The sequence below is a fragment of the Leucoraja erinacea genome, chromosome 2 (genome assembly GCF_028641065.1).
Source record: "Leucoraja erinacea ecotype New England chromosome 2, Leri_hhj_1, whole genome shotgun sequence".
Taxonomy (NCBI): domain Eukaryota; kingdom Metazoa; phylum Chordata; class Chondrichthyes; order Rajiformes; family Rajidae; genus Leucoraja; species Leucoraja erinaceus.
This window is the reverse complement of record NC_073378.1, coordinates 3,357,960-3,646,317: the sequence shown is the minus strand read 5'-3', so window position 1 is coordinate 3,646,317 and position 288,358 is coordinate 3,357,960. Positions and strand designations below refer to the sequence as shown.

The window sequence follows — 288,358 nt, the reverse complement described above, 5'->3', positions numbered from 1 at the left end:
CTGGAGTCTTGCCTTAAGTAGGTGTGAAGTGGTGAATGGGAACTGCAACATTCTGAACAAACCCATTCATGCTGCTCCTGCTCGCCTGCAACGGATGATGATGCAGCTACAGAGTTTCTATTTTACCTCCCCTCGCCCGTAGGCTAACAAAGTGTTTACAGTACGTTATGCATTGTTGATCCGTGTAAATTTGGATAATGACATGACGTTGCATTTGGCTCCGTCGTCGATCTTTGTGACAATAATGGTATTGTTGACATGAAGTGAGACTTCAGGTTAGACTTGCTTGTTAGTGGAAGTAACCAGGGAGTGTATGTAATGACTGTTATCTTCATGCTCAGGAAGAGTGACTGCAGGAGGTGCTGGTTGCTCTTGGTAACAGAATCTTCATGTTTTAACAGATGTACAGACTTCCTTGGGAGTGAGCGATTCCCACGGGCACGGCACCTTTTGCAATAATGGCATCGTTTTCCAAAGGCAAGGCACAGTTCGCGATGCACGGGGTGGGACCCGCCACAGTTAGAACACTTTTCAATAAATGTTTGAGATTATCGAGATGATGTGTGGGGCTGGGAGCGTTGGTTACGATAGGAGGTGTCGTAGCATCAACACAGTATGAGGAATGCGGTCCGGGCCCCATTGATTTAGTGTGAGAGGTCATGATCTCAGCAATACAACAAGCATGCTCAGCGCGGGCCAGGTTTATTTCAGTAATTCATCATGTACTTTATCACTGAGGATTCCACCCACCAGTCTGTCATAGACTCCCGCTCTCTCAGGTCAGATGATCAGCTGCTCCTGATTGAGCCAAAGACTAAGCGGAAGCTCAGAGGGGACCGTGCCTTTGCTGTGTCGGCTCCGAGATTGTGGAATGAATTGCCTCTGCACGTTAAACAGGCCCCTTCTCTAGCTGTTTTAAGTCACTCCTGAAGACATATCTATTCTCCGTGGCCTTTGTAGAGGTGGTGAATTGTTTATTAACTTTATTTGCTTGGTTTTGCTGTGTTGTTCGTACTCGTGTTTTATGTTTTTTTAATTTATTGTTTGGATTTTCGTATGTAATTAATGCGCCTCGTGTTAGTTGTATGTTCTGTTGTTCTGCCTGTTTTATGATGTCTTGCTTGTTTTCTTTTTTCTGTACAGCACTTTGGTCAGCTTTGGTTGTTTTTAAGGTGCTTAACAAATAAAGTTATTATTATTATTATAGACGAGTTCGTCACACAGATTAGCAAAACGGCAGCGTGCAGCAATATGTTTCAGGTCGCTGATATAATTTTCCACAAGCTCACCTTGTTGTTGGTTTCGAGCAAAAATGTAGTACGTTCCAGTATGGAGTTGGCAGGAAGGTCACATAACTGTCTGAATTTAATGAGCAGAACCTCGGGATCATCAATAGTTTCAGCACGTACCACGATCTGATTGTTGTGATCCAGAACTGCAGAGTTGAAAGGCTCTGCTCATTTGATATCTTCTGGGCCAGCGGCGTTGAGAAGTCTAGAGGCACGGTGTTCTGGTGGAACATTACGATGAGTAGCACGGATGTAATGGTTGAAATCACGCTCGAAAATCCGCCAACGCTCAGCAACGTCTTTCGAAAAAAAGAGGGTCAGGTTTACGGAATGAGCTGGCCATGGCAACACTAGAAGAGGAGAAAACGGATGAAAACAAAACAGTGGAAATAAAATAAAAACCGATATACTTAAACGCGGAGTGGGTCAACCACATCTGACACCATGTTGAATGAATCAAACATACTCACTGATCTGGTACAACAGTATTTATTGAGTAATGCATACAACACACTACAGCATGCTACTTCTATTGTGCAGTAGCACTAACTGGCAGCACATGTCGGGTTGCGATAATATGAATAGTGTGGTAACCAATCCACTGGTGTAGTACCACACCACTAATGTGGTAACTAGTGTGGTAGTAGGCGGTGCTTATAATAATAAAGCATTATATTGGTTAGTAAGTAACCAATCTACACTTTCTTCACTGCCTGCTGTACCTGCATGCTTACTTTCAGCGACTGATGTACAAGGACACCCAGGTCGCGTTGCACTTCCCCTTTTCCTAATCTGACACAATTCAGATAATAATCTGCTTTCTTGTTCTTGCCACCAAAGTTGATAACCTCACATGGACAAAGTCAGCATGGATTTACGAAAGGTAAATCATGTCTGACGAATCTTATAGAATTTTTCGCGGAAGTAACAAGTAGCGTGGATAGGGGAGAACCAGTGGATGTGGTGTATCTGGACTTCCAGAAGGCTTTCGACAAGGTCCCACATAAGAGATTAGTATACAAACTTAAAGCACAAGGCATTGGGGGTTCAGTATTGATGTGGATAGAGAACTGGCTGGCAAACAGGAAGCAAAGAGTAGGAGTAAACGGGTCCTTTTCACAATGGCAGGTAGTGACTAGTGGGGTACCCCAAGGCTCAGTACTGGGACCCCAGCTATTTACAATATATATTAATGATCTGGATGAGGGAATTGAAGGCAATATCTCCAAGTTTGCGGATGACACTAAGCTGGGGGGCAGTGTTAGCTGTGAGGAGGATGCTAGGAGACTGCAGGGTGACTTGGATAGGCTGGGTGAGTGGGCAAATGTTTGGCAGATGCAGTATAATGTGGATAAATGTGAGGTTATCCATTTTGGTGGCAAAAACAGGAAAGCAGACTATTATCTAAATGGTGGCCGATTGGGAAAGGGGGAGATGCAGCGAGACCTGGGTGTCATGGTACACCAGTCATTGAAGGTAGGCATGCAGGTGCAGCAGGCAGTAAAGAAAGCGAATGGTATGTTAGCTTTCATTGCAAAAGGATTTGAGTATAGGAGCAGAGAGGTTCTACTGCAGTTGTACAGGGTCGTGGTGAGACCACACCTGGAGTATTGCGTACAGTTTTGGTCTCCAAATCTGAGGAAGGACATTATTGCCATAGAGGGAGTGCAGAGACGGTTCACCAGACTGATTCCTGGGATGTCAGGACTGTCTTATGAAGAAAGACTGGATAGACTTGGTTTATACTCTCTAGAATTTAGAAGATTGAGAGGGGATCTTATAGAAACTTACAAAATTTCTTACAATACAGGAAGATTGTTCCCGATGTTAGGGAAGTCCAGGACAAGGGGTCACAGCTTAAGGATAAAGGGGAAATCCTTTAAAACCGAGATGAGAAGAACATTTTTCACGCAGAGAGTGGTGAATCTCTGGAACTCTCTGCCACAGAGGGTAGTTGAGGCCAGTTCATTGGCTATATTTAAGAGGGAGTTAGATGTGGCCCTTGTGGCTAAGGGGATCAGGGGGTATGGAGAGAAGGCAGGTACGGGATACTGAGTTGGATGATCAGCCATGATCATATTGAATGGCGGTGCAGGCTCGAAGGGCCGAATGGCCTACTCCTGCACCTAATTTCTATGTTTCTATGTTGCTATGTAACCACATTATACTGCATCTGCCATGCACCGCCCACTGACCCAACCTATCCAAGTCACCCTGCATCCTCATAGCATCCACTTCACAGTTCACACTGCCACCCTGCTTTGTGTCATCTGCAAATTTGCTAATGTTACTTTTAATTCCTTCATCTAAATCATTAATGTATATTGTGAATAGCTGTGGTCCCAGCACCGAACCTTGTGGCACTCCACTAGTCACTAACTGCCATTCTGAAAGGGACCCGTTAATTCCTACTATTTGTTTCCTGTCTGCCAACCAATATCCATTGTCAATACCCTACCCCCAATTGCATGTGTTCTAATTTTGCCCACTAATCACCTGTGTGGGACCTTATCAAAGGCTTTCTGAAAGTCCAGATACACTGGCTATCCCTTATCCATTTTACTTGTTACATCCTCAAAAAATTCCAGAAGATTAGTCAAGCCAGATTTCCCCTTCGTAAATCCATATTGACTTGGACCGATCCTGTCACTGTTATCCAAATGCGCCGCAATTATCTTTAATAATTGACTCCAGCATCTTCCCCACCAGCAATGTCAGGCTAACAGGTCTATAATTCCCTGCTTTCTAGCTCCCTCCTTTCTTAAAAAGTGGGATAACATTTGCCACCCTCCAACCCACAGGAGCTGATCCAGAATCTATAGAACATTGGAAAATAATCACCAATGCGTCCATGATTTCTAGAGCCATCACCTCGAGTACCATCAGGCCCTGGGGATTTACCAGCCTTCAGTCCCCAACACCATTGATATGAAATGATCCTGCATCTTCTGGATTATTCCCAGAAATCCCTGCCATTGCTGTTCCACCATCAACCCTGCTAGGGTCCTTTCCAGTCAACTTCGGCCAGCTCCTCCCTCATGCCTCCACAGTTCCCTTTGTTCAACTGCAATAATAATAATAAAATAATAATAATAATAATAATAATAATATATTTTATTGTCATCGCACATCAGTGCAACGAGATTTAGAATGCAGCTTCCAACCAATGTCAAAAAGATAAAATAAATAAATAAACTGCGACGTGACCATCTGAGGGAGACAGTCCAGGGGGGATGGGGGGCACTCAGCAGGGCCGGTTCAGAGCCGCTGTAGCTCTGGGTATGAAGCCGTTTCTGAGTCTGGAGGTTCGGGCATAGAAGGCCTTGTAACGTCTGCCGGAGGGAAGTAGTTCGAACAGTCTGTTACAAGGTTGTAAGGAGTCTTTATGGATGCTAACGGCCTTCCTGAGGCACCGTGTGTGGTAGGTTCCCTCCAAGGCGGGTAGCTATGTCCCAATATTCCTCTGTGGACGACACGCTGAAGACCTCTCCTCTCCACCTCCGTGCAGTTGAGATACCACACAGAGATGCCATACGTTAATATGCTCTCTGCGGTGCAGCGGTAGAAGGTTGTCAGCAGCTGTTGGGGGCAGACCAGTCTTTTTTAATGTTCTCAGGAAGAACAGTCGTTGCTGTGCCTTCTTGACCAGCGCAGCGATGTTGGTGGACCATGTGAGGTCCTCTGAAATGTGAGTGCCCAGAAACTTAAAGCTGGACACTTTCTCCACACTTTCCCCGTAAATGTAAATTGGGGCGTATTCTCCATTATGGGATCTCCTGAAGTCAATAATCAGCTCCTTGGTCTTGGAAGTGTTTAGTGACAAGTTGGTACGTTCGCGCCAGTCCGCCAGGTTCTGCACCTCCGCTCTGTATTTTGTTTCATCACCGTTGGTGATCAGTCCAATCACTGTTGTGTCGTCTGCAAACTTCACGATCGTGTTGGTGTTGAATGCAGAAACACAGTCGTGAGTGAAGAGGGAGTAGAGCATGGGGCTTAGTACACAGCCCTGTGGTGGCTGACACTTCTGATTTTACCTCCTCCCTCTCAAATTCTGACTAAAACATATTATGGTCACTGCCCCCTAATGGTTCCTTTACCCTGAGTTCCCTTATCAAATTTGGTTCTTTGCACAAAATTAAATCCAAAATTTCCTTCTCCCTGGTAGGCTCCAGTACAAGCTGCTCTAAGAATCCATCTCGAATGCACTCGTCAAACTCTCTTTCTTGGGGTCCAGTACCAACCTGATTTTCCCTGTCTACTTGTATAATGAAATCCCCCATAACAACATTTGGCGGTAATGCCAATTTTAATGCCAATCCTGATGCAACTTGCACCCTATATTATTCTTTGATAATTTAGCTGATATTTCAGTGTTTGACCTAGAAATTGGAGTTCATTCAATTTTTGTACACCAAATAGGATTGTCTGCTCACACACCCACAGATCTCCTGGAACAAAAATCACAAAGTTCAGCTAAAATATAAGAGAAATAATGGTGTATAGCATTTAGCACACCAATTCCTGATGTAAAGCAGAATCTGTGCTATTCCTATCAGGACCCGACCGGTGAGATCGCAGCTGCCCACATTACGTTTACACTGATAGCTGGGAAACATTGTTTCAGAGAACATTCCCCATGGTATTACAATAAAAAGACAGATAAAACTTCCCAGATGTTGAGGCACAATATTGGGGAAATGGCACTCCGCTATTTATTTTGCCACCCACCACATGATGATGCATAAAGAATAACTCGCCATTCTGCAGGAAATCCCTAGCCTACAATTTGCAGCCTGATAAAGAAGTCGGTGATTACAGGTTTTGTGCTATTAGGTGCAATATATTAATGACCCATTCCTGGAAGGATGTGGAGGCTATAGGGATGGTGCAGCAGAGGTTTATCGGAATGGCGCCTGGGGTGGAGGTCTTGGCTTTGACGAAAGATTGGACAAACTTGGGTTGTTTTCTCTAGAGCTTTGGAGGCTGAGGGAATCTGAGAAAAGTTGATATAATTATGAGAGGCACAGATAGGGTCTTATTCCCAAGATAAAAATATCAAATACTATTGTGCATAGCTTTAAGGTGAGAGGAAGTACAGGGTAAGTTTCTTTTTATTGGGTTGAATAAGTTATGCCTTTATTCTCTGGAGCGCAGAAGGTTAAGGGGGGACTTGATAGATGTCTTTAAAATGATGAGAGGGATAGACAGAGTTGATGTGGACAAGCTTTTCCCTTTGAAAATAGGGAAGATTCAAACAAGAGGACATGACTTCAGAATTAAGGGACAGAAGTTTAGGGGTAATATGAGGGGGAACTTCTTTACTCAGAGAGTGGTAGCGGTGTGGAATGAGCTTCCTGTGGAAGTGGAGGAGGTAGGTTCATTCGTATCATTTAAAAATAAATTGGATAGGCATATGGATGAGAAGGGAATGGAGGGTTATGGTATGAATGCAGGCAGGTGGGACTAAGGGAAAAAAAGTTGTTCGGCACGGAATTGTAGGGCCGAGATGGCCTGTTTCCGTGCTGTAATTGTTATATGGTTATATGTTATATGGTTATGCAGAGTGTAAAGTTGCAACACCTATGTGATTGAGGTCTCAGTTTCTCCTCATTGACACCATTCCACTGTATTCTTAGGTGCACTGGAATTCCCAGAGATATATTTAAAAACTCCATATATGAAAGCATAAAATAATACATGCTGAATAAAACAAGGTGCCATAATTTAATTTAACAAAAGCGATATTTGATGCTTAGTTTATTATTACATTTAAAAACCTTGAGATTGCAAAACCACAGTACATCTATTTGCATTTCCTGTGTGATGTTTCATACATTAAAGTGATACTGAAATAAGATTCAAACTGGAACTTTAACTCTTGGCTATTGTGCTATACTTTGCAATCATTCTTACAAACGAGGATGAGTATTTGATATGGTTTTCCAATGTGTAGTTATTTTGTTATTACTAATTCTTTCCCTTGAATTGGTAAAATAACTATCTGTATCCATGGAGAAAGCTATGTTAATCCACATTGTATGTGGTTGAACATTTGGGTATCAAGCCTGACAGAAGTGGTTAGAATTACGGTGCAAGAAGCTGCTTTATTTAACACTTTATGGTATCTGATAAGCTTGTTGTCCAGAACAGTGAATTGACTGAAATTAACAATCCTAATATCTCTGGGATCTCTGGTATCTCTGAGCATTTGAATTTATCTTGTATTACTGCAACAATAGATTCCAAGAAATACATTTTATTTGATGCAAAATTAACCTACTTTTTTTCTTCAAAGAGCCTCACAGGCTGCACTTAGAAGCCCATCTGCCATATTGCATTTAGTCACATCCTATCGGAGATTTCACTTTATTCTATTCATCCTAACTCCACTTCTCTGTGACTGAATAATGTTTTCTTTTGTTTTCCGTTCTGACAAAAGGTCTTGGACAGAAAATGTAACATTGCAGGAATAGGCCTTTTTGCCCATAATGTCTGTGCTGAACATGATGCTAAATTAATCCAATGTGCCTGCATCTGATTCATATCCATTCATTCTCTGCATATCTAAAAATCCCGTTGCCATCTCCAACAGGATTTCAACACTAGTCACATCTTCCCATCTCCACCCCATTCCGCCTTCTGCAGAGACTGTTCCCTCTGCAACTCCCTGGTTAACTCATTCCTTCCCACCCAAACCACCAATCCCCACGTACCTTCCCCTGCAACTGCAAAAGATGCAACACCTGTCGGTATACCTCCTCCCTCGACTGTCCAGTGACCCCGACAGCCCATTCAGGTTAGACAGGTTCACTTGCACCACCTCCAACTTCATTCACGGTATCCATTGTTCAAGATGTGGACTCTTATACATCGGCGAGACCAAACATAGACTGGGTGAGCATTTCGCAGAACAACTTCGCTCAGTCCACCTGAACCTATCTGATCTTGCGGCTGCCAAACATTTTAATTTGCCTTCTCATTCCCACTTGACCTCTCTGAGCCAGGTCTCCTCCGTTGTCACAGTGAGGCTAAACGCAAATTGGAGGAACAGCATCTCATATTTTGCTTGGGCAGTTTACAGCCCAGTCTTGTGAATATTGATTTATCTACAATAAATAACCCCGGCATTCCCTCTCTCTCTATCCCTTCCCTCACCCAAGTCGCACCAGCTTCTTTTTCTCACCCAACAAACAGTTAACAATGGCCTGTTTCCTTTATCATCATTAATTTTTTTAACATGCTGTATCTTCCATTCATTGTTCTTTATCTCTCTTCATCATCGTCTCTATATCTTATTACCCTTTTCCCTAACTAGTCTGAAGAAGGATCTCGACCCGAAACGTCACCCAGAGAAGCTGCCAGTCCCGCTGAGTTACTCTAGCTTTTTGTGTCTATTTTCTGACGTGGGTTTTTTTTTCAGACTGATGAGCGTTCAGGACTGGCATGTTCCATTAAGGAAGAGGGAGAAAGATATCTATGTAGGGAATCCTGGATAACATGAGAGATAGTAAATTTGATTTAAAAAAGACAAAGGAGGGTAATGTAAGGTTTAGATAGATTAAATCACATGGGGCCATTGAGGAATATAAAGCAAACCGCAACATGGTAACAAGGTAGAAGGTCGCACCATCCAAGGATGAAGGAGGGAATTAATGCTTTGAGTCAGAAGATGTAGATTAGGTACTAAACTAGTACTTTACAGCTGTATTCCTGTGATCAATGTGCAAAAGATTAGTATGGAAGGGAAGTTTGTGATCAAGGACTGATGTTGGGTCTTATAAAAACAGAAGGTGGTTTAGTCCAAAGGGCCTGTTGAGATCTGTCCCAGGTTATTGAGAGAGACAAGAGAGGAGATTATAGGGGTCTTAATGAGAATCTTTGTCATCTCTCTGTCCACAGACAAAGTCCTGAAGGATTGGAGAGTACCAACGTTGGGGGGGGGGGGGGGGGTTGGTTGTGGCACTCGGCAGCATGAGAGCCATTTGTGATTATCATCACTGGAAGCTCCTAGAAAAAAAGGCTGTCTGTTTGCTGGGTGGCAGTGTGAACTGTGAGAAGGATGCTATGAGAATGCAGGGTGACTTGGACAGGATGGGGGAGTGGGCAGATGCATGGCAGATGAAGGTTAATGCGGATAAGTGTGAGGTTATCCACTTTGGTAGCAAAAACAGGAAGGCAGATTACTATCTAAATGGCGTCAAGTTGGGAAAAGGGGAACAAATGGCATGTTGGCCTTTATAACAAGAGGAATCGAATATAGGAGCAAAGAGGTTCTTCTGCAGTTGTACAGAGCCATAGTGAGACCACACCTGGAATATTGTGTGCAGTTTTGGTCCCCTAATTTGAGGAAGGACATTCTTGCTATTGAGGGAGTGCAGCGTAGGTTTACATGGATAATTCCCGGGATGGCGGGACCGTCATATGCTGAGAGAATGGAGCAGCTGGGCTTGTACACTCTGGAGTTTAGAAGGATGAGAGGAGATCTCAATGAAACATGTAAGATTGTTAAGGGCTTGGACACGCTAGAGGCAGGAAAGATGTTCCCGATGTTGGGGCAGTCCACAACCAGGGGCCACAGTTTAAGAATAAGGAGTAAGCCATTTAGAACGGAGATGAGGAAACACATTTTCTCACAGAGAGTGATGAGTCTGTGGAATTCTCTGCCTCAGAGGGCAGCGGAGGCAGGTTCTCTGGATGCTTTCAAGAGAGAGCTAGATAGGGCTCTTAAAAATAGCGGAATCAGGGGACATGGGGAGAAGGCAGGAACAGGGTATTGATTGGGAATAATCAGCCATGATCTCATTGTATGCCGGTGCTGGCTCGAAGGGCCAAATGGCCTACTCATGTGCCTGTTGTCTAGATCTAAGCTACATCTATATTACTAAAAGTCTGTTCTTGACCGGTTTTGGCCATCTGTGCTGCGATTTCTGAGAGAACACCGCCACCTACGGCCGTCATTTTTGGCCACCTTGCTCAGAGCCCCCCTCCTCCGTATGTGTGCCGAGAATTTTTCCCGTCGATGAAAAATGACAGAAATATTAATGATTTTACAAAATTCCCCATTCTCTCTGCTGCCCCTGCTGGCGGCAAGGGGGAGGGACTATAAAACCAGGAAGTGGTGTGCCCCAATCAGTCTCTTCAAGATGGAGGAAGGCAGAGGGTCACATTTCTTTGAGCTGTGAATAACACTGAACACATGTCTACTCAAATATAAGTGCCCTTAGTGGTTCTAAAACGCTTGCAGAATGTGTCTATTGGTTCTAAAATGTTTGCAAAAAGTGTCTCTTTTGGTTCTACAATGCTTGCAGAATGTGTCCTTTTTGGTTCTAAAATGTTTTTTTTTAAGTTCCCCCCCCCCCCCCCCCCCCCCTTTCCTCCCCCCCCCCTTTCCTTCCCCCCCCCCCCCCCCCCCCCCTCCCCCCCTTTTCCTCTTCCCCCCCCCTTTCCTCCCCCCCCCCCTCCCCCCCCCTTTCCTCCCCCCCCTTCCCTCCTCCCCCCTCTCCCCCTCCCTCCCCCCCCTCTCCTCCTCCCCCCCCTCTCCTCCTCCCCCCCTCTCCTCTCCCCCCTCCCTCTCCTCCTCCTCCCCCCTCTTTTTCTCCCCCCCCCCTCCCCTCCATCCACCACCATTCCTCCCCAGTCCTCTCCACACACCCCTACCCCCTTCCCTCCACCCTCCCTGCTCCCCACTTCTTCCCCTGACCTCCTCTCAGCACCCCTCTCTCTCCCCCATCACTCTCACGCTCTCTCTCTCTCTCTCCCCCCTCCTCCCCCACCTTTCCCCTCCTCACCCACCCTCCCTCTTCTCCTCCTCTCCCCCCCCCTGTCCCTCTTGCCCCTCTCTCTGTGTCTCTGTCTCTCTCTCTGTCTCTGCCCCTTCTCTCTCTGCCCTCACTCTCTACCCCCGCCCCATCCCCTCTCTCGATGTGACTGCAAGTTGGGGGCTATGCGTCAGTAGATAGGGTGTGTATGGGGTAAAAGGAGCAAATTAATAATATTAATATAATATCAAGGGGGGTAATTAGAGTGAGTGCGGGGGGTTAGTTAGTGTGTGTGACGATGCATGCTGCCTCCCCCCCCCACAACCGCACGTTGGGGGAACAGACCCAACGGGTCTGCACTTGGTCTTATAGTTTTAATATAAAATTGCAGACATGTAAGCCTACAAGTAACAAACAAAATGTGTAGATCACCTCTGAAAAGCACATAGTTACAATACCACTTGTTTTAGTGACTGTGAAATGAAAAAAAGATTAACTAGATCCTGGAAAACCAATAACTATTGGCGAAAAACCAGCCCCGGTATTACATTTTGGGCTTCAGCCCCATCCTACCCTTTGGGCTTCTACCCCAACTAAACTTAGTTGTGTGTGTGTGTGTCTTAGTTGTGTGTATGTTAGTTGTCTGTGCGTGATGTGTGTGTTAGTTGTCTGTGCATTGTGTGCGTGTATGTGTGTGTGTGTGGGAGGGAAGGAGAGTAGGGAGGGAAGGAGAGAAGGGATTGAGGGAAGTAGAGAATGAAGGGAGGGAGGGAAGGGGAGAAAGGGAAGGAAGGAGAGAAGGGAAAAGAGAGAGAGGAAGGAGAGTAAGAAGGGAGGGAAGAAGAGAGAGAGAGGAGGGAGGGAGGGAAGGAGAGAAGGGAGGAAAGAAGGGAATGGAGGGTGGGAAGGGAAAGAGAGAAGGGAGGGAGATGGCCGGCAGTAGGAGCGGATGCCGGGGTCCGGGCGGACGGGTGTGAGCTGAGGCCGAGGTTTGTAATTGTTGCTCCAACCCCGGCCCGGCCATTCCTGTATTGTTCACTGCGTCTCCACGGGGAGAGAGAGAGGTGGAGCCGGGGCTGTGTGCGTGAGGCACGGCAACTGGAGGGGCGGGAGCGCTGCCCCGGGACTGTGAGGGAACGACGCACCTCCCCCTTCTCCATTCCCCCTCACACCCCCTACCCGCCTACCACTTCCTACCTCCTCCTTCCCCCTCCACCCCTCTACTCGCTCTCCACCCCTCTCTCCCCCCTCCACCCGGGGTAGATCTACCCCAGCCGAGAGTACATTACTCCAAAGCAAAGCTGAGAGATTAAAGGATAAACAAAATGCAGCGGGTCGGGCGGCATTTCTGGACAAAAGGAATAGGTGAGTCAGGGGAAAGAGGAACTCAAACCATCCCCCCCTCCGACATGGACACGGAGTGATTGCCGGCGCCCCCTTTCTTTTGGCAACCATCGGGTTTTTTTTCCTTTGGAACAATCCTTCAGGTTTTCAGGAAATCCTTCGGGTTTTTTAAATATCCCCCTTACCATTTCCGTAATTTTTCCATAGCTGCCATGACCGTTCGAATTCATCCTTCGCCCTGCTCCTCAAAGCTGCCTCTGGTCTTGGCCCGCACCGATCTGCCGGACACGCTGTGTGTGTGTGTTTGTTTGGCGGAGACTAAGGGGAGAAGCGCCGGCACCAAGAGCGTGCGGACAGACAGACGAAAGCAACGCTGGTTCAGTTATGCCTCCTGCAGCGTTGCGGGGGGACAGTTGCGGATCTCTAGGATCTTTTGATTACTCTAGGGCTGGGCCCCCTTAGCGCATGGGGCCCAATTGGGAGCAATCGGTCCAGTCGGCTTAACGCCGGCCCTGCACCCCGCTCGAAATATGCCCTTACTTCCTGGTTTGTGACGAACTAGTGCTACAGGATGGAGTCATAGTAAAGAGCAACAAGGCAGTGGTCCCAGCCGCCCTCCGGGACGAATACACAACGACATCCACAGGGACCACCCAGGCGTGGAGGCAACCCTGCACAGGGCACAAAGCATGTTTTACTGGCCCAGTATGACCAAATACATACGCGAAAGAACCGAAAAGTGCGCTGTCTGCAAAAGCCAGACGCCACATCAGCAGAAGCCGCCCCATCTGCCACAACCAGTCCCTCCTCTCCCGTGGTCCTCGCTAGCCACCGACATCTTCGAGTGGCATGGGAAACATTATCTGGTCCTTGTTGACTCTTACTCGGGCTGGTTCGAAATAGACCTACTGCAAACCATTTCGTCGGAGGCAGTCAATCAACCTTTATTGTCATCTTGCAAGCAACAGTTGTACAGTGCAAAATGAAAAGACGTTTCCCAGTGAATAGCGGAGCATCGCACATGAAATTTAAAACATTTCACACATAATAACACTAAAAACAATCCAGTCCCTGATGGAACAGTATAAATAGTTAAAAGCAGGTAAAACACAATGTTAAAATACAATAAACCAATCATAAAAATGTCCGGGGCAGCTGATTTGAGTGGCCAGTGCCAGTGAAAGTGTCCGAGCCAAGCCGCAGAATCAAGTGACTGTGAGTACAGTTTAGCAGCCTCACAGCCTGTGCTAGGAAGCTGTTTAGCAGTCTTGTAGTCCGGGCTTTGATGCTTCGATATCTCTTGCCTGATGGCAGGAGATCCAGGTGTATGTGGAGGGGGTGCAGTTTGTCCTTAGCAATTCTCTGAGCTTTTTTCAGACAGCGGCTCTGGAACAGTTCTTGTACCGAGGGTAGGGAGACGCCAATGATCCTCTCTGCTCCCCTCACTACCATCTGCAGAGTGATTGAGAAGATGCAACGGCACCTCTCCGTGCATGGCTCTCCTGCTCGTATTCAGTCTGACAACGGCAGACAGTTCACCAGCCAAGCCTTCAAAAACTTTGCTAAATGATGGAACTTCCAACACGTTACCAGCAGTCCCAAGTTCCCGCAGTCCAATGGACTCGCTGAACGCACCGTTCGGAATGCAAACCAACTCAAGGAAAAATCATACCTTGCTAAATCCGACGTATACCTGGACTTACTCAATCTACGGAACATTGCACAGGATCCTATACTGGGTTCTCCTGCTCAACGACTGATGTCTCGCCAAACCCATAGTCTCCTGCCTGTCTCCCAGCAGCTGCTGCAGCCACAAGTTCGTTCCCCGCCTGCGGTTCAGAAACAACTGCAAATTAAATGTGACGCGCAGAAGCAGTTCTTCGACAAGTCCAGCAAGCCACTTAAACCTCTTGCGCGTGCTCAAGTGGTTCGCCTGCAAACCACCAAGGGCCATGCACTGCTGGGACACATCCACGGCCCTGCTAAAGAACCATGTTCGTATTTGGTAGAAGTGGACAGTGTCAGGAGAATCAATGCGAGGTGGATAGGGAGATCAGTGCAGGATGAATAGATGGGGGGGGGGGGGGTAGATGAGGAGGGGAGTGTAAAATGACTTGATTCCTACACAGAGTCTTTTACTAATTGTTTATTACAATCACTAACACACACTATGCAATAGCTGTCCGTGGTCATCACTGGAGCTAGAGAGCGGGCTGGAGGTGGGGACCTTACAATTATACGAGAGACAATGGGGAGTGGTTAGTAGTGGTGAGGTCACTATGTTAAAGGAACATGCACTGATCTACATCCCTCCTCTTAGAAACAAAAGCATGGCAATACACAGAGCGACCACGGCTCATACGCTAGGATTACAAACCGCGCCGGGAACAGTTAATGGTGTCATAACACAGCTAAGCGAGCTCCCCGTAACGGACAGGCGGCTTGACCAACCGGCCAGAGCGGGTGCGCAACCCGCATTCCCCCTCAACCGCAGGAGCAGAAGGGACAGAGGTGGGAAAGCCGGGCGGGGAAAGAACAGGAGAGGGAGGAGAACTGCGAGGGGAAACGGGCAAGCTGGCAGGTGAGGCAGGGGAAAGAGGCTTGTGAGCGCGGGGCATAGAGAGCTGGGAGGGCCGTTTCCGCGGCATGCGAGGAGTGACAGGGGCTGGCGGAGCTTCGGGCAGAGTGGAAGGGATAGGTGGCTGGAACGGGTCCGCGGGAGGCGGAGTAGGCTCTTTGACGAGCAGGAGGTGCTGGCGAGACCGACGGTAGATAGCGCCCTCGTAGTCGACGAGGTACGACCGGGAAGAGCCGGCATTACCAACCACTACGGCCAGCCTGTAGTGCCCGGAGGGGGACTGCATCCGAACCACCTGGCCCGGGAACAGTCGTGGAAGCGGCCGGGCCGACTTGTCAAAGGAGCGCTTCTGGATGGCTTTCTTTTCGATGATGCGCTCTGTGACAGTGGCAGGGTTCTGGACCGAGGGTTTGAGGGACTGTTGTGAGACAGGGAGAGGTGGTCTAGTGGTGCGGGACATGAGGCGCTGGGCAGGTGAACCGAGCGCGGGGTCGCGGGAAATGTTGCGGAGGTTTAGCAGGGCAAGGTAGAAGTCGGAATGGGAAAGGCGGCAGTGTTCCAGCAGCTCCTTGGCACTGTGGACGGCCCGTTCCGCAAGGCCGTTGCTCTGCGGATACTCAGGGCTGCTGGTGATGTGGCGAAAGTTCCAACGGGCAGCGAAGGCACGGAACTCGGCGCTGGAGAACTGGCTGCCGTTGTCCGATTGGAGGGTCACCGGGGATCCGAAGGTGGAAAAGTGGCGGCGAAGCTTCCCGATGACGGCGGCAGAGGTGATGGAAGGCAGCTGATCCACCTCAAACCAACTGGAATATGAGTCCACCAGGACCAGGAAATGCTTGCCACGCCATTCGAACAGGTCCGTGGCAACAGACATCCATGGTAGCTCGGGGGCCGGCTGCTGCAGGAGAGGCTGGCGCTGCTGATGAGGCAGGAGACTGTTACAGGCAGCGCAAGCGGAGACCCTGTCACGGATGTCCTGAGCCATACCTGGCCAGAAGAATTGGCTCTGGGCCTGGGACAAAGTGGCCTCCACCCCGGGGTGGCCATTGTGTGCAGACTGAAAATAGTGATCCCGCAGAGCGGCCGGCACCACGACCTTGTGACCCTTCACCACCACGCCGTCGTGCAGCACCAGTTCATCCCGAACCAGGAAGTAGGGCACGGCACCAGCCGGCAGGGCAGAGCGTCGGTCAGGCCAACCACGGCGGATAACGTCCGCAAGTTGTTGCAGGGCAGGATCATCAGCAGTGTGTTTGATCAGGGACTGCATCTGCTGGGAAGGAACAATGTTAACGTTCAGTACCATCAGGTCAGACGATTCGTATGGGTGGTGGGCAACGGAAGGGAGCGGCGCACGGGACAAGGTGTCGGCCACAAACATATCTTTGCCCTTGCGGTACACAATCCGGAACGTGAAACGCTGGAGCTGCAGCATCATCCGCTGCAACCGGGAAGAGGCGACATGGATAGGCTTGTTCAAAATAGTGACAAGCGGCTGCTAATCAGTCTCAATGGTGAAGGTGTTGCCCAGAATGTAGTCCTTGAACTTGGAGCAAGCGAACACCACGGCAAGTAGCTCCTTCTCGATCTGGGCATAACGTTGCTCAGCAGGGGTCATGGGGCGAGAAGCGTAGGAGACAGGTAGCTGCAGGCCGTCATAAAGCTGCAGACAAGCGGCACCGAGACCGAACTTAGAGGCATCACAAGTGAGGACAATGGGTCTGTGCAGATCGAAGAACTTGAGAGTCGGTGTGTGTGCGAGCTTGGACTTCAGAGCCACGAACGCCGACTGGTGATGCGGGAGCCAGACCCATTCAGATCAGATTCAGATTCAATTTTAATTGTCATTGTCAGTGTACAGTACAGAGACAACGAAATGCATTTAGCATCTCCCTTGAAGAGCGACATAGCAACGATTTGAATTTGAATAAAAAAAGTAAATAATAAGTGTCCGGGGGGTGAACTGGCTGGGGGGGGGTGGGGGGGGGGGGGGGGGGGGGGGGGGGGGGGGGGGGGGGGGGGGGGGGGGGGTGATTGGCAGCAGTCACCGAGGTACGTTGTTTAGTAGAGTGACAGCTGCCGGAAAGAAGCTGTTCCTCGACCTGCTGGTTCGGCAACGGAGAGACCTGTAGCGCCTCCCGGATGGTAGGAGGGTAAACAGTCCATGGTTGGGGTGAGAGCAGTCCTTGGCGATGCTGAGCGCCCTCCGCAGACAGCGCTTGCTTTGGACAGACTCAATGGAGGGGAGCGTGGAACCGGTGATGCGTTGGGCAATTTTCACCACCCTCTGCAGTGCCTTCCGGTCGGAGACAGAGCAGGTGCCATACCATACTGTGATGCAGTTGGTAAGGATGCTCTCGATGGTGCAGCGGTAGAAGTTCCCATGTGGAGTCCTTCTCGATCAGCTCCCTCAGGGGAGCACTCAGTTCGCTGAGGTCGGGTATGAACTTTCCCAGGTAATTGACCATGCCCAGGAAGCGCTGCAGGCCAGGAACGTCAGTTGGAGCGGGCATCTCTGTGACTGCTGATGTTTTCTGGGGGTCAGGCTTCAAACCCCACCGCCGTGAAAACGTGGCCAACGTAAGTGACTTCCGGGACTCGGAACCGACACTTCTTCGAGTTGAGCTTGAGATTGATCTCACGAGCCCTGTCCAGGACTTTGCAGAGGTGCAGGTCGTGCTCAGCGACGTCCCTCCCGTACACCAGGATGTCATCCACGATGATGGCGCACGGCAACCCAGCGAACAGCTGTTCCATGGTGCGCTGGAAAACCTCACTAGCCGAGTTGATCCCAAACGGCATGCGGAGGAAACGGAACCTGCCGAAGGGTGTGCTGAAGGTGGTCAGGAATGAGGAACGTTCATCTAGAGGGATCTGCCAAAATGAGCTCTTGGCGTCTAGGACAGAGAAGACAGTGGCAGGACCGACCTGTGCAGCGACGTCCTCCACCGTCCACATGGGGTAGTGCGGGCGCTTGATGGCAAGGTTCACGTCCTTTGGGTTAATGCAGATCCGGATCTCGCTCTTGTCCTTCTTGGCAGCGACGACCATGGTGGAGACCCACCTGGTGGGAGCACTCACCTCCTTGAGGATGCCCATGGTTACCATATCACGCAGAGTAGATTCCACGCGGCCCTTCATTGCAAAGGAGACGCGGTGGGCCGGTCGAATCACCGGGTCGACACTCGGGTCGACAACAATCTTATAGTCACAGGGCAATTTGCCCAAAATGTCATCAAAACGGTCGGGGTATTCGCCCAGGGGATCCATGGGCGCCTGCACCAGGTGAATTCCGCGGTGGAAGGAAACCAAACCAAGGTCCTGGCACGCACGGGCGCCCAACAGGGTGACTTTGTCAGAATCCAGCAGGTGGAAGGTAAGGGGCCGAGAGGTCTCAAGGACTGTGCAGATAAGCGTGGCCTTCCCCACTGGAACCACAACACCTCCCCCATAGGCATGAAGGCGGGTGTCACCGGGAGTAACTCTCTCACTAGATCTTATCCGCTTGAAGAGGCTGACAGACATAACATTGGCGAAGGCACCAGTATCGACCTTGGCTGAAAACGAATGGCCATTCACAGTAACATGCACAGAGGGATCTGTTATCGTAGCAGGTGCACCCAAAAGCGAAAACACCGTTGAATCACCATGGGAGGAGCTCGTATCAGAGTCTGGGAGTTCATCCGACTGGTACTGGGAACCAAGCGCGCTATCAGGGTCTGCAAGGTTGTTTAAATTCCTCCTTGGAGCAGGGACCGGCTTCCCACGGGACCGACAAGCCGCCGAAAAGTGGTTCAGTTTGCCGCAGGAATTACAAGTCTTACCCTGCGCGGGGCAAACGTTGAATTGATGAGAAGAAAAATTACAATTGGGGCAACGGCGTGGTGTGGTTGTGACCTTAGCGGGCAGAGCAGATGGACTCCAATTGGAGGCGTGGGTTTGAATCCCACTTCTGACACCATGTAAAATGACTTGATTCCTACACAGTCTTTTACTAATTGTTTATTACAATCACTAACATACACTATGCAATAGCTGTCATTGGTCATCACTGGAGCTAGAGAGCGGGCTGGAGGTGGGGACCTTACAATTATACGAGAGACAATGGGGAGTGGTTAGTAGTGGTGAGGTCACTATGTTAAAGGAACATGCACTGATCTACAGGGAGCACAGGGGATGTCAGTGACGACTGAATAGAGGCAGAAATGGGGATCAGTGCGGGATGGAGAGGAGGTATCTCAGGATAAGGGGAGTGGAGGGGGGCGTACAAGATAGAGAGAGAGAGAGAGAGAGAGAGAGAGCGGAAGGGGCAGAGGAGGCAGAGGAGGTGGGAAGGAAGGCCAGCTCTCCTTGGACAACACCTGTCAGGCACGGAAATCGCTATCAAAATATAGAGGGGACCAGGCACAGAATATCTTGGCGGCCGCGCACGCATGCGCACACTCACACGCAAGCGCGAGGGTTCAGGATGAGGGGGAGGAGATGAGCTGCGGCCGCTGCTGCTGCACGGGGCCCGTCATTCGCTCCGATCCTCCATCACGCCACACTTCGGTTTACGGTATAAACCAAGTTGCCAAGCCGGGCAAAATGATTCGCCATTTAGGTTGCCCGGCGGCACTTTGAGTGGTCAGTGGCACCCGGGCAACCGTTAATTTTGAGCCCTGATAAATGAGTAACTGCTCAAAGGGAGGCTGTGCTGAGAGGTTCAGTCGGATTAGAAAAGGATGTCAGTTGAGGTTTGCCTGCAGGCAATTAACGGTGGAGTGATTTGAATAAAGCAAAGGTCATCAGCATGAAGTACGTTGGGAACTGAACTAGTGATTCTGATGATGGATGGTGGGTGAGTTAATTCAAGACCCAAGGATAAGCCAGTAAATATAACAACCATATGTCATGTTCGTAGTGGTGCTCGGGGAAGGTCCTTTAAGTCAAACTGAAGTAGGTGTCGTAGGCGTAGTTGAAATTTGTGTCTGCACATAACAGTCCACGCAAATGCAAATCCTAAAAGTGGTGTCATACAACATATCATTGGATAGAACTACATTTATCTATGTCCTTTTTGGAATTACTCGGTGGATGCAAGGTGAAACCATACAGTAAGATACTGAATTTTATTAACTATCACATAAATTGGGTTCTATATGCAGAACATTAAGACAATAGGTGCAGGAGTAGGCCATTCGGCCCTTTGTGCCAGAACCACCATTAAATGTGATCATGGCTGATCATCCCTAATCAGTACCCCGTTCCTACCTTCTCCGCATATCCCCTGACTCAGCTATCTTTAAGAGCCTTATCTTGCTCTCTCTTGAAAGCATCCAGAGAACCAGCCTCCACTGCCCTCTGAGGCAGAGAATTCCACAGACTCACAACTCTGTGTGAAGAAGTGTTTCCTTGTCTCTGTTCTATATGGCTTACCCCTTATTCTTAAACTGTGGCCCCTGGTTCTGGACTCCCCCAACATCGGGAACATGTTTCCTGCCTCTGGCTTGTCCAAACCCTTAATAATCTTATATGTTTATCAGTTTATTTATTCATGTGTGTATTTACATATATAATGGTATGTGGACACACTGATCTGTTTTGTAGTCAATGCCTGCTATGTTCTGTTGTGCTGAAGCAAAGCAGGAATTTCATTGTCCTGTCAGGGACACACGACAATAAACTCTCTTAACTCTTGACTCTTCCTTCTAAACTCCATGTGTACAAGCCCAGCCGCTCGATTCTCTCAGCATATGACAGTCCCGCCATCCCAGGAATTAACCTTGTAAACCTACGCTGCACTCCCTCAATAGCAAGAATGTCCTTCCTCAAATAATGGGACCAAAACTGCACACAATACTCCAGGTGTGGTCTCACTAGGGCCCTATACAAGTGCAGAAGGACCTCTTTGCTCCTATACTCAACTCCTCTTGTTATGAATGCCAGCATGCCATTCGCTTTCTTCACTGCCTGATGTACCTGCATGCTTACTTTCATTGACCGATGAACGGGAAATTGGTGACAATAGTGAGAGTGCATGGTATTGGGGGTAGGGTGTTGACATGGATAGAAAAATGGTTGGCAGACAGGAAGAAAAGAGTAGGAGTGAACGGGTCCTTTTCAGAATGACAGGCAGTGGCGAGTGGAATGCCGCAAGGCTCGGTGTTGGGGCCGCAACTGTTTACCATATATATTAATGATTTGGAAGAGGAAATTAGGAGCAACACTAGCAAGTTTGCAGATGACACAAAGCTGGATGGTAGTGTGAACTGTGAAGAGGATGTTAGGAGTTTGCAGTGTAACCTGGACAGGTTGAGTGAATGGGCAGATGCTTGGCAGATGCAGTATAATATGGATAAATGTGAGGTTAACACTTTGAAGCAAAAACAAGGGGGCAAATTATTATCTCAATGGGGTTAGGTTAGGTAAGGGGGAGGTGCAGCGCGACCTCGGTGTCCTTGTACACCGGTCACTGAAAGTTGGCTTACAGGTACAGCAGGCAGTGAAGAAAGCTAATGGAATGTTGGCCTTCATAACAAGAGGATTTCAGTATAGGAGTAAAGAGGTTCTTCTACAGTTGTATAGGGCTCTGGTGAGACCACATCTGGAGTATTGTGTACCGTTTTGGTCTCCTAATTTGTGGAAGGACATCCTTGTGATTTGAGGCAGTGCAGCGTAGGTTCACGAGATTGATCCCTGAAATGGCGGGACTGTCATGAGGAAAGTTTCAAAAGACTAGGCTGGTATGCACTGGAGTTTAGAAGGATGAGGTTGTTTTATAGAAACATATAAAATGATAAAAGGACGAGACAAGCCAGACGCAGGAAAAATGTTCCCAATGTTGGGCGAGTCCAGAACCAGGGGCCACAGTCTTAGAATAAAGGGGAGGCCATTTCAGACTGAGGTGAGAAAAAACTTTTTCACCCAGAGAGTTGTGAATTTGTGGAATTCCCTGTCACAGAGGGCAGTAGCGGCCAAATCACTGGATGGATTTAAGAGAGAGTTAGATAGGGCTCTAGGGGCTAGTGGAACCAAGGGATATGGGGAGAAGGCAGACGCGGGTTATTGATTGGGGACGATCAGCCATGATTACAATGAATGGCGGTGCTGGCTCGAAGGGCTGAATGGCCTCCTCCTGCACCTATTTTCTATTCTCTTTCCCTTTTCCCAACTTGACACCATTTAGATAATAATCTGCCTTCCTGTTTTTGCTACCAAAGTGGATAACCTCTCATTTATCCACATTAAATTGCATCTGACATGCATCTTTCCACTCACCTAACCTGTCATTCTCATAACATTGTGGTTCTAATTAATCTAATTTCTTGGGAAAGGATAGTGAAAACAGGCATTTTTTCAGATAGATGGATGAATGTATCCATAATGGATTACCAACTTTATAGACAATGGAAAAACAACAATTGTGCTATGTATGAGGTGGTCTATATTTTGCAAGAATGAGAGAGATCAATTTTCTCAAGTGCATTTCGTGAAAGGAGTTTGGAACATGGATATCACAATTACTGAACCTTCAGTACAGTTACAGAATGGAAATATGCACAATTTTAAAACATGCACAAACATATATGTACAATTTACGTATACATAGAAAACAGGTGCCATTTGGCCCTTCGAGCCAGCACCGCCATTCAATGTGATCAAGGCTGATCATACACAATCAGTATCCCGTTCCTGCCTTCTCCCCATATCCCTTGATTCCGTTCGCCCTAGGAGCAATATTTAACTCTCTTTTAAATTCATCCAGTGAATCGGACTCTACCTCTGAGGCAGAGAATTCCACAAATTCACAATTCTCTGGGTGAAAAGGTTTTTCCTAATTTCCATTCTAAATGGCCTACCGCTTATTCCTAAAGTGTGGCCCCTGGTTTTGGACTCCATCAACATCGGGAACTTGTTTCCTGTACCTAGCATGTCCAATCCCTTAATAATTTTATATGTTTCTATAGGAATCCCTCTCATCCTTCTAAATTCCAGTGAATACAAGCCCAGTTGTTCCATTCTTTCATCAAATGACAGTCCCGCCATCTCAGGAATTAACCTCGTGAACCAACGCTGCACTCCCTCAATAGCAAGAATGTCCTTACTCAAATTAGGAGACCAAAACTGCATACAATACTCCAGGCATAGTCTCACCATGGCCCTGTACAACTGCAGAAAAACCTCTTTGTTCCTATACGCAAATCCTCTCGTTATGAAGACCAACATGGTATGGTATGGCAACTGCTCTGTCTCCGACCGGAAGGCATTGCAGAGGGTGGTGAAAATTGCCCAACGCATCACCGGTTCCACGCTCCCCTCTATTGAGTCTGTCCAAAGCAAGCGCTGTCTGCGGAGGGTGCTCAGCATCGCCAAGGACTGCTCTCACCCCAACCATGGACTGTTTTACCCTCCTACCATCCGGGAGGCGCTACAGGTCTCTCCGTTGCCGACCAGCAGGTCGAGGAACAGCTTCTTTTCTGCGGCTGTCACTCTACTCAACAACGTACCTCGGTGACTGCACCAACACTTATTATTATTTTTTTATTCAAATCGTTTGCTATGTCGCTCTTCAAGGGAGTTGCTAAATGCATTTCGTTGTCTCTGTACTGTACACTGACAATGACAATTAAAATTGAATCTGAATCAGAATCTGAACATGCTATTACTTTCTTCACTGCCTGCTGTACCTGCGTGCTTACTTTCAGTGACTGATGTACAAGGACACCCAGGTCTCATTGTACTTCCCCTTTTCCTAATCTGACACCATTCAGATAATAATCTGCCTTCCTGTTCTTACCACCAAAGACGGGCACCTCACATGTATCCACATTATACTGCATCTACCATGCATCTGCCCACTCACCTAACCTATCCAAGTCATCCTGCATCCTCATAGCATCCTCTTCACAGTTCACACTGCCACCCAGCTTTGTATCATTTACAAATTTGCTAATGCTACTTTTTATTCCTTAATCTAAATTGTAAATAGCTGCGGTCACAGCACCAAGCTTTGCAGCACCCCACTAGTCACTACCTGCCATTCTGAAAGGGACCTGTTAATTCCTACTCTTAATTCCCTGTCTATGTTTCGAACTCCAACTCAACTTTGCTCCAACTCCCGAGGAACCCATTCCCCGACGGGTTGGGGACCGTCAGCTGCACCTCTCGCCTTATCCAGTCGGTTAACCCCTCGGTGCCGGTAAAGGTCGAGCACCAGTTTAAATGGGGTACAAGCAAAATGCTGCAGTAACTCAACGGGTCAGGCAACATCTCTGGAGAAGGGTCTCGACACGAAACGTCACCTATTCCTTTTCTCCAAAGATGCTGCCTGTTACTCCAGTGTTACAACGTGTTACTCCAGCACGTTGTCTACCTTCGGTGTAAACCAGCATCCGCAGTTCCTTCCTACATGGTAATTAATAGGGTATTGATTAGCCTATCAAACACATCGAGAGAGAGTCGAGAGAGAGAGAGAGAACAAATGTCCTCCAACGCTGCCGGGAGAGGTTCTGCTTAATTCCAGAGGATGGGTTTGTGAAGTGAGATAGAAATAAGAATGAATGAATGTTCATAAAAGAGCTGCGCCTGTCTTCTGGTAAAGGCGAGGCGGCATGGAGAGAGAGGGGGAGAGGGATGGGGAGAAAGAAGGGGAGAGGGAAGGGGATAGGGAAGGGGATGGAGATGAGGAGAGAGGAGCTCTATCGTGGCTTCACTGCAGGTGCCCCGTCTTTGCAAGAACTCCCCGGCGCTAGGACAATCCCTCTATCCCACTTGCCCCGAACTGGAGGGAGGGACTGGGGGACATTGCCCTCCTCTGCAACCAACGTGCAAAGCCTGGCACTGCCCGCGGAATGTTAAACTAAACACATCTGTGAGCAAAACATAAAGCGCTGGAGGGATTCAGCGGGTCAGGCAGCATCTGTGGAGGTAATGGACGTGGCGTTTTGTGTCGGGGCCCTTCTTCAGACCGAGCAAGATCTAGTCTGTATACGGGCATCGACCCGAACATTATCTGTTCCCTCCAAAGATGCTGCCTGACCCACTGAGTTCCTCCAGCACGTTGTGTTTTGCTCAAGAGTCCACCATCGAGACCTGCAGTCGCTTGTGTCTTCATATCTGCGATGATCTGTATGTCTGTCTAAATGAAACTTCTAGCTTGTCTCTCCATGCACGTCTTTCACACCCCTTCTCTCTCCCCGTCTCTCCGCCAGTCCAGTCTCTCCCTCATTTCCCACTCGCATCTGCCCCCTCTCTCTCGCTGTTACACCCCGCACTCCCCCTTCTTGGTAGCCCCGTTTGCTTTTTTTTCCCGAATGACCTTTGACAAATCCCATGATTCCTTGCGTTTACCAATATACCGAACTGCCTTATTACATCTTTAATAATTGACTCCAGCATCTTCCTCACCACCGATGTCAGGCTAACTGGTCTATAATTCCCTGCTTTCTCGCTCCCTCCTTTCATAAAAAGTGGGATAACATTAGCTACCCTCCAACCCACAGGAACTGATCCAGAATCCATAGAACATTGGAAAATAATTACCAATGCGTCCACAATTTCTAAAGCCACCTCCTAGAGTATCCTGGGATGCAGACCATCAGGCCCTGGGGATTTATCAGCCTACAGTCCCATCAGTTCACCCAACACCAGTTCCTGACCAACGTGAATTTTCTTCAGTTCCTCCGTCACCCTAGATCCTCTGTCCCTAATACATCTGGGAGATTGTTTTGTCTTCCTTAGTGAAGACAGAACCAAAGCACCTGTTCAACTCGTCTGCCGTTTCCTTGTTCCCCATAATAAATTCACCTGTTTCTGTCTTCCTCCTTTATATTCTTTGCTAACTTACCTTTGTACTTCATCTTTTCTCACTGTATTGCCTTTTTAATTACCTTCTGTTGTTTTTTAAAGTTTCCCAACCCTCTGGCTTCCTGCTCATCTTTGCTATGTTATACTTCTCTTTTTTTATTCTGTCCTTGACTTCCCTTGACAGCCACGGTTGCGTCTTACTCCCCTTAAAAGCTTTCCTTCTCTTTGGAATTAAAAAATCCTGCATCTTCTGGATTATTCCCAGAAATTCCTGCCATTGCTGTTCCATCGTCATTCCTTTGCCCTTTCCAGTCAACTTCGGCCGGATCCACCCTCATGCCTCCATAGTTCCCTTTGTTCCACTGTAATACTGACACTTCTGATTTTACCTCCCTCTCAAATTGCAAACTTCTCATATTATGGTCACTAACTCCTAATGGTTCCTTTGCCTTGAGTTCTCTTATCAAACCCGGTCCATTACACAACACTAAATCCAGAATTGCCTTCTCCTTGCTAGGCTCCACAACAAGCTGCTCAAAGAATCCATCTCGGAGGCACTCTGCAAATTCCATTTCTTGGGGTCCAGTACCACTGATTTTCCCAGTCTACCTGCATATTGAAATTTTCCACCATGGAAGAAGCTCCATGCCTGAGTGGTGAGTCTCAACAGAAATTGCTACCACAAATAGTGCCCCTAAATTGTAATGCCGTGGAGCTGACATCAAGGGTCTCCAATGAACATTCCAGCATCCTCGTGATAGTAGAAAAAATAGAAAATGCTGGAAATATTCAGCTGTTCAAATCACATCTGTTGTGAGAAAAGAAACAATGGAGATGCTTTGTTTAAGATTTCCAGCATCTGTACTTTTTTAAATTTCTATCCTGAAATTGGATGAAATTGGACACCTTAGGGTGACATCTGTGAACTTGCAGATCATTTGGCATCCAAGGAAAGAAGACAATCATACTTTGACCATAGAAGCTTTTAGTTAATCTGCAAAGTTATGATAGCTGGCTCCAGTGGTGGGTTCTCCAATGGTGATTTTGGTTAAATGTTCTCTTCAACTTTTCCCCATGTTGCCTCTGCTGCCCTTATGGTGGGCCTAATAATCGTTTGGCTCTGCCATTATTACCCATTTACTAGACGTTCCTCCTCTGGCATCTCTTGAGCTAGATAGATCAAGAAACCTGCATCTCATTCCTAGATTCCAGAAACTGTATAGACTAATGTTAATATTATGAGAGCAGGTTCCTTTGAGAAATGTATTTCATTTTTTAAAGTAGCCCTCCTCAGCCCCAGTATAATCCCTTAGCACTTCATTGAAAGTACAATTAGCAAGTAGACTACCAATTAAATATTAGTGAAGTCCAGCATAAAAAAAATCACTGGATTTCAGAGAATCAAGAACCAGTTCAAATTTCCCCATTGCGTAATTTAGAATGAATACAGAACAAAAGGGTTAAATTACTTTTATAGTTTTGCACTACCCACAATAATTAGACATTCCCATTTTATTATTATTCATTAGTTTTAAATGTTAACTAAGTTTTTCACTTTCTAAAGTTTTACTTAATCCTGCTAACCATTGACTAATAGTAAAATAGGAGGAAAAGAATGAACCTCTGTTGCTATTATTAACTACAAAATAATTATTTTGCGTCAAGAACCAATTGTGTGAGTGCATTATGAGCAGCCAATAAGGCAGAAGAGGACTATTTCCTGTTCTGCAGTAGGTCTTATTTAAAGAAACAAAAAATATTTGGTATAACAATAACAGATAACACTGAATGTACTTTGCTAGAAAAGGAGAAAATATTTTTAATATTAGAATGGTATCCAGTTATACTGCCATGTATCTTCAAATGAAACTGAAGGATCCCAGGAGAGCTGTCCGTCAAACTACAGAAGGTAAAACTACTAATAATTCCCTTATGAATACCGTAATTTGTAAAGTGTTGAAAATTATGATGCCTTTTGTGTTAGAGATATCATTCTTTGTGAAGATCATATTCCTCCAGCTAGGATTCAGATTTGTTCCGTTTACTTTGTAGAAAAAAAACTCGAAGGCAATTTTTGCATAAAATAAAATTAGTTAACAAGACAGATTATCCCAGGCATTTAAAATAAATTATAGATAAATGAAGTGTGATGTTCAGTCCACAAAATAAATAGTCGCATAAGGTACACTTATGATGAATAATGTTGAGCAAGGGTAGGAATTGCTGTTGCAAGACTTCTTTTTAAAGAAAAAATGTGCCTAGCACTGAGTTTCTTAAGCTGAGTTTCTTGTTAATGTTTCTATTATTAGTTTTCATCTAAGGGATACGTCCCATTAATTTCTGCTTTTGTGGTTAAGCTTTACTTTAGCTATCAGGTTTGCACAAGATATCCTTTGCACAGAACTCTTTCCGGCTTGTGGTTAGAGGCAGAGGAAACAGTCAGTGATGAGAATTGAAATAAGGGAGGGTCTACCTAACCGCATAATGCTTTCGGACTTATTTATACATTCAAATGAAAAACTAAGAAAGCATCTCAACTTCTGTATTTAACTTTGAAGATCACCATCATTCAGGAATAAGCAACAATTGGCACTCCATTCACTCCCTCCAACACCAGCACAACATGTCTACAGTGTGTAGCATCTACAAAATGCAGAGCAGTTACCGAGAAGTACAAGGACAGCATATGCATGGGAACACAAATTTCTCTTTGACTACATTTTTTTGTGACATGGAAATATTTTGCTGTTCTCTTACCGTCACTGGATTTTAACCCTGAAATTCTCTGTCCAACAATAATGAGCAAGTATTATCATGGAAAGGCATGCAGTGGCACAAGAAAATAGCTCACAGTCTTCTCACCTGGCTAGTTAAAAACGGACAATAAATTCTTGCCTTACCAACCCCACCCACCACATCCTAGAATAATTAAGACCATTTATTATAAGTAGTTAAAGTTTTCCAAAAACTGTACAATACACTACATTCAGTTATATTTGAAATGAATTTGCCAGCAGCGGTACAATGAAAAAGAACACGCAAAAACACAATAAAAATTTAACACAAACATCCACCACAGCATTCATCACTGTGGTGGAAGGCACAACATTTGGCCAGTCCTCCTCCATTTTCCCCCCGTGGTCGGGACCTCAACTGCCGCTGCGGGCATCCAGATGAGTGAAAGTCAAGGTAAGTCCTGAAACAGTGCCTCCCCCACCGGAGACCGCGGCTTCAAGTTGGTGTAGGCCGCAGGCCGGCGGTCGAAGATTTAAAGTTCCCGCCGCGCCGCAGCCAGAAGTACCACAGGGCCGGCGGTCAAAGCTACCCTCCAGGGGTCCCCGGTGAGGGACCCCCCCTCCTGATGGTTAGTCAGCTCCACGCCCGTGGTAGAAGTTGGCCGCGGGCCGGAGGTGTGAGCCTCATCTTCTCCCGAGTCCCCAATGAGGGATCCCAGGCTGCGGACGCTGCGCCAGCTGGAGCTCTGCAGACCGCGGCCTCAGGCTGCCGTGGGCCAGCGAAACGGAGCGCTCCCCTCCGGCGAGCCCCGGCAAGGGCTCGCCCGCACCACGCCGAGAGTCCGCGCTGCGCCCGCGGCTGAAGCCCCAGGCGCGTCTCGGGAAAGGACACACCGATCCTTGCTGTTAGGCCATGGGGGAGACGACATGGAAAAATTTGCATCTCCGTGGAGGAGGCGACCGAAGCAGTTTCCCCCTTACCCCCCCCCCCCCCACCCCCCCCCCCCCCCCCCCCACAAGACACACAAAGAAACATAAACGTACATTAAAACATATTAAAAAAACAAAAAAAGTAGAAAAAATGGACACGCTGCTGTCAGGGCTACCGGCTTGTAGTGGCCCACCGACCTCTATTTTCTGTAAATAGAAAATATATTTTTCTGATAAAAGAGAAGGAAATACAGGTACTATCTTTAAAACTGGTGAAAATTATTTGTTCCTCTTCCACTATCACTTGAAGCTCACTGAAAATACAATGCACAATTTGAAGATGTAATATATTAATTAATTTGCTCATATGGTTTATTAATTTCACGTTATTCACGGTAAAATGAAGAGTATTATTGATGCCAGGTGCAATAAAAATGTCAAACGTAAAAAATGAGCATACAGTCAGTGCAATTGACTTTTGCATCATGCCAAAGAATAAATAAAAACTATCTTACAAGAACCAAACCAAGTTTTCATGGTTTCATATATGAAATGGCAAAGCAAAATGCTGGCAAAGCTCAGCAAGTCAGGCAGAAGTGAGAAGAAGAGAGTTAAGATATCAGACTATTCTGACCATAGGTTGACCTGGAATATTACATTTATTTTCTCTCATCACAAATGTTACCAAAATAGTAAATGTTGCCAGCTTTTCAGTGCCTACTCAGGTAATATGGTACCCATATTTTTAATAGATAGGAATCAGGTGAAAGCTTACATACAATATGAATAAATCTTAGTCATAGATTCATACAACTTGGAAATTGGCCTTTCGACCCAACTTGCCCACACTGACCAACATGTCCCATCTAATCTAGTCCCACCTACCTGCCCTTGGCCCATATCTTTCTAAACCTATCCTAACCATATACCCGTCTTCCAGGAGTATCTTTCCCATGATAATTTCTGCTGTGATCTACTGAAGGGTCTCTGATCTTCTCCCATCCTTGACCATCAGGCCTTCATACATAAAAGGATAGATCTTTTTTCCGCAATCTCACAGTATGGTAGAAATAACAGAGGAACTAAGTCAGAGAGTGGACTGCTCAAAGAACGGGGTGAAATTTGGTCAATGGCATTGCGGGTCATGCAGATGATCAAGGAAAGTGGGTGTGTTGAGTCAGATGGAAACAGGCAATAATATCATTTAGTGGTGGGTGTTAAGTGAATAAGGTGTGGTTCTGAAGACACCAGTAAGCAGCAAGGTATCTATAGCTCAGGGACACTCAAACTAAAAAATGATGCTAAAGAAGACATCTATTCAAGTGACACCTGGATGTTTCAGATTTTCCAAAAGTGGCCCAGGTGAGGAGAAGTATGCTAATGCAGACTTTAACCCTCCAATTAAGATTTGTTTCAATGTGCTCACTGGTCTAGCAATGTGACAGAATTTGCATTAGCAGCAGTTTATGAAATACTAGCAGCATTATACGTTTTAGTTCAACTTGAAAATGTTCCTGCAAGTTCAAAATGTTATCCCTGCTTCATGAACTTCAAATAGTCTATTACATTTTCTTTATCAACTATGTACAGACATAGAATCAAGCAATACAAAAAGCTCTTTGGTCTACCATGTTTGCAAGAAGCATCGAGCACCCATTTGCACCAATCCTACACTAATCCTATTTTATGCTACCCATGTACCCATCAACTCCTCACACAATCTACCATTCACCTGTACAGCAGACAATTTACAGTGCTAATTAACTTATCAACACAGGTCTTTTAAATGTGAGAGGACACTGGAATACCAGAAATACTGGGAAACCCCCAGGGTCATAAGGATAATGCATCAATTCTGGAGGTCAGGATTGAACCCAGATCTCTGAGCCACTATGGTGCTCTACATATTAAAACACAATTAAGAGTTGAATAAAATAAATACCAAGCAACCATTCATACTATAGAATTATAAAATGACATAGAATGGAAGGAGGCCATTCAGTTATTCAAATTCATGTCACCTTTATGCAAGAGCAATCTAGCTATACCCTCTTCACTGTCGTTTGGTCTCCACTTTTCCTGATTGAATCTGCCTTCATTATCTATCCATGCAGTGCAGTACAGTTCCTAGCCTTAGTGTATAAAGGATGTTCTTCTCATGTCATCTTTTGTCAATAATTTTCATTTTATGCCCCCTATTCTTCACCCAATGGAACAAGGTCTTTCTATCTAATTTGTCATGACGGTTCATAATTTAAATGTAAATTCTATCAGAATTCCACTCAATAATTATGTAAATATGATATTTCAGTTATTTCTTTTTAAATAAAAATTTCTAAACACCTGTTTCTCTTTTTTATTATGGGGTATTGTGTGCAGATTGATGATTAAAAAAAAAAGAATTTAATCCATTTTAGAATAAGGCAGTAGCGTAACAAAATGTGGAAAAAAGTGAAGGGGTCTAAATAGTTTCTGAATGCACTGTGTTCTAAAAGACCTGCATAGATAGAGCTCTAGCGGCTAGCAGAATCAAGGGATATGGGACCCTCTCAAAAGCAGGAGTGATTGATTTCCAAGTTAAAGGTCACTGACTTTTTTACATAAATATATGCACGAGTCTGACCATGTGTGAGAATGAGTACACCTCATAGGCATAAATTATATAGATATCGTCACATCCTTTCCTTTTAGACATTTTGGGGTTACATTTCCAACGATCAAAAACAAAGCAAATCTAAACACTTTTCATAATATTACACCATAGTAATGTGGTTTAACTGAATTTAAAAAACTGTTCTGTCTTATTTCACAATTTCAACCATAGCCACACCAGTGACTTGTTTCAATAACACAAAATAATGTTCACATGCTTTCTTCTCATAAGCATGTAGGTACATCACAACAAAACATCGTACTACTTGACATACCGTATCTTTCCGGCGGTCTGACAACTCTTCCTGCCCTAGTCTTGGTGATGGTGTTTATTTCAGAAGTGTCTTTCTTTTCAGTGTGTACATTCTGTGCATCACTTCTAGTTTCTTCTCTTGTGTCACTTTATTTTTGTTTAGTTTTCTCTGTGTTATGAGTTTCACGAGTTGCATCTTTTCCTGGTGATGCATGTTGTGTTGGTTTTTCCTATGTCAGCTGAAGTTGCAATGGTTTTGCAGTCTTCTCTGCGTCTGGTGGTTTCTCTGGAGTTGTGTGGGGGTAGTTCTCCGGTCTTCTTCAGTCCACTCGATTACGTCGGATTAGAGGTCCAGACTCTGTTGACTTCGTATGATCTCTCATCCAGTCGTTTCTGAACTGTTGCTCTCTGCCATCTGGTATCTCCTAGTTTATAAGGTTTGAGTCTTACGGCATCACCATCTTCCAGAATTGGCAGATCCATGGCATGTCGGTTGTAGATCTTGACTGTTTCCCTTGCAAATCCTTTATCTTTTTCCTCTCTTCTGTGAGTATCTCAGCACCACGTCGTTTGAGGAGGTTGGATGTAGTTGGAAGTGTTGTTCTTGTTCTCCTTCCATGTAGTCTTTGTGCAGAACTCCTGTTCACTACTTCAATTCTAGTATTGCCAAGTAGACATCTGTCTTGGAGTGAGTGATTTTCTTCAGCACTCACTTAGCTGCCTTGAATGCCGATTCCACCTAACCGTTGGCTTGGCTATGTCTTGGAGAAATTGTGTAGTGGTCAAATTCCCATTTCCTGGCAAATTTGGCAAGCTCCTCTGATGAGAACTGTGTCCCGTTGTGCTGGGAATTCCGTATCTTGCAAAGTGGTTCTTGAGTTTCACAATGATTGTGCTGCTGCTCAGGTCATACAGTGTGTCTATTTCCCAGAAATTAGATAGAGAGTCAACTGTAATTAAATAATGCTTTCCCGTAAGTTCCAACAGATCGGTTCCCACTTTCTCCCATGAGCGATCTGGGAGGTCAAGGGGCATCAGAGTTTCAGGCATGTACATCTCTGAAGATCTCTCCTGGTACGAGAACACTGATGCAATTATAAAGAAAGTACATCAGCGCCTCTACTTCCTGAGAAGATTACGGAGAGTCGGTATGTCAAGGAGGACTCTCTCGAACATCTACAGGTGCACAGTAGAGAGCATGCTGACCGGTTGCATCGTGGCTTGGTTCGGCAACTTGAGCGCCCAGGAGCAGAAAAGACTACAAAAAGTAATAAACACTTACCGGTCCATCATCGGCTCTGACCTCCCTACCATTGAGGGGATCTATCGCAGTCGCTGCCTCAAAAAGGCTGGCAGCATCATCAAGGACCCACACCATCCTGACCACACACTCATCTCCCCGCTACCTTCAGGTAGAAGGTACAGGAGTCTGAAGACTGCAACGTCCAGGTTCAGGAATAGCTACTTCCCCACAGCCATCAGGCTATTAAACTCAACTCAAACAAAACACTGAACATTAATAGCCCATTGTCTGTTTATTTGCACTTTATCTGTTTAAATATTCATGTGTGTATATATTTATGTAATGGTATATGGACACACTGATCTGTTCTGTATTCATCCTACTATGTTCTGTTGTGCTGAAGCAAAGCAAGAATTTCATTGTCCTATCTGGGACACATGACAATAAACTCTCTTGAATCTTGAATCTTTCTTTCTGATACTGTTGATCATACGTCATGCAGGCTTCACAGTTTGAAATTAACTTCTTCACATCAGTTCATTCCGGGCCAGAAAATGCATTATCTTGTACGTCTGAGGGTTCCTTCTACTCTTAGGTGAGAGGTGTGGAGTGTCTCCTTCATATCTTTGCATAGATTGATAGGGATTACAACTCTCTCTCCTCTGAATACTAGGCCGTCTTGCACACTCAACTCGTCTCTGACGTTGAAGTACGGTTGTGCTGCTTCTGCTTTGTGATCTGGCCATCCATTTTGGATTATTTTCTTAACTGTTTGTAGTATTTCACCCTCCCTGGTATGGGCTTGGATGCGTTTGACCTTGTCCTCTCCCATGCTCAAGGACTCAACTACGTTGACATCAGTGAATCTGGTCGATCCTGTGGTGTCTGGGAGGTATGCTCGGGAGAGCATATCTGCTAGATGCATGTCTTTTCCCTTTACCCATTGGATCTCGATGTCAGAGTGTAGCATCCTCATCATCCTGCCCTGAGGACCTCTTGGTGTTCTACGCAGAGGCTTTTTGACAATGACGTCCAATGGCTTGTGGTCACTCTCAACGATCACTCTCTGTCCGTAGGTGTACTGATGAAAGCGCTCGAGGGCAAACACTATTGCTAGTGCCTCCTTCTCAATCTGCGCATATCTCTGCTCGGTTGGCATCAATGCTCGACTCACATAGGACAGTGGTTGTCCTTTCTGCATAAGTGTTGCACCTAGACGTGCCTTGCTTGCATCACATTGTATGGTCAGCTGTTCACCTGGTGTGTAGTACGCCCGGATAGGTGCCGTTGTCAACAGCTCCTTGATCTTTGACATTGCTGCATCATGTTCTGATGACCATTCCCACTCTGCATCCTTGTGGGTCAATCTCCTCAAACGCTCAAATGTGTCCGAGAACATTGTCAGGAATCTTGCCAAGTAGTTTACACGGTACCCGGACGTGACGCCGACGGACAAGAAGCCGAAGCAAAGAAGTCGAAGCCAAAGAACCGAATGGAAACAAGGCCGAAAGGGCAAAAAACCAAAAGAGTACGAAGACGAAACACAAACTAACCGAAAGGAAACAAGGCAAACGAAAGGGCCTATAGCAAAAAAAGAAGAGTACGAAGACGAAACACAATCATCCCAACGAGAGGGCCTGTGCATCGGGCCATCCGTAGCGGCGATTATGGAGGGTTCATGGCCCCGGCCACGGGTGAACAGGAGGAGGACTGACTGAACTTTGTGCCTTCAACCACAGTGAAGGGCCTAAATGTTATAGTGTGTTCTTTTTAATTGTATCCTGAAGTCGCGCGTTTTGAGCTATAAGCACAACGCACGACTGCGTCATTTGCACGATATTCTTTAATATCTTCTACTACTATCGAAAATACTTTCAAAACAAAACTCACATTTTTTTTGTTTCCATGTAGTGTGTGCTACCTTTAAGCAGTCTCCCACAGCACAGATTTACACACTGCGTCTTACCTTTGTGTGCTCACTGACCTGCATACCATTCCACTCATGCATGCAGCAAGTCCGGTCGCTGAGCGTTGAAACACTGATTCCTGAAAGCTTTTCAAACCATTTTTGCTAATCATCATAGCATTCATTTGATCCACAAATCTTCACTCACCGCTGCCACCATGTTTTCATATGTGTCTGCTTACGATATAGGTAAAACCAGCACATATTAGACAGAGAAAGATGGCTCCACACCCACTTGTGTTGGGATCAAATGCAGAAATGAGTATTTCCAAGTAAATGGTCTGACTAATTTACATAATTATATACCCGAGTTTGAGCATGTGCGAGAATAAGTACAGCTCATAGGCACAAATTATATGGATATTGTCACATTTAGTAACAAGAGAGTGAAGATGAAAACATACAATCTGATTTTTTAGACCACAAGCTCGAGTTATGATATTTCCTGTATTGTAGAAGGCAGAGTACACACATAAGCTGCATGCGGTAGGTCAGTCAAAGCACAGTCATTCTAGCTGCTTGATCAAATTGTTAGACAGCAGAATACACAAAAAATCAAACAGTTGCACTTTTGCATTTTGCAGGATCTCTCCAGAACTCCATGCAGCTGGTACACTGTGTGATAACATCATGATTAGCTGTATGATATATCAGATGACAACATGGCATAAGTTATCTGCACATTGTGCTTTTATGGATGAGTTACATTCTGGATTTGAGAGTCAACTGGTCTCTTGACTCCAGAACGTGGGGCTCCAAATTAAATCACTGATTAATTTACATAATTATATGCGCGAGTCTGAGCATGTGCGAGAATGGGAAGCAGAGGCGAATGGCATGTTGGCCTTTATAACAGGCAGATTATTATCTAAATGGTGTCAAGTTTGGAAAAGGCAACATACAATGGGATCTGGGTGTCCTTGTTCATCAGTCAATGAAAGTAAGCATGCAGGTACAGCAGGCAGTGAAGAAAGCAAATGGCATATTGCCCTTCATAACAGGAGGAGTTGAGTATAGGAGCAAAGAGGTCCTTCTACAGTTGTATAGGGCCCTAGTGAGACCACATCTGGAGTATTGTGTGCAGTTTTGGTCCCCTAATGTGAGGAAGGACATTCTTGCTATTGAGGGAGGGCAGCATAGGTTGACAAGGTTAATTCCTGGGATGGTGGGACTGTCATATACTGAGAGAATGGAGCGGCTGGGCTTGTATACTCTGGACTATAGAAGGATGAGAGGATTTCTTATTGAAACATATAAAATTATTAAGGGTTAGGCCACTCTAGAGGCAGGAAACATGTTCCCAAAGTTTCTTCACAGAGAGTTGAGAGTGTGAAATTCTCTGCCTCAGAGGGCGCTGGAGGCTGGTTCTCTGGATACTTTCAAGAGAGATCTAGATAGGGCTCTTAAAGATAGCAAAGACAGGGGATGCAGGGAGGAGGCGGGAACGAGGTTCTAATTGGGGATGATTAGCTATGATCACATTGAATGGCGGTGCTGGCCGAATGGCCTACTCCTGCACCTATTGTCTATTGTCTATTCTCTGTGACACCACTTTCAGGGAACTATGTCCATGTACTCTTTGATCCACTGCTCTGCAACACGCACCGGCTCCCTGCCATTTACTGTGAAGGTCCAGCCCTGGTTTGACCTCCCAAAATGCACCACTTCGCACTTATCTGCATTACATTTAGCCATGTCTCAGCCCACTTGCCCAGCAGTGGTGTATGCTGTAATATTTGACAACCATTTTGCTCCACTCCCTTTCCTGCTGGACATGTACAGGAAGAGATGTATCAACAGAGCCATCTCCATCATCAAAGACCCCTACTACCCATCGCATCACATATTCTCCATCCTGCCATCTGGGAAGAGGTACAGGAGCATTAGCTGCAAAACCAGCAGGATGCTCCTCAGCTTCTTCCCGCAGGCTATAAGACTGATAAACGGACTTTGCACCCTGCCAAAGTATCGCGCACCAACCATCAACCTGGACACACTGCAGCAGAGCCACTATCGTGCCGCTGCCGATCGGAACGCCTGTTGATGTCAAGTCAAGTCAAGTCAAGTTTATTTGTCACATACACATATGAGATGTGCAGTGAAATGAAAGTGGCAATGCTCGCGGACTTTTGTGCAAAAAGACAAACAACCTATAAACACAATCATAACACACATATACCTTTACATAATAAATAATGGAAGGGAAAACGTTCAGTAGAGTTAGTCCCTGGTGAGATAGGCATTTACAGTCCGAATGGCCTCTGGGAAAAAACTCCTTCTCAACCTCTCTGTTCTCACCGCATGGCAACGGAGGTTAATGCAGGAAGATTGTTCCCGATGTTAGGGAAGTCCAGGACAAGGGGTCACAGCTTAAGGATAAGGGGGAAATCCTTTAAAACCGAGATGAGAAGAACTTTTTTCACACAGAGAGTGGTGAATCTCTGGAACTCTCTGCCACAGAGGGTAGTTGAGGCCAGTTCATTGGCTATATTTAAGAGGGAGTTAGATGTGGCTCTTGTGGCTAAGGGGATCAGGGGGTATAGAGAGAAGGCAGGTACGGGATACTGAGTTGGATGATCAGCCATGATCATATTGAATGGCGGTGCAGGCTCGAAGGGCCGAATGGCCTACTCCTGCACCTAATTTCTATGTTTCTATGTTTATAATTTGTGGAATGTCTTTGGAAAAATAAATTTAAGGAAATACAAGGAATTTATAAGAAATGAATATAATGCCTTCTGTGATGCAAAGATGGAAGATGGATATGAGTGAAGTATGAATTAAGATTTCCAAGCAGTCAGGAATAGTTATTTATGTGTGTAAATTCTATGCATTTCTCCACCATCTCTGACACCCTAATTCTACAACTATATTACATAGAAACATAGAAATTAGGTGCATGAGTAGGCCATTCGGCCCTTCGAGCCTGCACCGCCATTCAATATGATCATGGCTGATCATCCAACTCAGTATCCCGTACCTGCCTTCTCTCCATACCCTCTGATCCCCTTAGCCACAAGGGCCACATCTAACTCCCTCTTAAATATAGCCAATGAACTGGCCTCGACTACCCTCTGCGGCAGAGAGTTCCAGAGATTCACCACGCTCTGTGTGAAAAAAGTTCTTCTCACATGTCTTGACTCGGACTTACTTACATACAGTTTATGACCCAGCCTTCTACTCATTATCAAATCTCCATTTTTCATTGGGTCTTGGATCTTTATCAATATTAACTAATACATCCCCCAACCAACCACTGGGATTTTCACTTCTCTTCGCTGCCTGTAGACCAAATTATTATTTAGTTTAATATAGTTTGCGACATTATTCCATTGTTTACTTTCATGCATATCAGAAATTAATGAATTACTCTTCCATCCTGTGGGTCCTGTATCATTTCTTTCAAATTGAAGCTAAAACAAGTTTGTAAGCGTAAAGGTTAAGCTACTAACAGCTGTGGCATTCTGCAGATACACCACCAGGAGATGCACCAGTCTGAAAATATCATTTAAGAGTTAAGTGTTTTATTGCCTTATACACATATACACTCACAGACACACACACACAGACACACACACATACACTCACACACATACATACACTCACGCACACACTCACACACACTGACTCGCACACCATATATATGACAGTAAACCACAGACTCACACACATACACACACACACACACACACACACACACACTCACTCACACTCACACACACACACCCACATACACACACACACACACAAGCACACACACACATACACACACACACATACACACACACACACACACACACACACACACATACACATACACACACATACACACACACACACACACACGCATACACTCACACACACACTCACACACATACATACACTCACAAAAACACACACTCTCACACACACCCATACACACACACACATACACTCACACACACACTCACAGGCACACACGCATACACTCACATACGTACACTCACACACACACACACACACACATACACTAACACACACACACACACACACACACACACTCACACATACGCACTCACACACACATGAACATATACACTCACACACACACACACACACTCACACACACTCACACACACATACACTCATGCACACACACACTCACACACACACACAAACGTACACTCACATACACTCACACACACACATACACTCACACACACATACACTCATACACACACACATACACTCACACACACACTCATACGCACACACACATACACTCACCCTCACACACACATACACACCCACACAATCATACACTCTCACACACACATACACTCACACACACACTCACACACACATTCACACACACTCGCACACATACACTCACACACACACATACACTCACACACACATATACACACACACACATATACACTCACAGGCACACACACACAGACACACACACACATACACTCACACACATACATACACTCACACGCACACACTCACACACACACACACTGACTCGCACACCATATATATGACAGTAAACCTTGAATCTACTTACACGGCTGAGCGCAGCCTCTCCACTGTGGGGCTTCCGCAGTCAGCGACACTTCCGCTATCAGCATGACCTCTACACTTACCAGAAATTACACAATCAGCACGACCTCTGCACTCATCAGAAATTGCGCAATCAGCGCGACTTGTGCATGATGCGGACTTTTGGACTAAACATAGCCGGACCTAATAAAGCATTTATTCCTTCCAAACACAGTCGGACTTAATAAAGTATTTATTTCTTCCGAACACAGTCGGACCTAATAAAGCATTTATTGCTTCTAAACACAGTCGGACCTAATAAAGCATTTATTCCTTCCAAACACAGTCGGATCTAATAAAGCATTGCAGTTTCAAGCACAGGCAGGGCAGCAGGCCAAACAACTCATGGCATTGCCATTTCATTTCATTTCATTTCCAATTAATCATTGCACTTTCAAGCACAGGCAGGACAGCAGGCCAAACAACTCATGGCATTGTCATTAAGGGCTAACAAATCATTTATTGCAAGTACATTGCAGACTCACAGTTCAGTTGATTCACAGCTTCGAATGACTCGTGGCCTCTCCCTCACGATCTTGCAGAGTGACTGACTGACGACCAGGCATCCAAGGTTTTATAGCCCTGCCCCCCACCCATCCCCCCGAAAGGGCGGTGATTGACATGTAAGAGGACCAATCAGCTGATCTCAAGGATTTTTAAACACTCATAACTTTTTTATTTTTCATCGATGGTAAAAATCCTCGGGGCTGGCTCAGCGAAGAAGGACTGTGAGTAAGATGACCAAAAATCACGGCGATACAGGGTGGCGTTTTTTCTAAAATCAATATACAGCGCAGACAGGAAGTGGTCAAGATGAGATTTAATTATATAGATAAAGAATGGCAGGTGAAGTGAATACGTTTTTTGCATCAGTCTTACATTGGAAGACACTAGCAAAGTGCAGGAAATTTGTTCGTGTTCCAGAGATAGGTATAGGGCCCCGAAGATGGCGTCTGCTGTTGACTGTTGTGATGCTAAGCAAACCTCAGCTTCGCAAAGGCTGGATATGAGGCTGGAGTTAATATGCACCATTAACAGTCTCTCAAAGCTCTTTGTGATGGTGTATGTCAAAGCCACTGGATGGTAGTCATCAAGGCATGTTACCTTACCCGTCTTTGGCACTAGGAGGATAGTGCTCTTCCTGAAGCAGGTGGGAACCTCAGAACGGAATAGAGGGAGGCTAAAGATGTCTGTGAATTCCTCTGCCAGCTGATTCACACAGGCCCTGAGGACATAGCCAGGGATACATTCATCAGGGAGGGATTTATCATTGCCAGTGATACTGCCTGTCTTTGCTTTGTTGCTCATTATTGCATAAAAGCCTTGCCATGATCTACTGGTATCCTTGTCATTGCCTTGGGACTTCAGCTTGGTCTGGAATTCCCTCTTGACATCCTTATTGGATCTGCGAAGATCGTAGATCCATTGTTTGTACCGTTTAGGAATACTGCAGATTTGGACATGTCTAATATTTCAAGATTGTTGTAGCTGCAGAATCTGTTATAAATGAGATGCAGGACACAGAATACTTTTCTGCTGTGAAGCTATATGTGTTTACTATCATAAGGTCTGTCAAAAATAATGTTTCATTTTTATTATGTACAAAATCTATATGCCACATTAATGATATCAATACTGCGACAAATTGCTGGTATTAAATCAGCATATGTAAAGCCTTGGTATGATTTTACAAATATGGCTTTTATTGTGTGCCCAGCCTAGATAGATAATGTTAGTTGTAATGCCATACATTGGAATGCCATATATTATTCTGCTATTCACTGCTTTAAGTGCGATATCCCATTCAGGCAACAAAGTCTATTTGCTGCAGATAATCTCTATTTGACTTCAGTTTGGTGATGGAACTTTGCAGAGTGATAAATGAAGAAATCAAATTCAAATTATGCTTAAATAATGGTCTCGATTACTTTTTATGTCGACTTGCTTAAATCAAAATGACTGAAAATTAATTCAAATTAATGAGTGTGACAATATAAATGTTTTATGTTAGCTTGATAACCATTGAAATTTGCATGGTAGAATAATGTTGTGACCAAGTATATTACGTGATCATTTTATCAAAGAAGGGTGTAATCAACAATATAACAATAAAACAAGAAATAAATTTAAATGGGAGCATATATTCTGGTTTTACTGCTGCAATAATTTTTTTTAGCTAATGCTGCAGATATCGCTGGAATGATTTTAGAGGTCGTCTTACTTGCACATTTCTTCTTCATATCACCTATGAAGAGTAAGTGAAGTAAAAAAATTGCACAACACTTAATTAATATTGTAGATTTTAAAATAAATATAAACTTAAGAGTTGAACAGGGTAAAATGGGGGATATAATGGCCGAGATGTCCAGAACTGGGGCTAACTGTCTGAAAGTAAAGGGTGGGCTATTGAGGAATGGCCATTGACGTGGGCTGAAATGAGGAACAAATTCTTTACTCAGAGTGGGAAATCTTTGAAACGCTCTTCCCCAACGGTCCATGAAGACTAATCAGTGATTTCATTCCAAATGGAGACTGAAACATTTTTGGAATCCTGTACTGATTTCTCAAATGCTTCCCATCTTCAGGCTTACTACTACTCTTAACCTTTTACAATCCTTTTTTTAAATTTTATAACACACTTAACATTCTTAATTTTTAGTTTAGTTTAGTTTAAAGATTAGTCGTTGATGGATTGCTTTTCATTTGGATTCTTTATTGCCATTTGAAAGTGTATTACTGGAGAATTATGAAATGTTTTTATGGTTATCTCCTGCTTAACTGCCACCATGTCTTTTTTAAAGTAATTTTAAAATTCACTTAAGCAACTCATACCTCCATAATTATGTTTAGACCCCTACTTTCAGCCAAAAGGAAACATATTTCTGCCACGTGGGAATATTACAGTGTATATTAAAGATGTCGATAGCGTCCTACTGGGATGCAATACATAATTGCTTGTACATCATGAAATATATGCACTGTCTATACTATTACTAAGACTCTCATCTTGACCACTTCCGGTCTGCGTGGTATTTAAATTTGTGCAAAAACGATCCTGCATAGCGCTACGATTTTTCGGCACCTTACTCACCATTCTCCTCTGGTGCAAATCGAATAAGTTTTGTTCCGATCGGTGAAATAGTACAAAAGTTATGAAGATTTTAAAATCGTAAAAACCGCCCCTTCCGGAACCCGCTGTCAATAACGCGGCAAGGAGAATAAAAAGCTAAAGGGGCGCAGTGTGTTGAGCAGATGGCAGACAGTCAGCAGTTCGTGGAGAGTGAGCAGCCTGCGGGCTGCATCTGTGGAGACCAGCACGACAAACTGGAAGCTACTGAGTTGAACCGGAAGCCTCTGACTGGAGCCGGAGTGGAACCCGGATCTGCTGCGTAAGGCCAAAAGCTGAAGGTGAGCAGAGTGCGAGCCCCCACTCCCCACACACCCCCCCTTCCCCCACCCCCCTTTCCCCACACACACCCCTTTCCCCACACACCCCATTTCCCCACCCCCTCCTGATTTACACTGATTACTCACTCTAAGCAGCACCATAATTTACATAAAATAGTTGTGTGATTCTTATTAATTTTGTGTCATCCTATCATCAAACTTAAATATTCATTCTGATTTTTCTAAATTATTGTTTTGTTACTTCAATATATTGGGGGTATACTTCTATTAATTATTTTCTAATAGTGTCTAGGCATTACTCCAGCAGGAGACTATAGTTCATACTGCATAGTCATCGAATTGATAATGTGTGGTAAGTCTGACAAAAATCTAACAAGGAATAGAAAAATGTATTCTAAAACATTTTTATATTGAGAAGGGAATGGAGGGCTATGGTATGAGTGCAGGCAAGTGGGACTAAGGGAAGGAAGTTTATCGGCACGGACATGTAGGGCCGAGATGGCCTGTTTCCGTGCTGTAATTGTTATATTTTTTTATTTCAAAATAGACTTTATTCATTGATAAATATATACAATTCCTGAACCATTCAAACAAAACAAAATTCATCCGACATTTTCGGAGACTATACAAGTTTTTTCAGTACAATTTTTTAACATTTTTCAAATTTCACCCAACAGTCTCCCACCCGTGCCACTCTGTGGCCCCTGTCCAAGTAATAAATATATACAGTGTTTACAGTGCGAAAATCCCATTTGACATTTTCACTTCCACAAATAATGTCCCCCACCCGTGCCACTCATGTGGCCCCCTGGCGTGGGATACCTTCCCTTAATTTAATTTGAGGGGCGTCTCCACCATACCGTGCCCCCCATGTCCAGCAGCGGAAGGACCCTAGACTGTGGCCCTCCCCCACCGAGCCTTGGCGTTGGCTGCACCAAGCTTCAGCGAGTCCCTTAGCACGTACTCCTGCAGTCTGCAGTGGGCCAGTCGGCAACATTCCCTGACGGACATCTCGCTCTGCTGGGTGGTGAGCAAAGTTGGTTATATGGTTAAATAGTAAACCGAAACTAGCTGCTAGCAACATGTTTTTACTGTGTAATGATTCTGCTAGGACTCCCTTTAAGTCATTGAGAGCCATAGTGTGTACAGCATTGAAGATAAGATAAGATAAGATAAGATACATTTATTGTCATTTGGACCCCTTGAGGTCCAAACGAAATGCCGTTTCTGCAGCCATACATACAAACACATAGACCCAAGACACAACATAATTTACATAAACATCCATCACATCGCTGTGATGGAAGGCCAAATAAACTTATCTCTCCACTGCACTCCCCCCCCCCCCCCCCGATGTCAGAGTCAAAGTCAAAGCCCCCGGCTGGCGATGGCGATTGCCCCGAGGCCATTAAAGCCACGCCGGGTGATGCAAGGTCGCACACCGGGTTCTTGATGTTGGAGCCCCCGGCGTGCGCTCGCAGAGTCCCGCGGCCATTCCAAGCCGCGCGGGGTGGTGATGTAGGCCCCGCTCCAGGAGCTCTTCGACCCCGCAACTCGGGCGGGAGAAGTTGCCGTTGCGAGAGCCCTGAAAAGCGGTCTCCCTCCAGGGACCCGCGGGCTCCCGGTGCCGCCGTCCACAGACCTGCCGTTGAAGCCTCCGACTCTCCGGTCGGGCCGCAGCAGCAGCAGCAGCAGCGCTCCTCCACCGCTCCACCCGCTCCGGACTCGGCCAGCCCCGCGACGGTGACGGTGAGTCGTCAGCACCAGAGTCCCCGGTCTCTTCCTGTTGGAGGCCGCTCCTCGTTGCGGCCCCAACGACAACGGAACCCCGACCAGAAAAAGTCGGGTCTCCCGTGCAGGGAGAGATTTAAAGTTTCCCCCCCCCCCCCCCCCCCTCCCCCCCCCTCCCACCCCACCCCCACCCCCCCACACACACACACCCCAACAAAAAATAACAAAAACTACATTAAAACACAGACAGAAAAATAATAAAACGCGGACAGACTGCAGAGGCCGCTGCTGGCCAGAGCCGCGCCGCCCACCGGAAACCAACCTTTCATTCAAACTCGTCCATGCCGACTGTATTGCCTATCTATTTTACACCCATTTGCCTGCATTAAGCCAGCATCCTTTAACCTTTCCAATCCAAATACCTCCCTAAATGCTTTTTAAATGCTGTCATTGCATATGTTTATACTACTTCTTCCGGCTGCTTGTTCCATATAACCATCACCCTGTATGAAAAATATGTCCATGAGATCCGTCCCACTCTAATCTTATAAACATCTATAAGATCACCCCTCAGTCCTGTATGTTCTAGTGAGAACATACCCAGCCTATCCAATTGCTCCTTAAAATAAAGCCCTTCATTCCAGGTAACATACTGGTTAATCTCCATTGAGATTCTTTCTAATGCCACCACATCCATTCTGTCATGTGGCAACCATTTTTTGGGGGGCTATGAGCTTTTACCCCCTGCTTCCTCTACATCAACACATCAGTGTTCCCTGGCATGCACTATTTATGTCCTGGTAGTATTTGACATCCCAAAATGCATTAACTCACACTTTTCTGGACTAAATCCAGCAGCCATCTTTCTGGCTAATTTATCAGCAAATCTATGTCCCACTTACCAGTCATACCCCAATATTCTAATCTAAGTTGTTAGTATATATGACAAACAGCAAGTTTCAGCACTGATCCTGTGGTGTACCACTGTTTGCAGACTTTTACTCAGAAAAACACCTCTGCACCTTAAAACTCTTGCCTCTTATCACCAAGACAATTTTTAATTCAGTTTGCCCACACACCTTGGACCCCCATATCTGAATTGTGTGCACCAGCCTAATGTGAGGGACTTTGGTCAATCTCTTTGAACCTCAAATTGTAGGAGGAGGAACCCGAAGGCTGGGGGATGGGAGGAGACAGCAGGGGGACTGAGGAAGGGGAGGAGACAGCAAGGACTAACAAAATTGGGAGAATTCGATGTTCATGCCCCCAGGATCCAGACTCCCCAAATGGAATATGAGGTGCTGTTCCTCCAATTTCCGGTGCTGCTCGCTGTGGCCATGGAGGAAACCCAGGACAGAGAGATCGGGGACGGAGTGGGAGGGGGAGTTGAACTGATTGTGGACTTTGGAAGGGGTAGGATGGGGACCCACAGTCCTGTTTACATGGTGGAAATGGTCAAGAACTTCAAATTCCTGGGCATGTACATTTCCGAAGATCTTTCCTGGCCCCAGCACACTGATGCAATTATAAAGAAAGCACATCAGCGCCTCTACTTCCTGAAAAGACTACGGAGAGTTGGTATGTCAAAGAGGACTTCTACAGGTGCACAGTAGAGAGCATGCTGACAGGTTGCACCATGGCTTGGTTCGGCAACTTGAGCGTCCAGGAGTGGAAAAGAATGCAGAAAGTTGTAACCACTGCCCTGTCCATCATCAGCTCTGGCCTCCCTACCATCGAAGGGGTCTATCGCAGTCGCTGCCTCAAAAAGGCTGCCAGCATCATCAAGGACCCACACCATCCTGGCCATGCATCCACCTCTCTGCTACCATCGGGCAGAAGGTACAGCAGCCTGAAATCTGTTACATCCAGGTTCAGGAACAGCTTCTTCCCCACATAGAGGCAGGAAACATGTTCCCGATGTTGGGGGAGTCCAGTACCAGGGGCCACAGTTTAAGAATAAGGAGCAAGCCATTTAGAACGGAGACGAGGAACTTTTTCTCACAGAGAGTGATGAGTCTGTGGAATTCTCTGCCTCAGAGGGCGGTGGAGGCAGGTTCTCTGGATGCTTTCAAGAGAGAGCTAGATAAGGTTCTAAAAATTAGCGGAGTCAGGGGATATGGGGAGAAGGCAGGAACGGGGTACTGATTGGGGATGATTAGCCATGATCACATTGACTGGTGGTGCTGGCTCGAAGGGCTGAATGGCCTACTCCTGCACCTATTGTCTATTGTCTATCCATCAGGCTATTAAACTCGCCAACGAACAGACTGAACTGTAACAGCCTATTGCACTTTATCTGCTTATTTATGTGTATATTGAACTAAACTGTTCTGTATTTTTGCTTACAATATTCTGTTGCGCTGCAGCAAGCAAGAATTTCATTGTCCTATCTGGGACACATGACAATAAACTCTCTTGACTTGACTTGACTTCACTTGTATCCAATACTCTCAGCTATTTCTTGCTATCATATTCATATTGTTTGGATGCCTGTTTCTGACATACTATTGATCTCAAGAGGAAGGCCTCTCCAGAGTTGAGAATGGGAATGTTCTGGGAACCTTCACCCATTACCTGATTAGTTGTCTATCGTCGTTCTTTTCTAGATATGAGGACTAAAACGCTTTGGTCTGAAGTATTTGTGGTGGGATTGTTTAGCTTGGTCTACTATTTGATGTCTTTTTCTTATTTAGCAACTTCGTTAAGTATGTCAGGTGCTGCTTCCAGCAAGCCTTTGAAGTTGTAGAAACAAAGAACTGCAGGTGCTGGTTTACAAAAAAAGACACAAAGTGCTGGAATAACATAGCAGGTCAGGTAGTATCGCAGGAGAAATGTGTAGGAAGGAACTGCAGATGCTGGTTTACACCGAAGACAGACACAAAATGCTGGAGTAGCTCAGCGGGATAGGCAGCATCTCTGGATAGAAGGAATGGGCGATGTTTCGGCTTGAGACTCTTCTTCAGACCTCAGTCTTTCCGGAGATGCTGCCTGTCCCGCTGAATTACTCCAGCATTTTGTGAGTATCTCTGGAGAACATGGATAGGTGAAGCTGAAGAAGGGTCGTCACCCTTCTTCAGACTTATTGTGGGGTGAGGGGGGAAGAAAGCTGGAAGAGAGAAGGGCCAGGATAAAGCCTGGCAGGTAATAGATTGATACATGTAAAGGGGGGGGGGCAATGGGAGGGGGGGCTGTGGGTGTGGGTTGATGAAAAGACAGTAGTGTGAAACATAAGGATTGAACAGTTGCGAATTATGATGGAAAGAATGTAGGTGGAAGGAGAGGGGGAAAGGAAAACTATGTGTAAGTCCAGGAGGGATATTGGGGAGGAGGGGAGGGGGGACAAAAGAGAAGGGTGGTTTGGTTACATAAAATTGGAGAATTCAATGTTCACCCCATTGGATTGTAAGCTATCCAAGCGGAATATATAGTGCTATTCCTCCGGTTTGCACGTGGCCTCACTCTTGCATTGGAGTAGGCCAAGGATAGAAAGTTCAATATGGGAATGGGAAGAGGAGTTAAAATGGTTAGGAACCGAGAGATCCAATAGGCCTTGGCAGACTGAGCTCAAGTGTTCAGCAAAATGGTCGCCTTGTCTACGTGTGGTCTTGCCGATGTAAAGAAGGCTACATCGGAAACACCAGATGCAGTAGATGAGGTTAGAGAATATGCATGTGGACCTCGATCTCACCTGGAAAGACTGCTTGCTTCCCTGGATGGAGGTGGATGTGGGTCTCCCTCCACTTTGAGTGGAATGGCTCTGAATAAAATCATTACCATGATTAGTAAGCCAAAATTAAAGAATCATAGCTGCGACCCATGCAACAGTTACCTTGGTTCTTGGTTTCTTGGTCCTCCAAAATATTCCAAATGGAATTTAAACTGGATGTGGTGGAGGGAAGACCTGCAACACCTTGGAGAATGTTCATTCAGTATTATATATATTTGCTTTGTTTAAAATTGCCATCCATGTTAAATCTATAGGTTCCTTGAAATACTACCTGTTTATCATTTAGTTAAAAATAAATAAGTGTAGAAATGCTCATGTAAACTTCAGGGAAAGATAACAGAATAATTGAGATCATGACATAAAATAAATCTAAAACAAAGCTTTTAAAAACATTTTTAACTTTCTCAATGCATTATTAATAATACGTGCAAACATGTATCTGGCTGGTTGAAAATAATTGCAATCTAATTATACACTAATGGGACAGAGTCATGGAGTCATATAGTACGGAAACAGGTCCTTTGGCCCAACTCGTCCATACCGATCAAGATCTAACCTAGTCCCATTTGCCCGTGTTTGGCTCATATTTTTCAATACCTTTCCTATCCATGTATGTCCAAATGTCTTTCGAATGCAGTTATAGCATGAGCCTCAACGACCTTCCATTTTCTCACCACACTCTGAGTGAAATATTGCCCCTCAAGTTCATATTAAATCTTGCCCCTCTCAGCTTAAATAGATATCCTCTGGCTTGAATATAGGAACTACTTCTATTTTTAGGTGTGCATGAATCAAAATTGATCATTTCTTTCCTATCTGATTTCATTGACATATCTTAAGAATTGAGATTGTTGTGAAGTACACTTTAGGAAATGGAGTATTATTCAGGAGTACTTTACTAACAGAGTTAATTTTAAGAGTTCATTGTCTTGATTATGAGTGAGAAAAACAATAATGTATCCCTTTTGTTGTACAGTATCATATCATATTCCACTGGGTGGCGCTGTCAGCGATGGCAGCCTTGCCAACAGTCTGTCTGTCTTTTCGTCTTTTTTGTTATTTTTATTGCATTTTAAAAAGAATGACTAATGTTCTCAGGTTTGTTTTATGTGGGGGGTGGGGTGGGGGTGGGGTGGGTGAGGGGTAAACTTTCTTTCAATCTCTCACCTTGTCAGAGATGCAATTGTTTTCCGGATCGTGTCTCCAGTCGCTCTGCGGCCTAACTTCATGGAGCTGGAGGCCTTGCTCGAGACTGACTGTGAGCCCCACCGCGGGGCCGTGGATTTACCATCGGAGCCTGCGATCCCTCGCCTGGGATCGATGCTCCAACCGCGGCCAGCGCATTTCACCATCGTGGAGCTTGCATTCTCAGGTAGAGACTGATGTCGGGAAGCTCCAAAGTCACAGGAGGTTCGACCAGCCCCGACTCAGGGTCTGATCCCCTCGATGCGGAAGCTTGATCGCCCCGACGCGGAGGGCCCGACCACCGGCTGCCGGGGGCCAACATCGCCCTGACAACGGAAGGCTCGAGGCCCCCGACCATGGCAGAACAAAGAAGGGAAGAGATTTAACATTTTTCTCGCCTTCCATCACAGTGAAGAATGTGGAGGAGTCACTGTGGTGGATGTTTATGTTAAAATGTATTTTGTGTGTTTTGTTACTTTTTATTAGTATGACTGTATGATAAATCAAATTCCTCGTATGTTGCAAAACGTACTAGGCTAATAAAGTATGATTATGATTATAGTGATATAGTTTGAAAATAATGATGTTTGCCAAATTAACATTTAATAACAATTGAAAGCTGTCAATTAAAAAGAATGCTGTTGATAAACCAATTAAATGATCAGAAGAACCTGACGATGTCTGTATTCAAAGCAGGCCAAAGGACAAATCATCAACAATTAACTGAACAGGCTAAGATAAATGACTAAAAACCTCTATTAAGCATAGTTGGTCAATAGTTGGTCAATAGACAATAGGTGCAGGAGTAGACCATTCGGCCCTTCGAGCCAGCATTGCCATTCAATGTGATCATGGCTGATCATCCCCAATCAGTACCCCGTTCCTGCCTTCTCCCCATGTCCCATGACTCCACTATTTTTAAGAGCCCTATCTAGCTCTCTCTTGAAAGCATCCAGAGAACCTGCCTCCACCGCCCTCTGAGACAGAGAATTCCACAGACTCACCACTCTCTGTGCAAAAATGTGTTTCCTCATCTCCGTTCTAAATGGCTGACTCCATATACTTAAAGTGTGGTCCCTGGTTCTGGACTCCCCCAACATCGGCAACATGTTTCCTGCCTTTAGCTTGTCCAAGCCCTTAACAATCTTATATGTTTCAGTGAGATCTCCTCTCATCCTTCTAAACTCCAGAGTGTACAAGCTCAGCTGCTCCATTCTCTCAGCATATGACAGTCCCGCCATCCCGGGAATTAACCTTGTAAACCTACGCTGTACTCCCTCAATAGCAAGAATGTCCTTCCTCAAATTAGGGGACTAAAACTGCACACAATACTCGAGGTGTGGTCTCACTAGGGCTCTGTACAACTGCAGAAGGACCTCTTTGCTCCTATATTTCATTCCTTGTGTTATAAAGGCCAACATGCCATTTGCTTTCTTCACTACCTGCTTTACCTGCATGTTTACTTTCATAGACTGATGAACAAGGACCCCCAGATCCCGTTGTACCTCACTTTTTCCAAACTTGACGCCATTTAGATATAATCTGCCTTCCTGTTTTTGATACCAAAGTGGATAACTTCACATTTATCCGCATTAAACTTCATCTGCGATACATCTATCCACTCCCCCAACCTGTCCAAGTCACCCTGTATTCTCATAGCATCCTCCTCACAGTTCACACTGCCACTCAGCTTTGTGTCATCTGCAAATTTGCTAATGTTACTTTGAATCAATTCATCCAAATCATTGATGTATATTGTAAATAGCTGCAGTCCCAGCACCGAGCCTTGCGGTACCCCACTAGTCACTGCCTGCCATTCTGAAAGGGACCCGTTAATCCCTACTCTTTGTTTCCTGTCTGCCAACTACTTCTCTATCCATGTCAGCACTCTACCCCCAATACCATATGCCCTAATTGTGCCCACTAATCTCCTATGTGGGACCTTATCAAATGCCTTATCAAATCAAATCTTATTCAACCAAATGAATGGCTTTGCAAAACTAGATGTCAACTTAACAAGGACTTTATGATATTTCAATTTCAAGCTCCTGTTCTTTCCCAATGGATGTATTGAAAACCCATGCTCCTTTGTGATCAATTGCACAGGGGTATTGTGATGAGGAGTAGTGCACTTGAGGTTATGCTTCTCTGTTTCAAAATATAGGAAATGACCTTCAGTGTTATCCACTTTACTGATTTATTCCCTTGTCGCATTCAGCTCAGAGCAGTGGGAATGAGACAGAACAGATTCTTTTACTGGGTCATGCACAGGCCATGAACTTTAATCTGCAGGTGAACTAACAGATGCCTTTTGTGAAATTATTATTTCAGAGGTGGCTAAAGAGGAGAAGGTTATCGAGTGCTTAATATAAATGTTGACAAAGCCTAGCAGCAGACAGAACTTCAGGTTGAAACTTAGTAAATTTACTAGGATGAAACTTTCATATTAGTGATTAACAAAAAATTATGAAGTAAAAGTAATTAAAAAAAACGGAATTATTGAAATACTACAGCTATTACAAAATCATGGACATAGCTTTACAAATTACATACATCAAAAAAACATTGTGATCACATAACGCCTTAAAACATTAGTCTGTTGATAAAATGTCAATTGGTTGATTATAAATTAAATGACTTGCCATGCATTCCTGTGCTCCCTTTTACATGGAAGAACATAAAGAACCCCAAAGATTTAATACTGGTGTGAGAAAAAGTGTGTACAGATAATAAAGTTGCAGTACAAACAGAAAAACAATAGCCGCAGCACTTCTGGTATTTTAGTGGATTTATGTTTGGGGAATGCAGTTATGCAAGAAGGACATAGAGAGCTTAGTAACAACACGTATCAGGACAACAATTTCACCCTCAATGCCACATAGATGAAGGAGCTGATCATCAACTTCAGGAAGCAGGGTGGAGTACAAGCCCAGCCTGCATCATTGGTGCAGAACTGGAGATGTTCGAGAGCTTCAAAATTCCTAGATGTAAAAATCACCAACAATCTGTCCTCGGCCAAACACATTGGTGCTATGGCCAAGAAAGCCCACTAATGCCTCTACTTCCTCAGAAGACTCAGTACGTTTGGCATGTCTCCAATGAGTCCTAACCATTTTTATAGATGCACCCTAGAAAACATTGCACTGGGATGCATCACAGCTTGGTTTGGCAATTTGGTCTTGCGCGCAAGATCGCAAGAAATAGCGAGTTGTATATGTAGACCAGTCCTTCATGCAAACCAGCCTCCTCCCCACACATTGACTCCATCTACACTTCAAGCTGTCATGGGAAAGCAGCCAAAATACTCACTCACTGAGACCTCATTCTTTCTTTCTTACCACGGCTTGAAAGAACATACCACCAGATTCAAGAACAGCTTATTTCACGCTGTTATCAAACTCTTGAATGGACTCTCACATGCTACGAATGGATTTCTGATCTTCCAATCTATCTTGTTGCAGCCTTTGCATATCTTTTTAATTTGCAATTTCTCTGTAGCCGTAACCCTATATTTTGCACTGTATTCAATTTCCTTTTAGCTACCTGTTGTTCTCTTGTGTGGTATGGTATTGCTGAACAGCACGCAAAACAAAGTTTTTCACTGTATCTCGGTACAATAATAATAAAACACCAATAACCCAAATATCATAGCTTGTTTATGTGAAATGTTTATATATCAGGATCAATGCAAAATAAAACCATGCAGAGTGTAAAAAAGGAACTGAATCCATTCCCATATTCTTTTTGCCCTGTAATTTAGTTTAGAATTATTCCCTATTATACTTTTGCCCTCAGGCGTACTGTCATGCTTTCATTGAGAGCTGACTGCTCTGTGACCACGTTTCCTCTGCTAAACTCATTTACATGCATATTTTCTCTTACTGGCTCTGCAAGGATACCCATTGTAGGTAAATAACAATTGAGAGCAACCTGACTTGCATGGGATACTTTTGCTTCCTTACTTTATTCAAAATGGTGGATTAATTGTTTTTTCTCTTATGAGTGTAGCAGCGTTATTATGAGATGTTCATAACATTCCAACTGATATCAAATGAGTTAGATGAAACATTACCCAGGAATAAGCGAGTTAGGTATTCCGACTGTGCATGCCCAGTTCATTGGTCACGCGCCATAAACTTTCTCAGCAGCTGTGCTGCTGCATGTATACAGACCTGCGTTTCATCCATAGTCAGGATCGAACCCAGGTCTCCGGCGCAGCAAGCGCTGTTGAATTGCTACTGGACCGTCCCCATCCCATCCCGAGAGTCCCATCCCTGTCCAGGGGCGGCCGGAGATGTCCAGGGTGACCCTGGACTGATGGGACACTGGCCCGTTGCAATGGCGGCCCAGGCTTACAGCCAGTGCGGAGAAGAAGCGCTAACTCCAGCTCAACTCTGCCTGTCCTGCTGGATTAACCAACAGCCCTGGACTGATGGGACACCGGCCCGGAGCAGTGGTGGCCCAGACTTACAGCCAGCGCGGAGAAGAAACGCTAATTCCAGCTCAACTCTGCTGTCCCGCTGGGTTAACCAACAGCCCTGGACTGACGGGACACCAGCCGGGAGCAGTGGAGTTAGCGCTTCTTCTCCGCGCTGACCCGTCGGGACAGGGAGGTCAATGTATGGTCAAAGAGATATATATTAAATGGTATATTAAAGGGGAAAAGATAAAAACAGAATGTGCAGCCGAATTTCTGGGCCAGATTTTGAAACTATCAATGTTCACTGCTATTAAATAATTAAGTTGACAGCAACGTAGAGATTTCCGTGCATTGTACTTTACTGGGAAAATGACCAATATAAACTCAAGTTACAGGACAAATGTTTAGGCTTGTTGCAAGGGTAGTTAATCTGCGGAACATTGCTGCAGTTGGCTGCGGAGGTACTCAGTGGATATTTTTAAGGCAGAGATAGACAAATTCTTGATTACAACGGGTGTTTAGGGTTATGGGGAGAAGGCAAGACAATGGGATTAGGAGGCAGAGATCAGCCATGAGTGGAGTGGAATCGGTATGGGTAGAGCTGCGAAACAATAAGGGGCGGAAAACGCTAGTGGGTATTGTGTACAGGCCACCTAACAGTAGTAGTGAAGTTGGGGATGGCATCAAACAGGAAATTAGAAATGCGTGCGACAAAGGTAAAACAGTTATAATGGGTGACTTCAGTCTACATATAGATTGGGTGAATCAAATTGGCAGGGTTGCTGAGGAAGAGGATTTCTTGGAATGTATGCGGGATAGTTTTCTAAACCAACATGTCGAGGAACCAACGAGAGAGCAGGCTATTCCAGACTGGGTATTGAGTAATGAGGAAGGGTTAGTTAGCAGTCTTGTTGTGCGGGCCCCCTTGGGCAAGAGTGACCATAATATGGTTGAGTTCTTCATTAGGATGGGGAGTAACATTGTTAATTCAGAAACAATGGTTCTGAACTTAAAGAAAGGTAACTTTGAGGGTATGAGACGTGAATTGGCCAAGATTGACTGGCAATTAATTCTAAAAGGGTTGACGGTGGATATGCAATGGAAGGCATGTAAAGACTGCATGGATAAAATACAAAAAATTTTCATCCCAGTTTGGCAAAAGAATAAATCAGGGAAGGTAGTGCATCCGTGGATAACAAGGGAAATCAGGGATAGTATCAAAGCAAAAGACGAAGCGTACAAATTAGCCAGAAAAAGCAGCCTACCAGAGGACTGGGAGAAATTCAGAGACCAGCAGAGGAGGACAAAGGGCTTAATTAGGAAAGAGAAAATAGATTATGAAAGAAAACTGGCAGTGAACATAAAAACTGACTGCAAAAGTTTTTGTAGATATGTGAAGAGAAAGAGATTAGTTAAAACAAATGTAGGTCCCTTGCAGTCAGTAACAGGTGAGTTGATCATGGGGAACAAGGGCATGGCAGACCAATTGAATAACTACTTTGGTTCCGTCTTCACTAAGGAACACATAAATAATCTGCCGGAAATAGCAGGGGGCCGCGGGTCAAAGGAGATGGAGGAACTGAGTGAAATCCAGGTTAGTTGGGTAGTGGTGTTGGGTAAATTGAATGGATTAAAGGCCGATAAATCCCCAGGGCCAGATAGGCTGCATCCCAGAGTACTTAAGGAAGTAGCTCCAGAAATAGTGGATGCATTAGTGATAATTTTTCAAAACTCTTTAGATTCTGGAGTAGTTCCTGAGGATTGGAGGGTAGCTAATGTAGCCCCACTTTTTAAAAAAGGGAGGGAGAGAGAAAACGGGGAATTACAGACCAGTTAGTCTAACATCGGTAGTGGGGAAACTGCTAGAATCAGTTATTAAAGATGGGATAGCAGCACATTTGGAAAGTGGTGAAATCATTGGACAAATTCAGCATGGATTTAGTAGAGTGGACAGGGGAGAACCAGTGGATGTGTTGTATCTGGACTTTCAGAAAGCTTTCGACAAGGTCCCACATAAGAGATTAGTATACAAACTTAAAGCACACGGTATTGGGGGTTCAGTATTGATGTGGATAGAGAACTGGCTGGCAAACAGGAAGCAAAGAGTAGGAGTAAACGGGTCCTTTTCACAATGGCAGGCAGTGACTAGTGGGGTACCGCAAAGCTCAGTGCTGGGACCCCAACTATTTACAATATATATTAATGATTTGGACGAGGGAATTGAATGCAACATCTCCAAGTTTGCAGATGACACTAAGCTGGGGGGCAGTGTTAGCTGTGAGGAGGATGCTAGGAAGCTGCAAGGTGACTTGGATAGGCTGGGTGAGTGGGCAAATGCATGGCAGATGCAGTATAATGTGGATAAATGTGAGGTTATCCACTTTGGTGGCAAAAACAGGAAAGTAGACTATTATCTGAATGGTGGCCGATTAGGAAAAGGAGAGATGCAACGGGACCTGGGTGTCATGGTACACCAGTCATTGAAAGTAGGCATGGAGGTGCAGCAGGCAGTGAAGAAAGCAAATGGTATGTTAGCATTCATAGCAAAATGATTTGAGTATAGGAGCAGGGAGGTTCTACTGCAGTTGTACAGGGTCTTGCTGAGACCACACCTGGAGTATTCCTGCACCTATTTTCTATGTATCTATAGGAGGATGCTATGACAATGCAGGTTGACGGACAAGTTGGGTGAGTGGGCAGATGCATGGCAGATGCAGTATAATGTGGATAAATGTGAGGTTATCCACTTTGGTAGAGAGAACAGGAAGGCAGATTATTATCTAAATGGTGTCAAGTTTGGAAAAGGCAACATACCATGGGATCTGGGTGTCCTTGTTCATCAGTCAATGAAAGTAAGCAAGCAGGTACAGCAGGCAGTGAAGAAAGCAAATGGCATATTGCCCTTCATAACAGGAGGAGTTGAGTATAGGAGCAAAGAGGTCCTTCTGCAGTTTTATTGGGCCCTAGTGAGACCACACCCGGAGTATTGTGTGCAGTTTTGATCCCCTAATTTGAGGGAGGGCATTCTTGCTATTGAGGGAGTGCAGCTTAGGTTTACAAGGTTAACTCCCGGGATGGTGGGACTGACATATGCTGAGTGAATGGAGCAGCTGGGTTTGTATATTCTGGAGTTTAGAAGGATGAGACCTTAAATGACATTGACTCTCTTTCTTTCATCCCTGGCGCTGAATGACCTGCATGAGTTGAGTACTTCCTGCATTTTCCACTTTTGTTTGGGCTACACTGCAATGTAAGCCTTCTCTTATGGAATCAAGGGACAGCAGTTCAAATGAGAAATTGAGATGTTTAAGAGGGAACTGCAGATGCTGGAGAATCGAAGGTTACACAGAAAAGCTGGAGAAACTCAGCGGGTGCAGCAGCATCTATGGAGCGAGGGAAATAGGCAACGTTTCGGGCCGAAACCCTTCTTCAGACTGCTTCTTCCGAGAAATTGAGATACTGTTTTTACAAAGCTGTTTTCCTAAAACATATCCTGAAAATGTTAAACTTTGTTGGATTGTCTAAATGAATTTTTAACAGAATACTAAACCACAATTACTACTTACCAAACTCTCTAGTAAGGTGGCACAGTGACGCAGTGGAGCTGCTGCTTCACAGCATCAGTAATCCAGGTTCCATCTTCACCTCGTGTGCTATCTGCATACAATTTGCACTTTCTCCCTGTGACCGTATGGGATTCCTCCTGGTGCTGTGGTTTCCTCCTACATCCAAAACCTCCCTCATCCCTGAGATGGTGTGGGTAGGTTGATTGGCCACTATAGGTTACCCCTGGTGTATATGTGAATGGTAGAATATCTGTGGAATTTAATGGGAACATGGAGAGAATAAAATGGGATTGGTTTAGATGAGTGCTTGATGATCGGCATGCGTTAAAGGGTCTGTTTCCATGACATTATGCCTCAAAACAAACTATATTAATGTGTGCATATTATAATATCTTCTCTTTAAGATTTTAAATATAACGTATATTTAACTTGTATTCCATTCTTTACCTGAAGCAAATATGTACATTTCAGAGTTTAATCCTACTATTTAGTATCAGTGGGCACCACAGTGTTGCAGTGGTAGAGATGTTACCTTACAGCACTAGAGACCTGATTTCGATCTTGACTGCAGGTGCTGTCTGTTCGGAGTTTGTATGTTCTCCCTTTGACCCCCTGGGCTTTCCCGGGTGCTCCAGCTTCCTCCCACATTTCAAAGATGTGCAGGTTTGTAGGTCAAGTGGATTCTGTAACTTGTTCCTAGTGTGTATGTTAGAACTAGTGCACGGGTGATTGTTGGTAGATGTGGACTCTGTGTGCTAAAGGGCCTATTTCCACCCTGTATTGAAACTTACTTAATCGAAAAATATTAAAATGTGAGTGTTTTCCCCTTGTTCAAGTTCAAGTGAGTTTATTGTCATGTGTCCCTGATAGGACAATGAAATTCTTGCTTTGCTTCAACATAGTAGGCATTGACTACAATACAGATCAGTGTGCCCATATACCATTATATAAATATATACACACATGTATAAATAAACTGATAAAGTGCAAATAACAGATAATGGGTTATTAATGTTCAGAGTTTTGTCCGAGCCAGGTTTAATAGCCTGATGGCTGTGGGGAAGTAGCTATTCCTGAACCTGGTCGTTGCAGTTTTCAGGCTTGTGTGCTGTTTGTGAGAATTCTTTCACGTAAATTTTACTAGAATGTTGCCTGGGTTTCAACAACTAAGTTACAGAGATAGGTTGAATAAGTTAGGTCTTTTTCTCTGGAGCGCAGAAGGTTAAGGGGGGACTTGATAGAGGTCTTTAAAATGATGAGAGGGATAGACAGAGTTGATGTGGACAAGCTTTTCCCTTTGAGAATAGGGAAGATTCAAACAAGAGGACATGACTTCAGAATTAAGGGACAGAAGTTTAGGGGTAATATGAGGGGGAACTTCTTTACTCAGAGAGTGGTAGCGGTGTGGAATGAGCTTCCAGTGGAAGTGGTGGAGGCAGGTTCATTGGTATCATTTAAAAATAAATTGGATAGGCATATGGATGAGAAGGGAATGGAGGGTTATGGTATGAGTGCAGGCAGGTGGGACTAAGGGGAAAAAAATTTGTTCGGCACGGACTTGTAGGGCCGAGATGGCCTGTTTCCGTGCTGTAATTGTTATATGGTTATATGGTAAATAACTGTTCTCCAAGATTTTTGACATTTTAATTTGTAAAAAAAGTCAGCTTTCAGAAACACATATTTAGAAAAGGGAAATGCGCACCACAATTATAGCTGGATCTTTCTAGACAGCTTTCTTTGAGTGGAGCAGCAAGGACTGTTACTTCACCACAAACTGCAAAATTCACATGTACATATATACATCATCCTGAATGCTGGGAATCTAAAATCAAAATAGAAAATGTTGGAAGTACTCAGCAGGTCTCGCAGAATCTGGGGGAACAGTATAACATGTTGACTGCTGTAATGAGTCAACTCGAACACACATCAAGATACAATACGTGTTTATTAAATCCACTTACAGCAAGGATCTGCAGACATTACATCTCCGAGCTGCTACTCATACTAACTAGCGTAAGCAAGCTCTTGATAATATGAAGCACATAATAGGCAGAGTCACTACTAACAAACACTATAATTGGCTAGTATGAAATAACCAATCTACAGTTGCTTTCCCGAGGCAGCCTGAAGCGTAGATGGCGTCGATAAGATGTGGTTGGTTTGTTTGATGGACTGGACTACATACACAACTATCTGCAATTTATTGGGTGGAGTTGCCAAACCAAGCTGTGATGCTTCCTAATAAGATGCTTTGTACAGTGTAGCAATAGACACTGGTAAGAGTCGTTAAGAGATATGCGTAAACTTGAACCAAATACCACAGTTAGAGAAAGAGCAGTGGAAGTGGAGGGAAGAACAAAATGAAAACTTTAAAATAGAGCATAGAGGATAAGAACTTAATAGACAATAGCGATAACACTGCAAATCTAAAATAAGTGGTAATGGGGCATGAAAATAAATAAAGTATGAGGTTTGAGCTGCTGCAAATGAAAATGGTAAAATAACTGTAATTGACTGCCTAGAGTGCTGTCTAAATTGTGGACAAATGTTGACATTTTATTTACCTGGAATCAATTAAGGAATTAGTGTGATGAAGGGGCATTAGTTTGATAGCCGTCAGTGTTGGAAAGAGACTTTCCAACCAGAGACTTTCCAACCTGGAGCAAACAGACTTCTTGGTAAGACCTACCAACCATAGGTCTTCAGACCTTGTAAAGATTTGTGCCTACATTTTATTTTGTGGAAGTAGCCTAGTCTATCGCACAGCCCAGATACACCACCATTGCCTCCATCTACACTTCTCAATGCCGCAGAAAAGCAGCCAGCATAATAATAATAATAATGCATCTTATTTGCTGGCGCCTTTCTGGACACCCATGGACACCTTACAGGACATAAAATCACAATACATTTATCAATATTAAAATCAAGTTGATTAAAAACAAAAAACAAAAAATACACAAAACATTTTAAGTCATTAAAATCAGGGTGAACATGGTGGAAGTTATGTCGGGTATGCTAATCTAAACAGGTGTGTTTTGAGTTGTGATTTGAATTGATCGATAGTGTCCAGGTGACGGATGGGAGGTGGGAGAGTGTTCCAGAGACGTGGGGCAGAGCAGCTGAAGGCTCTGGCACCCATGGTGCTGAGTCTAAATGTGGGGACAGTTAAAATTGCAGCTGAGGAGGAACAAAGTGACTGGGAAGGAGTGTATGGTAGCAGCAGGTCAGAGAGGTATTGGGGAGCAAGGTAGTGTAGGGCTTTGAAGGTCAGCAGTAAAATCTTGTAGTTAATCCGGTGGTGCACAGGGAGCCAGTGGAGCTGAGTGAGGATGGGTGTGATGTGGTCCGATGATCTGGTGCGGGTGATGATCCGGGCTGCAGAGTTCTGAATCCATTGGAGGCGCTGAAGAAGTTTATTGGAGGTGCAAGTGAGGAGGGCGTTGCAGTAATTGATGCGGGATGTGACCAGAGCGTGGATGAGGACTTTTGTATTGACTTTGGAGAGGGAGGGCGGAGTCTGGAGATGTTGCGGAGATGAAAGTATGCAGAGCGTGTGATATTGCTGATGTGGGGGCCAAAGGAAAGTGTACTGTCCAGAATGACGCCGAGACTTTTGACGGGAGGAGGTGGGTATGGGTGAGCCATCAACTGAAATGGTGAACGGGTGGGTTTTGGAGAGTGTGGACTTTGAGCCAATTAGCATGATTTCTGTTTTATTTCCATTGAGTTTTAGAAGGTTGAGTGACCAGTTGAAATTCGTGCTTTGCTTCAGCACACAGAACATAGTAGGCATTTACTACAAAACAGATAAGTGTCCATATACCATAATATAAATATATACACACATGAATAAATAAACTGGTAAAGTGTAAATAACAGAAAATGGGTTATTAATAATCAGTTTTGTCCGAGCCAGGTTTAATAGCCTGATGGCTGTGGAGAAGTAGCTATTCCTGAACCTGGTTGTTGCAGTCTTCAGGCTCCTGTACCTTCTACCTGAAGGTAGCAGGGAGATGAGTGTGTGGCCAGGATGGTGTGGGTCTTTGATGATACTGCCAGCCTTTTTGAGGCAGCGACTGCGATAAATCCCCTCGATGGAAGGACGGTCAGAGCCGATGATGGACTGGGCAGTGTTTACTACTTTTTGTAGTCTTTTCCTCTCCAGGGCACTCAAATTGCCGAACCAAGCCACGATGCAAGCGGTCAGCATGCTCTCTACTGTGCACCTGTAGAAGTTAGAGACAGTCTTCCTTGACAAACCGACTCTCCGTAATCTTCTCAGGAAGTAGAGGCGTTGATGAGCTTTCTTGATAATTGCATCAGTGTTCTCGGACCAGGAAAGATCTTCAGAGATGTGTACGCCCAGGAATTTGAAGTTCTTGACCCTTTCAACCATCGACTCGTTGATATAAATGGGGCTGTGGGACCCCATCCACTCCTTCCAAAGTCCACAATCAGTTCCTTGGTTTTGCTGGTGTTGAGGGCCAGGTTATGGTGCTGGCACCATATGGACAGTTGCTCGATCTCTCTTCTATACTCTGACTCATCCCCATCAGTGATACGTCCCACAATAGTGGTGTCGTCAGCGAACTTGATGATGGAGTTCGCACTGTGACTGGCTACGCAGTCATGAGTATAGAGTGAGTACAGCAGGGGGCTGAGCATGCAGCCTTGAGGTGCTCCCGTGCTGATTGTTATCACATTTCCACAAATACGAACAGACTGTGGTCTGGGGATGAGGAAGTCGAGGATCCAGTTGCAGAGGGATGCGCAGAGATCCAGTTCTGCGAGTTTGGTAACCAGCTTGGAGGGGATGATTGTGTTAAATGCCGAGCTGTAGTCGATGAATAACATACTGACATATGAGTTTTTGTTGTCCAAGTGGTCCAGAGCGGAGTGGAGAGCCAGTGAGATCGCATCCACCGTTGATCTGTTGTGGCGGTAAGCGAACTGCAGTGGGTCCAGGTTTTTGTCGAGGTAGGAGTTGATTTGCTCCATGATCAACCTCTCAAAGCACTTCATCACCACCGGCGTTAGTGCCACTGGTTGATAGTCATTGAGGCACGTCACCTTACTCTTCTTGGGCACTGGTATAATTGATGCCCTTTTAAAGCAAGTGGGGACCTCAGACCTCAGAATTGAGAGGTTGAAAATGTCCATAAAAACTCCATCCAGTTGGTCCCCACAGGTTTTTAGAACACGACCGGGTATACCATCAGGTCCAGGTGCTTTTCGGGGGTTCACCCCTTTGAAGGATTTCGTGACGTCGGCCTCTGTGGCTGAGACTGAAATGTCATCACAGCGAATGGGGGCTCGGGAAGGCACATCAGTATTCTCCCTATCAAAGCATGCGTAAAACGCATTGAGCTCGTCAGGGAGTGATGTTTCACCGACATTCGAGCTGCCTCCTGGTTTCGCCTTGTAGGAGGTGATTGCATTCAGGCCCCGCCACAGCTGCCGAACATCTGTATCATCCTCCAGTTTGGAGCAGGTCCCTTTTGGCCTTTTTGATGGCCTTACCAAGGTCATATCTGGTCTTCATGTAGGCCACTGTATCATCGGAAGTGAATGCCCTGTGTCTGGTCTTCAGGAGAGTGCGGATCTCAAAGTTCATCCAAGGTTTCTGATTGGGAAACACTCGGAAGGTTTTTGTAGGGATGTAGTCCTCCACACATTTCTTTACGAAGTCTGTAACGACTGTGGCGTATTCGTTCAAGTACGTTGCCGAGTCCTTGAACATTGCCCAGTCTACAGACTCCAAACAGTCCTGGAGTTGTTCCTATGCCCCCCCCTCCCCCCGACCAGCTCTGTACAGTCCTCAACTCTGGGGGTGCGCTCTTCAATTGCTAATAGGTTTTTGGATATTAGGGGAATCAAGGGCTATGGATTATTGCAGAAGATGACTGAGGTAAATAATCAGCCATGAAAGTACTAAATGCAGAACAGGCACAAATAACGATATATCGTCCTCCTGTATATTTCTTAATTTCTTATATTGATCATGTTGCCCTCTTGTAGATTGTGATCAACGAGGATCAGGAATTTTCTCATTAAACATAGTTGCAATTTTTATAGCCTGTACTGCAATAGCACATGAACAAGCTCCAAATACATGCAGAAACATAAATAAAATATCAATATTGACGTCCTCAGATGCCAATAACCATTAACATTATGTATACATAATAAAGTTATCCAAAAACTGGTTGGCTATGGAATTCAACTGTAGAATACTTATGTTTTGGGTACAAATTTAGCATGCCATGAAAAAATTCAAGTAATGTGCCCTTGTATGGAATACAGATTAGGAAGATTATGATATAAATAAAGATGCCATTTTGAATAACAACAAACACACGATGGATTCAAAAAAGGACAGAGGTTTAAATATTTTGCAGTATTTGGTGGGTCGTGGCATTTGAAGACACATTGATGAAACATGCAAGGTCGTTGAACATCTTGCAGCACTGCAGCAAGCCATCCATGCTTGGCCTTAGGCGTTTCACCTCCTGACCCATACCCTCCTACAGCTTTTGCATAGTCTGTCCTGGGCAGTCCACAATAGAGAAATTGCAACGTTTTTCCCCCCCTCCTCTTCTGTTAAAGCTCTAGTGCAGTATTGGGGTGCCGTTCTCACCCCGTTGTGCCATGCTTATTTGATCAAGACTTATTTGTGCCACACTATTTCCAACAGTTATTAGTGTGCACTCCATCCCCCCACCCTTTAAAAGGTGAGGCTGATTTTAAGTAGTGTAACTACTGGAAACCACTATTTCAAATTCGATTTCCCCAAGATGAGGTGCTGGTTTAATTAACGTGGTTAGTGTTGACTGCATATCGAAGCTGCTTTATGATCAGTAACCATGGAATTTGCACCTTCTCGGCACCAGCTTGAATAGGCCCAGGTAAATCATATATTGTGATCCACTCACCCATTTTCTAACAGTCTCCAATTTTACCAATATGATATTAAGTGTTCCACAATCCTTAACCTTTTACTGAACATTTGATGCCTGCAGAGCACTTGCAAACTCATTCCGCATCTCAATCTTGCTTAGCACTGATTTCAGTATATATTACTGCAGCTTCATCTTTTAAATAAAGCCACCACTGAAAAGTGGAATTTTTATCAAAATAAAAGTGCTAAAATGCCTCCCTTTGGCAGTATTTGTAAAAGTAATAACAAAAAACAATTATTATCTGGCACAGTATCACATTTATGAAAGAGTATTCAAATATTTACACCAAAATACTAATTTTTATATGTTCACAGTCGAGTCCTATTCTTTAGTAAGGAATGTGCTTTCATGTTTGCTCACACAAAAAAAGCAAGAGTTCAGCTTTTTGTTTGACAGTCAGACAGCCGAAAGATAATGATAAGCTGTACCTCATTAATGTTAGTAATAGCCAAAAGGTCCTTGAGGTCATCGAGCACAGAGAAGGGAAAATGCTCAGAAATTTGTGGAAGGAGCTGAACTCCTTGACAACTGGCAGCTGCCTGCCAGGGAATGCCACAGCATGGAAGTGCTGGCTTAGCCTTTACCTTTGACCCAGGTGAAGGATACAAGCTCAAGTCCCTATTTTTCTCAGTAAAAATAAAGAGTTGCTTAATCTTCTAGATAAAAAGAGAGAGGAAGACTGAAAACAAGGAATGGATTATATTATTAAATAACTTTTAAGTATTTCTTCACTGTTCCTAAAATTGGAATCAACTAATGTTTTAGTCAAGTCAAGTCAAGTCAAGTCAAGTTTATTTGTCACATACACATACGAGATATGCAGTGAAATGAAAGTGGCAATGCTCACGGACTTTTGTGCAAAAGACAAACAACCAAACAAATTATAAACACAATCATAACACACATATTCTTTTACATAATAAATAATGGAAGGAAAAACGTTCTGTAGAGTTAGTCCCTGGTGAGATAGGAGTTTACAGTCCGAATGGCCTCTGGGAAGAAACTGCTTCTCAACCTCTCCGTTCTCACCACATGGCAACGGAGGTGTTTGCCTGACCGTAGCAGCTGGAACAGTCCGTTGCAGGGGTGGAAGGGGTCTCCCATGATTTTATTTGCTCTGGAGTTGCACCTCCTGTTGTATAGTTCCTGCAGGGGGGGCGAGTGAAGTTCCCATAGTGCGTTCGGCCGAACGCACTACTCTCTGCAGAGCCTTCTTGTCCTTGGCCGAGCAATTCCCAAACCAGATGGTAATATTTCCGGACAAGATGCTTTCCACCGCCGCTGCGTAGAAGCACTGGAGGATCCTCGGAGACACTCTGAATTTCCTCAATCGCCTGAGGTGGTAAAGGCGCTGCCTTGCCTTACTCACGAGTGCTGATGCGTGTGATGCCCATGTCATATCCTCGGAGATGTGGACTCCCAGATATTTAAAACAGTTCACCCTATCCACAGAATCCCCATTTATCCTCAATGGAGTGTACGTCCTCGGATGATGTGCCCTCCTAAAGTCCATGATCAGCTCCTTCGTTTGCAACAAGCTAACGGTAATTTGAGGAAAATGTAATATTTAGTTATTTTGAATAGTCCTCATTTGTAGTTTACAGCTAAATATTTTCTCATAAACTGTATATTTCAATCAATGCAGTTTTTCTCTTGAAAATTTCTCTATATGAATTGCTGATGTCAAAAATATTATAAAGATAATTTATATTTTTCAATATCTCCATATCTTTTCATTAACTGATTGGGTTTGCACGCAGACTGAACTGATGCCCTATTTTCATACGCGTGACTCGAAGATTTGTTTAGATGAGGTGTTAGCAGCATGGCTCAGGAGGGAGCTTTGAATGGGAGCAAGGTAATTAAGTTTCACGAAAAGCTGTCACAGAAATGTCTGTTATAATTAACACAGCATTTGAGAATAATAAGAACCTGTTTATAGAAAGAAGTGTTAATGCAATATCAACCAGCTCTGCCCCTAAGTGGGATACTTTAGCAGCTGCAGTTGACATATCAAAATACCAGATTAGAAACGCGTTGGGAACAAAGCAGTGTATAACACAAAACGCCCAAGAATTGCCAAAGCCGACTCTATGAAAGATAAATTTGCTTATGGTGAAATAGACTGCAGACTAATTTTCTTAAATAAGCCATTAAAATTTACGATTTAACGGAAAAATAATTTTCAATTTGTACACAATAAGATTAATGGTTTGATGTCAATTCTACACGTCTAATCATGTTTATATGAGGAAATTAGGGTTTATGGAAATTTCAATTCTACAGTGCTCAAGCATAACTGAGATTTTAGCTCAATTAAGAGATGGAAGATAATTGCAGGAGAGGTGGAAGGATACATTTTCTGAAATCAGATGTAGCTGTTATTGTCTGTGTAGCCCTCACAAAGGCATGAAAGAGGAAAGATTTAATAGGAACTTGAGGGATAACTTTTTTGCACAGAGAGTGGTGGGGGTATGTTTCAAGTTGGCGGTAGTTGAGGCAGTACTATTGTAATTTATAAGAAGCATTTAGACACATACATGGATAGGATAAGTTGAAAGTGCTATGGACCAAATGCAGGCAGGTGGGACTAGTGTAGATGGGCATGTTGGTCCACGTAGGCAGGTTGGGCTGAAGGGCCTGTTTCCGCACTCTATGACTTTGACATGAAAGAGCCATTGTTTATGGCAATCTACAGTTAGACAAGCACCCTTTCTTTAAAGTCTTTGAAATTATGATGCAGTGGCAAGAATAGGTAAGATACTGCCCATTTCAGGTAAAATTACAAATTTAACAAAAGGCCCGATTATAGATAGGAAGAGGATAGAAATGTTTTGTCATTTTAATCAAAGTACCATGTGATTCCTAAATGATAAACCAAGTGACCAGTCTGCTGCGCAATCTAGACCTCTTACAATTTGTGTATAAGAATAATAGGTCTATGAGGACACCATCTCCTTTGCACTGCATTCATCTCAGGATTACCCGGACAATAAAATCCAGGGTGCTGTGAAAGGATGCTGTTCAATAGACAATAGACAATAGGTGCAGGAGTAGGCCATTTGGCCCTTCAAGCCAGCACCGCCTTCAAGGTGATCATGACTGATCATCCCCAATCAGTACCCCGTTCCTACCTTCTCCTCATATCCCCTGACTCCACTATTTTTAAGAGCCCTATCTAGCTCTCTTGAAAGTATCCAGAGAACCAGCCTCCACCGCCCTCTGAGGCAGAGAATTCCACACTCTCAACTCTGAGGAATCTGAGGAAGTGACTATTTTGGGAAGGTTGGGTGCATCGGCAGAATTGTATGCTGCACTAGGCTTGAGAAAGCAGAGTAAGGGATTTTGTGTGAAAGTGCACAAAAGGATGTATAAAACCTTGCAGTTACACATGTTGGCACTTTCTCCATTCAGTCCATGAGTGTGTATCCCGCTGTTAAGCTGTTTTGTCATCTTACATAGAAACATAGAAAATAGGTGCAAGAGGAGGCCATTCGGCCCTTCGAGCCAACACCGCCATTCATTGTGATCATGGCTGATCGTCCCCTATCAATAACCCGTGCCTGCCTTCTCCCCATATCCCTTGATTCCACTAGCCTCTAGAGCTCCATCTAACTCTCTCTTAAATCCATCCAGTGATTTGGCCCCCACTGCCCTCTGTGGCAGGGAATTCCACAAATTCACAACTCTCTGGGTGAAAACGTTTTTTCTCACCTCAGTCTTAAATGACCTCCCCTTTATTCTAAGACTGTGGCCCCTGGTTCTGGACTTGCCCAACATTGGGAACATTTTTCCAGCATCTAGCTTGTCCAGTCCTTTTATCATTTTATATGTTTCTATAAGAACCTCCCCCTCATCCTTCTAAACTCCAGTGAATACAAGCCTAGTCATTGCAATCTTTCCTCATATGACAGTCCCGCCATCGCAGGGATCAATCTCGTGAACCTACGCTGTACTGCCTCAGTCACAAGGATGTCCTTCCTCAAATCTTCAACCATGATTTCTCCTGCAGGCTTTTACCTCACGTTACAGCCCACAGGAGCATATCAAATGAAGTGTATGAGAACCCATATACGCCCCTCAAATATTTCACCTCCATTGACATTAGTCTTCATGCCTCTTCAGCAAAGCCACCAACATAGTTAAGGACCAGTCTCACACTGGTCACTCCCTCTTCTCACATCCACATCAGGCAAGAGGTACAGAAATTTGAAAATGCATACATCCAGATTCAGGAATAGTTTCTTCCCAGCTGATATCAGGCAACTAAACTGTCGTCTCACCAACTAGAGAACGGTCCTGGCCTCCCATCTACCCCATTGGCGACCTATGAACTATATTGAATCAGAATTTACTGGACATTATCTTGCACTAAATGTTATACCAGTAATCCTGGATCTGTACACTGTGGACACTTGATTGCAATCCTGTACAGTCCTTTCACTGACAGGATAGCAGGCAACAGAAAAGCTTTTCACTGTACATAGAAATTAGGTGCAGGAGTAGGCCATTCGGCCCTTCGAGCCTGTACCGTAGGCATATGGATGAGAAGGGAATGGAGGGTTATGGTACGAGTGCAGGCAGGTGGGACTAAGGGGAAAAAAATTTGTTCGGCATGGACTTGTAGGGCCGAGATGGCCTGTTTCCGTGCTGTAATTGTTATATGGTTATATGGTTAACCTACCACATGGGAAGAAACTATTCAGTCAAGTGCTGCTGCTGTCACTTTGAAAATGCAATCTTATTTGGTTTGAGAGCCCTCACCATTTTTGCCATTATCCATAAATTCTTCATACACAAATTACCTGCTGAATTTATTTTAAAAATAATGGAATTAATTTCCACCCGTTTTCTGCTGTATCATAGAAATGTAGAAAATATGTGCAGGAGTAGGCCATTCGGCCATTTGAGCCAGTCATTCAATATGATCATGGTTGATCAGTACCAAAATCAGTACCCCGTTCCTGCTTTTTCCCCATATCCCTTACTCTGTTAGCCCTAAGAGCTATATCTAACTCTCTCTTGAATGCATCCAGTGAATTGGCCTCCACTGCGTTCTGTGGCACAGAATTCCACAGATTCACAACTCTCTGGGTAAAAAGGCTTTTCTTCATCTCAGTCCTAAATGGCCTACCCCTTTTTCTTAAACTGTGACCCCTGGTTCTGAAGCAAATAGGGCTGTTGAGCCAAAACCAAAAAGGCCAAAGTCAGGCAAGGCCATTGTAGTGGGAGACTCCATTGTGAGAAGTACGGACAGGGGTTTCTGCAGCAACAGACGGGATTCGAGGATGGTGTGCTGCCTTCCTGGTGCCAGGATCCAGGATGTCACGGACAGATTGCAGAAAATCCTCAAGGGCGAAGGTGAACAGCCAGAAGTGGTAGTGCATGTCGGCACAAACGATGTTGGAAAGAAGGGGATGAATATTCTGCAGCGTGACTTTAGAGAGCTCGGAAAAATGCTGAAAAGCAAGACCTCCAGGGTTGTTATCTCCGGTTTGCTTCCAGTTCCCCGTGCTAGCGAGAGCAGGAACAGGGAGATACGGGACCTGAACGTGTGGCTGAGGAACTGGTGCACGGGGCAGGGATTTAGATTCTTAGATCACTGGGATCTGTTTTGGGGTAAGAGGGAACTGTACAAAAGGGACGGATTGCATCTTAACAGGTGGAGGACCAGCATTCTGGCAGGCAGGTTTGCCACTCCTACACGGGTAGTTTTAAACTGAATAAGGGGGGTGGGGTGTTGAATGGGATAGTGGAGGATGGAGTTAAAGAGAAAGGGTTTCTTAAATGTGTGAGCGGAGAGACAGAGGGGGTTTAAAATGAAGGTAGAAGCAATAGGTAGCAAGGTGAAAAGTAAAAGAGGCAGGCAGAGAAATCCAGGGCAAAAATCAAAAAGGGCCACATTGCAACATAATTGTATAAGGAGTAAGAGTGTTGTAAGTATAAGCCTGAAGACTTTGTGTCTCAATGCAAGGAGCATTCGTAATAAGGTGGATGAGTTGAATGTGCAGATAGCTATTAATGACTTGATATAGTTGGGATCATGGAGACATGGCTCCAGGGTGACCAAGGCTGGAAGCTGAACATCCAGGGATATTCAATATTCAGGAGGGATAGACAGAAAGGAAAAGGAGGTGGGGTAGCGTTGCTGGTTAGAGAGCAGATTAACGCAATAGAAAGGAAGGACATTAGTTTGGAAGTTGTGGAATCAATATGGGTAGAGCTGCAAAACACTAAGGGGCAGAAAACGCTAGTGGGAGTTGTGTACAGGCCACCTAACAGTAATAGTGGAGTTGGGGATGGCATCAAACAGGAAATTAGAAATGCGTGCGACAAAGGTAAAACAGTTATAATGGGTGACTTCAATCTACATATAGATTGGGTGAATCAAATTGGCAGGGGTGCTGAGGAAGAGGATTTCTTGGAATGTATGCGGGATAGTTTTCTAAACCAACATGTAGAGGAACCAACGAGAGAGCAGGCTATTCTAGATTGGGTATTGAGTAATGAGGAAGGGTTAGTTAGCAGTCTTGTTGTGCGTGGCCCCTTGTGCAAGAGTGACCATAATATGGTTGAGTTCTTCATTAGGATGGAGAGTGACATTGTTAATTCAGAAACAATGGTTCTGAACTTAAAGAAAGGTAACTTTGAGGGTATGAGATGTGAATTGGCCAAGATAGACTGGCAATTGATTCTTAAAGGGTTGATGGCGGATATGCAATGGAAGGCATTTAAAGACTGCATGGATGAACTACAAAAATTGTTCATCACAGTTTGGCAAAAGAATAAATCAGGGAAGGTAGTGCATCCATGGATAACAAGGGAAATCAGGGATAATATCAAAACAAAAGATGAAGCATTCAAGTTAGCCAGAAAAAGCAGCCTACCAGAGGACTGGGAGAAATTCAGTCCAGCAGAGGAGGACAAAGGGCTTAATTAGGAAAGGGAAAATAGATTATGAAAGAAAACTGTCAGGGAACATAAAAACTGACTGCAAAGGTTTTTATAGGTATGTGAAGAGAAAGAGATTAGTTTAAACAAATGTAGGTCCCTTGCAGTCAGAAACAGATGAATTGATCATGGGGAACAAGGACATGGCAGACCAATTGAATAACTACTTTGGTTCTGTCTTCACTAAGGAAGACATAAATAATCTGCCGGAAATAGCAGGGGACCACGGGTCAAATGAGATGGAGGAACTGAGTGAAATCCAGGTTAGCCGGGAAGTGGTGTTAGGTAAATTGAATGGATTAAAGGCCGATAAATCCCCAGGGCCAGATAGGCTGCACCCCAGAGTACTTAAGGAAGTATCCGCAGAAATAGTGGATCCATTAGTGATAATTTTTCAAAACTCTTTAGATTCTGGAGTAGTTCCTGAGGATTGGAGGGTAGCTAATGTAACCCCACTTTTTAAAAAGGGAGGGAGAGAGAAAACGGGGAATTACAGACCAGTTAGTCTAACATCGGTAGTGGAGAAATTGCTAGAGTCAGTTATTAAAGATGGGATAGCAGCACATTTGGAAAGTGGTGAAATCATTGGACAAAGTCAGCATGGATTTATGAAAGGTAAATCATGTCTGACAAATCTTATAGATTTTTTCGAGGATGTAACGAGTAGAGTGGATAAGGGAGAACCAGTGGAAGTGTTATATCTGGACTTTCAGAATGCTTTCGACAAGGTCCCACATAAGAGATTAGTATACAAACTTAAAGCACACGGTTTTGGGGGTTCAGTATTGATGTGGATAGAAAACTGGCTGGCAGACAGGAAGCAAAGTGTGGGATTAAACGGGTCCTTTTCAGAATGACAGGCAGTGACTAGTGGGGTACCGCAAGGCTCGGTGCTGGGACCCCAGCTATTTACAATATATATTAATGATTTGGACGAGGGAAATGAATGCAACATTTCCAAGTTTGCGGATGACACGAAGCTGGGGGGCAGTGTTAGATTAGGGGAGATGCAACGAGATCTGGGTGTCATGGTGCACCGGTCATTGAAAGTAGGCATGCAGGTGCAGCAGGCAGTGAAGAAAGCGAATGGTATGTTAGCATTCTTAGCAAAAGGATTTGAGTATAGGAGCAGGGAGGTTCTACTGCAGTTGTACAGGGTCTTGGTGAGACCACACCTGGAGTATTGCGTACAGTTTTGTTCTCCTAATCTGAGAAAAGACATTCTTGCCATAGAGGGAGTACAGAGAAGGCTCACCAGACTGATTCCTGGGATGTCAGGACTTTCATATGAAGAAAGACTGGATAGACTCGGCTTGTACTTGCTAGAATTTACAAGATTGAGGAGGGATCTTATAGAAACTTACAAAATTCTTAAGGGGTTGGACAGGCTAGATGCAGGAAGATTGTTCCCGATGTTGGGGAAGTCCAGAACAGGGGTCACAGTTTAAGGATAAGGAGGAAATCTTTTAGGACCGAGATGAGAAAAACATTTTTCAGACAGAGAGTGGTGAATCTGTGGAATTCTCTGCCACAGAAGGTAGTTGAGGCCAGTTCATTGGCTATATTTAAGAGGGAGTTAGATGTGGTCCTTGTGGCTAAAGGGATCAGGGGGTATGGAGAGAAGTCAGGTACAGGATACTGAGTTGGATGATCAGCCATGATCATATTGAATGGCGGTGCAGGCTCGAAGGGCCAAATGGCCTACTCCTGCCCCTAATTTCTATGTTCATGCATATTTCCACATGGGGTTGCTGGACACCAATCAAAATGAACACACCCCATTTGTGCTTTCCTTGCCTTCATTTTTTTTTAACTTAATACTACCCCAGTTGATTTCATCTAATTGATATCATCTAATAGATTAAAGGATTAAATGGCACCAATCAGTTTGAATGCTCTAGAAGCTTGTGAAATCTCTAAAGTAACTTATTTTTCTGTTCCTTACATGTGCTTTTGGATTTATTCCACTTTAAATTTTAAAACTGCGTGCTTAATGGTGCAAAAGTATTCTGGTCCCTGAATGTTTGTTTCATAAGGCTTCCCAGCTCACTAATAAATACAATTTTTATCTATAACTCGACCAAGTAGGACTCGATGGACCCTGTTCCCCCATGCAAAATTCCACCACTCACCCGTTCCCCCAATGTAATTCTTTCCATCAATGCAATATTCCACCACTAACCCATAGCCCCCAACTGCGTAGATGCGGCTCATTTCCCCTCATACCCCAGCACTCCCTCCCCCTCCCCCTCCTTCTTCTTTCCCCTCTCCTCTCTCTCCTTACAACAATGTAACTGGGAGTGCTGTCATTTGGTAACATTGTAACAGGCAGTGCAAGATTTTAAAGTGAAAAGTTTATTTAAAGTGAAAAGGTACATTTTTAAAGTATAAAATGTGAATAACTTGTAAAATATAACATCAATCTGAATGGAACATTGCGGTGTTTTTTAAAATAAACTGTTTTTTATGTAAATGAGATCCCATTGTGACATTATTGTGGGGTGGGACACTGCTGACAGGCAGTTTATGTAACCGATATCCCATTGTTGACGTCATACCTTGCTAACTGCCAGTGGAGATGGAAGAGATTTTTGTCAAATTGGGGGTTTGTAAAGTTTTAAATGTGAATAACATAAAATATACCATCAATCAGAACAATCTTGATCCACCACACACCAGGACAATGGTGAATATGGTGGGCTAAAAATTGTATACTATCGTGTATAGTTTTGGCTTAGTTCCGGGAGCACAGCTCAGACAGACAAATAGACAGACAGACATAATTACAAACAAGGTGAGAGTTTTAGTAATATACTAGACCAAGTGGGACCCGTTGGGTCCCCGTCACATGGGAGGTCTGGTCCCCCAATGCAACCCGTTCCCCTACGCAATACTCCAGCACTCACCCATAGGCCCCAACTGCGCAAGGACTGCTCATTTCACCTTATTCACCCTCCCTCATTTTTAAACTTTAAAAAAAATTGCAACACACTTGCTAGCTAGCAGAACTCAGTGTACTGTGACTTTAAAAAAAATGCAATTGCACTTGCTTGGGCTAGCAGGACTCAGCTACAATGAATAGCAACAATGTTGCGAGTAGCGCTACGATCCCATTGTGAATTCATAGCTGTAAGCACAGGGAAGAAATTGTTATCAATTTGTGGTTTTGTAAATCTAAAAATGTTAATGAATTTGTAAAATATAACATCAATCTGAAAACAACTTGAAACAAACCACCACAGGACAATTATGAGTAAGGTGTGCAAAAATGTTTGCGCTATCGTATATCGTTTTTGTGTAGTTCCGGGATTGCATACGCGCGCATAGATAGAAACAAACAAGATGAGAGTTTTAGTAATATACAGTCAGATTTCAAGTTTAATTTCAAGTTCACATTTATTGTCACATGCACCAATTGGTACAGTGAAATTTGAGTTACCATACAGCCATATGAATAAAAAGAACACAATACACAATAGAGATATGAAGAGAACTCAAAATAAAAATTATAAAGTGGAAAAATAATGACAGGATATTTTTAAATTTAAGATAACAAAATAAATACTGTGGCAAATAATTTAGGTAAATTCTGGATATGTATGTAAAGTTTATTTTCTTTGCATAGCGTGTTAGCTTATTCCATAACCCATTGTCACTTCTGTTATTAAACCTAAATGCAATGCCCTAAGCGTACAAGTACAAATATAAAGAGCTGTGTGCATCCTGTGCTGGCAGTTCATGGCTAAAAGGTTACTTGATGCACCTGTCCAGCAGCCATACATGAGCACAGAAGGGGTTCCAATGAGACACATTTGCATGTGAAATATATGGCTTTTTATTTGGTCAAAGGAAGTACTGGGGCATGACAAGTTCATATTGTTACATTATGACTTCTATGCTCTGCTTTGTGGTTAATCCTTGTTGAATAGTTATTTATATAGATGCAGTAGGCCTTTCCCCGTACAACCAAGCACATTGAACTGAGACTTTTATAAACAAAAAATCCCCATGGGTTACATAAGATTGCACTGTAATTTATCTTCCAGAGGTTATTATATTTTAAATAATGTTCTGTTTGTATGGAGATCCCGCCACTAAGTGCGGTTATTCTTTCATTGTAGATTGCTTTGACATTTGACCTGGATTTTGAAATAAAAGAAAACTTTATTTATTAGAAAACAGCTGAACGAACACAGGCCTGTCAATGAATGCATACAAAAGATGATACTTATATTGCCAGTCAAGGGTTACATTTGTCATATTGCCGTTCCTTTCCTTTCATGGTGAAGCTCCTACTGTTAATGTCAAATATTAATACTAAACACAAGAAAAAAAACACAAAAAAGAAAAATCCTCATTTTAACTTGCACCGGAAATTTAGTATGGGGCTGGTAGGCAAGAAATATCCGCACATTGACATGCAGATGTGTCAGCTGGACATGTTGACCATGTTCACATCATTGGCACAATTTAGGTAAATTCCCATTCGCATCTTACTCCTCATGCCCCACAAGGAAGCATTAAAAAATATATTTTGCTAACCAATCTGGCCCCAATGAAATTGACACACGCTGTTTCTGATGAGTGCCAAACAAGATAGCATTAAGATACTAAGAGTCTAAAGAAGTGTCCCAACCCAAAACGTCACCCAGCCATGTCTCCAGAGAAGCTGCCTGAGTTACTCCAGCACTTTACGTCTTTTTTTGGTAAACCAGCATTTGCAGTTCCTTGAGTCGAGTGTTAAAATACTGTCAGGTTGCAAATAGCTTGATCAGATTGTGGCATCTAAATCCTCATCATCCTTTGACAATAGCCTCAATGGGCAAAGTTAATGCACCTTTAATAAAGTTCAGGCCTTACAGCATTGGAGAGGATGCAGAAGATATTTACTGAATGCTACCTGGATTAGGAGCCCAGTAGCAACAAGGAGTTGTTCCAGGTGTCCAGGTGTCAACTCTTGTACATCGGCGAGATCAAGTGCAGGCTCAGCGATCTTTTCGCTGAACACTTCCGCTAACTCTGCCAAAATGTACCTGATCTCCCGGTTACTCAGCACTTTAATTCCCCCTTCCATTCCCAATCTGACCTTTCTGTCCTGGGCCTCCTCCATTGTCAGAGTGAGGCTCAGCACAAATTGGAGGAACAGCACCACATATTTTGCTTGGGTAGCTTACACCCCAGCAGTATGAACATTGACTTCTCTAACTTCAAATAGCCCTTGCTTTCCCTCTCTCTCGATCCCCTCCCCCTTCCCAGTTCTCCTACGAGTCTCACTGTCTCTGACTACATTCCATCTCTGTACCCCCAACTCCCCTGACATCAGTCTGAAGAAGGCAGGGCTGCCAACTCTCACGCATTGAGCGTGAGAATCACGCATTTCGCCAAATTCTCACGCTCTTAAGCTGATCACAAATTTCTCACGCTCTGTCGTGAGAAATTCTGTGATCAAAGAAAATTTCAAAACTCATATCAACTGCATGGGCCACGGGTGTTAGAGAGACAAGGCTGAGGGAGGGATGGAAGCAGAAGCAGCAGTGGGGGCAGATGCGCACATGGAGCCAGGGCTGGCTAGTTTATGCTGGGCCGGGCTGGTGAGTCGCTCGCTGCAGCCTCAGTGCAAAAGTCCCGGGCCGTCGGAGGAGTCGGACACGTCGGAAGCGTTGCGCCGCTGCCGTGAGAGTCTTTGTGCCGAATTCTCCCTGGTGACCGGCATGGATCAGGCTGTGGCTCAGTGCATCCTGGAGGACAACCAGTGGCTGCTGGAAGTAAGTACCAAGCACAGGGTAGAAACGGTGGAAGATAGTGGACTTCAAATGGGGGTGGTTGGTGAAAGCATCCTGCTTGCCTGCTAGATTTTCACTTACTGTAACTGCAGGAAAAATGTTCCCGATGTTGGGGGAGTTCAGAACCAGGGGTCACAGTTTAAGAATAAAGGGTAGGCCAGTTAGGACTGAGATGAGGACAAACCTTCTTCACCCAGAGAGTTGTGAATCTGTGGAATTCTCTGCCACAGAATGCAGTGCAGGCTAATTCACTGGATGTTTTCAAGAGAGATTTACATTTAGCTCAGTGATTGCTCAGCCTCCCCACTTTGGTCCCCCTCGGGGATATTGGACCAATATCCTGGCGAGGAGATTTGCAAAGGCTACTGCGGAGACTTTAAACTAGAATGGTTGGGGGGAGGGACTCAACTAGAGAAAGCTAGTAGACAGTGTGTGAGGCAGGAGGCAGAGAAGGGAAACACTCAGACCCAACATGTAGGGGAGAAAGAAGAAAAATATAATAGAGAATAAGTGGTGGGTTTCTTAAATGTGTGAGCAGAGAGACAGACGGGTGTAAAATGAGGGTAGAAGCAATAGGTAGCAAGGTGAAAAGTAAAAGTGGCAGGCAGACAAACCCAGGGCAAAAATCAAAAAAGGCCACTTTTCAACATAATTGTATAAGGGGTAAGAGCGTTGTAAAAACAAGCCTGAAGGCTTTGTGTCTCAATGCAAGGAGCATTCGTAATAAGGTGGATGAGTTGAATGTGCAGATAGTTATTAATGAATATGATATAGTTGCGATCACGGAGACATGGCTCCAGGGTGACCAAGGGTGGGTGCTGAACATCCAGGGATATTCAGGAGGGATAGACGGAAAGGAAAAGGAGGTGGGGTAGCGTTGCTGGTTAGAGAGGAGATTAATGCAATAGAAATGAAGGACATTAGCTTGGAGGATGTGGAATTGATATGGGTAGAATTGATATGGATATATTATCAGTGCCGAGGAGCTAGGAGCAAGGCCAAGTGTGAATCCAGAGTCAAGGTCTGGAATAGTACTAGGTGTGCAGTCAAAGCTGGGATAATGGGAGTGTTCGGCACTGGGAACCTAAGCAGGTAAGCAGCTACGATCAGGGTAGAATAGGGGGCCAGGTGTAAGGCTGGACCCAGGGTCAAGAATGAGAGAAGGTATGCAACTTCAGGGTCAGGGTCAGGAGTAGTACCAGATGTACAGTGAGACCCAGGTTGGTCAACAAGTGTTTGATTACTATCTGATTTCCATACATTAATATACTAAGATCATTCATGTGCTGCACCTGTTGATCAGAGCCTGGCTCTACTGTGGAATGTAATTAGGAATGTAATTTATCCTAACCTTATTCATAGCTAATCCAATTTAAAGCATAAATATTGCATTCAAGTGTAAGTTAAAAGACCCTACAGTATGCACCAGATTGCATAATTTCGAGCTGAAAAATGCAAAAGCTCCACACCAAACTCTCACTCAATGTTGGCAACCCTGAGAAGGGTCTCGATGCAAAACATCACCCATTCCTTCTCTCCAGAGATGCTGCCTGTCCCGCTGAGTTACTCCAACATTTTGTGTCTACCTTCAATTTAAACCAGCATCTGCAGTTCTTTCCTACACAGCTACAAGCAGACACTGGCTAAACCTGGACTGTTTCCTCTAGAACACCAGAGGATGAGAGGAGACCTGATAGAAAATGATGAGAGGCATAGATAGGTAAATAGTCAGAACCTTTATCACAGGGTGGATTCATCAAAGGCAAGTGGGCAGAGCATTAAGGTAAGAAGTGCAAAGTTTACAGGAGATTTCTGGGCAAGCTTTTTATACACAGGATGGTGGGTACACTTGCAAAAAGTGGTGGTGGAGGCAGATGGAGGGGATATGGATCATATGCAGGCATTTGTCCCTTGGCATCATATACGGCACAGATGTGGTGGGCGGAAGGGCCTGTTTCTATGCTGTACTTTTCTGTTCTATGTTTTAAAGCCCCAGTTTTAATCCTCTGCATGAATGCATGCTCAATTCTTGTTGCAGTAATTGAGTGAGTTTGGAGTAATTTAAATTGGCTCTTCGACATAATTATATCTATCGATATATCTAATTTATTGCAGGTGCAGCAGCATCTATGGATCTAATTTATTTAGCTATCACATATTTGTACAAATGGAGCGACTGGGCTTGTATTCACTGGAATTTATAAGAATGAGAGGGGATCGTATAGAAACATATAAAATCATTAAGGGACATGCTAGATGCAGGAAACATGTTCCCGATGTTGGGGGAGTCCAGAACCAGGGTCCATAGTTTAAGAATAAGGGGTAGGGCATTTAGAACTCAGGCGAGGAAAAACTTTTTCACACAGAGAGTTGTGAATTTATGGAATTCTCTGCCTCAGAAGGCAGTGGAGGCCGATTCACTGGATACTTTCAAAAGAGAGTTAGATAGAACTCTTATGGCTAGCAGAATCAAGGAGTATGGGGAGAAGGCAGGAGCGGGGTACTGATTGTGGATGATCTGCTGTGATCACAGTGAATGATGGTGCCAAATGGCCTACTCCGGCACCTATTGTCTATGTATCTATGAATCAATGTATTTGGTTTTCAACATATTTTCTCTTTATATCATGAATATAAACAGAAAAGTTTTCAACAAAGCAAAACCACAAGATACTGATGTTTTATAGCATTGTGCCCTACAATTTTAGGATTTCAGTCCTTAGGAATAAATCTTTATATGAGCCCATCATATTTCAGAGAAGCATTACTACAGATAAGGAATTAGTGGAGTATACATTTTTGTTGTTGCGGAGTGAGTCGATGGCTTTGTTTTATGAACCAGCTAAAGAGCAAGACATTTTAATTATTTTTCCTGAATTAATGTCCTAGCCGTAAAATAAATCATTTAAGCTACCATGCCATGGGTAAAAGCTCTTTCTTAAAAGTTGCATGTCATGAAGCCAGAGTCCCTTGTGTTTTGAAAAAGGTGATATGTTTGTACTCAGACTTTAATTGTGATAAACCAAATGAATACATTTTGGATTCATGTGAAAGGGTTAATATTCAGGTGAGTTGATTGTGCCCTGCGGTTGCTAAATCCTGTGCAGCTTTCGCTGTTTCAAAGCAAATCAATTGCTACATTCAGTCTTTGTTGGCCAATAGAACATCTCAATTCAGCACTGTCAGTTATTTGAATTATTCCCAATGATCAGTGTTACTGTTACTACAGTGTTGGAGTGTATGAAATAGAAGAAAGCCACAAATGTTTGAAATGTTGGGTGGATTAACAAAGAGAGAGAAGGAAATGGCCAGAGTGACCAGTATCCTTGACTTCCAGCCTTACAAACCCAAGTGTGACCAGCAACCCTCACTATCCAGCCTTACAAACTCAACGCACATGAAGATGGACTAGATAGATAGAAGTGATGAGCCTGTGATAGGCTGCGCTCTCTGCAGCTTCAGTCAGTCAAGAGCATAGAGTCACACAGGGTGGAAACAGGCCCTTCAGCCCGACTTGCCCGTGCCGACCAACTTTCCCCATCTACATTAGTCTTACCTGCCTGAGTTTGGCCCATATCCCTCTAAACCTTTCCTATCCACGTACCTGCCCAAATGTTTCTTAAATGCTGCAATAGTACTTGCCTCAAATACCTCCACCAGTGGCCCGTTCCAGAGACCTACCACCCTTTGTGTAAAAATGGTGCCGCTCAGGTTCCTATGAAATCTTTCCCCCCTCACCCTAATCCTATGTCCTCTGGTCCTTGATTCCCCTGCTCTGGGTAAAAGACTGTGCATTTACCCTATCTTTTTCTCTAATGGTCTTATACGTCAAGCAGAGCAGTTGTCATAGCCAGCTGGGATACATTCCACCAGAATACTTTATTTAGCACATCTGTAGAAGTTCTAGAAAGTCACATTTAGTGCGTTCAGTTTTGGTCACCGTGTTATAGAAAATATATTGTCAAGCTGGAAAGTGTGGAGAGAAGATTTACGAGGATTTTGCCACGACACGACGGCCTAAGCTAAAGGGAGAGGATGAGCTGAAAAGGACTTTATTCCTTGAAGCGCGGGAGGAAGAGGGGTAATCTTATAGAGGTGTCAAAGTCATGTGAGTAGTAGATTAGGTAAACGCACAGCATTTTTTGCCCGGAGTTGGGGAATTGAGAATCAGAGGACATAGGTTTAAGTTGAGGGGGAAAAGGTTTAATAGGAAACCGAGGGGTAACTTTACTATGCAAAGGGTGGTGGTTGTAAGGAGGAGGGAGTTGAGGCAGGTACTATTGCAATGTTTAAGAAACATTTAGACGGGAACATGGAAAGGGTAGGTTTGGAGGGATATGGGCCAAACATAGGCAGGTAGGACTAGTGTAGATGGGCCATGGGTTGGCACGGGCAAGTTGGGCCGAAGGGCCTGTTTCCATGCAGTATGACTCTGACTCTAAATAACAGGATAGACAAAGAAGAGCCAGTAGATGTTGTTTACTTGGATTTTCAGAGGGCCTTTGATAAGGCGCCACACATGAAGTTGTGAAACTCTTAGAAGGAAGACAATAACATGGATAGAAGATTGGCTGAATGGGAGAAGGAAAAGAATGGGAATAAAGGGGGTTTCTTCTGGTTGGCTGCTAGCGACTGATATTCCGCAGTGGTCGAAGTTGGGTCTGCTACTTTTCACGTTGTACTTTAATGATTTGGTTGATGGAACTGATGGTTTTATGGGCAGGTTTGCAGGTGATATCATGGCAGGTGGAGAGGAACCAGAGAGTCTGCAGAAGGACTTGGACATGTTGGGACAGTGGACAAAGAAGTGTCAGATGGAATGCAGCGTAACAAAGTGTGCGGTCATGAACTTTTGCAGTAGGAATAAAGGCGGACTTTTGTCGTAGGAATAAAGGCGTAGACTTAGTAAATAGGGGAGAGGATTCAGCCTTGTAAATTATTTCTGCGCTTTTTCCAGCTTTCCATCTTTCCTCTGGCAGGGTGACCCAAAACCAGGGTCAACACTCCAAGTGTCGCCTCACCAACATTTTGTAAAACTGTAACATAACATCCCAACTTCTGTATTCAATTCTATGTCTGACGAAGACCAACATGCAAATTCCCTTGTCAACACACCATCTACCTGTGATGTCACTTTCAGGGGACAATGAACCTATGTGAGTTCCTGACTAATCAAAGTTCACCTTGCTCACTTTAGAAACTTCAACTTGTATTTCCTTGCCTTGTTATTACTCCTCAAGTACAATAAATGCTTTTAATTTTTATTTGTTTTGAGTCTTGCAAAACTTTTGAAACTTTCATTGCATTTTACAAATTCAACAGGAAAGTTGTCAGGGGTTTAACTGGATGTCAAGTATTTTTCAGCTTTTTTATTGGTGGGCATTCCCTGTTCCCATTGCATTATGTTGGTTATTTATTTATTAGTTTTCTAAAATCTGACCAGCACTGGCAAGGCCAGCATCTATTGCCTATTCCTAACTGCCCTTCAGAAGATGGCGGTGAGCCCCTTCCATGAACTGTGACAGTCCCTCGGGTGAAATGACACTGTCTACTAGATCTTGAAAAGGTCTTTGACAAAACCTGTTCACGAAAGGCACCAACAAACAATTAAAATTGTTTTATTTGTAAAAATAGATAAAAGACTGGCTGAAGGACAGAAGGAGGTTTGTGGTATTATAGGCAATGATATCGTTGGGCTTAAACGAAGAGTGGAATTGTAATTCTCCCATTAACTAAGATTCAGAAGCTGAATCACTGGTCCTCAGGCAAAGTGCTGAAATCAGGATGCGGTCATTGAGTCTGAATCAGTATCAGGTACTGATAAAATGAGTTGGCGTACAGAAACGTTTACCAAGAAAAATTGGCTTTCAAAATCGTTCATTGGTGATGCAATAACTAAAAGTAAAACTGAACAAAGTAATGGTGCACTGAATGGAAAGCATTTCTGACTCTTGAACCAATAAACGAGCAAAATGTTGAACAGTAGAGTACTGTACTAGTCAGAGGAGGGCAAGCTTTAACTAGACATTAAATCGTGCTGCATTTTTATTGTCTGTGAGTATATCCTGATTGCTAAGAAATCTCCAAGGTCAAAATATTTTGTTTATTGCTCGTTAATTGTCTGGATTTCTATAATTTAATTGACGTAACAGCATTTATTTCCTTTATATCATATATGAAAAACAAGGTAATCAGATTTTAATGAGGCCTGGGAGTTAAAATTTCCTGGGCTTAATGCCTTGCGGAGCAAGATACATTTTGTGTGTGCCGTGTGCTGCCAGCCTGAAATCTGCTTTGGGTTAAAATTGACATATCTTCTGCTTGAAACAGCTGTGTTACTGATATTACAGGGAAAAAATGGCACAACATCTGTTTTAGGACATGGCTCTTCTCCTATATGCTTGTGTTGATAGATAAGGATGCCAGAGATTTGAGTACCAGCATATCCTAAAAGACAATCTTGCAGTCTTCTGGCCAAATGGATTATGCATATCACTCCGCGCTCCTCAACTCCATCATTCACATATCTACCTCAACTGGGAGAATTGGCATCTGGGTTGCCTTATGGTGTACCATTATGGAGTCAAGTCAGCTTTAAGGTGCCTACTTGGCTCTTGGAATCCATCTCAATATTAACTTGCACTAAACTTACTTGTAAAAAGCATTAAAATCCGCCCCAGAATTCTATTGGGAAGTTGGATAGTAGATTGACACGAAATGCTGGAGTAACTCAGTGGGACAAGGAGCATCTCTGGAGAGAAGGAATGGGTGACGTTTTGGGTTGAGACTCTTCTTCAGACTGCCAGTCTGAAACGTCACGCATTCCTTCTCTCCAGAGATGCTGCCTGTCCCGCTGAGTTACTCCAGCATTTTGTGTCTATCTTCGATCTGCAGCATCTGCAGTTCCTTCCTACATATTTAGATAGTAGATATTTTGGATTACTGAACTATGCAACAATCATACTTGGGGATAAATAAACCAATTAATGTACCTGGTTCAGTATCGCAGGCCTTTTCAGGATCTGCTAACTCATGACACTGTTTCCTAACATGCAAGGCTTAATTATTTGTTCCCTTCCAAGATACTTATTTCTGCTGACATGTTTACACATGAAAAGGTGATATAAACAGTTGTGAAGTTTGATAGAAGCAAAAAGCACACCTGCATCTGCAACTGACCAAAAACTATGGATAGCCAACCTTCCACAAAGTGTGTGATAGAAATGGCTCCAGCTTTTCATATTTTGGCAATTGTGCCTACAGTAAACGTTTAGTTATTGAAGGTGCAATCACGCCCACTTATATTTAGAGGCATAGAGACATACAGCATGGAAACCAGGCCTTTTGGCCCAACCTGCTCAGGCTGACCAAGATGCCCCATCTACGCTGTCCCACCTGCCCACGTTTGGCCCATATCTCTCTAAACCTTTCCTATTCTTGTACGTGTCCAAATGTCTTTTTAATGTTGTTATAGTACCTGGCTGATCAACTTTCTCTGGCAGCTTGTTCTATATGCCCACCACCCTCTGTGTGAATAAGTTGCCTTCAGGTTCATATTAAATCTTTCCCCTCTCATCTTAAACCAATGTCCTCTGGTTCTTGATTCCAATACTCTAGGTAAAAGCTTCTATGCATTCACCTTATCCACCTCCCACCCACCCCTCATGATTTTAGACACCTCTATATGATCATCCCCTCAGCGCCTGCACTCCAGGAATATAAATCCTGGCCTGCCCAACCTCACTCTATAACTCAGGACCTTAAGTCCTAGCAACATCCTCGTAAATCTTCTCTGCACTCTTTCCAGCTTAATGACATCCTTACTATAGTCCTTTTAGGACCGAGATGAGAAAAACATTTTTCACACAGAGAGTGGTGAATCTCTGGAATTCTCTGCCACAGAAGGTAGTTGAGGCCAGTTCATTGGCTATATTTAGGAGGGAGTTAGATTGTGGCCCTTGTGGCTAAAGGGATCAGGGGGTATGGAGAGAAGGCAGGTACAGGATACTGAGTTGGATGATCAGCCATGATCATATTGAATGGCAGTGCAGGCTCGAAGGGCCGAATGGCCTACTCCTGCACCTATTTTCTATGTTTCTATAGTAGGTTGACCAAAACTGAATGCAATACTCCAAAAGGGGCCTCACCAATGTCATGTACAACTGTAACATAACATTGCAACTTCTTTACTCAATACCCTGACTGATGAAGGCAAGTGTCCCGAAAACCTTCTTAACCACCTTATCTACTTATGACGCCACTTTCAGGGAACAATGTTCAACACCACTCCCTAAGGCCCTGCCATTCACTGTGAAGGTCCTGCCCTGGGTTGACTCCCCCAAAATGCAATACCAGCATTTATCTGCATTAAACTCCATTAGCCATTCCTCAGTCTACTTGCCCATCTGATCAAGATCCTACTGTAATTTCTGCTAGCTTTTCCACTGCTAGCTTTTCCACTGAAAAATATTCTGCATTCTGCTACTGGAATTCAGATTGCAACATTGAAACAAGTGAGTCTTTTTCACAGGAACTAATTACTATCTTGAATTATATATAATGTGAAAAGTTCAGGAAAAGGGGAAAACTACATTGAAAAAATCAGTTTGCAGATTTTAAGTATTTATAAGCATCAATCTCTGTCTCCAACTGTATATAATATTCTGTCAAAAAACATGGATTTATTACTTTTGCTGGCCTTAACTTTTATTTAATGAGCGATGGTGGGGTACCATCTTGGGAGAAATCCATTCCATGTTTTCTGTGCTACATGCCTTAGCTCAGCAGTTGTTCACACAGAATGCATAAACTCCCAAGTGCAAGGCTGATAACATGACATCCTGCCCTTGCAAAGTTACTGACTGACACTTGAATAATTAATCAGCTCACCAGGCCATAACAGCCCCTACACCAGTCTATCTGATAAAAACAGGACACAGTTCACTGCTCTATATGCTGCTGGGGTACCCTACTATTTTGATTCACAGTTCAAATGGCGAGTGATGCAGACTAAATGTCTGCCAGGAATAAAATAAGCCCCAATCCATTTACATCCCACTGATCTTTTAGAACACTTTAGATGTACACAAAAATGGGTTAAAACGAGCAATAAAAAGCTGAAGCAAAAGTGAGGATGATGAATTGGCAGTGTGATACCGTCTGGAAGATAAACAAAGAATGGAAGTTATACATATGACAGTGATAATAGTTTGACTTGTCTTGATAATAAACTAGTGTGAAAGATAAGTGTTCCTAATGCAACCAGACAGATTTTACATATTCTGTCCATCCTCACATGTCAGTGGTCGGAAAATTATTGGACATTATGCCAGTGACAGGAAAACTATTGGATATTATGTCAGTGTTAGGAAAATTATTGATGAAAGTCTGAAAGGATAAGATTTGTGAACATTTGGAAAAGCAAGAGCTGATAATCATCATGGCTTTGTCCCAGGGAAAACGTGTCACACTAATTTGACAGTGTTTTTTGAGGAGGTAACTAAGAAGATTGATGCAGGCAGGGCACCTCGATGTTCCCTGCTTTTGGCTACTTTAGTTATGGGGAGAAATTTGGAAGGCTGGATCTCGGAGAAAGACTGAGGAGTGCCCTGATAGAGAGATATATGAAATTCAAAGAGACACAGATGGAATCAATAATCAAAATCTTTTCCCCCATAGCACGGGTATCAAAAACAAAAGGTTTAAGATGAGAGGAAAGAGTTTTATTGGGAATTTGAAGGAGTAGATTTTATATAGAGAATGATTGACAACCTTTTTCCTGGCGTGGACATGTCAAAGACTAGAGCGCATAGCTTCAAGGTGAGAGGAGTAAAATTTTAAAAAGATGTGCGAGGCATGTTTTTTAACACGGAGAGTGTTGGGTGCCTGGAACACGCTGCCAGATGAGGTCATGGAGGTATTTCTACTTATGTCGGCTCCAAATAGATACCTCTATCCTGAGGCTGTGACTCCAGAACTCTGGATTCCCCAGCCATTGAGGACATCCTCTCAGCATCATATCCTTCTGGCTGTTAAAATGTTATAGGTTTCTATGACATCTCCTTTTATGTTTGTAAACTCCAGTGAATGTAGTCGGCCCATTCTACATGTATGGGGGAAAATAGTGAATATAATATTTGACCAGACATTTAACATTGTTGGAAACTCTATGACCGATGTGTTATGATTTTGCTCTATGATAACTTTTGAGTTCATCAACAAGGCTAGGTGACTGGTTTTCATGCAGCAGAGAGATAGACAGAACTCTGTAATACCTTTCAAAGCACATGTAACCGACACCAAGAATTTCATGGGTTCCCTAATCCATCAGAAATATTAAGCTTCATATCAAGCTTTGCCAATGACTTTATACATATTTACAGCACATGCAAATCAATAGTCATACAGCATGGAAACAAACCCTTTGGCCCAACTTGATCATCCCAACCAATGTACCTGATCTACACTGGTCCCACCTGCCTGCATTTGCCCCATATCCTTTCAAAATCTATCCTATCCATGTACATGTCCAAATCTAAAGTAAAATGTTTGAAGATTGTTTATCTAATAATAATAATCTGTTAATGGCTTCAGTGCTTTTAAGAATTATTCCACTTTATATTGAGTTTTAGTGGGGAAGACATAGAAACATAGAAAATAGGTGCAGGAGTAGGCCATTCGGCCCTTCGAGCCTGCACTGCCATTCAATATGATCATGGCTGATCATCCAACTCAGTATCCTGCACCTGCCTTCTCTCCATGCCCCCTGATCCCTTTAGCCACAAGGGCCACAATCTAACTCCCTCCTAAATATAGCCAATGAACTGGCCTCAACTACCTTCTGTGGCAGAGAATTCCAGAGATTCACCACTCTCTGTGTGAAAAATGTTTTTAGTCAGTTTAGACAGTGCATGGACCACATTGGCCAATGGGTTATCCCACATTTAGAAATTACACTAATGAATAGTTTTCAATAATTGGCACAATTTGATGGGTGAGCAATGAAGAGGATCATGGACATAATGTGGGGAGATGGTAGAGTAGCAGAGGACTCTGAGGCAAGGAATCTCCTCAAGGAATACCTACTATGAAGTAGTTCTCCTTTCTCCAGACTGAAGAAGGGCCCTGACCCGAAATGTCACCTATCCATGTTCCAGAGATGTTGCCTGACCTACAGTTAGTCCAGCACTTTTTTTTAAACTCAGCATCTGCAGCTCCTTGCGCCTACATTATATGTTAGTAATTTGCTAAATTACTGGAGAGAAGCACACAATTCGTATTTACTTTAAATAATTAAAAATGAGGTCGTGAATGGTTACGTGTGCAATAATTGAAAAAAAAATAGAAGCCATCTACTGCCGAATCCAGAATGTATAAAACTGAACATTTCGTGTGCAAAACCTAAAAAATGCCCGATTTGATTTTCAAGGACGTTTTTCTATACACTAAATCAAAACAGATTTAGCAGTCGTGAAGATTTAAAGTATCGCTCGGCACATTAAATTAATTAAACGAAGTCTGCAGTAGGAAGCAAACATTCACAGAGACAAAAACTAGCTTGTGGATGAAGTCATACAAATACAATTGAGGGGGGAGGTGGAAGAAACAGATCATGCTGCAGTTGTCAGGGTGTTCCCTTGGTCTTCCCTCACAACAGTATCCGAGGGGAAGAGTGAATCCGAGGGTTATTAAAGGACCTGGACATCTGCCCAGTGCTTTCCTCGCGGTTTCCTAGGAGTCTGCTGACTCCCCTTGTTGTAAATCAAACAGTGCTTTGATTGTATGGGGAGTCCATGGGCCTCCAAGGATCACCTCATTACCTGCTGTCTCCCAAATCTGCATTCATAGGGTCACCAGCTCGGAGCTCCGGCGGGGCTGGTCTTTGAGTGAAGCCCTCAAACTGTGGGGGCGAAAGAAAGGTGGAGAAAGTGTGTGTGTGTTTAGTGAGAGGGAAATGGATGAGTGCGAGGTGATGACATTCCTTACATTCTGAAGCGGTTTTCCACAATTTCTTCTGGGATATTGGAACATAATTAAATCGAGGGACGCGAACGTGGAAATTGACAGGGGGGGGGGGGGGAATCGATAGATGAAGGAGATGTGCTCGGGTAAAAATAGTCGGAAAAGTAAGGACTGCGCTGTCAGTAGTCGCTGCTAACTTTGTGTGTGTGTGTGTGTGTGTGTGTGGAGGCGCGCCTCTCCCACGGTCGCCCAGAGAGAGAGGGAAAGAGCGATCTGTGATTCAAGCTACTTGTCACTCTGCCAGCAAACACACTAGCACAAAGATTGCTTGGGGCCGCCGGTGCCGCGTCATGTGAAACCCGAGCTGGATATTTATAAACTGCCTGAGGCCTTTTTGGAGCCGTAAAGGTGTTGCTGCCTTCACTTTGTCAACCCCCCCCCCCCCCCCGGTCCCTCTTACCGACTGGCGCTGAACAATAAAGAGCGGAGAGTGGCAACATTACCAAGATGTGATTAGTTTTGTTGTAACGCTCCTGTGCTGTTATGAATCTGACCCGCAGCTATAGGCAGAAATCATTATATATTGTTTCCTTTCTGGTTCTTGGCCAGCAGGGGCTTCTTCAGCGGCTTGGTGTCTCCCAGAGTTTGAAAGCGGACACCCCCCCCCCCCCCCCTTCCTCCATATTCCGAGCCGGAGTTTCCAGCCGGTGCCAGCCATTCCTTCCACTCATCCAAACGGCGGCGCAGCAGCCAGCCTGAACCGCGGCTCTTTCATGCTGCCGCTTTGACCTCGCATCATTCCCGTCTCTTCGTGTTTTTGTTTCTTCTCTCTCTTTCTTTCTCTGTGTGTGTGTGTGTGTGTGTGTGTGTGTGTCGCGGACCTCCCGCTGACTCGAGAGGGCAGCACAAGCCTTTCTTTCTCCTCCGCGCTTCGTAACCTTGCGAGGGGATCGCTCTCTGTGCTGGACCTCGGCTGAACGGTGGCGAGGGGACCTCTCTCACTGCTTTGTACCAAGAATTATCAAGTCCCCCCCACCACGACCTCCCCGACACCCGCAGCTGCAATTAAAAGATCTTCCCTCGGGTTATTTTTCTTTCAACCATGTCAAAAATTTGCTGAGACGGAATATGTTCGGATTAAAATCTTCAACCTACTTCTTCACAGGTAAGATCGATTTCAATTCCTTACACTGTACAAACAGTTATGTTGGTATCGCTCTGCTGTGCGGTTCAAATGTAGCCATTGGTGAGAATTGTAACTCTGTGCTCATGGACCTATGTTCCATAGTTCAGACCCGGCATCAATAACGTTGGACCAGTCAATGGCTTGTTTCTTTCTTAAGAGGGGAGAGGCAGATGTATCGACAGGCAATGGACACAATAGGCGCCAACACTTGATCATCTGAGGAGGGGGAGAAGGAAGAAGGGCAAGAGGAAAGAAGCAAATACCAAGCGGATAGAGAAGAGCGATCTCGTATGTTGGGTTACTTTATCTCCCAGGTCATTTTTTTTTGGCAGTTTGGTGCAATTTAAATGTCCCTGTCTACGCTCTGTCAACTAAAACAGCGCAGTATATGACTGTTAGTGGTGCAAGATATATCGTAGTTATTCAGAAGATAGACACAAAAAGCTGGAGTAACTCAGCGGGACAGGCAGCATCTCTGGAGAGAAGGAAAGGGTGACTGTCCAGCTTTTTGTGTCTATCTTCGGTTTAAACCAGCATCTGCAGTTCCTCCCTACATACGTAGAGTTATTCAGCACGGAAATAAGCCCTTCGGCCCAACTCGTCATGCTGGACAATTGTCCCAACTTGTTTACTTCTATTTGCCCGCGGTTCACCCCGACCCCTCTAAACCTTTACTATCCATGTACCTGACCAAATGCTGTTCTTTTACCTGTCTCAACTACTTCCCATGGCAAAAAAAAATGACACGAAGTTCTTCAGAAATGTTGCCTGGCCCGCTGAGTTACTCCAACACTACGTGTTTTGTTTTGTAAACCAACATCCGCATTTCCTTGTATATACTTCCTGCAGCAGCTGGTATCATGTACTCACCGCCTTCTGTGTGTGAAAACCGTCCCCCGAGTCGCTTTGAAGTCTTTCCCCAACTCTGGGAAACATACCATGTACATTCACTCGTGATTTGTACATACTTATAAAACCACAGCTCAGTCTCTTGTGGTCGAAGGAATACCGTTCTAATCTGCCCAATCTCTTCCTGTACATCACGCCCTCCATAAAGTCCCAGCAACATCCTAGTAAATCGTCTTTGCATTTGTTCTGGCTTTTGGCATATTTCTATAGCTGGGTGACCAAAACTGAACACAGGTGCAAGTGTAGTCTCACCAATGCCTTGTGCAACTGTAACGATGTCCCAATTTCTATACAGTGAGCCCTTGTTATCACGGACCTCTTTATAATGAATTTCAGTTTATAGAGGTCAAGTCAGTCAAAGTCAAGTTTATTTGTCAAATACACATACGAGATGTACAGTGAAATGAAAAGTGGCAATGCTCGCGGACCCACCAACCTTCACGACCAGGCTGGGCTGCCGACACCATCCCTGGCCTGCATCCCCTCCCTGGCCACTTCCAGGCCCGACCTACTGCTGCTACTGCCAGCCCACACAACTTCCTCAGCAGTTTCCAGGCCAGACTGCCATTGCCACCCTCTAGCCTGCGTCGCCCCTCCCTGGCTGCGTCCAGGCCAGACCTACTGCCGCCGCCGCCGCCGGCCCGCACAGCTTCCTCGGCCACTTCCAGGCCATGCCTGGTGCTGCCCATGCCATCGCCGACCATTACCTGCACTCCCGTAGCCCGCAGGTTGCAACCAATTATTGCACCGATCCTCGCCTCTCTCCGAGCCGCTGCAAGCCAGGGCCGGCAACTCACTTGGATCCCAGGTCCAGTTCCAGACCGAGTGTCTGAAGAATGCTCTCAACCCACAACGTCACCTATCCACATTCTGCAGAGATGCTGCCTGACCCACTCCTGCACTTTGTGTTCTTTTGTGTACTGACCAGCATCTGCAGTTCTTTCCCCCCCACTACTGATACAATGGTACCCTAGGTAATCCCTTACTTGGTTATGATGAACAATCAGCAATGCCATATATTTCCCCTCATGGTCAGTGACAACGAGGGTTTACTGTACTCAATTTCCTGCTTGATGAAGAGTAGGGTGCTAAAAGCTTTTGTCAGCACCTTATCTACTAGCAATGCCATTTTTAGATTACAGTATACTTTGAAATCCTTGTGCTCTACAACACTCACTAGTTGCCAGTCCTTGTCTATTTGCCCAGCTGTTCAAGCACCTGCTGCGCATCTTGAGAATCATTTTCACGGTCAACGATACCACCTATATTAGTGTCATCTGCAAACCTACTAGTCATGTCTTATGCATTCTCATCCAAATCGTAGATATAGATTGACACAAAATGCTGGAGTAACTCAGCAGGACAGGCAGCATCTCTGGAGAGAAGGAACGGGTGATGTTTCGGTTCGAGACCTTCTCGTTGATATAGATGACAAACAGCAATGGGCTGAACATTAACGTCTGAGACACACCATTAGTCACAGGTCGCTAGCCCAAAACACAACTTCCACCATCACCCTCTGCATCCTACCTTGAAGCCAATTCTATATCCAGTTAGCATTCCACGCAATCTAATCTTCCAGAGCAGCCTACCATGCGGAAGCTTACCTAAGGCCATGCCGATGTTTAGGTTCTTTATATCCACGGGCTTGCCCCCCACCATCCTTCTTGGTAACATTTTTCAAAACGTAATCAAATTTGTGTCTCCCATCCACAAAACCATGCTGACTATCCCTAATTAACCCCGATTTCCAAATTAATTTATATCTTATCCCTTAAAATCTTATCCAATAACTCAGTTCACAGATATTATGTTCACATATCACAGATATTATGTTTACTGGTCACTAGTTCATTATGGCCCTTCTGGAATAAAGGCACAACATTAGCTACCCTCCATGGACATAAAATGCTGGAGTAGCTCAGTGGGACAGGCAGCATCTCTGGAGAGAAGGAATGGGTGATGTTTCGGATCGAGACCCATCTTCAGTCTGAATTCCTTCTCTCCAGAGATGCTGCCTGTCCCACTGAGTTACTCCGGCATTTTGTGTCTATCTTTGATTTAAACCAGCATCTGCAGTTCCTTCCTACACATTAACTACCCTCCGGTCTGCTAACACCCCACCCGTGACTATCTATGATACATATATACCAGCCAGAGCTCCAGCAATTTATTTTCTAGCTTCCCAAAGGGTCAATTCAGTCAGATGAGTTTAGTTTATTGTCACGTGTCGGGAACAGTGAAAAGCCTTTGTTGTGTGTGAACCAGCATGCAATGATTATATGAAATGGATATATCTGATCAGGCATGAGAGATTTATCTACCATCATGTTTTGGGACATCCAGCAATCCTCGACTATAATACAGACTATCCTCAAGACATTGCCATTAACCTTTCCAAGTTCCCTTGTCTTCATGTCTTTCTCTTCGGAAAAAAAACAGAGGAGAAATATTCATGGAGGACTTTACCCATCTTCTGTGGCTCCACATTTAGATGACCACATAGATTTCTGAGGGACCCTATTCTCTTTCTATAATTACCCTTCCTTGATATATTATACAATCAAAACGTCAAAAACGTATAATGTCACGCATATACTGACGTACATAGTCATTTAACCAACACGCCCACCATCAGTGATGCCACCCCGCGATCCTCATATTTACGTGTCTTATTGAGCTCAAGCATTAAACAAACCTTCCCCAGCCAGCCACGAAAGGAATCCCGAAGATTCCTGCCCACCCCAACGGCAGGGCTGGCACACCCGCTGCAGAACCCGGATCCTGCCCGGAAAGGGAAGCCTGGTGAGCCATGGGCATATCCCAACGGCAGAACTGGGACTCGCGCCATGGAACTGGGAACCAACCTGGAAAGGAAAGCCGTGGAGAGGAGGATGGAGGGAGACAGCGGGGGATGCTGGATAAAGAAGAACCGGGGTGTCTTTCCCCCCCACCCCCCCCATCCCCACCTTCCGCTCCAGGAATAAATGCTGAAGGAGGCCACGCAAAGTCAGGGTCAACAGTTCGCTGGTCGACTAGAATGGAGGTGACGGCTATAATGGGCTTTGTGGCCAACTGCAGCTTGGACTGTAAAATGGTGCCAAAATGGCACGTCTTGCATATAGACTTGTGGGCTTTTCTGTAAATTCTTTACTGACTGGGGATTGTGCATATGTATGATAGTCTTGCTGAGCTACATGCAAACAAAGTATTTCACTGTACCTCGGTACACGTTGAACCATTAAAACAGCAGATAGATTGATATCTTGAGAGCAGGTGATACAGGCCAGACTTATGTGAACATTTTGCTTTGTAATCAGAATTCAAGTCCTTTTCTTACTTGTGTAGTCGGCCGGTCAAGGCTTTCAGGACCTGATATGCCTATCAGTTTGAACTGCACCGACCCCTTATATCAAAGACAATGGAACAATTTCCATGTGAATTGTAAACATGTTGCAATCAAAGGAAATCACAGGATACATGTCAATGTATTTCGTTTGGAGCTACAAAATACAAATGAATTTCATGTGGGACACTGGAGTTAATACCATTCTCTGCCTGTAGATCAGTAGGGATCGAATCAGCTTAGCACCTATTCAACTACACCAGTCTGAACATTTTAAACTGCTGCTGCATAGCTGGGGCCCAGGTCCATAATGATTGAATTGCACCAGTGAACTGTCCATTTATTTATCGTTCTGATGGCCTGCAGTGTCAATCTGATCAAGTGTGAGAAGAAAATAAAATATTTACAATCTTATTTTGACACAAATCAAAACTGCATTGGACACAACCTTAACTGTGTGAAATTGCACTTATTTTGTGCAATCTTGTTGATCTAGGTAAACCGTTATTCCTGTTTTCCAAAACTACTGTCTTTAAAGTGCAATTTAAGTTTGCCCAGTATGAAAGGTCAGAATATGAAGCACTTTCCCGTGGTGCCTAATTAAGAGGCAGAAAACCAATTTCTCTCCTTTTTTGCTTTAAAAGCTTTTGAGCAAGTGCATTAGTAATGTGACAAGAGTGGCTGAGCGGAGACTTCAGTTCCATTAGCAGAGGGCCGTAGATTACAAATCTTGTAAATGTGATGTGTAAGGTAAAATCCTAATTGTAAGGCTGTATCTGTTATACCGATTGAAGTAAAACACGAGTCAGGATGACAGGATGGCAGAAGGAATTGTGGAATTACTATTCTCGGGATAGTAACCATGCTGCCTCAGTAATCTACTGAAGGATTAAATGCGCAAAAGGACATTTTGTAATGACCATATTTTTCATCTACTTCATTATATGCTTCTCATATCAGTTAACGTTTGATTGTATAATGTTAAGATATTTTAAATATGGTGCTCGTTATGGTCCGTTGGAGTAATGTGTTTCATTTGGTGGGGGAACAGAGTGATCTCGGACAGGGGCATCAAGCTCGTCTTTCTCAATGGGGCTGCTCAATTGGTTTGACAGCAGGTGTTGTCAAAGTGTACATTATCCGTGTGAGTTCCACCTTGTGGCACCAGTTTTCATCTCATGGTCTGGTAATTCAGGGACAAAGTAACGACTCTCTGTTGCAGGCCATTTGAAATCCACACAGCTCTAGCACTTCAGCCACGCTCATCCGATGGGAAGTAGATGTTTGGCTAATTTGCTCCCTGCCATCCTGCTACACATAGGTTGAATTGTTCCACTTTTATAAAATATTACTGCAACATGGACTACAACATGCCTGTGCCAGTGCTGAACCATATATCAGGTAGACAACACTGCTCTCTCTCCCCATCCCCCCCCCACTCGGAACAAGGGCAGAGTCCCCCTAGTCCTCACCTTCCACCCCACTAGCCATCACATACAACAAATAGTCCTCCGTCAGTTTCGCCACCTCCAACGTGACCCCACCACTCGCCACATCTTCCCATCTCACACCTCTCCCCCGTCTGCTTTCCGCAAAGACCGCTCGCTCCGCAACTCCCTGGTCAATTCTTCCCTCCCCGGCCACTTTCCCTTGCAACCGCAGGAGATGCTACACTTGTCGCTTTACCTCCCCCTCGACTCCATTCAAGGACCCAAGCAGTCGTTCCAGGTGTGACAGAGGCTCATCTGCACCTCCTCCAACCTCATCTATTGCATCCACTGCTCTAGGTGTCAGCTGATCTACATCGGTGAGACCAAGTGTAGGCTTGGCGATCGTTTCGCCCAACACCTCCGCTTGGTCCGTATTAACCCTGATCTCCCGGTGGCTCAGCACATCAACTCCCCCTCTCATTCCAAATCCGACCTTTCTGTCCTGGGCCTCCTCCATGGCCAGAGTGAGCACCACCGGAAACTGGAGGAGCAACACCTCACATTCCGCTTGGGCAGTCTGCATCCCAGTGGCCTGAACATTGACTTCTCCAATTTCCGGTAGCCCTTGCTGTTTCCACCCCTTCTCAGCTCTCCCTCAGCCCTCTGGCTCCTTCTCTTCCTTTCTTCCCCCCCCCCCCCTACCCTGCATCAGTCTGAAGAAGGGTTTCAGCCCGAAACATTGCCCATTTCCTTCGCTCCATAGATGCTGCCGCACCCGCTGAGTTTCTCCAGCACTTTTATCTACCTTCGATTTTCCAGCATCTGCAGTTAATTCTTGAACACTGAACCATATATATATATATATATTTTTAGACTATGGGGATTATTACCCTATCGTTATTACTTGGCATTGAATCCCCTGCTGTCTCAGTTAACACAAAAATCTGCTACAGAAATAGTATTCGTTTTCTGGTTTGAGTTAGGAACATAAAAACAGCAGTAGGAGTAGGTCATTCAAATCTGCTGCACACATTTCAATAAGATCATGGCTGATCCAATCTTGGCCTCAGTATCACTTTCCCGTTCTCCCTATACTGTTGATTCTCCTACGAGTTAAATGTTTGGCAGACTCTGCTTTAAATATGTTCAATGACCCTGCCTCCACAGCCACATGGAGCAGAGAATTCCCAAGATTCAAGGCCTTCTGAATACAAATACCTTCTCATCTCCATCTAATATGAACGATTGCGGTATTCTGAAATTATGTCCCCTCATGTTTAATGCCCCCACTATGGGAAACTTCCTCTGAGAATTCACCCTGTTCATCTCCCTCCAAGCTTTTATGATCAGCTCTTTGTCTTTTAAACTCCAATGACTGTAAACTCAACTCATATACAAAAGTATGAGGGTTTGTTACCTATCCAGTCACATGCAAGGTCCCGGAGGATTGGAGTGTTTAAGAAGGAACTGCAGATGCTGGAAAATCGAAGGTAGACAAAAGTGCTGGAGAAACTCAGCAGGTGCAGCAGCATCTATGGAGCGAAGGAAATAGGCAATGCTTCGGCCCGAAACGTTGCCTATTTCCTTCGCTCCATAGATGCTGCTGTATCCGCTGAGTTTCTCCAGCACTTTTGTCTAACCCCCAAGAGGACTGGAGAGTGGCCAATGTTGTTCTTTTGTTTGAGGAAGGAAGTAGATAGAATCCAGGGAACTATAGGCCGGTGAGCCTCACATCAGCGGTAGGGAATTTATTGGAGAGGATTCTTTTTTTTTTCTTTAAAAAAAAAATTAGAAGTACAATAAATTACAGTAGTACAGGCCACATATATCTTATTACATTTGTTGTACCCCTTCATTTTTTGAGCTTTAGGAATGATAGAAATAAAGGAAGTAAGGAAAGTGAGAAAGAGTCGTGATAGTGGGAGAAAGTGTTGAAAAAAAAGCCCATTAGAGAAAGAGTTAGAGAAGAAAGTTAAGAAATAGACCCTAGAAAAGAGAGAAAGAAAGAGAAACAGTTGCTCTATTATAAAAAAAAACACGCAAAAAGAGATATATCAACCATATTTTTCATCCCCCATTACCAGATCCTGGCACCATTTATTTTTTAAATTACCGCTGCACCTTATAGAAACATAGAAACATAGAAATTAGGTGCAGGAGTAGGCCATTCGGCCCTTCGAGCCTGCACTGCCATTCAATATGATCATGGCTGATCATCCAACTCAGTATCCCGTACCTGCCTTCTCTCCAAACCCCCTGATCCCCTTAGCCACAAGGGCCACATCTAACTCCCTCTTAAATATAGCCAATGAACTGGCCTCAACTACCCTCTGTGGCAGAGAGTTCCAGAGATTCACCACTCTCTGCGTGAAAAAAGTTATTCTCATCTCGGTTTTAAAGGATTTCCCCCTTATCCTTAAGCTGTGACCCCTTGTCCTGGACTTCCCTAACATCGGGAACAATCTTCCTGCATCTAGCCTGTCCAACCCCTTAAGAATTTTGTAAGTTTCTATAAGATCCCCTCTCAATCTCCTAAATTCTAGAGAGTATAAACCAAGTCTATCCAGTCTTTCTTCATAAGACAGTCCTGACATCCCAGGAATATAAGACAGTCCTGACATCCCAGGAATATAAGACAGTCCTGACATCCCAGGATGTACTTATAAAAATGAAACACATTTTTTGCATGCAGATCCACAAGACTATCCTCATCCATAAGTACAATCCCCTGGTCAGTACAGTATGTACAGAATAGCTCACTGAGTCTATATGCAAAAGGCGCCATTATGGTGCCACCTGAACATTTACTCAACAACTCATGTGGATCTGCATGCAAAAAATGTGTTTCATTTTTATAAGTACATCCTGGGATGTCAGGACTGTCTTATATTCCTGGGATGTCAGGACTGTCTTATATTCCTGGGATATATATATTTATACTTATACTTGTAGTAAGTCAATAAATGCAGACCACGTCTTTTGGAAATGGGATTGGAGACAATTCTTTGAGAGGATTTACTCCCATTTGGAGGGATAACCAGCGTGGCTTTGTTTGTGGTAGCTTGTGTCTCACTAACGTTAGTTTAGTTTAGAGATACAGTGCGGAAACAGGCCTTTCGGCCCACTGAGTGATCCCTGCACACTAACACTATCCTACACATTCTAGGGACAATTTACACTTATACCAAGCCAATTAACCTACAAACCTATACGTCTTTGGAGTGAGGTAGGTAACCAAAGATCTCGGAGAAAACCCACGCAGGTCACGGGGAGAAAGTACAAACTCCGTACAGACAGCACCCACAGTCAGGATCAACCCGTGTCTCCGGTGCTGCAAGAGCTGTAAGGCAGCAACTCTTAAGAATTTTGTAAGTTTCTATAAGATCCCCTCTCAATCTTCTAAATTCTAGAGAGTATAAACCAAGTCTACCCAGTCTTTCTTCATAAGACAGTCCTATGACATTATTGCCATAGAGGGAGTGCAAAGACGGTTCACCAGACTGATTCCTGGGATGTCAGGACTGTCTTATGAAGAAAGACTGGATAGACTTGGTTTATACACTCTAGAATTTAGAAGATTGAGAGGGGATCTTATAGAAACTTACAAAATTCTTAAGGGGTTGGACAGGCTAGATGCAGGAAGATTGTTCCCGATGTTGGGGAAGTCCAGGACAAGGGGTCACAGCTTAAGGATAAGGGGGAAATCCTTTAAAACCGAGATGAGAAGAACTTTTTTCACACAGAGAGTGGTGAATCTCTGGAACTCTCTGCCACAGAGGGTAGTTGAGGCCAGTTCATTGGCTATATTTAAGAGGGAGTTAGATGTGGCCCTTGTGGCTAAGGGGATCAGGGGGTATGGAGAGAAGGCAGGTACGGGATACTGAGTTGGATGATCAGCCATGATCATATTGAATGGCGGTGCAGGCTCGAAGGGCCGAATGGCCTACTCCTGCACCTAATTTCTATGTTTCTAACTCTGCCGCCCTAATCTCTTGATTAAGTTTTTTTTGAGGAGGTGACTAAGAAGTTTGATGAAGGTAGGGCAATGGATGTTGTATACATGGATTTTTGTAAGGCTTTTGATATGGTCCCTCGTGGTATGGCTGATCCAGAAGATTACGATGTCTGGGATTCACAAAAACGTTCGCTTTAGAACTAGCTTATTCACGGAAGACTGGAGGTTGTGGTGGAAGGTAGATATTCTGACTGGATGTCTTTGACCCAAGGAGTTCCACAGGGATCTGTGCTGGGACTGTGTATTTGATATACAGTGTATAAATAACCTAGATGTAAATGGAGATTGGTTGTTGAGTAAATGTTCAGGTGGCACCATAATGGCGCCTTTTGCATATAGACTCAGTGAGCTATTCTGTGCATACTGTACTGACCAGGGGATTGTACTTATGGATGAGGATAGTCTTGTGCATCTGCATGCAAAAAATGTGTTTCACTGTACCTGGTACAGATGACAATAAAGAAACCATTGATTCATTGTACCATTGAACAAGTTGCAGACAGTGAGGAAGGCCATCAGATGATACAATGGAATATAGATCAGCTGCAGAAATGGGCATAGATGGCAGATGGAGTTTAACCCAAGCAAGTGTGAGGTGGTGCACTTTAGGAGGTTGAACGTAAATAGCGAGAATACAGTTGAAGAGGGGCATCAGGAAGGCCAAGCACTGCTACAAGCTCAGGATTGAGGAGCACTTCAAGAACAACTCCGACCCCCGACGCATGTGGCAAGGCATACAGGCCATCACGGACTATAGACCCACCAACACCACCCCCACATCCAGCGACGCCTCCTTCCTTGAGGAGCTTAACCACTTCTATGGCGTCTTCGACAGGGACAATCTAGAGACAGCCATCAAGGCTGTGCTACCTGCCGATCACCAACCCCTCACACTCACCCCCTACGACGTATACGTGGCACTGAGTAGGACTAATGCACGTAATGCTGCTGGCCCTGACGGCATCCCCGGGCGCGTGCTCAGGGCCTGTGCTGCGCAGCTGACAGACGTCTGGACTGACATCTTCAACCTGTCACTTGCCCAAGCAGTTGTCCCCACTTGCCTTAAAGCCACCTCCATCGTGCCAGTGCCAAAACACTCCACTGCGGCAAGCCTCAACGACTTCCGCCCAGTTGCACTTACCCCCATCATCACCAAGTGCTTCGAGAAGCTGGTCCTGGCACACCTCAAAAGCTGTCTACCCCCCACATTGGATCCCTATCAGTTTGCCTACCGCAAGAACAGGAGTACGGAGGATGCCATCTCAACGGCACTTCACTCCGCCCTCTCCCACCTCGACAACAGAGACACTTATGTAAGAATGCTGTTCATCGATTACAGCTCAGCATTCAACACCATTATACCCTCTAATCTGATCACCAAACTTGGTGACCTGGGCATCGACCCCTCCCTCTGCAACTGGATACTGGACTTTCTAACCAACAGACCCCAGTCTGTGAGGTTAGACAAGCACACCTCTTCAACCCTCACCCTGAACACCGGCGTTCCTCAGGGCTGTGTGCTGAGCCCCCTCCTCTACTCCCTCTTCACCTATGACTGCACACCTGTACATGGTACTAACACCATCATCAAGTATGCAGATGATACAACGGTGATTGGCCTCATCAGCAACAACGATGAGTCGGCCTACAGGGAGGAGGTCCAGCACTTAGCAGCATGGTGCGCTGACAACAACCTGGCCCTTAACTCCAAGAAGACCAAGGAGCTCATTGTAGACTTCAGGAAGTCCAGAGGCGGCACGCACACCCCCATCCACATCAACGGGACGGAGGTGGAACGTGTTTCTAGCTTCAGGTTCCTGGGAGTCAACATCTCCGATGACCTCTCTTGGACCCACAATACCTCTACTCTGATCAGGAAGGCTCACCAGCGTCTCTTCTTCCTGAGGAGACTGAAGAAGGTCCATCTGTCTCCTCAGATCCTGGTGAACTTCTACCGCTGCACCATCGAGAGCATCCTTACCAACTGTATCACAGTATGGTATGGCAACTGCTCTGTCTCCGACCGGAAGGCCTTGCAGAGGGTGGTGAAAATTGCCCAACGCATCACCGGTTCCTCGCTCCCCTCCATTGAGTCTGTCCAAAGCAAGCGTTATCTGCGGAGGGCGCTCAGCATCGCCAAGGACTGCTCTCACCCCAACCATGGACTGTTTACCCTCCTACCATCCGGGAGGCGCTACAGGTCTCTCCATTGCCGGACCAGCAGGTCCAGGAACAGCTTCTTCCCGGCGGCTGTCACTCTACTCAACAATGTACCTCGGTGACTGCCAATCACCACCCCCCCCCCGGACACTTATTATTATTTATTCAAATCATTTGCTATGTCGCTCTTCCAGGGAGATGCTAAATGCATTTCGTTGTCTCTGTACTGTACACTGACAATGACAATTAAAATTGAATCTGAATCTGAATCTAATGGCAAGACCCTTAACAGCATAAAGGTGGCAACACAAGTAGATAGGATGGTAAAGAAGGCATATTGTATACTTTGCTAGGGGCATTGAAGATTCAGGAAGTCATGATGTAGCTCTATAGGACTTTGGTTAGGCCGCATTTGGAGTATTGTGTTCAGTTCTGGTCGCCCCCTTACAAGAAAGATCTGGAAGCTTTGGAGAGAGAGTTGTACCAGAATGCTGCCTGGATTAGAGGTTTTCAGCTGCAGGATAGACTTGGATTGTTTTCTCTGGAACGTTGGAGGTTGAAGGAAGACTCGATAGAAGTATATAAAATTATGAAAGCCACAGATAGGGTAGACAGTCAGTACCTGTTTCAGGGCTGCCAACTCTCACGCATTGAGCGTGAGACTCACGCATTTGGGCAAATTCTCACGCTCTCATGCTGATCACAAATTCCTCACGCTCTGTCGTGAGAAATTCTGTGATCAACGAAAACGTCAAAACTCATATAAAGTGAATGGGCCGCTGGTGTTTGAGAGCCGGGGCTGAGGGAGGGATGGAAGAAGCAGTGGCGGGGACAGATGTGGACCACGAGCCGGGGCTGGTGAGTGTTTGCTGGGCTGGCGAGTCACTCGCTGCAGCTCCAGCCATGGAGCAGCCTCAGTGCAAGCCTCAGGGCCGTCAGAGGCGTCAATAGACAATAGATGCAGGAGTAGGCCATTTGGCCCTTCGAGCCGGCACCGCCATTCAATGTGATCATGGCTGATCATCCCCAATCAGTACCCTGTTCCTGCCTTCTCCCCATATCCCCTGATTCCGCTATCTTTAAGAACCCTATCAAGCTCTCTCTTGAAAGTATCCAGAGAACCGGCCTCCACCGTCCTCTGAGGCAGAGAATTCCACAGTTTCCTAACTATGAGAAAAAGTGTTTCCTCGTCTTCGTTCTAAATGGCTTACACCTTATTTTTAAACTGTGGCCCCTGGTTCTGGACTCCCCCAACATCTGGAACATGTTTCTTGCTTCTAGCATGTCCAAACCCTTAACAATTTTACATGTTTCAATAAGATCCCCTCTCAACCCACTAAACTCCAGAGTGTACAAGCCCAGCCGCTCCATTCTCTCCGCATATGACAGTCCCGCCATCCCGGGAATGAAGCGTTGCACCGCTGCCGTGAGAGTCTCTGTGCCGAATTCGCACAGGTGACCGGCATGGATCAGGCTGTGGCTTGGTGCATCCTGGAGGACAACCTGTGGCTGCTGGAAGTAGATACCAAGCACTGGGTAGAAACGGTGGAAGATAATGGCTTTCAAATGGGGTGGTTGGTGAAAGCATCCTGCTTGCCTGCTAGATTTTCTCTTACTGTAACTGCAGGGAAAATGTTCCCGATGTTGGGGGCGTTCAGAACCAGGGGTCACAGTTTAAGAATAAAGGGTAGGCCAGTTCGGACTGAGATGAGGACAAACTTTCTTCATGCAGAGAGTTGTGAATCTGTGGAATTCTCTGCTACAGAAGGCAGTGGAGGCTAATTCACTGGATGTTTTCAAGAGAGAGTTACATTTAGCTCTTGGGGCTAGCGAAATCAAGGGATTATGGGGGAAAAACAGGAAAGAGGTACTGATTTCAGATGAACAGCCATGATCATATTGAATGGCAGTGCTGGCTCAAAGCGCCGAATGGCCTATGCCTGCACCTATTTTCTATGTTTCTATGCTTGAGTATATGCAATAAAACTCGACCACTTGATTTTGAAGCATTCACGCATGGTGGATGAATAATGTGGTCATATAGTGACACAGTGAGGAAACAGGCCCTTCGGTGCAACTTGTCCACACCCGCCAACATGTCCCAGCTACACTGCCTGCTTTTGGTCCATATCCCTCCAAACCTGTCCTATCCATGTATCAGTCTAACTGTTTCTTGTTGGGATAGTCCTTGCCTCAACTATCTCCTCTGGCAGCTTGTTCCATACACCCATCACCCTTTGTGTGGAAAAAGTTACCCCTTAAAAAGTTACTTCTTAAAAATACTTCAAACAAAAAACATTGAAATCATACTTCTACGGTGCACTAAAACATGATTTTAATACATCAAATTTCAAAAAGTTCCTCCCTTGGGAGGGGTACACCCCCCACCCACACCCTCCCTCCCTCACTCGGTTGCCCCACTTCCTCGCCGGGTACCCCCAAGGCCAGTGAACAGTGATCGCTCAGCCTCCCATTTACAATAACACTCCGTGCCCTCAGGTTCAGGCAGAGAGCACTGCCAGATGTGAGCGGGGAACTGAGGCCAGTTGTCCGTGATGTCTGGATCCCAATGCTCAGCTCTTACAAAATTTACAAAATTCTTAAGGGGTTGGACAGGCTAGATGCAGGAAGATTGTTCCCGATGTTGGGGAAGTCCAGGACAAGGGGTCACAGCTTAAGGATAAGGGGGAAATCCTTTAAAACCGAGATGAGAAGAACTTTTTTCACACAGAGAGTGGTGAATCTCTGGAACTCTCTGCCACAGAGGGTAGTTGAGGCCAGTTCATTGGCTATATTTAAGAGGGAGTTAGATGTGGCCCTTGTGGCTAAGGGGATCAGGGGGTATGGAGAGAAGGCAGGTACGGGATACTGAGTTGGATGATCAGCCATGATCATATTGAATGGCGGTGCAGGCTCGAAGGGCGAATGGCCTACTCCTGCACCTAATTTCTATGTTTCTTCATGTTTCGGAGTTGGCTAATGTTATTGATTTGTAATTAGCCTGATTTGTAATTAGTTGACAAAAACCTTAATTTATTAATCTGGAATATCCAGGGGATGGATCCAGACATTGATTTTCCTAAATGCATGTTTCATTTACTCTTTCAATGTTTCCATATTTGATGACATCACTGACATGTTTGCTCTATTTACATGTTGAATAAAAGTTGGATTAAAGGGTTGTGACCTGTTGCCCTCGAAATGAAACAAGGAGTGCATCAGGCTAATGGTGATGAATCACTTGTGATTCAAAATGTTTCTACTTCACCCCTACCATCGCATCGATTTGATACTCAAAACATCCTCCCATAACACTGTTCTTAGAAAAGAGTGCAGCAAATGAAAATCATACAAAAAGAGATTAAGCAGACTATATCTCTTTAGAATTTAGAATAATAAGAAGTAGATGTTTGCTCTGGCTAAGGAGTCCTGAACTTGGAATCAAAGTCCCAAAATAATGTGTAGGCCCTTTAGGACTGAAATGCGAACACATTTCTTCACTCAGAAATGGTGAATCATTTAGTTCTCTACCATGGTGGGCAACACAGGATTGATTATTAATTGCTCTTAAAATAGAGATCAACAGGTTTTTAGATATTAAAGAAATCAAGTCCTAAATCCAGAAAATGGTGTTAAGGCGGAAGATCGATCGATCGATGATTATGCTGAATGGTACTGCAGAGACATGGGAAGGAAAGGTTTACTCCTCTCCTGTTCTTATGTTCATGATCTTTCCATCTTCTAATTGTTGGATAATAAGCTAAAGGGGTATATATTTTTTAGGCAGCCACTTATTTCAGTAGTGATAATGTCTAGTGGTTTCAATTTCTGACTACACATACATTTGCTGGACAAGCTGTAGGGAATCAACCAATACATTGGACCAAATCTGTAAACAGTAAATTAAGTTGCAATTGAATAGTGAGTGGTGATAGTTTTGCTCTCATTAAGACATTTTGAGAAATTGTCACCCTTTCCTCCCATGTTAAGTGTCCAATATCTTTTGTTGTCTCTCTTTGAGAGGTAAAGCTTACACTTTACCCCTCTATAACCATCAGCTGCAGTAGATGGAAGGTTTTGACTATGAAGACTGACTCTCTCTCTCTCTCTCTCTCTCTCTCTCTGAGTGCAACCTCACACCTGTCAGAGTTCAATCCCATTTGCCATTCAGTGGTCTACCTTCCCAATTGATCCATCTCCTGTTGTAAACTTAGATATCCTTTCACATTGTCCACTGAACCACCAATCTTTGATTAAAAAGATGTTTTTTTGATATTTTTAAGACATTTTATTTTTTGAGTATGACATTGAAACAGATCCAACTTTGTCATAAAAGTCACCAGAGCAGTATTCAGCCCATCGAGTCTACTCTGTCATTCAATTGTGGCTGGTCTATTTTTCCCTCAACCCCATTCTCCTGCCTTCTTCCTCTAACCTTTGACAGCCTTACTAATCAAGAATCTGTCAATCGTTGCTTTAAAAATACTCAAAGACTTGGCCTCCGCAGCCAACAAAATAAACATTTTGTTTCCCACCTTGATACTTTGGTGATTTTAATGTATTCTTGATAAGACTACGTACAATTGCAACTCTTGCTTATTTGTAAAAGCAAGTCTGGAACTGGGTGGCTCTGCACTTCCTTGAGTTTTTACGCCTACTAACCTCATTAAGAAATACGCTAAATCAGACTTTTGTGACAGTGGTTAATGCATAATAATCATTCCTTCACCAGCTGCTTGGTTTCATATGACTCCCATGCAGAGCATTGAACATTTTTGGCCAATGATGGGAAAATGCTGAATAGTCTTGTAACCTGATTGAAAATTCTCCCCAAAAGTAATTTGTCATTTGCCCGTGAATTGCAGTAATGATGTTGTTCATTCTATCTGGTGCAATTTTTATTCAATTAAAATGAAAACAAAAGCTCGTTTAGATGGGCCATAAATTAACCTGTGGGTTAGACTAATATGTCCCCCTTTGGCAAGGACTACAATTGCTTTGAGTGCCTGTAGAGCAGCTGCTAGTTTGGATTAATGACAATGGGTTAATGACAAAATCACAGCCCTACAGCCACCCACTCTCATGTTGCTAAATATTCGGCACTGGACGGAATTGGTGATATGAAAATTAGAAATTCTTTATTGTGAGATGTAGTTCCCACCGAGGAAGGAGACAACTCTGTTCTTGAAAATGGTGATCATTTCCACTATGATAATTGATCTCAAAAATGGCCTGACCTGTTTCCAAATTAGGTGAGAAGGTGGGGGATTGGAGTGCAGTGGGGGTTGTGAACAAGTGTTGGCTTTATCCCACAGATGAGCACCAGGCCTTAATCTCAAATACCATTACTGATTTCATCACTTTCGTCTGTCTGCCTTCCAAAGCCTCCAACCTTATCAGTTCCCAGCCCTTTTTTACTTCTCCCCCAAATCCACAAACACAACTGCCCTGAAATCCACAAACACAACTGCAGACCCATTGTTCCAGCCTGCTCCTGCCCCACGGCAATGATTTCCACGTACCTTGACTCCATCCTATCCTACCTGGTCCAATCTCTCCCGACCTATGTCCGAGATACCTCACATGCCCTTCGTCTCTTTAATGACTTTCGCTTTCCGAGCCCCCACTCCCTCATCTTCACTATGGACGTTCAGTCACTCTACACCTCCACCCCCCGCCAGGAAGGCCTTAAAGCCCCCCCGTTTCTTCCTCGACCGCAGAACCATCCAAATTCCCTCTACTAACACTCTTCTCCGCCAAGCGGAACTGGTCCTCACCCTCAACAACTACTCCTTTGACCCCTCCCACTTCCTACGTTCAAGGCATAGCTATGGGCACCCGCATGGGCCCCAGCTACGCCTGCCTCTTTATAGGGTACATTGAACAATCCCTGCTCCAGTCCCTATCCCCAAACTCTATCTCCGCTACATTGATGACTGCATCAGTGTTACCTCCTGCACCCATGCAGAACTCATGGACTTCATCAACTTTACCACCAATTTTCAATCTGCACTCAAATTTACTTGGACCATCTGCGACACCTCCCTCCCCTTTCTTGATCTCACAGTCTCCATCACAGGAAATAGACTATTAACTGACGTCTATTACAAACCCACTGACTCCCACAAATACACTTCTTCCCACCCTGCTTCCAGAGAAGACTTTATCCCCTACTCTCAATTCCTCCGTCTACGCCGCATCTGCGCCATGGATGAGGTGATCCATACTAGAACATCCGAGATGCCCTCATTCTTTAGGGAACGGGGGTTCCCCTCCCCCATCAAAGATGAGACCCTCACTCATGTCTCCTCGGTACCCCGCAGCTCCGCCCTTGTTCCCCCTCTCCAAGTCGCGACAGAGACAGAGTCCCCCTAGTCCTTATCTCCCACCCCATCTGCCGTCACATACAACACATCCCTCCACCTCCACCCCTTTCCACCTTCCACAGACACCGTTCCCTCCGCAACTCCCTGGTTAACTTATCTCTTCCCACCCAACCCACCCCATCCCCAGGTACCTTCCCCTGCAACCGCAAAAGATGCAACACCTGTCGCTATACCTCCTCCTTTGACTGTCCAGGGACCCCAACAATCCATTCAGGTTAGGAAGGGGGTTCACTTAGACCTCCTCCAACCTCATCTACTGTGTCCATTGTTCAAGATGTGGTCTCTTATACATCGGCGAGACCAAACGCAGACTGGGCGATCATTTCGCTGAATACCTTCGCTCAGTCCGCCTGAACCTACCTGATCTCCCGGTTGCTGGACACTTTAATTCTCCTTATTATTCCTACACAGACCTTTCTGCCCTAGGTCTCCTCCATTGTCAGAGTGAGGCTAAACGCAAATTGGAGGAACAGCATCTCAGATTTCGCTTGGGCAGCTTACAGCCCAGTGGTATGAATATTGATTTCTCTAACTTCAGGTAGCCCCGGCATTCCCTCTCTCTCTATCCCTCCCCCACCCAATTCACACTAGCTTCTCGTTTTCACCCTACAAACAGTTTACATGATAAAGTAATGATGATAAAGGCCTGTCTCCTTCATCATTGTTATTTTTTTGCATATCTTTCATTCATTGTTTTTTATCTCTCCACATCACCATCTATATCTCTCATTTCCCTTATCCCTAACCAGTCTGAAGAAGGGTCTCGACCCGAAACGTCACCATTCCTCCTTTCCAGAGATGCTGCCTGTCCCGCTGAGTTACTCCAGCTTTTTATATCTATCTTTGGCCTTGCGTTTCTAAAGACAAAGCCAAATATACAACAAATGATGATTTTCATTAACTGAAGACCTCCAGATTATTTATAAAGAAGCTGTAGTAAATGATTATCAAAAGCCTGATAGATGTTTTCACCCTAATAATAGCTATTATTGACGTGAAGTTCTTGAATAGATGAAAGTGCCATATTAGGAATGTTCCTGATAGAGCATTGTTCAGGCAAGATGTCTTAACACCATAAATACAGGCAGGCAGTGAAGAAAGCGAATGGTATGTTAGCATTCATAGCAAAAGGATTTGAGTATAGGAGCAGGGAGGTTCTACTGCAGCTGTACAGGGTCTTGGTGAAACCACACCCGGAGTATTGCGTACAGTTTGATCTCCTAATCTGAGGAAAGACATTCTTGCCATAGAGGGAGTACAGAGAAGGTTCATCAGACTGATTCCTGGGGTGTCAGGACTTTCATATGAAGAAAGACTGGATAGACTCGGTTTGTACTCACTAGAATTTAGAAGATTGAGGGGGGATCTTATAGAAACTTACAAGATTCTTAAGGGGTTGGACAGGCTAGATGCAGGAAGATTGTTCCCGATGTTGGGGAAGTCCAGAACAAGGGGTCACAGTTTAAGGATAAGGGGGAAGTCTTTTAAGACCGAGATGAGGAAAACATTTTTCACACAGAGAGTGTGGAATTCTCTAACACAGTTGAGGCCAGTTCATTGGCTATATTTAAGAGGGAGTTAGATGTGGCCCTTGTGGCTAAAGGGATCAGGGGGTATGGAGAGAAGGCAGGTACGGGATACCGAGTTGGATGATCAGCCATGATCATATTGAATGGCAGTGCACGCTCGAAGGGCCGAATGGCCTACTCCTGCACCTATATTCTATGTTTCTATGTAAATACGTTTTAAATTATGCTGCTTAATGGTGGAAAAATAATATACAGTCAGAAAAGACTGGCTACAAAGGGGGACAGACACAGCATAATATAAATATTGCTCATTCCTTTTGAAACTCGAACAAAATCAAATCACTTTTGATTTTATAAAAACTCAGCAGATTTAGTACAGTAGTAGTTTATGGCTTACTGAACTGATAAGCAATCTATCCACACAACACAAGACCTAAATTCTTCCTTGTACTGTACATCCTTAATTGTGTTTCCGTTATGATTAATAATGATTTGCTTTGCTTTGACTTTTACCTGTACTATATAATAGTAGTATCAAGCTAATTATAATGCACAGTGAACTCACTGACGTCTTTATTTTAATTGTATGAACAATACCTCAAGACACTATCAATAATGCAGAATTACGTTGTGTAGTAATCATAAATTCATCAATCAAAGTCACTAAGTTGGAACTGGCCGTGACCCAGGTCTTACCAGCTAGTCAGTCAAAAACTGTACTGCTCCATTCATTTTGTTGGTTAGGTATTTGGATCATTAATCCAATGTCCAGAACATTTCTGACATGAAGAGAAACAGATGGAATAGATCACCCTGCCTTCTGAAGCTTTGAATGAGAATTAGAACATCTCTGGGGCTACCATGTTATAAGGCTTATGCATGAAATAGTTCAGCTACATTTCCAATTATCTAGAAAGGGTGAAGAGAAGATTTGCCATAACTTGAGGGCCTTGGCTATAGGGAGAGGGTGGACAGATGAGGACTTGATTTCCTGGAGAGAAGGAGGCTGAGGGGTGATCTTATCGTGGTGTATAAAATCTTGATATACAGACAGGGTGAATCTGCATAGGGCAGAGTGAATTGCGAGGTGATTTCATTTGCTGTTCATTTTTAAAACTACTTTTATTCATGAATCATTACTGGCATCATATCACAATAGAGTAACAAAGAACACAAACAGGAAATATGCCTTCATTTTTACACCTGTGCTAACCCTTGGAATTCCTCTCTCATCGCGTCTTTACCAATACCACTCTGGTCTGGTCATGAATTTGAGGAGTAGAGGAAAGCCCATAATTTAAAAAAATTGCAGATTAATCCTATGTAAAGTGGACCCGCCCAGTTGCACTTACCCCCATCATCACCAAGTGCTTCGAGAGGCTGGTCCTGGCACACCTCAAAGGCTGCCTACCCCCCACACTGGATCCCTATCAGTTTGCCTACCACAAGAACATGAGTACGGAGGATGCCATCTCAACGGCACTTCACTCTGCCCTCTCCCACCTCGACAACAGAGACACTTACATAAGAATGCTGTTCATCGATTACAGCTCAGCATTCAACACCATTATACCATCTAAACTGATCACCAAACTCGGTAACCTAGGCATCGACCCCTCCCTCTGCAACTGGATACTGGACTTTCTAACCAACAGACCCCAGTCTGTGAGGTTAGACAAGCACACCTCTTCAACCCTCACCCTGAACACCGGCGTTCCACAGGGCTGTGTGCTGAGCCCCCTCCTCTACTCCCTCTTTCCCATAAACTCCCATAAATGAGCGAAAGAGACTGTAAGTGTTGGAATCTGAAGCCGAATAAAACAGTCTGCTGGAGTAAACTCAACAGGTCTGGCAGCATCGATGGAGGCAGAAGGATAGTCATTGTTCGGAGTTGTGAGTCTTGGCCCAAAACATTGACTGTCACTCCCACAGATGCTGGCTGATCCATTGAGTTCCACCAGCATTTATTTTTAAACTTACTTTGAAGATAGCATTTACTTATAACAATTTCTGAATTACATTCCGTTGATATTTTAATAAAATTTTATAAAATTGCATAATCTGAACTTTCCAGTACAAAATATTCTGTTGAAGGTTAAGAAGTTGCTATAAATTAAACATAACTTAAAAACACAAAGTATAATACATCTTGTCTTATACTGCACCATGGAGGTTTGTTTGGTTGGCAGCTTTTACTGTGAGGATGTCTTCAGTAGAATAGGTACACAAAAAAGCTGGAGAAACTCAGTGGGTGCAGCAGCATCTATGGAGCGAAGGAAATAGGCAACGTTTCGGGCCGAAACCCTTCTTCAGACTGATCGGGGGCGGGGGTGGGCGGGGACAAGAAAGGAAAAAGGAGGAGGAGCCCGAAGGCTGGGGGATGGGAGGAGACAGCAGGGGGACTGAGGAAGGGGAGGAGACAGCAAGGACTAACAAAATTGGGAAAATTCGATGTCCATGCCCCCAGGATGCAGACTCCCCAAACGGAATATGAGGTGCTGTTCCTCCAATTTCCGGTGCTGCTCGCTGTGGCCATGGAGGAGACCCAGGACAGAGAGGTCGGAGACGGAGTGGGAGGGGGAGTTGAAGTGCTGAGCCACCGGGAGGTCAGCTTGGTTATTGCGGACTGAGCGGAGGTGTTCGGCGAAACGATCGCCCAACCTCCGCTTGGTCTCACCGATATAGATCTGCTGACATCTAGAGCAGCGGACGCAATAGATGAGGTTGGAATTGCTGGAGAAACTCAGCGGATGCGGCAGCTTCTATGGAGCAAAGAAAATAGGCAACGTTTCGGGCCGAAACCCTTCTTCAGTCTGAGTATTTTGTGTGGATTTTAGGGAACAGAATGAATGATGGTTGGTCAGGAATTGAAGAAGTTATTTTACAATGAAAATTGGGTAAAAGCTTGAATTAATACAAGTATAGCACGGAAATAGGCCCTTTGGATTACCTTATCCATGCCAAGAGTTAGCATACTGGGCTAGACCACATTACTAACCAGAAACTATTTCATTTCTTTCATAGTTGTCTCACTGGGTCAAATGAATTTGCATTTTGATCCACATATATTAACTGATTTCTGAGATAGACATAGGCTGGGGTCAGAAACAACACAATGATGTCTAACTGTGAACTTGACCTAAACAACTCCGTGTGGACAAGTGATGTAAATAGACAAATCCACGAAAAAGTAACTGCAAGCAATCTCCGACGTAGAATAGTTTTGCTTTGAGGCATTTTAAAAACTATTTTGGAACTGCTGTCTGATTGCATTTGGAACAAAATAAGAAATTTTGAAAGATGATATTTAAAGTGTAATAGAAACTCACTGGATGCTAGATAATTTGAAAGCATGATACAAGAATGTGTCCTGGTGTGAGATAGAAAACTGAAAATGGATGTAGCTGAATACATTTATAAGTTTTCATCATACTTTAGAACTTACTGATTCAGTTACAATTCTGAGCATTTGTTATCAAGGTATAGACTTCAAAACATTCCGTCAGACTAAAGGGAAAAATTAATCTTTAAAGGATAATCAAATTGAGCAATATCCCAAATGGACAAAAATAAAATTGTAAATAGGTTGCTGAGCTGCACACTGGTTTGCTTTTGAAAATTTAAAAAGGTGTAGTGGCCTGGATGAGGTCGGGGAAAGGCCTCAGGTTCAGAAGTTGTGTAAAGAATCATCACATCAACCAGCACTCCCACAAGCAGGACCCGGGAAACCCCGTGGGCAGACAATCCTCCCTGTCCCTCAAGAGCCAAGGGGGATGACCCAAGGGGTGGCCTAACCTCCAGGGACCACCACAGGACCCCCCCACCCACCCCACCAAGAACCAGAGGCACGAAACGGACAGAAGGTGCTCTTTTGACATTAGCATTTTTATAAATACTTTATTCCATTTAACTCTGATGAAATGTAAGAAACAGCAAAAATAAATAATTCATTTTCTGACAAGAGATTTTCAGTTAATATAAATTTACCCACAGCATAATACAACGTTTTGAACACGGCCACATTCTGCTGTAAAAGTACATCCTCTGCTGTAATGCTAAGCTGTTATTGTAAAATGGATGCCACTTTGAGGGAAGGCTATTAATGTTAAGAACATAACACAGATTTATTTTTTATTCATTTGTTTGCTGGGGGTAGATATAGTTGGGTTGTCACCATTTATCAAACATTCCTAATTGTTCCTGAACTCCGAGGGCAATGAAGCATCCATCACTTGTGTATTAACTACATCTAGTGAGGATGGCAGATCTCCCTCTCTGAGGAACATTAATGATTTATCCCTTATCTCCATGGACCATTATTGACATTAGTTTTTCATTCCAGGTTTATTGAGTTAGTTGTGTTTTAAATTGACCTACTCTTCCACCGAGAACAATGACCTAACTCTCTGTATGACCATTTGGTAAACCTAAATATTCTGTTTCCATACCCATTCTTTAGGATATTTTCTTCCCTGACATAAGGAAAAAATCCAAAGAGAATTTTGAAAATTGGGCTAGACTAGACTAAGTGGCACCCGTTGGGTCCCAGCATCACACGGGAGGGCTGGTCCCACAACGCAATATTCCAACTCTCCACCAATTCCAATATTGGTGGCCAGTGGGGGCTTTCTGGAGCTCTAGTATGGGTGTTGTGGGCTGAAGTGATTGGTTTCCAGAGGGTTAGTATGGACATTGTGGGCCGAATGGATTCTTGGGCTGGCGTCTCAGTCACTCAAGCCTGTTGTGCTGGCAGCTTACTCACTCACGGCTGGTGGGCTGGCAGTTGACTCACGGCTATTCCTTGAAATTCCATTTCAAGCAGGGTGCAAGGCCACCAAATTCAAGTGCAGTTTCTTACCATTTCAAGCTGGGTGAAAGGCCACTAAAGACAGCGAGTCGTGACCTCTCCGTCCTCCATCTTGCAGAGACTGAGCCACGCCCACACTTCTGGGTTTTATAGTCCCTCCCCCTCCCACCAGAAGGGGTGTGGCCTTCATGGCGTGATTGACAGGAGAGAGCATCTCAACATTTTTTAAACACTAATAACTCTTATTTTTCATCGATGGGAAAAATCCTCAGCCGGAACGGAGGGGAACTTTCTAAAAATCAATATAAAATCAATATAAAGCGCAAACAGGAAGTGATCAAGATTAGACTTTTAATTATATAGAAGGCAAGGCAACTTTAATTAGGCAAGGCAACTTTAATTAGGCAACACAGCTTTAGCATTTCCAAACCAAAGGCAACACAGCTTTAGCATTTACAAACCAAAGGCAACACAGCTTTAGCAATTCCAAACCAAAGGCAACACAGCTTTAGCATTTCCAATCCAAAGACAACACAGCTTTAGCATTTCCAAACTATATTTTCAAACCACAATAAGGGCACTGACAGGTCAGTAAAACCATTCACAGTTTAGTAGACATGTGTTCAGTGTTATTCACAGCTCGGACTAAGAGACGTGATCCTCTCGCTGCCCCATCTTGCAGAGATTGACTGAGGCACTCAACACTTCCGGGTTTTATTGTCCCTCCGGAAGAGGCGTGGCCTTCAGGAAAGCGAATCTCAACATTTTTTAAACACTAATAACTCTTTTATTTTTCATCGATGGGAAAAATCCTCTTGTCCTGCGCAGCGGAGGGGGACTCTGAGTAAGATGGCTAAAAATCACAGCCGTAAGAGGCAGCGTTTTTTCTACAATCAATATACAGAACACCAGGAAGTGGTCAAGATCAGACTTTTAGTAATATAGATTACAAGATACTGTAATATATGCACAGCGAAGTGATGTGATGTGATGGGGAAAGAGAAATATATAGGATACATGTTCAACTACAGGTCACTTCCGGCAACTGATGGTCTGGCACAACCCCCCCCCCCCCCCCCCCTTTAATATGGCCAAAATTATGAGAGCGCACACTTGAAATCCACCCTTGGATGTCCGCCATGAAAATGTGGCACCAAAACCACGTGAGGCAACTTTATTGGGACTTCCGCGACTGACTGGCAGGTCAAATGTGTTACCTGTGGCCCGGGGTTCTAGAGCTCCGGCCCGGCTGGAGCCGGCAGATCCGTTCCCATGGCCGATTTATGAGGCCAACTATGGGGAGGAGGGGGGGGGGAGATTTCTCAGCCCCGCGAGGCCGTGACCTCTGTTGGCCCAGCAAAACGGATAATGCGGCAAGGCTCTGGAGCAAGGGTGACGGAAAATCAATGGTGGACCTGCACAGCATAGGCAAAAAACTGTAAGTGTTATATCAGCCATCTGGTGAACACCTGGTCTGTTTCTCCTTCCTATTGACTTCATTAGAAAGTGCTCATCCAGTCATCACAAAGCTAGTGCTACCCACTTCTGGGTCAGTGCTTGAACTGAACGACACTTTGCAGCAGCAGCAAAAGTAGCTGGGCAGAAAATCAATAGTCTCATAGAGTTGGAGGTGAAGCTGATTTACTAATTAACCCATTACAATATACTTACTCTGCAACCAGTTTATTTACAGAGTCCCCAGAAACCATAATAAATGGACATCATAACTAAAGTTTACCCATAAAAATAGGATAATGCTTCAGCAAACTGCACCGTGTGAAAGCAGGATTGTTTCTTAATACACTTTATTGTATAAAATCAGTCTCATTTATACAGTGCCCTGCATAATATTTGGAACAAAGACCCATCATTTATTTATTTGCCTCTGTACTCCACAATAAACTCAGGTGTGTTTAATTGCCTGCTTAATACAGGTATAAGAGAACTCTCAGCACCTAGTCTTTCCTCCAGTCAAGAGTGTTTTATTGCCACATGTCCCGGACGGGACAATGAAATTCTTACTTGCTGCAGCATAACAGAATATGTGAAAATGCAAACATTGTACATAACAGGAAAAAAAGTTCAATAAGTAACAAATATAGTGCAAATAACAAATAATAATATAGTCTTTTGCAGTTCAGAGCTCAGAGCTTATTCGATGTTGTGTTTAATAGCCTGATGGCTGTGGGGAAGAGCTGTTCCTGAACCTGGACGATACCGGGTCATTGAAGGGTTCATTGACCTACTCCTGCACCTATCTATGTTGTTACAAGCCAAGTGTACAGAGTGTTTGAAAGTTACAGTTCTAATTAATTTATTTCAATCAAATTTCCAAAGCACCAGTAGCATGTTGGACATTTACTCTTAGAAATTCCGTCACCTCTTCCCCTTAAGACTTTTGTAAGTTTCTATAAGATCCCCTCTCAATCTCCTAAATTCTAGAGAGTATAAACCAAGTCTATCCAGTCTTTCTTCATAAGACAGTCTTGACATCCCAGGAATCAGTCTGGTGAACCTTCTCTGCACTCCCTCTATGGCAATAATGTCCTTCCTCAGATTTGGAGACCAAAACTGTACGCGATACTCCAGGTGTGGTCTCACCAAGACTCTGTACAACTGCAGTAGAACCTCCCTGCTCCTATACTCAAATCCTTTTGCTATGAAAGCCAACATATCATTCGCTTTCTTTACTGCCTGCTGCACCTGCATGCCTACCTTCAATGACTGGTGTACCATGACACCCAGGTCTCGCTGCATCTCCCCCTTTCCCAATCGGCCACCATTTAGATAATAGTCTGCTCTCCCGTTTTTGCCACCAAAATGGATAACCTCACATTTATCCACATTATACTGCATCTGCCAAACATTTGCCCACTCACCCAGCCTATCCAAGTCACCTTGCAGTCTCCTAGCATCCTCCTCACAGCTAACACTGCCCCCCAGCTTAGTGTCATCCGCAAACTTGGAGATATTGCCTTGAATTCCCTCATCCAGATCATTAATATATATTGTAAATAGCTGGGGTCCCAGCACTGAGCCTTGCGGTACCCCACTAGTCACTGCCTGCCATTGTGAAAAGGACCCGTTTACTCCTACTCTTTGCTTCCTGTTTGCCAGCCAGTTCTCTATCCACATCAATACTGAACCCCCAATGCCGTGTGCTTTAAGTTTGTATACTAATCTCTTATGTGGGACCTTGTCGAAAGCCTTCTGGAAGTCCAGATAAACCACATCCACTGGTTCTCCCCTATCCACGCTACTAGTTACATCCTCGAAAAAATCTATAAGATTCGTCAGACATGATTTACCTTTTGTAAATCCATGCTGACTTTGTCCAATGATTTCACCACTTTCCAAATGTGCTGCTATCCCATCTTTAATAACTAGCAGTTTCCCCACTACCGATGTTAGACTAACTGGTTTGTAATTCCCCATTTTCTCTCTCCCTCCCTTCTTAAAAAGTGGGGTTACGTTTGCTACCCGCCAATCCTCTGGAACTACTCCAGAATCTAAAGAGTTTTGAAAGATTATTACTAATGCATCCACTATTTCTGAAGCTACTTCCTTAAGTACTCTGGGATGCAGCCTATCTGGCCCTGGGGATTTATCGGCCTTTAATCCATTCAATTTACCCAACAACACTTCCCGACTAACCTGGATTTCACTCAATTCCTCCAACTCCTTTGACCCGCGGGTCCCTGCTATTTCCGGCAGATTATTTATGTCTTCCTTTGTGAAGACGGAACCAAAGTAGTTATTCAATTGGTCCGCCATATCCTTGTTCCCCATGATCAACTCACCTGTTTCTGACTGCAAGGGACCTATATTTGTTTTAACTAATCTCTTTCTTTTCACATATCTATAAAAACTTTTGCAGTCAGTTTTTATGTTCCCTGCCAGTTTTCTTTCATATTCCATTTTTCCTTTCCTAATTAAGCCCTTCATCCTCCTCTGCTGGTCTCTGAATTTCTCCCAGTCCTCCGGAATGCTGCTTTTTCTGGCTAATTTGTACGCATTATCCTTCGCTTTGATACTATCCCTGATTTCCCTTATTATCCACCTATGGATTCATTGCCGGCTCTGAGAACAATCTCATCAATCCCATTCTCAATTAATTCCCTTGTAACCGATTGTATTAACAACCAAAGATAGACACAAAAAGCTGGAGTAACTCAGCGGGACAGGCAGCATCCCTGGAGAGAAGGAATGAGTGACGTTTTGGGTCGAGACCGGGGGTTATTGACAACCCCCTGACTTTCCTACTGCCCTTAAAGGGAAATATGCACAATGTAAGAACCCACCTGCAATGGGGTAGTCAAAAATGGTCCAGCCCATGTGTCTTCAAGACATGGGATGAAACTGAACATTACTCACTTGGTGGAAAGCTGCTTGATCACAGGAAGAATACACAAACTCCATACAGATTACACGGGAACTGTCGCTGTTTTAGAATTTTGATTCAATTATGAGGTTTTTTTAAAAATGGGGATGTTAGTTGGTTTTCACTGTGTCGTGCTTTATCAGCCTCAGCATAAATCATTGCACGGATCAATTGAAAGGTCTTGCACCTGCCAACACTTAATCCTGCAGCCGTGACCTCAGAAATTATCCCTTAAAGGGACACATGCACAAACTCCTTTCAGCTGTTGGAGAGTGCCGCTGCTTAAAGAATGCATACTCCAATGATGGGATGGGATGGGATGGGAAGGGAAGGGAAGGGAGGGGAGGGGAGGGAAGGGAAGGGAAGGACGGACAGACAAGGAAGGACAGACAATTTCTTGGTAGCCGCACACACACTCGCGAGGCTTCCGCCGTGGGCCCTGTGGACGGTAACATTGGGAGCTGACCTAGTTGGTGACCGACTCCGAACTCCAGCAACAGCAGCTTGGTCCGCCCTGAATCTTGGGGATTTAATCGACCCGTTCGCGGGGCCTTTCATCACCCGGCGCGGCTTAAATTCGGCTGACGGAGGGCTTCAACATCGGGAGCCTCGATCGCCTCGACGCAGCAATTTCATTTTAAGCCGCACCGGGCGATGAAAGGCCCCATGAACGGGGCGAATCAGCCCTTAGAAAGCGTCTGATACCCGCTTGAATCTTTGAAAAGTTACAATGTGATAAATAACACAAACAAATAAAACTGAAGCAAATAAAGGCAAACAGAAGGACCAACCATGGGGGGGGGGGAGGAGAGGGGAGAGAGAGAGAGAGAAGAGGAGAGAGAAAGAGAGAGAGAGAGAGAGGAGGGAGAGAGAGAGAGAGAGAGAGAGAGCAGGGGGGGTCATGTCATGTAAATGAAAGTAGTCATGTTTAGTTTTTGTTGCATATCCTTTGCATGCAATGACTGCTTGAAGTCTGCGATTCATGGACATCACCAGTTGCTGGGTGTCTTCTCTCTGGTGATGCTCTACCAGGCTTGTATTGCAGCCATCTTTAGCTTTTGCTTGTTTTGGAGGCTGGTCCCCTTCAGTTTTCTCTTCAGCATATAAAAGACATGCTCAATTGGGTTCAGATCAGGTTCTTGACGGCCACTTAAGATTTGACAATTTCTTAGCTTTGATAAACTCTTTTGTTGCTTTAAGAGTATGTTTGGGATAATTGTCTTGCTGTAGAATGACCCACCTGCCAATGAGTTTTGAGGCATTTGTTTGAACTTGAGCAGATAGGATGTGTCTATACACTTCAGAATTCATTATGCTACTACCATCAGCAGTTGTATCATCAATGAAGATAAGTGAGCCAGTACCTTCAGCAGCCATATATGCCCAGACCATAACACCCCCACCACCGTGTTTCACAGATGAGGTGGTATGCTTTGGATATTGGGCAGTTCCTTCTCTCCTCCATACTTTGCTCTTGCAGTTAAGTTAATCTTTGTCTCTTTTGTCCACAAGACCTTTTTCCAGAACTGTGGTCGCTCTTTTAATTACTTGACAAACTGTAACCTGGCCATCGTATTTTTGTGGCTACCCATTGGTTTTGCATCTTGCAGTGCAGCCTCTGTCTTTCTGTTCATGAAGTCTTCTGCGGACAGTGGTCATTGACAAATCTACACCTGACTCCTGAAGAGTGTTTCTGATCTGTCGGACACGTGTTTGGGGATTTTTCTTTATTATAGAGAATTCGTTTGTCATCAGCTGTGGAGATCTTCCTTGGCCTGCCAGTCCCTTTGCGATTAGTGAGTTCACCAGTGCTCTCTTTCTTCTTAATGATGTTCCAAACAGTTAATTTTGGTAAGCCTAAAAGCTCTGTCCCACTGTACGAGTTCATTCTCCCGAGTTGACCCTGATTCGAACTCGGAGATTTACGGTAATGGCCGCTCAAGGCTCTCGTGGACATTTTTCAACATGTTGAAAAATCTTCACGAGCTTACCGCGTTTCCCGAGTACCTGACGTTAGCGTTACGAGCTGCTAAGAGATGTCCTCGAGCTCCGACGTACCCGCCACGTACATTCTATTTGCTTCCACGAGTTTCTTTTTTTTTAAACTCGGGAGAGCTCTTGAATGAACTCGTACAGTGGGACAGGGCTTTTAGATTTGGCTGATGTCTCTTAACAGTTTTATTCTTGTTTCTCAGTCTCATAATGGCTTCTTTGACTTTCATTGGAACAACTTTGTTCCTCATGCTGATAAACAGCAATAAAGGTTTCCAAAGGCGATGGAAAGACTGGAAAAAAGAGTAGTAGCTGAGAGCTCTCTTATACCTGCATTAAGGAGGCAATTAAACACACCTGAACAATTACAAACACCTGTGAAGCCATGTGTCCCAAACATTATGGTGCCCTGAAATGGGGGGACTATGTATTAGTGTAATTTCTACATGGTGAAACCAAAATTTAAAAATATCATTTAATAAAATCTGACAATGTGCACTTTAACCACATGTGATTTTTTTTTCTATTACAAATCTCAAATTGTGGAGTACAGAGGCAAATAAATAAATGATGGGTCTTTGTCCCGAACATTATGGAGGGCACTGTATTGTGCTTTTTGTCCGGAAAGATTGTTGTAGAACCGCCCTTAATGTATGAACACGAGGAATGGCTTAAGTTAACCAGTTATTATGTATGATCTGGAAACTCATAGGCATTTCAGGCACAAGTAAACGATGTTACTCTTCCATCCATGCTTTGCATTCTGTGTGCCTGTCACCTGGCACAACGTTAAGTGGATCCTACAAATAAATTCTGACACCCCTGCAAATTGCCACTGGCTGTTAAGTGTTACTTTGCTTGTGTGAATTATTGATGATTTCCTCACTGCTTGGAGATATGAATCCTTCAAATGGTGAAAATGGATGCATTGAATTAAAAGTATGAGCAATGCTTCAAATAAAATGCACTTTACCGTGAAAACCGGTGGCTTACATGTCATTAAGCTCAAAAGGTGAGAGCATAAAAATGCTACATCTGTAGACCAGGCCATCTAAAGCAATACCTTCTAATTACGTAATTGAAATAGAAACAGCATATATGAGAAAAAACTCAGCAGGTCAGGTCATAATTCTAGCATCTGCAGGTTTTAATTTTATTTTCATGTTTGTGATTGGAATGACCAATAGCAACTTTAACAGATCTATCTATGGTCCATGAGTTTGTAATAAATGTTGCCTATAATCCTTCCCAGAACCAGCAAATCTATTGCACTGTTAGCGATGCACAGTTGGCCAGTTGAAAGGAACTTTGTCCCTCTTTCATCTATTTCGCCAATGGATTGGATAGTTTAGTTTCTGTGGATAAACCAACGTTATATCAGACATGTGTAAAACACGAAGTGCAGGAGGAACTTCAGACTGATGGAAAAGGGGGAAGTAAGCTGGAAAAGAGAGGTGGGGGTAGGGCAAAGCTTGGAAAGTGATGAGTGAGTACGTGGGTTGTGGGTGAAGATGGTGACAGAGGTTACAGGTGGAAAAGGGTGTCATAAGGAAAGACGAGGAGGTGTTAAAGCTAAAGCCAGAGGGGGGGATATGGGTGAGAAGGGAAAGAGGGGGATATAAGTGAAATGGGAGACACGGAGATAGGAGGGTTGGGAGATAGGCGTAAGGAGAAGCAGAAATGAACAGGCTCACGGGTGTGGTGGGAGAAATGACAAGTAATGCACCCTTCCCTTCCCCTCCTACCCACCAACCTCACCATAGACATTTCCCCCATCACACTGTTCCATTACCCTGACATTGATGTGTCTAACTCACTTAGGCGATTTTTCAGGGGACTGTCGTTGCCTGAAAAACCGGCAACTGGAACAGCGACTGTCAGAGTGCAACACACACACACACATTGCTTCCTTCACCAGGCGGGGGAGAGGGCAAGCGGGGGGAGCGCTGTCTGTGTGAAATTCACACGGTGCAAAGCCAAGGTGATACAGACACACACCACGATGAACAGGAAGGTTGGCGCTGTAATTAAGACCGCTAAAGCACAGTGTACAGTAAGTCCTTTAAGATATAGATATGCCATTTATTGTCACTATACATGTACAGTGAAACTGAAAGCTGCTCGTACTCAGTGCATACATACAATTTAGCACAAAAAACAAGAAACAGAAAAAAACAAAAAACAGAAGGGAGATGGGGGGGGAATAGGTGCACAAATTCTGCGGCGCTACATACATATATACATATATACAGATGGAAGTCCGTGTTGGGCGGTGTAGTCAGTGCATGTGTGAATTTGAATTTATAGTAGATATAATTCTCGGAAAGCAACTATTCCTGAGTGTTTGTCCTGGATTTGATGCACCTATAGCGCCTTCCAGAGGGCAGCAGGTCGAACAGTCCAAACGCAGGATGGGAGCTGTCTTTGATGATCTTCTTTGCCCTGCTAAGGCAGCGGGAGGTGTAGATGTCCATCAGGGAGGGGAGAGGGCAGCCAATGATCCTCTGCGCTGTCCTGGTTACCCTCTGAAGCCTCTCCCTGTCTGCCATGGTGCAGCTGCCATACCATGCTGTAATGCAGTATGTCAGCAGGCTCTCGATGGACGAGCGGTAGAAGGTTAGAGTCCAGGTTGTGCTTCCTGAGGACCCTCAGGAAGTGCAGCCGCTGCTGAGCCTTCTTGATGACCGCTGTTGTGTTGTCTGTCCAGGAGATATCAGCAGCGATATGGACGCCGAGAAACCGGAAGGTGTTGACCCTCTCCACACACTCGCCATTGATGTGTAGGGGGGCTAAGTCGGTGCTGTGCCTCCTGAAGTCGACAATGAGCTCTTTTGTTTTCCTGGTGTTCAGAGCCAGATTGTTTTCTGAGCACCAGGTTGTCAACTTCAGGACTTCCTCTCTGTAGGCTGCCTCGTCTCCCTTCGAAATAAGTCCGACCACAGTAGTGTCGTCAGCAAATTTGACGATGCGGTTGTTGTTGTGGGCCGGACTACAGTCGTAGGTGTAGAGACAGTATAAGAGGGGGCTTAGCACACAGCCCTGTGGGGAACCGGTACTCAACCTGCGAGTGGAGGAGAGGTGGGGGCCGAGTCTCACAGTCTGGGGCCGGTTGGTGAGGAAATCCTTTATCCAGGCACATGTGACAGTGGGGAGGCCGAGAGTGACCAGTTTACCAATGAGAATGTCCGGAATGATTGTATTAAAGGCTGAACTAAAATCCACAAAGAGCATCCGGACGTAGCTCTGCCCCTGCTCCAGATGGCTCAGCACAGAGTGGAGAGCTACGGTAATGGCGTCTTCTGTGGATCTGTTTTGGCGATAGGCGAATTGGTGGGGGTCGAGGTCTGGTGGTAGATAGTCCTTGATGTGCTGGAGGACCAACCTCTCGAAGCACTTCGTGATTACCGGAGTGAGGGCCACAGAGAGGGGAGGAGAAGGAGTGCAGACAATTTTAGGAAGCCAGAGATACACGGCTGTGAAGTTCGGTGGACATTAACATTACCGGTCGGTTATCCTTGGTTCTGAAAACTACTGCTTGCATTTTTTTTCCCCAATGAGCCAATGAAATTCACCGGTCAGCACCGGCTACAACCTACGAGAACCTTCGACCTCCTGGCGACCCACTAGGACCTCCTGGCGACCCACCTACGGCACGAGAGTTCTCGCTACTCTCCATGGCGGCTTCATTCTGGTCACCGCTAATTTTTCAACATGTTGAAAAATTTGTGGCGACTATAATGAGGCCGCGACTAGTTCCCAGAATGCGGGAACTCCTCATGACCGTGAAAACGACTTCCCGGCAACCACCCGCGATCATGTGGCGACCATGTGGCAACCCGTAGAGTCTCCTGCAGTCGCCTACAAAGTCACCTAAGTGGGACAGGCCCATGACCCTTCCCTTTTCCAAAGATGCTGCCAGACTGCAGCAATTTTTAAGTTTTATTTTTCAAATTTCTGGCATCTGCAGATTTTCTTTGACTTCATAAGCTAGTTATCTGATGCAGGTGTAAACTTACCCTCTGCTGCTTTTGGGAATTTGCCATTCTTTGCAAAATTTACTTTCTATTTTCTTTCAAAAATAACAAACAATGAGAGCGAAACAACTTTTAACCCTGTCGTGTATCCAAAATTGAAAGAACCTGGAGAAAGCTCCTCATTTCCACGAGAAATAAATGTTGGTATCAGGTTCAACAAGTGTCGGAATGCGCTTGGATTATTGCAGCTTCAGCCCTCGTGTAACTGACTGTTGATCGTGTCTGTAAACCTTTAGATGATTAAAGAATTGAGACATGAAAAGCATGTTCTTGGTCTACGAATCAGCTGTTTCAGCTCTGCAAACGCTCGGATGATTTCTTGAATCTGCTTAAATGTGACAAGCATGAAACTGCTATAAAAGAGGGAATAGTTTCATGCCTGCAACCATCAGGCTATTGAACACTAGAAACTCAAACAAAACTCCAAACTATGTGCTGCCTGGGTTGCACCAGGGACTTTGGGCTTTGTTTTGTTTTTGCATTATATTGGGTTTTTTAATCATATTTTGAACTTTTTTTTGTTTGTTTATTATATTATCTATTAATAACTTTACAACCCGCTATACTGCTGCTGGAAATAAGGAGCTTGATAGGCAATAGACAATAGGTACAGGAGTAGGCCATTCGGCCCTTCGAGCCAGCACCGCCATTCAATGTGATCATGGCTGATCATCCCCAATCAGTATCCTGTACCTGCCTTCTCCCCATACCCCTGATCCTTTTATCCACAAGGGCCACATCTAACTCCCTCTTAAATATAGCCAATGAACTGGCCTCAACTACCTTCTGTGGCAGAGAATTCCAGAGATTCACCACTCCCTGTGCTTCCAGAGATTCGCCACTCTCTGTGGAAATATTGAATGGGGAGCTAAGGTCTATAATTCAGGGCAATTTGTATTTGTATACACATAAGTATTTGCTAATTTGCTGTCATGTAACCACATTCCTATTGCAATTGAAACATAGAAACATAGACAATAGGTGCTGGAGTAGGCCATTCGGCCCTTCGAGCCAGCACCGCCATTCAATGTGATCACGGCTAATCATTCCCAATCAGTACCCCGTTCCAGCCTTGTCCCCATATCCCCTGACTCCGCTATTTTTAAGAGCCCTATCCAGCTCTCTTTTGAAAGCATCCAGAGAAGCTGCCTCCACCGCCCTCTGAGGCAGAGAATTCCACAGACTCACAACTCTCTGTGAGATAAAGTGTTTCCTCGTCCCCGTTCTAAATGGCTTACTCCTTATTCTCAAACTGTGGCCCCTGGTTCTATGAGAGAGTTCTGATGAGAGAGCAACTGAAACACTTTCAAAGATATGAATGCTGACAATGAAACACTTTTCATATCCCAGTTGTGAATTTAAGACTCTTAAATTCCGATAGCATAACTGCAAGTTGTAATCCTGGAAGGTTGCGCTATACATTGTAGGATTGTAAACCCCGTGAGCGCTGTAATACATGAGAAAAATAAAAATTAAGTTTTGATCAAGTGTATTGGAGTGGGTTTCAGTGATGAATTTTAGGACCCAAAACAAGAGCGTTATGTTGCGATTATCTTTACTTGCAGGAATGAGCCATGAGCCAAAGTCATCTGCCCTCAGTATGATCTCAGCAACACAGAGGACCACAGCTACTGTCAATCCCTTAATTCCATCCTCACTGAATGGACCAGTTGTAACACATGGGAGTCCAAACACCCGAGGAGGTCATACAGCCGGCTTTGCTGCAGCCCTTCGAAAACTGGCCAAGCAAGCAGAAGAACCAAGAGCTACAGTCAACAGTAAGTAGCCATCTTTCAAACTTTACACATTTTTAAATCCAGAGGTCCTGCAGCTATTAGAAACATAGAAACATAGAAAATAGGTGCAGGAGTAGGCCATTCGGCCCTTCAATACGATCATGGCTGATCATCCAACTCAGTATCCCATCCCTGCCTTCTCTCCATACCCCCTGATCCATTTAGCCACAATGGCCACATCTAACTCCCTCTTAAATATAGCCAATGAACTGGCCTCAACTACCTTCTGTGGCAGAGAATTCCACAGATTCTCCACTCTCTGTGTAAAAAATGATTTTCTCATCTCGGTCCTAAGAGATTTCCCCCTTATCCTTAAACTGTGACCCCTTGTCCTGGACTGGACTTCCCCAACATCGGTAACAAGATCTATAAGATCCCCCCCCTCAATCTTCTAAATTCTATCGAGTACAAGCCGAGTCTATCCAGTCATTCTTCATATGAAAGTCCTGCCATGCCAGGAATCAGTCTGGTAAACCTTCTCTGTACTCCCTCTATGGCAAGAATGTCTTTCCTCAGATTAGGAGACCAAAACTGCACGCAATACTCCAGGTGTGGTCTCACCAAGACCCTGTACAACTGCAGTAGAACCTCCCTGCTCTTATACTCAAATCCTTTTGCTTTCCATTTGCTTTCTTCACTGCCTGCTGCACCTGCATGCCTACTGCATGAAACAAGAATGAAAATCACATTCTGTACGAATTGTAAAGAACTTTGCAACTGCCAAGAAATTGATATAATCTTTGAAAGAACGGTCAGAGAGGTAGAATTGTTAATGGTGCTAAATCAACTTTGCAAGGGCAGCAACCTGGATTTATATAATGCCTTCATAGGAAAATACATAATAAGGTACTCAATGAAGAGGAATGTGGATAAAACTCTGATGGAGACACATTCTGATGGAAGCATGTTGAACAAATGTGTTTTGAGGGACATTTTTGTCTGGTTTTATGTCTGGTTGTGGCGGCTTTGACAGTCCGGAGTCGCCTTCCAGAGGGAAGTGCTTCAAAGAGTTTGTGGCCAGGGTGAGAGGGGTCAAAGATGATGAGCTCCAGGTTGTTGCGATGGCACCAGGGCGCCAGCTGTGTCACTTCCTGTCTGTAGGCAGATTCCTCCCCATCCTGGATCAGTCCAAACAGGGTTGTGTCGTCCGCAAACTTGAGAAGCTTGATAGAGGAGTCTGTGGAGGTGCAGTCGTTGGTGTAGAGAGAGTAAAGGAGAGGGGGAGAGTACGCAGCCTTGCGGTGCTCCTATGCTGAGGGTCAGCGGGTCCGAGATGTGCTTTCCCAGCCTCACATGCTGCTTCCTGTCTGTCAGGAAGTTGGTGATCCACAAACAGAGGGGTTCAGGCACAGTCAACTCAGGAAGCTTGGAGTGTAGCTAAAATCCACAAACAAAATCCTGGCAAAGGTCCCCCGACGGTCTAGGTGCTGGAGGATGAAGTGCAGGCCTAGGTTGACTGCGTCATCCACTGATTTATTGGCCTGGTATGCAAACTGCAGGGGGTTGTCCAGCAGGGGGTTTGTGATATTTCTCAGGTGGGCCAGCACAAGTCTTTCAAGGGTCTTCATGATTACTGAGGTCAGTGCAACAGGCCTGTGGTCAGTTTTGGGTACACGAACAATAGTGGAGACTTTGAAGCAGGCAGGGAGAGTGTAAGTTTGCATGGACTGATTGAAAATGTCTGTGTACAGGGGCGGAAATCCCGGGGGGGGGGAGCAGGTCCCCCCTCTGTTTTGAGAGGTGGGGGACATCCCCCCCAAGTTTTTGTAATCCGGATTTTAAAACCCGGTGAAATCTCCGCTTTCCGCGAGACAGTGGGGGGGTGGGACTGCTGCTCGAGGGCGCCGATTGGATGAGAGTGACGTCGGTCAGCAGGCAATGGAGGCGGGACATGATGATTCAACGAGATCATTGGAGGAGGGAGACGTGCCAAAACACTCACGGACACAGGATAGAGCGCAGTGATCCGAGGAGGGAGACGTGCCCGCCTCTCCGGCACAGATCTGTGCCTCATCCGCAGCCAGGATCGATCTCCCGGCGCTGTCCCGTCCCCACCCCCCCCCCCCCCCCCCCCCACTCCCGGGGGTGGCCAGAGAGGCCGGGAGTCAGACAGGAGCTGTGCCCCCAGGCCCACAGCCAGTGCAGAGAAGCAGCGCTAAACCCAGCTCAACGCTGCCTGTCCCGCCAGGTTAACCTACAGCACTGCCTGGACCTGCGGGAAATATGGCCAGCGCGGAGAAGCGGCGCTGGTGCCCCGTCAGTACAGGCAGGGCTGTAAGTTAACCCGGTGAGACAGGCAGAGTTGAGCTGCATTTAGCGTTTGGATTGAGCCTCCGAAGCCTCGCACGTGTGTGTGTGTGAGTGTGTGCATCCATATTTTGATAGCTATTTCCGTGCCTGTCTGTGTAGACTGGTGCCAGTTGTTCGCCACGGAGCTTGAGGGTAGAGGGGGAAACATTGTCCTGCCCTGGATATTGCAGGCTTTTCTGTCTCCTGAATAGCTTCTGCACCTCCTCAGTTGCTACTGTTAGTGATGGAGAAGTGGCCAGATTGATGCTGGGCAGCAAGGAGGGGGTGGGTAGTGGATGAGGGCCCAGTCTTTGCAGACTGGTGTCAGGCTGTAAGTGGGTATGAAGTGGTGATTGGGGAGGAGGGTGTTATGTTTCTGTCTATTGAACCTGCAGTAGAACTCTTGACTTGCGTCACTAATGTGTGGGATAGAACTAGTGTACGGGTGATCGGTGGGCAGCGTGGTGGGCCGAAGGGCCTGTTTCCACGCTGCATCTTTAAATTAATCTAAAAACACTAAAACCAGAGGGAGTCTAAAGAAGGGTCTCTACCCGAAACGTCACCCAATTTCTTCTATCCAGAGTTGCTGGCTGCTCCATGGAGTTCCCCCACACAATTAAAGCATCGAATAATCTTCACCCTACCATAGTTACCCAACCAGACGCAACTACATTTAAGGTAGCTCTTTTTTCCCCAAGATCCTTTTTTGCTTAAGTCCAAGTGAAGAGTGAAGAGAGTTTCATTGTCATGTGTCCCAGATAGGACAATGAAATTCATGCTTGCTGCAGCACAACAGAACATGTAAACATAATACAGAACAGGAGATAAAGGATCAGTGTGTCTATATATATACACAATAAATAAACTGATAAAATGCAATAGGCTGTTATTGTTCAGCCCTCCACCACCTCCAGTTTAAATTCCATTTAGAATATTTATGGAGGACCAGGAAACCAGAAGCAAGAATTACTCCAGATCCAGGGTCAGGGAGTGATTCTGCGTTGGTTTTCAGCGGTTGTGGCGAGGCAGCGACCGGACAGCAATGGCGGCCAAATCTCCCACAATTCAAAGCGAGGGAGAAAGTGCCCAGCGCCGACCAGTTGCCGTGGTTGTGCGCGTGTGCAGGCCGGCTGCTGATGTTCTGACCGTGGTTGTGAGCATGTGCAAGGTGGCCTGCCGTGCCGGCGGATGAGGAGCGAGTGGAGAGCAGAGACACGGCGACACGGATACGGATGGCGGGCGGAGACGGAGAGTGACTGACAGAGAGAGAGAGATAGAGAGGGGGCACGCCCAGAGTTGAATGATAGGTGTCCTGCCTTGGCCGGAGGCCCCTAGATTTCGAGGCCCTAGGCTTAAGCTTGTCAAGCTTATACGTGAATCCGGCCCTGCATGCACCCGTACTCCTAGATCCCTCTGCTCTACAACACCACCCAGAGGTCTACCGTTTACTGTGCAGGTCCTGCCCTTGTTCAACGTTCCAAATAGCGAATTTGTATTAAATTCCATCAACAATTCTTAAACAATAACACTCCCACATTGGTACTAGCTCGCCGTTGGATTGCAACCTTGTCGTGGTCGGGGAGCTAGTGTGTGTCTCAGTGACCCCAAGAGCTATGCCAGCGGGAGATTCGTCTGCTGTTAGGGTCTCCCATGCTGGACAGGTCAAAGGGTAGAGGCGAGACCAAGAGCGATCCACTGGTCCTCCAGGTTGGGGGTTGAGCACAGGACTAACAACCCTGTCTCGTAAAACAAATATATTATGGGAACAGCAACTGAAGGAATCAACACTACTGAGTTGAGGACCTTTGTTGCTGCTCTACATGCCAGGAGGATAATAGGCAGTAAGTAAGTAAGTATTGGTACTAGACATTTGTCCAAGATGTTGCATGTGTGACGTGTTTAAGGGAGAGGTTGGATAGGCACGCACCTTTTATTTCAGAGTGTATGAGGCTGAGGGGTGACCTTATTGAGGTGTACAAGATCATAATCACACAATCGTGCAACAAAAGCTTTTCAATGTACCTCAGTACATGTGACAAACTTAGCTGAACTAAACTGATAACTGATGAGGAGCATGGATAAATTGAACGCTCAAAGTCTTTCTCGCAGGGTAGAGGATTCTAAAACTAAAGGGCATACCCTTCAGGTGAGAGGAGAGAGATTTAAGAGGGAAATAAGAGGGGCATCTGATTTTTGAATGAGCTTCCAGAGGAAGCTATAGAAGCGATTCCCCCAACATGTTCCCGATGTTGGAGGAGTCCAGAACCAATGGCTACAGTTTATGAATAAGGGATAAGCCATTTGGAACAGAGATGAGGAAATACTTTTTCACACAGAGAGTTGTAAGTCTGTGGAATTCTGTGTCTCAGAGGGCAGTGGAGGCCGGTTTTCTGGATGCTTTCAAGAGAGAGTTAGATAGAGCTCTTAAAGATAGCGGAGTCAGGGGATATGGGGAGAAGGCAGAAATGGGGTACTGATTGGGGTAGATCAGCCGTGATCACATTGAATGGCTTGGTAAATGTAAAAAAAATAAAAATATATAGAAACTTACAAAATTCTTAAGGGGTTGGACAGGCTAGATGCAGAAAGATTATTCCCGATGTTGGGGAAGTCCAGAACAAGGGGTCACAGTTTAAGGATAAGGGGAAAATCTTTTAGGACCGAGATGAGAAAAACATTTTTCATACAGAGAGTGGTGAATCTGTGGAATTCTCTGCCACAGAAGGTAGTTGAGGCCAGTTCATTGGCTATATTTAAGAGGGAGTTAGATGTGGCCCTTGTGGCTAAAGGGATCAGGGGGTATGAAGAGAAGGCAGGTACGGGATACTGAGTTGGATGATCAGCCATGATCATATTGAATGGCGGTGCAGGCTCGAATGGCCGACTCCTGCAGCTATTTTTTATGTTTCTATGCTGGCTCGAGGGACCGAATGGCCTAATCCTGTACCTATTGTCTATTGATTACAATTGCTACTTTTAAAAGACATTTGGATGGATATGTAGATAGAAAGAGTTTAGAGGGATGTGGGCCAAATGCAGATAAAAGGGTTGGCCTCAGTCTGTTGACCTGGTTGGACTGGACAAGGTGGGCTGAAGCGTATGTTGTCATGCTGTATGTCTCTGTAACTATGACACTATGAGAGAGTACTATTTGCTGGGCCATGTTGAAAGAGTAGGCAAATGGGACTGATGGGCTTGTTTTATCAGGGCCCTGCAAACATTCCATGGTTGGTTAGTCTCTTCTGCACCATAACTATTCAATGTTTGTATCAGAACATTGCAGGCAGCAAATCTTCCCTGGTTTTGTGCAAGGTTCTGGTAATACCTCACTTATTTTATGACTGAAGAAACATCGCAGCCAAAACATCGCCTGCTAATTCCCTGCTCAGATGCTGCCTGAGCTGCTGAGTTACTCAGGCACTTTTGTCTTTTGCGTTCCAGCGTTGCAGTTTCTTGTGCCCCTATTAATGTTACCCTGCCGTGCTCGGGTGGCACGGTGGCAGCAGCGGTAGAGTTGCTGAGATCTTCGTGTTTCCTCCCACACTCCAAAGACGTGCAGGTTTGTAGGTTAATTGTCTTTCTATAAAAAATATAAATTGTCCCTAGTGTAGGTATGTTACAAAACCTACCTGAATCGCCATTGGGAATCTGCCCACAGCCATGTGCGCGATTTTGGCGCTGTTTGGAGGGGGCGGGTTTAAAACGCGATTTTTACTAGGCTGTACTAATCGCAGATGTTCAGCCTAGTAAATCATTAACGAAAAATCGCTGCAAGACCCGGTCGCAAAAGGTATTATTAGTTTTATAGGCCTCGATAATATAGTTATAATAGTTTTAAAATTACTGTCTCATTCCGCAACCTCTCGCAGCCCCAGGGTTTTATAAAGCAAACAATTAAAGGTATGTACCTTATTTTTACATTAAATGGGGCATATATATAACCCTGTATATCAAGTTATCTATAGCGAGTAGTTCATTTTGGGCTTTTTATATCCCGCAGTATTTTTCTCGGCATTTGAGGGCACTAATCCAGCGCGATGTCAACGTTCTAAACCAGCGCGTTCCACATGAACCCACTAGAAAGCCGATTTAAATGGGCATTTATTTACAGCAATTGAACACTAAATTCCTTCCATTTGGCCTATAAATTAATGTAAATTAGATATAAAAATCATGTTATATTGTGAATTATTTGTGAATAATCTTTGGACACTTAGGCTATTTAAAAATGTTAATCTTTCCTTAAGAAATGGGCTTTTGATTATCCAAGATCACAGCTTTTTTGTAATGTCCATTGAAAATCAATAGGGAACAAGATGCTAATTTCCGAGTATGAAAATGGCCATAACTTTTTTAATACTTGAGATATGAAAGTGAATTAGGTGTCAAATTAAACTTATTGTTATGCTTTATCTGATGGGATAAATTGCAGACTTCATTTTTAAAATCTCAAAATTTTGTAACATTGCTACCTAGTGTGCGTAGGATAGTGTTAGTGTGCGGGGATTGCTGGTCGGCACGGACTCGGTGGGCCGAAGGGCCTGTTTCCACACTGTATTTCTAAACTAAACTAAACTAAAACTGTGGTTCAAGTCAATACTAAATTATCACCAGGCCAAACTGAATTATAATATTTGAGTGTTGTCACGTAATTTATTTCATCTGCAATCTTTGTTGTTCCAGTCAAAGAGTCAGCACCCCAAGTGTAAGCCTCCGAGCAGTCTAGACTGGTAGCCATATAGCACATCTGTCAATGTATTCCACTAACTGCAGTAAAGCTTTGATGTTTATCCCTGGAGACTGTTGGATGCTGATAGTTTTCACACCATTTCATCAGAACCAAACAAAAATGGTATGATTTTGCTTTCCTGTCCTGACCTAAGCTCAGCACCTGCCCACGGGGATAATCGCAGTGAATATCTGATATTTCACTGAAAATCAGTGTTAAGCCCTCATCAACTTGTCACATCATATGCTGAGGTACAATTTAGCGGTTTAAACTAGTGGTGGTGGGATTCATATCAGTAAAAATCAAAGCCATGCACATTAATGATAAGAACAGATGGGAAGTAGTTAACTGCAGATAATCTGCATACGAAGCAATACTAGGATGCGCTCAGTAAAGATAGAGCTGCCTTTTCTCACATTTGCATCTAATGCTGATGATCTAATCTAGGAGAAATGTACCAGTTTAAAGACTGCTTCCTGACCTTTAGCCATCCCTTAACATCTTGAGATTTTCATTGGCTTTTATCCCTATTCATTATCAAATTATCATTATTTTGGTGAATTGACTGTAAAAAGAGACATCTTAAATGTTAACATATGCGTTACTCCGTGAGAGCGTGTCTGTGCATGTGCATGTGTGTGTGTGTGTGTGTGTAGTGTGTGTGTGTACACATGTGCGCGTGTGCTTGCGTGTGACAGTGAGGGAAAGAGAGAGTGCATTTGTGACTGCACATGAGGAGGATTTCTTCGTTCTAGCTCGTGATTCCCCTGCCCTGGGATAAAGACTCTGAGCACTCACACTATCTGTAGCTCTCATGATTTTATACATTTCTATAAAATTACACTTCAATCTCCTGTGCTCTGAAAAATAAAGTCCAAGGCCTGCCCAACCTCTCCCTGTAGCGTTAACCCTCAAATCCCAGTAATATTCTCATAAATCTTGTCGGTCCTCTTTCCAGTTTAATATATCCTTCCTATAGCAATATCCTCTCCAGTAACTTTCCTACAATAGATGTTGGGCATCCTGGTCTATAGTTTCCTGTTTTTGCTTTGCAGCCTTTCTTAAGGAGAGGCACAACATTAAGCACCCTCCAGTCTTCCAGTATTTCACCCCTACAGGATGATAATTCATGTATCTCAGCCAGGACGTCAGCAATTTCTTCTCGAGCTTCCCACAGTGTCCTTGCATATATCTGATCAGGCCTGGATAATTTATCTACATTCATATGTCTTAGGAACTCTCGCACGCCTTGATGGTAATCTTGCAGACATCTCCATTTACTTTCTCAATTTAATCTACTTTATGTCTTTCTCTGCAGTAAGAAGAGAGGAGAAATAGTCATTAAGGATTACCCAACTTCTACACTTTATTTTCTAAGCTGCCCTATTCTCTATCCAGTTAATTTTGTCCCTTAATAGGATAGAGATTCTGCTGATATATTCGAAGTAAGAGGGTGGCTAGGGAGAGAATAGGTCCCTTTAAAGATCACCTTGGCCACCTCGGTTGGAGCCACAGAAGACGGGCACGATTTCGAGTTAATATTTCTCATCAGCTTTTGCTTTGGAGAAGATTGAGGAAATTAAGGAACTAAGGCTGAGGAGTTGTGATATCTTGGAACATATGCGAATTGTCAAAGAGGAGGTATTTGCAGACTGAAAGCAGATTAAAGAGGATATATCCCCAGAGCCTGGCCAAAGGGCAGCATAGTGGTGTAGTTGGTACAGCCGCTAACTTACAGCGCCAGAGACTGGGTTTGATCCTGACCTTGGGTGTTGTTTGTGTGGAGTTTGCACGTTCTCCTTGTGACCGTGTGATGGTTCTTCCAGGTGCTTTGGTTTCCTCCCGCATCCTAAAGATGTGCAAGAGGAACATCCAGATCCTCAAGGTGGGCTGCGGGAGGCAACTTCGGGGCACAGATGGGCGAGGTGGGCAATAACTGGAGGCCCACAGCAGCCTGGGGCTTGCCTGGTTCAGCACAGCTCATAAAAACTACAGCTCTGAAAATGGCACCAAAACTTGGAGCTTCAGTGTGGACTCAGTGAGCTGAAGGCCCTGTTTCCATGCTGTATCTCTAAACTAAAACTAAAGTCCATCCTTGGACCTTATGGGAAGCCAGAGAATAAATTGTGAAGACCTTTGCAGGGACATTTGCATCATTTGTCTGAGGTTTCGGAAGGCAGGAGGGTGACTAATGTTGCGCATTTATTTTAGAAGGGCTGCAAAGAGAAACCTTGGAACGAAGACCAGTAAGCCCAACATGTGTATTCTTCTGTGTCTAAGAACAGCAAGGACTAGCCAGGGAACCTCAAGCCCAGGATCTCCCAGCATGACTGCAGGCAACAAAATTTCGTTCAGACCGAAAGGTCTGAATGACAATAAAGGAATCTAATCTAATCTAATCTAATCTAATCATTTGGGCAGACAAGGGCTAATTAGGGATGGTACACAAAATTGCTGGAGAAACTCAGCGGGTGCAGCAGCATCTATGGAGCGAAGGAAATAGGCAACGTTTCGGGCCGAAACCCTTCTTCAGACTGATGGGCGGTGGGGGAGGAGAAGGAAGGAAAAGGGGAGGAGGAGGAGCCCGAGGGCGGGGGGATAGGAGGGTGGGAGGAGACAGAGAGAGGAGGTTGTGAAACTCCGGAGAGAGGAGGAGAACTTCTTCAAAGTAGGCATACCTTGAGGAGATATTGCAGTGGAGTAGACAAAGTGTTCAAGAAGGAACTAATTAAGGATAGTCGGCACAGCTTTGTCAAGTCAAATGTGTTTATTTGTTGTATGCACAACATATGAACCAAAACATTTAAATTTTTGCCTCAAGTCATGGGGTCATATGACATGGAAACAGGTCCTTCGGCCCAACTCAGCCAACGAAGATGCCCATGAAAGCCAGTCCCACTTCCCCAAGTTTGCTCCATATCCCTCTGAACCGTTCCTATCCACGTACTTGTCCGGGCGTCCTTTAAATGCTGACATAAAAGACAAAGTGCTGGAGTGACTCAGCGGGTCAAGCAGCATCTCTGGAACATATGGATGGGTGATGTTTCAGGTTAGGACCCTTCAGATGGCTCTTTCCGTCTTTTAAATGCTGTTATTCTATCTCCTTCAACTACCCCCCCCCCAGCAACACGCCACCCTCTGAGTGGAAAACCTGTCCCTTATTAACTGCTGTTATATTCACTGCTTCAACCACCACCCCCGGCTGTCTTTTAAATGCTGACAAAAAAAGACACAAAACACTGGAGTAACTCAGCGGATCAGGCAGCATCTCTAGGGAACATGGATGGGTGACCTTTCAGGTTAGGACCCTTCTTCAGAAAGTTTATTTTCGCTTTTAAATCCTGTTATGCTACCCGCCTCAACTACCTCCCTGGCAACATGCCACCCTCTGAGTAGAAAAACTTGTCCCTCGGGTTCCTATCAAATCTTTCCCCTCTCATCTTAAACATGTCTCCTAATCTTGGTCTCCTAATCTGAGGAAAGACATTCTTGCCATAGTGGGAGTACAGAGAAGGTTCACCAGACTGATTCCTGGGATGGCAGGACTTTCATATGAAGAAAGACTGGATAGACTTGGCTTATACTCGCTAGAATTTAGAAGATTGAGGGAGGATCTTATAGAAACTTACAAAATTCTTAAGGGGTTGGACAGGCTAGATGCAGGAAGATTGTTCCCGATGTTGGGGAAGTCCAGAACAAGGGGTCACAGTTTAAGGATAAGGTCCGAGATGAGAATTTTTTTTTCACAGAGACTGGTGAATCTGCCACAGAAGGTAGTTGAGGCCAGTTCATTGGCCATATTTCAGTGGGAGTTAGATGTGGCCCTTGTGGCTAAATGGATCAGGGGGTATGGAGAGAAGGCAGGTACAGGATACTGAGTTGGATGATCAGCCATGATCATATTGAATGGCGGTGCAGGCTCGAAGGGCCGAATGGCCTACTCTGCACCTATTTTCTATGTTTCTATGTCCTCTGGTTCTTAATTCCTCTACTCTAGTTAAAAATGTCTGTGTACGCACCCTATCTATACCCAGGGCTGCCAACTCTCACGCTTTGAGTGTGACACTCACGCATTTCAGCCAATTCTCACGCCCTCACGCTGAAGACGGAATTCTCACGCTGACAGGCTGTCTTCAGTCCCTGCACAGACAGCAAAGATCCTATAGCGGAGCTGTATAGCGGAGCTGTAGCGGAGCTCTAGGATCTTTGCTGCACAGTTTGTCTCTATGCGGCACACGACAGCGATCTGCATGGATTGGGGAAGCGCGTCGGTCCCGGGCAGCGGGTGTCAGCGCTTTTGTGCGCCGTCTGCGAGCGCTGCGCTTCCGGCTGCCGCGGCAACCATCGCTCCCTCCCTCCCTCCGTCCCTCCCTCCTGCCCAAAGATCTTATAGTTCCGCTATGGGATCTTTGCTCCTGTCCTTCAACTCACACGGCAGCGGCAGCGCCGCCAATCCACGGTACACCGTGTCCGCCACACTCCCCATTGGGCGGCCGGGAAAGGGAGGGAGGAGAGAAAGAAAAAAAGGGAGGGATGGAGGCAAAGAGAGACAGGGGGAGGGAATGTAGAAAGGGATTGAAGGAAGGGAAGGAGAAAGGGGAGAAAGAGGGAGCGTGAGGAAAGAGAGGGAGGGTGAGGAAAGAGGGAGGGATGGGGGAAGGAAAGAGAGGGAGGGGGGGAAGGAAAGGTGTGTGTGTCTGTCTCCCTGTGTGTGTGTGTGTCTCCCTGTGTGTGTGTCTCCCTGTGTGTGTGTGTGTGTGTCTGTCTCCCTGTGTGTGTGTGTGTGTGTGTGTGTGGCTGTCTCCCTATGTGTGTGTGTGTGTCTTCCTTTGTGTGTGTGTCTCCCTGTGCGTCTGTTGTCACATCCTGGCTTTAGACAGGGCTGCCAACTCTCACGCTTTGAGCGTGAGAGTCACACATTTCAGCCAATTCTCACGCTGATGACAGAATTCTCACGCTGTCTTCAGTCCCTGCACAGTTTGTCTTTTTGTGCCATATCACAACGATCTGTGCGGTCTGGGGAAGCGCGTCAGTTGGTGGCTGTGAGTGACGTCGTGTCTCTTCTCTTCTTTCTTGGTTGGATGTGCAGCCGCTGACAACATGAAGCAGCCGGAGATAAAACTAACCAGGTGAATCGGTTGTAAAACATGGGGAGGACCACAATGAGGCCAAATATCTAGGACAGGGTTCGGCAACCTACGGCACACGGGCTGAATCCGGCCCGTAATCCGAAAAACCACGTTCTTTTTCAATTCGTTTTCGCAGGGTCAGGGCAGGCGAGCTGATCTGAGAACTGCAGCCAGTCCCAGGGCACGCAGAATGCCAACTTGTTCATTATGGACAAATTGGGCCAGCCACGTACATGTTGTATAACTCTGACTATGCAGATCTGAATGGGCTTAGAATGGCCATTTAAGCAAAATTGCCCCCACTTTCCCCATTTTGATTCTTGAGATTAATATCCCTTTGCTCTGTTAACAGCGTTAAAGTCCTAATGAGGTCGAGTCAGGAAAGGGAACATGTTATTTCTTTTTAGTTTGCTTTAATTTGGTAGTTGATTGTTTGTTGAGTGCCATCATTTCTGAAATGGTCTTAAAGTAACTTAACTGTTATAACGCAGTAATAAGTGATTTTTGTCCAAACAATTGGAACTTGCATAAAATGTTTGAATTATTAGCGGGGCAGCCAACTCTCACGGATTGAGCGTGAGACTCACGCATTTCACAAAATTCTCACGCTCTCACGCTGATCACAAAATTTCTCACGCTCAAATATCTGCGGGTGCTGAAAGTTCAAAATAAAGCAAAAATTGTTTTAGAGGTGAGTAAAAACCACGAGGGGAATATCAGGTGAATGCAGTCTTTTTCCCAGGATATGTGATTCAAGCACTAGAGGGGATTGGTTTAAAGCAGGGCTGTTAAACTACCGGCCTGTGGGATGATTTTGGGGGGAAAAAAAGTAGGTTAGTCTCTCCCATGCAGATGTTGTGATAGGTGAGACACGGTGGTGGTCCCAGCACCAACCCCCCTCCCCCTTCCCCCCTGAGGCACGGCACACACCTCCCACCCTCACTTCCGGCGGCTCTATGTCCGTCGACCGCTCTGTCCACACCCCATGGAGTTTGAACCCCGACCCGGAGCCAGGAGCGGACCGGGTGAGTGAGTGCCGCCTCAGGAGCCTACTATGGGAGGGGAAACACCTCCCCCCATCAGTCGCTACGCTCCCTCCCAATTTCTCACTCTCAACTCTCACCCAATGTTGGCAGCCCTGTTATACCTCTCATGATTTTATACAGCTACTTTAGATCACCCCTCAGCATCCTATGCTCCAGTATTTCAGAACGGTTTCAACCTTACATTCAAGTTAAAAAACACCAACGATTCAGACAACATTTATATATAACTGGTTTCAATGTGTGTCTTTTGTAGCGCACTCCTTTACTTTAGCCACTTACCACGGACATTTTCTAATTTCTGCTCCGTATCTTTGTGTGATGGGGTATTCGAGGGAAGCATATTTACCAGTAAATTGATATATAATGTTCCAGGATTATTCTCTCAATAGCCATTCACCTTTAACAGTAGGGAGTCTCCTAAATTGCTTTCCCATAACTCTCCTCTTGCATTTCAGCAATTTTCAGTGAATCTTACCAACTGAATCCTTTTCTATTAATGGTGATAATAAATCAGCGCGGAGGCATTTTTCAACTCAGTCCTGTAATTGTAACTGGCACAGATAAGTGCAGTTCCATTGTTGGAAGCATAAAAACACAGGACATTATTTAATTGAAGTGGAGCATACCTCACTGTATGTCTGCTCATATGTGAAAGCATAAATATCAGTGAGATTGCCACATAAATCATATCTGCTACTCTGTTTCAGACATGTGGTAACATCGTAACTAAAGCACTGAGGCAGGACGTGTTTGTAAAGCTTTTATTTTGGGGGTTTTCTCTGCAATTGTAGAGGTTGGATTGCAACTACCTCTAATTTCTGCTTGTATTTGGATATTGGGACAGATATGTGAGGGGCTTCTCGTCATTGTTCCTTCAGCAGTCCCGATTGCATCACCTGGTCAATGCTTGCATTAGACCAGCTGTTGAATCCAATGTAGCAATCCATGGCATCAACCATCACATTTATTTCATTTAGTGTGATTGCCAACCGACATATGCAAAGAATATCTGTGCAGTTTATATCTTCCTACATATAGATACATGATACCAGGATACAACCCAGACAGAAGCAAAAAATAATGGTGTACAAATAACCAATAGCTGGTTGAAGATTAATTACAAGGGATCAATGAGGACAAACAGTGATATGAATCAAAAGTAGGGGCGGCACAGTGGCACAGCGGTAGAGTTGCTGCCTTGCGGGTTTGATCCTGACTACGGGTGCGTGTCTGTACAGAGTTTGTACGTTCTCCCCATGACCTGCGTGGATTTTATTTGAGAACCTTGGTTTCCTCCCACACTCCAAAGACGTACAGGTTTGTTAGTTAATTGGCCTGGTATAAATGTAAATTGTCCCTAGTGCGTAGGATAGCGTTAATGTGCAGGGATAGCTGGTCGGCACGGACTCGGTGGGCCGAAGGGCCTATTTCTGCGCTGTATTTCCAAAACTAAATGACTAAAACTAATCCGGAGGCAGATATAAACTTATTCCATACTTTCTACATTTTGTTTCACTTATTTGACATGACTTCAGAATTAAGGGACAGAAGTTTAGGGGTAACATGAGGGGGAACTTCTTTACTCAGAGAGTGGTAGCGGTGTGGAATGAGCTTCCAGTGGAAGTGGTGGAGGCAGGTTCGTTGGTATAATTTAAAAATAAATTGGTTAGGCATATGGATGAGAAGGGAATGGAGGGTTATGGTATGAGTGCAAGCAGGTGGGACTAAGGGAAAACAAGTTGTGTCGGCACGGACTTGTAGGGCTGAGATGGCCTGTTTCCGTGCTGTAATTGTTATATGGTTATATTTGTTCGCTCCACATCTCTGACTCCAGTTTCTCCTGTTGAGATGAACCAAAAATGAAAAGAAATAGATATGATCAATGTGTTGGTTTCTGAAAGAGATCGCATAGTTAATCATCTAATCAGAAATTGAAATAAGCAAGCACGTTTATAGAATTCTTTCTTTTAATATGTATATTCTTTCTTTTGGAATGTTCCTTTTCTCATGCGGGTTCCTTGTTATCGTGAAGTTTAGATTGTACGGAATTGCAACAAAACAAATAATGTATGATGACCAGATGACAATTATGATTGATTTATCAATCGTAAGCACATTTTTAATGATTCCTAATTCTTACTGTCAGTAAAAACATTCAAGTATTACCAATTACAAGCCCACTTCTATTACGTGAGCTTCCTTTATAAATTACAACTTTATGCACTGTACTTCATTCTATAAATCTAAAAGAGGAAATTCTCGTTGATTGATCGAGAGTCTATTGTCAGTAATAGGAATGCCACTGGTGCAGCACATATACTATTCATTACGAAACATCTGTTATCCCACAGCAATGGCAAACAGGTCAGATTAACAATGGGCTCAGCCCCACAAATACTCTTGTTTCATTCTATCAAATCGGGTATGTTAAAAATGGAGCAAAGGTTGAGAGATCTGTGGAAATAAATAAGGGGAAACTGAACCATTAGAAAATGGAACAAAAATCAAGCCATCCATTTTAGCTCTTATCTTCAGATTTTATTCCCTCACAGCCCCTTGTGTCATTTCCTCCTAATAATCTTTTGCATGCACTTAATCATCAGCATACAATATATGTCAGTGTACTTTACCTACAGGTAAATATTGCAAGTAACAAGGTGGGTGTCTCTAACTGGCATGTTAAGTGAAATGAAGGATCGAGAATATTCAATATGATTCTTTAGTTGACAATGAGCCGGTGAACAGATCTGAAACGTATGCACAGGGGGTGCCATTACCCACTTTTACATCTCTAGGTTTTGCAGCCTATTTAACAATTAAATCGCTGTGCTTGAGACAAGTCTAAACATTTTAGTTTTAAAAAACTGCTCTTATAACTCGGATTACATCTAAACCTGACCCTTTGTGTTTGTCAGATGGTGTTTTTGAGCCAATTAGAACATAAAAACTGGAACAGTGCAGCACGGATCGACAATGTCTGTGCCAACGATGCAAGTCTTATCAGCCTTCACAATCCATCTGCCTCCATTCCATGCATATCCATATGCATATACAAAGGTCTTTTAAATACCACTATTGTATGTGCCTCCACAACCCACCCCCAGCAGTGTGTTCCAGGCACTCGCCACTCATCCTGTAAACCATTTGCAGTGTACATCTCCTTTAAACTTCGTCCCTTTCACCTTAAAACTATGCCCCATAGTATTTGCTAATATTTGTAATTTCTATCATGGGAAAAAGATTCTTATGGGCCTGTCCCACTTAGGCGACTTTTCAGGCGACTGTACGAGACTATGCGGTCGCCACATGGGCACCAAATGTTCGCGGGTGGTTGCCGGGGAGTCGCCTTCATGGTCGTGAGCAGCTCCTGTATTCTGGGAACTAGTCGTGGCCTCATTATGGCCGCCATGGAAAGTAGCGAGAATTCTCGTGCCATAGGTGGGTCGCCAGGAGATCCCAGTGGATACCAGGAGGTTGAAGGTTCTCGTAGGGTCATTGGAAAAAAAATGTTAGCAGTAGTTTTCAGCAAAGATCTTATAGCAGAGTAAGATGGGCTACTCCTGCGAAATACAATGGGCTGACGTGTAGTACGCTACGGAGGGGATCCTGGGCATTTTTCCACGCCCATTTTAGTAACCTGAGCCTACCTGATCCGACCCGACTCGCAGTGTAATCAATGTTGTGGGGCAACAGTTTGTGTGGGTTAGATTCATAAATCTGTCAGTTCATACTTCTTGTCAAGAATAAAATTTGACTCTGGTAATTGTCTTTTTTAATGTTTTTTAAATCATTTCTTTTTAAATGGCTCACAAGCAGTGTTTGAGTTGATTTTGTAGTAACCGGAACCGACCCGACTCGCAGGGTGATTGACATTGCGGGGGAACTTTTTGTGTGTGATATAGGGTTAGATTCATAATTCTGTTAGTTCATAATTCTGTTAATTCTTGTTAAAGAATAAAATGTTTATAAACACACATACATGAAAATTATATATAGGTATATAATCATATAACACACACAATTATATTCTGATCCAATAATGAACTTAATTTCAGACTAGACACGGGACATTAAATAAGAAACATTGTAAACCTCCCCGTAACTTCACACACACTAGGCCTTATCCCCTCTCGCGCTGCCCCGGACCGCGCACTCCCTCTCCCGCTGCTCCGGATCCCACACTCCCTCTCCTGCTGCCCCGGACCCCACACTCCCTCTCCCCGGACCCCACACTCCCTCTCCCGCTGCCCCGGACCCCACACTCCCTCTCCCCGCTGCGGATCCAATCTTTGGCCGGAAGCAAGATGGCGGAGGCAGGTTGCTAAAATGAGTCATAAAATCGCCCATGAATCCGCCCATGAATCCGCCCATGAGCGTACTACACGTTTGCGTGAGAGTAACCCATCTTGCTCTGCTGTAAGATCTTTGGTTTTCAGAACCAAGGATAACCGACCAGTAGTTCAGCACCAGCTACAACCTATCTTACCGGTCGGTTATCCTTGGTTCTGAAAACTACTTCTTACGTTTTTTTCCCAATTGGGTAATGTAAATGTCCGCCGAGCTTAACAGCCATGTATCTCTGGCTTCTTATAAGTTGTCTCCACTCCTTCTCCCCCTTTTCTCCCTCCCCACCCCCACCCCCCCTTCGCCCCCTCTTTTATAGAACTTGCGTGACCCTTCCCGTACACTGCTTTCACCATCTTAATTACAGCTCCAACCTTCCTGTTCATCGCAGTGTGTGTCTGTATTACATTGGCTTTGCACCGTGTGAATTTCACTCAGACAGCTCTCCCCCCGCTTGCCCTGTCCCTCGCCTGCGTAACGGGCTGGTGAACGGACGAATGCAACATCTCCAAGTTTGCGGATGACACAAAGCTGGGGGGCAGTGTTAGCTGTGAAGAGGATGCTAGGAGGCTGCAAGGTGACTTGGATAGGCTGGGTGAGAGGGCAAATGCATGGCAGATGCAGTATTATGTGATAAATGTGAGGTTATCCACTTTGGTGACAAAAACAGGCATGCAGACTATTATCTGAATGGTGGCCGATTAGGAAAAGGGGAGATGCAACGAGACCTGGGTGTCATGGTACACCAGTCATTGAAAATAGGCATGCAGGTGCAGCAGGCAGTGAAGAAAGCAAATGGTATGTTAGCATTCATAGCAAAATGATTTAAGTATAGGAGCAGGGAGGTTCTACTGCAGTTGTACAGGGTCTTGGTGAGACCACACCTGGAGTATTGCATGCAGTTTTGGTCTCCTAATCTCAGGAAAGACATTCTTGCCATAGAGGAAGTACAGAGAAGGTTCACCAGACTGATTCCTGGGATGTCAGGACTTTCATATGAAGAAAGACTGGATAGACTCGGCTTGTACACGCTAGAATTTAGAAGATTGCGGGGGGATCTTATAGAAACTTACAAAATTCTTAAGGGGTTGGACAGGCTAGATGCAGGAAGATTGTTCACGATGTTGGGGAAATCCAGAACAAGGGGTCACAGTTTAAGGATAAGGGGGAAATCTTTTAGGACCGAGATGAGAAAAACATTTTTCACTCAGAGAGTGGTGAATCTCTGGAATTCTCTGCCACAGAAGGTAGTTGAGGCCAGTTCATTGGCTATATTTAAGAGGGAGTTAGATGTGGCCCTTGTGGCTAAAGGGATCAGGGGGTATGGAGAGAAGGCAGGTACAGGATACTGAGTTGGATGATAAGCCATGATCATATTGAATGGCGAATGGTGCTGGCTCAAAGGGCCGAATGGCCTACTCCTGCACCTATTGTCTATGTTTCTATGTTTCTACCCGCTTGCCCTGTCCCCCGTCTGCATAACGACGTATGTGTGTGTTGCACTCCGACAGTCGCTGGCAGATGCCTGAAAAATTGCCTAAGTGGGACAGTCACATAATAGTCTACCCTATCAAAGCCTCTCATAATTTTATATGCTCTTATTAGGTCTCCCTGCAACCCAGAGAAAACAATACTAGTCTGTCCAACCTCTCCCTGTAGTTTTTACCCCTGAATCCAGGCCTAAGAGACATCCACCTTGTCACATGCAACATTTACCTGTAGGTAAAGCACACTGACATATATTGTATGCTGATCATTACATGCATGCAAAAGGTTATTAGGAGGAAATTGTCCCTGGTGTGTGTAGGATAGTGGGAATATGCTGGGATCACTGGTTGGCGCGGAACCGGTCGGCCGAAGGGCCTATTTCCACGCTGTATCTTTAAACTAAACCTTCTTACACAAGGGCCACATCTAACTCCCTCTTAAATATAACCAATGAACTGGAAGGCATTGCAGAGGGTGGTGAAAATTGCCCAACGCATCACCGGTTCCACGCTCCCCTCCATTGAGTCTGTCCAAAGCAAGCGCTGTCTGCGGAGGGCGCTCAGCATCGTCAAGGACTGCTCTCACCCCAACCATGGACTGTTTACCCTCCTACCATCCGGGAGGCGCTACAGGTCTCTCCGTTGCCGAACCAGCAGGTCGAGGAACAGCTTCTTTCCGGCGGCTGTCACTCTACTCAACAACGTACCTCGGTGACTGCCAATCACCACCCCCCCCCCCCGGCCCCTTATACACTTTTTTTTTTTTTTTTTATTCAAATCGTTTGCTATGTCGCTCTTCAAGGGAGATGCTAAATGCATTTCGTTGTCTCTGTACTGTACACTGACAATGACAATTAAAATTGAATCTGAATCTGAATCTTACATGGTTTGACCTTCTTATGACTCCAAATGCGTAGTGCTATGGTTGACTTATGGTTGTCCAGAAAACAGCAGTTAAAGGTAAAGACTAATGCATAAAAGAGGAAGCAAAATTGGGCCCTCATTTTCCCCACAAAGCAAGGTGGCTGTACTGACACTGGAATATGTTTACTCAAGCGACTAATTTATGCTTCAGAACTAGCAACCAAAACATTGGAAAGCACCTCTGACCTCTGGCACTAATCCCAGTCTGGCCTTGATCCAGACAGCAGTCACACACTGCAGTAGACTGGAAAACATTATGATGAACATGCTATTCTAAATGTGGCAGCTCAAGTATGATTTCATTTTTATTCACATTTGCATTGGATGTCTCTGAGTACCGATTGTACAAATGCTTGAAAGTGCATTTAGCACAATTTGGCTGTAACCAGAAACTTTACTTGTTTGCTATGTTCACAAAGCAGGCACAGGGAGACCTTAATTAAATTGATTTAAATTGTTAGCACATTCAATGAATCAAATGAAAGTAGCAACAAATCACTTTTGCTCCTTTTGGGTCAGTCATGGCATGATGCGTTAAGCTGCGACAGGCATTTTTGCAAATCAATATTTTTTTTTAGATATCTTTGCCCATTTTATTGGATCAGATGCACCTGACACCATGCCATGTTTCCAAGAAACTCAAGAAATCCCATGGCATCCCATATCATTGGTTATATCATCAATTGCTCATTTAAACATAGAAACATAGAAAATAGGTGCAGGAGTAGGCCATTCGGCCCTTCGAGCCTGCACCGCCATTTGATATGATCATGGCTGATCATCCAACTCAGTATCCCATCAATGCCTTCTCTCCATACCCCCTGATCCCTTTAGCCACAAGGGCCACATCTAACTCCCTCTTAAATATAACCAATGAACTGGCCTCAACTACCTTCTGTGGCAGAGAATTCCACAGATTCACTACTCTCTGTGTGAAAAATGATTTCCTCATCTCGGTCCTAAAAGTCTTCCCTCTTATCCTTAAACTGTGACCCCTTGTTCTGGACTTCCCCGACATCAGGAATAATCTTCCTGCATCTAGCCTGTCCAACCCCTAAAGAATTTTGTAAGTTTCTATAAGATCCCCCCTCAGTCTTCTGAATTCCAACGTGTACAAGCCGAGTCTATCCAGTCTTTCCTCATATGAAAGTCCTGCCATCCCATCCCTGCCATGCCATTCCCGCTGCTGCAGTCACAGGGCTGACAGTTCTGAGAGTTTTTACAGAGTTGGCCACTTTTTTGACATCAACCAAAGTTGTTTTGATGCACTGAAAAATGTAACATTTTGATAAATTGAACATGCCCCCTCTAAATTTGTAATTAGATCTCATTACACTGAGGCCAGATTTTATGCCAATTAGAATTTGTGCTTGAAGTATTAACGCATCTTGGGGGTGTGTAGTCTGACCATTGATGTCAGAAACAATACCAACAGTGCTCACAGCCAAAAGATGTCTAACAAGATTTACCAAGCTGTGTAGCATGGTTTTAACTGTCCCAATGGACAATCTTTCAGGCTTCAGAAATAAGGGATTACTGGTATTTAGCAAAACTCATGTCGTCAAGTAAGATGATCAGCTCCAATTACATACAAAGGTCGGCTGTGGGAGTTGCCCCCTGGAGAACAAGGGCTGAAGGGGGCCGTGCAAGAAGTGGGACGATGGTTTGTGCAAACCCAGACTGGATGCAACGGCTGCAATGGGCCTTTACGGCCAGCTGCTGGTGCAACTGTAAAGTGGTGCCAAAATGGCACCTCTTGCAAACAGAATCAAGAGGCTGTTCTGTACATTCAGTACAAACCGGGGGATTGTGCTTATGTTTGGTGCTAGTCTTGCTGATCTCGATGCAAAAAAAAGTGTTTCCCTGTATCTTGCTCGATACATGGGATAATAAAAAAGCCATTGTAGAATTGACAAAATGTAATATTTTCAGGGTTTTACAAGAAAAGCTCATAGATATCAAAAGGGTTTAAATGGATATGGACCAAATGCAAGCAAATGGGTCCAGCCAAGTGTTCGAGTTAGCGCAAAGAGCCTGCTTCCATGCTGTTTAGCTCCACGATTCTACATGAAATTAACTTTGGTTATTTTACCGCAGTTTCCACAGAGACACATAACGTAAATCATGTGCAATCATATTAATGAGCAAAAGAAAAACTGCAATTTTATCATTCCGCTCAAAGCAAGGGTCTGATAATACCAAAGTGCTCTGGCAACATTATTGTTTTGCTAACAGGGCGAAAGGTGCTAAACTCTGCAGCTGCAATTATTTAACAAAAAGCAGAGCTGATTTGAGCTACTGGGATGGCTCAGTCATCCATTCTCCAATCTAATATGTTCGAGCGGAATTAAAAAAAAAGCAAAATCAGCTTCCGTAACAGAATCAATAATGCCATGGAAAGGATCAAACAGGGAATAACTTAGCAAATAGTACAGCTGAACTTAATTGCAAACCTGACTCTCCAGACCTCCCAGGGCACTTTACCTTCTATTCATTTCATGGGTAACCAAGCGTTCAGAGATTTTTAAGTATTGTTGTCTCTGCATTTGTTTACCTTGTGAAGCCCTTGCAATCTCAAATAGTCCATGTAAATCTAATGGAAATATTCCAAATGCAAATGTTATTACAGAAGTAATTTATTTGCTAAACCAACAGTGAAAAGCAAAAGTTGCATGCATGCTGAAATTCCTGCATCTTGTTTTGATAAAGAATACTGAAACCTGAGCAGGAATTTGTTGCATTGAATCAAAGAATAAAAAATACCAGATCGCAGTGATCTCTAAATGTAGAATAGAACCAAACAGGCCGAGGGAGATAGAGGGCAATTTTGTAGTTTCATTTATAACAAGTGCAACGGTGTTAGAGCATTAACAATTATTTTAATTCTATTTATCTGATTATTAGCTCAGATAGAATAAACGATAGTCCAGGGAAACCTAAAAGTCTGTGTTCATGAGAATTTATTGTGGACAGTATTCAACAAGTTCAAAAGGAGTATGACGACTGTTTTGACGACATGTATGTGACTGAGGAGCAAGAGGGGGAGGTTGGTGGTGGGAGGAGTGAGGGTGTTTGGGGATTGGTGGTGAATGCAATTCTCTATTTAGTTTCAGGGAATGACACTGGATAGGTGGAAGCAGTTTCCGTGAGTGAATATTTTTGTAGAAATCAATTTACATAGAAACATAGAAAATAGGTGCAGTAGATGGCCATTCGGCCCTTAGAGCCAGCACCGCCATTCAAAATTATCATGGCTGATCATCCAAAATCAGTACCCCGTTCCTGCTTTTCCCCTGTTAGCCCTAAGAGCTATATCTAACTCTCTCTTGAAAACATCCAGTAAGTTGGCCTCCACTGCCTTCAGTGCCAGAGAATTCCACAGATTCACAACTCTGGGTGAAAATGTTTTCCCCCCATCTCAGTCCTAAATGGCCTACCCCTTATTCTTAACATTATCACGCTATCAAAAAGCATGAGGATATAATTGGAAAGACACAACATTCTGGAGTAACTCAAGGGGACAGGTGGGTATGACATGGGCATCACACGCCACAGCACTCGTGAGTAAAGCAAGGCAGCGCCTTTACCACCTCAGGCAATTGAGGAAATTCAGAGTGTCTCCAAGGATCCTCCAGTGCTTCTACTCAGCGGCTGTGGAAAGCATCTTGTCCGGAAATATTACCATCTGGTTTGGGAACTGCTCTGCCCAGGACAAGAAGGCTCTGCAGAGAGTAGTGCGTTCGGCCGAACGTACTATGGAAACTTCACTTGCCCCCCCTGCAGGAACTATACATCAGGAGGTGCAACTCCAGAGCCAATAAGATCATGGGAGACCCCTTCCACCCCTGCAACGGACTGTTCCAGCTGCTACGGTCAGGCAAACGCCTCCGTTGCCATGCTGTGAGAACGGAGAGGTTGAGAAGGAGTTTCTTCCCAGAGACCATAAGGACTGTAAACTCCTATCTCACTGGGGACTAACTTTACTGGACCACTCTACTGCTTATTTTTAAATTGCTGTTTTTTTTCCCTTTTTCCTTCCGCCCACAATATTTAATATGGTTATATTAATATGTGATTCTGTTCCATTCTGTTTGTAGTTTGTTTGGTGGTTTGTTTGTTTGTCTTTTTGCACAAAGTCCGCGAGCATTGCCACTTTCATTTCACTGCACATCTCGTATGTGTATGTGACGAATAAACTTGACTTGACGACTTGACTTGACTTGACTAGAAGGAATTCCTTCTCTCCAGTGATGCTGCCTGTCCCGCTGATGTACTCCAGCATTTTGTGTCTATCTTCGGTTTTGAAACCAGCATCTGCTGTTCCTTCCTTTTCAGGATAGCAGGTGCACAACCTTTTATCCGAAAGCCTTGGGACCAGACACTTTTCGTAATTCAGAATTTGTCGGTCTTCGGAATGGAATTTTTTTAGCGTAGATTTTAATGGCTGGCTCAGTGGTAGAGTGTTCGGCTCATATCCGCAAGGTCGCGAGTTTGCGCCTCGATCCAGGCAGTTCCTCGGTCGCGAGTTTGAGTCTACAATGTCGTTTTTTCATGCAGAATAAATGTTTGTATGAAATGCAGTGTAGGAGAGGTGTACTGACTGTGTGGGCAGAACTTTGGAAGTGATTGCCCACCAGTCTTAAAAAGCCGCTGTGTCTCCCTGTCCCTGGGATAGTAGGGGGCGATCAAACAGCACAATACCCCCCTCCCCCTCCAACTCCAGAGGAATCCGCTCCCCGATGGGCCGCTACGGCGACAAGTGGCAGTTTGCCCACAGCCCGAGCTGCGCCACCCCAAGAAGAAGACGTACCTTGCACACCATCAGCTTCTGCCCCTACGTGTTCCTCTGGAGTTGGAGCGGGGCTGGGCTGGAGTTGCTGCTGGCTGTGGGTCTCTGGGATCTCCGTGCTTTCAGTGGGCCTGGGGGTCGGTGTCCCGTTGGTCCTGACGTCTCCGGCCACCCCCCTGGACTGGAGCTGAGACTGGGAACTGTACCGCCCTTGCCCCCTCCCTCTGCAACTGCAAACAACCCACTCTCCTGCAAGGGCGGTACAGTTCCCGGAGGATAGCAGGTGGGCGGAGACGTCAGGACCAACAGGAACCCGCTCCCCGATGGGCCCCTACGACGCCCCGAGCTGCGCCCCGTCATCCGCAACCCAGGTTCCTCTGTAGTTGGAGCGGGGCTGGGCTGGGCTGCTGCAGGCTGTGGGTCTCTGGGTTCTCCATGCTTGCGGTGGGCCTGGTGGTCGACGTCCAATTGGTCCTGACGTCTCCGGTGACTGCACTGACCTGCTGCCATCGCCGACGTGAAGAAAGTGCAAAGCCCCCGCGCCGGTGCAATGAGCGGGGAGCTGGAGAGGGGAGGGATGGGGTCACACACATGGCCGGGAAGCAGAGGGGTGTAGGTGGGGTGAAACTGAAGGGAGTGACAATCTGCTGCTGCCTACACTGTGTATCGTGAGTCTACCGTGGGAACTTTTTAACTCAGCGGGCAGGTAGCAGCATATTGTCAATTATTAACCCTCCCGCACAATATACCCTCACCTTCTCTTTTATGAATGGGGATTTAGTTCCCCTTTCTTCGAGGACCGACCGGAGGTTCCGCTGTCACCTCTGTGGGCCGCCCTCGGTGAACGTCCTGTCTCCCTGTCCCTGGGATAGTAGGGGGCGATCAAACAGCACAATACCCCCCTCCCCCTCCAACTCCAGAGGAATCCGCTCCCCGATGGGATGCTACAGCGACAAGTGGCAGTTTGCCCACAGCCCGAGCTGTGCCACCCAAGAAGAAGACGTACCTTGCACACCATCAGCTTCTGCCCATACACTGCGTGTTCCTCTGGAGTTGGAACGGGGCTGGGCTGGAGTTGCTGATCTGGGATCTCCGTGCTTGCAGTGGGCCTGGGGGTCGGTGTCCCAATGAGGGGGCGCAGCTCGGGGAGCGGCTTCTGGTGGTCCTGACGTCTCCGGCCAGATTGCAGTTTTCCTCTGGAGTTGGAACGGGGCTGGGCTGCTGCTGGCTGTGGGTCTCTGGGATCTCCGTGCTTGCAGTGGGCCTGGGGGTCGGTGTCCCGTTGGTCCTGACGTCTCCGGTGACTAGGACTGCGCTGCTAGCATCGCCGACGTGAAGACAGTGCAAAGCCCCCGCGCCGGTGCAATGAGCGGGGAGCTGGGGAGGGAAGGGGGTCACACACATGGCCGGGAAGCGGAGGGGTGTAGGTGGGGTGAAACTGAAGGGAGCGACAATCTGCTGCTGCCTGCACGCTGAGTTAAAAAGTTCCCACGCAAGACTCACGATACACTGTGCATCGTGAGTCTATCGTGGGAACTTTTTAACTCAGCGGGCAGGTAGCAGCATATTGTCAATTATTAACCCTCCCGCGCAATATACCCTCACCTTCTCTTTTATGAATGGGGATTTAGTTCCCCTTTCTTTGAGGACCGACCGGAGGTTCCGCTGTCACCTCTGCGGGCCGCCCTCGGTGAACGTTTTCAAGGACCTTTCTTCAAGGACCGAAAAAAATGTCCGTTATTCGGAGGTTTTCGTTATTTGGATCTTCGGATAAAAGGTTGTGCACCTGTATAATAGGAATATTACAAGTCTGAGAAATGATTTTGCAAAACTGGAGTGGAAATAGCTATTTTAAGTAAATTAGTCCCCAAACATTTGAAGATAATCAAGAAAGAGTATTCACTAAGTTCAAAGTAAACACCATGCAAAAGAAAAGGGAGGGAGACTGTAAGATTTCGAGCCCAATAGCTGACAATGTGTAAAGACAGTAAGATGATGCAAAGAAGGAAAGCCTATGTCAGATATCGAGAGCTTAATATACCAACAAGCCTTGCACTTTATTGAAGGAGAAGGTAAATCAAGAAAGCAGAGAGAAGGCATGAAAAGTATTTCCAGATAATAACCATATAACCATATAACAATTACAGCACGGAAACAGGCCATCTCGGCCCTACAAGTCCGTGCCGAACAACTTTTTTTTTTCCCTTAGTCCCACCTGCCTGCACTCATACCATAACCCTCCATTCCCTTCTCATCCATATGCCTATCCAATTTATTTTTAAATGATACAAATGAACCTGCCTCCACCACTTCCACTGGAAGCTCATTCCACACCGCTACCACTCTCTGAGTAAAGAAGTTCCCCCTCATATTACCCCTAAACCTCTGTCCCTTAATTCTGAAGTCATCTCCTCTTGTTTGAATCTTCCCTATTCCCAAAGGGAAAAGCTTGTCCACATCAACTCTGTAATGTCTAATAAAGTCTTAGTGACGGAAATAAAAAGAGCAAGCGGTTAAGGAATGTCAGAATCAGAAAAGAGAATCTCATGAGTAGAAGCAGCGTTTATAATTATACATTATGACTATTTTCACACAATAACAGCTTTGTAGTTAAGAAGTAAGATTGAGAAATATTGGCTGGAGAATTATAACAGAGCTATTAATGGATCAGAATGGATTTGTTAATGGAAGATCTTCTTTGACTAATTTGATTGAAGTTTTTGAGGATTTAACTTGAGGGGAGCATGCTATAAGACTTTCACTAAGGACATTATTGCCGTAGAGGGAGTGCAGAGACGGTTCACCAGACTGATTCCTGGGATGTCAGGACTGTCTTATGAAGAAAGACTGGATAGACTTGGTTTATACTCTCTAGAGTTTAGGAGATTGAGAGGGGATCTTATAGAAACTTACAAAATTCTTAAGGGGTTGGACAGGCTAGATGCAGGAAGATTGTTCCCGATGTTGGGGAAGTCCAGGACAAGGGGTCACAGCTTAAGGATAAGGGGGAAATCCTTTAAAACCGAGATGAGAAGAACTTTTTTCACACAGAGAGTGGTGAATCTCTGGAACTCTCTGCACAGAGGGTAGTTGAGGCCAGTTCATTGGCTATATTTAAGAGGGAGTTAGATGTGGCCCTTCTGGCTAAGGGGATCAGGGGGTACGGAGAAAAGGCAGGTACGGGATACTGAGTTGGATGATCAGCCATGATCATATTGAATGGCGGTGCAGGCTCGAAGGGCCGAATGGCCTACTCCTGCACTTAATTTCTATGTTTCTATGTATACTAAAGCAACATGCACTGTTAACGCAAGCATACTGTTAGAAAGAAGGTAGACAAAAATGCTGGAGAAACTCAGCGCGTCCAGCAGCATCTATGGAGCGAAGGAAATAGGCAACGTTTCGGGACGAAACGTTGCCTATTTCCTTCGCTCCATAGATGCTGCTGCACCCGCTGAGTTTCTCCAGCATTTTTGTGTACCTTCGATTTTCCAGCATTTGCAGTTCCTTCTTAAATACTGTTAGAAAGAGTCTGCTATCACCTGTAAAAAGTGGATGTTTCAGTTGGTCATGTCACTGCTTTTATTGGACTCCCTCCCTCAGAGGGCGGCACAGTGGCAGAGAGATAGAGCTACTGCCTTACAGCACCAGCCACACACCTGGGTTTGATTCTGACTACGGGTGCTGTCTGTACAAGAGTTTTTAAATTCTCCCCGTGACCTGCGCGGGTTTTCTCCGAGATCTTTGATTTCCTCCCACCCTCCAAAGACGTACAGGTTTGGAGGTTAATTATCAGTACTCCACACCCAGGCAGTTAAAAGGAAAGCCAATCTCATTACACAGGATCCCACCCACCCCCTGCACAAGTCTTTCCAACTTCTGCCATCAGGCCGCCGATATAAAGTCCCCCTATCCAAGAAAAACATCCACAAAAACTCATTCATACCCATTGCCATAAACAGCTTCAATAAAAAATGAACAATGGACAAATTAACCCTGACACATTGTCACTTGACACGTATCCACAACTTTTATCTTGTCTATTTTTACAGTTTTTAATCTTTATATTTGCTTTTAAGATCGATACACACTGTGTGTGCTCACAGAAATCTGTGTTGCATGACTGCTTATCAGTACATTGTCCTGTCTGTATGTTGAGCCACGTCAAAGAAGATTTTCTGTTACGACAGACAATAACGTTTTCTGAATCTGAATCTGAATCTGGCTTGCTTATAAATGTAAAATTGTCCCTAGCGTGTGTAGGGCAGTGTTAATGTGCGGGGATCGCTGTTCGGTGTGGATCCGGTGGGACGAAGGACCTGGTTCCGCGCTGTATCACTACACTAAACAGAGGGTCATCTTAAGTATCTGAAGAGCAGTCCAAGCAGGAGAAAAGAAACAACAAACTAATCAACTTTACATCAGAGGTCATACTCATTCATTGCCTGAATTATCTGACAGGTATGGCATCGGTCATGCTAATTTGACAGTCCTGTGCTTCATTGCCATGAGGCAATCGTTTTTATTTACATTGCCTCCCTCCACAGCTGGCAACAATCATGTATGACCTCAGCCCTCTGAGGCAATGCTTGGCCTTGGCATCCTTAGGCATCATCAGTTATGTAGTAGTGCCAGCAGACCATTGCAGCTTCTCTCCACTTGCTGAAAGGTGTTTCATAGGGAGCACATGGAGATATGTACAGTCCAATTTCTAGACACATTTATTATACAATAAAAGGCTGGAGTTTGATTTTGTAAATTGCAAGGAGACTTCTAAGCATTATTTTTTAGGAGTGAGTTAGTATTGTGTCCGTTCTTTCTTGCTAGGAGAGGACTGCTAATCTGCCTAGTTTGCTTATGAGTGAGACTGCATCATGACGAATGGCAAACACAGCTGGCACCACTCAACCCCGGGTTGGAGTGAAATAGATGGATAGAGGGATAGATGGATAGATGGATAGATAGATGGATAGATAGATAGACAGACAGACAGACAGACAGACAGACAGACAGACAGACAGACAGACAGACAGACAGACAGACAGACAGACGGAAAGCATAAAACTGGCATTGAATGAATGTTGAATAACCAACTAAATGCAGTTTTTCAACAGTGCATTGTCCATTTCGCTATTAGCAAGTTACAGAGAGTGAATATTCTAATCTCATCTTCAAATTGAGCACAATTGATCAGATGAGTGAAGGTGTATTTTTTTTTAAATCTACATCGACATCAGCCACTTTTGAGAATGGAGAGGTCAATAGGTAGGCGGTAGGCGGCGCGGCTCTGGCCAGCAGCGGCCTCTGCAGTCTGTCCGCGTTTTTATTATTTTCTGTCTGTGTTTTAATGTATTTTTTGTTATTTTTTGTTGGGGTGTGTGTGTGGGGGGGGTGGGGGGTGGGGTGGGAGGGGGGGGGGAACTTTTTAAATCTCTCCCTGCACTGGAGACCCGACCTTTTTCTCGTCGGGTTTCCGTTGTCGTTGGGGCCGCAACGAGGAGCGGCCTCCAACAGGAAGAAGCCGGGGACTCTGGTGCTACTCACCGTCGCCGTCGCGGGGCTGGCCGAGTCCGGAGCGGTTGGAGCGGTGGAGGAGCGCTGCTGCTGCTGCTGCCGCTGCTGATGCTGCTGCTGCTGCTGCCGATGCCGCTGCTGAGTCGGAGGCTGCTGCTGCGGGTCTGCGGACAGCGGCGCCGGGAGCCCGCGGATCCCTGGAGAGAGACCGCTTTTCGGGGCTCCTGCAACGGCGAATTCTCCCGCCCGTGTTGCGGGGTTGAAGAGCTCCTGGAGCGGGGCCTCACTACACCGCCCCGCGCGGCTGGAATGGCCGCGGGACTTTGCGAGCGCACACCGGGGGCTCCAACACCAAGACCCGGTGTGCGACCTCGCACCACCCGGCGTGGCTTCAATGGCCGCGGGACAATCGCCATCGCCAGCTGGGGGCTTTGACTTTGACTCTCTGACATCGGGGGGGGAGAGTGCAGTGGAGAGATAAGTTTTTTTTTGGCCTTCCATCACAGCTATGTGATGGATGTTTATGTAAAATGTAATTATGTTGTGTCTGGGTCTATTTGTGTGTAATGTATGGCTGCAGAAACGGCATTTCGTTTGGACCTCTAGGGGTCCAAATGACAATTAAATTGACTCTTGACTCTTGACTTGACTCTTGAATAGGTATCATTCTGCTGAACCTAACTAGCATTTTATGACAAATACACACTTACTTGTTCTTAATCAAATATTTGGATATTTGCTCATGGTGAGTCATGTATGAATTTGGCTATTTATATGTTGCATGGAAGGAGAGGAGTGGAGCGAGTTCCCCCCCAGCTTCGGGAAATGCCACTGATGACATGTCCTAAAAGATTCAGTGCAGTTTCTATTGTGAGATTATTAAGTGCTGGACCACATGTGATAATGGGGACCTTTTTCAAGCAAATGGCCCAAAAGTAACACCTTGTTTAAAAAATAATTGTAATTAGTACCAAATGTTTTTGATTGAATTGTTGAGAAGAAATTATATATTACTTTTGAAATTGTATAAATTGTCTCATGTTCATGTGATAGGAGTAGAATTAGGCCATTCGGCCCATCGTCTATTCCGCCATTCAATCATGGCTGATCTATCTCTCCCTCCTAACTCCATTCTCCTGCCTCCTCCCCATAACCCCTGACACCCATCTTAATCAAGAATCAATCTATGCTTTAAAAATATCAATTGAATTGGCCTCCACAGTCTTCTGTGGCAATTAATTCCACAGATTCATCATCCTTTGTCATAGGGTCTCTTTGTTATATTAATTGATTTGGGCCAAATTAAGTACAGTTTGATGGAAAACTGAACCCACTTTTTTATAATGTGTTTGTAGTTCTTTTTCTTCTAGTTTGCTGATTGTAATGAATTGATCTTGGCAGTGCATGCACCTGCATTTCCCTTGCAGCTACGAAACTGCTGCCAATGCCCGGACTCTGCTGCTGAACTTATCCATTTAGATGTCACCCTTACTTACATTTTTGCGCCCTGCCGTATTTTTTGCTCTCCCACTGAACATGTTGCTGCCACTGAAACAATCCAATCTGATTATCAATGGTAAAATGTTCACTACCCTCCTCAAAATTATTACATTTAGGACATTTATTGACGGAAGTCCCATGTCAGATTCATTCCAAACTAACAAGAGGACTGAAGAATTTTTAGTCCTTCTAAACTTTTAATTTGTTTCAAGTCCATGAAATTCTCTTTCTCTTTTTGGAAGGAGGCCACTTTTTTATAGAGTGAGTTGCTATGATCAGCACTGCATTGCCTGAAAGGGCATTTGAAGCAGATTCATTAGTAACTTTCAAAAGGCGGTTGGATACATACTTGAAAAGAAAAAAAATGCAAAGCTATAGGGAATGGGTCTGAGAGTGGGACTAATTAGACAGCACTTTCAAAGGCAGGAGGGGCCAATTGGCATCCTTTTATGCTCTTAAGATTTTACCATTCATTCAGGACCAGCTGCCGAATTGAAGAAGTGAGTGTTTTACCATAGACTATAAGAAACCTGTAGTTTCTTTGTGTTACTGCAAGCACAAATGATTAGACAGAAGTAGACCTATAATAAGACCATCCTTTATTAAAAACAGTAACCAAGAGACATCCCGGTGCAACAATATATCAAGGTTAGGAAACATGGTACACTCAGTTCTTAAAGTTATTTTTGCATAGATAGATTTACTTACATAGTTTACACTGCTTTCCCCTTTGATAAGGAAAGAAACTCAACCAAACCTTCAACTATTAACACATGTAAAGGTACAGAGTATGCTAATATTTACAATACACAGACATATACAGAGGTATACATTCAAACAATTAGAAAGTTATACTGTAGGTCTAATTGGTTTACTGAAACTTTATTGTCCTATCCATGTACCTGTCTAACTGTGTCTTAACTGAAAAAAGGTCTGAAGAAGGGTTTCAGCCCGAAACGTTGCCTATTTCCTTTGCTCCATAGATGCTGCTGCAGCCGCTGAGTTTCTCCAGCACTTTTGTCTACCTAACTGTTTCTTAAACGATGGGATAGTCCCTGCCTCAACTACCTCCTCTGGCATCTTGTTCCATACACCCACCACCCTTTGTGTGAAAAAGTGACCCCTCAGATACCTACTAAATCTTGTCCCCTTCACCTTGAATCTATGCCCTCTGGTATTCAATTCCCCAACTCTGGGCAAGAGATTCCGTGCATCGAACCGATTTATTCATCTCATGATTTTATACACCTCTATAAGATCATCCCTCATCCTCCTGAAATCCAAGGAATAAAGACCCAGCCTACTCTCCCTATAGCTCAGAACCTCTAGTCCTGGCAACACCTTCGTAAAACGTCTCTGAACCCTTTCAAGCTTGACAATATCTCTCCAATATATTCCATCTTCACTGTGTTATGCCCGGCCCAGTATTTCACCATTTATACACTGTGCCTTCTTGGCAATCCCCCTGTTACTCAGGAAGAACATGAACTGCAAAGCCTGGACAACACAACAGCTTAAAACCATTACAAAAAGGATTAAAAATCCCAGGACGAATCAATGTGTGCATCCTCTGGAACGGATGTCCTTGCTGTCTATATACAGGTGCACAACCTTTTATCCGGAGTTCCAGAAACCGAAAAGCTCCGAAAACCGGCCATTTTTTCCAGATGTCGTCTGCGCACCAAAGCTCGCGTTTGGCGCCAAACTTGACCCAAAACGACCCACGGTCAACCCAGGTCTGTACTACTGTAGCGGCTGCCTCCTCCCTGGAGACCGGGAGACGCTTAAACATCTGTAAATCATTGCTTAAATGTTAGTCAGTTAGTTTGGAGGGCTTTTATGTGAAGGGGGGTGAAGGGGTAAACTTTAATTCTTTGTCCCCTACCTGGTCGGAGAGGCGGGGAGCGGTCAATGCCTTACCGGGTCGCCGTGCAGTAAGCTCCGCAGCGCTGTGGCCGGTGGGGCAGCGGGCGGCGCCGGTTGTAGCTCCGACCCCGGCAACTCTACCCCTGGCTGCGAGGCGCTCCAAATCCAGCGCGGCCCGCGGCCGGACGCCCCAGCTCCGCGAATGTCGGGAGTCAGCGGCGTCGCAGCGCTGGGATGCCTTACCGGGTCGCCGTGCGGCAAGCTCCGGAGCGCTGTGGCCGCCGACACACAACATCGCGGAGCGTCGTTGGATTTGGAGCCGCGCAGCCAGGGGTAGAGTTGCCGGGGTCGGAGCTCCAACCGGCGCCGCCCGCGGCCGGACGGAGCCCCCAGCTCCGCGGCTCCAAATCCAGCGACGCTCCGCGAATGTTGGAAGAAGGCGGCCACAGCGCTCCGGAGCTTGCCGCACGGCGACCCGGTAAGGCATTGCTCGCTCCCCGCTGGTATCCCAGCGCTGCGATGCCGCCGACTCCCGACATTCCCGGAGCTGGGACGTCCGGCCGCAGGCCGCGCTGGATTTGGAGCGCCTCGCAGCCAGGGGTAGAGTTGCCGGGGTCGGAGCTACAACCGGCGCCGCCCGCGGCCGGACGGAGCCCCCAGCTCCGCGAGGTTGGGAGTCGCCGACCAGGTAGGTAGGGGACTAAGAATTAAAGTTTCCCCCTTCACCCCTACACCACCACCACCACATAAAATCCCTCCAAACTAACTGACTAACATTTATGCAATGATTCTCCCGGTCTCCGGGGAGGAGGGAGGAGGCAGCCGCTCCAGACTTTTCAAGCCGCCCGCGCTACCTACCTAATCTACGCTAAAAATCTTCCATTCTGAAATCCGAAAATGTCCGAAATCCGACAAGTGTCTGGTCCCAAGGCTTTCGGATAAAAGGTTGTGCACCTGTATTTGAACAAAATCTTCAACAATCCGACTAATCCTAAATCAGTACACATGGCCACTAATGTCTTTGTAGAAAATGTATCTGACTACTTGCAAGAAACAATCAGCTCCTTGGTCTTACCCTGTGAGCAAGTTTGTTGTTCTGGCACCATTCAATCAGCCAATTGCTCATTCTCCTAGACTCTGACATCGTTACGAGGATGTTGCCAGGACTAGAGGGTCTGAGCTACAGGGAGAGCAGGCTGGGACTCTTTTCCTATAAAATTACGAGAGGAATAGATTGGGTAGATGCAGAGTCTCTTGCCCAGAGTAAGTGAATTGAGGACCAATTCACTCACAAAGGTTTAAGGTGAAGGGGAAAAGATTGAATAGGAATCTGAGGGGTAACTTTTTCACACAAAGGGTAGTGGGTGTATAGAACGAGGTGCCAGAGGAGGTAGTTGAGGCAGGGACTATCTTAGCATTTAAGAAACAGTAAGACAGGTACATGGATATGATCATAAGGTCATAGGATCATAAGTGATAGAAGCAGAATTAGGCAATTTGGCCCATCAAGTCTACTCCGCCATTCAATCATGGCTGATCTATCTCTCCCTCCTAATCCCATTCTCCTGCTTTCTTCCCATAACCTCTGACACCCAGACTAATCAAGAATCCATCTATCTCTGCCTTAATAGGAGAGGCTTGGAGGGAAATGGGCCAAACATGGGCAGATGGGACTTGTGTAGCTGGGACATTTTAGCCGTTGTATCACTCTATGTCAATGACCGTATTACCAGTGTTGTTGTCGGCAAATTTAAAGATGGAGTGGAACTGTACTTGGCCTCACAGTCATGGGTATAGAGCAGGGGTGGGGAACCTTTTCATGTTGGAATGCCGCATTAAGTTAGCTGTAATCTAATAAGGCCGCATCCAAGCAACTTAAATTAGATATACAGGTGCACAACCTTTTATCCAAAAGCCTTGGGACCAGACACCTTTCGTAATTCAGAATTTGTCGGTCTTCGGAATGGAAATTTTTTTGCGTAGATTTTAATGGCTGGCTCAGTGGTAGAGTGCTCGGCTCATATCCGCAAGTTCGCGAGTTTGCGCCTTGATCCCGGCAGAAGAAGTTGGAGCGGGGCTGGGCTGGGCTGGGCTGCTGCTGGCTGTGGGTCTCTCGGTTCTCCGTGCTTGCGGTGGGCCTGGTGGTCGACGTCCAATTGGTCCTGACGTCTCCGCTGACTGCACAGACCTGCAGCCATCGCCGTCGTGAAGACAGTACAAAGCCCCCACGCCGGTGCAATGAGCGGGGTGCTGGAGAGGGGAGGGAAGGGGTCACACACATGGCCGGGAAGCAGAGGGGTGTAGGTGGGATGAAATTCAAGGGAGCGACAATCTGCTGCTGCCTGCACGCTGAGTTTAAAAGTTCCCACGCAAGACTCACGATACACTGTGTATCGTGTCTACCGTGGGACCTTTTTAACTCAGCGGGCAGATAGCAGCAGATTGTCAATTATTAACCCTCCCGCGCAATATACTCTCACCTTCTCTTTTATGAATGGGGATTTAGTTCCCCTTTCTTCGAGGACCGACCGGAGGTTCCGCTGTCACCTCTGCGGGCCGCCCTCGGTGAATGTCCTGTCTCCCTGTCCCTGGGATAGTAGGGGGCGATCAAACAGCACAATATCCCACTCCCCCTCCAACGCGACCCCAAGAACAAGAAGTACCTTCCACACTATCAGCTTCTGCCCATACACTGCGTGTTCCTCTGAAGTTGGAACGGGGCTGGGCTGGAGTTGCTGATCTGGGATCTCCGTGCTTGCAGTGGGCCTGGAGGTCGGTGTCCCGATGAGAGGGCGCAGCTCGGGCTGCGGGCGAACTGCCACTTGTCGCCGTAGCGGCCCATCAGGGAGCGGCTTCTGGTGGTCCTGACGTCTCCGGCCAGTTTGCAGTTTTCCTCTGGAGTTGGAACGGGGCTGGGCTGCTGCTGGCTGTGGGTCTCTGGGTTCTCCGTGCTTGCGGTGGGCCTGGGGGTCGGTGTCCCGTTGGTCCTGACGTCTCCGGTGACTGCACTGCGCTGCTAGAATCGCCGACGTGAAGACAGTGCAAAGCCCCTGCGCCGGTGCAATGAGCGGGGAGCTGGAGAGGGGAGGGAAGGGGTCACACACATGGCCGGGAAGCAGAGGGGTGTAGGTGGGGTGAAACTGAAGGGAGCGACAATTTGCTGCTGCCTGCACGCTAAGTTTAAAAGTTCCCACGCAAGACTCACGATACACTGTGTATCGTGTCTACCGTGGGAACTTTTTAACCCAGCGGGCAGGCAGCAGCATATTGTCAATTTTACTTCGGAGTCACGTGAGTGACTACGTCAAGAACCCACCCAGCGCGCAGGCGCGGCATTACGTCAGCAGTGCAACAGCGGCAGCAGCTGGAGCCAGGCTCTCCAGCTGCAGCATAAAGACGAGACCTCAGGTAAGTGCCTTTTTTGTTACAGAGTCGCTCCAGAGAGAATCATGGCCTCTCGCAAGCGACCAGCCAGGAGGACTGCCTGCCCAACTCCACCCGAGGACGGGTCCATAGCGGGACGGCAGCCTCTCGCAGCGGAGGAGCTTTTTCAACGCTCCCGCTCACCCGACACCGAGCCGCCCCCAGTGCTGCAGATTTCAACGCCCCGCACAGGGAGGAAGGCGACTCATAAGACCGACCGGCCGGTGTCCTCCGATGAATCGGAGGAACGGGAACACTCTCCCCCACCGAAAAGGGGAGACGCTCGGATCAGCTGCATGAGGCAGCTCCTAGAGCGAATGATAAACGAGGAGATGCGGCATCTCCCAGGAGGACGGGCTTTGGCCTCATCCTCTCCACACCCTTCTGTACCCTCTATGTTCGAGGGCAGTAAGGGAGGCCAGGACTGGGCTGGCCTATCCCAAGGGCAGGCGGAGGATACCGTCAGCTTGCCGGGCGTGCCGGAAGAAGAGCTACTGGGTGTAGTGGGCCGATATGCGGCGCCCCCAACAACTGGGATGGTGTTGCCACCCAGAATGGCGGCCACTATAAACAGGCTGTCCAACAACCCGCTGCAGGACAAGGCTGTCCAGCAGGCCCTTGACAATTACATCGCGCCAGAAAATTGCGAGGCGCTGAGGGTCAAGACGGTCAATGGGCAGATCTGGAACCAGCTGGGGCAGCAAATCAGGGCTCAGGAAGTCAAGATGCAGCGAGTCCTGAAGCTCCACTCAGCAGCCGTCACCGCCTTTGCTCGGTCCGTTGGGGATGAAGACCTGACCATACCCCAGCAGGATGCCCTCGCACTGATGTGCAGCACCACCTATGAGCTAAATAACCTACGGCGGAACAACATCAGGCCTGCCCTCAACCCAACATATGCCGGCCTCTGTAAAGCTCCAGCGCCCGAACGACAGGCGCTGCTATTTGGTGCGGATCTGGCCAAAAGGCTGAAGGAGTTGGAAGAGGCGGCAAAACCAGTAGGCCTCATGAGGGCAGGGCCAGGACTGAGCAGGGTGAAGACACCCAGTTGGCCGCACGCCTCGGCAGCCACCAGCAGATACCGAGCTGGTGAAAGCCTGGTGACCGCCTCCCACTACCCCCAGAGCTCTTTTTTAGAGCGGGGCCCAGGGCGGAGCCGTGGGAAGATGTGCCGCCCCACCGCAGCACCAACACGGACAACCTTGGGCCAGACCCACCGAAAACGACCCCACAAGTGAACATGGAGGTAGGTGGGTCTGGTTCCTGTCAACATACACAGACAAAGGGTGTAGTATTAACAGGGGGACGTTTGAGGTTCTTCAAGCATGTTTGGTGCTCCCTTACTAACAATAAGTTTATACTCAACAGTATTAGTGGATACAAAATTGAGTTCAAACCAGGCGTAGAACCGCCAGTTCAGCACATGCCCCAAAGGGTGTTCCTTCCCTCGGCAGTTGAGAAGGTAGAAGGACAAGCTGAACTTGATCGGCTCGTGGCTAAAGGCATCATAGAAATGACCACACACGAGCCGCAAGAATTTGTATCAAATATTTTTCTCAAAACCAAAAAAGATGGTGGACGTCGCATTATTATTGATCTGACGTCACTTAATCAGTCTGTTGAGTATCAACATTTCAAAATGGAGACATTTGTCACTGCCAGACAACTGATCTCCAAAGGATACTACATGGCAAGCATAGATATCAAAGATGCTTACTATTTGGTACCCATTCATAAAGATTACTTTAAATATCTGAAATTTATCTGGAGGGGCCAGCTATGGCAGTACCGAGCTTTGCCCAATGGTTTAACGACAGCTCCCAGACTATTTACGAAAATTCTTAAAGTGGCCATGAAGAAATTGAGAGAACTAAAACATTTAGTTGTGGCCTATCTGGACGATGTTCTCATATTAGGAAGAACACGGGAACAAGCTGTCGCAGGAGTGTTAGCCACTAAACAACTCCTTGAAACTTTGGGTTTTATCCTTCACGCAGATAAATCAATATTGGAGCCTACTACTAACATGGATTACCTAGGCTTCACTATTGACACGATTCACATGACTGTCACTCTGCCCAGAGACAAAACAGTTTCACTCATTGAAGCTTGTAGCCATTTAATTGCTACACCGCAACCTAAAATACGGCATGTAGCCAGAGTTATTGGCTCTATAGTAGCAGCATTTCCGGCTGCCCAACATGGGCCCTTGCATTATCAAAATCTACAAAGAGCAAGGACTCATGCATTACGCCTTCATAGGGGGCATTATGATCGCAAAATGGATCTACCCGCTGAAGCCAAATCAGAACTTCAATGGTGGGTTGACAATATTTGGCACAGTCACAGTCCTATCGCCGTAACCAATCCTAACATAACCATTGCAACGGATGCCAGTGCTTTAGGCTGGGGAGCTACTAACTCCATAGACAGCACAGGTGGCAGATGGACTAACTCAGAGGCATCGCTACTACAATCACTGGGCATTAACTTTTTGGAAATGCTCGCCGCCTTTTATGGGCTAAAAGCATATGCATCTGATATGCGGCACGTGCATGTTAGAATCATGATCGACAACACTACGGCAGTATCTTATATCCAGCACATGGGTGGCATTAAATCAGTATCATGCGACAAATTAACTGCTATAATCTGGCAATGGTGTGTCGAGAGACATATTTGGCTATCAGCTGCCTATTTACCAGGCAAGCTAAATTTAGTGGCGGACACCAGGTCACGAAAATTCAACGACAACATCGAATGGATGTTGGACCCAAAATTATTTGCTAAAATTGTCAAGCAATATGGTACGCCAGATATAGATTTGTTTGCGTCTAGGTTAAATCACCCAACTACCCATGTATGTGGCTTGGGAACCAGACCCAGAGGCAGCAGCGGTAGATGCCTTCACGCTGGATTGGGGAAATTTCTTTTTCTATGCTTTCCCTCCCTTCTGCCTCATCAGTCGGGTACTCCAGAAAATTCAGGCAGACTCAGCCTCTGGCATTCTGGTCGTGCCCGACTGGCCTACCCAACCATGGTTCCCAATGTTCCACGATATGGTGGTAGAGACACCAATGGTCCTTCAACACCACCCCCAATTATTGACTCACCCGGTAACTGGCATTAGCCATCCATGCCACCAAAAATTGAAACTCCTGGTTTCCAGATTTTGAACAGGCCTTACCGGGGATTGGGGTTATCAGACAGAACAATCACCACCATGTCGGCATCCCTGCGAGTTTCCACCAAGAAACAGTACCTGACCTTCATCAGGAAATGGGAACAGTACTGTCTGGACGCAGGGACATCCTACAAGACGGCTTCGATCTCGGATGTGCTGGAGTTCCTGGCCCACCTGCACCATGATCTCAAGATGAGCTACAGTGCCATCAATACGGCTCGGAGCGCACTGTCCGCATACCTCATGCCGATAGAACAGCATAGTGTGGGATCCCACCCTCTGGTCATCAGACTTCTTAAGGGGATCTTTAATACCAAACCCCCTACACCTAGATACACCCACATGTGGGATGTGAGTGTAGTTCTGACACACCTTCGAGGTTGGCCTCCGGTGGGATCCCTGAGCCTGGAACAGTCCACTTATAAGACCCTCATGCTCATGGCGCTTGTCTCAGCTCAAAGGGTTCAGTCGCTCCATCAGCTAAATCTGAACTACATGGTGACCACCCCAGATACCATTACTTTCACCATGCCGGGGTTGGTAAAACAAAGTAGACCAGGTACATCAAACTCCCCGTTGATCTTCCGGGCTTACCCTCCAGAACCTAGGCTGTGTGTGGTGACCCACCTTCATCATTATCTAGACACAACCCAAACGCTTAGAGGGAGAGAGAAAGCCTTATGGGTTAGCCACAGAAAGCCTTTTGGACGGGTTACCAGCCAGACATTATCCAGATGGTTGAAACAGGTCCTCAGCATGGCAGGGATTAACACAAATGTTTTTAAATCCCATTCAACCAGGGCAGCGTCCACCTCAGCGGCGGATAGGATGCAGGTTCCCCTAGACCACATCCTCAGAGCAGCGGGATGGTCAAGGGAATCGACATTCCAACGATTTTACAGAAAAACCGCTGATGGAACAGGACGTCTTTGCGGATACCATTTTAGAAACCGCAAAGTTATGATTTAAAGCCCATGGGAGCTACTTTTTGTTATAGTTAATAAACATTTCTTTTATAACTAAACAAACTTGTTGGTCTTTAGCTACCACTTCCTCCCTCGATGGTCTTTCGGCAGTGAGTGATATAACTGTTACACGGTTTGAAATCACAGACCTTTGAAGTCTTCACGTAGTCACTCACGTGACTCCGAAGTAAAATAGTAAGATTAAACGAGTACTTACCAGTACGAAGTTTGATCTGTATTTTATGAGGAGTTACGATGAGGGATTACGTGCCCTCCGCTCCCACCCTCATTATATAGATCAAATTCGGACTAATGTCTCGTTGGTCTTTACTATCTTTACTTCAACTAGTGTCTATCTGTGATTCCACACCGCTGCTTGGAAGTATGCCGCGCCTGCGCGCTGGGTGGGTTCTTCACGTAATCCCTCATCGTAACTCCTCATAAAATACAGACCAAACTTCGTACTGGTAAGTACTCGTTTAATCTTACTATTATTAACCCTCCCGCGCAATATACCCTCACCTCTTTTATGAATGGGGATTTAGTTCCCATTTCTTCGAGGACCGACCGGAGGTTCTGCTGTCACCTCTGTGGGCCGCCCTCGGTGAACGTTTTCAAGGACCTTTCTTCAAGGACCGAAAAAATGTCCGTTATTCGGAGGTTTTCGTTATTTAGATCGTCGGATAAAAGGTTGTGCACCTGTACTTCAAAATGTACATTATTTTGTAAAAATCGAACAACTATGTACTAACTTCAAGAAAATTAAAAAAATTGTTAATTCTAAAGTTAACTAACCTTTTAATGACTGTTGTGACTGCTTTTTGTGGGAAGTTAACATTCTAGTCCCATTAGAACTAAATCATGAGCATAACAGGTGTTAAAATAGTCCTCATGACTTACTAATGTTTTAATTGTGGCAGTCAGTCGGGGAGGATTATTTCGTTGAATCTTTTACTCTTTGGTATTTTAAATACGTTCTTTTTAAGAATAAAATTAAAATAATAAAAGACGAACAAAAACATATGAATAAAATAAAAATAAAAGGATTTGTTATACAAAATTTGGATTCATTCGAAAAGCCGCACTTAATGGCCTAGAAGGCCGCAGGTTCCCCATCCCTGGTCTAGAGTGAGCAGAGTTTGAGCTCTGTCTTGCTTTTGGCCCAGTCTTCATTTGGTTTTAGAAAGTTTAGTATAATATATGTATAATTTATGTATAATTAGTTTTTGTGTGTATGTCTGAGTTTATGTGCCTATCCGGCAGCTGCAGCAAAGGTTTTTCATTGACACTGCACCTTATCGCACATGTGCATTTGACAATAAACTTGGCCTGACTTAACTTGAATCACCAGTGAGTGATATATTACACTGGCACCAGAGAATGTTGCAAAGGCTTTTCTCACAGTATTAGTATCTATCAACTCTATACTGCTGGGTGTGTAGGAAGGAACTGCAGATGCTGGTTTAAACTAAACATAGACACAAAATGCTGGAGTAACTCAGCGGAACAGGCAGCATCTCTGGAGAGCAGGAATATTGATGGGTACTTGGCTCACATTTACATTTGCCTTGGGTCACAATTCGAGCCCAGTGATCTATGTGCTTAACTTGTACATTGAAGAGAAGCTGTAACATTAAAACAGAATCCATAGGTGAATGAAGAACATCACCTATTCCCTTTCTCCAGAGATGCTGTCTGATCTGCTGAGTTATAGTCAAAGAGGGTCATAGAGTGATACACTGTGGAAACAGGCCCTTCGGCCCAACTTGCCCACACAGGCCAACATGTCCCAGCTACACTAGTCTCACCCGCCTGCATTTGGTCCACATCCCACCAAACTTGTCCTATCCATGTACCTGTCCAACTGTTTCTTAAACGTTGGAATAGTCCGAGCCTCAACTACCTCCTCTGGCAGCTTGTACCATGCACCCACCACCATTTGTGTGAAAAAAGGTACACCTCAGATTCCTATTAAATCTTTTCCCTTCACCTTGAACCTGTGTCCTCTGGTCCTCAATTTCCCTACTCTGAGCAAGAGATTCTGTGCATATACCCAATTTATTCCTCTCATGATTATATACACCTCTATAAGATCACCCCTCATCCTGCATTCCAAGGAATAGAGACCCAGCCTACTCAACTTCTCCCTAGAGCTCCGACCTTCTAGTCCTGGCAACATCCTCGTAAATCTTCTCTGAACCCTTTCAAGCTTGACAATATCTTTCCTATAACATGGTGAACAGAACTGAACACAATATTCTAGATGCGGTCTCACCAACATATTATACAACTGCAACATGACATCCCAACTTCTGTACTCAATACTCCAATGAGGGCCAATGTGCCAAAAAGCCTTTTTCACATCTTATCTACCTGCGACTCGACCTCCAAGGAACCATGCACCTGTACTCCTAGATCCCTCTGCTCTACAACACTCCCCGGAGGCCCACAATTCACTGTCCTTGCCCCTGATAGACGTCCCAAAATGCAATCCCACACCTCACATTTCTCTGTATTTAATTCCATCAACCATTCCTCTGCCCACCTGGCCAACCTATCAGGATCCTGCTGCAATCTTTCACAACCAACTTCGCCATCTGCAAAACCGCCCACTTTTGTATCATCAGCAAACTTGCTAATCTTGCCCTGTCTGTTCTCATCCTGATCATTGATGTAGATGACAAACGGTAATGTCCCAGCACCGAACCCTGAGGCACACCGCTAGTCACAGGCCTCCAGTTCGAGAAGCAACCTTCCACCATCACCCTCTGCTTCCTTCCATGAAGCCAATTTACTATCCATTCAGCTATCTCTCCTTGGATGCGATCTAACCTTCCAGAGCAGCATTCCAATGCGGAATCTTGTTGAATGCCTTACTGAAATTCATGTATACAACATCTACAGCTCTGCCCTCAGATTTCTGAGACACGACCTCCCATGTACAAAAGCATGCTGATTATCCTTCAGTTACTCCAGCTTTTTGTGTCTATCGTCAGTTTATACCAGCATATGCAGTTCTTTCCTACACACTGGGTGGAAAACACTGCCGGTTACCAAACATCAGAAACAGAAGCAAGAGTAAATCCATCACATCTTTCCCACCATTCAATAGAGCACCATCCTATAGAGCTATCTTTTTTATACCCTTTTATCTGTATATATTTATTTGTCTATGTACTAGATCAATATATCAACATTGTACATATTGTTTTAACCAGTATTTTATTACTTTGTAGCAATGTTACAAAATTTTGAGATATAAAAAATCAAGTCTGTAATTTATCCCATCAGATAAAGCATAAAAAGAAGTTTAATTTGACACCTAATTCACTTTCATATCTTCAGTATTAAAAATGTTATGGCAATTTTCATACTGGGATATTAGCATCTTGTTCCCTATTGCTTTTCCATTGACTGAACACAAAAGCTGTGATCGAGGACAGTCAAATGGCCATAACTTTATTAAAAATTAAGAGAACTGAAAGACATTTTCAGTTAATATAGATTGAAGCATTCTGAAACAAATATGAAACAATCGTACTTAGATGACTTGAAATTAAAGCATAAAATTTGTTAGTTACCTAATTGTAGCTAATTACAAAGTTCAATTACTAGATCTAAACATCTATCAATTTCTTAAGAATAGATTAACATTTTGAAATAGCCTAAGTGTCCAAATAACATTCACTCAAGAATTCACAATATAACATAATCTTTAAATCTCATTGTCATGGATTTATAGGCCAAATGGAAGGAATTTAATGTTTAATACCCCTGTAAATTAATGGCCATTTAAATCATCTTGTGAGTGGGTTTTTCTGGAACGCGGTCATTTGGAACGTTGCGGTTTGCAGTGATTTAGTCCCCATATCAGCATGAAAAATACTGCCGGTTCGTATGGGGACTAAATCACCGTTTCACAACTTAAAATGTGAATTAAAGGTATCTTAAGAAACACTTTTATACATAAATATAAACGGCTTTCTTTTACCTGTCACCTACGTGAAATTGTCCCTGTTGTCAGCGTTGACGGCTTTAGAAGCTGATTTTAAAATCACTCCAGCGCTGAAATTGTCGGGCGATTTAAAAAAAAAAAGACACAGAACGGCTTGCACTCCAACCAAATATAATCCAGGACAAGGTAGGAGGAGAAAACCGCGTTTTAACCCCCCACCCCCCCCCCCCCCCCCCCCCCCCCCCCCCCCCCCCCTCAAATTCGCCAAAATTGCGCACACAGCCAGTGGCAGAACTGTAGCGCTGCTGAAGGTAAGTATTGTAACATACCTATACTTTGCACTCTGATTAGATACTAAACTGCATTTCGTTGTACCTGTACTCGTATTTGTGCAATGACAATAAAGTTGAATCTAATCTAATCTAATCTAATCTTCTGCACCATTTTTCTTCTTTTTTCCATATCCTTTAATTCCCTAGAATCAAAAAATAAATGGATCTCTGTCAGAAAAAAGACCAAGAGGCTGCAGCCCTTTCTGATGAAGAATGTCAAGGTTTCACTAATCACAATCCAGAATGGCTGACCCCTTAGTCTGAGACTGTGACCCCCAGATTTCCACTCTTCTGCCCGATTGCCCAATTCACAATTAATATCAGTATATTATACTCGATTCCATGTATTGTTACCTTCCTAATCAGCCAATGTTTTTGGGACTAAACTTTCTTCACCCATACCCTATAATCTCCACAATTATCTAACTTGTCGACTGTCTGCCATTTCACTGCTGTACGAGGAGAATATTATTCTCTATTTCCTTCATGCAACAGCTTCCGTAGCTCAATGCCAATGTGGTTACCATGCATTCCTGTAAGCATAAGCAATTAGACAGAGGTAGAACTGTAAACAGGGCATCCTCTATTGAGGTCAGTAAAGGGCCTGTCCCGCTTAGGCGACTCTTTAGGCGAGTGCAGGAGACTCTGCCCTCGCCTCATGATCGCCACATGGTCGCCACGTGTTCGCTGGTGGTCTCTGGTGAGTCTCCTTCATGGTCACGAGGAGTTCCCGCATTCTGGGAACTAGTCATGGCTGCAGTATGGTCGCCGCAGATTTTTCAACAATTTGGTCGCCATGGAGAAAATGAATAATCGTGTAGTCGTAGGTACAGTTGTAGTGGGGTCACCATGTAGTATTGGGTAGTCGAGGTAGTCGTACATAGTTTTAATTAATCGCCTTTGCTGACCGGGCATTTTCATTGGCTCGTTGGAAGAAAAAAACGTAAGCAATGAGTTTCTCGAACCAAGGAAAACCGACCGGAAATGCTAAATGTCCGCTAAACGTCACAGCTGTGTATCTCTGGCTTATTAAAAGTTGTCTGGCTTCTTTAAAGTGTCTCCACTCCTTCTCCCCCCTCCCCCCTTTTTAAAGGACTTACTGTACACTGTGCTAGCCGTCTTAACCTTCCTGTTCATCGCGGTGTGTGTCTGTATCACCTTGGCTTTGCACTGTGTGAAGTTCAGACAGCGCTCCCACGCTTTCCCTGGCCCCCACCTTTGCGATGTATTTGTGTGTGTGTGTGTGTGTGTGTGCGTGTCGGACAGTCGCCGTTCCAGTTCCCTGTTTTTCAGGCGAATGCCGCGAATTTGACAGTTGCCTGCAGTCTGCTGAAAAATCGCCTAAGTGGGACAGGCCCCATTTACCATCAACTAGATAACAGTATTTGGTAAAAGTACAAATCACGATCATACTCAGTGGTACATTTGGTTCTTAAAATGACTTATCAGTCTTACTAATCAGTCTTACTGGAAAGATCTTTAAACTACAAATATTTAAATATACAAACTATTTTTATCTTCAGTTCTGAACCTGGAAAAGGCTACAGGAGAATTCAACTGCATGAATTGTTGCTGAATGATTCAATCTTTGGATGTGCAATTAACTTTGACGTAATCCAACAGTGCAGTTAGTCTTATGCATCATCCATATTTTCTTCTTTTTCTGCATTTTTCACACCTGCCTTTCCATTCTGTCACTGGCATGTCTGGGTAATGTGGTGGGACAACAGATTGGACATCTTTCCTCCACTCCAGTTACTCTAAACCTTCTGATAGTACCTGCATGTTACTGAAATATACATTAAATATCATTATCAATTGATACCTGCTTTTAGGGTTTACCCAAAGCGGTTTGACTGTACCTACAGTTAGATTTATAGTTAGCTGGTTATTATTATTTGATTTTTGTTGAACAATTTGACTTAAATGCGTCATCTGAAATGAAGTTTGGGAACCACTAATCAAATGAAGGGTCAGGATTTAATTCCATAATCCAGATTACTGATATCAAACAGCACCAGATATTTTTGAAGTATTTTCATGAGTCTAAGGGTAAGTTACTGACCATGAGGGAAGAAAGGTGAAATACAGATTGAGTACTTCCTGCTGTTATTGTAGCAAAACAAAGACTACTGGAGGATGACACAAAGTGCTGGGGTAACTCAGCGGGTCAAGCATCATCTCTGGAGAACACTTGAGTGCTGTATTCTCTAATTTTAAGTAACTTCTCTAACACTTCCCTGCCCCCCTTCCTCCACCCTAATCATTTAACCAGTTTGCCACATTGGATCCCTCTTGAGATCCCATCTTCCCTAGCCAACAATTGGCAAGCAGGACACCACCCTGCGTGAGGTTATTTGTTGCTGGCTCTGACTTGTCCTGGTCTTTTCTCGTCTCCAGCTCCACCCCTTCTCCCACCCCCAACTTTCAGTCTGAAGAAGGGTCCCCGGCATGAAACGCCACCTTTCCTTTTTCTCCAGAAATGCTGACCGACCCGTTGAGTTAATCCAGCACTTTGTGTCTACACTTCAAACCTAATTTGCATGTCAGAGCTCTCTTCAGTGTCCACAAGGGAGTGCAGGATCAGTCAATTTGTCCAATACCGTACAGCATTTTTGTCAGACTGTGCCCACAGTCTGACAAAAATACCGAGTCTCATGAATAACATAAGAGTCCTTGCCAGAAATATTTAAGAATTTATGATGAAGGGGCAAGGCAGAGAGTGGTGAGTCTCTGGAATTCTCTGCCACAGAAGGTAGTTGAGGCCAGTTCATTGGCTATATTTAAGAGGGAGTTAGATGTGGTCCTTGTGGCTAAAGGGATCAGGGGGTATGGAGAGAAGGCAGGTACAGGATACTGAGTTGGGTGATCAGCCATGATCATACTGAATGGCGGTGCTGGCTCGAAGGGCCGAATGGCCTACTCCTGCACCTATTTTCTATGTTTCTATGTAAGGCATGAGATTATAATATTATCATACATGAGCGCTTAAAGCAGTAAACATGGGATAAATTAATCAGTGCAATGCTGATGACCAGAAAAATATAATACTAAGATTTTGTTTTTCCCTTTATAATTCCAGGTTCTTCACATTGTAGTGAGCATTCTCCCACGTCGTCACCAGTTGCCAAGCACGGTTCTCCTGCTAACACACCCAAAAGGGCTGCAGGAACAATAATAGTTCCACCCGGAACCCACAGAGTGGCAAATACCCCGCCCGTGGTGACTATTGCTCCCACGCAATCCATCAATGGGCTTTGGAGAGGTGATGGTAGACAGGTAAGACAAGGAAGCCTGATACAATGATTGCAACTATTGCTTCAGAGATTTAACTTGTTTTTGTTTAATAATACAATGTTCAGCAATTTATCTTAATGTTGTGATGAAAAAGTTTGAGTCAAGAAATAACAGTTACCTATACATGAAGTAAGTGAAGAGTGAGTGTTGTATTCTCTCTATACTGTAGATTAGGCATGGACCAATTTAAAACAACTTGCTTGTTCAATTTGATGTTCAAGCATGAGGTGCATGATACCATTTTTGATTATGTGCCGAATGTGCCTATGTGCCGATTACTAACATTTTTTTGACTGAAATAACATCTATATTTGGACAGTACTTGGAGATGATTCTTTTGTTTTAGTTTTAATGCCGGATAAAATCATAGGCTCAGAAATGATTGGTGAGGGTTGACAAACTAACGCATGGGCACTTGCACTGTCAAAGCCTTGCCTGAATAAGCGAGTTCAGTATTCCGACTGCGCATGCCCAGGTCAAAGGTTACTATGCATAAACAGCCCTGGAAAGCAGTGGAGCAGTGAAGCAGTGGACCTTCATTTCTTCCGTTTTTTCCAGCTTGGATTTTTTTTCTCTCTTTTTTTTTCTATTTTATGTATTAGAAGCAAATGTACAAAAATAGAAGCAATGGCATATAAAATAATACAGTTATTGTCCAGCTTCAATTTTAACTTTTAGCTATAGTTGGAAGAAAAGAAAGGAGAAAAAGCAAGAAAGAGAAAAAGTGAGATGTGCAAAGATAGAACCCCTAGACTACCAAAGTGGTGAAGCCAAAGAGCGAATAAATGAAAGATAGAAGAGAGGAGTAGAAAAAATAAAAAAAATTAAAGGATTTTTCTAGGTATGAAAATATTGCTTTCAAACTATGAAATAGTTGTATTTATTGTTCCTGTTAAAATCTGAGATTATTTAATCATTTTTATTGCTTTATTACACTTTGGTGAGTGAGAGAGATCGTGCTTGTCCGTGGCCTGTGTGGGGCCCGGGGCGGTTGAATTGCTGTTGGGCCGGGCTGAGCTTGCAGCTGGCGCAGGGAGGAGGCCAAGTTGCTTTGTATGTATCCCCGCTGATGGCAAGTGCTCAGCTTTCGCCGCGGTGGGGGGGGGGGTCCCTGGCCCGTAGGGGAGCGGGGGAGCTTGGGCTGGAGTTGGAGCTTCTTCTCCGCGCTGGCTGTGGGCCTGGGGCCGCTGGTGTCGTCGATCACAACCAGCGCAGAGAAGAAGCGCCAACTCCAACCCAACCCCACTACCCAAAGGGGCCAGGGACCACCAGCGGCCAACCCCACCCCTGGCGCCGGCGCTGGCGAAAGCTGAGCACTATCCATAAACGGGATTACGCACAAAGTACTGCAGCAACTCGGCCTCCTCATGCCCGGCCCAATACCACCAACCGACCCCAGACAGAGACGAGACACCCTGGAGGGGACGGGGACGGAGACGGCCCAACAGCAACTGAACAGACCTGGGCCCCACACCAACGAGCACAATCTCGCTCACTCACCAAAGCGTAATAAAGCAATAAAAACAACAAAATAATCTTAGCTTTTAACAAAGGAACAATAAACGCATCTATTTCATACTTTGAAAGCAATATTTTCTTACCTAGAAGAATCAAAGCTGGAAAAAAAAAGAAGACATGAAGGTCTCCTGCTTCACTGTTCTACTGCTTTCCAGAGCTGTTTATGCAGAGTGACCTTTGACCTGGGCATCTGCAGTCAGAATACCGAATTTGCTAATTGCAGGGAGATCAATCCTTATTCCTTAATTTTTGGTTTGCTTTATTTAAAGTTCTGGATGTTCAAAAAGGGCCATTTTTTTCAGCACGTTTGTTTTATTCACGACTAAATATAGAATACAAACACAAAAATTGCCAATCAAGCATTAACAAGTGAGAAGGGAAAGATAGGAACTTAAGGGGTGGGTGGGTGGTGGGTATATGCAATGTGCAGACTGAGGAAGTAGTTGAGTTTGGTACTATAACATCATTTGAAAGACATTTGGTGAGGTACATAGATAGGGAAAGTTTGGAGGGTTATGGGCCAAAAGCAGTCAAATGGGCATATTAGTCAGCATGAACAGGTTTGACTGAAGTGCTTATTTCTCTGCTATATGGCTCTATCATGTGACTATTACAGATTAATGGAATGTTTTATTAATGGCTTGGTGGGAACTAATGTGCCTTGGATTTGATTGAGACTTTAAATGCAAAGGTTTCCTCATTGTGATTCTTTTTATCATCTGTGGCTCACCTTGCATTAGAGTACTGCCTAGATCTATGTCAGTTGTGCCACATTTACCACTTTCCGATGCTTGTTAAGGTTGCCGTAAGAGGCGAGCGTTCAATAAAGATCATAGTTGATGTTTTTAAAACTACAAGAGCAAAGAGTTTAAAAGGAGAATACAGTCAGTCAGACTGTCATTCACCACAGTCAGAACAAGATGTCTGGGAATTGGAACACCAAGACACAACACAACAGCAAATTTTAAAAGTAGATGATTTAGTGGTGAGATTTAAATGTTAAATCAAAAATTTCACATTTAATGTTTTGTGGAGCGCAAAATTAAAGAAGTTAAACAAGAACAGGGGGTGATTTAGGAATTGGAATATGAATGGGGCATTCACATGGGCAGCAATAAAAATATTTCAACTTACAAAAATACATAATATGTTTTAAACTATATATTAAGAACGAACTAGCATTTATATATTGACTTTCCATATGGTGCTTTTCACATATCCAGAATATCCTGAAGTGTTTCACAGGCAATGACAGATTTTTGAGGTATGTTTCTGTATAACAAATGAGTTGATATCTGGTTCAGTAATTTTGATTGAAGAGGGGTACAGTTCAAGATGTCAGGAAAACCCCCTTAGCAATGTGCACATGGCTTTGTTTTCGACATCTCATCTAAACAGAACATCTTTAAAAGAGCAACATACATGCAACATTGCATGAAGTGTATCCTGAGCTCATTGGAATGAAGTTTGGACTTTTGACTTGGATGCAAATATGTAAGCATTCTACCAAATGTAAGACATGATATTTCTATTAACTTTACAGAGTCAGAAGCTGTACAGCATGGAAACAGGGTCCTTTGGCCCATCACATTCATGGTGACTAAGTTGGCATACTGGGCTTGTCTTATTTGCCTGCATTTGGGACATTGCCCTCGAAACCCTTCCTGTCCATGTGTCTATCTGTTCTGATGCCTTTTAAAAGATCCAATTGTAATTGGTTCTATAGCTTCCTCTGGCAGCTCATTGCCGACAAGGACCACCCTCTGAATGAAAAAGTTGCCCCCTGAGGCCTCTCGTAAATCTCTCCTCTCTCACCTTAAACCTATGCCCTCTAGTTTTAGATTTATCTACCCTAGGAAAAAGACTGTGAGTGTAAATCCTGTACCTGAGAATCCTTTCCAATAACATTTTTTACTTCCAGTTCTTTCCGTCAGTTTTTTCCTCAAAATACATTAAGACATGTTTAGCTTAAGACTTACTAAGGTGTATTCTGTCTATTAGGACATTGTGATATATTTAAAGTGATATTGCTAACATCCTGCGAGGTTTCCCATCAATTTAGCTCTGTTCCCCATTCATGTATCTTGATGGAGTCCAACACTAGAAGAGCTATTACTGTTTCCCAGTTAATATCTATACAAAACATTCAGATGTCTGCCGCCAAAGTTCAAATAGCTGTTGAGGCATGTGAATTTATACATTGGATTAAAATTTATTGCAAGCAGTGAATTTGAGGCTTGTCTGCACACAATTTATTTATTTTAGAGTGGGTTGACATAAATTAAAAATGCAAATTGGCCAGAGTCACGTAAGGACCATTGAAAGAAGCAACCAATTCCATGTTGCCTCATGCAGTATTGTTAGTAAACAGCACAGAGTCTGAATCAAGAAGGGTCAATTGGAATAGTAACGTCAATATAAGCTCATGCACAAGAAGTAAAATAAAGAGAAAAGTCAAATGATTGGGTTAAAATCAAATGGAAAAAAGCAGAACAAAAATGACTCTGCAGCAATTAAAATGTGAAAAAAATTTGAACCATAACACAAATAATAATTTTCTGTATCACATATTCGGTAGCTATTAGGATGTTTTACATCATTGGTAGAAACCAGGAGCTGCAGATGCTGGTTTACCAAGTAAAGACACAAAATGCTGGAGTAACTCAGCGGGTCAGGCAGCATCCCTGCAGAACATGGATAGGTGATGTTTTAGGTCGGGACCCTTCTTCAGACCGATTACAGGTGTGGGGGAAAAGAAGCCTAGAATAGTGGAGGGGCAAGACAAAGCATGACAGGTCAAGATGTTTCACAAGGTAGATAAAAATGCTGGAGAAACTCAGCGGGTGCAGCAGCATCTATGGAGCGAAGGAAATAGGCAACGTTTCGGGCCAAAACCCTTCTTCAGTCCAGCATCTGCAGTTCCTTCTTAAACAAGATGTTTCACATCATTGCTTACACTGAAATAGAAAAATCTGACTTGCCGTGGTGAGATTAGTCTGCATTTTTTCATTCATGTCAGTTAATCTGACAATGGCGGAAGTTATTGTTTGGTTTCTGGAAGATGATGAGTAATGAGTTGCTTTCTGAAGATTTTGTGGTGAAGGTACAATGTTATGGTGAAAGTTCATCCAGTTCATCCGCCTCTTCCATGATGGCAAGACAAGAACAGTTCTGCTCAAAGGTGAAACCTCTGCACCTTTCGACACCTCCAATGGAGTGAAGCCAGGTTGCGTTCTGGCCCCTGTACTCTTCAACCTCTTCTTCGGCTGCGTCCCGAGTCACGAACTCCAGGACCTCGACCGTGGCGCGTACCTGAAGTAGCGTCTGGACGGATCTCTCTTTGACCTTCGACGACTGAACACCAAAACCAAGACGCAGAAACGGCTCATTCTTGAAGCCCTTTTTGCAGTTGACTGCATGGTTCATGAGGAGTCTGACCTCCAGTTCATTGTGACCAAAGTTGCGGAAGCAGCACAGGCTTGTGGGCTCACAGTCAGCCTCAGCAAAACGGATGTCATCCACCAGCCGGCTCCAGACTCTGCAGCACCGCCCCTAAGTGCGCACGTTGACAGCACACAGCTGTAGCCGTTGACTCCTTCAAATAATTGGGAAGTGTAATATCATCTGATGGCTCACTGGACAAGGAAATGTCAACGAGAATCAGCAAAGCCAGTCAAGCACTTGGACGACTACGTACACGAGTGTTGAACCAGCACAACATCAAGCTGTCAACTAAACTCAAAGTCTCCAAAGCCTGTCTACTTTCCAGCCTGCTCTATTTCTGTGAAACGTGGACCTTGTATAGGAATCACATCCGTCAACTTGAGAAGTTCCATATGCGCTCGTTACAGTCCATCATGGGCATTCGCTGGCAGGAGAAAGTGCCCAACCGAGAGGTATTGGACAGATCCAGCTTCACAAGCATTGAGGCAATGATCATCAATGCACAGCTCCGATGGACTGGGCACGTCTGCCATCTGGATGGATGGAACCCGCATGCCTCGACAGGTCTTCTACGGTGGACAAGGGAACCGTGGCCATCACAAGAATGAATACAAAGATTGGGTCAGGGACCATCTCCATTATTGTGGTCTTGAGCCCAAGCAACTGGAAGCCATCGCCAGCAACAGAACACGCTGGAGCGTAGCAGTGCGAACAGCAGCCGGCAGCTTCGAGGAAAGCCACCTCGAGCGACTTACCAAAGCCAGGGCAAGGAGGAAGGCTGCCGCCCAGAACCCGCCAGCGACGACCTTCATCTGCCCCCACTGCCCCTCGAGTGTGCGGGTTTACGAATTAGACTCGTGAGCCATGTCAGAACTCACCAGAATTGAGACTACACAACCTGCCATCGTGGTTACCAATGGGAGACCACCAATTCCATGATGCTTTTAGATAAAGAACTCAAAGGTTTTCACCCCTTGAAGAAAATGTGATTTCTAAATCAGGAAATGATGTGACTATCAAAGCCCACCAGATCACTGTACGTTCCAGAGAATGAGCACTATGTTTGAGAAATCTCTCCTGCTATTGAGCTCGAATGAACTTAGTTGAGTTAGTAAATGATGAGTGATTGTATGGTGTCCCAATCAATACATAGTTTGGTGTTGAACTCCTTCAGGATCTGACTGTCAGTGGAAATTCAACCCATTCCATTCATTTATCTGTGTAACTAGGCAATTAAATGCAACCTCTCATCCCTGTAATGGTGGAAACAACTACCCTACTGTTTGACATTAAAATCACAGTCAAAATGTCAAAACTATTTAAAAAGGAAAATGAGGGATAATTATTTCAGTCTGAACATCACTGAGCTTAGAGTTTATAAACATGCATCAACCTGAACATTTTCTGCATTCAAATAATTAACTTTTAATTAACTAAAAAGAACATTAAACTCTGCCGATGTTAGCCACCTACTAACATTAAGGAATGAATAAGCATCTAGTCTAACAATGATACAGTTGAACATTGAACAATTCTTGTATGTTAAGAATTAAAATAGGCTCTTTTTTAATTCTTGGATTTTATTATGGTTGTTGGATTAATAAAAACATATTTTGACATGAAATTAGAAATGATAAATAACATAATAATGGGCACAAAACCAAATGTTCTGAGCCTTCTCGAGATATGTACCTTTTTTTCCCCACGAATGTTCTTTATTAGCAGAGCTATACAGATGTCTATTGCGGGCCACCAGCTTGTACGTGGTCCTAGCAGACATTGAGGCATCGAGTCATGCAGCATTGAAACAGGCCCTTGGCCCAACTCGTCCATGATGATATAGTTGTTCCATCAAAGCTAGTTCCATTTGTTCGCATTTGGTCCACATCCCTCTAAACCTTTCGTATCTATGTACCTGCCCAGGTTTAAAAAAATATATTGTTATTGTACCTGCCTCAACTACCTCCTCCATGTGTAGGTGGCAAGCAAATAAACCACCTGAGTGGCATTAGCTTTCCACCAAAGAGCAATCAATCTGAAGAAGGGTCCCGAACAGAAACGTCTCCATCAAAGGGCAATCGATTCTGAATCCAGTCTGCAAGCCCCAGCATTGGATCGAAGGAGAATTTCCACATTGTACCTTTTTCCTTTGGCCTGTCAAGCCTCTGATTTTCTATCTTACAATAGCAGGATGCTAGATCAGGTCATACTGTAACTGCCCTCAATTTCTATTGTAACTGTACATGAAAGGCCAGTCATGAAAGCAAACCTAACTAAAGAAAATGTTTATTTCTAATAAATAAAAACTGAAATAGACACAATTTTTCATTCACAGTTTTATTCATGGATATTATTACAATACATATTTCAATTGTCAAATTGAACAGTTGAATATAATACACTGAAGGGAAATGGGGAATTCAATAAGAAGAACTAATAATCTGCATTGAAATTTCAAATGAATTACATAGAAACATAGAAAAATAGGTGCAGGATTAGGCCATTCGGCCCTACGAGCCATCTCTGCCATTCAATATGATCATGTCTGATCATCCAGAATCAGTACCCTTTTCCTGCTTTTTCCCCATATCCCTTGATTCCTTTAGCCCAAAGAACTTTATCTAACTCTCTCTTGAATACATCTGGTGAATTGGCCTCCACTGCCATCTGTGGCAGAGAATTCCACAGATTCACAACTCTCTGGGTGAAGTTTTTCCTCATCTCAGTCCTAAATGGCCTACCCCTTATTCTTAAACTGTGGCCCTGGTTCTGGACGTCCCCCATCATCGGGAACATGTTTCCTGCCATATGGCCATATTTCTATGGAGTGGAATGGCCACTCTCAAAAGGACATGCACCCAATGTTACATCAGCTAAATGTGTGATATATTTAAGAAAAGTTAGAAAATAAAATTAGAAAATAAAAATCACACCACTATTACTCTCTTAATATAGCAATGCATGTTGCTGAATTAATTGGTGTTGATAAAGTTTGTATGAGAATTGAAAGTGAGTAGACAAAATAGATAAACAAATTCTGCGACTGAAGAAGGGTTTCGGCCCGAAATGTGGCCTATTTCCTTCGCTCCATAGATGCTGCTGCACCCGCTGAGTTTCTCCAGCATGTTTGTCTACCTTCGATTTTCCAGCTTCTGCAGTTCCTTCTTAAACACTCTGCATCAGAAGAAGCAGGATGCCTGAGCTTACATCTAACAAATTGTTCTCTGCCACCTGATAAAACAACTTAATATTCTCCTATATTTTCTCTCCAACTATTTTTTTAAATTTTGCTGCTGTGAACTTCTGTCCTGAGATTAGGATCACATCAATCATCTAAGATTTCTCAAGTATTACTACCTCCCATACTCAACATGAGATTTCGACTGTGAGTCATCTACTGCATTCCTGGTCTTTTCAATGTTGGCATTGCCCTGAATTATAGACCTTAGCTCCCCATTCAATATTTCCACAGAGAATGGTGAATCTCTGGAAGCACAGGGAGTGGTGAATCTCTGGAATTCTCTGCCACAGAAGGTAGTTGAGGCCAGTTCATTGGCTATATTTAAGAGGGAGTTAGATGTGGCCCTTGTGGCTAAAGGGATCAGGGGGTATGGAGAGAAGGCAGGTACAGGATACTGAGTTGGATGATCAGCCATGATCATATTGAATGGCGGTGCAGGCTCGAAGGGCCGAATGGCCGACTCCTGCACCTATTGTTTATGTTTCTATGTTTTAATTGCAATAGGAATGTGGTTACATGACAGCAAATTAGCAAATACTTATGTGTATACAAATACGAATAGAGATAAAAGAAAGGGGTGACATCTTAATAGGAGACCTGTTTATGTATCTATGGCCTATCCTTATAGTTCATGACTAACAATTCCTCATTTACATAGCTTGTATGAACCCATAATAATTCTAATGCCAGAGCATTTTTCACAAATGTAATAATTGGCTGGTGCAAAATTCCACAAAGGCAAAATTAATCACGAGAGACCACATATTTTTGGTGGCTTTGTGAAAAGCAACCTAATTAAGCAAAGCTGGCTTCTACCCCATGAAGCATTTGCTGATTCAATAATAAGCTGCCATTAATTAACTGGGGACAAATCAAAATGTCCCTGAGGCTTGCTGTAAGTTACACCAGTTACCAACAGCTCGACTAGTTTACTGTGGAAATCGCTATGATTTCCCAGGTCAGCTCATTTATCACACCACAACTGAGAGGGCTGGTTTATTTTCTCTCTATTTCTATGTTTGCAGGATATTAACTAAACGACAAATGGCTCAGAAGCAGAGATGTAAGATGTGGCATTCGTATATAGGCCTGGGTCCTTATAACACAGACAGAACATGAATACAGCACGGCTCCTCGCCTCCCTCTCTGAACCTAGCCTTCGTGCTAGCTTCACTCTTCATATCCCTTGTTAGCACCTCCTGTGGATGTTAAATTTGTGTTTATTGTGTGTTTTTGTCATTTTTATTATATGTATGACTGCAAGGCAACGACATTTGGAAAATAAAATTCAATTCAATTCAATTCAATCCTCCACAACTAACTCTGGACCATCATGGGCTCCTTAGCCATCGGTGGCAGCTCTGATTTGTTCTGTACCTTTTCATATCTCTAGTCTCCCTCTCTCATGACTCTCAGTCTGAAGAAGGGGCTCGACATGGAACGTGACCTATTCCTTTTCACCAGAGATGCTGCCTGACCCCTGAGTTACTCCAGCTTTTTGTGTCTATCTTCGGTGTAAACCAGCATCTGCAGGTCCTTCCTATAAATTCTACCAATTTTGCCATGTGTCTTCTGTCTTGTCTCAGCTTCCTTACACTGATATCCCATAAACACAACATTTTATCGAATAGTGCCTCATCCACAAAATTGCCATTTATAATTTCCTCCTCGCTCCTGAATATCACTGATCTTCCAGCTTTCACTGTGTCCTTAACTCTTCTCCCCCCCCCCCCCCCATATATTTTTGCTTGTATTTGAATGATGGGAGAAGAAATTGCATATTAGTTATCAAAAACATTTCATGCCAAACTCGCCCACAAACAAACTTCTAACTGTAAAGAGATGAGAATTAATTTGTTGTAATAAGCAGTGACGTTTGGATTTTGCAGATGAACGTAAACCCTTTTAACATGTGAAACCGTTCCACTGGGACTGGAGATTAAATCATTCAAATTAATCTATGATGTGCTGACTGCAAGAAAACTATCTATCTTTTTATCTGAATGCTGCAAATATTCCTCTTATGCTCAAATTATTTTGCAGTAAATTACACTAAGCATTAACCTTACCAAATTCTTACTTCACTGCATATTATTTTTGCTACATTTTGTAGCCGAATGCCTTTCTTTAATAATTTTTAAATATTCTGTTTTTCTATTTATCTTCAAAATGAATAACATAATTTCCCCCAAATTATACAGCTTCTTGTCCCAAAGGTTCACGTGGATTTCAGTATTTGATATGGTTAATGTAAGGCCAACTATCCTGTGTTTTCCTTTTTTCTCTCTCTCTCTGTCTCTCTCACTTTCCTTTTCTAAATACTAATGGTACCTTTGGTGCCTTTCAGTCAACTGGGAGTATTTCATATTGTAGGAAAGATCAAAACCAATGCACAGTAGATTGAAGAGTGATTGTTTCAACACCACAATCAACTCTAAACAAAAGATTCTGAACATCGATGATTTTGAATCACGAAAGGACATGAATGATTTCACAAATGAGGCAATCAAATTACATGTAAAATTGGAACCTAAGGAAAGGTTTGAAATGGCAAAATGTTTCCTTCGGAAAACTTCTATCTCGGTCCGTGTTCAGTACAGCTAACCACCGCATAAAAAAGGGTAAAGATTCGATGTAAAGTTGGGAAAGGGCACTTGAAAATCATTTCACAGTGCTGCAACCTGCGCCCAGATTAGTCTGAAGTAGGGTCTCGACCTGAAACGTCACTCATCCCTTCTCTCCAGAGATGCTGCCTGTCCTGCTGAGTTACTCCAGCATTTTGTGTCTATCCCAGAAGATCATGCTCTTGACATGGGAGAAGGGCTCAACTGGCAACATAGTAGTACACCAGTAAAAAGCTAGCACTTTGCTTTTCATCTTACGTTGCTTAAAATACTTAGTTCAAAATTCATTGGGCAGCACACTGCCTGTTAAAAGGTGATGATGTGGTGTTCATCCCAAAGTCACTGGAACACTGGGAACTTTACAAATGTGGGACGAATCCAAAGTAAGCTTTTTGCATTTATTACGGAAATTTGTCACTAAGGAAACATTTATTTTTATAAGTACTTTGCAAGTGAGCATTGTGACAAAGCAAAGCACTCAGTTAAGACACTGGGTCAGAAGTTAGCAGAATGATTTATCAAGGTATGTCAAGAATAGTAAGCAGGTGAAACTGATGCGTGATTCAAAACAGAAAGCAGCTCAGGTTAATAAAACAAAAAATGTGTTTTGTTAGCTTTGTAGTTAAAGGACTAGCAAGCACATGCAAACTTAAATTGAGAGCACATTATCAAAACAGTACTTGTTATTCCAACAAATATTATGGGTTTGATTTTGCAGGTTTGTTGCAATTTGATCCTCAGAATACCTATAAGATGTTTCTCAAAACATAACAACAGGTAGTCTTGTTGGCTATGCAACACTCAGACTTTCCCTAAATAGATCAAAGACCCTAATTAATGATACACATGCTCCTGTATGTCTTTGCTATTGAGTAGACAATGCAATATTTTTGAATATGTAGATTAGCAAATTTGCAGATGATGCAAAAGTGTGTGGTTTTGCAGGGGGTAACTTTTAAATCTCTCCCTGCACGGGAGACCCGACCTTTTCTTTGTCGGGTCTCCATTGTCGTTGGGGCTGCAACGTGGAGCGGCCTCCAACAGGAGAAGACCGGGGGCTCTGGTGCCGACGACTCACCTCACCGTCGCGGAGCTGGCCGAGTCCAGAGCGGGTGGAGCGGTGGAGGAGCGCTGCTGCTGCTGCGGCCCGACCTCCGGAGATTCGGAGGCTGCAACTGCGGTTCTGGCGGACGGCGGCACCGGGAGCCCGCGGGTCCCTGGAGGGAGACCGCTTTTCAGGGCTCTCGCACCGGCGACTTCTCCCGCCCGAGTTGCGGGGTTGAAGAGCTCCTGGAGCGGGGCCTGACATCACCACCCCGCGCGCCTCGGAATGGCCGTGGGACTCTGCGAGCGCACACCGGGGGCTCTAACATCAAGAACCCGGTGTGCGACCTTGCATCACCCGGCGTGGCTTTAATGGTCGCGGGACAATGGCCGGGGGCTTTGACTTTGACTCTGACATCGGGGGGGGGGGGGGGAGAGTGCAGTGGAGAGAGAAGTTTTTTGGCCTTCCATCACAGCGATGTGATGGATGTTTATGTAAATTATGTTGTGTCTTGGGTCTATTTGTTTGTAATGTATGGCTGCAGAAACGTCATTTCGTTTGGACCTCAAGGAGTCCAAATGACAAATAAATTGAATCTTGAATCTTGATCTTGAATGTTGCAGTTGTATAAGACATTGATGAGGCCGCATTTAGAGTATTGTGTTCAGTTCTGAGCACCATGTTATAGAAAAGATGTTGTCAAGCTGGAAAGGGTACAGTGAAGATTTACAGTCAGAGTCAGAGTCAGAGTCAGAGTCAATTTAATTGTCATTTGGACCCCTGGAGGTCCAAACGAAATGCCGTTTCTGCAGCCATACATTACATACAAATAGACCCCAGACACAACAATAATTACATTTAACATAAACATCCATCACATAGCTGTGATGGAAGGCCAAATAAACTTATCTCTCCACTGCACTCTCCCCCCCCCCCCCCGATGTCAGAGTCAAAGTCATAGCCCCCGCTGGCAATGGCGATTGTCCCGCGGCCATTAAAGCCACGCCGGGTGGTGCGAGGTCGCACACCGGGTCCTGATGTTGGAGCCCCCGGTGTGCGCTCGCAGAGTCCGCGGCCATTCCAGCCGCGCGGGGCAGTGGTGTCAGGCCCCGCTCCAGGAGCTCTTCAACCCCGCAACTTGGGCGGGAGAAGTCGCCGTTGCAGGAGCCCTGAGAAGCGGTCTCCTTCCAAGGAGCCGTGGGCTCCCGGCGCCGCCGTCCACAGACCTGTAGAGAGCCTCCGACTCTCCGGTAGCAGCAGCAGCAGCAACAGCAACAGCATCAGCAGCAGCAGCGCTCCTCCACCGCTCCGGACCCGGCCAGCTCCGCGACGGCAACGGTGAGTCGGCACCTGAGTCCCCGGTCTCTTCCTGTTGGAGGCCGCTCCTCGTTGCGGCCTCAACGACAATGGAAACCCGACGAGAAAAGGTCGGGTCTCCAGTGCAGGGAGAGATTACAAGGATGTTGCCGGGGCGAGGGGGTCTGAGCTATAGGGAGAGGTTGAGTAGCCCGGGTCTCTATTCCTTGGATGAGGGATGATCTTATTGAGGTGTATAAAATCATGAGTGGAATAGATCGGGTAGATACACAGAGTCTCTTGCCCAGAGTAGGTGAATCGAGGAGCAGAGGACATAGATTTAAGGGAAAAAGATTTAATAGCAATCTGAGGGGTAACTTTTTCACACAAAGGGTGGTGGGTGTGTGGAACAAGGTGCCAGAGGAGGTAGTTGAGGCAGGGATTATCCCACTATTTTAGAAACCGTTAAACAGGTACATGGATAGGACAGGTTTGGAGGGATATGCAACATGGACAGGTGGGATAAGTGTAGCTGGGACATGTTGGCCGGAGTGAGCAAGTTGGGCCGAAGGACCTGTTTACACACTTCCTATGACTCTATGACTATGACTCTATGATCAGCCCAAATTTCATAAATCCAATTTCATAAATATCTTCACGTAAAAAACAGTCAGCATAGAGCTGCAGCTCCCAATTCTGATTGAGTTTTTGAAGGTGTAACCAAAAACGTTGTATATATATAGATTTCAGCAAGGTATTTAGCAAGGTTCTGCATGGTACACTGCTCTGGAAGCTTCGATCGTATGTGATGAAAGGAGAGCTAACCGACTGGATGGAAAATCTGCTTCATGGAATTGACGGTGGAAGGATGTTTTTTGGATTGGAGGTCTGTGACTAGTGGTGTGCCTCAGGGTTCGGTGCTGGGTCCATTGCTGTTTGTTATCCATATCAATTAACTGGATGAGTTCATACCAGGCACGATTAGTAAGTTTACAGATGACACTAAAGTGGATGATATTGTAGATAGCGAAGGTGGTTGACAAAAATTGCAGCAGGATCTTGATCAGTTGGGCAGGTGGGCTGAGGAATGGTGAATGGAGTTTAATCCAGATAAGTGCGAGGCGTTGCATTTTGGGAAGTATAACCAGGGCAGAACTTACACGGTGAATGGCAGGGCTCTGGGGAGGGATAGATTTAATTACCAATCTGAAGGGCAACTTTTTTACGCAAATGGGTGGTAGGTATATGGAACATAGAAACATAGAAAATAGGTGCAGGAGTAGGCCATTCGGCCCTTCGAGCCTGCACGGCCATTCAATATGATCATGGCTGATCATCCAACTCAGTATCCTGTACCTGCCTTCTCTCCATACCTCCTGATCCCTTTAGCCACAAGGGCCACATCTAACTCCCTCTTAAATATAGCCAATGAACTGTGGCCTCAACTACCCTCTGTGGCAGAGAGTTCCACAGATTCACCACTCTCTGTGTGAAAATTTTTTTTCTCATCTCGGCCCTAAAAGATTTCCCCCTTATCCTTAAACTGTGACCCCATGTTCTGGACTTCCCCAACATGGGGAACAATCTTCCTGCATCAAGCTGCCAGAGGAGGTAATTGGGAGTAGGTACCATCACAACATTAAAACACACTTGGACAGGTACATGGATAGGATAGCTTTAGAAGGATATGGGCCAAACACAGGCAGGTGGGACTAGTGTAGATGGGGCGGGGTTACACCCACGCCCGGATGGTACTAGAAAGCGACTACGCGCTGCCTGCAAAACCATGGGTTTAATCTGACTGGGTCATTTATTCCACCTTTTTTTTCACCTCCTTCAAAACACCTGCGTGTAAATAGTACAGATGCAAAATCCATTTACAGTATTATCATGTTTTTGTGACTTTAAACGTGGGACCAGACATGATTTACGTGAGTTGCTGTTAAAATCTACAAGGCAATAATCTACTTTTCTGCATAGCGCGCACATCGGTATTGAATTTGTGGCATTTTCTTTAATGCCATTTTCCTCGGCTGCAAATTACACAGAATTAGTTCCCTGGGGTGTAGACGCAACACAGACCCAAACAGGCCAGCTGCAGCACAACTCCTAATGGAGAGAAAGATTAATTAGAAAAGCAGCAGCATGCCGATATGTAAATGAGTATTTCTCCATTACCCTTCCGATCAGACTGTAATTGTTTAATTTTACGTGAAATGGCATAGTCTTCCTTCTGGTGTTTAGCCCAGATGCTAAGAGGTAACCGAATGTTAATATTTTTGACAACTAACTTTAATTATATTCTCTCTCTCTCCTCCTTAGCCCTCAGACAGCACCCTGAGATCCAGAAGCTGTGATCACCCACTTTCTACAGAGTCATTATTAAAAAAAGATAAGCCATCATTGGCAACACATGCTGCTCCCTCACATCCAGCTTTCTATCTATCCAGTCACCCCATCCAAGAGTCACCTTATTCAACCATCAAGTAAGTCATTCATCAGTAACTACCAGTAGCATACAGTGACATTTCAGTCCCTTAATCTCAGTACCTCAAGTCTCAAGATGTCTGAATATTATTAAATGTACTAAATACTAATCAATTCTTTCCTCTCATCCTGGGCTTGTCCCCACAAGATGTCTAGTTTAAATACTCTATTTGTTTAATAGTTACTATCTAGATAATGCTTCCAGGTGCTGATTTATTGGTGAAAATGTAGTTCTGTAGTATAGTATGTGTCCTGCAAATCATAAAAATGGCAATCTTATGTATTTTAAACTCATGTCATCCCCTCCCTCCTGCCACTCCTGTACTTACACTATGTGCTGTGTTTTTGCAACGTTCTTGCTTTCTTGGCACAATACCACCCTCACCCTTCCATTGGGCCTTTTTACTCTTTCCAGTCTGTAGAAAAGACAGAGCTAAGAGTACAACAACACCCCCATGTTGATCTTTCTTCGCCTTATAACAATGTTTCACTGCTTTACTTCATTTTTCCTGGCTCTGTCACAGGAAGAGATTATCAAGTCGACAGAGGAAAAGACTCAAAAAGTCCCCATGAATTAGATTAGATTAGATTAGATTAGATTAGATCCTTTATTTGTCATTCAGACCTTTCGGTCTGAACAAAATGTCGTTGCCTGCAGCCATACATGTAATAATAAACAACAAAACACACGATAAACACAAATTAACATCCACCACAGTGAGTTCACCAGGCACCTCCTCACTGTGATGGTGGCAAAAATCTTAGGGTTACTGTCTCTTCCCTCCTCATTCTTCCTCTGCGCTGAGGCGATACCCCACCGGGCGATGGTAGTCAGTCCCGCAGCTCAACCGAGCTCTGCGAACGGGCCGGTTCAAGCTCCGCGGCCGGGGGTGGTCGAAGCTGCCGCCCTCCAGTCCAGCGGACGCAGCTGTTGCCGCGGGAGCTCCGGAAAACAGGCACCAGCCTGTAACCTGCGAGCTCCCGACGATGTCGTCCACTGGCCCGCGGCCGAGCCCCGGATTCAGGTCGCCGCCGCCTCAACCACCGGAGCATCATCCCAGCCCTGCGCCGGGCCACCCTCACCGGAGCACCATCCCAGCCCTGCGCTGGGCCACCCTCACCGGAGCACCGTCTCAGCCCCGAGTCGTGCCGCTGCCACTGGAGCGCCCGAACGCCGCCACAGCTCCGAATTCGGCCAGCCTCGAGTCCTGGCTGGCTCTGCTTCCAGAGCCTCGAGGTCGGTCGTAGGTTGGAGGCCACCAGCTCTGCCATTAGGCCTCAGCGCAGACGGAGGCAGAGAAGGGGTATACGACAAAAGAGTCGCATTCCCCCGAAGGGAGAGACAAAAAACCATGTTTCAGCCCCCCCCCCCCCTCCACATATAACACAACCTAATAACCAAAAAATTAACTAAAACAAGAAAAAAAAACAACAACAAAAAGTAACGACAGATGGATTGCAGGCGAGCCAGCGCCGCCACTTCCGGAACATGGAGAAACATAACTACAGAGACTCGAGGAACGTCTGGTCCATTGCTGCTCAAAGTAACTGAGCATTCAAGGTTGCATTGCGAACCTTGATTCCTTGCTTCGGGAACATACAAAGGGCCTGCTTAAGTGGCAGAAGCAGTGGACCACCTCAAAAAATGCCCACAGTTGGTGGTTCCACATCGGATAACACAAGTCATCTTCAATCCCGAGGCAGTTCTAAGAAGAAGAACACACTGCATGATAGGGCTTTATCAATTTATTGCACTATTGTTAGTTCAATTACTGGTGTTTGAGCTTCTGTTGTCAGGCATTGAGTTCCAAAGGGATAGCCTCAATTCAACGACTGGTGTCGCTGGAACTGATGCAAAAGCGTCTCAAACATAATTAATCAAACATATTTGATTTATCATCTGAAACTTGGGAACTGAATAGTATCAGCAGTATTGTTTGTAATATAATTGGACTGGTTTGAAGTAGTTATTTTTCTCTTTATTTTGTCATTACATTTTCCAGTGTTTTGATTGAAATGATGAGCCACTGCAGTTATCCCACACTGACCTTTCTGTCCTGGGCCTCCTCCATTGTCAGAGTGAGGCCCAGCCCAAATTAACCATATAACATATAACCATATAACAATTACAGCACGGAAACAGGCCATCTCGACCCTTCTAGTCCGTGCCGAACACGTATTCTCCCCTAGTCCCATATACCTGCGCTCAGACCATAACCCTCCATTCCCTTCCCATCCATATAACTATCCAATTTAATTTTAAATGATAAAAAAGAACCTGCCTCCACCACCTTCACTGGAAGCTCATTCCACACAGCCACCACTCTCTGAGTAAAGAAGTTCCCCCTCATGCTACCCCTAAACTTCAGTCCCTTAATTCTCAAGTCATGTCCTCTTGTTTGAATCTTCCCTACTCTCAGTGGGAAAAGCTTTTCCACGTCAACTCTGTCTATCCCTCTCATCATTTTAAAGACCTCTATCAAGTCCCCCCTTAACCTTCTGCGCTCCAAAGAATAAAGCCCTAACTTGTTCAACCTTTCTCTGTAACTCTGTAAATTGGAGGAACAGCATTGCATATTTCTCTTGTGCAGCTTACACCCCCCGCGGTATGAATATTGACTTATAACCATATAACCATATAACAATTACAGCACGGAAACAGGCCATCTCGGCCCTACAAGTCCGTGCCGAACAATTATTTTCCCTTAGTCCCACCTGCCTGCACTCATACCATAACCCTCCATTCCCTTCTCATCCATATGCCTATCCAATTTAGTTTTAAATAATACCAACGAACCTGCCTCCACCACTTCCACTGGAAGCTCAATCCCACGCTATCACTCTCTGAGTAAAGAAGTTCCCCCTCATGTTGTGGTGAATCTCTGGAACTCTCTGCCACAGAGGGTAGTAGAGGCCAGTTCATTGGCTATATTTAAGAGGGAGTTAGATGTGGCCCTTGTGGCTAAGGGGATCAGGGGGTATGGAGAGAAGGCAGGTACGGGATACTGAGTTGGATGATCAGCCATGATCATATTGAATGGCGGTGCAGGCTCGAAGGGCCGAATGGCCTACTTCTGCACCTAATTTCTATGTTTCTATGTTACCCCTAAACTTCTGTCCTGTACTTCTCTAACTTCAAGTATCCCTTGCTTTCCCCCTCCCTCCATCCCCTCCCCATCCCAGTTGTCCGACCAGTCTTACTGTCTCTGACTACACTTTATCTCAGTTTGCTTTGTTGTTACTTTCTCCCAACTAACAATGATCAATTCTACATTTTTCTTGACCTCTATTCCCTGATCTGTTTTCACATCTTATCTATACACTTCCTTATCTATGTACCTCCCACTTCCCTGACATCAGTCTAAAGAAGGGTCTCGACCCGAAACATCACCCATTCCTTCTCTCCAGAGATGCTGCCTGTCCTGCTGAGTTGCTCCAGCATTTTGTGTCTGGCTTCACAGTTATCTCACTGGTTTCTGCAGCAGGATACACAGCTACAATGGCAAAGAACACTAGTTTGAGATCCAAGGTGTTGCTTGCCCCTGCTAACCTTCCTTTTCATCTGTCAAGTAGACACCGTCGTGCTTGACCCAACAAACACGTCATTGATTTTTCACCAAGACATCACGTATCATGTTCAGTTTCAAAAGCAAGTCCATCTTTAAAAATGAAATGACCTGGAAAATTCCTTTGCAACACTTCAGAAGAAATTAGCTTCTGCAGTGGGGAATTCGCTTTACCCAGATATGTAATGCTGTGCCGATTTCTGGCTGTCATGAAATTCTACTCCTGATTGTTCAGAAGGATTTTTATCTCCCCCAGATAACATCAATAGTAATACAACACACAAAATGCATCTTCATCAACCTCACTGATGTGAAAAATGGTACTTCTTGTTTATTAACAGAATGGCAAGATTTTGCCTAATTAACCATGTTTTGCCTGACAACGATATTTAAACGGCTATTACTTTTAAAGTGGTAGGCATATGGAACAAGCTGCCAGAGGAGGTAGTTAAGACAGATACTATAACAGCATTTAAAAGTGATTTGGACATCTACATGGTTGGGAGAGCTTTAGAGAGAGACGGGCAAAACATGGGCAAATGGGATTAGCGTAAATAGGTGCTTGATTGGCATGGATTACCTGCTTCCCTGCTGTAAAGCTCTGTAATTCTATTCCCGAATCACTTTAAACTTTTAAGAAAGTAGAAGTGCTGGAATGCCTTCATGATTACGTCTGTCTGCTGAGACCAGGTCAGTTCATCCAAGATGTTAGAGCTCTGCCATTTGAAGCAGCGACCTCTCTTCAACACTGACCTGACAATGCAAACTGACATGTCATCTTCTAACTTCCCCTTGCTGAAGTCAACAATTAGTTCCTTGGTTTTGTTGACATTGAATTATCATTGCAACACCACTCAACTAGATGTTCTTTCATTGTCCCGTACGCTGACTCATCACCACCTGTAAGCAGTCCAACAACAGTGCTGTTGTCGACGAATGTATAGATGGCATTGCAGCTAAGCTTGGCCAGGTGAGTGTAAAGACACAAGAGCAGGTGTCTAATGCCCCTGTCCCACTTAGGAAACCTGAATGGAAACCTCTGGAGACTTTGCGCCCCACCCAAGGTTTCCGTGCGGTTCCCGGAGGTTGCGGGTGGTTGCCGGAGGTTGCAGGTAGTGGAAGCAGGCAGGGAGACTGACAAAAACCTCCGGGAACCGCACGGAAACTTTGGGTGGGGCGCAAAGTCCCCAGAGGTTTCCGTTCAGGTTTCCTAAGTGGGACAGGGGCATAAGCATGCAGCCCTGAGGTGTACCTGTGTGGATGGTCACTGAGGAGGAGATGTAATTATCACCCATATTAATTGAGATCTACTGATGAGGATGTCAAGGATCCAGTTGCAAATTGAGGTACAGAGATCCAGATTATGGAGCTTGGTGATGTGTTGGGAAGGAAATATTGTGTTGAACTGTGGTCGATGAACAGCAGCCTGACATAGGTATTCCTATCTGCTGTTGACCTGTTGTTGCGATCAGCAAACTGAGGTGGATCTTGGTCATTTCTGATGCAGGAGTTGAGTTACACCATAACCAACCTCTCAAAGGCACTTTATGACAGTGGGTGTGAGTGGCTGCCATAATAAATGAATGCCCTTTTGCAATTAGTGGGAAATTTAGACTGCAGCACCGAAAAGTTTAAGTTGTCCTTGGAGACACAAGTTTTTAGTCGTTGGCCAGTTATGACATCTACGCCCGAAAACCTTTGTATGGATTCAACTTGGTGAATGGTGTTCTGATATTGGCCTCCAATTCTGAGATTGACAGTAGCTGTGGAGACTCATGTAGGTGTGTTCTCCCTTTCAAAGAGTGCATAAACATCACTGAGCTCATGCGGAAGTGCTGCATCATTGCCACTTATGCTACCCGGTTTTGCCTAGTCGAAAGCACTAGTGTGAAAACCTTGCCACAGCTGTTGAGTATCTCTGTGACTCCAGTTTAGTCTGGACTTGATTCTTCAGCGCTTGCGATGACCTTCAGAGATCATATCTGCATATGACTGGTTTGCCAATCCTAAACCCACAAATCTAACCCTCAGCAGATCTGTGGTGCTAACTCTTGCATATGGCAAGAGAGTGGAGAGCATAAAGTTCCTCGGTGTGCAAATTACAGACAGCCTCACCTGGCCCAGGAACACCACTGGGACCGTCAAACGGGCCCATCAGCGACTGCACTTCCTGAGGAAACTAAAACAGGCCTCACTCCCCACCAACATCATCAGGACTTTCTACAGGGGTACGGTGGAGTCTGTACTCACGTACTGCATAAATACGTGGTACTGCACCTGCAACTGCTCGGACAGGAAGGCTCTGCAGAGGGTAGTGAGGGGAGCAGAGAGGATCATTGGCGTCTCCCTACCCTCGGTACAAGAACTGTTCCAGAGCCGCTGTCTGAAAAAAGCTCAGAGAATTGCTAAGGACAAACTGCACCCCCTCCACACACACCTGGATCTCCTGCCATCAGGCAAGAGATATCGAAGCATCAAAGCCCGGACTACAAGACTGCTAAACAGCTTCCTACCACAGGCTGTGAGGCTGCTAAACAGTTACTCTGTACTCACAGTCACTTGATTCTGCAGCTGGCACGGACACTTTAATAACTGGCACTGGCCACTCAAATCAGCTGCCCCGGACATTTTTATGATTGGTTTATTGTATTTTAACATTGTGTTTTACCTGCTTTTAACTATTTATACTGTTCCATCAGGGACTGGATTGTTTTTTAGTGTTATTATGTGTGAAATGTTTTAAATTTCATGTGCGATGCTCCGCTATTCACTGGGAAACGTCTTTTCATTTTGCACTGTACAACTGTTGCTTGCAAGATGACAATAAAGGTCAATTGATTGATTGATTGATTGATTGATTGATTGATTGATTGATTGATAATGACTAGATGTTCGGTCTTATTGATTGGGATCGGAGAATAAATGTATAGGAGGGGTCTGCAGATACTGGTTTACAACATTTACAGAATAAATGTAGTCCAAGACACTAAAGATATTGGCCAGCATGCGCTGTTGCTCATTAATCTGTATGCATCACCACCTGGTGAAGATAAGATATCACCACTGATAGCTAGAATCGCTGTTGATCAGCATGACTATGCAGCACCACTAATCACCCAGTATTATACAAATCACCAAGTATTATACACATGCGACAGATATTGACTTTGACTATCAGAATTTCACAGTGGGAATCAGGGTGCACAAATCATGATTGTTCTGGGGCCACCAGCCTGAATTAGGGATATGCGCTGACAATCTTAGTGCCAGCAACACTATATAATTCTTCTAGCATTATTCCCTTAATCATAATAGCATTGAAATATAGACATAAACCTCCAACAATTTGTTGAGAATGTTATTAACAATTTTTCATCCTGTGGAAATATACTTCTCCCCCTATTGCTCTTACTTTAAAACATCAACTAATCTTTTGTTATCATTTCATTACCTTTTTGTATATCTAACTTATTTTTCAACCACATTAATATCAAATCTTACCTAAAGGGAAATTCAGGCTTGATTTGCTTGTTGTTTTGAAACCTAAACAAATTCAAAGTCATGGTCAAAAATTGTAGTGCACAGTCTCAGCTTGTGCTGTTTCCTGCCAATTCCTCAGTTCTGTAAAATAATCCCTGCATGCCATCTTGAATAGCAAAATGCAGAGTCACAAGTGCCTGCCTCTGAAATACTATTGTTGATAATTGGGAAGAAACCATTGTTTCCTATAATATTTTCCCACCTAATCCCCATATTCTCTAATGCCCTTAGCTTCCGAAGATTTATTGAATCCAGCATTAGATATTTTCAATTGTGTTACAATTCCCCATGTAAAGAAGTAGTCTCATATTAACTCCAAAATTGGTAATTCCTTATTCTGAATACAGAACTGTTGCTGGAAAATTTTCCAGACAGGGGAAATAGCTTGTCGGTAATTCAATACTTTTCTCTGTTATTTTTGTGATTCATGTGCAAGTTCTCTTAAATCTCTCTGCGTGCGAACATTGACTGGGTTTTCACCATTGAAAATGTATCCTGTTTTGCCACAGCCACACATTTGTCCACATTATCCAGGAGGTCAATCTATTGGCTCCCCCAGGGTTTGCTGCAGGAGTTCCCTGCGCAGAAGAACATCAGCAGGTTGTAAATCTGAAGAGATTTAGGGTTCAGGGGGTAAAGGGATGTGAGAATGGGTTTCAGAGAACAAGAACACTTTCCATGACCCATCACCTCTGTGGCAGGTACATCAATAATAGCCAGCACCCTCACCTTTTCTTCTGTGAGTTAATGGCCATAGGCTTGGCCTCTCCCATTATGCCAATATTGGCCCTGACAATGCACCACCTTTAAAAGGAAAGGAAAGTATATAATGAGGTTGTTACATTGTCTGCATTGGCTTAATAGCTGACAGTAGAGGGACACTGAATATGACCAGGCCGGTCAGAATAGTGGTAAGTATGTGGGACTCTCAGACACCAAATTAATATTGGAGGCCTGTGAGGAGTGGTGTGCGTCAGGGATTGGTGCTGGTTGTCATCTACATCAATGATTTGGATGAGAACATACAGGGCAAGATTAGCAAGTATGCCGATGATACAAAAGTGGGTGGTTTTGCAGATAATGAAGATGGATGTGAAAGATTGCAGCAGGAGCTGGATCGATTGGCCAGGTGGGCTGAAGAATGGTTGATGGAATTTAATATAGAGAAATGTGAGGTGTTGCATTTTGGGATGTCTATCAAGCTCAGGTCCTACACAGTGAATGGTTGGCCTCCCTCCAGCTCCCTCTCCACTCCAGGTCTTCTAATTATCAACCTCTCTTATCACCATACGTGGTCTTGTCCCCACCTCTGATTTCCTGCCTAAATAATGAGCCCACCTCCACACAGCTGGCCACGCGTAACCTAGGATGTTGTGGGAAGCAAAATAATCGCTGAGGTCCTGGCAGGTATTTCTGTGTCTCCAACCATTGCCACATGTGAGGTAGCGGAACACTGGAGAATGGCGGATTTTGTCCTTTTATTTAACATGGGCTACAAGGACAGGCCAGGGAACGGCAGGCCGCTGAGCTTAACATTAGTGGCTAGAAAGCTACCATTAAGAGATTCTGAGAGACAGCATTTATTTGCAGTTGGAAATGCAAGGAATGTTTAGGGATACTCAGCATGGTTTTGCGCAGGGGGAGTCATGTCTCACAAATTTGATTGAATTTTTAATGATTGATGAGGACAAGGTCGGAGATGTCTGCATGGACCTTAGCAAGACTTTTGACAAGGTTCCTCATGGTAGGCTGGTCCTGAAGGTTAGAACTTATGGGATCCAGTGTGAGCTCACCAATTGGATACAAAATTAGCGTGTTGATAAGAGGCAGAAGGTGGTAGTGAAAGCATATAACAAATATAACCATATAACAATTACAGCACGGAAACAGGCCATCTCGGCCCTACAAGTCCATGCCGAACAACTTTTTTCCCCTTAGTCCCACCTGCCTGCACTCATACCATAACCCTCCATTCCCTTCTCATCCATATGCCTATCCAATTTATTTTTAATTGATACCAACGAACCTGCCTCCACCACTTCCACTGGAAGCTCATTCCACACCGCCACCACTCTCTGAGTAAAGAAGTTCCCCCTCATATTACCCCTAAACTTCTGTCCCTTAATTCTGAAGTCATGTCCTCTTGTTTGAATCTTCCCTATTCTCAAAGGGAAAAGATTGTCCACATCAACTCTGTCTATCCCTCTCATCATTTTAAAGACCTCTATCAAGTCCCCCCTTAACCTTCTGCGCTCCAGAGAATAAAGACCAAGCATGTTGACATTGGACAGGCTTGGACTGCTTTCCCTGAAATGAAGGAGATCTTATAAAAAAATATCTTATAAAATAATGATGGGTGTAGATAGGGTTGATAGTCACAATTTTTTTCTCAGGGTAGGGAGTCTGAACCTATGTATGAGGCGAGGAAATATTTCCAGTGGATCTATGGGGTAGGTTTTTAACACAATACGTGGTGGGTATGTGGAACAAGCCATCCGAGCAGGTCGGAGAGGCAGATAAATTACAATATTAAAGAAGTCATTTGGACAGGCACATGGATAGGAAAGGTTTAGAGGCCTAGGAGTCAACTCAAGCAAATTGGATTATCTCATATGGGCATTTTGGTTACCATTGACTTAAGGGCATATTTCCATGTATAATTCGATGAGTACATGAATTTGTAATATTCCCATCATTATTTTGGATCAGTGCCCTCTCCCATGTAACCTGTGCAGGAGTTAACGAGTCATACAGTGTGGAAACAGGCCTGTCGGCCGACAATGTCCCAGCTACCCTAGTCCAACTTGCCTTTGTTTGGTCCATATCCCTCCAAACCTGTCCTATCCATGTACCTGTCCAACTGCTTCTTAAACGATGGAATAGTCCCAGCCTCAACTACCTCCTCTGGCAGCTTGTTCCATACATCCACCACCCTCTGTGTGAAAAGGTTACGCCTCGGATTCCTATTAATTCTTTTCGCCTTCACCTTGAACCTATGTCCTCTGGTCCTCGATTCCCTTCCTCTGGGTAAAAGACTGTGAATCTACCCGACCTATTCCTCTCATGATTTTATATGCCTCTATAAGATATCCCCTCATCCTCCTACGCTCCATGGAATAGAGACCCAGCCTACTCAACCTCTCCCTAAGGCTCGCACCCTCTATTCCTGGCAACATCCTCGTAAATGTGCATGCAAGGTCCAATTCTGCTAGTGTGCAGAGAATTTCTCATTAATGCTGGAATATCAGTTTCCCCAGCGGTTATTCCCACCACTTGAACACCTGCAATGAGGAATCTCTAGCCCAGACCTTTTAGATGAGAAACATCCAATCCATACAAGCCTGGTGAAAAGTTTAGTTTTGAATTATGTTCCGTTTCATTTTAATTCACCAACAGAATCTGTAGATCCTCTGCCTCAGCAGAATATATCTCCTAACAGCCTTTGTATTTGCAGTTTGCAGAGACCTCTTCCACACCTGGTAACATCCAGCAGCAGATCAGATGATTTCCTCGCAAGCTTCCGTCCGTATCACGGGCGAGATGCAATCCGGACATTGTCTTCTCTGCCTTCGATAGGATTGAATTCGCCAACAGCAGCTACAGCTGCGGCTTTCTACCATCCTGCCATCCTCTCGCATCCACCTTATCAACATCCACCGTACAGGTGAATATCTTACGATCAACATAATGAATGTACTGCCAGTGTTACTCCTGGTCAGAATTGGGGTGATCAGGTAAACCCTATCATTCAGCCACTATAAACGGCAAAGATTCATGTTCATAATTTGTATGCAATTGGTCTTTCCTGCATTTTTCTGCGGAAATGTCATATTTTTATGAAGATGATGTAAGTTATGCTGCAAGCACAATTTAAACAAATTTTGTCTTGAAAATAATTTGACATTGTTTACTGCCTGTCAGCTGTCCGCTCAAAACCCAGACATGTGCCACGCCTTGGCCTGACTTTCATTGCCTGACTTTATTAGCAAAAGATATCCAGATAAACTTGTCAATTTTGTACTTGTAACTTAACTGAATTTAGTTGTCAAATAAATGAGCTAGGTTTTTCTTGTACGTATTTAATACTTGAGCATTTAAACTATTTAATTGAAGCATCGGGGTCTTGGTGAGACCACACCTGGAGTATTGAGTACAGTTTTGGTCTCCAAATCTGAGGAAGGACATTATTGCCATAGAGGGAGTGCAGAGAAGGTTCACCAGACTGATTCCTGGGATGTCAGGACTGTCTTATGAAGAAAGACTGGATAGACTTGGTTTATACTCGCTAGAATTTAGATTGAGAGGGGATCTTATAGAAACTTACAAAATTCTTAAGGGGTTGGACAGGCTAGATGCAGGAGGATTGTTCCCGATGTTGGGGAAGTCCAGGACAAGGGGTCACAGCTTAAGGATAAGGGGGAAATCCTTTAAAACCGAGATGAGAAGAACTTTTTTCACACAGAGAGTGGTGAATCTCTGGAACTCTCTGCCACAGAGGGTAGTTGAGGCCAGTTCATTGGCTATATTTAAGAGGGAGTTAGATGTGGCCCTTGTGGCTAGGGGGATCAGAGGGTATGGAGAGAAGGCAGGTACAGGATACTGAGTTGGATGATCAGCCATGATCATATTGAATGGCGGTGCAGGCTCGAAGGGCCGAATGGCCTACTCCTGCACCTAATTTCTATGTTTCTATGAAGCATCCCAGGAGAGAAGAAATGGGTGACGTTTAGGGCCAAGACCCTTCTACACTCTAAAGAAGGGTCTCGACCTGAAACGCTACCCATTCCTTCTCTCCACAGATGCTGCCTGTCCTGCTCAGTTACTCCAGCTTTTTGTGCCTATCTTCAGTTTACACCAGTGTCTGTAGTTCCTTCCTGCAGACTAATTGAAGCATCCTATTGTATTAGCATCCTGAGGCTATTTAGAATTAGGTTAAGATTTGGAAATATCCTTCAGCTTGCATGTTTTACTCAGTTCAGTTCAGTTTAGTTCATTGTCACGTGTACTGAGGTACAGTGAAAAGCTTTTGCGCATGCTAACCAGCTAGCGGAAAGACGATACATGATTACAATCGAGACATTCAGTGGCCAGAAACATGTCGAGGGAGTAACGTTTAGTGCAAGGTGAAGCTAGGAAAGCCCAATCAAAGAAAGTACGAGGTGTTCCTGATTAGATAGACAGTAGTTCGGGACTGCTCTCTTGTTGCGATAAGATAGTTCAGTTCTCTAAGACTGGTCTCCAAATTGATACCCACTGAATTGCCCAGTGATCAAGCACATTAATAAAAAGAATAGTTACTCAGAATGGATGCTTGTAACAATTGGGAATAGTTTAAGTAATCTTTGTGTGCTTCACTTGCAGAATTGATGACCCATATTTCCTGTCTCTTCGTGCACCATTTTTCCACATTCCGCAGCCTGGTACCATTCCATCCATCCAAGCTTCCAACATGCAACTCTCTCTCACTGGTATGCGACCACCATCAGATGTAGCCCATTCATCACTTTCAGGCACACCCACAGACCATTTGTCGCTTCATGCAGCAAGAAGGTCAGTACTGAACAAAGCATTCATGCATTTTGTAATCATAACAATCTACATGTTTTTTTTCCCCCACGTAGTCTATTTATTTTGTTTAAGAAGGAACTTCAGATGCTGGAAAAATCGAAGGTAGACAAAAATGCTGGAGAAACCCAGCGGGTGCAGCAGCATCTATGGAGCGAAGGAAATAGGCAACGTTTCGGGCCGAAACCCTTCATCAGACTATTTATTTGACTTTATCTTCAGAATAAAATTTGCGGCGACCATAATGAGGCTGCGCGACTAGTTCCCAGAATGCGAGAACTCCTCGACTCCCGGGCAACTACTCGCGAATATGAGACGACTGCATTGTCTCCTGCAGTCGCCTAAGTGGGACAGGCCCATAAGGAAGTCATGATGCACTTGTATAGGACTTTGGTTAGAGTTTTACATGACTTTGGTTATCACCACCTAGAGAGTGATCCTGACCTACCATCAACCTCATTAGAGACGCTTGGACAATCTTTAATTGGCCTTTACTGGACTTTCCTTGCACTAAACGTTATTCCCTTTATCCTACATCTGTACACTGTGGGCGGCTTGATTGTAATCATATATAGTCTTTCCATTGACTGGATAGCAGGCAACAAAAAAGCTTTTCATGGTACCTCAGTACATAGACAGTAAACAAAACTAAATAAGAAATAAGTAGGGCACATTTGGAGTATTGCATGCAGCCCAATTATGGAAGAATGTGGAGGCTCTGGACAAAGTCATTGTTAATTCCGTGCTCTTTAATATTCTACCATGGGGGACTTTTATCAAATACCTTAATATAATCCACGTAGATTACATTCCCCACCCTACACTCTTAGTTCATCTTTGTCACCGACTCCAAAAAAATGAGTGTGTTAATAAGATATGGCCTGCCATGTACAAAGCCATGCTGACTTCCCTAACTAATCCATTCTCTTCCAAATTGAAGTAAATCTTATCCCAAAGAATCCTCGTCAACAGCTTCCCTTCCACTAATGTGAGGTTCACAAGGCTATTCCTGGATTGTGGACTGTGGATTTTCTCTACTCCCCTTCTTAAACAAAAGAACCACATGAGCTACTCTCCAGTCATCTGGGACATTGCCTGTGGCTGGAGAAGATGCAAACTTTGTCAAGGCTCTTGCAATCTCCTCTGTTGCCTCTCTTAATAACATGGAATAGATGAAAAGAAAGCAGAATTGATAGTGTTTGGTCCCAATGGCTCCTGTGAACCTCCCCCTGTTGACTTGGGTCCCTTGGCACTGTATGTGAAGCCAATAGTTTTAAACTTGGGTTTTAGGATGGACAGTGATTTTAAATTAGATCATCAATTATGCGCGGTGGTTAAGTCCAGCTTCTTTCATTTAAGGCAGCTGGCAAAGGTGAAGCCCATTCTTGAACGACAGCATTTTGAAACAGTAATCCATGCCTTCATCACGTCTCGGCTGGATTACTGTAACGCACTTTATTTTGGAGTTAGCCAATCTTCCCTTGCACGTCTCCAGTTGGTTCAGAATGCTGCTGCTCGCCTTTTAACTGGAACACGAAAGAGGGAGCACATAACGCCTATTCTGGCCTCCCTCCACTGGCTCCCGGTGTACTTTAGAGTTCTTTTATTTGTTTTTAAATCTTTAAATGGTCTCACCCCGCCTTACCTCTCTGAACTGCTTCATCCATATGCTCCTGCTCGGTGCCTCAGGTCAGCTGATCAGCTGCTCCTGGAGGTACCGGGGTCTAAGCGGAAGCTCAGAGGGGATAGAGCCTTTTCTGTTGCTACTCCGACATTATGGAACACTCTACCTTTGCACATTAGACAGGCCCCTTCACTGTCCATTTTCAAAACCAGTCTTAAAACCCTTTTCTATTCCTTGGCTTTCGCCCCTGCATGAGACTTTGCTCTTGTTTTAGTGTTTCTATTGTTTTTACTGTCTTTTAATGTTTTTATTGGTTTGTTTTATGTTTATGATTAGTCATGTACAGCACTTTGTTGCAACAGTGGTTGTTTTTAAAGTGCTCTATAAATAAAGTTCAGTTCAGTTCAGTCCATCAGGCCCTGGGGACTTATCCATCCTAACGATCATATTCATAAAGAACCCCAACACCTCTTCCTTCTTAATCTCAAACTGCCCTTGCATATTAGTATTCTCCACACTAATCTCACCACCCTCCATGCCCTTCTCCTTGGTGAAATATTATTTTCCCCAGAAATATTATGGATATTTCCCCTTTGGGGGAGTTACATGCTTGTATATCTATGAGATAGAATTTCATAGAAACATAGAAACATAGACAATAGGTGCAGGAGTAGGCCATTCGGCCCTTCGAGCCTGCACCGCCATTCAATATGATCATGGCTGATCATCCAACTCAGTATCCCGTACCTGCCTTCTCTCCATACCTCCTGATCCCTTTAGCCACAAGGGTCACATCTAACTCCCTCTTAAATATAGCCAATGAACTGGCCTCAACTACCTTCTGTGGCAGAGAATTCCAGAGATTCACCACTCTCTGTGTAAAAAATGATTTTCTCATCTCGCTCCTAAAAGACTTCCCTCGTATCCTTAAACTGTGACCCCTAGTTCTGGACTTCCCCAACATCGGGAATAATCTTCCTGCATCTAGCCTGTCCAACCTCTTAAGAATTTTGTAAGTTTCTATAAGATCCCCCCTCAATCTTCTAAATTTTAGCGGGTACAAGCCGAGTCTATCCAGTTTTTCGTCATATGAAAGTCCTGCCATCCCAGGAATCAGTCTGGTGAACCTTCTCTGTACTCCCTCTATGGCAAGAATGTCTTTCCTCAGATTAGGAGACCAAAACTGTACGCAATACTCCAGGTGTGGTCTCACCAAGACCCTGTACAACTGCAATAGAACCTCCCTGCTCCTATACTCAAATCCTTTTGCTATGAATGCTAACATACCATTTCCTAACGTAGCTAATCACCAAATGGAAGGTTTGAGTTAAGTTGAGGCTAGTTCCATTTATTATTTCTCCATGGATTATGTAAGATGTTTTCAAATTAAAATCTAAGTCCATTTAAGTCCATCTGAGACATTTACATAAAAGTGATAATTTTCCCCTCTGCTCACTATCTGTAAACATAGCTTTTTGTTCTCCACTATTTTAAATATTTTATTATTGAGAAATAATGTGGAGAGTGGAATAGTAGAATACTGGTAGACAAAAGTGCTGGAGAAACTCAGTGGGTGCAGCAGCATCTATGGAGCGAAGGAAATAGTCAACGTTTCAGGCCGAAACCCTTCTTCAGACTGATGTAGGGTGGGATGGGGGGGAGGGGGGGGAAGAAAGGAAAAAGGAAGAGGAGGAGCCCGAGGGCTGAGGGAGAGCTGAGAAGGGGAGGAGACAGCAAGGGCTACCGGTAATTGGAGAAGTCAATGTTTATGCCGCTAGGGTGCAGACTGCCCAAGTGAGGTGCTGCTCCTCCAATTTCTGGTGGTACTCACTCTGGCCATGGAGGAGGCCCAGGACAGAGAGGTCGGATTCGGAATGGGAGGGGGAGTTGAAGTGCTGAGCCACCGGGAGATCAGGGTTAATACGGACCGAGCGGAGGTGTTCGGCGAAACGATCGCCAAGCCTACACTTGGTCTCACTGATGTAGATCAACTGACATCTACAGCAGCGGATGCAGTAGATGAGGTTGGAGGAGATGCAGGTGAACCTCTGTTGCACCTGGAACGACTACTTGGGTCCTTGAATGGAGTCGAGGGGGGAGGTAAAGCGACAAGTGTAGCATTTCTTGCGGTTGCAAGGGAAAGTGCCCGGGGAGGGGGTGGTGCGGGAGAGAAGGGAAGAATTGACAAGGGAGTTATGGAGGGAGCGGTCTTTGCGGAATGCAGACATGGGGGGAGATGGGAAGATGTGGTGAGTGGTGGGGTCACGTTGGAGGTGGCGGAAATGGCGGAGGATTATGTGTTGTATGTGACGGCTGGTGGGGTGGAAGGCGAGGACTAGGGGGACTCTGCCCTTGTTGCGAGTGGGGGGATGGGGAGAGAGAGCAGTGTTACGGGGTATGGAAGAGACCATGGTGAGAGCCTCATCTCTAGTAGGGGAGGGAAACCCCCGTACCCTGAAGAATGAGGACATTTCAGATGCCCTGGTGTGGAACGCCTCATCCTGGGTACAGATGCGGCGTAGATGGAGGAATTGGGATTAGGGGATGGAGTCCTTACAGGAAGCAGGGTGGGAAGACGTGTAGTCCAGATAGCCATGGGAGTCAGTGGGTTTGTAGTGTATGTCGGTCAGAAGTCTATCACCTGCGTTGGAGATAGTGAGGTAAAGAAATGGTAGGGAAGTGTTGGAAATAGTCCAGGTGTATTTGAGTGCCGGATGGAAGTTAGTGGTGAAGCAGATGAAGTCAGTCAGTTGTGTGTGGGTGGGTGCAGGAGGTGGCACCAAAGCCATCGTCGATGTAGGTGAGGTAGAGGTCGGGGATGGGGCCCTGGTACACCTCGAACAAGGATTGTTCAACGTACCCGACAAAGAGGCAGGTGTAGCTGGGGCCCATGCGTGTGCCCATAGCTACGCCTTGTGTTTGGAGCAAATGGGAGGAGTCAAACGTGAAGTTATCGAGGGTAAGGACCAACTCCGCTAGGCGGAGGAGAGTGTCAGTGGCTGGGTATAGGATGCTCCTCTGGTCGAGGAAGAATCGGAGGGCTTTGAGACCATCCTGGTGGGGGATGGAGGTGTAGAGTGACTGGACGTCCATGGTGAAGATGAGGGGGTGAGGGCCTAGAGAGTGGAATGCGCGGAGACGACGGAGAATGTCTGAGGTGTCTTGAACATAGGTAGGCAGGGATTTGACCAAGGGTGATAGGATGGAGTCAAGGTATTTGGAAATGAGTTTGGTGGGGCACGAACAGGCAGAGACAATGGGTCTTCCGGGACAGTCAGGTTTGTGGATTTTGGGGAGAAGGTAAAATCGGGCTGTGCGGGGCTGGGGAACGATGAGGTTGGAGGCTCGGTCGGGCAGGGCGTGGGAGTTGATGAAGTCAGTGATGGTGCTAGAGATAGTGGCCTGGTGCTCGTCTGTGGGGTCATGGTCCAGGGATAAATAGGAGGAGGTGTCCGAGAGTTGGCGCGTGGCCTCAGCTTTGTAGAGATCGACGCGCTAGACTACCACCGCACCTCCCTTGTCGGCGGGTTTGATAACCCAGTCTGGGGTGTTGCGGAGTGAGTTGATGGCAGTGCGTTCAAGAGGGGGAGAGATTGGAGTGAGACAGGGGAGTGGAGAAGTTGAGGCGGTTGATGTCGCGGTGGCAGTTTTGGATAAAAAGGTCTAAAGCCGGAAGGCCATGAGGGGGGGTCCACGAGGAGGGGGTGCGTTGGAGGTGGGAAAAGAGATCATCAATAGGCGGCGAGGACTCCTTCCCATGGAAGGATGATTTGAGGCGGAGGTGATGGTAGAAGAGCTCCAAGTCGTGCTGGGCGCGGAACTCAAGTAGAACACAAATGGGTCACTACTCCACTGGTAGATCCTCTTCCCACTGGCTTTCTTAAAGTTCATTTTTTGTCATTTCTAAAAGACGACAACCTAATCCTCAAGTTTTAACTTTCGTAGCACTTATGACATGATCTTTGTCAATGACCCTTTAAAAATCGCTAAATATCCTAAAGTGGAAAACATGGTAATACAATGGCAAAAAAACGGGATTACATTACATCCACTTGTAGTGATATTGGTTACGGGACAAATCAATCATGATCGATGTTGCTTTCAAGAGGAAATGAAAACAAGGAAATTCCAATAATCCTGAAAAAATTCAAGGCATTTATTTTGTCGCCACAGGTTACTAATGGATGATGAAATGAGAGAGCGAGAAAAGGAGCAGGAACAAGAGAAAAGGGAATGGAAACGAGGGTTTACACAAGAAAGGGAACTTGAAGTGTTGACAGAAAGGGCCAGGAAAAGAGAAAAACAGCGAGACGCAGAATGGGAGAAAGAAACTAAACGAAGGAAAGAAATGATGAAGCAGGAGAAACATCTCAAGATTGAACATGGGGCAGAACAGAATGCAATTCTCATCAATGATGCGGCAAAAAGACATAAGGAGGAATGGAAGGATTTCATATCTGCCATGGAACATAGAGGTATTTTTCAATATTGTCTGACATCAATTTACTTAAACAGGTACTCTGTTAACATGGTGTTTAAGAATGAACTGCAGATGCTGGAAAATCGAAGGTACACACAAATGCTGGAGAAACTCAGCGGGTGCAGCAGCATCTATGGAGCGAAGGAAATAGGCAACATTGCCTATTTCCTTCGCTCCATAGATGCTGCTGCGCCCGCTGAGTTTCTCCAGCATTTTTGTGTACCTCTGTTAACATGGAACGGCTTGACTAGTCATTTGTTTAAAGTTATATGATGGTGCATTTACAAAATTGCATTTGAGTGTATAGTAAAGATCAAATGCTACTAAATGTTAACGAGCGCCAGCATGATTCTCCACATCTCACTGAGTATGCATAATGCAATCTGTTTGCCAATATAATATATGCTGTGAGGTGAGTAGGCTTGAATTCATATTTATTCAGGCACAAATCTGGGATAGATTTGTTGTCCATTACAGAAACAACATCAATTTCAATTCCATCTCACCCGTGTTTGAAGTACAGGAGAGGAATATTAACCAGATGTTACAAATCCAAGTGTGGGTTATCTTTCAAATATTCAGGGAAAAATTGAAATAAGGAACAATAAAAAGATATTAAAGTAAATATGATCTCAGAATTAAAAGATAAAACTATAGACAAATAAGGAAGGGTTGCGACAATAACAGATGCAGAATGGGAGTTACAGGAGATGGTCTGATGGACAAGGTACGAATGCAGGCGTTGGTTAGGGATAGTCAGCAGGGTTGTCTGTGTGGGAGATGGTGCCTCATCTATTTGATTGAGTTTTTTGAAGAAGCAATCAAGAACGTTGAAGAGGGCAGGGCCATAGACGTAGTCTCCGGGGAGAGTAAAGGGCCTGTCCCATTTGGGTGATTTTTCAGCGGACTGCCGGCGGCTGTCAAGTTCGTGGCACGCCTGAAAAACCGCGAACTGGAAGGGCGACTGTCAGAGTGGAACATACCCGCAAGCGCACACACACACGCGCGCGCGTGCACACACACACACACACACACACACATACACACACACACATCGCATAGGCGGGGGCCAGGGCAAGCGGGGGGAGCGCTGTCTGAAATTCACACGGTGCAAAGCCAATGTGATACAGACACACACCGCGATGGACAGGAAGGTTAAGACGGCTAGCACAGTGTATGGTAAGTCCTTTAAAAGAGGGTTGGGGGAGAAAGGTGGGGGGGGGAGGAGTGGAGACACTATTAAGAAGCCAGACAACTTTTAATAAGCCAGAGATACACAGCTGTGAAGTTTGATGGGCATTTAACATTACCGGTCGGTTTTCCTTGGTTCTGAAAACTCGTGCTTATGTTTTTTTTCCCCCAATGCGCCAATGAAAATGCCCGGTCAGCAAAGACGATTAGCTAAATCTACCAACGAGTACATCGACTACCCAATACTACATGGTGACCCCACTACAACTGTACCTACGACTACAGGATTATTGATTTTCTCCACGGCAACTAATTTTTGGTCGCAGAAAACTTTCAACATGTTGAAAAATTAGCGGCGACCATACTGAGACCGCGACTGGTTCCCAAACTGTGGGAACTCCTCGCGACCATGAAGGAGGCTCACCAGAGACCACCAGCGAACATGTGGCGACCATGTGGTGATCATGAGACGAGCGCAGAGTCTCCTGCACTCGCCTAAAAAGTCGCCAAAGTGGGACAGGCCCTTTAACTTACTGGATACAATAGTGGCTTCATGGTAGGAAGCAGAGGGTGGTTGGGGAAAGGATGTTTTTCAAACGGGAGGTTTGTGACTAGTGGTGTATCTCAGTGATCAGTGCTGGGCCCCTTGCTGTTCAGCATCTATATCAACAATTTAAATGTGAAAGTCATTTAGTTTAGAGATATAGCAAGGAAACAGGCCCTTCAGAGCATCGTCTGTCCTTGCCAATGATCACCCATACACTAGTTCTATTCGACACATCAGGGACAATTTTACAGAAGCCAATCAACCTATAAACCCGCACGTGTTTAGAACATGGTGGAAAACCGGATGAAAACTGCCCGTGCAAACTCCATACAGACAGCACCCAAGGTCAGGCTCAAATCCAGCCGTCAGGCAACAGCTCTTCCGCTGCACCACTGTGCTGCCCTTCTGTTTAGTAAGTTTGCAGATGACATCTCAGTAGATGGTATCATAGATAGTAAAAATGATTATCAGAGTTGCGGTGGGAAATTGACCAGCTGGACAAGTGGGCCGAGGAATGGCGTTCAATTCAGATGAGTGTGAGTTTTAGTTTGAGGTTTAATATTGTCATATGGACCTAGGTACAGTGAACAGGTGTGTGAGTACATAGTCCCCTGTACGTACCATCTCAAGTGGATACGGCAGTGAAAAGGGCTTTTAGCATGCTGGCCTGCATCAGGCAGGGAATTTTGTACTGAAGTTGACACTATAGTCAATAGGTGCAGGAGTAGGCCATTCGGCCCTTCGAGCCAACATCGCCATTCACTGTGATCATGGCTGATCATCCACAATCAGTACCCCATTCCTGCCTTTTCCCCATATCCATTGACTCCGCGATGTTTAAGAGCTCTATCTCGCTCTCCTGAAAGCACCCAGAGAATTTGCCTCCACTGCCTTCTGACACAGAGAATTCCACAGATTCACCACTCTCTGGGTGAAAAAGATTTCCTCATCTCCGTTCTAAATGGCCTACCCCTTATTCTTAAACTGTGGCCACTGGTTCTGGACTCCCCCAACATCGGGAACATGTTTCCTGCCTCTATGTTTCGTGACTCCTGCCTCTAGCATGTCCAATCGCTTAATAATCTTATGTTTCAATGAGATCCCCCCCCAATTTCCAGTGTATACAAGCCCAGTCGCTCCATTCTTTCAACATATGACAATCCCGCCATCCCAGGAATTAACCTTGTGAACCTACGCTGCACTCCCTCAACAGCAAGAATGTCCTTCCTCAAATTTGGAGACCAAAACTGCACACAATACTCCAGGTGTGGACTCACTAGGGCCCTGTACAACTGCAGAAGGGCCTCTTTGCTCCTATACTCAAATCCTCTCGTTATGAAGGCCATTAGCTTTCTTCACTGCCTGTTGTGCCTGCATGCTTACTTTCAGTGACTGATGTACAAGGACACCCAGGTCTCGTTGTACTTCCCCTTTTTCTAACCTGACACAGTTCAGATAATAATCTGCCTTCCCGTTCTTGCCACCAAAGTGGATAACCTCACATTTATCCATATTATACTACATCTGCCATGCATCTGCCCACTTATCCAACCTGCCCAAATCATCCTGCATTTTCATAGCATCCTCTTCACAGTTCCCACTTCCACCCAGCTTTGTGTCATCTGCAAATTTGCAAATGTTACTTTTAATTCCTTCATCTAAATCTAATGTATATTTTAAATAGCTGGGGTCCCAGCACCGAGCCTTGCGGTACCTCACTAGTCACTGCCTGCCATTCTGAAAGGGACCCGTTAATCCCTACTCTTTGTTTCCTGTCTGCCAACCACTTCTCTATCCATGTGAATACCCTATCCCCAATACCATGTGCTCTAGTTTTGCCCACCAATCTTCTGCATGGGGCCTTATCAAAGGCTTTCTGCAAGTCCAGGTACACTACATCCACTGGCTCGCCCATGTCCATTTTATTTGTCACATCCTCAAATAATTCCAGAAGATTAGTTAAGCATGATTTCCCCATCGTAAATCCATGCTGACTTGGACCGATCCTGTTACTGCTATCCAAATGTGCCACTATTTCATCTTTTATAATTGACTCCAGCATCTTCCCCACCACCGATGTCAGGTCAACTGGTCTATAATCATGAACGAGGGATTTGGTTTAAGCTGAAAGGGGAAAGATTTAACGAGGGGTTACGTTTTCACACAATGCTATGTGGGCGTTTGAAACTAGCTGGCAGAGTAAGTAGTTAAGGCAGGTAGAATAGCATTTAAATGAAATGAGGAGATGAAAGGAAATGTAGATGGTAGTTTAAAAAAGAACACGTGAAAAGGGGTCCCGATCCAAAACATCACCTCTTCATGTTCTCTAGAGATGCTGCTTGACCCACTGAGTTACTCCAGCTCTTTGTATCAACATTTAAGAGACAATTGGACAGGCACATGGTTAGGAAAGGTTTAGAAGGATATGGAGCATACATGGGCAAATGGAACTTCTTTATCTGGGGCCTTTTGGTTGGCATGGAGGAGTTGAGCTGAAAGGCCTGTTTCCATAATGTATTCATCAGTCACCTCGAGTTGTAATGTGGTGATCGTTTCATTGCAGAGCCATCTCCGGGGAAAGGAAAAGTTCGAACAGTGCCCCTGGAACCTATAACATTACCTGGTCACTGTTCCCTATTTAATGTTCCCTCAAATGCTGCCTCATGCTCTTCAGCCTCGGAGGAGAAGTATATGCGGCATCACAACCATCAGCAGCAGAGGATGGATGAACACACTGGACATGGTGTGGACTTTCATCAGCATCACCATCGTAGAGAACAAGGGGACCTGTTTTCAGAACAAGAACAGGACAGGAGTAGGTGAGTAACTGGGTGTTGAGAATTACTTCCTTTCAAAGTCAAAGTCAAAGTAGCCTTTATTGTCATTCAGACCTTGCGGTCTGAGCGAAATGTTGTTGCCTTGCAGTCCTACATATAGTAAAAAATGACAAAAAACACACAATAAACACAAATTAACATCCACCACAGTGAGTTCACCAGGCACCTCCTCACTGTGATGGAAGGCAAAAGTCTTAAGTCTTTGTCTCTTCCCTTCTTATTCTCCCTCTGCGCCGAGGCGATCCAGGGTTCGGATGTTGTGACCCCACCGGGCGATGGTAAGTAATGTCAGTCCAGCGGCTGAATCCAAGCTCCGCGAACGGGCCGGTTCAACTCCGCGGCCCGGGGTGGTCGAAGCCGCCCTCCAGTCCAGAGGACGCAGCTGTTGTAGCGGGAGCTCCAGAGAACAGGTCACCAACCTGCGAGTTCCCAACGATGTTGTCCACCGGGCCCGCGGCCGATCCTCCGAGGTCGGGTCGCCACTGCCGCAGCCGCTGCCCGCTCCGAGGTCAGGTCGCCGCTGCCTCTGCCCGCTCCGTGGTCGGGTCGCCGCTGCCCGCTCCGAGGTCGGGTCGCGCTGCTGCTGCCCCTGCCCGCTCCGAGGCCGCCAGCTCTGCTATAGGCCTCGGCGCAGGCGGAGACGGGGGATACGACAAGAGAAGTCGCATCCCCCCGTAATTAGAGACCAAAAACATGTTTCTCCCCCCCACCCACACACATACACAATAAACCAAAAATTAACTAAAACAGGACAAAAGAACAACACAAAAAATAAAAAAAACAGACGGACTACAGGCGAGCCGCAGCTGCTAAGGTAGCGCCAACATCTTGGTCACACCCGCCTGTAGGTGATTTATTTTAACATGGGCTGTCCATCACAACCCAGCTTCCACAATGTCTTCAAAGAGCAAGCAAGGTCTTTGTCCAATGCCGAAGAAGTCCAAGACGATTAGAGACTTGGCTCTGCTGCCTGGACTTGCATGTTTGGACTCTTATACACTTAATAAAACCTTCACAAACTCAAAGCTTACACATGGATAACAGATATGCTCTAGCCCAAAACTCTCTTCCTTAGTCTCTTTCCCCCACTATGACTGCCTCCATCACAACCACCACCAACCTCACTCACACCTCTCAAGCAGGACAGCACTTGATCAAACGTTGCTGTCAAGGTGTCACTGAAGCCAATAGCACTTGCTATAATGAATGTACGAACGACATAGCAACATTGGACACAGTGATGCCACGCCAACATTGGTATGTTACTGTTTGAAATGGATCACTTAGTTTAGAGCTGCACTAAAACTATTCCGTGGTTTGAATCACCATTCAAAAGCATTATATGTGTGAACTTAAGACAAATTCTGGACATAGACACAAAATTCTGGAGTAACTCAACGGGACAGGCATCATCTCTGGATAGGAATGGGTGATGTTTCAGGTCTGAAGAGGGCTCGACCCGAAACGTCACCCATTCCTTTTAGGCAGAGATGCAGCCTGTCCCACTGAGTTATTCCAGCATTTTGTGTCTATCTTCAGTTTAAACTAGCATCTGCATTTCCTCCCTACACAAATTCTGGACAATCAGGAAGCAGTCAGTCAGAGGCTTGGCAGCATGAAACCTGGATAAGACAAATGGTCACAGTCTTTTTCCCAGGGTGGATGAGACGACAACAGGTACAACGTTGATGTGTGTCAATGAGTTAATGAGTGAATGATACTTTATTGTCACATGTGCCTAGGTGCAGTGAAATGCTCTGTTTACCATGCAACCCGGTAAAATCACACAGCAGACCTCGGCAGTACACAAGTGTCACCACATTACTGGCACCAACAAAGTTACAAAACTTCACCGTACTTCATCAAAGATCATCAATGTTTAGACAAGTCCCTACACCTTCTCCCTCACCTCCATCCTGGTGACCCCAGAAGCTCTTCCAGGTGAGACAAAGGTTCCAAGCATCTTAAACCTCACCTATTGCATTTGGTGCACCCGGTGTGGCCTCCTGTACATTGGCAAGACCAGGTGTAGATTAGGCGACCATTTCACTGCTACCTTGTGCTGAATGTCCAGGTTGCTAACCATTTTAACTCCTCCCATACCGATCTTTCTCACCTTGGCCTCCTCAATTGCCAGAATGAGCTCACCTGCAAATGGAGGAACAACAATGCTTCGTATTGTATTGTATTCAGTTTATTGTCATTATCTCATATTAGAGACAACAAAATGAATTTTCCTTACAGTCAAGTAACATATAAATAAATAATAAATAAATAAAACATTAAAATTGGGGGGAAAAAAGCACAAACACAGAAGTCCACGACACAACATAACCACAACACAACACAGTGGCACCAAAATTGAGGAAGGTGCCTGTAGATGGTTTATGCATGCAACCTATAATGTAGCTCCCTCAATACCACTAACCACGCCCAGCCATATCAGTATAACTGTGATATCCTCCCCTTGTTCCTCCCTGTTTGTTCCAGTACGCCTGAAGACTAGATGCAGTCAGTACTGGGACGTGTGTAACATGTGCCTTAATTAAAGACTCAGAAAGGTTACAGTGTGTCAGACTCCACTCCTTTACAGTACCAAAGTCCAGCCAGGCTCCCCGCTGCCCTCCCGAGCACCCACAGTCGCCGCCACGGGCGGCCCGATGCTCAGGCCCTCACGCCGGGCTGATGGAACACCGACGCCGAACCCCGACGGAGAACATCCTCAGCGGCCCGGACCTCCAGATCAGCCACCTCCTACCGGAGTCTGCGGCTCCCGAGTCCACAGGCCGAGCCGGGCAGAGTCGCAGGACTCCGCGATGTTGGTCAGCGTCGCCCGCGTTGGGAGCTCTGTGAACCACAGCTCCGCGATGTCGGTGCAGTAGGCCCAGCACTCCGGGGCTCCAAACGATGATCCCCGGTAAAGTATCGCCTGCCCCGCGATGTTCCAACGCTGCGCTGTTGCTGCTGGAGCTCTGGTCGGTCCTGGCAGGAAAGGCCGTGCCAATCCAGTAGGTAGGCCACGGGGGGGGGGGGGGGGGGGGGGCGAGGAGGGGGGGGCGAGGACGCGACTCAAATAATAGTCGCATCCTCCAGGAAGAGACTGAAGGACTGTATCCCCCTTACCATACCCTCTTCCCCCACATAAAGACATTTAATAAAACACAGAAAACCCTTTTCAACATAACAAAAAAAAACAAGACACTGAAGGTGGAGGCAGCTAGCACCAGCGCCACTGGAAATACATCATTGGGTAACTTACAACTCAACAGTATAAACTGAATTTACCAATTTTAAGTATTAACTTGCTATTTATATAAAGAGTTTTATAAGATAAAGTTAGTCTTGTGTAGGAAGGAACTGCAGATGTTGGTTTAAGTAAGTAAGTAAGTAAGTTTATTGGCCAAGTATTCAAATACAAGGAATTTGCCTTGGTGCTCCGCCCACAAGTAACAACATGACATACAGTGACAGTTACGAATGACTCAGAAAACACTAAACATTAATAATAACAAAACATTAATGATTAAACACCATTGATCAAGCATGTGAACCAACAAAATACCAGATCACAAGGAAGCTACAAATTTTTGGCTGTTGAGCAACTACTCGTGGATAAAAACTGTTTTTATGTCTGGCTGTGGCAGCTTTGACAATCCGGAGTCGCCTTCCAGAGGGAAGTGATTCAAAGAGTTTGTGGCCAGGGTGAGAGGGGTCAGAGATGATCTTGCCCGCTCGCTTCCTGGCCCTTGCAGTGTACAGTTCATCAATGGAGGGAAGGTTGCAGCTAAAAACCATCTCTGCTGATCGGACGATTCGCTGCAGCCTCCAGGTGTCGTGCTTGGTGGCTGAGCCAAACCAGACCAAGATGGAGAAGGTGAGAACAGACTCTACGATGGCCGTGTAGAATTGGACCATCATTGCCTGTGGCAGATTGTGCTTCCTCAGCTGCCGCAGGAAGTACATCCTATGATGTGCCTTTTTGACTGTGGAGTCGATGGTAGCCCCCCACTTAAGGTCCTTGGAGATGATGGTTCCCAGGAACTTAAATGACTCCACAGATGTGACTGTGGTGTTGTTGATGGTCAGTGGGGTGAGGGGAGGGGGAGCTCTCCTAAAGTCTACAATCAATTCCACTGTCTTAACAGCATTGAGCTCTAGGATGTTGCTATGGCACCAGGACGCCAGCTGTGTCACTTCCTGTCTGTAGGAAGATTCCTCCCCATCCTGGATCAGTCCAATCAGGGTTGTGTTGTCCGCAAACTTGAGAAGCTTGACAGAGGAGTCAGTGGAGGTGCAGTCGTTGGTGTAGAGAGAGTAGAGGAGAGGAGAGAGTATGCAGCCTTGCGGTGCTCCTATGCTGAGGGTTTAAACCAAAAATAGACATAAAATGCTGGAGTAACTCAGTGGGACAGGCAGCATCTCTGGATAGAAGGAATGGGTGACGTTTCTCTCCAGAGATGCTGCCTGTCCCACTGAGTTACTTCAGCATTTTGTGTCTATAAAGTTAAGGGCCTGTCCCACTTGGGCGTCATTTGCGCGTCACGCAGATGGCGGGCGAAGATTTTGTACGTCCCGAAGTCCTGGGGCGCCGCGCGGGACCACACGTCACTGCCTACGTCACCACTCACCATGTAATGACGCCCAGGTGGGACAGGCCCTTTAGTCTTGTCTATTTTCACCAGTGCACCTTAATCCTAATTCTTATCTGATGAATTGATCTTATTTTCTTGGTTCATACATTACAGAATTATTTATCTCTAATGAAGTACAGATGACCTTTATAACACTGATCACAGATTCAAACACTAAATGATTCTCTATGTAAAATAGACTGATTTCAAAATGTTATTCTTACGTCACCCCAAACAGTAATTCAGTCATTGCTTTTAGTTCAATAAGAAGAATACCCTCAGGTTACTTTTTAGTTATCGTGAAATGATGGTGTTTGACTATGAAATAAATCAATTGGTTGTTTTCAAGAATCAGACGTTGATAAAATTATATTTCATGCATTTACTGACAATTTTGGGTCTTTTTTGTTCTTTTTCTTTATATGTTAGGTTATTATTTTTAGAATCAATGTTTTTTTTCCCCATTTATTTGTCATTCTGACTTAGGTGGCCAATCTTTTAAACTGCAGTAGTAGAAAAAAATCGATTGTATATCTACAGAGCACAACTTTGATTTCCGATCTTGTATCCATTCTTCCACGTTAAGCTGCCTCATCTTGTTTAACTTCCAAGAAAATGCCAGCATTTAAGATTAGCTATTGTGAATACAGCAACACAATTGTGATTCTCCTCATTTTAATTTTCCGCATGGTTCGGGAGCAATTGATTACTTAAAGTTATTTATCTAGCAGATTTAAAGCAACCCTTGAAGTGGTTCAAAACTTCATTCTGAATATAATTACTGGGCCAAGAAAGAGCCAAGCTAATCAATAAAAGTTACATGGATTTTTGATTTCAAATAATCTGATGAAGGCTGAGCTTTCGTTGAGCAATATGCAATCGTATTGCCATTTGTTTCACCAAATATATATATCTTTCTCCACAGAGTTTTCCTGGCAGATGAAAATCAGCACCAGCCACTACACATAGGAGCTCCCCCACCTCTCATCTCACCACAATACCCGTTGAAGGAGACCTCCCCTTTGCTAAGGCCCTTCATTTCTGCCCATGCACTTCAACCAGCTCAAGCACTTAACTACAGCACTAATTGCTCTAAACTCAACCACGATGCACCAAAAGAGCCAGAGAAACTTCTCAATAGTAATGTGAGGCTTGATGCTTCAAAAAAGACCACTGGAGAGCACTTTAACGCAGAACTTCTTAAATCTTGCACTGACAAAGATATGAATGAAAGCAAGAAGTCTGGAATACCAAATTTAAGAACAGGTATGCCACCACACCTGAGGAACCAGACCTCCAGTCATCAATCCATCAAAGATTTGCAATGCCAAATTTCCAGTAGACATCTCGAAGAGCTGCAGAAAGAATGCTTGGATCTGTCCTTCACCTCTGGAGCAACTGATTTGAGTCTGAAAAACAACAAGAGTTCTCCAGTGCCCAATATGTTTATTCTTTATAGCAATGATGCCACGGCCAGCAGTGTGTACAATGAGGAGCTTCCACTTCAGCTGCCTGTTGTCAGCAAGTTAGATATGGCAGAAAAGAAACTAAAAGAGGCCAGGATGAATGGTATGACATTGTTTCTGATTTTAAACATCGTATATGTAAACATTAATTTAGTATGCAGCCCATTCCTGCATCCACAAAGGTCTTTGTCAATGATAATTGATGTCTTGTATTTCTCTCAAATTTAGATAAAGTAGACATCTTAGTGACCTGAAGCAGCGTGAATATGTGCCTTTGTCCTTGGTTGCCTCCTTGAACTACTCTAGTCCTTCTGGATACGCCCAGAGTTCTATTAGTTGGGGAGTTTGTACGATTCAGATTCTGTGAAGGAATAGGATTATATTTCCACTTCAGGATGGTGAATAGTTTGTAGGAAAACCTGCAGGCTGTGACATTTCTATGTACCTGCTGCCCTTGTCCGCCCTGGCAAATATGTCAGTGTTTTTTGCAAGTAGTACACACTGGAATGAAAATAATGGAGCAAGTGTATGTCTCGGGTAATTTCTGAAATATCAATGAAGTGAGGGTTGAAGCCACTATGTTTTGACCTATGTAATGCCGGAGCAAATAAAACTGCAAATCCAAAATAAAAACTGTAGATCAAGTCGCATCATTGCGGAGAGAAATAAAATTCAATTTCAAATCAAGGAAAGAAGGTACTTTTAAACTGCAGAGAAAGGGAGAGAGGAATGGAGAGAGACAGAGGGAATGACTACGAAAGGGTCCAAACCATAGTTGTTAAACTAAGAATCACTTTACAAACCAGCAATTAGACAGGGAAGAGGAAACAAAAGACACATTAAAACAGAATAACAGCAGAAACAGAAAACGAGTAGTGATATTACCCACTGTTGCTAACTTCAACTTGAGCCATAAGTATTGCAACCTACTAAGAGGAATATGAGGTGCTGCCCCTCAAACTCATGCTGGGGATTGGTGGAGCAATGTAGGAGAGATCACAGTAAGTGTGGGAAGGAGGATTAAAGTGGGAGCTCAGGATCATCCTTGTGGACTGTATGGAAGTCACCCAGCATGAGGCTGCAGAAGGGTCTCGTCCCAAAACGTCACCCATTCCAGAGACGCTGCCTGTCCCGCTGAGTTAAAATGCTGATTTATCCGAGTCATGAGTGGGACATAAGATTTTTTTTTGTCGAAGTGAAGTGAATGAATTTAAAAGACTTTAGTGTTGATGGCTGTTAATTTGCACCTTTTAAAACTTGATGCAGAAATATTGCGATGGAGATCGAGAACATATGTTTTTCTCTTGATGATTTGCATTTGTTTTGTGATCAACTTTATTCTTTCTTCATTTTCATTTTCCAGAAGAGCTGTCTGGCTGTAGCTCTTCAGATGAAGCATTCTGCAACGGTGAAATCAGAAACCGGATTCGCAGACTGGCTGATCCGCCTCCTCTCAAGCTCGATGATGCTCCTAGGGTAGGTGCACTTAACCCAAATCTGAGCTCACCATGCAAATCAAGATGCTTTTCGGACCGAGAGCAGAATTTTTTTTTTCACACATAACAATATAATTTCTCTCCAACTCTTTTTTTTTTAAATTTTGCTGCTGTGAACTTCTTTCCTGAGATTAGGATCACATCAATCATCTAAGATTTCTCAAGTATCACTACCTCCCATAATCAACATGAGATTTAGACTCCGAGTCATCCACATCTGCATTCCTGGTCTTTTCAATGTTGGCATTGCCCTGAACTATAGACCTTAGCTCCCCATTCAATATTTCCACAGAGAGTGGTGAATCTCTGGAATCACAGAGAGTGGTGAATCTCTGGAATCACAGAGAGTGGTGAATCTGTGGAACTCTCTGCCACAGAAGGTAGTTGAGGCCAGTTCATTGACTATATTTAAGAGGGAGTTAGATGTGGCCCTTGTGGCTAAAGGGATCAGGGGGTATGGAAAGAAGGCAGGTACAGGATACTGAGTTGGATGATCAGCCATGATCATAATGAATGGCGGTGCAGGCTCGAAGGGCCAAATGGCCTACTCCTGCACCTATTTTCTAAAAGAAAATGGTTTTGTTTGTTTAACGAAGACACAGTGAAAATCATATTGTTGCATGCTATCCAGTCAGTAGAAAGACAATACATGATTGCAATCAAGCCATTCACTGTGCATTTACACATGTTAAGGGAATAATGTTTAGTACAAGGTAAAGCTAGTAAAGTCTGACCAAGGGTAGTCTGAGCGTCACCAAAGAGGTTGATAGTAGTTCAGTGCTGCTCTCTGGTTGTGGTAGTTTGATTCATTGAAATGCATTGTACACATTCTACACATTCATTTTAAATGCCATGTAATCTGAAATAATTTTCATCCAGCATTGAGTAAATTTGCAATCATTTCTGTATAAATTTGATGACAATTTTGTGGTCACCGTTTAGTCAGCATGCCTGACATTTCCCAGTATCAGATGCACACCTCTTGATGCAATTATTCATGAATGGCATGTTTCAGCCTAAACTGACATGAAACTGTCTTAATCAATCCACGAGCACATGGTGTTAAGTTCTGCCTTTGCTTGTTATTTCAAGGGAAGCCATGCTGACACCGAGTGACCTGGCTGGACAGCTCCAGAATTGATTGCACTCTGCTCAGACATCTTCCTTAAACCTCTGTCCCACAGTACGAGTTCATTCCACGAGTTCTCCCGAGTTTGCCCTGATTCGAGCTCGGAGATTTACGGTAATGGCCACTCGTCGGTACTCGGGGCTCTCGTGGACATTTTTCAACACGTTGAAAAATCTTCACGAGTCTTCCCGTGCTTACCTGCCGTTGGCGAGTCTACCTGAGTACCTGCCGTTAGCGCCAAGAGACACCTCCGAGCTCCGACGTACCCGCGACGTTCATTCTCCGTGCTTACCACAAGTTAGAATTTTTTTTTTAACTCAGGAGAGCTCTTGGAATGAACTCGCACAGTGGGACAGGGTTAATAGTCAACAGAGTACGGTGCCACCGACATTGAGGGTGTTATTCAACATATAGCTGCTGAGGTTGCCTCAGTCCTGACATTGTCAGTAACACACCATCACTGGAGGATTATGGACCCTCAGGAGAGGAGGCAAAGACATGACCAGGTGGGACTAAGGGGAAACAGTTGTTCGGCACGGACTTGTAGGGCCGAGATGGCCTGTTTTCCTGCTGTAATTGTTATATGTTATTCATAAAGAGCCTTTGACGGAATCTTCACAATATTCTGCCTCAACCTATCTGATGACCAGTTCATTATCTGGGGCAGGATTTTAAGGCGTCATTGAGGAGATATGTGGCATTCAATGGAGTGTTCCCATGCCTGGATTGCTTCTATTGTGGAGCTCAAGAAGATGTTGGATATCAATTTCATAAGCACCTGCATGATCCAACAAACCACTGCCATTTTTCTTAAGTGACTATTCACTGTAGCGACAGTGAGGTATCCTTGAATTGCTACACTGAGTACCAATTGGTTTCAGTAAGAAGATGGCATCATGGCCACTGGAATCTACTAGCCTCGCTGGCACCCTATGAGTACCGACAACTATTGAGTGCGCACATGTGTCCAGAAGGCATCCCATTAATGATTGTGATTATTCCAATGAAAGTGTTCAATGAGTAGCTTCAGGCTACTGATCGTGGACCCTCAGGTGAAGAATGGTCAATGTCATGGTTCCTAGTAGATTTACGTGGAATTCTCTGCCTCATAGGGCGGTGGAGGCAGGTGTATTTATTTATTTATTTATTTTTGTTTTATTCTTTATTTCGAACAGAATAAAAGAATAAAAAGCAAGTGTGAAACAGCATACATACAAAAAACAAAACTAGAATATTTATAAAGTGTCACAAACAATATCTATAAATAAATGAAATCGTATGTGTCCGAAAAGGAGCAGGAAGAAGCCAAAGCTTATTAATTCCCACCCCTTATTCAACTGCTTGGAATTATCTTATACAAATTTAGCAGCTATATGTACACCATATGCACACCAGCCACTATATGTACACCAAAGTATTTACATTTATACACTAATCAAATATTTACAAAGCCATACAAAAAAGAAAAAAAGAAAAAGAAAAATCCCTCATATACTATACAGTATCTTAGTCATATATACACCCCGTCACCCTTCCCAATACAATCAGTATAACAAATATCCCACTCACAATCACCTATCCTCAGATTCTCTGGATGCTTTCAAGAGAGAGCTAGATAGGGCTCTTAAAAATTGCGGTGTCAGGGGATATGGGGAGAAGGCAGGAACGGGGTACTGATTGTGGATGATCAGCCATGATCACAGTGAATGGCGGTGCTGGCTCAAGGGGCCAAATGGCCTACTCCTGCACCTATTGTCTATTGTCTAGTAGCACCCATGATCCCTTCATTCCAAAGGAGGTAATACTGCTGGCCATTTTCAGTCACCAGACTTTCCTCGGGGAATTGACCTGATGTACATATAGAAGAGATTCCATTGCATTATGAGTTCCGGGTGTGGTAAATTGGTGGGGGGGGGGGGGGGGGGGGGGGGGGGGGCTGAGATGTGTACAGTGCATGCCAGCTAGGTGCAGAGATTGTCGTGGGTTGTTGCATGATAGCTACCTAGCCTTGCAGCTGTAGACAGGAGCAGGAAGAAGCGAGCATGGTGACATGAAGCCTGAAGTCTAAGAGGCGCAGAAGAAGACCAGCAGAAGCAACAGGAGTTGGATGAGAAAGGTTGCAGTTGAACATCAACATCCTCAACTTTTAGCTGGCCAAAGGAAAGGAAGCACTGTTTTCAGGGCTTATCAGAGGTCCTCACAGAAAACCAGTTTGCAGTAGAGTCTTCTACTTCAATGTCCCATGTGCAAACCAAGTGTTTCATTCATCACTCAAATTATTAACACCAGCATAATACACCAATTGTAGATTGATGAATAGATTCAGCATGGAAACAGGCCCCTTCTGCCCACCGAGTCCACACGGACCATCAATCCTCCACTCCAAATCGTTCTACAGTATGTCATTACACTTTCACATCCACTTACTATACATTACAGACAATTTACAGAGGCCAATTAATCTATAAACCCATTGGGAAAGTTGGAAAAAATTGGTTGATACATAAAAATACCTGGTAATGCACTGATAAATCCCTAACTCAATCACTTAAAAGGTTAATCGCAATGTCTCTATATTTAACGATGAGTGATGCTCTGCCTAAACAGTAACGGCAATGTAAGAGAAACAACCACTTTCGACAGAATGTTTCTCAACTATTCCTTCCAATTTCAATAGTTAAGTCGAGTCTTTGGTCATATGAACAAGTACGGTGAAGTACAGGTACAATAAAAGTCTTGCTTGCAGCAGCATCACAGGGACATAGACTCAGACAGCACAATAAGCATAAATTACACCTACATTCTGCAAGACAGTCAAATGAAAAAAAGACTGTCCCAAAGGAAGACATTGGTGCAAAACACAAATAGGAAACAAGTGCAGGTAGTGCAGGAGGTGGCTGCAGAAAGTGGAAGACATTTTGGATGTTGACCTCCCCACTGTGAAGATATCTGGAAGAAGCGCTGTCCTCAAAAGGCAGCTAATATCATCAAAGACCCACAAATCCCTGATTACACACTCGTCATGTTGCTACCATTCGGAAGGAGGTACAGGAGCCTGAGAACCACGGCCTCCATGTTCAAGGAGTTTTTGCATCAACCACAGGCTTCTTGAACCACTGCATAACCCTAACCACAACCTTCCTCTGCAATCAGCTTACATCAACTTTGTTAAGGTTGCACTATGTATTTTGGTTTGCACTATTATGGCCTGGTTACCTAAAACTGTTGATCATTTATTGTATCGTTGATTATTGTATACATTTGGAAACAGAAAATAGGTGCAGGAGTAGGCCATTTGGTCCTTTGAGCCTGCACCGCCATTCAATATGATCATGGCTGATCATCCAACTGAGTACCCTGTACCTGCCTTCTCTCCATACCCCCTGATCCCTTTAGCCACAAGGGCCACATCTAACTCCCTCTTAAATATAGCCAATGAATTGGCCTCAACTACCTTCTGCGGCAGAGAATTACAGAGATTCACCACTCTCTGTGTGAAAAAGGTTTTCCTCATCTCGGTCCTAAAAGATTTCCCCCTTATCCTTAAACTATGACCCCTTGTTCTGGACTTTCCCAACATCGGGAACAATCTTCCTGCATCTAGCCTGTCCAACCCCTTATGAATTTTATAATAAGTTTCTATAAGATCCCCCCTCAATCTTCTAAATTCTAGCGAGTACAAACCGAGTCTATCCAGTCTGGTAAACCTTCTCTGTACTCCCTCTATGGCAAGAATGTCTTTCCTCAGATTAGGAGACCAAAACTGTACGCAATACTCCAGGTGTGGTCTCACCAAGACCCTGTACAACTACAGTAGAACCTCCCTGCTCCTATACTCAAATCCTTTTGCTGTGAATGCTAAAATACCATTCGCCTTCTTCACTGCCTGCTGCACCTGCATGCCTACTTTTAATGACTGGTGTACCATGACACCCAGGTCTCGTTGCATCTCCCCCTTTCCTAATCGGCCACCATTCAGATAATAGTCTACTTTCCTGTTTTTGCCACCAAAGTGGATAACCTCACATTTATCCACATTATACTGCATCTGCCATACATTTGCCCACTCACCCAGCCTATCCAAGTCACCTTGCAGCCTCCTAGCATCCTCCTCACAGTTAACACTGCCCCCGCAAACTTGGAGATGTTGCATTCAATTCCCTCGTCAAATCATTAATATATATCGTAAATAGCTGGGGTCCCAGAACTGAGCCTTGCGGTACCCCACTAGTCACTGCCTTCCATTGTGAAAAGGACCCGTTTACTCCTACTCTTTGCTTCCTGTCTGCCAGCCAGTTCTCTATCCAAATCAATACTGAACCCCCAATACCATGTGCTTTAAGTTTGTATACTAATCTCTTATGTGGGACCTTGTCGAAAGCCTTATGAAAGTCCAGATATAACACATCCACTGGTTCTCCCTTATCCACTAGCAGTTACATCCTCGAAAAATTCTATAAGATTCGTCAGACATGATTTACCTTTCATAAATCCATGCTGACTTTGTCCAATGATTTCATCACTTTCCAAATGTGCTGCTATCCCATCTTTAATTACTGATTCTAGCAGTTTCCCCACTACCGACGTTAGACTAACTGGTCTGTAATTCCCCGTTTTCTCTCCCTCCCTTTTTAAAAAGTGGTGTTACATTAGCTACCCTCCAATCCTCAGGAACTACTCCCGAATCTAAAGAGTTTTGAAAAATTATCACTATTGCATCCATTATTTCTGGGGCTACTTCCTTAAGTACTCTGGGATGCAGACTATCTGGCCCTGGGGATTTATCGGCCTTTAATCCATTCAATTTACCTAACACCACTTCCTGGCTAATCTGGATTTCACTCAGTTCCTCCATCTCATTTGATCCCCCCCCTGCTATTTCCAGCAGATTATTTATGTCTTCCTTAGTGAAGACAGAACCAAAGTAGTTATTCAATTGGTCCGCCATGTCCTTGTTCCCCATGATCAACTCACCTGTTTCTGACTGCAAGGGACCTACATTTGTTTTAACTAATCTTTTTCTCTTCACATATCTATAAAAGCTTTTGCAGTCAGTTTTTATGTTCCCTGCCAGTTTTCTTTCATAATCTATTTCCCTTTCCTAATTATGCCCTTTGTCCTCCTCTGCTGGTCTCTGAATTTCTCCCAGTCCTCTGGTAGGCTGCTTTTTCTGGCTAATTTGTACGCTTCATCTTTTGTTTTGATACTATCCCTGATTTCCCTTGTTATCCACGGATGCACTACCTTCCCTGATTTATTTTTTTGCCAAACTGGGATGAACAATTGTTGTAGTTCATCCATGCAGTCTTTAAATGCCTTCCATTGCATATCCACCGTCAACCCATTAAGAATCAATCGCCAGTCTATCTTGGCCAATTCACGTCTCATACCTCAAAGTTACCTTTCTTTAAGTTCAGGACCCTTGTTTCTGAATTAACAATGTCACTCTCCATCCTAATGAAGAACTCAACCATATTATGGTCACTCTTGCCCAAGGGGCCACCCACAACAAGACTGCTAACTAACCCTTCCTCATTACTCAATACCCAGTCTAGAATAGCCTGCTCTCTCGTTGGTTCCTCTACATGTTGGTTTAGAAAACTATCCCGCATACATTCCAAGAAATCCTCTTCCTCAGCACCCTTGCCAATTTGATTCACCCAATCTATATGTAGATTGAAGTCACCCATTATAACTGTTTTACCTTTGTTGCACGCATTTCTAATTTCCTGTTTGATGCCATCCCCAACTCCACTACTACTGTTAGGTGGCCTGTACACAACTCCCACCAGCGTTTTCTGCCCCTTAGTGTTTCGCAGCTCTACCCATATCGATTCCACATCCTCAAAGCTAATGTCCTTCCTTTCTATTGCGTTAATCTGCTCTCTAACCAGCAACGCTACCCCACCTCCTTTTCCTTTCTGTCTATCCCTCCTGAATATTGAATATCCCTGGATGTTCAGCTCCAAGCCTTGGTCACCCTGGAGCCATGTCTCCGTGATCCCAACTATATCATAGTCATTAATAGCTATCTGCACATTCAACTCATCCACCTTATTACGAATGCTCCTTGCATTGAGACACAAAGCCTTCAGGCTTGTTTTTACAACACTCTTACCCCTTATACTATTATGCTGAAAAGTGGCCCTTTTTGATTTTTGCCCTGGATTTGCCTGCCTGCCACTTTTACTTTTCACCTTGCTACCTATTGCTTCTACCCTCATTTTACACCCCTCTGTCTCTACGCTCACACATTTAAGAAACCCTTTCCCTTTAACTCCATCCTCCACTATCCCATTCGACACCCCACCCCCCTTATTCAGTTTAAAACCACCCGTGTAGCAGTGGCAAACCTGCCTGCCAGAATGCTGGTCCCACACCTGTTAAGATGCAATCTGTCCCTTTTGTACAGTTCCCCCTTACCCCAAAACAGATTCCAGTGATCTAAGAATCTAAATCCCTGCCCCGTGCACCAGTTCCTCAGCCACACGTTCAGGTCCCGTATCTCCCTGTTCCTGCTCTCGCCAGCACGGGGAACTGGAAGCAAACCGGAGATAACAATCCTGGAGGTCCTGCTTTTCAGCATTTTTCCGAGCTCTCTAAAGTCACGCTGCAGAATATTCATCCCCTTCTTTCCGACATCGTTTGTGCCGACATGCACTACCACTTCCGGATGTTCACCTTCGCCCTTGAGGATTTTCTGCACTCTGTCCGTGACATCCTGGATCCTGGCACCAGGAAGGCAGCACACCATCCTCGCATCCCGTCTGTTGCCGCAGAAACCCCTGTCCGTACCTCTCACAATGGAGTCTCCCACTACAATGGCCTTGCCTGCCTTAGGCCTTTTTGATTTTGGCTCAACAGCCCTATTCGCATCGCAAGCCAGTCCGCCGCTCAGTGTAAACACGTCTTCTGTCCCAACAGCTTCTAAGCGGGTGAACCTGTTCACAAGAGGTACAATACCCGGGGACGTTGGCATTCCATGCTTCCTTCCCTTTCTCACTGTCTCCCACCTTCTCTCTTCCAGTACCTTAGGTGTAACAATCTTACTGTAGGACTTGTCGAGGAACGCCTCAGTTTCTCGGACGAACCACTTGCTTCTCCAGTTCCCCAACACGGCCCTTCAGGAGCTCTACCTGGATGCACTTCTCGCAATTGTAGCAGCCAGAGGCACCAGTGGTGTCCTTGACCTCCCACATACTGCAAGCATCACACTGAATCAGCTTGCTTGACATCTCCTTCTTTTTATTTGCTGTGTTGTTGCGTTGATGTATTTGTAAAGAAGTAGCAAGTAAGAATTTTATTGTTTCATTCCTGGTGGATAGGACAAATAAATACTCGACACTTGAACCCTGATAATTATTGGAAGAACAGATCAAGTAAGGAAGAAGCATAGTGAGATAGTAATGAACCCCATTCAGGGTTATGCACATGACATGTTTGACATGAACAACCTCTCTAATTGAGACATTACAGAGAATGTAGAAATACCAGCTGCTGCACACTGTCACTCAAATATATATTCTGCTCTAAATGGAATGTATTTGGACAATGCTGGTGTCCCAAGAATCAATTATCATTGATTTATCCAGTAAAATCAATTAATCCAGAAATGAAAAAATCCTTACACAAAGTGTTGGAGTAACTCAGCAGGTCAGGCAGCTTCCCTGGAAAACAAGGTTAGGTGATGTTTCGGGTCGAGAGCCTTCTTCACACTGATTGCAAGGGGAGATGAAAGCAGGAAAAGGGGAGAGGAAGGAACTAGGCTTAATGGAGAACTTTGATCATCAACAGCACCAACCCGTTCTTTTTCTTCGCCTCCACATTTCCCTCATACACCTGCTTCCCCTCCTGGTCTGTTTTAGTATTAGAGAAACAGCGCGGAAACAGGTCCTTCAGCCCACTGGGTCCGCGCCGACCAGCAATCCCCGCACGTTAACACTATCCTACACATACTAGGGGCAATTTACATTTATACCAATCCAATCAACCTACAAACCTGTACGTCTTTGGAGTGTGGGAGGAAACCGAAGATCTTGGAGGAAACCCATACGATCACGGGGAGAATGTACCATAGTCGAGATCGTACCCGGGTCTCCGGCGCTGCAAGCGCTGTAAGACAGCAACTCTACCACTGCGCCAACAACGAGCCTGAAATGGGGAAAACAAAGGTTAAATGTTTTTATATTCTGCACCCAAACAGCAGCATTCAGTACATGCTTTTCAGTACAGGATTTGAGTATAGGAGCAGTGAGGTTCTACTGCAGTTGTACAGGGTCTTGGTGAGACCACACCTGGAGTATTGCGTACAGTTTTGGTCTCCTAATCTGAGGAAAGACATTCTTGCCGTAGAGGGAGTACAGAGAAGGTTCACCAGACTGATTCCTGCGATGTCAGGACTTTCATATGAAGAAAGACTGGATAGACTTGGCTTGTACTCGCTAGAATTTACAAGATTGAGGAGGGATCTTATAGAAACTTACAAAATTCTTTAGGGGTTGGACAGGCTAGATGCTGGAATATTGTTCCAGCTGCTGGGGAAGTCCAGAACAAGGGGTCACAGTTTAAGGATAAGGGGGAAATCTTTTAGGACCGAGATGAGGAAAACATTTTTCACACAGAGAGTGGTGAATCTCTGGAATTCTCTACCACAGAAGGTAGTTGAGGCCAGTTCATTGGCTATATTTAATAGGGAGTTAGATGTGGCCCTTGTGGCTAAAGGGATCTGGGGGTATGGAGAGAAGGCAGGTACAGGATACTGAGTTGGATGATCAGCCATGATCATATTGAATGGCGGTGCAGGCTCGAAGTGCCGAATGGCCTACTCCTGCACCTATTTTCTATGTTCCTATGCTAATGAAGATGGCTACTGCTTAAATCCAGGGGGGGGGGGGGGGGGGTGTAGCAATCACAGTTAATTATTGCCATGAACATTTCTGACAGATTCCGTACAGAAGAAGGGTTCCAACCTGAAACATCACCTATTCCTTTGCTCCAGAGATGCTGCCTGACTGGCTAAGTTACTCCAGCATGTTGTGTCTCTCGTCAATGTTAATCAGGATCTGCAGTTCCTTCCTACAGATTCCGCACACTCAGCTCAAGACGTGGTTCATTAGGGAAAGAGTGGTCCTCTCGGCCCCATTGAGGTACCGTTCTCAGGACGATCCCTTTCCTTGTCCATTCTTTTTTAGTCTAAACAGGGATGAAGTACTTTGACATTTTCATTTTAACTTCAGTGACTAGGTTTCAGAATTTGTCTTTTTACTCGTCGATTGTGGGCATTAATCAACATTACAATGTTAAAATATTTCTAGATTTTATTCTGTGAATGGTATTTGCTTTCTCATTTCTGTATTCACATGTGGAATTGTATCATTCTGGTCTCCTTATCTAAAAAACCTTTTGTGGTATGGAACGCAGTTCAAAGGAGATTCACCATGGTTTTTTCCTGAGATGAGTAGGTTGTCCTACGAAGAGATACTAAATAGTAATGGTCCCATATTCCCTGGCAGAAAAGTTTTGATTCTGTTTATTCAAAGATGAGTGTAGAAGTTGGGATTATCAAGTTTTTAATGTATTCACATGGTGAGAATTGTAGTATTCTGGTCTCCTAATATCTAAAAGTAAGAGGAGATTTACCCTTTTCAGTGAGAAAGGTATGGGCTTTATTCTTTGCGCAGTTCAAAGGAGATGATGACCATGGTTTTTTTCCCCACTGAGAGTAGAGTAGGGACATTGAGAATCCTACGGGGTAGAGAACTACTAAGAGTAGTTGGATGGTCCCATATTTCCTGGCATATAGGATGGGAAGGGAATGTCTGAGCGCAGGTTTGGGAGGAATAACTTTATTCAAAGATATATATAAGACCCTAAAAATGCTTGGCAGAGTCACTGCTGGGAGTGTATCGAACAAGGACTACTAGATAAGGGGCCAAGCATGAAATCCTGAGGTACATACACATTTATTCTCACAGAAGGTGGGGAATATCTGAAATTCTTTGACCCTGCAGGTGGTGGAAGCTGAATACTTTGAAGTATTTAAAGTAGAACTGAATAAATATTTGATAGATCGAGAAATAGAGGGAAAGATGAAACCAAGGGGAGATTGGAGCCAGTATAGATAAGCCATGATCATATTAAATGGTGGGGCAGACTTGAAAGACCTTGATGGTGTACTGTTACCTACAGAGCCAACATTCCCCATGAAATTATTAAAACACAAAAGGAAGACATCCATTTATGTGGCACTTGTCACAATTTCAAGCCACAAAGCTTCAGGGCAAGTTGTTATTTTACTTAGTTATGCAGGGCTGAATAATTTATTATGTTACAGAGTTGAATTTGATATAACACACAGCTGAAATGCCTCTATTACATAGTTGTACTGCACATTTTACAAGGTTAAATTGCATGCATTGCACGGTTGAATTCCACGAATTTCATGGTAGAAATGCATGCTTTACATTTGTGGAACTCTATTTGTCATCTTCACTTGTTAAAAGGTTGAACAGCATGAGTTATAACAAGAGCAGCAGACTTATGGCCCTGTCTCACGGTGCAAGTCCACCCACGAGTGATCCCGAGTTTAAAACAAATCAAACTCGTGGTAATCACGTAGAATTAACGTAGCGGGAACGTCGGAACTCGTAACGCTAACGGCAGGTACTCGGGAAACTTGTTAACTTGTGATAATCTTTCAACATGATGAAAGATTTCCACGAGTCAAATTTACTCTTGAAGTAAAAATTATAAACTTTTAAACTCGTAAGAACGTAGTAGCCCGTGAGTTTACCGTAGTGACTCGTGAGTCTACCGTGGGCGCTCTTTAACTCAGCGGGACAGGCAGCATCTCTGGAGAGAAGGAATGGGTGACGGGATGACGTTTCCAAAATTCTGCTGCGTCTTTGTGTTACTCCAGCACTGTGTGTTCACTTTTTGTCAACCAGCAAATACCCTTTCTTGTGTATGACATTATTTGTATCCGTGGCAGTTGATTGTCGCACCCTTCAGTTTCCCAGGGGGTCGGGACGGGACTGGAGTTGGGAGGGAAAGGTGGAGGGGAGGGGGGGGGGAGGGAGTGGGGGGGGAGGGGGGGGGGGATTGGGGTGACATAGTACGGGAGATAAGTGTAGGAGAAGTGTACTGACTGTGTGGGCAGACACTTTGGTAGTGATTGCCCATGGGGTTGACAAAAAGTGAACACACAGTGCTGGAGTAACACAAAGATGCAGCAGAATTTTGGAAATGTCATCCCGTCACCCATTCCTTCTCTCTATAGATGCTGCCTGTCCCGCTGAGTTAAAGAGTTCCCACGGTAGACTCACGAGTCACTACGGTAAACCCACGGGCTACTACGTTCTTACAACGAGTTTAAAAGTATAAAATTTTTACTTCACAAGTAAATTTGACTCGTGAACATCTTTCATCATGTTGAAAGATTTTCACGAGTTAACAAGTTTCCCGAGTACGTGCCGTTAGCGTTACGAGTTCCGAAGTCCCCGCTACGTTTTAATGCTACGTGATTACCATAAATTTGATTTGTTTTAAACTCGGGATCACTCGTGGGTGGACTGGCGCCGTGAGACAGGGGTTTTACAGTATTTATATGTGTTCACTCTTTGTAGACATATAGTGTTGGAGAATGTAAAATTATTCTTTTTACATGTAATTTCTTGTCACAGAAAATGTTGCTCCTTGGAGCCATGGGTCTCACCACCCAGAGCAAAAAAGATGAAGTCATAGAGCAGAGGATGAGGAGACGGCGGCGGATGCTGAGAGAACGCTCCCCTTCCCCACTTGGTTTAGAGCAGAAACCTCTTCCTCCTCAACTACCTTACCTCAAACTTTCTCCACATGAACTGAACAAGACATCTGATTTTGAGGAAAAGAAACAATTTCTTGCACTCTTCAACTTAAAGCACTTGAGCCCTGCACAGAAGAAAGGTAGGTGAATACTCGGGACATGAGAACTGGCAGGCCATCACCAGCATCTATTTTTGTTAGCTAACCTGCTTATTTCAAGATCCCGACCTTTGAATACATTTGGCATTCATTCAGGGGCAGAATAACCTTATTTTTTTCCAGAATAGCATCTCTTTGCTCCATTTCATCTCATTCCTTTACTGGTTCATGGCACCTGAAGTGGGCTGGAAGCATTAACATAGACAAATCAGTTCCACACCAACGGAAGGCATTCCAGACATTCAAGATAAACATATTTCTAAGATAATAGGGGGCGGTGTTGATGAACCCAGAGGACATTGAATGGCAATGCGTACCAAGAGTGGAAAATGCAAAAAAAGCGAAAGGGAACATCTAATGTATCAAAAATCCTGGATGAGTATAGAAATTGAGAGAGTAAATTTAAAAGGGAAGCTAAGAAAATTAAAAAAGAGGGTATTACATTTTATTTAGCAAGGAGTCAAGGAAAACTCAAAGCAGTATTTTGTAAATATTTAAAGAGCAACTGAAGAAGATTAGGTCCCATTAAAATGGAACCCATGTGTGGTGAGTCTTGAATTGGGGCAAGGCCACTTTTGTTGGTATTGGACAGGAATTTTCAAAGGATGATTGGAGACAAAGGGATGGGTCTGGAAAATGGGTTGCTTTTAAATGTGAGAGTTCACAGCCAGCATGTTCCTATTAGAGTGAAGGGCAAGGCTGCAGGAAGCCAGAACCCTGGATGACAAGAGATATTGAAGCTTTGGACAAGAAAAGGGAAGCATTTGTCAGGCATAGGCAGCTGGAAACAAGTGACTCCCTTGAGGAGTGCAGGGACTATAGGAATACACTTAATAAGGGGACATCAATGGGATAGCATTGGCAGATAAGCTAAAGGAGAATCCAAAGAGAATCTACAGGTATATTAAGGGCAAAATAATAACTAGGGAGGGAATACAGCCCCTTACAGAGCGACAAAATCATCTCTGTGTGGAGCCACAAGAAATGTGATCTTATAGAGAGGTGTATAAAAGCATGAGAGGAATAGATCGGGTAGACGCATAGTCTTTTACCCAGAGTAGGTGAATCGAGGACCAGAGGACATAGGTTTAAGGTGAAGGGGAAAATATTTAATAGGAATCTGAGCGTAACTTTTTCACACAAAGGGTGGGGGGTGTATGGATCAAGCTGCCAGAGGATGTAGTTGTGGCTGGGACTATCCCAACATTTAAGAAACAGTTACATGGATGAAACAGGTACGTAGGTATGACAGGTTTGGAGGGATATGGACCAATAGCGGGCAGGTGGGACAAGTGTAGCTGGCAGTGTGGGCAAGTTGGGCCGAAGGACCTGTTTTTCCACACAGTATCACTATGACTAAATGGGTGAAGTGTTAAATGAATATTTATGATCTTTATTTATCATGAAGAAATCCATGAATGCTAGGGAACTCAGGAATATTAATTATAATATCTTGAAGAGAGTTTACATTACATAAGAGGACATGCTGGGTCTTAAAACACATAAAGGTAAATAAACAGTGTATCCTAGGATACTGTGGGGAAACTTGGGAAGAATTTGCAGAGCACAAGATAGAAATATATGCATCATCAATAGCCATGGAATGAGGTGCTGGAAGACAGAGGGAGGCTAATGTTCATAAGATCATAAGTGATAGGTGCAGAATTAGGCTATTCGGCCCATCAAATATTCTCTGCTGTTCAATCATGGCTGATCTATCTCTCCCTCCTAACCCCATTCTCCTGCCTTCTCCCCATAACCTCTGGCACCTGTTTACTAATCAAGAAATGTTGTGCCTCTATTTAAGAAAGGTTGAAAGGACAAGCGATGGCATGATATTGGTGGTGGTTAAGTTATTGGAGGGGATTCCGAGAGACAGAAGCTACATGTATTTGGAAAGGCATGGAATGATTTGGGATAATCAGCGTAGCTTTGTGTGTGTGAAATCCGTTCTCACAAATTTGGAACGAGTTGCCAGAGGAGATGATAGAAGTGTGTACAATTATATAGTACATGGATAGGAAAGGTTTAGAGGGATATGGGCCAGGCATAAGCAAGTGGATAGATCTAGCTCGGTTAGGCAAGCTGTCTATGCTGTATAGCTCTATGACTGTATGTGAGGAAGGATCTGGACAAAGTTCTTAATGAATACCTTGTGGTTTTTTTCACACCAAAAAGGGGGGAAGTCAGCTATTGTTAAGGAGGAAGAATGTGAAAAGCTGAATGGGTTGAACATGGTAAAACAAGCATTATTAAAGGATTTTGAATTTTTGAAAGTGGAAACATTTCCCAGGATGTTTTTTTTTTAAAGCAAGGGAGGAATGAATGGCTTGTGGAAATTGTGGAGAACTGTAACTTGCAGGGTGCATATCAAGAATTTGGGACACACTTTCTTGACACAATAGGCCTCCTGTATTGGACATTTTCTGTGAATCTGTGAATCCAGAATTTCCATTATGTCTGCCATTAGTAGAGATGATAAAATGAACAGGACAGGTTTTTGAGCAGCTACCTCACAATTCCATTGACCAAGGTCCAATCCTGACCTCTGGTGCTAGCCTTGTAGAGGTTTACACATAGTGTCAAACTACTATTGAAACTACCATCGAAACATGAAAACAGTTCATGTTTTAGTGCATCAGTGTGAACACAGAACGCTGTCACAGCTGCAAAAATAATAAGTTAGCAGCACCAGGGAAAACAATGAGCTGAGTAAAAGGGAAATCAGACAACAGAAAGTAGGAAATGCAGACAGTGATGCAGATGAATAGAAATAAAAATGGCAAGTAAAGACAGGAGCGAAGAAACTTGGAAATAAAAGAAAATAAATGGTTAGAAACCAGCAAGAAAACAAAATAAAGAATTGGTTAGGATAAGATAACTACAAAGTAAAATGCTGAATTAAATGTGTAAATGGTGTGTTCAATGGAATCCCAAGTGAAATAAATGCAATGTGTCTACTTTAAATACAGTGGAAGAATTGGCTAAGAGATTTAACAATTCTTCCACAAAATTTTAAAGCCATTTAATCATTCAAGATACATTTGATAATTACTGTGCAAGCCTTTAACCCATCAATTCTCAAGAAAATGTCAACTCAAAATGGGATTTCCAAAGTCATCAAATATTTCATTCTAAATTATCACCCCACAGATATTGAAGAGGCATTGTTGAAGATATGTAAAAGTAAGAACAATTCTGAAACACATTCTGGATCACCAGAGTCAGCTTATTCCAACAGGGTCCTGACGCCATGTTCAGGTAGGATGTTTGTGGAGTCATGTTCTAAAGTTCCAGTCCTATGTGTATTGCTCACAGTGAAAGAAGCACAAGGAACATAATATCAACTCGTTTGTTTGCATTGGGTTTATTTGGTAAAATATAATTCATAATTGAACATTTGTAAACCATGACAACAAGAATGGCAGATAAAATTCACGATTAAATGTTATCACTATTTGTAACTGTTACATTTTTCCTTTATGTCCCACCGAAGGAAAGATATTTTTGATATTTGTAATTGCTATTTAAATGAAATCATGTCCATCACTTATCCTCATATTTACAATGTCACTACAGTTAGCAAGAGAAACGTACTTGAGTAGGGTTACATAATTACATAACAATTTGACTTAATCCCTAATCTGCTACTGACAGATTATCTGGGCATTTTCAATGCTTACAGTAGTTTAATGTAAGTTTTCTTATACTGCAGGTTCACAGGGCACTTTAAGATATTTACATTATATACAGAACAGAGCACATATGACAGGAACAGGCCCTTCAGCTCACAATGATTGTGCCAACTTGATTCCAAAACCAACTCTTAACTGCCTACACATAGTCCAGATCCCTCCATTCCCTGCACATCTATTTGCCTAGCCAAAGGCCTTTAAAATGCCACATCCTATCTGCCTCCACCACCACCCCAACAGTATGCTCCAGGCGCTCACCATCCTCTGTGTAAAGTATTTCACCTGCACATTTCCGTTGAACTTTGCACCTCTCAGCTTAAAGTTATGCTCTTTAATATGGCATTTTCATCCTGGGAAAAAGATTCTGACTGCCAACCTCACCTATGTCTCTCATCATTTGATGTACTTGGGACACACTTTCATGACACAATAGGCCTCCTGTATTGTATATTTTCTGTGAATCTGTGAATCCAGAATTTCCATTATGTCTGCCATTAGTAAAGATGATAAAATGAACGCTACAGGTTTTTGAGCAGCTAGCCTCACAATTTCATTGACCGAGGTCCAATCCTGACCTCTGGTGCTAGCCTTGTAGAGGTTTACACATTCTCTCTGAAACTACCATTGAAACTACAATCAAAACATGAAAACATTTCATGTTTTAGTGCACCAGTGTGAACACAGAACAAAGAAAGTCACAGTTTAAGGATAAGGGGGAAATCTTTTAGGACTGAGATGAGAAAAACATTTTTTACACAGAGAGTGGTGAATCTGTGGAATTCTCTGCCACAGAAGGAAGTTGAGGCCAGTTCATTGGGAGTTAGATGTGGCCCTTGTGGCTAAAGGGATCAGGGGGTATGGAGAGAAGGCAGGTACAGGATACTGAGTTGGATGATCAGCCATGATCATATTGAATGGCGGTGCAGGCTCGAAGGGTCGGATGGCCTACTCCCGCACCTATTTTCTATGTTTCTATGTACTTCTATCAAGTCTCCTCTCAACTGCTGGCTTTCCAGAGAAAACAATCCAACTTTGTCTACCCTTTCCCTGCAGTTAACATCCCCTAATCCAGCCATCATTCTGGTAAAATTGCACAATTGGAGGAATTGTCAGAGTGGGGCCCAGCGCAAATTGGAGGAACAGCACCTCATATTTCGCTTGGGTAGCTTGCATCCCAGCGGTATGAACATTGACTTCTCCAACTTCAAGTAGCCCTTGCTTTCCCTCTCTCCCCATCCCCTCCCTCTTCCCAGTCTTACTGCCTCCAACTTCATTTTATCTCTGTACTGCCCCCCACTCCCCTGACATCAGTCTGAAGAAGTGTCTCGACCCGAAACATCACCCATTCCTTCTTTCCAGAGATGCTGCCTGTCCCGCTGAGTTACTCCAGCATTTTGTGTCTATCATTCTGATAAACCTCCTTTGAATCCTTTCCAAAGCCTCCACATCCTTCCTGTAATGGGGTGACTGCATGCAATACTCTAAATAAGGCCTGACCAAAGTCCATCTGGACTTCCTGACTTACACTCAATGCTCTGACCAATGAAGGCAAACATATCATATGCCTTATTTACCACTACAATCTACCTGTATTACCACTTTCAGGTAGTAATGGACTTTGACCCTTTATTTGGGCTTTAAGCCATAACAACTTTAATAACCTGTTCAAACGTTTATTGAAATATTTCTGCTCCAATGTGCCACATCAAAACCTCACCAAATGACAAAAACGCAACTAATTTAGAGAAGAGAGATCAGGGTCTTCCACACAGTGAAGGCCAAATCCATTATGCAGATCATTTCAACAGCAATAAAGGCAAGTGCTCAGGAGTATGCTCTTGAGATGGCCAAAGGGATGTTATGCTATCTCGGCAAAACTAAATCGAAGAAAGTAATAGGTTAAAGAGAGATTTCAAGAATATTGAAACATGAAAGGAATCTTCTCACTGGGTGGAGGTATATCCAATATCCCTATCGAGCAGCAGAAGGACCACCGTCATTGAAACGACATGATACATTTTTAGCAACAAAAAAGCTTTTCACTGTACATCAATAAACTAAACTAAATTAAACTAAGGTCAAGTTTCTTTCTGGAGTACTGAGAATTCCTGACTGATACTGAGTTGCTTTTTATACTTTTCGATTTGCGTTGGGACCCTTCTTCAGACTCAAGAAGACTTTAATCAGAAGAAGGGTCCCAGACCCGAGACATTACCCATCCATCTGCTCCGGAGATGCTGCCTGACCCGTTTACTCCAGCATTTTGTGTACTATCTCCAATATAAGTTGGTGATTGAAATACATTTTTTTTGTAACATTTTAGAGTGACATTATGGTTACGCCTTCACATCAGATCACTTTTCATTCAAATAATGCATTGCAGTAGATCAGAAAGTAGGGTCACATAATGATTTCTATCTGATTACCAGCAAGGGAACATCATTCCAGCATTGTACAAAACACCTATTAGATTCCCCGTGCCAACTACCAATGTGTCCTTTTTCCTTCTGGAATTCCTACACACTGCAAACCCACATGGTTTCAGGAGCGGTAGAAACAGCTGCTGAAATACCTATGCTGAACACATCATTTTTGAAACCTGTCAATACAATACCAATACAATACCATTTATTGTCATTTGAACCTCAGTGAGGCTCAAACGAAATTCCATTTCCACAGCCATACAAACAAAGACAATTTCCTACAGACATACACACAATTTAATTCACACTAACATCCATCACAGTGGACCCACTGTGATGGAAGGCAAAGTCTTTTCTCTCCCCTGTTCTCCATTTCTCTCCCGATGTCCAAGCCCCAGGCGGGCGATGATAAGTCCCACGGCCATTTTAGGCGGTGCCGGGCGATTTACGGCCCTGCTCCCGGTCTAAAAGTCACAGTGTTGGAGCCCCCGGCGGGCGCTGGAATATCCCACGGCCACGAAGCCGCGCCGGGCAATGTACGTCCCCGCTCCGGGTCGTTCCAACCCCGCGACACGGGCTGGAGAAGTCGCGTTGCGGGAGCTCCGGGAAGCGGTCTCTCCCCCCGGACCCGCGAGCTCCCGATGTCCCAGTCCACCGGACCTGCGGCTGCGTTGCTGGAGCCTCCGAGCCCCAGGAGTCGAGTCGCAGCAGCGAGTCACCGCCGCTCCCCACGCTCCGAGGCCGGCCAGCCCCACGATATTGAGTAGTCCGCAGCTCCGCAGTCTCCCGAGCCCCCGGGTCGTTCAGGTTGGAGGCCGCTCCACAGTGCTGGCCCCAACGACAACGGAGACCCGACAGGGAAAAGATCGGGTCTCCCGGACAGGGAAGAGATTTTAAACAGTTTCCCCCTTCCCCCCCCACCCCCCCACATATACACATTTAAAACCAGTATTAAAAAAACATAAACACTACACTTAACTAGACAAAAATGGATGACAGTGGAACAACAATGACATGTATTTCTGGGAATAATACGGATGGTGCAGGATCAGTTCATTCCAAAGTGGACCTGCCGTTAGGGTTATGCGTCGCTAAGTTGCGTCCACGATCTCCGACGTTCCCGCTACGTTCATTCTAGGTGATTATCACGAGTTTGATTTGTTTTTAACTCGGGATCACTCGTGGGTGGACTCGCACCATGGGACAGGGGTTTAAGGGCTTGGGCGCAGTTTAAGGGATAAGGGGGAAATCCTTTAAGAATAAAGATGATTTAGAAGAGATGACTTTTTTTTCACACAGAGAGTGGTGAATCTCTGGAACTCTCTGCCACAGAGGGTAGTCGAGGCCAGTTCATTGGCTATATTTAAGAGGGAGTTAGATGTGGCCCTTGTGGCTAAGGGGATCAGAGGGTATGGAGAGAAGGCAGGTACGGGATACTGAGTTGGATGATCAGCCATGATCATATTGAATGGCGGTGCAGCTCGATGGGCCGAATGGCCTACTCCTGCACCCATTTACTATGTTTCTATACTTTCCTTGAATGTCCATGCTATTCTCAATGTCATAACCAGCAAAATGTTGTTGAATTTGTGGCAATATTCTTGCGTTTACTGTCCATCTTCCATTCTTCCTTTGTAGAGGAAGCTTCAGAATCCATCCAGTGTAATGTCTGAAATGTGCCTTTAAGTACCCAAGCTGAATATCTTGTATTCTGCTATCTCACCTCCACTGACGGACCGGTTAGAAAATGCAAACCTAATGTGTCGATGAATTAGATGAGTTAAGTTTGCTCCAACAAATGCACTTCAAAAATTGTTGGGACTTCTACCCACTGTGCATGTGTTGAGAAGTTTAAATTCCCCTGAGTGGTTTGAAATTATTCATACAATCTGGAGTCTGTCCATCAGTGAGGCAGCTACTCAGCCGTGCATGGTAAAAAATATAATCTTGTTTCTGTAGTCACAGGTATGGTGACATTTTGATGGGATGCAGGCATTTTGTATTAATCTAAACCAAACTAAATAGGTGCAGGATTTTCAGCAGGTATAAAACACATCTCTAATATTATAATAGATCGATTTAGCTTGGCTTTCATTTCTCGCCTATCGCCAAGTTTACGGCAACCATTGAACGGGCTCCTGTATGGACCTATCCCAGATTTATGACATGTTTGCTTTAAATTCACCCGTTCAATCAATTATTCTCAAGAATTCGAATGCCACCAGGTGAAATGCTTTTCACATAAGATGCGGTATATTTACATCAGGAAACTTGACATTTTATAAAGCTGTTCCAAGGCAAATAGATGATCAGTTATTATTTTGCAGATTCTACCGGCCAGCCAGGTGTACCTGACGTCAGCCTTCCCCCACCTGACAGCGATCCAACTGCTTGTTCTCGGACGGAGCTGACCGTCCTGCCCCGGGCAGAGCTACGCAGGACACTGCTCACAGCAGAAGCATCAGGGATTGTGTCAGCGGATTACACCAGCAGGGTCAATGGGAACAAATCTGACAAGCTGGGAACTGTAGATTCTGGCAGATCTTCAAGTGATGAGGCCAAACCATCTGGGACGGCAACTGGCAGGAATGGAAAATTCAAGCTTCTGGATAAGATTTGGCAGGAGTTCCAGGAGACGATATTGCAGAGCACGAAACACCAGCCTTCAGAGCCCCACAAAGGTATTTACATAACACATCTCTCTATGCACCTCACTTTTATTCTTTGTTTCTTATTTTACTTACAAGTTCCAGTACCCCCCCCCCCCCCCCCCCCTGTGTCTTCCTTATTCTTTTTAAGGGTTTCACCCAAAGGAGCATAATCCATCTCCCGCCTGTGAAAAAATGGTGACAGTTACCAGTTGCTCTCTATGGTTCAGCAACAGGAAGCACTGAGCAAAGAAACAGACTGTTGGGCATTAGGCATGAGCTGAGTCAGCCAGCATTTGCAGTATGCAGCGGAAAACACCTGGAGGAACTCAGCAAGTCAAACAACACTTAGTTTATTAGAGTCATGGAGTCAAAGAGTGATACAGCATGGAAACATGCCCCTTGGCCCGACTTGCCCACACCGGGCGACAAACCCCAGCTGCACGAGTGCCACCTGCCCACGTCTGGCCCATATCCCTCCAAACCTGTCCTATCCATGTACCTGTCTAACTGTTTCTTAAACGTTGGGATAGTCCCTGCCTCAACTACCTCCATTGGCAGCTTGTTCCATACACCCGATTTATTCCTCTCATAGAAACATAGAAAATAGGTGCAGGAGTAGGCCATTCGGCCCTTCGAGCCTGCACCGCCATTCAATATGATCATGGCTGATCATCCAACTCAATATCCTGTACCTGCCTTCTCTCCATACCCCCTGATCTCTTTAGCCACAAGGGCCACATCTAACTCCCTTTTAAATATAGCCAATGAACTGGCCTCAACTACCTTCTGTGGCATAGAATTCCACAGATTCACCACTCTCTGTGTGAAAAATGTTTTTCTCATCTCGGTCCTAAAAGATTTCCCCCTTATCCTTAAACTATGACCCCTTGTTCTGGACTTCCCCAACATCGGAAACAATCTTCCTGCATCTAGCCTGTCCAACCCCTTAAGAATTTTGTAAGTTTCTATAAGATCCCCCCCCTCAATCTTCTAAATTCTAGCGAGTACAAGCCAAGTCTATCCAGTCTTTCTTCATATGAAAGTCCTGACATCCCAGGAATCAGTCTGGTGAACCTTCTCTGCACTCCCTCTATGGCAAGAATGTCCTTCCTCAGATTTGGAGACCAAAACTGTACGCAATACTCCAGGTGTGGTCTCACCAAGACCCTGTACAACTGTAGTAGAACCTCCCTGCTCCTATACTCAAATCCTTTTGCTATGAATACTAACATACCATTCGCTTTCTTCACTGCCTGCTACACCTGCATGCCTACTTTCAATGACTGGTGTACCATGACACCCAGGTCTCGTTGCATCTCCCCTTTTCGTAATCGGCCACCATGATTTTATACACCTCTATACAATCACCCCTCATCCTCCTGTGCTTCAAGGAATAGAGTCCCAGCCTACTCAACCTCTCCCTATAGCTCACACCCTCGAGTCCTGCCAACATCCTCTCTGTACCCTTTCCAGCTTGACAACATCTTTCCTATAACATGGTGCCTGGAACTGAACACGATACTCTAAAAGTGGCCTCACCGACATCTTATACAACCGCAACATGACCTCCCAACATCTATACCCCATACTGACTGATGGAGGCCAAGGTACCTAAAGCCTTTTTGACTACCCTATCTCCCTGCTACTCCACTCGCAAGGAACCATGCACCTGCACTCCTAGATCCCTTGGCTCTACAACACTCTCCAGAGCCCTACCATTCACTGTGTAGGTCCTGTCCATGTTAGACATCCCACACTGCAACACCTCACCTTTCTTTGTATTAAATCCCATCAACTAATCCTCCGCCCACCTGGCCAATCGATCCAGATCCTGCTACAATCGTTCACAACCATCTTCACTATCTGCAAAACTACTTTTGTATCATCAACAAACTTGTTAATCTTGCCCCTGTATGTTCTCATCCAAATCATTGATGTAGATGACAAACAGTAACGGGCCCAGACCGAACCCTGAGGCACACCACTAGTCACAGGCCTCCAGTCCCAGAAGCAACCTTCCACCATCACCCTCTGCTTCTAACCTTCCAAGTTTAGAGATATAGTAGTGTGGAAACAGGCCCTTAGGCCCACAGTATCTGCACTGACCTGCGATCCCCGCACATTAACACTATCCTACACACACCAGGGAAAATTCACAGTTATACCAAGCCAATCAACCTACAAATCTGTCTGTCTTTCAAATGTGGGAGGAAACCAAAGATCTCGAAGAAAACCCATGCTGTCACGGGGGGGGGGGAACGTAGTAATTACATACAGACAGCACCCATAGTCGGAATAGAATTGATAGGTCAGAATGGCATTGAGATTGAGTCTTAAAGTGATAGGCAGCTGGAAACGCAGGGCTGATCTTAATCTGTCTTGCCCCCTTGGAATTATTTATATTTCAATATGGTCGCCTCTCAGTCTCTCAGTTTGCTCTCTCAATAATGTTGATCTCTAAGGGAAAGCCTTTGAGTACACCCCTATCTGTATGTACCAAATCTGTGCAGATGTCTCAAAGTCAGAGTAAAGCAGTCCACACCAGCTTTAAATCTTTCAACCTGGAGCTCGCATAGTAGTTTAAATCTGACCACTTTTGAAAGGATGCATATGTTAGCAATGTTACAAAATTTTGAGATTTAAAAAATCAAGTCTGCAATTTATCCCATCAGATAAAGCATAACAATAAGTTTAATTTGACACCTAATTCACTTTCATACCTCAAGTAATAAAAAAGTTATGGCCATTTTCATACTCGGAAATTAGCATCTTGTTCCCTATTGATTTTCTATGGACATAACAAAAAAGCTGTGATCGTGGACAGTCAAAAGCACATAACCTTCTTAAAAATTAAGAGAACTGAATGAAATTTTCAGTTATCATAGATTGAACCATTCTGAAACAAATATAAAATAATCTAACTTGGATGACCTGAAATTAAAGCATATAATTAGTTAGTTACCCAATTGTAGCTAATTTCAAACTTCAATTTACTAGATCTAAACATCTATCCATTTCTTAATAAATGATTAACATTTTTAAATAGCCCAAGTGTCCAAATAATATTCACAAATAATTCACAATAAAACATGATTTTTAAATCTCATTTACATCAATTTATAGGCCAAATGGAAGGAATTTAGTGTTCAATTGCTGTAAATTAAAGTCAATTTAAAACGGCTTTCTAGTGGGTTCCTGTGAACGCGCTGGTTTAGAACGTTCACATTGCGCTGGATTTGTGCCCTCAAATGCCCAGAAAAATACTGCGAGATATAAAGAGCCCAAAATGAGCTACTCGCTATAGAAAACTTTATTGACAGGGTTATATACAAGCCCCATTTAATGTAAAAATAAGGTACATACCTTTAATTGTTTGCTTTATAAAACCCTGGGGCTGCGAGAGGTTGCAAGTTTAGAGAGTGATTTTTAAACTACTATAAATATTATACAAGGCCATAAAAACTAATAATACCTTTTGCGACGGGGTCTTTCAGCGATTTTCCGTAAATGATTTACTAGGCTGAACATTTTCGATTGCAACAGCCTAGTAAAAATCGCGTTTTAAACCCGCCCCCTCTAAACAGCGCCAAAATCACACACAAGGGGTGGGGCAGATGCTCAGCCACGATTCAGGTAGGTTTTGTAACCTACATATGTAACTTATATATGCCCATTCATAATGTACATGGATTGTCAGGAGGATGACTATCCCTCTGTTGTCATTCCTCCCTCGCTCAGACACCAGGCCACGTGTTAATCCTGATTTTGAATTTTGACCCAGTTCTCGTCAAAGTATAACATTGATCCAGATTTCATCCGTCTGTTAAATGAAATGTCGTTTTGTGCTTTGATTTTCCAGAAGTTGTACAGCTGAGTGACAGAAATGGTAGTTCACAGGCCCAGAGTTCATCACCGTTTGACAAACCGAAACAGCAAGCATTTCACATGTTGCATCAGAGCAGACAAGTTAGCCCTCAGCCCGATGAGCTGGATAGTGAGGAAGAAATAGAGCAGCAGCCAAAATGGCACGGTGTGACTGATGTCCTTGAAGCCTACCACGAATACCTTGAAGGTAAGATGAAAGAAGACGCCAAATTAAGCAACTTGACCAACCATGTCCAATTGGGCAACATATACAGGGTTGGGTACATTTCTGTGGACATTGTCTTGAGATACAGCACGCAATCAGGCCCTTCGGCCGACCGAGTCCGCACCGACCAGCGATCCCCACAATATCGTACACATACTAGGGACAATTTACATTTGTACCAAGCCTATTAACCTACAAACCTGCACGTCTTTAGAGTGTGGGAGGAAACCGAAGATCTCATAGAAAACTCACGTGTTTCACGGGGAGAACGTGCAAACTCTGTACGGACAGCACCGGTAGTCAGGATCAAACCCGGGTCTCCGGCGCTGTAAGTGCTGTAAGGCAGCAACTCTACTGCTGCTGCTGCCTAGCACATTGTGGTGGATTGGAATTGCCAGCGTCAAATTAGGTTCACTCTAACTCACAAAAGTGAAGTGATAGCGGGTCTGAAAATAATATTGGGTCACATGACACCTGCTCACATGCTTGGATGATCCAGGTGAGCGTCCACGTGTAGACTGGAAGTCAGGATGTAATGATTTTAAATATAAATGGTCAGAATGAAGTTATCACCCATGCTCCACATTTTCTAAACCTGGGCTTTTTACAATAGACACCTGGCGTGCATTCAGACAACAACATCTAAAAAGATGCTTGGTGTTTGGAATGCTCCTTATGCTTATCCCTTACTCAAACTCCACGTTGGAAGTTGTGAAAGTGACTAGGGCTGAGCCTCGTCACTTCCACAACTGCCAACTCATCCTGGGATCTATGGATTGTGCCTTCTGATATCCCAAGTTTTACCATCTGTTAGGCTTGTTGTATGACACAGAATATAGAAGAGTACAGTGCAGGAACAGGCCCGATGGGTAACAATGTTTGTGCCAAGCATGATGCCAAGTAAAAATAATGTTATCTGTCTGTACATGATCCATATCCATCCATTCCCTGCACTCCTGAAGCCTCCTGAACAGCAGTGTCTGCCTCCACCGCCACCCCGAGTTAATTGGAGATGTGCGAGCCAGGTTTTTTACACAGAGTGTGTTGGGGCCTGGGGCAATGTGTTCCAGGCCCCAACCACACTCTGTGTAAAAAACCTGGCTCGCACATCTCCAATTAACTTCCCACCTCTTAGCGAACAGCTATGCCCTCTAGTCTTGTACATTTCAACCCTAGGAAAAAGGTTCTGACTGTCTACCCTATCTATGCCTCTCATCGTTTTATATACGTCTATCAAGTCTCCCCTCAATCTCCGATATTCCAGAGAAAATAATCCAAGTGAATCTAACCCTGCAGCTGAAACCCTCTAATCCAAGAAGCATTCTGGGAAACCACTGCATCCTCTCCATAGCCTCCACATTCTTCATGTCATAGGGTGACCAGAACTGCAGAGAGCACTCTAAATGCAGCCTAACCAAAGTTGTATAGAGCTGCATTCATGTTCTTTTAGGGCCCCTGATTCATGGTTTCCACCGAATAATTCACTGGAATTTAGAAGGATAAGAGGGGATCTTATAGAAACATATAACATTCTTAAGGGATTGGACAGGCTAGATGTAGGAAAAATGTTCCCGGTGTTGGGGGAGTCCAGAACCATGGGTCACAGTTTACGAATAAGGGGTAGGCCATTTAGGACTGAGAAGAGGAAAAGCTTTTTCATCCAAAGAATTCTCTGCCACAGAAGGCAGTGGAAGCCAAGTCTCAAGAGAAGTTAGAAACATAGAAATTAGGTGCAGGAGTAGGCCATTCGGCCCTTCGAGCCTGCACCGCCATTCAATACGATCATGGCTGATCATCCAACTCAGTATCCCGTACCTGCCTTCTCTCCATACACCCTGATCCCCTTAGCCACAAGGGCCACATCTAACTCCCTCTTAAATATTGCCAATGAACTGGCCTCAACTACCCCTCTGTGGCAGAGAGTTCCAGAGATTCACCACTCTCTGTGTGAAAAAAGTTCTTCTCATCTCGGTTTTAAAGGATTTCCCCTCTTATCCTTAAGCTGTGACCCCTTGTCTTGGACTTCCCTAACATCGGGAACAATCTTCCTGCATCTAGCCTGTCCAACCCCTTAAGAATTTTGTAAGTTTCTATAAGATCCCCTCTCAATCTTCTAAATTCTAGAGAGTATAAACCAAGTCTATCCAGTCTTTCATCATAAGACAGTCCTGACATCCCAGGAATCAGTCTGGTGAACCGTCTCTGCACTCCCTCTATGGCAATAATGTCCTTCCTCAGATTTGGAGACCAAAACTGTACGCAATACTCCAGGTGTGGTCTCACCAAGACCCTGTACAACTGCAGTAGAACCTCCCTGCTCCTATACTCAAATCCTTTTGCAATGAAAGCTAACATACCATTCGCTTTCTTTGCTGCATGCTGTACCTGCATGCCTACCTTCAATGACCCGGTGTTGGGGGATCCACAACCAGGTCTCGCTGCATCTCTCCCTTTCCCAATCGGCCACCATTTAGATAATAGTCTGCTTTCCCGTTTTTGCCACCAAAATGGATAACCTCACATTTAAGTTAGATATAGCTCACAGGACTAACGGAATCAAAGGATATGGGGAAAAAGCAGGAACGTGGTACTGATTTTGGATAATCAGCCCTGATCTTATTGGATGGCGGTGCTGGCTCGAAGGGCCGAATGGCCTACTCCTGCACCTATTTTCTATGTTTCTAATACTGCTAGGAAATCATCCCCCATTGCTTTCCTTAAGCATGCTGAAGAGTGATCAAATTGTGCTGCACATCACTTTCTTATATCAATGTAATGAATTCCAGGGGCAGTGTACAACTCAATGGTATTACTATATATAATGTGTTTTGTTTAATAACAGGTCACGTATCTTTCTGAGCATTAATTTTAACAGAGAACCAGAGGACATAGGTTCAAGGTAAAGGGGAAAAGATTTAATAGGAATCTGAGAGGTAACCTTTTCACACAGAGGGTGGTGGTTGCATGGAATGAGCTGCTAAAGGAGGTAGTTGAGGCTGGGACTGTCCCAACTTTTAAGAAACAGTTAGACAGGTACATGGATAGGACAAGTTTGGAAGGATGTGGACCAAACACAGGCAGGTGGGACTAGTGTAGCTGGGACATGTTGTCCACGCTGGGCAAGTTGGGCTGAAGGGTCGGTTTCCACACTGTATCACTCTATGACTCTATAACAGATTTAATTTCCTGTCTGATTGCAAATTCTCAGTACTTTTGCTTCGAAACATAACAGATATTTCTGAGCAAGAGGAGTGGACAAATATCCAAGTGCTATCTATACTTTAAGGATACAATCTGCACAGGTTCATACATATTGTGGAGGATCACCAAGAAAAAGATTTTAAAATAATACTTAGTCCCTGTCACAGTCATGGATCTGTTTTTCATTCTGGCTATAAATTAAGTTCCATATGTTTGATCCCCAAGTTGAAGTGGAAATCATTTATAAACCGTTTTTGACAGGCATGAAATACCAGATATTTTCAAAATGGGTCTTCTTAGGATGAGTGGTGTTAGCCAGTAAATGAAGCAAGAAACCAACTAACCTGTTCATTCCTGCAATTTGAGAGTAACTGAAAGAATAGAAACATAAACATAGAAACATAGAAAATAGGAGTAGGCCATTCGGCCCTTCGAGCCTGCAATGCCATTCAATATGATCATGGCTGATCATCCAACTCAGTATCCTGTACCTGCCTTCTCTCCATACCCCCTGATCCCTTTAGCCACAAGGGCCACATCTAACTCCCTCTTAAATATAGCCAATGAACTGGCCTCAACTACCTTCTGTGGCAGAGAATTCCACAGATTCACCACTCTCTGTGTGAAAAATGTTTTTTCTCATCTCGGTCCTAAAAGATTTCCCCCTTATCCTTAAACTGTGACCCCTTGTTCTGGACTTCCCCAACATCGGGAACAATCTTCCTGCATCTAGCCTGTCCAACCCCTTAAGAATTTTGTAAGTTTCTATAAGATCCCCCCGCAATTTTCTATTGAATGATAAGCAGTGTCAAAATGCCAAGGCTTTTGTTGAGGAACAAAAAGAACTTATGTGTCACAAAATACTAATTCATCTAATCTCTAAATGGTTACGTGAGCTCAGTGAGACAGCCTGCAGATATATGAGCATGATTAATAGCATTCAAAGCACTTAAGTATTGCGGCAGAAGTCGACTTTTCTGTTTCCTATTATGCCAATAATCCATAGGGGGTGAAGTAGCTACGTATTTAAAATACCTGAGAAGAGTAACATTTAACCTCTTGAAATCCTACTTTTTTTCCTGTACTTTATGAACACTGAATAATATATGCTATGATGTTGAAATTTAACAGTGTTGGAGTTTCTTAGCAGATCAGTCAGCATCTGCGGAAAAAGAGGTCATATTTAAGTCGCTGACACCACGGAACTGAAATGTTGACTCTTTCGATGTTTCGAGTTGCCTACTCAAGTCAAGTCAAGTTTATTCATCACATACACATACTAGATGTGCAGTGAAATGAAAAGTGGCAATGCTCGCGGACTTTGTGCAAAAAACAAACTAACAAACTACAAACAGAATCACATATTCGTTTACATATTAAATATTGTGGGCGGAAGGAAAAAGGTTCAGTAAAGTTAGTCCCTGGTGAGATAGGAGTTTACAGTCCGAATGGCCTTTGGGAAGAAACTCCTTCTCAACCTCTCCGTTCTCACAGCATGGCAACGAAGGCGTTTGCCTGACCGTGGCAGCTGGAACAGCCTGTTGCAGGGGTGAACTGCTGTGTATCTGTGTGTTGGTAGCACGAGAAGGATTGATTTCAGATTTTCATCAACTGCAGTATTTTGCTTTGGGATTATTGTTTAATTCACTGCCCATTCTCTTCCTAGATCGTTGACATTGAGTTCTACTCTTCTTTCTGAAGAGATTTGATTTATCTAGTTATCTTGCCCGTTGCTTTCTATTTCTATTCTTGATGTTGATTCGAGCAAAACACATCCCATAACAAATATCTCCAACTCTGGGGGGGGGGGGGGGGGGCTTGCTTCTCATGAATTCACACTCAAATTACTCCCTTCACATTTTGGGTTTTCTTAACTGCAATATCTTCCAGATTTGTGGGTGTTTCTGGCTCAAAACCATGCATTGCCATCAACATGTTAGTAACCTGACAGCAAAACTGACGTGTGTCGGAAGGAACTTCAGATGCTGGTTTAAATCGAAGGTAGAAGGCCTTGTCCTCTTCATGGGCTCAATCCCTCATCGTCCACACACAGTCTTGCCCCGACCACATTCTTAGCCTCAATAGATGCACTGGCTGTCTAGAATTTATTCCAGGCAGCTCAGTCTTGGCCACACGGTGGGGCTGGTGGTCCCGAGTTAGTCCCAGTGGCTTAAGGGCCTGTCCCACTTACGCGACTTGGCTCGCAAATTAAGCGACCTCGTGGTCGCTTGAGGCGTGCGGGCACCGTATGGCCGCGCGGGGCCGGTCCCACTTAGCAGCGCGGAGTTGTGCGGGGCTGGTCCTGACATTGCGCGGGGCTCCGAAATTCGTGCAGTGGCTGAAATCTTCGCGCGCCAACTGCCTGTCGGCATGCAGGCGCATTGCGGTCGTACGCAGCGTCTTGACGGCGTACGCCTAGCGATTGGCGTTGTGCGATGACGTCACCGCCCGGCGTGGCGTTGCGTGATGACGTCACCGCTGGACGCCGTGTGACGCCCAAATTCAGTCGGCCCACCTCCTGCCCAGGTGATCGGTAAGTATGACGCAAATAACGTCACGCACAAACTTCGCGTGAACTCCTGCTTCTGTTTGGTCGCGCCAAACACACGCAATCGCATGCAAGTGGGACAGGCCCATTAATCTTCCTTGAACCTGTGACAGGGGAACACAGCTAGCAGGGAGCATCATACTTTGGCTCTCTTCTCTCTTCTTCTCTCATCCTCTCTCATCCTCTCCCTTCTCTCCTCTGGCTGGAATGCCTGCAGTAGGCTGACACGGTTCAGGTGGCCAAATCTTATGGGGAGCATGGTAGCGCAGCAGTAGAGTTGCTGCCTTATAGCGCTAGAGACCTGGGTTCGATCCTGACTACGGGCACTGTCTGCACGGAACTTGTATGGTCTCCCCGTGATCATGTGGGTTTTCCCCAGGTACTCCGGACATACAGGTTTGTAGGCTAATTGGCTTCGGTAAAACGTGTAAATTGTTCCTAGTGTGTTGGATAGCGTTAGTGTATGAGAAGCACTGGTCGGCATGGACTTAGTGGGCCAAAGGGCCTGTTTCCATGTTGCATCTCTCAACTAAACTAAACCAATATCAGCTAATTAGACCCAGCTGTTCCCAGTGATGCTGGGGCTTGGCCTCTCCTGGCCAGTCCGCCAGTGATGGGGGAGCAGGGCAGCTTCCAAGGGAGGGGGCTACTGATGAGGGGGCGTTTGCTTCATCTAATGCTGTAACAATGGATGCTTTACGCTTTCTCTGTGGTGCCAAGGACCTCAAGCTTCAACAACACTTGAATCCAAACACTGGATGTCTGTCCCTCTTCGTTTCCCCATCTCTCTTCACCATCTCTTCGTATTGGTCTGCCTGAATGATCAGCTCCCAGCTTCATCCCGGTTAATATCACCGCGTCGGTGAACTTTACACCGGTCGAGTTCTTCTTGGATTGTGTTTTTCCGGAACACCAGCAGTTGCGGGGAGACCTGACAGAAGTAAATAAAATTATGAGAGGCATAGATAGGATAGACAGTCAGAACCTTTTTCTCAAGTTGAAAATGTCAAAGAGGGCATAGCATTGTTGTGAAAAGGAGCAGAGTTTAAAACAATGTGCGGGGCTATTTTTTTTTTTACACAGAGTGACGGGTGCCTGATGGGAGTGGTGGTGGAGGCAGATATGATAGTGGTGTTTAAGGGGTTTTTTGATAAGCACATAGATATATGTGGGGAATGGAAGAATATAGATCATGTGCAAGCAGATGAGTTTAGTTTATCTTTGTATCGTTGTGTTCTGTGGTAAAGGGCCTGTTCTAGTGTAGTTCTACAGTACGGTGGCACATCAGTAGAGTTGCTGCCATGCAGTGCTTACAGCTATGAGTGCCGTCTGCACGGAGTTTGTACGTTCTCCCCGTGACTGCGTGGGTTTTCTCCGAGATCTTCGGTTTCCTCCTACACTCCAAAGACGTACAGGTTTGTAGGTTAATTGGCTTGATAAAAATGTAAAATTGTCCAAGTTGGCGATATGCAGAGTACTGCCCTGCCAACTACAACATTCAGAAGGCTCAGAAGGCTTACAACCCAACAGCATGAACATTGAATTCTCCAATTTTACATAACCTCTAACTAACCCACCCCCACCCCCCTTTTTGCCTTTTCCCCACAGTGAATCCTACCTATTTATCCAGGCCCCTCCCCACCAACTCCTGCTACTTTCCTTGCTCTGGCTTCAAACCTGTCTCACACATTCTGTTCTTATCTCTGGCCTTTGTTCCAACCATCTGCCTATCAACATAACCTCAACTCTGTTGACTTATTGTCTGCCATGCTCTGTCCTACCTCTCCCCTTTTCCATCTTTCTTCTCTCTCCCTACAATCAGTCTGACAAAGGGTCTCAACCCAAAACATCGCCTATCCATGTTCTCCAGAGATGCTGCCTAACCTGCTGAGTTTCTCCAGCACACTGTGTCCTTTTTGTATAGACTTTATGTTCATTGTGTTTATTGTCCGTATATGTTATCAACTCAACTTGGTCCCTGTGTTAGGTAATATGGTGAACCAGTGGCGTACTGGGTCTAAAAATATTGGTTGCCAAGACACAACGGGGGCCCACTTCATCAGGGGCCCACGTGATATAGGGGGCCCACTTCATCAGGGGCCCACTTGATATAGGGGGCCCACTTCATCAGGGGCCCACGTGATATAGGGGGCACACTTCATCAGGGGCCCACTTGCCATCGGGCAAGCTGACACCCTGGCCAGTCCGCCACTGTGGTGAACTACTCTCCCCTCTCTTCATTTCTTTCCTTTCAAAAGTGTTAGCATCCCCTTACCTCTCAAAAAAAATCTTAATTCATCCCTTTGTTTTTGTCCTTGCCCTCTTTCCAACCTCCTTTACCTTCCTGAAGTTTAAAGAACATTGTTGTTAAGTCGTGGTTCGAATGAATTCATGAAATCTCAGTCAGCATGTTATTTTAATAGTTACAAGACTACAGGAACATAATTAGCTAGTCCTTTAACAGGCAATTGACAGGGATTCTATCCTAATCCAAGGAACAATTGTGCAATTAACTGCATACGCATGCTTGGAACACATGCTTCTTCTGCTTTCCCTAAATGGCAGCATAGGTGCTTTGCTCTCTTTGTAGTCAGCTCATTTCTGGATAGATGGGTAGTTTCCACAATTTACTGAAGGCATCAAGCTTCAGTTTAGTTCAGTTATTGTCATGTGTACCGAGGTACAGTGAAAAGCTTTTGTTGCGTGCTAACCAGTCAACAGAAAGACAATACATTTACACTGTACAGATACATGACAAGGGAATAACGTTTAGTGCAAGGTAAAGCCAGCAAAGTCTGATCAAGGATAGTCTGAGAGTCATCAAAGAGGTAGATAGTAGTTCAGCACTGCTCTCTGGTTGTGGTAGGAAGAAGCTGTCCCTGAATGTGGTGGTGTGTGTTTTCACACTTCTATACCTTTAGCCTGATGGGAGAGGGGAGAAGAGTGGCTAGTGTGCGACTCGTCCTTGATTATGCTGCTGGCCTTGCCGAGGTAGTGTGGGGTATAAATGGAGTCAATAGAAGGGGGGTTGGTTTGTGTGATGGTCTCGGCTGCATCCACTAACTGCTGCAATTCCTTCTGGTCTTGGATGGAGCTGTTCCCAAACTAAGCTGTGATGCATCCTGATAAAAAACTTTCAATGGTGCAAATGTAAAAGTTGGTGACAGTTGGAGGGGGACATGCCAAACCTCCTAAGCCTTCTAATGATATAGAGGTGTTATTGTGCTTTCTTGGTCATGGATTCAATATGGATGGTCCAGGGGAAGTTGTTGATGAATATCAGCTGATGTCCTCAGGTCAATACGTTTAATTTAATTATACATTTTATGACCTTCCCATTGGCAGATCATTGAACACACACATCTAAAGATGAATTACTTTTGAAGCTCCGTTTCAATGCCTAAAACTATCATTTTTAAAGGAAAAAGGCGAATCTTTTAAGGTGTCTCTGCTGAAATAGCTTCCTTTGCAAATGGTAAATTAAGATATTTAACATTTTGAACTTAAGGTTCTTTTAAGGTTTAGCCCAGATGCATCATCTTAAGCTTGTGATTTCATAGAGGCTGCACACACACTACTTATGCTATCTTTTATCTGCACTGTTGCATGCTATCCTTTCGATTTAAATAAATATTTACATACATGAATATACATCCTTTATCAATATCAAAGAGATCCATTCATTCATTCATTCATCTCTGCATTTTAAGGCACAGCAGTAGAGTTACTGTCTTACAGCGAATGCAGCGCCAGAGACCAGGGTTAGATCCCGACTACGGGCGCTGTCTGTACAGAGTTTGTATGTTCTCCCTGTGACCTGCGTGGGTTTTCTCCGAGATCTTCGGTTTCTTCCCACACTCCAAAGACGTACAGGTTTGTAGGTTAATTGGCTTGGTATAATGTCAAAATTGTCCCTAGTGGGTGCAGGACAGTGTTAATGTGCAGGGATCGCTGGTCGGCCCTGACCAGGTGGGCCAAAGGGCCTGTTTCCACGCTGTATCTCTAAACTAAAAAAAATAAACTAAATGCATGCACACATTACTTGCTTATAGTTGAATTTCTCCAATGAGATTTTTGCCAATTCCATAGAGATAAAACAACTGCAATAACAAATACCATTGGCATTGGGCTGTTCGTATTGGTGGAAATGTGTCAGACTCGATAACAATCAGCACGGGAGCACCTCGAGGCTGCTTGCTCAGCCCCCTGCTGTACTCACTCTATACTCATGACTGCGTAACCGGTTATAGTGCGAACTCCATCATCAGGTTCGCTGACGACACCACTGTTGTGGGACGTATCACTGATGGGGATGAGTCCGAGTATAGAAGAGAGATTGAGCAACTGGAGAGGAAAAGACTACAAAAAGTAGTAAACACTGCCCAGTCCATCATCGGCTCTGACCTCCCTTCCATCGAGGGGATCTATCGCAGTCGCTGCCTCAAAAAGGCTGGCAGTATCATCAAGGACCCACACACCATCCTGGCCACACACTCATCTCCCCACTATCTTCAGGTAGAAGGTACAGGAGCCTGAAGACTGCAACGACCAGGTTCAGGAATAGCTACTTCCCCACAGCCATCAGGCTATTAAACTTGGCTCGGACAAAACTCTGAACATTAATAACCCGTTATCTGTTATTTGCACTTTATCAGTTTATTTATCCATGTGTGTATATATTTATATAATGGTATATGGACACACTGATCTGTTTTGTAGTCAATGCCTACTATGTTCTGTTGTGCTGAAGCAAAGCAAGAATTTCATTGTCCTATCAGGAACACATGACAATAAACTCACTTGAACTTGACCACGCCAAACCCCACCAACCTCATTGACCTGCTGAATGAAGCAATCCCCAGCTGGTTCCATTTTTATGCATGAACATATTATGGAAAGGTGTAAAAGTAACAGGATTGTCATACTGGGTAACTATAACTTCCCCTAATTTGACTGGGATTTCCTTGGCACAAGAGGCTTACGGGAGAGAATTTCTTGGGTGCATTTGTGAAGTAGTGTGGGGATAGTCCAATTGCAGGGACCCTACTGGAACTTGTATTGGGAAATGAGCCTGGCCAAGTGACTGACATTTCAGTGGGAGAGCGTTTTTGGAACAGTGATCACAACTCCTTACGTTTCAAGATACCTATAAATAAGAGTAAATCAGAACCTTGATGGAAAGAGGTGGTGGGGAAGTTATTCTTCTGACCTCCAATAACACAACTATCATGTGTGAGACATGAGTGCAACCAGTGGTTTTCCCTTCAAGGCCTTTGATTCCAGTTTTACCAGAGCTCTGACAAATGTTGCTTTGGACATTGCTCTGAAATTAAAATGGTATATGGATATATAAATTCCTTATTATTATGACATTACTCTTTCCAAAGCTCTGACATTCTTCACTGCGACTTCAGCCCAACCTTTCTATGGGCCGCAGGCTACTGCTTCTGTGTTGATATTGTCAAACGTTGTACAGTTACATCAGATGATCTATGATTTACCTTACTTGACATGCACAGCAGTTAACTATGTTGTGGCCCCATGAGGAAGTTGCATCTGCGTGGCCCACTCACAGTGTGCCTTCTGTAATTGGAGCCAGATGCTGGCTCCTCAGCAGGTAACTCTTTGCTTCCACTGTTCAACAGCTTTTTGTCTAGTTTTTTTTATATTCTCTTAGGCCAAGGATATTCCAATGAAGCTGCTGCTCTTTGTATGTTAGATAGCTTTCCCTGCTAGATTCTGATCAACTACCGCTAATTCACCTCATAATAGGTCGAATTTATCAACCGCTCCAAAGATTATATAATTGTAATTGTAATTGTAAATTGTAATTGTAAATCTTTATTGTCATTTCCTGAGTATTCGCATACTCAGAGGAAACAAAAAAACGTTTCTCAACCAGTGTCCGTTCAGTTTTCGTTACAAAATAAATAGCAATTAAAATTAAAATACAGTCATGAACAATTTAACCCTCTAATAACATTCAATAACATTCAACACCCGTTCCGACCGGCAGCGGCACAACAGTGGCTCTGCTGCAGTGTGGGGGGTTTGTGCGCGATACTTGGCAGGGGGGAAAGTTCATTTAACAGTCTTATAGCCTGTGGGAAGAAGCTGAGGAGCATCCTGCTGGTTTTGCAGCTGATGCTCCTGTACCTCTTCCCAGATGGGAGGATGGTGAAAAAGTCATGTGATGGGTGGTAAGGGTCTTTGATGATGGAGATGGCTCTGTTGATGCATCTCTTCTTGTATATGTCCAGCAGGAAGGGGAGTGGAGCACCAATAATCCTGCTTGCGGTCTTCACTATCCTGTCCAGTTGGTGCCGTTCGTACGCCTTGCAGCTCCCGAACCAGGAAGTGATGCCGTATGTCAGTGTGCTCTCGACAGTCCCCCTGTAAAAAGTCCGTAGATGTGTGGTGGGGAGGCCTGCTTTCCGTAGTCTTCGGAGGGGGTGAAGTCGCTGCTGGGCTCTCTTGACCAGTGCTGTGGTGTTGGCCGTGGACGTCAGGTCATCAGACAGGTGTAGTCCCAAGAACTTCACGCTGCTGACCCTTTCCACATCAGCTCCGTCGATGTGCAGAGATGCATGGTGATGTTTCCCCGCCCTCCTGAAGTCAACCACCATCTCCTTAGTTTTTCCCACGTTAAGAATGAGGTTGTGGTGATTATATTAACGTTAGATCAAAGGGAAAGACACAAACATGATGAATCTGGAATACCTGTAATTAGGTTTAGAGAATGTAAAAACATTTCTTCCATGTCCTTTCCCATTGTCTTTCATTTTTCTGATAATATCTTTCTATTATCTTTCTATTTTACACATATTTTCCACATCGTTCTGTTTTATTCATTGTCTTTCTTTGCTTTTCCACCACAATGTGTCATACTATCTTCATATATCTCTCTGAATCAGTTGTATGTGTTTGTAATTATTTCTCCCTTCATAACTAGCATGAATGTTTTTGCCTTTGTCAATGGACTAAATTAACAGTACATTGTGCATGACAGTGCTGCACAGTCTGTCGAGGTTGAGATGACTCAACAAGGTATTAATCCTAGGTACACAAAAATGCTGGAGAAACTCAGCGGGTGCAGCAGCATCCATGGAGGGAAGGAAATAGGCAACGTTTCGGGCCGAAACCCTTCTTCAGACTCTTATCACAGAGGGGGGAGGCAGTTAGAAAGGAAGTTGCGAAACTGTCTCCGGAGAGAGGAGGAGAACTTCTTCAAAGTAGGCATACCTTGAGGAGATTAGGTATTAATCCTGACTGCTTCAGATTCAATCTTGGTCAAATGCAGGCCGCAAACTTGATGTGCATAAGACATGAATTGTAGTGAAGAGAAAGGATAAGGCAGTCTTATCTGACTTTTATTAATGCAATTGTTAACTTATTTTTGTTATGCAGAGAAAAATTTGGAACAGCGAATTCTTCAGGTGCAGCTGAATCGTCTCAAGGAAAGAAATCATGAATTGAGTTTGACAGCAGAGCACCTCAGTGCCCACATGTTGGTAAGAAATAACAGTGGTAACCAGGTGGCTATACCCAAAGCTGCTTCCAATAGAATGTTTTTGTTAAGCTGGGCATCTTCTCATATTATAAGCATTTTAATATTAAAGAAGCATTTTGCAATCCTTATGACTTTCAGTTCTATTTCTTGTTTACTCAGAGAGTGGTAGCTGTGTGGAATGAGCTTCCAGTGGAAGTGGTGGAGGCAGGTTCGATTTTATCATTTAAAAATAGATTGGATAGATATATGGACGGGAAAGGAATGGAGGGTTATGGTCTGAGTGCAGATAGATGGGACTAAGTGAGAATAATGCCCCTGTCCCACTTAGGAAGCCTGAACGGAAACCTCTGGAGACTTTGAGCCCCACCCAAGGTTTCCGTGCAGTTCCCGGAGGTTACAGTTGGTTGTCGGAGGTTGCAGGTAGTGGAAGCAGGTAGGGAGACTGACAAAAACCTCCGGGAACCACACGAAAACCTTGGGTGGGGCGCAAAATCAAATTAATATACCGTTGCCCTTAAGAACAGCACGGCCTGCTCAAGTCCCAGAAGTGCCCAATGCCTTAACAGCTATTTTCCTACTGTGTGGAGGATGCTAGGAGGCTGCAAGGTGACTTGGATAGGCTGGGTGAGTGGGAAAATGCATGGCAGATTCAGTATAATGTGGATAAATGTGAAGTGATCCACTTTGGTGGCAAAAACAGGAAAGTAGACTTATATCTGAATGGTGGCCGATTAGGAAAGGGGGAGATGCAACGAGACCTGGGTGTCATGGTACACCAGTCATTAAAAGTAGGTATGCAGGTGCAGCAGGCAGTGAAGAAGGCGAATGGTATGTTAGCATTCATAGCAAAAGGATTTGAGTATAGGAGCAGGGAGGTTCTACTGCAGTTGTACAGGGTCTTGGTGAGACCGCACCTGGAGTATTGCGTACAGTTTTGGTCTCCTAATCTGAGGGAAAGCATTCTTGCCATAGAGGGAGTACAGAGAAGGTTCACAAGACTGATTCCTGGGATGTCAGGACTTTCATATGAAGAAAGACCGGATAGACTCGGTTTGTACTCGCTAGAATTTAGAAGATTGAGGGGGGATCTTATAGAAACTTACAAAATTTATAAGGGGTTGGACAAGCTAGATGCAGGAAGATTGTTCCCGATGTTGGGGAAGTCCAGAACAAGGGGTCACAGTTTAAGGATAAGGGGGAAATCTTTTAGGACCGAGATGAGGAAATCATTTTTCACACAGAGAGTGGTGAATCTCTGGAATTCTCTGCCACAGAAGGTAGTTGAGGCCCGTTCATTGGCTATATTTAAGAGGGAGTTAGATGTGGCCCTTGTGGCTAAAGGGATCAGGGGGTATGGAGAGAAGGCAGGTACAGGATACTTAGTTGGATGATCAGCCATGATCATATTGAATGGCGGTGCAGGCTCGAAGGGCCGAATGGCCTACTCCTGCACCTATTTTCTATGTTTCTATGTAATGTCATTCCAATTCTGCAGCAAAGATGGGAATTTCAGTCACTGAAAGGAACAAAATTGGAGAAAATTCACAATTTATCAGGATAAACATCTGCCTGGTGGATGGGAAGATTAACTTCCCATCAGGATGTTACCAAAGTGCAAAATCCAATTTGCAATCATTAAAAAATATATATTGTTTTTAACTACTTCATTGCTAGTTTTGAATATTGGTTTATTTTACAAGTTATCATCAAGTTCTGTACTATCCACATTATCAGCTCCACGTAGACATCTCCAGATACCATTCTCTCCAATCCCTTCACTTTCCCACTATAAAATCACCAGGCATTCACACTTACTTACTCAATGTGGCCGGTAGGTGGCCCGTCAAACGGGTGAAAAGATGCCGTTTTCTAATCTAATTTCTGATAACTCCAATGACCCAAATGCAGAAGTATGGTGAGCTGCAGATACAATGAAAATATTTCTTGCAGCACAGTCACAGGCACTAGACAAAATAATAAATGATACATCAATTACACAAAAATCCTGCAGTCCGTGAAATAATAAAAGACTAATGCAAGTCAAGTCAAGTCAAGTTTATTCGTCACATACACATACGAGATGTGCAGTGAAATGAAAAGTGGCAATGCTCGCGGACTTTGTGCAAAAAAACAAACTACAAACAACCAAACAAACTACAAACAGAATGGAACAGAATCACATATTATTTTACATATTAAATATTGTGGGCGGAAGGAAAAAGGGGAAAAAACAGCAATTTAAAAAAAAGCAGTAGAGTGGTTCAGTAGAGTTAGTCCCTGGTGAGATGTGGGCAATGGTGTCCTGTTGTTAAGGTAGGGTTGTGTAGGTTGGCTCCAGAACGTGATGGCTGTAGCTGTTCCTGAGCCTGGTGATGCGCGGGACGTCAGGCATCTGCATTTGCTGCACGATGGTAACAGTGAGAAGAGGGCCTGGCCCAGATGCTGTCGGAACTCAGTTTTTTAAAACAAATAGGTAATTATCACATATGAATCACCAAAGAGAAGGGCTACCATTTGGTTGTAATTTAGTATTCCCTTATCTAAACGTTATTTCCTTTCATGTATCTGTTCACTGTAGAACGGCTCGATTGTAATTGTGTATATTTTTCCGCTGATTGATTAGCAAGCATCAAAACTTTCAACTGTACCTCGATACACGTGACAATAAACTAAACTAAACTTTTCCAATAACATTGAATATATGTAATTGTTACATTTTGTTTCTGCAGGAGTTGCAATCAAGTAAAGAGAGATGTGAACTGGAACGGCAGCATCAACAAGCTGCCCTCTCTCACTTGCGCAAGTGCCTTGATCTGACACATTGCCTGCCCACATCATCATACAGGTGAACTAAGGAGTGTGGCACCATTTGAGCAAAGGTGACACCTTGGTGGGGAACTGTGTGCTCTGGGTATATGGTGCTCATTTCAAGGAGATCGATTATCCTCTGCTTATGCCACCTTCATTTGCTTCAAGAATCATCAGGATACAGCATGGAACTTTTCAAGTTGTGTTCAAAAGGAACCTCTCCAGAAAACTCCCTTTGCCAAACAGCTCAGCTCGCATGTTTCAGCCAAGCTCAACCCAAAGCTACTGCAGTTTTAGTACTGATCCACTGAGGATTTAAAATGAAAAGCTAGATATAAACATCATGAGCCTCCACAGGTTATATTAAATGCAGTGACGGCCACACAAAATAAATGAAAAATAGTTTTGTGCCTTTATGCATTAAATGAAAATAATATTTTTTTGTTTTACTTAAATGTGTAGTCTAGCTGCCGAAAATATGTTTTTGTATGTTTGAACCAGGAGGGTGATTTGTCCAAACCCGGCTGTGTAAAATAAATAACAGCCACACTTTTGAAATGATCGTTTACTTTTGCAACCTCGGGAGGTTTTAAGGATACATGTAAGCATTTAAATGTTCTAATTCCTCCCTTTGCTTCATTAACAAAAGTATTGACCTATTTCAGGTTAGTGCCTTTGTTCAGATAATATGGTGATGAATTTGAGATGAATATTTTCAGTACTCTTATCAACTACTTTCTTTAACGTAACGTTCTTTCAGTGCCACATACTCTGTAGTCTAACATACAGAGCGTTGTACTTTTGATGTTTATATTTATATATATTCGCAGTGAATCCTCTCTTGTTTTTTTATTTTTATAGCAATCAGCTATTGTAAAGTTAAATGTATATTTTGATGTTTTGCTTTTGATCCCGTTATTGGTAATGAAAAGGTACAGATTTACAATAAATAAATAGATTCATGCAGAGCTAGGTTCAGAATTTTGTAAATTAATAGACTTTTTATTTTGTGGCATAAATTATGTAAATGTCATGGGGAAATGACCGTTTACTACAGCACCACTTTTAATATTAGAAATTACTTGAAGTACTTTCTATTTTTTTGTACTGATTAATTAAAGCAGAAAGCTTGCAGTAACAAAATGAGAGATAAAACTGGCCTCGCTGAGGTAGAATAGGGATCATCAAATGCCTTTATTTCCAAGTAGCAAGTTATTTTAAACATGATATACCATATGAATTATTTCCATTTCCAATAAAGATGAACATTTAAGTGAATCTAGTTGGATAAAAATTGCCTAAAACAATTTAAAATTGCATAATGTATAATTGTATATATACAATTGGAAATTGTTATATACAATCTGATGCACTTTTGTGCAATGAAGTTTTCTTTTCTAAATATGAGCCTTGTACTACTAAAACGTTGTTTCTTTAAGCATTTTGAAGCAGTTACTAAGAAGATAGTTTTAGATAGCTTTAGGCTATCTTAAGGAGTAGCTCCATTAAATTATGAGTAGAAAACATTGAAATTGTGACTGTTTAACTTAGGTCCCCTGAAGTAAGTTGGTTTTCTTTCATTCATTCTTTTTAAACAATGGCCCAGTGAACAAATCGACTGTTACATGTTTAGATATGATTGGCCTTGTTGTTTGTTAACACAAGCAACAGTTTTCACAATGTATCAGGTATTTATTATTTTGTCATCATTTTTCAGTATTTACGTATTCATTTTGTCTGCTGTGACTAAAATAAGCATTTGTTAATAAAGTTTTGTATACATCAAGCTTTTATTTAATTGTACTTTCAGAGTGATTTACCTTCAGAGTGTAATATTTAGAATGCACATAATCCATGTTTGTGTATAATTTATGATCAGCCACAGTGCACCGTGCGTTTTGAGTTATATATGTCAGGGGAGTTCAGTGAGTCATGAGCTACAGAGATATTTCACTCTAGGGATGTAAGATTTTTATAAGATGCAACCTGCCTTTCATCCATTCTCATACTTCTAAATTCTCCAGGGTCTAAAATGTAGTATCAGTTGGTTGTGTTTAATGAATAAAAGTGCTTTTCTGCAACATCTTTTTCGAGAGAGAAAAATACCATTACTTTGCCCCTAGTTGTTCGGCACGGACTTGAAGGGCCGAGATGGCCTGTTTCTGTGCTTAATTGTTATATGGTTATATGGTTAAGACATTGATAGCAATAAAAGTTGCCAACTGTGTATTCAAGCCTATGCCTTGACATTAGAAGTAAATTAATATTGAACTATCTAACAAAGTTTTTCCAAACAACCCTAACTTTATCCTAACTTGCTCTACACTTGCTTCAAATAATTCCATTTGAATATTTATGTGAAAAAACACATTTTCTCTCACTTCCAGCTCCATGATTCCAGGACTTTTCAAAATAGAAAAAAAATAATTTGCAATCTCTTTTTAAATCCAGAAAAGGTTGACAAAGTGTCCAGTCTCAATGTATGGCTTCACAAGTAGCAAGATGGCGGACTGCAGGGGTGATGCGCCGTTGTGTATGGTTGCTCCGCCTGCAGTCCGTCCTTTCACCCTTTTTTATTTTTATTTTTAGTCCTGTCACTACAAGATGTTTGTTGGGTCTTTTTTTATGTGGTGGGTGGGGGGAGGGGAGGGGAAGGGGGAAATTATTTTAATCCCAGTCTTACTTGGTCGGAGATGCGGTTTTCCTCCGAATCGCTTCTTCGTCCTCTCTGTGCAGCCTACCATCGAGCTGGAGCAGCGCTGGAGCGGCGTTTCCTGCCGGGACTACAGCTTCGCCGACGGTGCAAATGCTGGGACACCAACACGGAGCGGGCGATGCCTTACCGGGTCGCCTTGCGGTAAGATCCGGGGCACTGTGACTGCCGAATGCAACATCGTTTAGCTGCGGCTGCAGAGCGTCCAGCCGCGGGCGGGCGGCACTGGATTTCAACACCGCGGTGCCTGGGATCCGAGATCGCCAGAGTCGGAGGTCCGGTCAGCGCGGCCTGAGAACTTTGGACATTGCAGTCTTCGGGGAGGAAGCGGCCGCTTCAGTCCAAGCCGCTGAAGAATGTTCACCCGACGCCGATGATTTAGCTTCGCGGCAGAGGGCCTGAAAACACCGGGTTGGCTGAGGAGGCCACATATAGACCCCGACCTCGGGTGGACTATGAGGAGGAGAACTGGATATTTTTAGTGCCTTCCCTTACAGTGAATTCTGCTGTGGGGGGACGTTTCTTGTTGATTTCTATAGTGTACTGTTCTGTGTCTTTTTTCTTTTTCTTTTTTATGTTATATGGATTTATTGACATTTAATCTATTCAATTAGTTTAATCAATCTCTGTAAAGCACTTTGGTTCAAAGTGATTTTGTTTAAAAGTGCCATATAAATAAATATTATTATAACTATTACTATTATAACCTCTGTGTTAGATGGAAGATGGTTTGTCTTCCTCCAGAGGCATGAAACCCTAATCCATGTTTATTATATTATTCGTGTGAGGAACTACACTTTAGATGAAATGTTTATACGCAGTATCATGAACTAAAACAGATTTTCTGAACTTCCCATTGACTGCTCAACCCTGGAGAGCACGTCACAGCTCTCATTGCAACCACAGGAGAAGGTGGGGTCAGACACAGGGGAGGGGGGGACACAGCAATCTCCTGTATTCTGGACAAGTCCCATGCAATGGTCTGGTCTAAGTGAGACCACAGTGGCCCCAAGCAATTATGTGTCAACCATGCAACCAGCGATTGCAGCATGCAGCTCAGCACTGATATTAACATAGAATCTGTGCTTGGAGAATATGCCATTGCTAATACATTTTCCATTCTGATGATTATTGAAACCTCCACCATCTGAGGCTGGCAGCTGACACTGGCGGGGAGCTGCCAAGAACGAAGGGAGGATGCGGTGGGAGGATGCGGTGGGAGGCCTCTGAAAACGAAAGGGGAGAACCAGGGGGGGGGGGGGGGGGGGGGGGTGCGCCCTGTGGCCATGTGTGGCAGCAGGCAGAAGATAGAACTGTTTGGTGAACATTTGTAACTTTGTTGGTGCCAGAAACGTGGCGACTCATGTGTACTGCCTAGGTGAGGTTTACTGGAATTATGTTACCAAGTTGTATGATGCAAAATATAGCATTTCACTGTACCTAGGTACATGATATTAATGTATCGTTGAATCTATGTACACCATATAACTGTCACCTCATTACCAACCCCTGTACAAGGTATTGACTTTCTGGTAGTTTAAAATTCATAGGTAGCCATCAAAGCTCCAATTTCTGCTGCCAATTGATGATGTGTGCAGTGTGACCTATGGTGTCAATATCAATGTAACTGATGCCAGACAATCATTAATGCCCCTGTTCCACTTAGGAAACCTGAACGGAAACGTCTGGAGACTTTGCGCCCCACCCAAGGTTTCCGTGCGGTTCCCGGAGGTTTTTGTCAGTCTCCCTAATGGTCAAAAGTGGTTTCCGCTTCTATGTTCCGGCGATTATTTCCAATTTTTTTTTAAATCGGTGATTTTTTAGTCAAAGCCAGTTGCGATGATAGTTGAAGTTGGTTATTGGAGGTTGCAGGTAGTGGAAGGTAAGACCTTTTTTTCACCCAGTTTTTATTCCACCAGGTAGGTCTTACCTTCCACTAACTGCAACCTCCGGCAACCACCTGCAACCTCCGGCAACCACCTGCAACCTCCGGCAACCACCTGCAACCTGGCAACCACCTGCAACCTCCGGCAACCACCTGCAACCTCCGGCAACCACCTGCAACCTCCGGCAACCACCTGCAACTAGCATCATGGCAACCGGCTCCAACTAAAAAATTGCCGATTTTAGGGATGCTGACAAAAACCTCCGGGAACCGCACGGAAACCTTGGGTGGGGCGCAAAGTCTACAGGTTCCACGTTCAGGGTTCCTAAGTGGGACAGGGGCATTAGGTTTTGTTTATTGTCAGCTTTGTTTTGTATGCTATCAAATCAGATAATACTATACATAGATACAATCAAGCCAAACTCAACTACAAAAGATAGAGCAAAACGAATGTACAGAGTGACGAATGTAGTTCTCAGCATTGCACCAGTTCCATAGACAAAGTCATCTGCTACTCCAAGGTGAATCGCACACCAATTGCTTGAACCAATGTTCGAATGACCACAGTGACACCCACAGATGATCAACGGCATGACCCATTCCAGGTAAAACAACCTTTATGGTCAAACTGTACACAAAGAGGTCTGCACAAAGATGGCAGCACGGTGGAACAGCGGTAGAGTTGCCGACAGACCGCGCAAGAGATCGGGTTCAATCCTGACTACGGGCGCTGCCGGTACGGAGTTCCACTGTGATCCACATGGGTTTTCTCCGGGATCTTCAGTTTCCTCCCGCATTCCAAAGACGTACAGTTTTCCATGCGGTATCTCTAAACTATTGTAAAAGGTCCATTATATTGTTGCGTGGTTTTCCAAACATTATTCAATTAGTTTCAAACTGAAGAGACGCATGTTTAAAATTAAACTTTACAGAATTAAAGGACGAATATTGACCTGCTTAGGACATTAGTTAGGCAGCAGAAAATACTAGGAATTATTATTATTATGTAAACAAATTGGAAGGAAATAGCTAATGTTATCCTTCAGGATTTGGATTAGAACTTCAACCATTCATATTGTGTATTGACAAACAATGCCACAGCAAGTCAAACACACCAATCCCACAGTCTATTAATTGGTATTGATAGTATTAAAATTGCAAGTGATGGATTGCTTCATTGAAATTCACAATGAACATCATTGAATCAAAGATCTGCACATACTAAAAATCCAAAACATAAACTGGAAATGGTAGAAGAACGCAGTAGTTCAGGCAGAGTCAGTGGAAATAGAAACAGAGCTGACTTTTTGGGTCAGGGACCTTTTGCAGAACTGATAAATACTACAACAACCAACAATCAACAACCAACAATCAGTTTTATTCGTCACATTGCACATAAAGTGCAAGTGAAATGAATTTGTCAGCAGCGGTACAATGATAAAGAACACACAAGCACAATAAAAATTTGAACACAAACATCCACCACAGCATTCATCATTGTGGTGGAAGGCACAAAATTTGGCCAGTCCTCCTCCATTTCCCCCCATGGTCGGGACCAGAGTCCAGAGTCAGTCCAGGATCGGCTCTTCCCCACCGGAGACCGCGGCTTTAGGTTGGTGTAGGCCGCAGGCCGGCGGTCGAAGATTTAAAGTCCCCGCCACAGCCAGAAGCACCGCAGACTGCAGAGCCGGCAATCGAAGCTCCCCTCCAGGGGTGATGGTAAGTCCACGCCGGGTCCGCGGTAGAGGTTGGACGCAGGCCGGCAGTGATGGCTTCTTCTTCCCCCGGGTCCCCCACGAGGGATCCCGGGCTGTAGACGCCGCGCCAGCTGGAACTCTGCAGACCGCGGCTTCAGGCTGCCGGCTGCCGCGGGCCAGCGAAACGGAGCGCTCCCCTCTGGCGAGCCCCAGTGAGGGCTCGCCCGCTCCACGCCGAGAGTCCACGCTGCGCCCGCCGCTGAAGCTCCGGGCGCGTCTCCAGGAAGGGCTGCCCGATCCTCGTTGTTAGGCCACGGGGGAGGCGACCTGGAAAACGTTGCCTCTCCATGGAGGAGGCGACCAAAGCGGTTTCCCCCTTACCCCCCTACACCACCCCCCACACAAAACACATCGAGAAACATTAAAAAAACATACTTTAAAACATACTAAAAAACCCAAAAAAGTTGAAAAAAAACAGACACGCTACTGACAGGGCGCCGGCTTGCAGCACTCCCACCGACCGAAGAAATATGAAGATGAACCAGACTTCTATGTCTTCTATTTCTATTTATTCCTAATTCTAGATAGGGTCCTTAAAGATGGCAGAGCCCATGGATAAAATTACTATATGATAAGCCCACTGCTAGAATACTGACTAAAAATATACTATCCCCGAAATTTCAACTATCCAGGGGCAATAGACAGGGATGTGCTTTATCACCACTTCTATTTGCCATGGCGATAGAGCCCTTAGCAGAACACATAAGAATGCACCTTAATATTCATGGTTATAACACTAAAAACTCTAATAATAAAATATCATCATATGCAGCCGATTTATTATTATACATTACAAAATCACACATTAGTATTCCAAATTTATCAAATTCGATCCAATTTTGGAAAACACTACCGATGTCCTGAATAGGCAGAATAAATGCCATTAAAATGATTTTTCTTCCACAAATACTATATTCCAATCAATACCTACATACATACCTAAAAACTTCTTTAAAAAAATTGACATACATTACAAATTTCATATGGGACTATAAATCCCATAGAATTCAAAGAAGACATTTATGTAAACCCAATGAATGTGGTGGACTTACACTTCCCAACTTTATGCACTATCATTGGGCAGTGAACATTAAAAATATAATGTATTGGTTAGACAGTTCAACACAGCAGGCAGAATGGACAATAATGGAGAAGGAGGATTGCACTCCATTTAATATAGGAGCGATCCTTTTCTCACCGATAAAACTGAAGAACACAATATATAATAGAAACCCGCTGATTCACAGCACAATACGAGTTTGGAGAAAATAAAATCCTCTCTTAAATTAAAAATCTTTTGCTTCTTTCACTGATAGCTAACAACCCGGCGTTTAAGCCATCGACTATTGACAAAACATTTACTCTCTGGGAACGATTAGGAATTAAGACTTGGGAAAATTTGTTCCCATCCCATTCCCTACCATTCCGGTAGGCGGCGCGGCTCTGGCCAGCAGCGGCCTCTGCAGCCTGTCCGCGTTTTTATTATTTTTTGTCTGTGTTTTTATGTAGTCTTTGTTATTTTATGTTGGGGTGTGTGTGTGGGGGGGTGGGGGTGGGGGGGGAAACTTTTTGGATCTCTCCCTGCACTGGAGACCCGACCTTTTCTCGTCGGGTCTCAGGTGTCGTTGAGGCCGCAACGAGGAGCGGCCTCCAACAGGAAGAAGCCGGGGACTCAGGTGCCGACTCACCGTTGCCGTCGCGGAGCTGGCCGGGTCCGGAGCGGGTGGAGCGGTGGAGGAGCGCTGCTGCTGCTGATGCTGTTGCTGCTGCTGCTGCTGCTGCTGCTGCTGCTACCGGAGAGTCGGAGGCTCCAACGACGGGTCTGTGGACGACGGCGCCGGGAGCCCGCGGCTCCCTGGAGGGAGACCGCTTTTCGGGGCTCTGCAGCGGCGACTTCTCCCGCCCGAGTTGCGGGGTCGAAGAGCTCCTGGAGCGGGGCCTAGCACCACTGCCCCGCGCGGCTGGAATGGCCGCGGACTCTGCGAGCGCACACCGGGGGCTCCAACACCAAGACCCGGTGTGCGACCTCGCACCACCCGGCGTGGCTTTAATGGCCGCGGGACAATCGCCATCGCCAGCCGGGGGCTATGACTTTGACTCTGACATCGGGGGGGGGGGAGAGTGCAGTGGAGAGATAAGTTTATTTGGCCTTCCATCACAGCTATGTGATGGATGTTTATGTTAAATGTAATTATGTTGTGTCTGGGGTCTATTTGTGTGTACTGTATGGCTGCAGAAACGGCATTTCGTTTGGACCTCCAGGGGTCCAAATGACAATTAAATTGACTCTTGACTTGACTTGATTTGTATGAAGCGGGAAATTTTTTACCATTCCAAGATTTACAGATTAAATACAATTTGGAAAGTAAACCAATATTTTAGATATTTACAAACTCGAGACTATTTGAAAAAACACTCAAAAGATGATCAAAATTTGAAGCTGGACCCTTTAGAACAAAGCATGAATAGACAGGTAGAATTGGATCGCTTAACATCGTATTTTTTTAATACTATTTTAAATATAGACATACCTTCGACAGAAGGTATAAGAAAAGAATGGGAACAAGAATTGTCTATAGAAATCTCCAAGGACAGATGGGAAGATCGTACGCAGCTTTTCAAAAAGGGGGGTGGCAAGACAGGATTACAAAAAACTTAATGTGAAATAATGTGCGCGCTGCGCACATCACGAGCGCGAAACGTGAAGCCCCTCGATGCCAGGGTCCAGGGCTCGCTTAAGGGCCCTGGAAGCTCAGGGGTTTTAGATGCTCTCTGATGCATTCTGAGCATTATTTTGGAGCATTTTTGCACCAAATTTATGACCAATATTTCAGAAATTAACAGGAACCTGAGAGGTAGCTTTTTCACACAAAGGGAGCTGGGTGTATGTAACGAGCTGCCAGAGGAGGTAGTTAAGGCTGGGACTATCCTAATGTTTAAGAAACATTTGGGCACGTACATGGATAGGACAGATTTAGATCGATATGGGCCAAACGCGTGTGAGCGGGACTAGTGTAGATGGGACTTGTCGGTCGGTGTGGGCAAGTTGGGCTGAAGGGCCTGTTTCCACACTGCATCATTCTATGACTAAAAAGTGAAAAAGAAAAATGCATGTAGATAAGTAGAGCAGATTTGAAAGAGGAGTGAAATGTAAAGGCGGAGAGAGGTTTATGGGTGGAAAGGAACATAGGAAAGGATGGGTGAGAGTGGGCTTGGGCAGATGGGTGAAGGGAAAATAGTCACAAAGTGCTGGAGTAACTCAGTGGGTCAGGCAGCATCTGCGGAGAATATGAATAGGTGACATGTCACAGAGTGCTGGGGTAACTCAGTGGGTCAGGCAGCATCTCTGGAGAAATGGTATAGATTATATTTCGGGTCAAGACCGTTCTTCAGTAATATTCATGATGTGACATGCATAGACATTCCTGAATGTTACCCAAACCATCGTGAGCTACTTTGTGACGGTGCTTGCCCTCTCCTATAACATCTCTGCTGCCTTGGGTGATGCAGGATACGACACAAGCTTTGGGACACGGTGTGAAGCTGTTGCCGTCTGTCCCAGCTGGTAAAAACCTGGATGGAGTGGATGTGGAGAGGATGTTTCCACTAGTGGGAGAGTCTAGAGCCAGTGGCCACAGCCTCAGAATTAAAAGACATTCCTTTAGGAAGGAGATGAGCAGGAATTTCTTAAGTCAGAGGGTGGTGACCTGTGGAATTCATTGCCACAGACAGCTGTGGAGGTCAAGTCAATGGACATTTTTCAGGAGGAGATTGCAAGATTCTTGATTGATACGGGTGTCAGAGGTAATGGGGAGAAGGCAGGAGAATGGGTTTGAGAGGGAAAGATAGAGTCATAGGGTGATACAGTGTGGAAACAGGCCCTTCGGCCCAGCATGTCCCATCTGCACTAGTCCCACCTGCCCACGTTTGATCCATATCCCTCCGAACCTGTCCCATCCATGTACCTGTCTAACTGTTTCTTAAATGTTGCGATAGTCCCTGCCTCAACTAACTCCTCTGGCAGCTTGTTCCATACACCTACCACCTTTGTGTGAAAAACATACCACACAGATTCCTATTAAATCTTTTGCCCTTCACCTTAAACTTATCTGCTCCTCGATTCACTTACTCAGGGCAAAAGACTCAACCATATCTATTTAAATCATGATTTTATACACCTCTATTAGATCTTCCCTCATCCGCCTGTGCTCCATGAAATAGAGTCCCAGCCTACTCAACCTCTCCCTATAGTTCTGGCCCTCTAGTCCTGGCAACATCCTCATGAATCTTCACTGTACCCTTTCCAGTTTGATGACATATTTCCTATAACATGGTGCCCAGAACTGAACACAATACTCTGAATGCGGGCTCACCAACTTCTTATGCAACTGCAACATGACCTCCCAACTTCTATACTCAGCCTGAGTTACTCCAGCACTCTGTGAAACGTCACAGAACAGGGCAAGATTAGCAAGTTTGCTGATGATACAGAAGTGAGTGGTTTTGCAGATAGTGAAGATGGTTGTGAAAGATTGCAGCAGGATCTGGATCAATTAGCCAGGTGGGCAGAGGAATGGTTGATGGTTGCATGGTTCCTTGAAGGTCGTGTCGCAGGTATTTCAGGTGGTCAAAAAGTATTTTGGCACTTTGGCCCTCATCAGTCAGAGTATTGAGTATAGAAGTTGGGAGGTCATGTTGCAGTTGTATAAGACTTTGGTGAGACCACATTTATAATATTGTGTTCAGTTCTGGGCACCATGTTCTAGGAAAGATGTCAAACTGAAAAGAGTACAGTCCAATCAGGGTTGTGTCATCCGCAAACTTGAGAAGCTTGACAGAGATGTCTGTGGAGGTGCAGTCATTGGTGTGGCGAGAGTAGAGGAGAGGGGAGAGTATGCATCTTGCGGTGCTCCCATGCTGAGCGTTTATGGGTCCGAGATGTGCTTTCCCATCTCACATGCTGCTTCCTGTCTGTCAGAAAGCTGGTGATCCGACGGTCTTCATGACTACAGAGGTCAGTGCGACAAGCCTGTAGTCGTTAAGACCAGTAATCCTTACCTTTTTGGGTACAGGGAGAATAGTGGAGACTTTGAAGCAGGCAGGGCCTGGTTAAAAATGAGTAATTGGATGTGAAGTGGTGATTGGAGTGGGGTGGGTGTAGAAGGGCCCAGTCTTTGCAGACTGAGGTCAAGCTGTGAGTGGGTGTGAAGTGTTGGTTGGGGTGGGAAAGGTACCACTCTTTTCATACTGGAGTCTTGTCTTAAGTAGGTGTGAAGTGGTGAATGGGAAGGAGAGGGTGCAGGGCCCATTCTTTGCAGACTGGGGTCTGGCTGTGTATAGAAACATAGAAACATAGAAATTAGGTGCAGGAGTAGGCCATTCGGCCCTTCGAGCCTGCACCGCCATTCAATATGATCATGGCTGATCATCCAACTCAGTATCCTGTACCTGCCTTCTCTCCATACCCCCTGATCCCCTTAGCCACAAGGGCCACATCTAACTCCCTCTTAAATATAGCCAATGAACTGGCCTCAACTACCCTCTGTGGCAGAGAGTTCCAGAGATTCACCACTCTCTGCGTGAAAAAAAGTTCTTCTCATCTCGGTTTTAAAGGATTTCCCCCTTTATCCTTAAGCTGTGACCCCCTTGTCCTGGACTTCCCTAACATCGGGAACAATCTTCCTGCATCTAGCCTGTCCAACCCCTTAAGAATTTTGTAAGTTTCGATAAGATCCCCTCTCAATCTTCTAAATTCTAGAGAGTATAAACCAAGTCTATCCAGTCTTTCTTCATAAGACAGTCCTGACATCCCAGGAATCAGTCTGGTGAACCGTCTCTGCACTCCCTCTATGGCAATAATGTCCTTCCTCAGATTTGGAGACCAAAACTGTACGCAATACTCCAGGTGTGGTCTCACCAAGACCCTGTACAACTGCAGTAGAACCTCCCTGCTCCTATACTCAAATCCTTTTGCAATGAAAGCTAACATACCATTTGCTGTTGGGGAGGGGGTAACAGGGTTACGTTTCTGATTTTCAAACCTGCAGTAAAAACTCATTCAGGTCGTTCGTCAGCTGACGATTGTCCAGAGAGCGGGGGTCTTTCCTCTTATAGCTGGTGATTTCTTGCATGCTCTTCCAAACTGAAGAAGATTCATTAGCTGAGAACTTGCTCCTCAACTTCTCAGAGCACCTTTCCTTGGCAGCTCTGATTCCTCTTCTCAGCTCTCTATCGATTAGGCTATCTTTTAACTCTTTAACGATTAGGCTATCGGCTTGACGCATATTTGCCCCCAACTCCCCCCCCCTCCCCCCGATCTCGAAATTGAAATGTTACATCTGTATATAATTATCCCATTAAAATGTGTATTTATGTCACAAACTATGTATTTCATATTTTTCAGTATTGTTATAAAGGAAAAGAAAGCAGTTCCAATTGTTTGATATTGTTTGAAAATTATTCATATGGGCCCAGTGGGGATCAGCGGGGTGGCGTGGGCCCAGCGGGGGTGGCGTGGGCCCAGCGGGGGTGGCGTGGGCCCAGCGGGGGTGGCATGACCCCAGCAGGGCTGGCGTTGGGCCCAGCGGGGGTCAGCGAGGGTGGCGTGGACCCAGCGGGGTGGCATGAGCAGCGAGGGTGGCGTGGACCCAGCGGAGGTCAGCGGGGGTGGCGTGGGCCCAGCGGGGTGGCGTGGGCCCAGCGGGGGTGGCGTGGGTCCAGCGGGGGTGGCGTGGGCCCAGCGGGGGTGGCGTGGGCCCAGCGGGGGTGGGCGTGGGCCCAGCGGGGGTGGCGTGGGCCCAGCGGGGGTCAGCAGGGGTGGTGTGGGGGGAAGATGGCTTGGGCCCCGGCGGCGGGGGGAGGCGAGGGGAGCGGGCTCCACCGCAGCGGCATCTGGTGTTGGGGTTACAGCCGTTGGGTTCAGATTCAGCCACTCTTGCCCGGCGATGGGAGAACAGAGAACTGGCCTATCCAAAGTGGAAATGTTGATTTTTTAATCCGATTTTTTTTTCCCCCGATTTTTTTTATTTTTTGTGATTTTTTTCTATGGTGGGAAAAAAGTGGGGGTGTGGTCGTACCCAACGCACCCCCCCCCCCCCCCCCCCCCCCTTAGGACAGCCATGTGTTATATATACATAAATGTTCGATCAACGTTAAACACATATTGATCCAATTTAAAATTGTACACAGATTATATTACTCAAAAACAAAAGTAAATAAAATGTTTCCAAATGTCTCTCCTATCTGTGATAAGTGCCTAACTAAAGAGGCAACAATAGCACATTCATTTGTTTCCTGTGCAAAACTTCAGAAATTTTGGAAGGAAATTTTTGAAAGCTTTTCAAAAATATTTAAATTAAGATTGGACCCAAATATAGAATTGATTATTTTCGGAACAATGTTAGACAATTGGCATCTGGTTTCTCCAATGTCGAGGTGATCATATTACGAACACTAAATGCAATATACTAAGCTGGAGGAAGCACAAGTCCAAGTCTTCCAATTTAGTGCGTTACATTCACTAACTAATGATATAACAATTTCAAATGTAAAATCGTCAACGTTGACAGAAGGAGCAATGGCAACTGGGTGAAATTAAGATTTAGATCAATCCTTGAATGACAATGACATCCCACTTCTATGTTCCTGTACTTTGGTTTTCAAAAAAGAACAGGGCAGCATTTTGTCTTAGTTGTGAACGACAATCTGCCTTTCGGTATGCATTGCACCTTTTTTTCTACCGGTTCATAGCTCGAAAAGTGAAAATAAATTATGAAGTTTCAGTCACGTTTTACTCAGCAAATCCAGGCTGCGACGAAGGTCTTGAAGGGCTGCTCAGCATCACCTGGTGGTGAGATGTGGAACTGTGACTGGAAGAGAAATAGCACCACAATTTCCAATTTAATGCCATCGTTTGCACATCATACATTTATAATCGAATAAGTGAAACAAAAACTGAAAATAATGAAGTGCTCGATAAAATAGTGGATTAAATTGGTTAGCGCTGCATACATGAATTTTCAAATAGTGTTTGACTAAGCACCACATAATAGATTTTTTTATTTTTTTATTTTTTTAATTATTGTTAATTTATTGAACATGTTAAAAAATACAAACACAAATAAACTTGTAAGCAATAAAAAAAGAAAAAGAAAACACAAAGGAAAACAAACAAATAAGTAACTTAAATAGTACAAATAATATCGTTCATGTTCAAAAGGGGTAAGAAGAAGCTCGAAAACTTTTCTGGTCCTACCCCCTCTTATTTTCTATACATTTTCATGGAAAAACAGAATATTGGGAACAAATGGACCCAACATCTGTTGAACAGTCCACAAACAAGAACTAACCAAACAGAAAAGAAAATCACTGGTCCAGCTCATAACCATTCAATCTTTTGTTTCTGAAGAGTGTTTTTAGTTTGAATAGAGTCTTACATTTTTTCAGCTCATCATGGCAGTTAATTAGCAAAATTAAAGACTGTGCTTTTAATTTATCCATGAGTCAGAGAGCAGAGGGACATAGCAAATGATTATTTTTCAGGAGGAAATAAATTGCTTTTGGATTGGTTTCGGAACCACAACATATTTTGACGTATCTCGGTGAACAGGGCTTTAAAATTATGACTTTTATATCAAAGTCTTTGATGACAGTAATGTAAAATAAACAGTAAAGGGAACGGTAGTAAACTCCAATAGTACTGTAAAATGTGGAAATACATCGCAGATGAAATTAATCCAGGTAAGTGGCAAGGAATATTCACACTAGAGAAGTAACAGGAAGTGCCTATCACCAACCTGAGAGTAGCTACCACACCCTCATGCCATTACCATGGTCACGTCTTATGTAGTGTATTGACAGTTTAAGGAAACAGTTCCAAGAGAACTATGGGAAATTATAGTTAGGGCATCTTCTATCTTCTATAAAAATCCTGAGTTCTTGGAGAAGATTTGGAGTTATTAGTTTTTGACAATCATTTTATATGTTGTTTTGATTGCACTAATTTTGCTGTGACAGCCTCTGCAGTTATCTCGACAGAACCTATCACATCTCAAGTCAAGCCAAGTCAAGAGAGTTTATTGTCGTGTGTCCCTGATAGGACAATGAAATTCTTGCTTTGCTTCAACACAACAGAACATAGTAGGCATTGACTACAGAACAGATCAATGTGTCCATATACCATAATATACATGAATACACACATGAATAAATAAACAGATAAAGTGCAAATAACAGATAATGAGCTATTAATGTTCAGAGTTTTGTCCGAGCCAAGTTTAATAGCCTGATGGCTGTGGGGAAGTAGCTATTCCTGAACCTGGTTGTTGTAGTCTTCAGGCTCCTGTACCTTCTACCTGAAGGTAGCAGGGAGATGAGTGTGTGGCCAGGATGGTGTGGGTCTTTTATGATACTGCCAGCCTTTTTGAGGCAGCAACTGCGATAAATCCCCTCCATGGAAGGAAGGTCAGAGCCGATGATGGACTGGGCAGTGTTTACTACTTTTTGTAGCCTTTTCCTCTCCAGGGCGCTCAAGTTGCTGAACCAAGCCACGATGCAACCGGTCAGCATGCTCTCTACTGTGCACCTGTAGAAGTTAGAGAGAGTCCTCCTTGACAAACCGACTCTCAGGAAGTAGAGGCGTTGATGTGCTTTCTTAATAATTGCATCAGTGTTCTCGTACCAGGAGAGATCTTCAGAGATGTGAACGCCCAGGAATTTGAAGCTCTTGACCCTTTCACACAGAGAGTGGTGAATCTGTGGAATTCTCTGCCACAGAAGGTAGTTGATGCCAGTTCATTAGCTATATTTAAGAGGGAGTTAGATGTGGTCCTTGTGGCTAAAGGGATCAGGGGGTATGGAGAGAAGGCAGGTACAAGATACTGAGTTGGATGATCAGCCATGATCATATTGAATGGCGGTGCAGGCTCGAAGGACTGAATGGCCTACTCCTGCACCTATTTTTTATGTTTCTATGTTTCAACCATATAAACGGGACTGTGGGTCCCCATCCTACTCCTTCCAAAGTCCACAATCAGTTCCTTGGTTTTGCTGGTGTTGAGGGCCAGGTTATTGCGCTGGCACCATATGGACAGTTGCTCGATCTCTCTTCTATACTCTGACTCATCCCCATCAGTGATACGTCCCACAACAGTGGTGTTGTCAGCAAACTTGATGATGGAGTTCACACTGTGACTGGCTACACAGTCATGAGTATAGAGTGAGTACAGTAGGGGGCTGAGCACGCAGCATTGAGGTGCTCCCGTACTGATTGTTATCGAGGCTGACACATTACCACCAATACGAACAGACTGTGGTCTGTGAATGAGGAAGTCGAGGATCCAATTGCAGAGGGATGCGCAGAGACCCAGAGACTCTGTGATCTCCCGATAAATCTCCCTCTTCCAATATGCAGAAATTGAATTTTGTTTCTACTTCCATGCATAGTGAAAAAATGCTATGGAGGTCTGCACACAACTATCTGCAACAGCAGAAATCCACATACCAAATGCGTTCTCTGAGGAAATTACAGGAAATTTAAGTATAGACACAAAATGCTGGAGTAACTCAGCGGGACAGACAGCATCTCTGGATAGAAGGAATGGGTGACATTTCGGGTCGAGTCTGAAGAAGGGTCTTGACCTGAAATGTCACCCATTCCTTCTATTCAGAGATGCTACCTGTCCCGCTGAGTTACTCCAGCATTTTGTGTCTTTCTTTCGTGTAAACCAGCATCTGCAGTTCCTTCCTATGCATAGGAAATGTAAGTATATTGCACGAAGACTTGGAAGTAAATAGGCAATAGACAATAGGTGCAGGAGTAGGCCATTCGGCCCTTTGAGCCAGCACCGTCATTCAATGTGATCATGGCTGATCATCCCCAATCAATACCCCGTTCCTGCCTTCTCCCCATATCCCCATATAAACAGAGGAATTATTCATTATAATATTCAGTTGTTATGCATCATACTTGCTTTGTTCTAGCTTATTCATTATTTGAAAATCATTCAAAATAGAATCATAAAATTCTTAAGGGATTGGACAGGCTAGAGGCAGGAAAAATGATCCCGATGTTGGGGAAGTCCAGAACCAGGGGTCACCGTTTAAGAATAAGGGGTAGGCCATTTAGGACTGAGATGAGGAAAAACATTTTCATCCAGAGAGTTGTGAATCTGTGGAGTTACAGTATTTGCCACAGAAGGCAGTGGAGGCCAATTCACTGGGTGTTTTCAAGAGAGAGTTAGATATAGCTCTAGGGACCAATGGAATCAAGGGATATGGGGGAGTAATCAGGAACGGGGCACATATGATCAGCCATGATCATATTGAATGGCGGTGCTGGCTCGAAGGGCCGAATGGCCTCCTCCTGCACCTATTGTCTATGATTCTATTCTGGACACCATTGGTAAAGCCATCATTCATGGCCCAGTCCTCATAGGCCTTGAGAGGATGGTGTTGAGATGCTTGCTTGAGTGGCTGAAGCTCCGCTGGTGAAGTTACTCCACAGAGCTACTGAGGAGAGAATTCCAGAATGTAAAACCACCAAGAACAATGTACATTTAAAATTGGAATACAACCCAGAGAGGAACCTGCATTTTGTATCTTTAAATCATTATTAACTTCCCATACTTCTTGCCTGTTAAAATGTCAGGTTTGGAAGATGCTAATGCAGTAGCTGAGGTGAGTAACTGGCGGGCATTTTGTAGATGAAACACACTGCAGCGCACTGCACACTTAATCTGAAGGCAATGAATGTTTAGGATGGTGGATGAGGTATGTAACATATGTGGATGTTGTGGATGGTGTGGACCATTCCATCACATGCCTGATGTACGCCTTTTTAGAATGAAGTAAAAAAACTCTGAGATGTCAGGGGGTGAATCATTCACCGCTGGATACCTGTTTGTGTAGCCATGGTGTTTATGCAGCTGGTCCAGTTGAGTTTCTGGTCAATTGTAACCCCCTTAGGGCATTAATGGCGCAGACTCAGTGATGGTAATGCCATTGATTGGGTGTCTTTATTGGCAGTAGTCCTTGGCTGCCTCATCTGTGGTGCAATTGTTACATGACCCTTTACAGCTCTTCCTGATCTGTTAATGAGGCAAGGGGTGGTTTAGTTGTTCAATTGCTGCAAACAGAATTGAATACTATTGTGCCATCAATACACATCTCATATTTTGACCTTATGAAGAAGTTAAATGGTTGATCTTAGAACACCGCATTGAAGAATTTTCTAACATACGTATTGTGACATAAACCAAGAAGGTGATTCATCCCATCAGCCCTGTGGGACTCCTGTAGTGATATCCTGGGGCTGTTGAGAACCACCTCCCAACAATCTTCTTTGGTACAATGCATGACTCCAGCCAGCCCTTGGCCTGTTTTCTCATTGATACCCATTTGCTTTAACATCACCAGAGGTTCTCCGCGTTGCTCCTGCTTCACCTTTCAAGGATGTGATCAGGTCTGAAACTGATTGGTCCTCCTGCCAAAGCCCAAATTGAACATCAATGAGGAAGTCATTGGTAGCATTGTTAGTACACCTTCCATCACTTTGCTGACATGTAGAAGGCATGTGGTATGCTTGCCTTCATGGCCAGGGGGTTGAGTACAAGAGTCAGGAAGTCGTGCTCTAGAATACCTTAGTTAAGCTGCATTTGGAGTACTGTGTGCAATTCATAAGTTCATGTGATATGAGCAGAATTAGGCCATTCGGCCCATCAAATCTACTCCGCCATTCAATCATGGTTAATCTACCTCTCATAAACCAATCTCCTGCCCTCTTCCCATAACCCCTGACACCCGTTCTAATCTCTGCCTTAAAAATATCCATTGACTGGATTGCCACAGCCTTCTGTGGCAATGAATTCCACAGATTCACCTCTCACTAAATAAATTTCTCCTCATCTCCTTCCTAAAGGAACGTCCTTTAATTCTGAGGCTATAACCTCTAGTCCTAGACTCTGCCACTAGTGGAAACATCCTTTCCACATCCACTCTATCCAGGCCTTTCACTATTCGGTAAGTTTCTATGAGGTCTCCCCTCATTTTTCTAAAATCCACCAAGTAGAGGCCCAGTGCCATCAAATGATCATCATATGTTATATGTCCTGTGCGAAGTTCTGGTCACACTAATCCAGGAAAGATGTGGAGGCTTTGGAGAGGGTGCAGAAGAGATTTACCAGAATAGGTGTCTAGATTAGGGGTAATCTAGAAGAGACTTGGATTGTTTTCTCAGGGACGCTGAAGGTTGAGGGGAGACTTGATAGAAGTATATAAGCTTATGAGAGGCATAGATTGTCTGAGTAAGTTAGTAAATAAGTATGTACATTTTATTTATATAGCACGTTTAAATCAACTCGCGTTGAAACCAAAGTGCTTTACATAGAAGAAATAATTAGGTTTCCATACATCCATTAATAACATTTTTTTTTTTAAATGACACAACACACTATAGAATTTAACATGAACTTCGCCCCACAGCAGAATCAAAATTTTCCACTGTGAGGAAAGTCACTAAAAAGTCCAGTCCCCTTCCTCTGTGACCACCCGAGGTCGGGGTCTATTTGAGACCTCCGCAGTCACCGCAACGGTGGCCCAATGTTACAGGCCCTCGCGCCGGGTGATGGAGTTCCGGCATCGGGAGAACACTCCTCAGACAATCAGAACCGTTTACCCAGGGTGGGAATATCCAACATTAGAGGGCATAGTTATGATGTGAGAGGGGGAATGTTTAATGGTGATGTGCGGGGCATGGTTTTACACAAAGAGTGGTGGGGGCTTGCAATGCATTGCCAAATGTGGTGGTGGAGGCAGATCCGATAGTGGCGTTTATGAGGCTTTTAGTTAGGCACATAAAAGTGCAATAAATAGAGGGATATGGATCATGTACAGGCAGCTGAGATCAGTTTAACTTGGCGCAAACATTATGGGCCAAAGGGATAGTATTCTATGTTTTATGTTCTAGAATCAGGCAATAGAGATTAGCCCTGATGTGTATGAACACATGGTATCAGGGTAATTTTGCACATCATTCAGTAAACGCCACGGTTGTAACGAGACACGCCTAGTGTGAGAGCTTGGGTCTTTTATTCTCTGGCTGGGATGTTATTTGGCCCATAGATTTGCTGCATCAATTATTCTTATTCACATATTGATAGCACTTGGAATAAATGACATTGATTGAAGTCTTGCTTCTCTGCTGGTGGGGATTGCGTGAAGACGCTGAGCTGTGCAGCCCAAAACTGTCTGCAAAATGCTTTGAACCTAAACCATTAACTCTCTTTTTCGCTCCACGGCTGTTGACTGAGCTGCTGAGTAGAGCCATGTGGCGTGGAAACTGCTATGGTCTAACTCTTCATGCCAACCATGATGCTGATGGTCCATCTTGCCCCATATGCCCAGTATCATTGTACTTTTTTTTAATCCATATACATATCCAAACAACGTTTAAATGTTCTTATTTTGCCTGCCTCAACTACTTTGCACTCTATCCAGCTTAATGGCATCTTTCCTATAGCAGGATGCCAAAAACTGAACACTATTGTCCAAGTACGCCTTAAAACGTGTCTTGTAGAACTGTACATAATGTTACAACTTCTATAACTCAACTCCATGAAGGCCAGCGTGCCAAAAGCCTGTGCACCACCCTTTCTACCTGTGACACCCCTTTTAGAGAACTATGTATTTATAGGTGTTTAAGAAGGAACTGCAGATGCTGGAAAATCGAAGGTACACAAAATTGCTGGAGAAACCCAGCGGGTGCAGCAGCATCTATGGAGTGAAGACTCCAACCTCATCTATTGCATCCGCTGCTCTAGATGTCAGCTGATCTATATCGGTGAGACCAAGCGTAGGCTTGCCGATCGTTTCGCCGAACACCTCCGTTCGGTCCGCCTTAACCAACCTGACCTCCCGGTGGCTCAGCACTTCAACTCCCCCTCACATTCCGCATCCGACCTCTCTGTCCTGGGTCTCCTCCACGTCCAGAGTGAGCAACATCGGAAATTGGAGGAACAGCACCTCATATTCCGCTTGGGGAGTCTGCATCCTGATGGCATTAACATTGAATTCTCACAATTCTGTTAGCCCTTGCTGTCTCCTCCTCTTCCTATCTCTCCCTCAGCCCTCGGGCTGTCTCCTCCTCCTTTTTCCTTTCTTCTCCCCCCCCATTGATAACCATCTTCACTGGTAGTGGTACCACCTGTTTTAGTGTCATCTACTAACCCCCTGATTATGTTGTGTACATTCTCATCCACACTGTTATCATAGATGACAAACAGAAATGGGTCCAGCACCAATCCCTGAGGCACGCCACTAGTCACAAGCCTCCAGTCCGATAAACAATTTAGTTCCTCCTAGATTCCATGTGATTTAACCTTCCAGAAAAACCTGCCATGTGGAATCTACCATGTCGTTCCAACATTTTTTTTTTTTAATTTCACATTTAAAGTGCCATTTCCTTACTTATTGCTGGGGGACATAAATTGATGTGGGGAATTTTCAAAGTGAATCAAAATATAGAATTTAAGGAATACATTTTAAATACTAAACGAGCTTTGCCTGAAATTTAACAGATCAAATCAAAATTTGTAAAAATTACTAAGGTGCTGCTGAAACCATCATCTAAATGTATTCTTGGGAGTTAAAAGTCCATTTCAGGAAGTTTAGTATCTGTTTCTCATTATAGTCATGCTTTAGTTATATTAAGCAAATAATTTTCATTGTATGTAAATGTAAAATGAAAAGAAAAATAAATTGTAACCATGCATTTGTTTCTAAAACTGGTGTAATATTAAATCAGATGCATTGGTGTTAGAAGCAAGAATACAGATTTTTTTTTTTTCATTTGATCCCCTAATTTGCAGGCAGACGGGCAGGTTGGGGGAGTGGGCAGATGCATGGCAGATGAAGTTTAATGCAGATAACTGCGAGGTTATCCTTTTGGTAGCAAAAACAGGAAGGCAGATTACTATCTAAATGGCGTCAAGTTGGGAAAAGGGGAAGTACAACGGGATCTGGGGGTCCTTGTACATCAGTTTATGAAAGTAAGCATGCAGGTACAGCAGGCAGTGAAGAAAGCGAATGGCATGTTGGCCTTCATAACAAGAGGAATCGAACATAGGAGCAAAGAGGCCCTTCTGCAGTTGTACAGAGCCCTAGTGAGACCACACCTGGAGTATTGTATGCAGTTTTGGTCCCCTAATTTGAGGAAGGACATTCTTGCTATTGAGGGAGTGCAGCGTAGGTTTACAAGGTTAATTCCTGGGATGGCGGGACTGTCATATGCTGAAAGAATGGAGCAGCTGGGCTTGCACACTCTATAGTTTAGAAGGATGAGAGGATATCTCACTGAAACATATAAGATTGTTAAGGGCTTGGACACGCTAGAGGCAAGAAACATGTTCCCGATGTTGGGGGAGTCCAGAACCAGGGGCCACAGTTTAAGAATAAGGAGTAAGCCATTTAGAACGGAGACGAGGAAACACTTTTTCTCACAGAGAGTGGTGAATCTGTGGAATTCTCTGATTCCACTGAGGGCGGTGGAGGCAGGTTCTCTGGATGCTTTCAAGAGAGAGCTAGATAGGGCTCTGAAAAATAATGGAGTCAGGAGATATGGGGAGAAGGCAGGAACGGGGTACTGATTGTGCACCTATTTTCTATGTCTATGTTTCTACAATATCGGACAATCAGACTTGATCATATTGAATGGTGGTGCTGGCTCCAAGGGTCGAGTGGCCTTCTCCTGCACCTTTTGTCTATTGTCCGTTATCTATTGTAGGGCATATTATCAGAATATCAAAATATCTAGGGCATATTATTACAGAACAAA

At 44.5% G+C, this 288,358-nt stretch overlaps 1 protein-coding gene and 1 long non-coding RNA gene across 2 annotated transcripts; one reads left to right on the top strand and one right to left on the bottom strand.

The window, feature by feature from the left end:
* Positions 1-75,890: 75,890 nt before the first annotated feature.
* On the bottom strand, positions 75,891-92,796 carry LOC129706570 (uncharacterized). The gene is made up of 3 exons (XR_008725076.1): positions 91,713-92,796; positions 90,321-91,219; positions 75,891-76,212 (listed from the first exon to the last, which is right to left on the bottom strand). It is a non-coding gene; the product is annotated as an uncharacterized LOC129706570 (long non-coding RNA).
* On the top strand, positions 90,851-267,586 carry LOC129706559 (genetic suppressor element 1-like). The gene is made up of 16 exons (XM_055650924.1): positions 90,851-90,982; positions 127,558-127,770; positions 176,347-176,543; positions 192,052-192,215; positions 202,777-202,986; positions 204,684-204,872; positions 210,685-210,986; positions 215,293-215,548; positions 221,123-221,766; positions 223,027-223,139; positions 235,970-236,231; positions 239,403-239,510; positions 244,695-245,048; positions 248,878-249,090; positions 262,265-262,368; positions 265,097-267,586. Exons 1-16 carry the CDS (start codon positions 90,946-90,948, stop codon positions 265,214-265,216), a joined length of 3,486 nt encoding a protein of 1,161 aa, XP_055506899.1. The 5' UTR covers positions 90,851-90,945; the 3' UTR covers positions 265,217-267,586.
* Positions 267,587-288,358: the final 20,772 nt, after the last annotated feature.

Coding starts and splice junctions, on each gene's coding strand:
- LOC129706559 (XM_055650924.1), top strand. CDS start 90,946: ATGTTCGGATTAAAATCTTCAACCTACTTCTTCACAG. Junction 223,140..235,969: donor AGCTCGATGATGCTCCTAGG/GTAGGTGCACTT, acceptor TTCTTGTCACAG/AAAATGTTGCTCCTTGGAGC. Junction 245,049..248,877: donor GCCTTCAGAGCCCCACAAAG/GTATTTACATAA, acceptor TTGATTTTCCAG/AAGTTGTACAGCTGAGTGAC.